This window comes from Dipodomys spectabilis, unplaced genomic scaffold, assembly GCF_019054845.1.
Source record: "Dipodomys spectabilis isolate Male_0828 unplaced genomic scaffold, ASM1905484v1 ptg000067l, whole genome shotgun sequence".
Lineage (NCBI taxonomy): Eukaryota > Metazoa > Chordata > Mammalia > Rodentia > Heteromyidae > Dipodomys > Dipodomys spectabilis.
The window spans coordinates 6,591,664-6,876,995 of NW_024870744.1; the positions used below are offsets into that span (position 1 = coordinate 6,591,664).

The 285,332-nt window shown below is 54.8% G+C and overlaps 2 protein-coding genes across 4 annotated transcripts; one reads left to right on the forward strand and one right to left on the reverse strand.

Moving 5' to 3' along the window:
- Window positions 1–50,857: 50,857 nt before the first annotated feature.
- LOC122109004 (ficolin-1-like) lies at window positions 50,858–59,116 on the forward strand. Of its 2 annotated transcripts, none has more exons than XM_042681138.1 (9): window positions 50,858–50,954; window positions 52,436–52,549; window positions 54,537–54,626; window positions 54,882–54,917; window positions 55,637–55,669; window positions 55,812–55,939; window positions 56,273–56,402; window positions 57,480–57,614; window positions 58,652–59,116. In XM_042681138.1, exons 1-9 carry the CDS (start codon window positions 50,873–50,875, stop codon window positions 58,897–58,899), a joined length of 996 nt encoding a protein of 331 aa, XP_042537072.1. In that variant the 5' UTR covers window positions 50,858–50,872; the 3' UTR covers window positions 58,900–59,116. The 2 variants fall into 2 exon arrangements, with proteins under 2 accessions (XP_042537072.1, XP_042537073.1); XM_042681139.1 differs by having other exon boundaries at window positions 54,885–54,917.
- Window positions 59,117–79,564: 20,448 nt separating this feature from the next.
- On the reverse strand, window positions 79,565–222,727 carry Col5a1 (collagen type V alpha 1 chain). 2 transcript variants are annotated; one of them, XM_042681059.1, is made up of 66 exons: window positions 222,491–222,727; window positions 191,394–191,561; window positions 187,148–187,361; window positions 184,649–184,811; window positions 170,344–170,475; window positions 169,086–169,226; window positions 168,296–168,535; window positions 167,248–167,427; window positions 166,771–166,827; window positions 161,701–161,742; window positions 161,454–161,516; window positions 155,434–155,508; window positions 154,768–154,860; window positions 153,474–153,530; window positions 152,707–152,760; window positions 152,332–152,385; window positions 149,812–149,865; window positions 149,155–149,208; window positions 147,987–148,040; window positions 146,265–146,309; window positions 144,776–144,829; window positions 143,765–143,809; window positions 143,144–143,197; window positions 142,888–142,932; window positions 142,249–142,302; window positions 137,796–137,840; window positions 136,963–137,016; window positions 133,090–133,134; window positions 131,222–131,275; window positions 129,773–129,880; window positions 129,001–129,054; window positions 126,472–126,525; window positions 123,514–123,558; window positions 123,341–123,394; window positions 122,340–122,384; window positions 121,867–121,920; window positions 120,989–121,042; window positions 118,839–118,892; window positions 118,021–118,128; window positions 116,663–116,752; window positions 116,495–116,548; window positions 114,927–115,034; window positions 111,824–111,931; window positions 110,770–110,823; window positions 109,537–109,590; window positions 109,345–109,452; window positions 108,239–108,292; window positions 108,031–108,138; window positions 106,689–106,742; window positions 105,420–105,527; window positions 104,792–104,845; window positions 104,495–104,548; window positions 102,850–102,903; window positions 102,379–102,432; window positions 101,754–101,861; window positions 101,620–101,673; window positions 101,070–101,123; window positions 99,820–99,927; window positions 98,646–98,699; window positions 97,778–97,813; window positions 96,106–96,159; window positions 94,663–94,918; window positions 93,790–93,902; window positions 90,676–90,744; window positions 85,982–86,215; window positions 79,565–81,916 (listed from the first exon to the last, which is right to left on the reverse strand). In XM_042681059.1, exons 1-66 carry the CDS (start codon window positions 222,600–222,602, stop codon window positions 81,770–81,772), a joined length of 5,535 nt encoding a protein of 1,844 aa, XP_042536993.1. In that variant the 5' UTR covers window positions 222,603–222,727; the 3' UTR covers window positions 79,565–81,769. The 2 variants fall into 2 exon arrangements, with proteins under 2 accessions (XP_042536993.1, XP_042536994.1); XM_042681060.1 differs by lacking the exon at window positions 90,676–90,744 and adding an exon at window positions 90,546–90,614 and having other exon boundaries at window positions 222,491–222,602.
- Between the last annotated feature and the right edge of the window lie 62,605 nt (window positions 222,728–285,332).

Sequence of the window (285,332 nt, forward strand, 5' to 3'; positions counted from 1 at the left end):
CCGCTGCCCGCTGTCATCCCCCTCCCCCTCCCCGCTGCCTGCTGTGGCCTCCATCCCCCCTCCCCGCTGCCTGCTGTGGCCTCCATCCCCCCTCCCCGCTGCCTGCTGTGGCCTCCATCCCCCTCCCCGCTGCCTGCTGTGGCCTCCATCCCCCTCCCCGCTGCCTGCTGTGGCCTCCATCCCCCTCCCCACTGCCTGCTGCCCCGTCCCTTCACTTGGCTGCTGTCTCCTTTTCCAGCACTGGCACAGAAGTCTGTCCAGTTCTGGAGAGCATCTCTGTCCACTCGGGCTAACCCCTCTCTGCCTTTGACCCGGATCCCCCAGACTCACCCAAATTCCGGCCTGCACGAGTCCTCTCTGGACGCTGCCCCACAGGGCAGCTGACAGCACTGTGGGCTCAGAATCCAGCAGCCTCTGGGAGGTCATGCGGCCTCGGGTCCCAAGCCTCTGCTGCTGGGTCCTCCCTGGGAAGGCAGAGGGACAAAATTTGTGTTCCACCCTGCTCCTGCTGGTGACAACCAAGGGCCCCTCTGGCTGCAGCCACGGTTGCCCTTCCTGGCTGTGTTAGGCCCGTTTCCGGGGCTACTGGCTTCTGTCTAGATGACTTGGCAGGGGCCACTGATTTGCACAAACCTTTAATGGCTGGTTTCCTGAGGTGGGTAAAATCAGCAAATAAACACCGGCGTGCCGGGCTCCGTGCTGTTTTCTTCGCAGCTAATTACTCTGTCCTGTCTGCAGAGCCAGGCCTGCAGGCCAGGAGCCTGGAATTGTCCTCAGAAGCCCCCAAGCTCCCTCCTCTGCCTGAGGAGGCCTGGGACCCACCAAGCGAGCTGGAGGTCTAGAGAGGCTGGGGAAGGAGCCTTGGAAAAGTGCTAGGCACAGGAAAACATGGCCCAGAGGCCCCAGGGGGCTCACACAAGGCCCAGGCCTAGCCCTGCTCCACTCCCTGCTTGCAAGCCCAATGCACAGACCCAGAGCTCTTCTGCCAGTGCGTTTGTAAACTGAGGCAGAGCCTCCCACTGTCTGTCTCAGGAGAGAATCTCTAGCCCTCCCTGTCCTGTCTGCCCCCCACCCCGCCCCATCATTTCTCTTCTCAGGGATGTTCCCAGATTCAGAAAATGAAGCCAGAGGACACTCGTTGAAATTTGAATTTCAGATAAATAAGAAATAACGGTTTTCTATAAGCATGTCTCATACATTATTTAAAGCCTACCTCTACCAACAATGAGTGTTATCTTTCTGAAATTAAAATTTCAGCAGGAGCTCTGCAATTTATCTGACAGTCTTCCTCTCAGGTGGCCTCAGGACACTACCTGAGAACAAACCACCGTCCCCCTAAGACCAGCCTTCTCAGGGAGGGCCAGCCCGGAGCACTCCCTGGCCTCCTGGCATGAGCAGCCACATGGTCATTCACAGGCAGACAAAACATAGTACGCAGGTCGCCTAACTCATCCATCCATCCATCCATCCATCCACCCATTCAGCTGTAATGTATCCACCTGTCCATCCAGCCACCAGTATATGCATCTATTGCCAGATATATGCATCTACTGATGTATCTAGCCATGCATATATACATGCATGCATGCCTCAATCCATGCATACATACACACATGTATTCACACATCCCGTCTCCAATCGTCCATATCTATCCATTCTTCTCTTCATCTCTTCATCTACCTCCCTATTCATTTACCTATGCACCACTATACCTACCCATCCATCCACCCACCCATCCATCCGTCCATCCATCTATCCACCCATCATCTATCTATCCGTCATCCATCATCCATCCTGTATCCCGTCTACATGCATTTTTCCTCCTTGTTTTCATCTGTCAGTCCACTCTCAGTCCATTCATCCACTCATGTATATGCCTTATATCCACGCTCTCTCCTACCCATCTTCCATCCATCCATCCAAAGAGCTAACACCCATACCAACTAGGCTTTGGGCCTTATACTATCCCAGGGAAAACAGAAGCAATCAATAGAGCGTCTCTATCTCTCATGAGTTTCATGAGCCCCAGAGAAGCAAACTCCAGCAGTCTAACCAGCCAGCATCCTGGGGTAAGTGTCAAAACTCCAGAGTTGTAGAACCCTGTATAGAGGGCTCAAGCTTGTAGGGAGGGGAAGTCCCTGAAGGGGATACTGAGTCTGTGTCCTAAAGAGACAAGGGCATGTGGTGAGGTGGATGGGAAGAGTGGAAGGTCTGCAGTCAGTGGGAGCCACAGGTGCACAGAGCTGTGGAAAATGATTGACGTGTTCCATCCTCAGACACATATGGTAGCTGCAGGAGCACCAGACATTGCACAGGGGTGTAAGTTCTCGCACGTCAGCACATTGACATCTTTGAGACAGATGATCATTTGTTCAGCAGCATCCTAGGACCTTGTTCATGTTGCCAAATGCAACCTCCTGGGCAGTTCTTCCCAGAAATTCAGTGATATTGGACTGTGTAGGGGATGTGACTGAATGAAAATCTGGTTGCTATATATATTCTCCTTGTTAATGGCTGTCAAATTTTCCTAACAAAGGTCCAGTACCATGATGGCATATAACTACTCCACAATGGGTCAACAATGAGAATCAGATTAATGCTCTTAAATACACACACACACACACACACACACACACATATATGCATGCATGTATGTGGGTATATCAATAATATATGTGTATATAAAGTCAATAACACATTGAATTTTTTCACACTGTTTATCTAGCATAATTTACAGTTGGCCTGTATTTGATTAAATACCATCATCTTCTATGTATGTGTCACCTAAGTAAATAGAAAAATCATTTACAGTCCAATGCCCTATGAAAAATTAATCTCTGGTCTGTCTGGTGCTGGGGACTTGTGGGTAATTGGATATGGGGAGCCAGCCAGGCGGGGCCTCGGAGGTGAGCCCGGAGCTCCATTTCTCTGTTTCCCTGAATGAGAAGTTCCAGATGTGCTCTACATGTGTGTGGAGTGAAAACCAGAGACAGTGGACCAACAGAATCTTCTATAAGTGTTCAAGTAACAAATGGTTCACTGCACTACAAGCCAGGACGTTTCCCACAGGAAATTACTTCCTTGATTGTAGTGATATTCCTGACACAGGACAGCAGGACCAATCTGGCCAGACACAACAGTGGTCCAGGGAAGAATTCCAGCCGGCCTCTTCTGAAGCCTCCAGAGAGCCAGGCCTGCCACAGCAGGCCACCACCGCAGGCTCTGGGGAAGGGACTGTTCCATCTCCCATCTCCACATGGGCAGAGTCCCGGCGCTGACATCTGACATCAGAGATTCCAGAAGCCCAGAGTCTGCGGCAAATGTGGGCTCCCCTGGGATTTCAGCCCCAGGCCCAGGGAGCCTGGGCTCGAGGATGCGTTAGTCCAGTTCTGCCTGTCTTCCCGTGGCCTCCGCTCTCCTCCTGTGTCTCTGTGGGTCTCTCCTAAGGACATCGGTTGGTGGATTTAGGGTCCATCAGCTCACCCAGAATGCTTCCGTTGGCTCCTTGGGAACTTTGCCTTCAGGGATTCCATCTTGCTGGACCCTGCTTCCTGAGCCGCTCCGCAGCCACGACAGCCTCTGCAGCCATTGGTTCTGTTTTGACTCAGGGAGCAGCTGCTGGCCCTTAGACCCCAGAGCTTCCCTTAATTCCCATCCGATCACAGCTCACTGTACCCAAACACTGGTGTCTCCAACCAAGAAGCTTCCGTGCCAACCTCCCAAGAGTGAGAAATAGGCAGGTGGCGTTGGAGGTGTCCTACATCATGACTTATAGTTCAGGACCCCACACCAGCATGCCAGCCCCGAGCTGCCGCTGCAAGGCCTCCAGCCTCCAAGCTGGGTGATGTGGGCTGGAGCTTCCTTTTCAATCACAAAGTTCCTCTGCTCTAGAAATCCAATAATAATGGAACATGATAACAAAGTAACATGAATACTATGGGAAGAAATACTGTAAAGGCTTTGTGAGAAGCAGAGGATAGGAAATGTCCTAACCCTGAGCTCCTACAAAAAAACCAGGTGTGTGGTCAGCCTGCGTTCATCTGTCTCTCTTCCAACCTCAGGCTGGGCCGCAGCAAAGCACCAGGCCCTGCTGGGGACACCTGCAGACTGCTCCAAGGCAGAGGTTGCTAGAGACCTCACTCCTGGCCCAGTCCAGCCCCTCAGCCTCCTCTTCCAGCGTAACTGCTTCCTGAGGGGCTTAGCGGGGGCTGGGGTGGGACTTGGCTCCCATGGTCGGGGCTGCCAGCACAAAGGCCTTCTCCCATGCCAGGAAACAGAATGTTCCTAAGCCAGCTGGGCCGCATGGTGAGCTATGCGCAGGTCCAGGGGGCGGCGGGAGTGGGGGACTTCCCCAGCAAGTAAACCCTTTGCGAGCATCGGATTCCAGTTTCCTGACACAGCTTTCTCACATTTATTGAGCACTTAGCAGGCTGGGTTCTGGGAAGACCACACCACCTGCAGTGTTTGATGGCACTGGGGGGGGAATTCTCATTCTGGTGGTTTTTTCAGGAAGGGCCTAGTGCTCAGAGAGGTTCACCCCCAGGGGACTCCAGTGCTCCGAGCACGCCACCCAGAGACGCAGAGGCCACCTCCATGAAATTTGTACAAAGGGGATTTATGGTTCTCACGGTAAATTAATTTTAGGACTTAATGCTTAATTAATAAACTTAGGAGGCCCTCGCAATGCACTCTTCTGCTCAGCTGGGATGCCAACTCTGAATGCCAGGTTCTGGAGAGGGCTATCCCTCCGGGCTCCCCTCATCGCCTGAAGCCTCCACCTGGCCCCAAGGTCTCCCTGCAGCTCCGCGGGTTCGAGTCCGGCCACCGCCCAAAGGAAAATGTCAAGTGGTATGAGCCCCGGTTGGGTGAGAATCTCTGGATTCACATTCTCTCCTCCAAGTCAACTTCCTCCTCCGAGGAAGTGAGGCCCTGGCCCCCTGCTGGTGGAGTAGAAAACAAATGTTCTTACAGTGGCAGCGGCAGCTGTAGCACACGTGGTCTGGAGAGGGGCGGTGGAGAGAGGCGGTGACTCTCCTCCTGCAGGTAGAGGCAGAGCGTGGTGAGGCAGGATCGGAGGGTCTCCTTCGCAGGCCCTGACCTGACCCCCTATCCACCCACAGCTGCCATCGCCCGCTGGGTTTGTGGGCTTGTCCTGGTGCGATCCATCCTGACAGCCGCCCCAACCCATTGGTCTGGTCATTAGCAGGGACAAGTACATCTGCAGCATCATGCGGGGTCTCCCGGGACTCCCCAAATCGCCTTTGTCCATTTGTAAGGTTATCTTTAAGGAGTTGTACCATGTGTGAGCTTATCAGTGCAGTGTAGATTGATCAACGTCACCCTTCGATCCTTCTCCAAAGCATCTCTTCACAGCCCTTCTGATGGTGTGGATGTAGGAGTATAACAAATTCCACACTGTTCCTTGAATTCAAGGCTCTAGAATGGTCTATAAGTTGTATATACAAGCCCATAATCCTAGCTACTCAGGACGCTGAGATCTGAGGATCACACTTCAAAGCCAGCCCCTGCAGAAAAGTCTGTGAGACTTATCTCCAATGAAAAAGCCAGAAGTGGTGCTGTGGCTCAAGTGGTAGAGCACCAGCCTTGAGCACAAAGGGGCTCTGAAGTAGTGCCCAGGCCCTGAGTTCAAGCCCCAGGACCAGCGGGGGAAAAAATGCACAGTTAGAATTTTAGAACTTTTTTTTGTCTTTTACAAAACAAGTCTAGTTGGAGAATAGTATTAAATCTAAGGCACCTGTTTTAGGACCGAATCTATTCACTTTGAAATTTATGTTGGGGTCACATCCTATCACAGAAAAAGATGAACTTCTGTACTTAATTCTTCTTCTTTTTTTTTTTTAAATCTCACTATAAACACACACACACAGTCTAAGGTCTTACTTAGTCTCATCTTGGGCCTGGAAAGCAAAGAAAGTGATAAGCATAGACCCTCTAATTTTCTGGGGGTCCCCCCGCTTTTACCCTGTGTCTGGAGAGCCCTGGCATCTGTGGCCCCACAAGGGGAACATCTCCTGGCTTTCAGATGTTACCCACGCTGGGTGGGAGCATGTGGGTGACATGGAGCACACCGGTTTTAGAAGATAAGGAGTCCCCACATCCACATCAACAAGGAGTCGGGGAGGCTAACCAACCATCCAGAGTCAGCCAGGACTCCTCCCTCCACCGCAGGTGGTCGAGGAGGGACCTGAGCCACCCGGGCAGGCCCACGCAGACGTAGCCAACTCTTACCCCTTCCAGGACAGATCTTCGCCACCTTCAGAGATGGCTATGGGGCTGTCACTGTGCTCCCTCTCATCTTCCATGATGTGCTGCTGCTGTTTTGTAGTATTTAGTGTGCAAGTATTAAACAGCTTTTGTCAGGTGATCTCAGAGTATTTTGTATACTTTATGCCTGTGTAGATTCTCATTTTCCATTCCCAATTTCAATTTCCAGTCGTTTTGGGCAATGTATGGAGATACCATTACTTTTGTCTTGTGTCCTGTCTCCCTGTTTAACCCGCCATCAGTTCTGGTCCTGTTGTTTGTGCGGAGAGCTCATGATGCGTTCTATGCTCACACTGTGTATTATGTTTCCTCTCCATACAATGTTCACATCTCCTTTACATTTGGGAATGTTTTTTTAAAAAAGAAGCTACCTTTAAGGAGTTGTAGGAAAGAGTTGCCAGTTAACAGAGGCGTATGGATACAATGTATCTTGATCAGTGTCACCCCTTTCCTCATTCTCACCCATCCCTCCTTCCACTACCCACTCCTTCTCTCACTCTTCTTCATTTTGTAGGATATGCATTGAATTCTTGACTGCATTCTGTTTCTTTCTCTTCACCCGATTTCGAAGGCCAGAACCGCTTGTGTAACACAGGAACCTCACACCCTTCCTTGTTTCTTACCTGAGTATGGGAAAGTACTTGGTTTGCCATAGAGTTTTCTGTAGACTCTCTGGGTCAGGCAAGCAAGTTCTCCAACCAGGAAAGCATGTTGGTTTCTGATGAATAGCTTCCTGCATCTATTCAGAGTGACTTATGGTCTTCAGTGTTAGTCTGGTTTGTAAATACAAGTGGCATTGACCTTTACAAACATTAGATCCATGTTTGATATTCGACCATCATAGTTTAGTGCAAAAAGTGGCTTGTTTTGTAATCCTGTGTATTTTGTGTTCAGAATTTTAAAATGTGTTCAGGAAAGGGCCTGCTATTTGTGATCAATACCAGCTGGCTGCAAGATATGGAGCCCTTATCAACACTTTTGGAGTTTATTTGCTAGAATTTTGTTAAGAATGCTTAATCTCTCCCCCTGATGAATACTAGTCTTGTGTTGTTTTCTTATAATATCTCTGTCTCTCTTTGGCTTCAGAGTGCTTGTGGCCTCATGGAAGTAATGCATCCTGTTGAGGATTTAGAAGAGATTAGGAAAAATGGATGCTTTTCTTTTGATGGAATTCCCTAAGGAGGACCGCCCAGGATTGTGAGAGAGCTTTAGCTACAAATACATTTATTAAAAGGATAGGGGATAATTTGTGATCTTTATTTATTCTTAAGTGAGCTTTGGTAGTTTGCATCTTTTAAACCATGTGTGTTCATTTCACTCGCGCCATCGAAGGTATTGGCCAAGGCTGTTTAAGAATGTCTCCACATTGCACTTCCTTTGCCTGGGAGATGGGGTTGTCGAGGACAGGGGAGGTAAACGAGGAGCTGAGTCTGGATCAGGTACATGGAGCCCATGCGTGGAAATGTCACCATGAGACTTCCCCACGTGTGATCAGCGTAAACGAATAAAGCGTCAGAGGAAAAACAAGAAGGAGGCCTTGTCTCATAGTCTGGAATACGGCTCCGTGTGAGCTTGGGAAGACCTGTGTTCTGTGGCTGGCTGGAGTGTTTGGTGATATGGCTCTGGCTGTTCCTGCTGTTCAGGTTCCCCCCACCCCCATCTCCTGATCTTTGTTCCATCAGCTCCTGGAGAGAGCATGGACATTTCAGACCACAGCTGTGGGGTTTTCTCTGTACTGTTCTGTAAATTCTTGCATTGTGTGTTTTTGAAGCATAACTCCTGAAGAGTTTTATGGCCTCTGAGGAATGGACAGGATCATCACTATGGAAGTACGCTGTCATGCTCGGCACTATCACTGCTCTGGAGACATCTCGGTCTTATAGTAATATACCCAGACTCTTTAAAAAATAGCTTCTTAAAATCTCCCCTTTGTTTGTTGTGCCAGTACTAGGGTTTGAACTCCTGGTCTTGTACTCTCACTCAGCTTTTTCACTCAAAGCTGGTGCATCACTACTTGAGCCATAACCCTAGTTCAGCATTTTGTTAGTTAATCAAAGATTATCAAGGATTTGTCTGCTTAGGCTGTCTCTGAATAAAGATTCTCAGATTGCAGTTTCCTCAGTAGCTAGGATTTTAAGCATAAGCCATGGGCCCTTGGCTAAAATCCATTTACCTTTAACCTATTCATATTTTACCTCTATTTTTATTTATTTTATTATTTTATTTTATATTTTTACATCTAAATTGAGGGCTGGGAAGGTGGCTCAGTGGTAGAGCGCTTGCCTTGCATGCTCGAGGCCCTGGGTTCGATTCCTCAGCACCACATAAGCAAAAAGAAAAAAGCCGGAAGTGGCGCTGTGGCTCAAGTGGTAGAGCACTAGCCTTGAGCTGAAGAGCTGAGGGACAGCGCCCAGGCCCAGAGTTCAGGCCCCACTACCGGACCCAAAAAAAAAAAAAAATTGAATGTCTTACAGCTGTTTGCTTGTTTACCTGATTTTTCAATCTCTGTTCTTTTAAATTGAGATATCTAGGCCATTTACATTTAATGCATTCTCTATCCTCTAATTTTCTGTTCATCCTATCTATTCTTCCTTCCCTTTGTTCTCCCTTTCAGCCTTAAAACAAATCTACCATGGTTTTTAAAGTCAGTTTAACACTTCATTAGCTAATTCATTGTAACTTTGTTTGGGGGAGGAGGGTCAGTCATGGGGCTTGAACACAGGGCCTGAGCATTATCCCTGCACTCTTTTGCTCAAGGCTAGTGCTTTACCACTTTGAGCCACAGGACTACTTCTACTTTTCTGGTGGTTAATTGGAGATAAGAGTCTCATGGACTCTCCTGCCCATGCTGGCTTTGAATTGCAATCTTCAGACCGAGGCCTCAGAAGTAGCTAGGATTACAGGTGTGAGCCACTGGTGTCCAGCGGTTGTAACTTCTTGTCAAGACATTTTAATGGTCACTTTCAGATTCATGATATGCGTCTCTAGCTTATCAAATCTCACTTCTAAGTGGTGCATCTTCTCCCTTCAGGGTAAGAACCTTGCAGTACTGAATTTTATCTCCCCTTTTCTGGCCACTTGATGGCAATTTCTGTCATGCATTTCCCCTCTCCTCATGTTATAAATCCCAGTACATCTTTTTCTTTCAACAAATTTCTTTTTTTTTTCTTCAACAAATTTCTATAACATTCTTCTACATAGAAGATTTCCTCCTTAGTGCTCAGGTCTGCTAGTGATGTCTTACTTCAAGTTTGGGATACTTGAAAAATTCTTCCTTTGATCTTCATTTTCTAAGGTTAAGTTTTCCTGGTGAAGAATTCTAGTTTGACAATTTTTCTTATCTTCCAGACTTAAAAAAAAATCTTGCCCACTCTCTCTTAGCTTTCTTTGTTTCAATGGGATATGGACTCCATCATTTCTTGTTCTGTATGGAAAGTGTCTTTTTTTATACTGGGTATTTTGAAGATTTTCTTTTTATCATGGATTCAAAACAATCTTATTATTTTGTGTCTGGGGCAGTTACTGTGCATTATTTTTGTGCCTGAGGTTTGTGGAGTTTATTTGGATCCGCAGATTTATAGCTTTAAAGTCCAATTTAGAAAATATTTGTATTTTATTTCTTCAAATATTTTTCTCACCCTGTCTCTTTCTCCCTCTCCTTCTGAGACACTAATGACACATGTATTTATGAGCTCTGAATTGTCTCATGAATCACTGTTGTCTTTATGTTTTTTCAAGTCTTTATAGTAAGAGTCTGTTGCTATTCTTAAATTTCATTAATCCTTCACTCTTTTTGTTTTTTGAGATAGCGTCTCATTATGTACCCACAGTTTTTTTAAATAAGTTTTTTATTGAGAAAATACTGTATAGAGGGGTACAATCACATGAGCAAGATAATGAGTACATTTCTTATCAAGCATTGTTGCCTCCTCCTTTGTTTTTCCCCTACCATCCCTTCCCTTCCATCTCCACAACTACATTCCCCCTTCCCCCCGCTAAATTGCAAAGTTTGTTTTTCGGCATAGTGTCTTGTACATCTCATTTTTGCAATGGGCCACCTGTATCCCTATTTAAACAATTTGTTTTTTTCCCTTCCACTTCCCAAATTATACCAACATCAAATACAGTGAAAACAAGGGTTATACAGTAGGGGAGGGACATACAAAGCAACAAAAAAAATCATCTTATAAATGTGTTAGAAACAATCGCTGAAAGAAAAAAACACTTGTGTCCTTATCTTGGGGTTCATTTCGCTTAACATCATCTTATCTGACCTTTTCTGCTTGTCCCAGACATATACTAGTTATTGCAAATAAGGGAAACCATGGGACCTATGCTTCTTTGCACCTGGCTTACTTCACTTAATATAATTTTTTCCAAGTCTTTCCATTTCCTAACAAATGGGGCAATGTCATTCTTTCTGATGGAGGCATAGAATTCCATTGTGTATATATACCACATTTTCTTGATCCATTCATCTACTGAAGGGCATCTGGGTTGGTTCCATATCTTAGCTATGGTAAATAATGCTGCTATAAACATAGTTGTGCTGGTAGCTTTAGTGTGGTCTTGTTTGTGATCATTTGGGTAAATTCCCAAAAGTGGGATTGCTGGGTCATAGGGGAGCTCTATGTGGAGTCTTTTAAGGAACCTCCATACTACTTTCCAAAGTGGTTGAACAAGTTTACACTCCCACCAAAAATGTAGTAGGGTTCCCTTCTGTCCACATCCCCTCCAGCATCTGTCCACAGTTTTTTTTATAACACACTATCCACCTGTCTCAGCCTCCTGAGTGTTAGGATTACAGGTATACACAACCATACCTAGCTCTAAATGTTGGATTCTTCAAAGTGAATTCTGTCACTAAATCCCATCCAGGGTGTATTAAAAACTGAAGTTTCCATGTCTAGAATTTTTATTTGGCTCTTTAAAGAAATCTCTTTCATGTTTCTACTTAATATATTCATTTAAGTTGTACTGGCTTTTTAATGTCCTGATCTATTAGTCCTATTTTCTTGTTTTCATTTTAGTCTATTTTCTGTCCTTAGTATAGACTGTTTTTTCTTGCTTTTGGGAGCTTTGCCTGGTAGGCTTTGATTAGACACTAAACCTCAGTGGAGGCTGGACGTATTCTTGCATTTATTCTGAAACTCAGCTTAGTTATTCAGGTACGCTTTTGTTTTTGTTTTTGTCGGTTGTGGGGCTTGAACTCTAGGCTTGGTGCTGTCCCTGAACTCTTCAGACGATGGCGAGTGCTCTACCGCTTGAGACATAGCGCCACTTCCTCAGGTACACTTTTAAAGCTTGAGTTTCTCTCTCTCTCCCTCTCCCTCTCTCCTGTCTCTGTGTCTGTGTCTCTCTCCCTCTCTCTGCCTCTCTGTCTCTCTCCCTCTCTCTGCCTCTCTCTGCCTCTCTCTGTGTCTCTCTCCGTCTCCCTCCCCCTCCTCTGTCTCTGTCTGTCTGTCTCTCTCTCCAGAAGAAACAGAGCAGTATTCAGCCTGGGGCCCATTCCTCACCCCAGCAGTCCCACTATGAGGACATTTGAAGTGAAATCCTGCAGCTTCTGGTCTCGCCCTCTGCCTCATGGGTTCAGGTACTCTTTTTCATCCCAAACCATCCTCAGATTCATTCCCTGTAGCCTTGATGAGCCTCTGCTGCTTCTGGAGCTTTCTGTGAAGCTTTTGGGGTTCTGTCTTGCCCTCCTGCTACCTTGTCATCCCCAAACTGTCCACTCAGTTCCCTCAACTTTGGGGGAATCTGTGTGGCTTCCCATGGCTGCACTATAACCCCCAAATGTTCTCTGGGCAGAGTTGCAACACTTGTAGGGCCTACATCCTTCAGGGTGCATGACTTTTGTTGGCTGATATCTGAGACGTGGCTAGATGTCATTTACATCTCCTCCTTTTTTCTATTTTAATTGTCTCACGATGGTGGGTACTCTGGTTCTTGCTACTTTATCTTGGCAGGAAGCTACATTAGTTTTTTTTTTTTTCTTCAACAACCAGGTTTTACTAGGCATATTTTCTCAACAAATATTTACTTGCTACGTGTCCAAAATGCACCTGGCATCAGACTGACCACGGGAGGTGGAGCTGTAAGGAAAGATAAACAGAGCCCCACACTCGGAGCAGAGGAAGACCTTTGGTGAACTGCGTCTCAAGGAACGGCTTCATTAACACGGTCATGGACGCCGATGGCAAGCCTCAGGAAGTCAGCATGGCCCTCTGGGAAAGGTCACTGGGGGGGACAGGCTGGGATGAGTTGTTTGAGAATGATTTTGCTGAATTACCCAGGTGGGGAGTGAGGAGGTACGTGCTGCAGTGGGGGGCTGAGAAAGCCCCCAATCCCGCGGGGAGACACCTCCCCTCCCCGCCCCTCCCACCGGGGACCAGCTCAACACATCAGTCACAGCAGCCTGGCAGAAGCCCGTGTGCTCCGTGTGCCCTCAGGGAAGCCCGCAGGGGAAGCCCGCTGGGCCCAGGAAACCCCTGGGATGGCTGGCCTCGGCCTCCACGTGCAGCTGACCTGGCCATTTATTCTTCCTCCCTGCCTGCGTGGCCCACACATCAGCAGCCGTGGAGGCCTGGTCTTCCCCGACTCCAGACCTTCAGGTAGGAAAAAGGAAGTTCAGAAATGGCATGTGTGGGGGTCTCTTTTTGGTGTACGTGTGTCGGCCAGTACTGGTGTTTGAACTCAGAGCCTGGCCACTGTCTCTGAGCTTAAGGCTAGCGCTCTACCATTTGAATCACAGCTCTGAGTGCAGCTTTGCGGTGGCTAATTAGAGATAAGAGTCTCATGGCCCTTCCTGCCCAGGCTGGCTTCGCATCTTGGTCCTTAGATCTCAGCTTTCTGTGGGGGGATAGCAGGCCCGCGCACCGCTGCCTGGCTGGGGCTACTTCTTCCGTGGTAGCTAGCTTCCCCGGCTTTTCTGATATTCTCATCCCAGGCTACTTTGCACTGCTAACATCCCAACACAGGGCCCTTGCATTTATTATTCATACCAAGGAGGGCTTAGGGGCAGCCGGCACACTGACTGGGAAGTACAATTATTGTTTCATTAAGGATTGATTACACACGTGGCTGGTCATTTAAATAATGGCTCTGCCGACACTGTTAATTGAATGATAAACGATTCCACCCTTGTTCCTCTGAGTCAACAGCAGAGCTATTCCGTGGAACAGCTCCCCCACCCCACAACCCCCACCCCTAGCTGGAGGTGAGGGGAGAGACCAAGGCAAAATAGGAAGTTCCGAGATGGCACATAGGTCAACTCTGAGGCCAAAGGTGACAGGTTGGGACACTGCCTAACTGCATGCAGATGGGCCCATGAGCAGCCGCTAAGAACTAAGCCAGCTTCAAATGTCTCTATGAGAACCTCAGTTTTAATTTAATAAGACAGATACTGTGTGTGGTTTAATACTACTTCATTATTAAAAGCAGATTGATGGTGGCTTAAGGCACTAGACATGCTGCCAGGAATTGTGGAACAGCTCAGACATTCTAGACTGGATGGCACCCCGGGCTGCTGGGGAGCAGAGGTGTCTGGAGTACCGGCACACATTCAATTCATTCATTCAAGGTCCAGATAACACAGCCTTGTGTTCCCTGACCTCTTGGTCAGGCTGGAAGGGAGTGTGGTCAGAGGTTGGGAGAGCTGGGCCAACTGGGAGGCACCTCCAGCGCTCAGCACTGGGAAGACACAGTCCTGCATTGGGAGCAATGGCAGGAAAACCCTCTACCTGTGGAGGGCAGTCACCTGGGTCCATTCCCGACAGAGTCTACTTGGCCCAGGCCTTTCCTCTCTAGAGGGCACGGCCCTACAGGTAGAGCTGCCAGCCCATGGCTGGTAGGAGAGCTGGCGTAGAGTCTGGGGATGGCACATGGCAGCTGTGGCTTGAGTCTGATGTCCAGCTGAGCGGCATGGCTGGCTGGCGGGGGAAAACAGATGCAAAGAATGGCCTCAGGTGCCCAGGGCTCGAATGCCAAGGCACGGAGAAGCAGAAGCCCCTAAGTGGGGCTGTGGGACCATGGATCTGTGGCATCTGGGACACCTGACAGAAGTGAGCCACTAACTTCTCTTTCTGGCTTCTGGGAGGTGGTGGCCAGGTTGTTCTGAGGCATGAGCACTGTCCAACCCCCCCCAACCTCAGCTCAGCTCCCCCAGGCTCCAACCACCCAACCCCCACCTCAGCTCCCCCAGGCTCTGACCATCCAACCCCCACCTCAGCTCCCCCAGGCTATGACCACCCAACCCCCACCTCAGCTCCCCCAGGCTCTGACCACACAACCCCCCCCACCTCAGCTCCCCCAGGCTCTGACCATCCAACCCCCCCCCACCTCAGCTCCCCCAGGCTCCAACCACCCAACCCCCCACCTCAGCTCCCCCAGGCTCCAACCACCCAACCCCCACCTCAGCTCCCCCAGGCTCTGACCATCCAACCCCCACCTCAGCTCCCCCAGGCTCTGACCACCCAACCCCCACCTCAGCTCCCCCAGGCTCCAACCACCCAACCCCCCCCACCTCAGCTCCCCCAGGCTCTGACCACCCAACCCCCCCCCACCTCAGCTCCCCCAGGCTCTGACCACCCAACCCCCACCTCAGCTCCCCCAGGCTCTGACCACCCAACCCCCCCCACCTCAGCTCCCCCAGGCTCCAACCACCCAACCCCCACCTCAGCTCCCCCAGGCTCTGACCACCCAACCCCCCCCCACCTCAGCTCCCCCAGGCTCTGACCACCCAACCCCCACCTCAGCTCCCCCAGGCTCTGACCACCCAACCCCCCCCCCACCTCAGCTCCCCCAGGCTCCAACCACCCAACCCCCACCTCAGCTCCCCCAGGCTCTGACCATCCAACCCCCACCTCAGCTCCCCCAGGCTCCAACCACCCAACCCCCCCCCACCTCAGCTCCCCCAGGCTCTGACCACCCAACCCCCACCTCAGCTCCCCCAGGCTCCTACCACCCAACCCCCCCACCTCAGCTCCCCCAGGCTCCAACCACCCAACCCCCACCTCAGCTCCCCCAGGCTATGACCACCCAACCCCCCCCACCTCAGCTCCCCCAGGCTCCAACCACCCAACCCCCCCCACCTCAGCTCCCCCAGGCTCTGACCACACAACCCCCCCCACCTCAGCTCCCCCAGGCTCCAACCACCCAACCCCCACCTCAGCTCCCCCAGGCTCTGACCACCCAACCCCCCCCACCTCAGCTCCCCCAGGCTCCAACCACCCAACCCCCACCTCAGCTCCCCCAGGCTCTGACCATCCAACCCCCCCCACCTCAGCTCCCCCAGGCTCCAACCACCCAACCCCCACCTCAGCTCCCCCAGGCTCCAACCACCCAACCCCCACCTCAGCTCCCCCAGGCTCTGACCACCCAACCCCCACCTCAGCTCCCCCAGGCTCTGACCACCCAACCCCCACCTCAGCTCCCCCAGGCTCTGACCACCCAACCCCCCCACCTCAGCTCCCCCAGGCTCTGACCACCCAACCCCCCCCACCTCAGCTCCCCCAGGCTCCAACCACCCAACCCCCACCTCAGCTCCCCCAGGCTCCAACCACCCAACCCCTCCCCACCTCAGCTCCCCCGGGCTCTGACCACCCAACCCCCACCTCAGCTCCCCCAGGCTCTGACCATCCAACCCCCACCTCAGCTCCCCCAGGCTCTGACCACCCAACCCCCACCTCAGCTCCCCCAGGCTCCAACCACCCAACCCCCCCCACCTCAGCTCCCCCAGGCTCTGACCACCCAACCCCCCCCACCTCAGCTCCCCCAGGCTCTGACCACCCAACCCCCACCTCAGCTCCCCCAGGCTCTGACCACCCAACCCCCCCACCTCAGCTCCCCCAGGCTCCAACCACCCAACCCCCACCTCAGCTCCCCCAGGCTCCAACCACCCAACCCCCACCTCAGCTCCCCCAGGCTCCAACCACCCAACCCCCCCCACCTCAGCTCCCCCAGGCTCTGACCACCCAACCCCCCCCACCTCAGCTCCCCCAGGCTCTGACCACCCAACCCCCACCTCAGCTCCCCCAGGCTCTGACCACCCAACCCCCCCACCTCAGCTCCCCCAGGCTCTGACCACCCAACCCCCACCTCAGCTCCCCCAGGCTCCAACCACCCAACCCCCACCTCAGCTCCCCCAGGCTCCAACCACCCAACCCCCCCCACCTCAGCTCCCCCAGGCTCTGACCACCCAACCCCCCCCACCTCAGCTCCCCCAGGCTCTGACCACCCAACCCCCACCTCAGCTCCCCCAGGCTCCAACCACCCAACCCCCACCTCAGCTCCCCCAGGCTCCAACCACCCAACCCCCACCTCAGCTCCCCCAGGCTCTGACCACCCAACCCCCACCTCAGCTCCCCCAGGCTCTGACCACCCAACCCCCACCTCAGCTCCCCCAGGCTCCAACCACCCAACCCCCCCCACCTCAGCTCCCCCAGGCTCTGACCACCCAACCCCCCCCACCTCAGCTCCCCCAGGCTCCAACCACCCAACCCCCACCTCAGCTCCCCCAGGCTCCAACCACCCAACCCCCACCTCAGCTCCCCCAGGCTCTGACCCATGGGAGCTCCCGGGGAGCTCTGTCTTGGCCAGATGGTGTTCCAGGTGCACCACCGGCCAGTCCCAAAGGTCTCCTCCAGCTGTGGGACGGAGGATGGGGCCCAAGGCCCCGCCTGGCCCTCTCGGCCTGTCCGGCCTCCACCAGCTCCTATGTTGATTCTACCAAGAATTTAGCGCAAGGCTGGCCCTGCGCCGCTGTCCTCGATTCACACCCCAGGTGTGCGGTGCTGCTGCTTTGCCCTGATTGGATAAGAGGATGTCCTGTTTGTTGGGTCTCAAGCCCTCTGCGGCCACGTTCCATCCAGGTGCCCCTCCCTTGGGGTCCTTCTGCAGCCGAGAAGCTCGCTCTGCCATCGAATGGCTCGGCCTGCAGAGACAAGGCCTTGGAGGTGAAGAGTCCTCCTTCTCTCCTGGGGTGCAGGCATGGCTTCCCTTGGCCGAGCCTTCCTGGGCTCCTTTGTCTGCCCCCCCCCAGCCTGCCTGGCACTGCTGCTCTGGTGCCCCTCAGGTATGGAAGGAGAGCTGGCATGGCCGGATCTGTAGGTGGGATGGGGTGGGCATTTCCTCTGCTGCCCACCTGGACGTACCACCTTCTTTCCACAGCTCACATTTCCCTGAGCCATGCCGGGAGATGGCAGAGAGGCCCGAGAGGTGATGATTGGAGGCTGGGTCTCGGGGATGCCATAGAGGGGATCTAGAATGTGCTTTCCTCCGGAGGTCCCAAGAGGGCTGGGTGACGGTGCCCCCGGTGTGGGGGGACAGAGCCCCTCCACATGTCCCGGGCAGCGTCTCTTTGGCAGCTCCTCCTGGACGCTGCTCCGTGCCCCCTGGGTTGGTGCGGTGAGCAGGCAGCGCTGTCCTGTAGCAGACACAGCACAGGGCACCAGGGACTCATGTGAGGAGTGCGGGGTGAGGCGGGGCCCAGGCTCTGCACTGGCAGGGCAGCTCCCTCCAAGGAGGATAAAAGGCCAGGCCTTGGGCCTCAGGCATCAGAGCAGGAGGCCCGGCGGCCAAAGACCAGCTGCTGAAACCCGACCTTGGTCTTTTTACTTATAATCATTCCAGCCGTGTCCCTTAAGTAGCACACATTGCTTTGTGGAATTTCACCGTAAGGTCCAATCAGAACGTATACAATAGAGAACTGTCCCCATGACATCAGCTTTCTTCAAGGCAAAGGAACCAGAACGAGCACTGCAGAAAATTCAATGACTGAGAAAGCAGCTAGAGAAAAAATAAGTTCACCTCCCCAGCAGCCCTCTCTCCCTCGATTAATCAAATGATGAACTAATCCAAGCGGCAGATTTTGCTGAGGCTGCAGTTTGGGGCTCCTGTGAGCCCCACCAGGATGTGAGCGATTCTGCAGGGCTTGGGTAACTCAGCTGCGTCCCCCAACCCCCCACATAACCCACATACACAGCTGCGTCCCCCACCCCCACCCCAGCCCACAGACACTTTCTGCAACTCTCCTCCTGGTGAAGAGCTCAAAGAGGAGCGATGGCAATACAGAGGTGCTGCACCAGGAAGCCCACCGTGATTTTTCCAACAGACCCGCTGGAGAACATGCCCAAGGTCACAGTCACATCTGTCAGGCCAGCAGGCAAACTGGGCTTCCCTGAGCAGCGCTCTGATTTTAATATTGAGAGTTGAGAGGAAAATGTAGATGGGGTGGCGAACCGGCCCCCACCCCGGCAAGCTGGGGGTGCTTTCTGTCACTGTCACACCACTGCATCCTCAAGATTGCACTAGCGATCCCACTGACCTTGTTCCTCATCCCTGGAGGAGGCTGGGCCTCTGCGCTGGCATGCAGCTGTGCCACTGGGCTTGTGTGGCTGTGGGAGCCCTGCCTGCCCGGTCCTGCGGGGTGTTTTCTGTCTGCACGTGAGGGGTGTCCACTCCAAGGCCAGTCCTGGACCAGAGCCCATCAGCATCTGTAGGGCTCATGGAGGGCACCCATGCCTCATGGCACAGAGGAGAAAACAGGCCCAGGCTGGCACTGGCTACCAGCTGACTGACCGTTCCGGGGCCGTGGCTGGCACCTGCAGAACGCTGTGCCGCTGGGTTCCCGTCCCCCCTCCCAATGCCCAGAGCAATGCGCAGACAGAGCTGGACAAACAGGGTCCACCTCGAGTTTGCTTAGTCTTGGAAGGAACTTGGGCAGTGGGGCGCCTGCTCGGCCATCCAGGGCTTAGTTCCCATGGGCGGGCTGGGGGCAGGAGCAGTTTGTGGGCAGCGGGGCGACCCCTTCAATTCCATTAACCCCGGGTTGACACTTCCCACTCCATGTGAACTAACTTCTTATCAGGATGCAGCCATCGGCAGCCTTGCGCCCTGCTCAGCTAAAATGAGACCCCTAGGGGACTCCCCCCACCCCAGGGAGGCTGGCATCCTTACAAATGGGGGGGGGGGGCGGGGGGAGGCAGTTCACACCCACAGATGGAGGGGGACATGGAGGAGATGGCTGGGGGCGTCCTCAGGAGAAGCCGGGCCCTGCTCACACCTGGATGCCCATCATCCAGACTCCAGAAGCGTGAGGACCCCAGGAGTCCCTGCGGGAGATTCAGCCCCCCACCCCCTACCCCACCGGGCCCCTCCCCACAAGGGCCGCCTCCCCCCTCCCACCCGCACGACCCTCCGCCACCCAGCCTCGCCTCCCTGCCCTCATTAGCCGCGCTGGATCCATTTTTAGCCGTTTTTGTCGCCTGCAGCGGAACCATCAGCACATTTCTTTTCACTGCAGGGCCAATTATCCCTGGTTTGGAGCGTGTCCTCTTCAGCAGCAAGTGCCGAGCGCGCCTGTTACTACAGGCCTGGGTTTATTTCAGGGAACTGGGGGGGGGGGGGGTGTCGTGCCTGGTGGAGAGGGACAAGGAAGACAGGTGCGCGTGTGCAGATGTGTGTGGCTCACGCGCGCTGACACAGAACAGCAGAGCTGCCGGGGACCAGGGCGTGGGGGGCAGGGGCACCTCACACCAGCCGAGCGGGGGGTCTCAGAGGCTGTGCTCTGGATCCAGTCCAGCCACTTCACAAATGTTCAGAGAAACTTGCTTAACCCATCTGGACCTCAGTCTCCCCATCCGAGCCCTTATGTAGAAAGTTTACAGGAAACAGTGAGCTGGTCCTGGCTGTTGTACCAAGGTCTCCCTCCCCTCTCCCCTCCCCTCTCTCCTCCCTCCCCTCCCCTCCCTCTCCTCCCCTCCCCTGTCCTCCCCTTCCCTGTCTTCTCCTTTCCTCTCCTCTTTTTCCTCTCCCTTCTTTCCCTTTCCTTCCTTTCTGTTCCATAACTTGACAGCTACAAAGAGGAAGCTGAGCTGGCTGTAAGCCTCAGAGGGCCTGACTGACACCATGGTTTACGGGGACCTGCTTGGGCACCCCAGAATCTGACAGGGTCCCCCTTCTCTCTCTCACTCTCTCTGTCCATCAGAGCTCAGCGGTCAGACAGGCAGCATCCCTGCCCTCGGTGGTGCTTTGAGCTGGCCTGGGTGGGGAGCAGGGGCTGGCAGACCTGGGTGGGCCGCGGTGAGCAGCCCCTGACCCTGTCTCTCACCCAAGCCTCATTCACAGAAATGCAGCTGCGGGCCAGCAGGCTGTGACACAGCCTCAGGGAGGACCGAGGCCTGGCCCCGGGGGCTGGTTAGCAGGGCTCTACAGAAGGGACCCGAGTTACCAGTCAGGATTCCAGCTTAGGGGTGTGTGGGGTTCAATTCCACAGCCGTGCTGGCCCCTAGAGAGCAGGGCTGGGGCTCGGCAGGCTGGCTTCACCACTGTGGCACCGTCACAGTCAGGTCATGGTCAGGTCCCGGTCCCAGCCCTGCCCTCTCACCGATTCCCAATTCCAGGCAGGAGAGGAGCTGCCCGCCGTCCCCCCTTCCCCCACTGGGGTGCAGGCAGAAATGGGGCTCATGGAGGACCGGGGCCTCTTCCCTCCACTGTGCCTGGACAGCCAGCTCTGACAATGCACAGACATGCCCCCTGTCCAAGGATCCAGCCCAGTCCTTCGCTCAGGTATCCCCGCCAGCGGCCCTGAGCGCCGTGCCTCAGATGCACGCCTGCCTTCCCGTCCTGCCAGCCCATGCCCTGGCCAGCGCTGGGGATGCGCGCCTCTGGTGACCGACACTGCAAGTTGTCATGGCTCTATGGTGAAGTGGAGACCCCACACACACACTCACAGCCCGGCTAGAAGCTCCAGGCACCGCCCTGGGCTCTGCCACCCCTCATGATGAGAAGCCCCAGGTCCAGGCCAAGCACAGAGCTTCCACCATCACCTCCGGTCCCAGCAGCTTCCTTTCCACCACGCGGGGCCGCTTGGCCAGGGTGGACCACCCAAGCCTGCCTCAGAGCACCTGACGCCAGGGGCCAGTGGACAGAGGACCAGTGGGGGTCCACCATCGCTGTGGAAGAGGGCACAGGCTGCGCTGGGGCTGGGGCTGGGCACAGTCCTTTGTTTAAAACCAAGGGAGCGGAGAGGGATCTCAGAAAATGTGACTCTGCATTCCAGATGCTGCGGATTGGGGACTCAGGGGCTGGGCCAGTGCCGTAGAGGACCCATGTTGTCTCTAGGTGTGGGCCTTCCCCACAGGGCCTCCCTGGCCAAGGCCCAGCACAGGGTCTTTCCAAAGCACGATGGTTGGGAAGGTGATGGCCACAGAAGCACACTCGGCCCATCGGGCAGGCTGAGCTGGCCTCCCCTGCACACTGGTGAGACTGAGCGGTAGCTCCTCCTGGGGGCAGACCCTGGGGACACCCCGCTGGGGAGCAGGAGGGGATCATTCTGCAGCGCCTGCCTATCAGTGGTAACTCCATGTGGACCACACACATCTCTGTGTCTGGAGTTGCATTCACTAGCAGTGAGCGTGTCTCCATTCTCAGTGCTGTGTGAAGCCCCATAATTAACAGGACCGAGGGAATCCAGGCCGAAAGACCAAGCTGACAGACCTTCATCTGACGTGGTCCCTCCCAGCTGATCCTGGCTGTACCACCTCTAGGCTCTGCCATGTCCTGGGTCTGGCTTGGAGATCCTGGTTCAGCCACAGACACAGGCCACAAAGAAGATAGAGAGGCCTGGAGCCAGCAGCTTAAGCCTGTAGTTCTAGCTACTCAGGAGGCTGAGATCTGAGGATGGTGGTTTGAGGTCATCCTGGGAAGAAAAGCCTATGAGACTCTTAACACCAATTAGCCAACAAAAAGCTGGAAGTGGAGCTGTGGCTCAAGTGGTAAAGTGCCAACCTTGAGTGAAAGAGCTAAGGGATGGCACCTGGGCTCTGAGTTCTAGCCCCAGTACTGACACAAAAATTAAAATGGAGAATAAATAACAAGGGAGTAGATCCTCCCTTCTTCCTTCTGCTAGATGCCTGTCCTCTATTACTTATTTTTGTTTTGGTACTGGTCCGGGAGCTTGAACTCTGAGCCTGGGCACTGTCCCTGATCTTCATTTGCTCAAGGATAGCACTCTACTACTTGATCCATAGCTCAACTTCTAGCTTTTTCTGGCAGTGAATTAGAGATCAGAGTCTCACAGACTTTCCTGCCTGGGCTGGCTTTGGACCTTGAACTCAGATCGCAGCCTCCAGAGTAGGTAGGGTTGCAGGGCAAACCACGGACGCTCGGCTCTGTCCTCTGATCTTCAGCACAGGTCCTGAGCTCACACCGCCGGCTTCCCCAAGCTGTGACACATGACAAGTCCTTTGCTGTCAATTCTCCGTCGGCTCCCACTCACACAGGTTGTGTGCTGACCCAGATGGCTAGCCAAGACCCAGGCCTGCCTCACACTCCGGCCCTGGTGGGCGTGAGTGCTCTGAGCCTCCTAGGCTTACATGCCCAGGGGTGAGGGGTGGCTCCTATTCTTCTCTTTGCTCTCCAGTTCCAGGTGCATAATTGAAACTCAATAAATATTCATCGACTAAATACACTTTGCTAAAATTTTCACAAGAACTCTGCGAGTGTCCGTGTTGCTCCAGGCTTCATTTTTCCCCATGACACTTGACGGTTGTTAAATCAGAAAGCGTTCTATCTTTATCCCACCACCCATCCGCCCAACAGCACACTCCTAAGAGATTTCTGACAGCTACAAGTCCAAAGGGAGCTGAAGGGGGAATGCATTTCCTGCCCTTTGCATATCATTCTGGAACAGCTTCGTCTCCCTGTGGACTGGCTTGGATCTTGGTCTGCTTTGGGAACTTAGGCACAAAGCACCCAGGTTTGGTCCTCCAGTTCTAACCTTAGCTGATGCATTGAGAATGGCAGAGGCAGCAACTGGTGGGGGGTATTCAGCATCCCGGAAGAGTAGGCGAAGGAAGTAAGGGAGTTGGAGAGTTCTGGATCACTCAGAGCTTTACAGGGACAGCAAAGAAAAGGTGTCTTGACATGACTGAAAAAGATAATCGCAGTGCTCACAGTAAACTCGGCAGTTCAGGCCTGAGTTCAAGCCCCAATCCTGGATCAAAAGCATCGTCTCTATGTAAAAATTAATTGAAAATTTATCACAAACTTCAATGTAAGAGCTAAACCTATAAAACTTTTAAGAAAAAAAATAGTCATAAGTCTCTGAGACCTTGGATTAGGCAATAGTTTCTTTGATGTGACATCAAAAGCACAAAGAACCAAAGAAGGAGAAAATGAAAGACAGAGAGAGAGCAAGATAAATTCGCTTGATTACAATTAAAAGCTTCGCTGCATAAGAAAACAAGAAGACAAGGGTCAGAAAAGACATCTGACTGGGATTTTCATCTGGAACCCACACAGAACTCTCTCTGCCCAGTAATTAATAATAGGCAGATTGCTTGGCAGATCAATGTAACCAGAACAACAACAACAGAAGACTTGAATAGTCGTTTCTCCAAAGAAGACACACAAATGACAGTAAACACAAAAAATGCTCAGGTGCACAACCATGAGGGAAATGCTAGCGGACCACAGTACAAAGCCACTTCTCCCTCACCACAGCGAGAAGCCACCAACACTGCTGGGGAGGAGGTGGAGAAAGTGGAGCCCGCACACCCCAGGGTCTGCGGTGCGTGGGAGAGTGGGAGCCCGTACACCCCAGGCTGGACGTGTGTGAAACAGCCTTGCAGATCATCGCGAAGGCAAATGCAGAGTCACCGTGTGAGCCAGCAATATCTATCGCCTCCAGTATAACAAACGAGGAAGTGTGCTTGCTCAGCAAGCATGAGGCCCTCAGTTCCAACTTCAGTACTGCCAAGAAGAAGCCCCGGATGTGAATGTCCATAGCACTTCTGCATAACAGCCACAAATCAGGGTCAGTCCCAGTGTCCGTCAACCGATGAGCAGATAGACGGCGATGGATGTGTGCAGTGGAATGTGGTTTGACAACCGAAAGGAATGAAACGGCGTGGCGGGCTGCCTGTGGTGTGGGCGAGCCTCCGTGGAGAGGCCAGTCCCGAAGGCCACACGTGTGAGTCCATGGTCAGGCCAGTCAGGGCAGGGCGGGGCCCGCAGAGAGGCCTCATACACATGTTTGGGGCACGTTGTTCTCAAATTACTGAGTGTTGGCGGCTGGCTACACAGCTCTGAGATTTTATAGCTCAATAAACCTATTTAGAAATCAGGCAAGATACCACCTAACCACAGCCCAAAGTCCCAAGGCCCAGCAAAAGGTTTGTAAGCCCGACTGTGGCAGTGAGAAGGGGTTCTACCTGTAAGAGAGGAGACAGACTAAAAGTGGACCCTGACCTGTCACCATGCACTATATCAATCAAAATGGATTAAAGACCTTAACATCAAACATGAAACTCTGAAACTAGTTACTGCAGGGCAGACTAGCAGAGATACTCGAACTTAAAGGCACAGGCAGGAACTTCCTGAACAGAGTTCCAGGGTCACAGCAAATGGGAGAGACTCGACAAATGGGACTACCCTAAAATAAAAAGTTTCTGCACAGCTAAAGACATAGAAACCAAGCTAGAAAGACAGCCAACTACCTGGGAAAAAATATTTACCAGCAATATATCAGACAAGGGGTTAATATCCAGTATATACAGGAAACTCAAGAAACCAATCCCTCCCAAACCCAACAAATCAGTTAGTAAATGGGCAAGGGAACTAAAGAGAGACTTCTCAGAAGAAGAGATAAAAATGGCAAAGAAGCCCATGAAATATTCACCATCCCTGGTTGTGAAGGAAATGCAAATAAAGACAACCCTGAGATACCACCTTACCCCAGTCAGAATGGCCCACATCCTAAAGTCAGCCAACGACAAATGCTGGAGGGGATGCAGAGAAAGAGGAGCCCTATTACACTGCTGGTGGGAATGTATACTTATACAAACACTTTGGAAAGCAGTCTGGAGGGTCCTCAGAAAGCTAACTATTGACCTCCCCTATGACCCAGCCATACCACTCCTAGGCATCTATCCTGAACAACAGGAACCAGGATACAAGGACACATGCACCTCCATGTTCACTGCAGCACTGTTCACAATGGCCAGGCTATGGAAACAACCCAGAGGCCCCACCACAGATGAATGGATCCAAAAACTGTGGTATCTATACACATTGGGATATTATGCAGCCATTAGAAAGGACAAAATAATGGCATTTGCAGGGAAATCATGTTGAGTGAGGTCAGCCAAGAGCAAAGAGACAAACGACACATGGTCTCCCTGATAGGTGGACGTTAAACTCAAAGTGCAAGGAGATATGACAAAGTAAACGGGACTCGAGAAACAAAGGACTGCTTCTTAATTTGTGGCATCATTTTTAGATGAGTCTGTGTTCTTGACCCCACATAGGGTATTTACATATGCACATCTGAGGGAAGCTAGGAGGAGGGCACAGAATCAGAGGGAAATGGATGAGGGGGAGCAGAGGGGCCCATCAGGGGCTCTGGACATTGATGAAAATGAACAGCCTACATAAGCAAAAGGAAAGAAATGTACATATCATCTGATTTGTGAAAGAATAGTTGGGTCAAAGTTTGTAGAGTTCATAAGCTTTATAGACCACAATAATGACAATGCACCTCGTGCAGGTTAAAATGTGTGTGTGCCTTTTGCTAAGTATCACTATCCCACAATACTGTGAAACTTATGAAATTTATGTGGTCACTTAATCTCAGTCAAGAAAAAAAGCGAATTTTAGAAGCTAAAAACTAAAATAGTTAAATTATATACAGTCTCCTCCAAAGAAACCTTAAACCAATAGTCAAGTAAGAAACAAATTACAAGAACATTATCAAATTGCATATTTAATGTTGGGAATAGTAAAATAATGGTCTCATTTTAAAAAACTCAACAATATATATGTGATTTATTATCAACCTTATTGTTAGGTCTGCCCGAGCCATGCAGGCCCTGTGTAGACACCTCCCTACCTCCTGGCTAAGTTTCTGCCTAGTACCTGTTACCTAGGTAACTGGCACACCTGGAAGCAGTCACCTACCCCTCATGCCAGGTCACATCCTAGGTGGCCCTGGTCACACCTCTTCCTGTCCCTGGCCTAGGTAAGTCCTGTCTGGGGATGGGTCACCATGCCTCCCCAGCTCGATGGGAGGGCAGCAGTTCGGTAAATAAACTTCTTTTCTGCCTGAATAACATATGGTGTTCTCTTCATCAGCTACCTAATGAAACCTACCTATTTAATGTAGTAAAAAATGAATGTTATAATTAAATTTGATTTTTAAATTATGAAAAAAGAGAGAGGAGACCAGAAAGGGACAGCCCAGGGTCAAGTGTATGTGCTTGCTCCTTTGCGTCCTTATTCAAGATGAGATTTTAGTAGACTGAGTTGTCAGATCTTGGTCAGACAACGTTGTTCAATCCTATAGTCCTAGCAACTGAAGGGAGACATCGGGAGAGAGGTTTGAGGCCAACCTAGGCAGCAAAGTCTGAGTGACTCCATCTCAAGCAATAGCTGGGTACAGCTGCTTGTGCTGTCATCCCAGTGACAACAAGAAAGAAGTACAAACAGGAGGACCACAGTCCAGGCCAGCCTGGGCAAAAAGTGAGACCTTTCCTTGAAAACAACATCAAAAGGGACTGGTGGAGTGGCTCACGTGTTAAAACGACTGCTTATCAAACACAGCACTGTCCCACGTCAGATTTTCACACACTCGGCCATTGTGGGCCACCACGTGACTTCCAGCCCCCAATTCGGGCACTTTCAGCCTTGGCCTGCTCTATAGGCAGCGCTCCCCAGCTGAGCGACCGCCCCTCATCGCTGGTGGCTCACACCGCCTGGGCCTGGTCTAGGAAATCGCAGGAGTGGAAGTAGAATCCTGTCTGGATCTTTTGTTTGGCCTGTTTCTGACGTTCACATTACTGCACAATGTTCTCTCTCTCTGTCTCTGTCTCTGTCTCTGTCTCTCTCTCTCTCTCGTTTTTTTTGGTCACTGCACAATGTTCTACGTTGTGACCATATCACAATTTGTTTCCTGGTGACAACAAGTTGCGTTTTTCCACTGTTTGGTGATTATGAACATGACTATTTCTGCATTTTTGAATGGATATTCCTGGCTTTTTGTGGATATACATAGTCCATCATTCCCTGTGGATAAATATACAGGCATCTGTGCATCTGTCCCAGTCGTGGGCATCAGTGGGTAGGGATGCTCTCAACATCTCTGCGTTTCCAGTACCTGCCCCACACCCAGAAAGGAGTGGGACTGCTTCATTCATTTGGCTATGAGTCCATCGGGACTGGGCTGTTTTCATGTTGTTGCTTGTTATATTGGGGTCCTTGATCAGAGGAACGAGACTGATACAAAGAGAATGTCAAGCAAAGCTTTATTTTGCCCCAAGCATTGAGAATCAAACCGACCGGTCAGGGCCGTCTCTATGGAGAGAGCAACCCTGCCTCATCTTACAGGCTAACTTTTATAGAGCACAACCACAAACCACAGGCTGACTGCAGACACGTAGCTGACACTAGCTAATCTTTATCTCTATTGGTCAGAAACAGAGAAGTTATATATGTGCTTTTTTACTTATTGGACGCCTCCACAGACTGACTAGTCCTTGTTTTCTGGACTTTGTTATCAGACATTAGCAGGCCATATTTTACTGGTTTCCTGGAATGGTTTTGTAAGTAAGTTTTAGTTTTTCTAAGGGCAAGGTCAGCTTGCACTCACTGCACAAACAACAAAATGGCAGCTTAGACAATATGGAGTCACTTAGGCTAAGCAGGTCTTAACAGTTATGTTTAAAAGCTTTATATCCTCTTGGCTCAATTTTGATAGGTTCAAGTTATCTAGGAATTCAGCTACTGCTAGATTTCCTGGTTTCTTAGAGTACGTTTGTGAAATATTCCCTCATAGTGTTTTGAGTTTCAAGTATTTATTTTTATTTTAACTTTTCTTTTTTTTTCTTTTTCTTTTTGCTAGTCTTGGTGCTTGAACTCAGGGCCTGAACACTGCCCCTGAGCTTCTTTTGCTCAAGGCTAGCACTCTACCACTTGAGCCACAGAGCCATTCCAGCCTTTTCTGATTATGTGGTACTGAGGAATCCAACCCAGGGCTTCATGCAAGCACTCTACCACTAAGCCACATTCCCAGCCCCTTGTATTTATTTTTTTCCCACTTTTTCATTCTTAATTTTGGTCAGATTGGCTAAAGGCTTATTTTATCTTTTTCAGAAAACAATTCTTTTTGGTTAATTTTTTTTTTGGGTCCCGTCGTGGGGCTTGAACTCTGGGCCTGGGCACTGCCCCTCAGCTCTTCAGCTCAAGACTACCACTCTACCACTTGAGTCACAGCACCAGTTATGGCTTTTTTTTTCTGCTTATGTGGTGCTGAGGAATCAAACCCAGGGCCTCATGCATGCAAGGCAAGCGCTCTACCACTGAGCTACCTTCCCAGACCATTTAAAAAAAATATATACAGTAGTTTTCTTGGTCTCTAATTCTTTGATTTCTTCTTTAGTCTTTATTATTTCTTCATTATTTCTTGGCTTGTTCTTGTTCTCCTAAGAGTGAGAGGCACATAATTAAGATATCAGTTAGAGGGCTGGGAAGGTGGCTCAGTGGTAGAGCACTTGCCTTGCATGCATGAGGCTCTGGGTTCATTTCCTCAGCACCACATAAGCAGAAAAAAAAAAGCCAGAAGTGGCGCTGTGGCTCAAGTGATAGAGTGATTACCTTGAGCTGAAGAACTGAGGGACAGCGCCCAGGCTCAGAGTTCAGGCCCCACAACCAACAACAACAACAACAAAAAGATATCAGTTTGAGGTCTTTGTTTTGTTGGTGTGGCTCTCACAGCTACAAACTCTTCTCAGAACTTCATTTACTATGTCCCAAAGGTTCTAGTTAGTTGTGTTTCCATTTCCATTAGTTTCTAGGCATTTGTTAATGGCCACTCTTATTTCTTCAAGACCTACTCAGCATTCAGCAATATGTTCTTCTGTCTCTATGAGTTTGAATATTCCTTGTGGTTTCTTCTAATTTTATTCCATTATAGTCTGACAGGATATGGAGGAGGGGTATTCTAATTTTCTTATATTTGCTGAGACCTGTTTTCTTACCTGGACTTTTGCCTATTTTGGAGAATGTTTTATAGGCTCCTGAGAAATATGTGTATTGTGTAGCTCTTGGGAGAAATATTCTAGAGATGAATGCTTGATACAACTGCTCTATAGTATCTTAAATCTGAGGTTTCATTGTACGGCTTTTGTCTAGAAGATATGTCAGCTGGTGACACAGGGTATTGGAGTCTCCAACTATCATAGTGTGTTGGAGTCTATCTGTGTGTTTGTGTCTAATGCTGTCTTAACAAAGCTGGGTGTTCAAGCATGTGGTATATAGATGTAAAGGATCATTATATCTCCCCTTTATTCATGTGAGGAGATCTTTTTATAACCCTTTTGACTAATTTTGATTTGAACTCTTTGTCAGGCAGGAGTACAACTACTCTCGTCTTCTTGAAGGGTGCATTTGCTCAGAAAGATTTTCCAACCTCTCACCCTAAGCCTGTGTTTGTTTTTTGTCACACAGATGTTATTTCCTGTACATAAAATGTGGCTAGGTCTTGCCTTGTGATCTGACCTGCCAGTCTCTGCCTCTGGGCTGAGAATTGAGCCTGTTGATATTATGTGTTAGTACTGAGCAGTAGGTAGTAGTGCCTGCCATTTCCTTCCCAAATTCTGGTTTTGTACCTCTTCCTGCTCCTTTCATATTTATCTACTCATCTGGAAGGATGCTTTCTCCATTTGTGTTCATGTTCATGACAATGTACTGGTGCAGGATATTTTTGAGTATCTTCTGTAGTGCTAGTTGAGTGGTGATAAATTAGTTTTCATTCATCATAGAATTCTTTATTTGTTCTTCACTGTGCAGTGGATTCTGGTTGGAAGTTGTTTACTTTCGGTGCTTGACATATATCAGTCTGAGTGCTCTCTCCTTGCGTTTATGATTTCTATTGAGAAATCTGTTATTCTGATAGGTCTTCCCGTGTTCAGTGCTCTCTCTTTTCTGTCTTACAATTGTTAGTATTTTCTTTAACATGTCATGGAGAAATTCTTTTCTCGTTTGGTCTGTTAAGTGTTCTAAAAGTCTCTTATACCTGGATTTGGGATTTGGGATTTTTTTTCTGCAATTTCTCTGTTGACTATATTTCCTGTGCATTTAGCTATCATCTCTTTTCCTTCATCAATGCCCATAAGATGTAAATTTGGTCTTTTAATTGAGTGTTGAATTTCTTTGAAAACTCATTTCATATTTCTTTGATCACTTTGTGTTATCCTCTGCATTGTCTACTATACCTATTCCATCTTGAAGCTTAGAAGCTCTGTTTTCCATACTCTGCTGGAGAGGCTTTCCACTTCACGTTTCATCTATCAGCCTTCAGATCTATTGTTTTTCAGAATTTCTGTCTCTTTGTTAAGATCCTGTTTCATGTCTTGCACTGACTTCATTAATTTGTGTATCTGTGTCCTCCTTGATCTCTGTTAGCTGTTTATCTATATTCTTTTTGAACTGATTTAGCTCTTTATTTGCATTCACTGGAAATTCATTAAGCTTTTAAATGTGTGTTCTCATTAAGTTCCTTTATTTCTTTGTTTGTATCCTGTTTGCTTTTATGTAGTTGTTTGTTGATGTCTTCTCTCATTTCATTGAGCTCAGCATTTGTGAATTTGTCTACTTCACTATCATTCTGATCCTTTGTTGTATAATTGTTTGTTTTACAAGTATTTTCTTTCTCATATTTCTTGTACTTTCCCTTATTTCTTCTACTTCTTTGTTGGGTTTTACTCATTTGAGCACCTTTGGCAGTTTGGGCTTTTATTGACCTGAAATATTTTAATAGTTATTGCCTGCATTTCTCACTGGACTGAGCGTTCAGTGGGTTGATGAGCTGTTTCACTCCACTGGGGTGGGAGTGTACCTCAGCTCTAATATCATCTCTAATTCAACATGCAGTAATATACTTGTGTACAGTAGGATACCACTGGCAGCTTTATCTACACATCTGGTCCTTCTGTGTGTACCAGGAGCTGGGTTTTATATAGTAAAGTAGGGGTTAGAACCAAGCTATCAGGAGTATGAAATGTGAGGGAAGAGACATGGAAAAAGGAAGCTAGTGAGACAGGGAATGGGACATGGTGGGTACCACTATCTGATGCGCTTGATGTCAGTATACAGTTCAGTGAGGAGGGCTGGTGATGTCAGGACATCTGAGTAGAAAGGATGAGCATTCTGGAGTGAAGGGAGGGTGAGGTGGGGTAGGTTACTAGTGAGAGCAGTGAGGGAAAAACAAAATCAAGCAATCAATCCAATCAACCAGCCAAACCAAACATAAACAACTCAAAACAAACTAAACTGAAACAACAGCAAAATAACAAGTCCCCAAACAATTATCCATCCTTGCTGAGGATAAAGAGTGTGCCTCTAAGGTCCCACTCCAGGAGCCCTGTGCCCTCCTTGAAAGCCCCTCATTTCCTTGCCTAAGTGGTGCTGTGTCTTAGAGCACCCCAGGGTAAGGTCAAGCATGGGAGGTCGTCAGTGCTCATCTTCTGGGAGATGAAGCCATCCCTGCTGTCTTGTTCCTATGCAGCCCCAGGCCAGGTGGGTCCCACTTGATTTCTGCCATCCTTTGGGGAGATGGGTGCGGTCCTCTTCCACCAGCTGGAGTTCCCTGCTGAAATCACCCACTTGAACCTGCTGGGCTGTGGGCATGCCCTGGGGTTGAGGCAGGTTGCCATGCCCATCAGTGATCGCCACTTGGACCCAGTGAGTCAAGGTAGACCAGCGCCCTGCCAGTGGAGAGTGTTCCAGGAATATTCTCAGCCCTTTTCTCTGCTCCCAGGGAGCTGGGGAGTGAGTCATTCGCCACTGTGGATCTGTGGGTGCTGGTGCCCACTTCTTCTCTGGTTTACTCTTGTGTAGCAGCCATCCTGCTGGCTGGAATGACACGGCTGCTCAGTTTTTGTGGGTTCTTGGAGTCCAGGGAAATGGCTGCCATGGAATGTGGTTCTAAGCCACTGGTTTGCTCTGGTTTTTCCCAAACCTGATTGTGTAGTTTTACTACCGTGTCAGGATGCATAAATGTCACCAGGAGATTAAAAAAAGGAGGAAAAAACCTCCACAAATACCCAGAGGATGGGGTCTTCTCTGCCATACCATAACTACAGTATTCTCAGGGATGGCTCTCACCACATTGCCTCTGCTGAAGGGTTTTATTTATTTGCTTAAGAGACAGAAATTTTCTTTCTTTTTACTTCCACTCAACTCTATCTGCTTATATTTTTCCTGGTATCCTTACCTAAGCTGCTTTTCCTGACTGCGCCCTGTGCCAACTGTTGATCAGTAGAGACATTGACCTTCATCTGTCCACAATCTACCATCTTCCTAGTCTCATACATTAACTTTAAAAAAATGACACTGGTAGCCAGATGCTGGTGGCTCACACCTGTCATCCTACCTACTCAGGAGGCTGAGATCTGAGTATCATGGTTCAAAGCCAGCCAGGGCAGAAAAGTCTCTGAGACTTTTAACTCCTCTCTTGGACTTCTGGGGTGTGGATGAGAGTGTGGAAGCTGCTGTCTGCCCAGTAAATGTGAGCAGCTACTGGTCACACAGTGAGCCACCCTGCTGGTCAGTCCCCAGTGTCCTCGCAGGGTGGCAGGTGATGAGCCAGTTAAACTAGGTCTTGGTAACTCCCTCAATCCCATGCTTCTTGAACCCCAGGACTTGTGGCTAGGGCTCCTTTGTCCCCCAAATCCTCCTATCCACAAAAGCATGGCTGGCGTTGGCTGAGTGCCAACACAAGTCAGAGGCAGAGGCTGTGAGGTGGATTTGGGAAGTCAGTAGGGGGGCTCTTGGAGGCCCTCACAGCCCCCTGAACTTCTCTGTCTAATCCTCTCAGCCAGCAGGAGGAGAAGCAGAAAAGTCAGGGTGCCAGGAGCATGCTAAGAGCCAGAGCAGGGTCTGCGGGCCTCGTTGTATAGAGCCCAGGTGAGAAGGCTGACGGCTTGAAGGCCACATGTCATTTTCACTGGACAGAGTCCAGCCCTGTCCCTGGCCCTGCCTGGGGCTGCTACACCAATGGCTTCTCCCATCTCATGTGGGCCTTGGGAACCAGGGCAACTTACCCAGCCCCACTCACCCTGCTTGGAAGGTTTGTCTGACGAGCCTGGCTAGGTCAGGACCACAACAGAGGCCTCGTTCCTCTGAACAGCTGGGGAGGAGACAGCCGGCAGGAGCTCACCCACCTGAGCCATGCCCAGCCAAGGGCAAAGGCCAGAGCCAGGACAGAACTGGGTAAGAAGCCAACAGCAGAACTTCCTGCTGTGAGGCTGTGCCAGCTGGTCGTTCCTGCCAGACACAGTGGTCTCGTGGCAGGGGAAGGCACCCGTGGGCTGGCATGATGGGAGCCCTCACCACTCCCACGTGCAGGCCTGGTCTTAGTGCCAGCACCCCAGGGGAGGAAGCTGTGTCCCCAGTCAGACCACAGCAGACAATGGTCACAGGGTGTGGGGAAGGGATGCATGTCTCTCTGCCTCAGTTTCCCCTGTGTGAAATGACAAGGTCAGATCTCCAAGGCTTAACTCTCCTTGTTGTTGGAAGATCATCAAAAATAAAAAATGTCAAAGGGACATTCTCCTTCAGAAAACAAGCCCTGTCCTCTCCCATGGCCCCATCCCCACCCTCCTCGCCCCCCCCAGGTTCTTCTTCTCCTGTGTCCCCCTCCCCCAGCGCCCACAGGTCACCTTTAAGCCTTGATGGCAGGGCACAGAGCAAGCACTCCCTTGTTGTACACCCGCTGTAGGGCAGAGAGCAAAATAAATGTTTAATTTATCACTGATTCTGAATACTGGAGGAAAAAAATAATAATTCTGTCTTGAGTACGGAGAACATATTATTTACAGCCTTGCACTCACACACCAATTTGAATGCGAAGCAGGATGTGCTGGATTTATAGAGGCACATCCCAATTGCAAAGGAAGGCGTCGGAGAACAAAACAGCGCTTTCCTTTAAACTGCTCACTGAGAAAATGGTGAGGCAGCCGGTGGGAGGCTGAGGGCGGTGGGCACGTGCACAAGGTTCCCAGGAAGACAGAACAAAGGCGGACGACAATGCAGCCTACGCCGGGCAGAGCTGGGTGGCTCTTTTATTTAAAATAACATTTTTATTGATTCCCAAGCCTGTGCCTGGGCAAGGCTGGGAGGCAGGCAGATGGCACAGGACAAGAAGCAGGGGGAGTCACATTGTGGGCCTTGGAGTCTGCCAATTGGGGCTGCGTCCATCCTGTGTCCAGGTGCCAGGGTGGGAGAGGGGTGGCTGACTCAGTTTCCCTGCTCTCAGGAGGAGGATCAGCCCTTCCCTCCCAGGGACCCAGATGATTAATGAGGAGCCGAGGAGAGCTTTGAAGATGAAAAATCTCCTCTCTGTCCCAGGGATTAATCATCATATAATTCTTGTTCCAAAACTGTGTGGTGACTTAATTACCTACAGTTGCTGGAATGATATTTCTCCCGTTCCTCCTAGGAGAACGGTCCCATTTTAGAGCCTGCAGCCCAGGCTCAGCAGCAACTCAAAGCTCGCTCTCTCTCTCTCTCTCTCTCTTCTTTTCTCCCTCCCTCTCTCCCTCTCTCTGTGTCTTCTCATCTGCACAAAGGCTGGAGGGTTTGCAGGGAATTCACAGGTTGAAAGAGAACAAAAGCAGCTTGAATGCAGATGGGCCTCTGCTGAGAGAGTACAGAGCAGGGTAAGACGGAATTGTCTCTTATTAAACAATTTAACACAAGGCTCGATCCCTTTTCCTCCAAAAGACTCCTGGGCACCTCAGGCAAGTGCCCCCAGGGCAGAGGGGCTAAGTGGGTCTCCAGTGGGTTGTCTGCTAGATCACGTCTTCCACCTGGTCTTTGAAAGTCTGATCCTAGTCACTGGTGCCCAGCCACTACCCAGTGACCTGCCTGGGCCGGCCAGTGCTGAGGGCTGGGTGCCATTCGTGCTTATTCAGGAGCTGGACTGCAGGACAAGCAAGTCCAAGTCCTTTACACTCTAGAGCATCCTGAACTGCACACGCTGGCTTCTCCGAGTTCTCTATGGATAGGAAGGATGGGGGAGGGTAGGTGTCCAAACTCAGCTTAGTGGGTGTCCTCTAACTCCAGTTACCCTGGAGACATGGGCCCACTGTGCCTCGGTCACCTCCTGTGTTTTGTTTTTTTTTTTTTTTTTTGGTCTGGTCGTGGGGCCTGAACTCTGGGCCTGGGCGCTGTCCCTCAGCTCTTCAGTTCAAGGCTAGCACTCTACCACTGAGCCACAGCACCACTTCCGGCTTTTTTTTTTCTTTTTGCTTATGTGGTGCTGAGGAATCGAACCCAGGGCCTCAGGCATGCAAGGCAAGCGCTCTACCACTGAGCCACCTTCCCAGCCCCGGTCACCTCCTGTGTAGCAAAAGGGACACTGGAAAAACTCTCAAAGATCAGACCAAGTTTGTTTGCTTTTATTCTTTTGTTCCTGGAGACTAAGGCAGTAAATTCCCCCTGCAGGATATTTGGAAACTATGTTATAAAGAACCTGGGAGAACCTACTCTTGAATTGACATCTTCAGGAGTTTTTTGTCTTTCTCTAGGTCATCTGGACACAGCCATCTGGCTGGACCTTTTCTTAGCACAGAGGCAGGAAGGGCTCTGGTAAAGGGAAGACAGGCTCAACTCCTGGTCATCTGCTCACACTCTCTGAACCTAGTTCTTTTTCAGATCTGAGCTGCAGCTGCTGCAGGAATAGTGGAGCCACAGGGATATATCCTTCAGGGCACTGCTCATCCACAAATTCACCCACCCAGCTATTCACCCACCCACCCATCCATCCACCCATCCACCACCCAACCATCCATCCATCCATCCACCCACCCATCCAACCATACATTCTCCCACCCATCCACCTGTCCATCCACCTATCCATCCATCCACCTATCCATCTACCCCTCCATCCATCTATCCACCTATCCATCCATATATCCATCCATTCTCCCACCCATCCAACCATCCACCTATCCACACACCCCTCCATCCATCTATCTACCCATCCATCCATCCACTATCCATCAACAGCTCATACATCCATCCTCCCTCAATCTTGCACCCACCTATCATCCTCTCATTCTTTCACTCATCTATCTATCCACCACCACTCCATCTATCCAGCCTTCCATCCATCCACCTATCCTCCCACCTGTATACCTAACCACCCATATACCCACTCACCCATCCAATCCATCCATTTACCCACCCATGGACCCATCTACCAAACTACCCATCCATTTGCCCATCTACTCATCTATCTATCTATCTATCTATCAATCTATCATCTATCTATACATCTATCTATCTATCTATCTGTCTATCTATCCATCTATCTACTCATCCATCCCAGACAATCTAAAATTCAGAGAATCCATTCTGATCAGGGCCAAGAATTGCTTTGTGGCCATAGAGCAGGGCAGCGGTGTGCCAAGCTGCCCTTGTCCTGGTAGGAGCCGTGGCCATTCCTTGTCCAGCTCCTCATCCATTGCTGTCAACTCCAAGGCAGATGCCTAGGACCACCTGGGCTCCTGGGAAGGGGTCTTGTCCTAAGACAGCCAAAGAGAGAATCACAGAGGGCTGTCAGGATGGCTGGCCCAACCCTAATCTCTCAAAAGCTCTTTGGATACCCTCAGCAGAAGGTGGACTCAAGCTCTGGTTTAGAGGCAAAATCGTCCTACATTGGAGAACGGAGCTTCACAGCCTTCCAGAATTCTAAGTGCATCCTGAAGACATTCTTTCCCACCGTTTGGGGTTATGAGAGAAGGCAAAGGGGAAGAGGGTGGGCTAGTCAGCCAGGGATGGGGAGAGTGAACGGGTCATCTCCCTGGCTTAATTAGCCAGTTGGTAGCTGATGTGTATTCAGAAGGAAGAAAAGGGCAACACAAGATCCTCTCTGAAAGTTTGAGCTGTGAAGCAGTGTGAAGTATTTTAATCAGGCAGTCTTTTGAATCCTCTTAGCTGAGCTAAGCCAGACGGATTTCACTGGAGGAAACAGGACTAATTTGCAAGATGAGCTTCACTCAAGGAGAATCCCACGAGGACACTGGTGGTGGTGACCTTGGCAACAGAAGCCATGTCCCAAGGGGAGCTTCTTCCTCCTTGCAACCTGCAGCTCCAGACAGAGAGACCAGCAGATTGCTTTCGCTGGGTGACCTCATCAAGAGGCCTCATCATCCTCCGACACAAACCAGAGTGAAGGAAGCCCCTCCCCCTGGTGGGAATAAAAGAAGGTGATTTGTTTTTAGCTCTTACTGAGCATTACCTGCTCTTTTTATGTCCTCTGAGAAGAGCTGTTGAAAGCTACAGTTGTACAGAGGATGGCCTGCATGGTATGTAAGCCACTCAGCCACAAGGCCCAGGTGACCTGGGGCCCCACTGTAGGCTCAGGGACCCAGAAAGACAGCCCCAGGACCATTTCTGCCCATCAGCCTCTTCAGGGGACCAGCATCCTTGTCAGCTGGCCCTCTGTGCAGGTCAGGTGACAATTCAGGGGCTGCCTGAGGGACAGGGATTGGAGCAATGGAGGATGGTCTCCAGCAGACATGGAGGCTGGGCCTCCTTCCTTCCTGGGGTTTCTCCTCGGATCTGAAGGCAAGAAGAGAGTGCAGTATTTGATCTCAGGGAGTGAGATGTCACCAGGAGCCCTGGTGTGTAATACTTAAAAAGGAGAGCCTGTCGCCTACGCAGGGCTGGGGCTCAGCAGGGGCTCCTCAAAGGAGGTCTTGTCTACACTGGAGATGAGTAGGGACTTGTGTTTTGCTGGGGGAAACCACAGGACACACCGTGACCTTGTGTCAGTTCTTATTTGCTGTCTCTTTTGAAATGTCGGTTGTTGGATTTTTTCTTTGTAGTGAAATCACAAAAAGAAATTGCTTGAGAAATAGGCCATAACCTGCTTACTCAACCCTCTAATCAGGTTTAGAAATTTCTGGAGGGATTCTTGAGCCTAGCGACTGGACATTCTGGTTTGTCCAGGACTGAAGGGGTGTCCAGGACACGGTCACTGTTAGTGACGCCCCAGTCAGAGACGTGCTAGATTAGCTGGTCAGTCCACTTGAGCCTGGCCTTTGCCTTGCACGACCACCGAGCTCCATCCCCACCTCCCTCGGACATGATGATTGGCTGATGAGCAACCAGTCAGAGCCTTCCCTGAGATTCTTCACTTGCAGAGCCTTTAGTTCACAGAATAGGGTGAAAATATAGCTGTGAATATGGTAATATCACCGATACCGAACACTTCTCTGAAGAGGCAATTTCTGTGTGTGTGTGTGTGTGTGTGTGTGTGTGTGTGTGTGTGTGTGTGTGTGTGTATGTATGTGCATGCTTGTACTTGTGCATATGTGAACCCACAAATCTAAGCTCCCCTCCATAGCTACCTTGTCACCAGAACACCCGAGGTCAGGGATACTAGAAGGGTGGGAGAATCTTAGCCAGTCCTAAGCTCTGAACAGTGTTCTACTCTACACAGCTGAGAACCTACAACGCAGAGCAACCGTGAAGGGAGGAGGGAGGCTGATGAGGAGGCATTCGTGTGCAATAAATGTTTCATTCCATCCAGGCTTCTGGAGCCGTGAGATTGGGATGAGTTTTATACATTCTGCCCACATCACAATGCCCTTCAGCAAGGTTAATCCGGTCCTAATGCAAGTTTAAAAAATTAAATCCACTTTGAGGAACAAATGTCCTGTGCAGCCTCATCTCATGCTTCTGTACGGAGTAAATATGTCTGCACGGTGGCTTCAGGAGCAGAGCTCCACAGCACACATTCCCGGGCTGCCGTCCCACATTCCCTATGCTCATTGTGGCTCATTTCATGCTTTATATATGACAGCCCCAACCCACTCTTGCTGCCGGGCAGGCGGGCGGTGGGCAGGCATTGGCGTGTCAGCGTGTTTAAATCAAGAGCAAAACAGAATACGCCCTGGTCCCTGGGAAACAAAAGGCCATGGAAGGATTGGGGATTTAAAGAATAACTCTCTTTACTTTGGCAGGAACACGCACCTGGATTTGTCTCATTTGTTCACAAGCTTTCAGAATATGCCCTACAAAGACCACAGAATATCAGGAAGACAGCCCAACAACCCTGCTTTGTTTTGTCTAAACTTCCAGAAAATGAAAACAGCCTTCATCCCACTCAGGGCTGGAAGACGACGCTGGAAGATGTTTTCCCCACCGTGTCCAGAGCTTGTGGACTCAATTAAGATAATAAAAATAGGACTTGGGCAGGCAGAGTTCCTGGTACCACACTGCTTCTGTGCCTACCGGTATCCCGGGGCCCAGTGCCCCCCCACCCATACACACACAGACCGCTCAGGAGGGGATCACCTGCCTCCCGAGATAGAGATTCCAATTTGCACCGACATAAATGATCACGCTGCATGCGAGCGCTGGTCATCTGTCTCCCGGTGGCTGACAGCTGCTCTGCACCCACCTTATTATCTTGGGAGAGGAGAAGGGCAGGCGGGTGAGGAAAGCTTCCTGCTAGAGGCCTAGATGTTTCTGTCCCGGGCCCCCCCGGAAACTTCTCTGGGACTGACATCTTTCCTCTCCACACCCCCCCACACCCCATGGGCTGCTCAGCACCTCAGAATATTGTGGCTCTGGAAGGGGGCTTCCCTAAGATGGGAGGGGGGCTGGCAAAGAGAAAGAAGGAAAGGGTGTGGGGAGAAGAAGGGAGGGAGAGAAAAGAGGAGATGAGAGGAAAAGGCTGTCCTAGAGATGTTCTTCCATCCCATAATATGGACAAGAGAAAACAAACCCTGCTTCAAAGTCTCCAGTGTCTAAGGAGCGCTGGGCCAGACCCTGGGTGTCAGGGGAGGCCCGCCCACCACCCCAGCGCTGTTTTTTAATTATCGAAACATAATGCACATGCCACAGAGTGGCTCTGGGTTTTGCTGTATTTGTACACGCGTGCCATCCTCAGCTCACTACTCTCAGGAAACGCAGCCCCGTCCCATACATTTAACCCATCGCCCTTGCCCGTCCTCCACCCAGGCCAGGCCAGCACAGATCCCTGCCCCTGTGAATTTGCCTTTTCTGGATATTTTACAGAAATGGAGTCCTGCGGGGTGAGATTGGCTTCTCTCATTTTGTGCGTTGTGTAGTTCAGTCACACAGAGCACAATCAGACCTTCCTTTTCCTGGAGAGTGTTCTGGTCTTTCTTGCACCTGATTCTGTTTATTCATGGACCAGGGATGGACACTTGAGCTGTCGGGGGCCGAGCTGGCCCAGGGTATCAGGAACAGAATGTGGGGATGTGTTTCTGTACTGTCAAGGGCCATGCCACCCAGGGCGTGAGGAATGGGGTGCATGGACTGGCTTCTGCACAGCTCTCTGGACTCCTCCACCAGCCAGGGCTAGTGTATCCACCATGGCTGCCAGGAAACGCCCATCTCTGGAGCATGTTTACCCTTCCACTTTGCCTCTGGAGACAAAGCGCATGAGACTGGGTGGACAGGCCGAGCCTCAAGGTAATGCAGCCCAGAGCTGGGTCCCAGGCTGACTGTAGCCAGCAGCATGGGGCCAGCTCCACAGTACAGGTGTACAATGAGAGCATAACACCCCACAATACACACATCTCCTGTATCTGACCTGATGCCCCCTTCCTGGGAGCTGGGGCAGCCGAGCTCTGAGCTTTCCCATGTTGCAACAGAATTGACTATAAATAAATTTACAATAAATAAATAAGCCACTGCATGTTATAGAGAGAGTTTCTGTCCTGCCAGCCGAGAGGGTGGATGTCTCTATGTGGGTACAGAGTCCAGACAGAAGGACGCCTCCCTCTGCTCAACAGCTTCCTGCTGACTGCCCCTCTCCTGGTCCTTGGAAGGCTCATTTTTGTATTCAGACCCAGCATATGGAGACAGTGAGCAAAGGCCAGTTGTCAAGCTTCTGGAAGTGAGGACCATACAAGGTGCCTGACGCTCTCAAACAGCCTCGGTTTCCTGGAAGGAGCTGACCTGGAGCTTGTAGCAAGAGGCAGTGAGGATGCCCATGGACCACTGTGTTCAAACTACCACAAGCGCTTACCACAGTGTGTGTAACAGAAAGTGTAGCTAGCACACAAGCTGACCACAGCTCCACCAGCCGTCCAGGACCCCCTTGCAAAGCAGAGGCTCCTGCTCTTCCAGGAGTCTTGCTTTCTTTCTCTGCAGCTCAACATTGGCTGTGCACCCTTCACACTGAGGCTCAGCCCTACCTGCTCAACTCAAACCCATGCAACAGAATGCAAAGCAGTCTTCAATGCTGGCTTCTTCTAGGCCATGTTCCTGTGCTTGTGAATTCCAACAGTACTTTTTCATAAAGCTGCCATCGTTTAGCCCATGTGTCTATTTTATCTCCAGCATGAATGCCCTGGGACAATAGGCTGTTCTACAGGGAGTGGACACTTGGGCTATTCCCAGTGTGGGCTGGATGCCATCGGCATCACACCTGGGCACCTTTTCCCTGAGCAAACTGAGTGGCTTGCACCTTGCTGCTTGCAGACATGTGTGAGGGTCTTGTGCATCCTCCTCCAAGCCTCCATACAGCTTGCTTGCTTGAAAAGCTTTAGCCCTTGAGTGAGTGGCTATGATTTTAATTACACTCCTTCAGTCACTAGCAAAATCATGGAGTGGTCCCATGCCTGTCAGCTCTTAAGTGTTTGCTTTGGCAAGTGTCTGTGGGCGTCACTCCCCACTTTTGGAGGCGGGTGATCTACAGGGGCTTTTTATTCCACACAAGCCCTCTGTCACCTGTGTGAGTTGACTTACAGCCATCTCTAGAATTTGTCTTTTCCCTCTCTTGGTATTCTGTGTTGAAGAACACCTGCTCTAATCTCCACGCCCATTTGTAATCTTTCCCTTTATGGTTAGTGATTTTCTGTCCTGCGTATAATACCTCTGAGGTTATTTGATATCTTAGAACATAATCTAAAGCTACAGGTATTACCTTTCATGTTGGGGTTTAAAATTCCCCTAGCATTGATTTTTATTTTTTGGCTTGATGAAAGTCAAGTTTCACTTCTTGTTTTACTATATAGGTACGGTAGTGTATGCTGTTATTTGAAAGTTCATTCTCCCCTCTCACAACCCCCACCCCCATTGCTCTGTTCAGACACTGCTGTTATAAATCAAAGACCAGAACATGTCTGCCTTGTTCCAATGGTTTATGATACAACCCCCACCTCCTCTGCCTCACTGATAAAGTCTGGTGTGGGTGGAGCGGTTAGTGTTCTTCAAGCCTGCTTAACAGTATCTTGGTTTTTGCACACCTTTTAAATTCTCCCTGTCAGGTGTCACAGAGTGGGGAGTGAATGGGAAATACTCTAAAGGCCTACATCCATCCGGAGAAGAACAACACCATCCCAAGAACACTGCCCTGAGCATAGACTTCCAAGATGTTGAAGAGCTAAAGTAACTCCATTTTGAGATTAACCCCACCATCTTGCCCTGGGCTGCCCTCAGAGTAACCCCAAGAGAGAGAAAAAAACAATTCTGGGAAAAACCACAGGTTGCTATCAACCCTACCCAGAACAATTGCCCAAGTGTTCCAGAAACAGAACATAATGGTTTTGCAACCATTGAACCATCAAACATGGACCAATAGTTCAGAAAAAGGGCAGTGCGGTTACGGTAGACTCAAACCTCAGTATATGGGCCAATAAAAAATGACTATGCAATCTTTATAAATGTTAACCAATCATGTAACTGCTTGTGTGGAAATCTCCTAAACTTGTTTGTTAAATGCTATAAAAGCTGTGCTGATTTTGTGCTAGGGGCCTCTTAGCATCACCAGTTACTGAGTGCATGGAGGACCAATCTCAAGCTTGCAAATAAACCACTTTTCGCTGTTTGCATTGGTCATGGTCTTTAGTGGTCTTTCAGGGGTCCCAAGTCTGTGTACAACATTTCTGGGGGCTCATCCGGGATCCCCCTCATAAGTCCCACCAGACGCCCCACCACAGAGTTGCAGAAATCCGCCGGTAAGTTAAGGCATTGTCACTTTGTATTTCATTTGTATTTTTGGTTGCCTGCAGGTTTTTATTCTGGCTGGTGAAGAGTCTTGGCGGACATGCTAAAAGTCTGCCAACAAGGTCTGTGGGAGACATCCCCAGACCCCATTTGGGTAAATTGCTGTTTAGTGCGGGCAATTTTGGGGGAAACTCTCCATTTGTAGTCTGTTCAATGCAGACATTTTGGCGGGGGGGAACTCTCCATCTGTAGTCTGGTACTTTGGGTTTGGCAATTTACAATGCTCAGCGTGTCTTTGTCTTAAGTCGTGTCTTTGTGTTGAGTGTTCTGTTTGTCATTTGGGGTTTATCTTAGCCTTAGGTCTTGGCAGGGGGAGGTCTGAGTATGGGGGAGAATCTGTCAGTCTGAGGGGAGGGCCACTAGGGACTTATTACCCTTGCCCCAAGATGACTGGGACTTCTCTTCTGCCTTGGAAGGCCCCTGGGTCAACATTTGCAGGAATCTAAAAGTAAAATCCTCTGGAGTAGAGGGTGTTGGTTGTAAATGTTGATGAGATGTCACCCCATTCACTGAGACCTGATTTTATCTTTGTGGCCACTTGTCTGTCTTGTTTACTTTGGTGTGTTCTCTGTTCTATGTTTTCTGAGGAAGGGAAGTTCTGGGTGAGAGTGGCAGGCTCACTCAGCAGACTCTGGATTTAGCTTGCTGAGTGAGAGCAACACAGAGTTCTGATAGGGATGAGCTTGGGGCCCATTAGTCCCCAACTCAGCCTTTGGTTGTTGTCTTGTCTAGTTCTGTTTTAGAATTGGTACCAGTTTTAAATGTGGATCCTTGGCTTTTCTGTTTATTTGTGTTTTTGTTATTTATTTGAACATCTCTAGAGGAATAAAAGTTCCAGCCTCCGGCTGGGCTCAGACACAGACCTGCTATGTCCCCCTCCCTGTGAGGCATGGAAGGTTGCTGGACTAGTTTGGTTCCCTTCAAGCTTCAGGCTGCATTTTCTCCTTGTGGAGGCTGCCAGAAGGGAGGGTGTAGAAGGCTGTGTGCGGTGTAGAAGGCTGTGTGCTTGGTTTTGATTTTTCAGCTAGTCCTGACAATGTAACAATTTGTAAAATGCTCTGTCTAAAATTGGATAAAAATCAAGCTAGGTTAGTTCCAGGTGACACCCCCCCCCCCCACCCCAGCCTTCTCCAACAGAAGAGATTCAAAAGACCAATTGGTGAAATGCCTTGCTAAACAAGCAAGCCCTGGGAAAATGAAGCTCAACGAAGGTACTTAGTTTAAAAGAAATCTTGTCTTAAATCTTTGTTTAAAAACTTTAGAAAAAGTACGTACAACTGATTCTCATTTTTGTGCACTTTAAGATCTGTGTGAATGTGTTTTGTATGTGTTTGTGAACATGTTCGAGATAGAAATTTTCAGCATGCTGTAACAATTGTGTAAGTTGAAGCTTAAAATTCAAAAGGTTATGAGGTTTGGACATTTTTAAAGAAATGCTTAAGGCTATTTATACGGTAATCAAGATATCTGGCTTAACAAAAAGGAGGAACTTAGAAGCCAACAGAAGACCAAACTTTAGGAGTGAGGGGTGAACAGGCAGAAGTGAAGTTCAGCTGGTTATGCATGCTGGAACAGGCTCTGGCAGGGAGTCCACAGATGGTGGGACAGGCCCTGGGAGGAGTCCACGCATGGTGAAAGAGGACAAGCTGTCACAAACGCAGTTCATCTAACCCTAAAGAGTCAGATTGGGTCCATGCTCATTCCACAGGAGGGGCCAAGTGGCCCATCTTTATTCTGTCCCTTTTCCCTGCAGATAGACACTGGAAACATGATGGTAAAAATGAGTGATGTGATGATCTGATAGCATTGCTAAAACTGCCCCTTGGGTGTGTTAAAATTAAAATTAAGAAGGCCTTAAAAAGAGGGTTAAAAAAGTTTATCTGTATAATGTGATTTGCTCTCAATGATATTCTGCAATTGGATATGTTTTTAAGGCATAAAGGTGTTAAGTCTAGTTTCTTGGTACAGTGATGGTGATTTCATTTTTTGCATTAAAGAAAAATTGTCACTTGAGTTTAAAAGTTTTAATGTGTATCTGTTTCAAAACAAGCAGCCAAAAGGAAATGAGTGACACCTAGACTCGAGAGTTCAAGGGATTTTTCAAAATGCAACTAAAAACTAAAGTATAGGATATTAAAACAGAGATTAATAAGAGGCTTAAAAATTAGGAATGGATTTCTGTATATAAAGTTTAAAAGTTAAATTTTTCTAAACATTTGCCTCAAAGTGCAAAAAGGAAAAATTAGGATTACCAAAATAATTGCTTAATTCCTATTTCAGTTTGCTCTTATAGGTTTTTTTTGTAACCATTCCCAGCAGGCCCACAAAAAGGAATGAAGATTCTTGTAAGTTTGTCAGATGTAACTTTGGCTATTAATAAGTTTCAGGTAAGAGCATGCTTAAAAGCTACTTCTATGTTGACCACCTTGTTGCTTTTCAGTGGAGTAAAGTGGCCTTTTATGAGACTCATTGATCTGCAAACCGGTTTGAAGCCAGCCCAGGCAGAAAAAGGTCCCTGTGAGACTGTCACCTCTATTCAGCCAGCAGAGTGCTAAAAGAGCAAACAGAGTTGCTTTAGGACTCAAAATGGCAGAGTGCTCGCCTTGAGCCATAGAGCTGAGGGACAGCACTCAGGCTCCGAGTTCAGGTCTAGCAAGCAACTAAGGGAAATGCCAATAAGGCATTTATCCCAGTGTGGAGAAGACACTCCTGGGACGAAAGCAAAGGAGGAGCATCCAGAGGCAATAAGCCACTGCTTGGATGGCAGAAATGTCAGATCCTAGAGTCATTTGTGCGTGGCCCTTCAAAAATTGGTCAGAGCCAGGAGGTTATTGGAAGATAGTTTGTAAGCATGCCTAATGTCCATGACTATCTACCTTGTAAGGGACAGGAACTTGCCATCCTTTGTGATAGTAGTAAAAAGCTAAAGTTATAAAATGTGGGGGATAGTTTAAATCCCAACCCCTGTTTGTGCCAAAAGCTCTAACTGAGCTGACACCAGCTACAAGAAATTTATCTACTCAGGAAAAAAGTTTGTAAACCTGAGAGTGTGTTTCTATTGATATTTGTCTGAAGTCCTGCACAGGTAACTTAGGTATTGTTAGGATCACTAGAGATCACATTCCTAAGCCATCCAGAAAGATGCTTTTGCAAACCAGAGTGCTAAACAAGCTACACTTCTGTAGCCAGAGAAAAGGTCTGTGCATTTGTCAAAAGTTAAAATATTGTTCTTAATGACATCTAACCCTGGTAACCTCTTTGTAAAATAGGCTAAGGTTATAGGTTCCTGGCTAGGTAGGATCAACACCCCTGAGTCAGTTTGAAGAAGTTACAGAAGATGAATCTTCACCCATCATCTCCTTTTTAAGATCAAGGGACCAGAGTCACTTTTGAAAAAATGTGGCAAAATAGACAGAAGGAAAAGGTATGGGAAATAGTAGTACAGGCCCGAGCCCTCTATATCTGCCAAGAAAATCCTAGCCTTATTAAAAGAACTATCTAGTTTAAAAAGTTATCATCTTCGTAAATTGTCCTGGGCTATTGTCTAAATGGTATTAAAAAACTAGTGGGGTCACAGCCTGCCAAGCCTATGCAATGTATCCTTAACCTGTGTAGGAATCTGCAGCCCAGCAAATTTGTGACAGTCTCTTGGAGCCACTGAGAGACGCTGCTGCTGCTGCTGCTGCACACCCTAATGGGTAAAGTTCAACGAAAGCCTGACAGTCACCTGGAGGAAATCTACATTGTCACCCAGACCACCTCCACCGTGGTAAAAGTAGACTGAACTCCTGCCTGATTCTATCACCTGTGAATGCTTCCCGGTTAAAACCTGCTAAAACTAAGATCTTGTGGGACATTCTTTTGATGATATCCAGTAACCCTCTCTACTCCCACAGTGGATATACAGGGCAAGGATATCACTGGCTGCCTTAGGCACTTTCTATAGTCACAACCTAGTTTGGCTCTGGTATGGTAATAACCTGCTTCCTCCCAGGTGCAGATAAAGGAGAGATTTTTTTTTTTATCAATGGAGGTAGGGAGAGAAATGAGACCCAGCCTTACTCTTAACCTTAAAATCTAGCAAACTTCTGCATCCCAGTGGTGCCTTGAGGCTGTACTGAGATAACTTGGTTCCACAAGCCAAAGGAAAAATGGGCAGTTTTAAACTCTAGCCACAAAGAAGCTCAAGGAGTTGTAAAGAAAGAGGGTAGTAAAGAAAGCCTTGGGAAATGAATTGGGGAAAAATTGGTATCCTCTGGGTAAGAAAGGATTTGAAAAGTAAGGATTGTCCTAAAATGTTTGTAAAGAAGACAAACCTCAGAAAGTTTAAGTATGTAGCAAATGGTATGAGTATGTCTTAAAATTGGAGCATATGAGTACAGCTGGTATAAAATTAAGTTAGCTGTGATATACAGAGTCAGGACTGGTGGAAGAAAATGTGAGGACCTTTGGTACTGTTAATTTTGTTACTCACAGTCAGACCTTGTGTATTCAACAGACTGGTGTCCTTTGTAAAAGAGAGGATCAGCACAGTCCAACTATTAGTGCTGAGATTCCAGTACCAAACGGTAAATATAGAAGACAGTGCCAACTAAGGGACCATGACTGGCCCCCAATTTTCTAGAAGAGGAGGAAATGAAGAGCTAAAACAACTCCATTTTGAGATTAACCCCACCATCTTGCCCTGGGCTACCCTCAGAGTAATCCCAAGAGAGAGAAAAAAAAAAAACAATTCTTGGAAAAACTGCAGGTTGCCATCAACCCTGCCCACCCTTAAGAAACAGGACAATTGCCCAAGTGTTCCAGGAACAGAACATAGCAGTTTTGCAACCATTGAACCGTCAAATGTGGACCAATAGTTCAGAAAAAAGGCAGTGAGGTTAGGATGGACCCAAACCTCGGTACATGGGCCAGTAAAAAATGACTATGCACTCTTTATAAGTGTTAACCAATCATGTAACTTGTTTGTTAAATGCTATAAAAGCTGTGCTGATTTTGTGCTCGAGGTCTCTTAGCATCACCGGTTACCGAGTGCGCGGAGGACCAGGAGCAAGCTTGCAAATAAATGACTCTTTTGCTGTTTGCATTGGTCGTAGTCTCTGGTAGTCTTTTGGGGGTCCCAAGTCTGTGTACAACATTTCCACTGCTCCACCCGCCATCTCTCCATCACACTTGGGAGACCAACCTGCATTTTGTTAAATTTGCTCACAGGGATTTGGTTTTGGCATAGCAGCTGAAGAAGTGTAACTTTTCATTCTTTTCTTCTCCATGGCTAAGTTAAAAAATATGTATTTACTGCCAGACACCAGTGGCTCATGTCTATTATCCTAGCTACTCAGAAGATCTGAGGATCACAGTTCAAAGCTAGCCCAGGCAAGAAAGTCCATGAGACTCTTATCTCCAATAAATCACTAGAAAACCGGAAGTGGTGCTGGGTCTCAAGCGGTAGAGCATTAGCCTTGAGTTGAAGAGCTGAGGGACAGCACCCAGGCCCAGAGTTCAAGCCCCACAACCAATATATATATACATGTATATATATATATATATGCATATATATATACATATTTATATGTGTGTGTATTTACTATTGTTAAGTAGTTGTACGAAGGAGCTTCAATTCCAGAAGTCAGGCCATGAGCACAATGCATCTTGGTCAATGTCACCCCTCCTGTCATTCTGCTCCATTCTCCCCCATCCCAGCCCCACCCTCAAGTTACGTGGTTCCCATTTTATATAATGTACACTGGATAGAGTGACTGCGTTTGGTTACCCTTCCTGCCTCCTTTCTTATGACTCCTCATCCCCTCCCCTTTCAGCTTCCTAGAATTTATTTTGTTAAGTGGTTTCTTAGTGGTCTGACAGAGTTACCCCACTGGACCCCTCTCCTAAGTACACCATCCCTTAGTCAATTCATTTGTGTACATACGCATGGAACCCTGTGTACGTCAGCGTGTATGATTGAATATTAGATCCAGCTTCCACATATGAGAGGAACGTGTAAACCTGTGTACATCGTCATGTATGATGGAATATTAAATCTAGCTTCCACATACGAGAGGACACGTGCACCGTGGTGAATTTTTTTGAAACACACTTGGTTTTTGCTGAACTTGCTCATCTCCACTCTATCTTTAGAAGTACTTGGATTTTTGACATATTTAATAATATCTCCTGAAAATAATGATAACTAAGTCTCTGCCTTTCCAATCTCCCACGTTCCTGTTGTGATTCCAACCCCCCTCCCCCCACTGGGCACATGCGTTATCAGGGTGGGAGTTACAAGCCTCCGGTTGATTCTCAGCCTCAGAGGCTGCTTTCTGGATTTCACCCTCAGTCAGGCCATAGCTTCAACGCTCCCAGCATTGGCCGACCTGCTGCGCACCCATCCTTCTATACGCTCTGTCTGGCTGTACTGCTGACCTTTCTCATGAACTGACTCAAGTGATCTTGGTGACAACGTGCAGACCAGGTCACACATTGCCCCAGGGAGTCTTCGTGGAATGCGGGGTTGAGGGACAGAGCTCTACCTGTCCAGACTAAGCCCCAGTGGGCATCGTTCCTGAGCCAGCCATAGCCAACACGGTGGTCACATGGCTGAGGGGTCTCACGCGGCTCAGCAGCGCGGGGAGGGACTGGAGGCACCGCCATCTGCCATCTGTTGGTGCTCTCTCCCCAGAGCCCGAAGCCAGGCACCCTGACCTGTGTGAGGCCCCGAGCCACCACACTGGTTGGACTCAGTCCTGCGCTCCCCCGCTGCCTCCTGTATCCATGGGGAGCCTTTCACCTGGCCATCCTGCTCCTCTCCTCCAGGGGCCGCTCTGCACACACTGGCTTAGAGGATCAGCCAAGCAGAGCCCAGCTGCTCCCTCGCCACTTCTCCTGCCATGCCAGGACTCCCAGGAGCTGTGTCTACAAATCCCAAGAACCCCGAGCCTGCTCAGGCACCGAGGGACACACAGCTCAAGATGTAGAATTCGGCCTCCCTCACCCCACAGGACTCCAGACAGACTGCGTACACAGTCCAGGTTTGGCTGGATGAGGGACTTTGATTCTCCACCTGTAAATTCCAGATACGTTTCTCCTCCTACTGGGCCATGGAGGGTTATAGCACTAAGTAGCACTCTGGACCAAGTAGGTCCTCAAAACCTATCCTCTCCTTCTACTACAAACGCCGGATTGTTTTACCCAGACTGGTCTGGGGATGAGACAAAGCTGGAAATTCTCTCGGCAAAGTTGTCCTCACCCCAGTCAAGGCTGTGTGAGGGGAGTGGGAGCGTGGGGGAGGGAGGGTAGCAGCAGAGGAGTTTGGGGAGCCATTTGGGCTGTGCCCAAGTTGCTCCTGCAGGAAGAAGGCCTCTCTGGGGGACGGAGGGATGTCCCCTGCAATGGCTCTGGTTACACTGTTGTGTAACCAGAAAGTAGGAAATGGGTGATCCCTTGGGATTGAGAAACTGCAGGTCAGGCCGGGGCCAGCTGCCCTTGATCTATAAGAGCTAAGCTCTACCAAGCCAGACAAGAGGCACAGCTGAGCAGAATCGCCATGGCTCCGACACTGCTTGTCCTGCTCTTTTGGGCCTTGTCCATCAAAGATCTGACTGTCCAGGCTAATGACACCTGCCCAGGTGAGACAGAGTCTCCTCCCCTCCCCCCAGAGGGGTAACCACCCGCTGAGTGACTGGTGAGCGCTCGGCTAATGCGGCTTCTAATGCACCCTGGAGCTGGGCTCCAGCCTCAGATGAGATGGAGGTGCGGGAGGCCCAGCGGCCCGCCCACTGTCAGGGGAAGCAAGCGGGGACTGGCCGGGGCTGCCTTTGTCATGGAACCTCACAAGCGGGTCCCCTCTCTGCCACTGAGAAGGAAGAAAGCACAGTGGATTTCTGTCTGTCTTCTTGTGGGGGAAAGCTCTAGGGATCTCAGGGGCTGTCGCCACTCTGCTGGGACTTTGGCAAGCGTATAGTTCTGTGGACACGAGTGGAGTCTCCCTCACCGGGCCTTGCGTCTGGGGCTCTGCCCACACCGAGACCCTAAGGACCAAGCAGACGCGCCAAGGGCAGCGTGTCAGCGGGAGGACGCAGCCCTCGGCCATGGCCTGCTCCAGGGCAGGAGCTGGAGGAACAAGAAGCCAGCGCACGGTCCAGGCTATGCCCGTCTCCGGAGCACAGGGTCCAGCGCTGTGCCTTCTGAGTGTCTGCCCAGAAGGGGATATGTTTTTCCTAATCACCAAAAATAATGGTACTTTTAAAAGAAACAACCAGCTCCATATGGCCCCGTGCAGGCAGTGGCTTGCCCTGTGTCTCGGCTCATACTTCCCACAGACACTCCCCAAGGTTTGTGGGGGAAAACGCTCCATTGATCCCATTCCCTCACTATTTTTTAAAGCAATATTGACTGTTATTACTACCTTTTTGGTGTCAGTCCTAGGGCTTGAACTTAAGGCCTAGACACTTCCCTGAGATTTTTCGCTCAAGGCTGGCAATCTACCACTTGAGCCCCAGCTCCACTTCTGCTTTTTTTTGCTGGTTAATTGAATAAAAGAGTTTCACAGACTTTCCTGTCGGGCCGACTTTGAACTGTGATCCTTAGATCTCAGCCATCTGAGTAGCTGGGATGACAGACATGAGCTACTGGGGTCTGGATGTTAGTTATTGAAACTGCCCTCTGTTTACAAAGCTCTTTCAAAGTGCTAAGAATTGTAGAGCAATGTCTATAACTTGCATTTTCTAATCCAATCCTTGCTTTGTCTCTATTATCCCCATTGGCAAAGGGGGAGACAGAATCAGAGGGCTCAGGCCATCTACCTGGGGACACACCGCACCCAGGGCTGTGGTTCTCTACTGAGCAAGGTTAACCTTGAAGGCAAAGGCTCTGCCCTGTATCATCGCCTTCCTGACCAGCTGTCCAGGGGCAAGGAAGGACAGTCCCCTGCATCTGGGCCAACTCCCAAGCAGGAACCACTACCCCTGGTGACCACCGTGTGCCCGAGTCTGATGGCATGGAGGTGGCAGTTGCTCTTGGTACCAGCAGCCTGCCTGGCTCTTCAGGGCCTTCAATGCTGTCCAAGGAGGGCAGCACTCACGAACTGGATACTTGTGCTTCCTTGCAGAGACGAAGGTGGTGGGTTTGGAGAGCTCCAACCAGCTCACCATTCTGAGAGGCTGTCCTGGGCTGCCGGGGCCCCCGGGACCCAAAGGAGAGGCGGGTGCCAGGGGAGAGAGAGGTGCGTGGGGGCAGGGCTGGGGAGTAAGCAAGGAGGATGGGGTTGCTGCTCTGGTCCTCGGGGTGGGGGAGGGGGGCTGGCTAGGCAATGCCTCCACCTTGCGTCTTAGGATGGTGGCCCTGGTCTGGCCCCTGCTAGGGGCAGCGAGGGAAGCTGACCCTGGAGACCCAGTGCCGTTCTGAAAGAAGGACGGGAGGGGCATCTCTCTGGACAGCTTCGTAGATGTGCCACCCGGCCCCGAGCCCACACCAGCCCTGCCCGGCTTCTGAGTTCGGTGTCTCTCCCTATTCTCACCAGAAAGTCATGGTGCCTCACTTCTTCTCCACCTATCTCAGGGGACAAAACAGAGGCTCGCGGGAGCCAGCACCACAGTGAGCTCACACCCAGCCAGCCCTGCCCCCCCCCCCCCCCCCCCCCCCGCCAGCCCTGCCCCCGCCAGCCCCGCCCCCCGCCAGCCCCGCCCCCCGCCAGCCCCGCCCCCGCCAGCCCTGCCCCCAGCCAGCCCTCCCCCAGCCAGCCCTGCCCCCAGCCAGCCCTGCCCCCAGCCAGCCCTCCCCCAGCCAGCCCCGCCCCCAGCCAGCCCTCCCCCCAGCCAGCCCTGCCCCCAGCCAGCCCCGCCCCCAGCCAGCCCTCCCCCAGCCAGCCCTGCCCCCAGCCAGCCCTCCCCCCAGCCAGCCCTGCCCCCAGCCAGCCCTGCCCCCAGCCAGCCCTCCCCCCAGCCAGCCCTGCCCCCAGCCAGCCCTGCCCCCAGCCAGCCCTCCCCCAGCCAGCCCTGCCCCCAGCCAGCCCTGCCCCCAGCCAGCCCTGCCCCCAGCCAGCCCTGCCCCCCAGCCAGCCCTGCCCCCAGCCAGCCCTCCCCCCAGCCACAGCACGATGGCCTCGCAGCTGTCAGACTCAGGGCACAGCCACCAAGGCCCGAGCCCTCGAGTGGCCTCGTGCTGCTCCCGCTTGCCCCATCCTTCGCTCCAAGATGGCAGTGATGGCGGTCCTGGCAGGCACGGGTGGCGGTGGTCTGGGTCCCCCGAGCCTGGGTGGGCAGATGTGCCTGCGCTTCCACAGCGAAGCTGCCCAGTGAGCCCCACACACTTGGAGGTGACCTAGTCCACCAGGTAGGGACAGGACAAAGCTGGGGTCCCCCGTGACTCACAGGTTCTAGGAGGCATGCAGCCTAGAGGCCCAAGCGGTGTCCGAGGTCTGTGGCACCTCCTCATCAGGACAGACCCCGTGGGGAGGGGTCAGGTTCTGTCCCCTGGGATGTGGTGCTGGTTCTCGGGTGTTCCCATCTTCCTACAGGTCTCACTCACCCCGAGCCAGGGTTCCTCGAGGCCGAGCTGCCTTGGAGCAGGAACCCGTGTCCCCCCGTGCTGCGTGGGGAGGGTCGGGAGGCAGCAAGGGTCCCTGCTAGCTTCCCGGAGGTGGTGGCTGCCTCCTCTGAGCTCAACTCTGTCTTCAGGGGAAGACAAAAGGCCCATGCTGGGAGGGACCCCAAAGCTGATGGTGTGGGGGTCCCTGCATTTGTGCTGGGGTCCCTGGTAGACACTGGGCTGGGAGTCTCCCAGCTTCTAGGGTGGCCTTCCACACAAAGGGCTATGTGGCCCCCTTCCTATTTCCTTCTGGGTCCAGGGCCTTGGGCATGGCACACGCCACTTCCTCCCGGCACAGGGACCCTGTCGTGAGATGAGATTCTCTCAGGACAGGGCCCGCTCTAACTGGACAGTCCAGCCCTAGGGAGACCAGTGTAGCCCCACCCTTGTGTTCATGAAGACTGGAATCTAAGCTGCACCCGAGAGCAAATGGGAGCCAGGCAGACGCCCTGCCTCTGCCCCAGGCTCCTGGCCGGTGACCGTGACGCTGTGCTGGGTCTGTCACTGCCATCCACGGTCCCCCTGAGCACAGCCCACAATCCTGGGGCTCTCTAGAGCTGGAATAGGAGGGCAGGAGTCTGCACCGGGTGTTGAGCACTGTGAGATATGTTTGAAATTCACAGGAGAACAAGGTCTCCCAGGACCACCTGGGAAGGAAGGACCACTTGGGAAGGAAGGACCACCTGGGAAGGAAGGACTACCAGGGCCTAAAGGTAAGGAAGGGTGTGATGGTGGGAAGAGGCTCCAAGCAGACATCCTGAGCTGCCTATAAAGACAAGGGGGTGAGAGAGAGAGATGGAGGGGGCCTGGTCTTACCCTGGACCCCAGGGGGTGGGAGAGCCCAATACTCCCCCCCACACACACACCCAGAGGCAATGCAGGCTCTTGAGAGCTGTGCCCAGGGGAGAGTGGCTCTCTGGGCCCACCAGAGGCTCGGAAATCAGCATCTTGTTCTCTGTTCTTTCCAGGAGACCCAGGAGAGAAGGGCCCTCGTGGAGAGAAAGGTGAGCCTCCCGGGCCCACCTGCAGCAGCATCCAGGGAGAGTTGGGGGCCTGGGCCACCCACCACCCTTCCCCGGGGGGCCCCAGGCATAATTCCTGTTGTTCAGCAGACAGACCTAGACACCCCAGTGCCTGAGATGAACCCCAGCACCTGCCCACTGTCCACTCGGATGACAGCCAGGATGACACTACCGTGTCAAGCTGGACACTTGGGTTATTTGAAATCTTGTCTAGATGAAGCTCATTTGTTGGTTTGGTGCTTTGTTTTTTTTTAATTGCAAAATTAGCCAAAGCAAAAGTTACAAAACTAAGATAGAGTCCATTGCCCTGTCTTCAAATAAAAACTGCAGGATCAGGGCACAGAGTCACCAGGCCACACAGACAGACAGACAGACAGACAGACACACACACACACACACACACACACACACAGAGCATCCTTGAGATGGACTATGCTGGGTTTGAGGACACAGTCTTGGCTTTGCCTGGCACACAGTTGGCCATGGGGTGACAATGCTCACCACCACCACTGGAGAGATCCAGGCGGCCGGGCCCCAGGCTCCCAGGAAAGGACAGTCCAGTGACCGGTGAGCTGGCCCTGGAATCTCCAAGTGGTTGTCGCATTTTCTCTTCTGTAAGAAGAGGCACTTGGGGCTGAAGCAGACCAGGGCAGTGATCTACCTCAAAGTGATGGCCCATGTCCTCTTTGTCCCCCACACAGGTGACCCCGAGTCATCTGAGACGTGTGCCACAGGTGAGCACAGCCCCTCCCCTCCCCCGCCCATACCCGTCGTCTCCGGAGCCCTCCTCTACACATGCAGATGGCCAGGTCCTGCCTCCCTTCCCAGATACTCCCCAAACGCCCCATCCCCCCTCACGCCCTGCTCCATCTGCAGGACCTCGGAACTGCAAGGAACTGCTCACACACAACGACCTCCTGACAGGCTGGCACACCATCTACCTGCCCGACTGCCGGCCGTTGTCTGTGCTCTGTGACATGGACACAGATGGTGGAGGCTGGACTGTGAGTGTCGGGCGGGGGGCCTGGGCAGAGGCAGGCTCCCGGCAGCTCCCTCCTTCCACCCCCACCCCCACCCCGTGCCTCTCCCAGACCTTCCTTCTCTGAGGACTGAAGAGTTAGAGGTGGATGAGCATCCAGGCCGTAGGGAGGCCTGGAGGAAATCCCGGCCTCCCAGGCCTCCTCAGTGGCTTTAGGTTTGTTGCCGACCTTCTCTGAGCCTACAGCACCCAGTCCTGGAGCTCCTGTGCTAGCCATTTCTGCTCCTGTATGGGGCTGGGTGCAGTGCTGTGGGCTCAGCCTGAGTCCTCCCCCTTTCCTCCCACCCTGCCCCTCCAGGTCTTCCAGCGCAGAGTGGATGGCTCTGTGGACTTCTATCGAGACTGGGCTGCGTACAAGCAGGGTTTCGGCAGTCAGCTGGGGGAGTTCTGGCTGGGAAATGACAACATCCAGGCTCTGACGTCCCAGGGTGAGCCGTGCCCAGGGCCCTGGCCATGACCCCTTTACACTAGGGCTGTTCGGCAAAGGAGTCCTGGGTGGTTAGAGTCTGAGTATCACTGAGCACAACCACTCCAGGACGTCAGGATCTGAGGACATGGGTGGCGGGGAGCATCTCAGAACCCACAATAAGAGGGACAGAGTCCAGCAGGGCTCAGGGACATGCCTCATGTCTTGAGCAGTGGTTGCTGGGATGCCCTTGGTCCTTCAGATGCCACTTAGTGTTCTCCAGCTCGGGAAGAGGCATGCACATAGGTGCATGCACACACCCGTGCACACACACACCCGTGCACACACACACCCATGCACACTCAAACACATTTGGTGTTCTCCAGCTTGGGAGGAGGGATGCACACATATACATGCACACTCACACGCACACACACGTGCACACTCAAACACATATAGGTATGTGTACACATATACATGCACACACAGGCATGTGTGCGTGCACATACACATGTACACATACACACGCGTGCTTGCTTGTACACATACAGATACAAGCACTCACATGCACACACACAGACACAAGCATACACACATATGTATGTACACACAGACACAGCACACACACATACAGACATGCCTGCATGCACATGAACACATACACATGCACACTATACACAGGCATGAGCACAGCACACACTTGTACACACAAGCACACTCACACACAGGCACAAGTACACACAGGCACAAGCACACATACAGGCATGTATTGCGCACATGCACACACACATGAGCACACACATGCACGCTCACACACATACAGGCACATGTGCACATGCATGCACTTGCACACACAGGCTCAAGCACACTCACATACACACACACTTCTCACTCCACTGCTGTGGTGCCACGCAGCCCTCGGCAGAACCCACATTTCCGAGGGCCTGCCAGGCTGGGTCGGGACCAGCCTGTAGCACAGCAGGGCAGCCCAGAAAACCCCACAGGGATTTTCAAGCATGCCCAGGTGACATCCGTACCCACAGCGCCCCCAACCCCACTTCTCAAGCCTCAGAGGTTGAGCCTTAAAACGTCCCTGCAGGAACCAGCGAGCTCCGCGTGGACCTTGTGGACTTTGAGGGCAAGAGAGTCTATGCCACCTACAGCTCCTTCCAGATGCTGGGGGAGGCGGACAAGTACAAGCTGGTCCTGGGGGACTTCAAGGGGGGCAGTGCCGGTGAGTGTGTGAGGACCCGGCAGGGCGGGGCTTCGGAGGCGCTGGGGGCGGGGGCTTCGGGTTGGGAGGGACGGGATGGGGGTGCTTGAGGCACCTCCTGCGGACAGGAAGCAGAGGGAAGCAGGCTTCCTCCAGCCAGGCCCCGCCTCCCGCAGTCCCGCCCTCTCCCAGTAGCTGATGTGCCTTGTGAAGCCACACGTGAATGGATGCCCCATGAGGTGACACTGTCCCCTCCCCACCTCTGAGCACTGTGGGGCTCTGCCTTCAGCCCCGGAGCCTCTGGAGGGACACCTTATATCCAATCACAGAGGCTCTCTTTCCCAGGACTCTGGAAGGACACCTTATATCCAATCACAGAGGCTCTCTTTCCCAGAAGGACTCTGGAGGGACACCTTATATCCAATCACAGAGGCTCTCTTTCCCAGAAGGACTCTGGAGGGACACCTTATATCCAATCACAGCGGGCAGCTCTCTTTCCCAGAAGGACTCTGGCCATGTGGTCTGGGAGAGGCCCTGCTGGAGGGCCTCCCAGCCACACCTGCTCACCAACGCCTCAGACAACAGCAGGGCCTGAGCCTAGTTATCCACACTGAACCCAAACCTGCTTCTTCAGGGTGTCTGCCCTGGAGCTTGTGTCCCCGTTGGGGGCTTTAGGGCAAAGTGTGCACCCCCAATCTGCAGGCAGGGCAGGCTGAGGCTTGGGCGGGGAGTGCTGCTTGTGTGCAGGAAATCCATCCCTGGCATACAGAAGACACAGGGAGGTACAGCAGTAGGAAGGAGATGGCAGGTCCCGAAGGTGCTAGGAGTTCTCAGGAAGCAGCAGATGCCTGGGGCAGGAGGCAATGGCTGCAGGATTCCTGGACCAGGACCTGGAGGCCCACCTGCTGGAGGCTTGGGCGGCTGGTTCATCTGCCCGGCCCTCTCAGCAGGAGGAGTTCTCAGAGCGAGGATGGGTCGGAGCAGAAGGCAGGGCCAGGTGGGGCCTGGGATGGCAGGCCGCCTCTGGCATGGACCACACCCACTTTTTCTCCTCACAGGTGATTCCTTGACGTCTCACAACAACCAGCCCTTCACCACCAAAGACCAGGACAACGACATGAGCACTTCTAACTGTGCGGTGGTGTACCAAGGGGCCTGGTGGTACGCTGGGTGCCACGTGTCAAACCTGAACGGCCTGTACCTCCAGGGTTCCCACTCCAGCTTTGCAAACGGCATCAACTGGAACTCAGGGAAAGGATACTATTACAGCTACAAGGTGTCAGAGATGAAGGTGCGGCTCACTTAGCTCTCCGCACCCAACGGGGACATCCACCAGAAATCCACTTCTGCATCCCAAGCCTTTGGTCTGTGTCTCTGGCTAAGAAAGGGACCTGGCTGCCTGCTGCCACTGCCCTTGGCCCCCACCCCCTCCACCCCCCTGCCTGGGCCCCATCCTCACCCGCTTCCCCGGGCTCCGCCATGCCTGCACTGCCTGGAGACCCATCCTGCCACCTGGTTCTGTTTCACACATGAATAAAAGCTTTTGGTGGACATTCGCCTTCTCTCTTCGGCCCCTTTGCCCGCCTCCTCCCGTTGACATCTACAACCCACACAAGAAATGTTACAACGACCTACTATCCAGTTCTGTGAAAAGTTCCCCGTTAATTGCTCGAAGGAGTTTCATGGCAACTCATACATGCATACACCATGTTTCAGTAGATTGATCACACATACGATTCATATACACATACATACACACACGGGAGAAAATGGACCCTCTGTCCTCCCAAGCCCGGCTCACTTCACCTACTATGGTGGTGGTTTCTAGGCCCATCCAGTTCCCTGCAAATGACTGCTTTCATTCCCCTTTACAGCTGAATAGTATTCCACTGTGTGATTTGAACAGATACCCACAATATATTTAGTTAAAGCTCCAATGTGTTTATACATACAATGTATTCCAATACACTTATCTTTTAATAGGGCGAGTATATCTATGAAAATTTTCTCTACCTGCTTACCTCTCAGACAAATGCAAATTACAACTCAAATGAGGTGCTGCTGCGTGCTCCCCAGAGCCCCGAGAAGAAGCAGCTGGTATCAGAGTAAAGGGTCAGCCACTGTTGGAAGCCACATGAATGGCCACAACCAATCAGTCCACAGTTGGACGTGCACAGATCAAGCCGATCTCCTACCCAGCCGTTGCCCTCCGTGGCAGGAAAGGGCTGCTGCGTGTCCAGCCCTGATCTTAGCCAAACACTGCCCTCGAACCGCAGCCAGGAGAGAGAACTGACAAAGGCACATGGAGACAATCTCTCCACTCCGGCTGTCACGGAGGCCGACGACGTTTCCTTTAACCCCTATGAGACTGCTCCGTGCGGTCCCCATTCACCTTCATCCCTGTTTTGAACCTTTATATGGCTCATTGTTCCTTCCTGCATTTTCCTCTTCCTGCATTTGGCTGTCTGCCAAACCTCTCTTTCATACATGCTGGCCTTTGGATGGTAAATTTTGCCTGCTTTTTATTATCTGAAAATGTCTATCTTGCCTAGTTTTTAATATGTTATAGAATTCTGCATATTTTCCTCTTAGACATTGCTCTTCATTTATTTTCTTATGTTCTCGGTGCCCAGTATCGGGCACGCTAGGCAAACGCTCTACTACCAAATTGTGCCTGGAGCCCTAGTGCCAATCCCGGTGTTTGCAGATTCACACTGGCTCCCACGTGCTGCTGCCCTGCTGAAGGATGCGTAGCTTCTTATTTTCTGCTGTGAGGAAGTTTTTATTCCTATGGAAATGCTCCATAGGCAGCTTATCTTTGTTTCTGCTTTCCACTTCAGAGGTCTTTGACGAGAATGTCCTATCCGCTGAGCGTTTGCCCTTACGGCTGGAAGGACAGCTGTAAGATCTACCTTGCCAGCCGGCCGTCATGGCTGCTCCTCGCCCTGGGTGGTGCTGGTGCCGGGGGTACTCATTCTCTTTCCCTTCAGGGTTGTGTGTGTTTTGATTCCATCTTTTGTATGCTCTGGGATCGTGTGCAGAGGATCTGAAGGTGATGCACTGCAAGGCCAGGTCCTTCTAGCCTCTTCAAGGAGAATGGAGACTTGGTTGTCTCTTCAGCAGGGAACTTGCCCAGCAGGGTCAGATCCCATTTCTGCTTTCTCAGTGTGGGTCGTGTCCCCAAATGCTGGCTCACCTCTCCTACACACCTGCTCCTACATACCGGCGGGTCGTCCGCCATCTCTGAACACCACGTCCACAGCCACTGCACACCAGAGTCCACGGCTTTGGCCCAAAATTTGTCGGTTGACCTCCTCAGCCTCCCAGCCTCTGCTCGCTCTCGGCGTGGGGGTCACTCTGGCCAGTCTTCGCAGTCTTGGTCATCCTTAATGCTTCAGAAGATTGGCTCTGAGACCCTTCACCCCTCTCCTGCTGGGGACTGTGGGGATCCGCGCCCTGCTTGCCACCTTGGGCAGATGGGTATTTCAGGCCGTCCCTGGCTCTGGTGGGTTTCTCTCTGGGACGGCAGCACATGGTGTGGTAGGCAGTGGGTGTCCAGCCGCCCACCAGCCTCCAGCGAGCTGCTCAGAGCGCCACCCCCACCCATATGCCTCAGGCTGACTAGTCACGGTGACAAAGACAACACGAGTATCTTCGTGTTGCTAAAGAACATGGTAGGCGGTAGATTGGCACAAAGCCTGCAGAGTTTTAGGCCCCAGAGGGAGAAAGGGAGGGAGGGAAAAAGGAAGGGAGCTCGATCTGGCCTCTCTTCCCTGCCCTGTGGACCATGCCAGGCCATTTTATAACAAAGGCCAGATACAACTCAAACCTGCTTGTGTCTAGTTCAGGGTGAGGACCGTAGACAGAACCCAGGCTCTGGGCTCCGGGCTCCGGGGAATGGGATTCCTCTCAGGCCCTGCGGCTCTTCCTGAGACATTGCCTGAGACATGGTCCTTCACTAACCCATGCCCCTGTGTCTGTGAGCTCACCCGCCTTTCTCAAGGTGTCTGGGCTCAGGCAGGAAGCACCTTTACTAGCAGCCTGAGTCACTCCGGTCACGCTGGTCTTTGTTGTTCACAGACTTTTACAAATCCCTATCTCTTACTGTTTGGGAATCTGAAAATGTTCTGACATTTTCCATCTCTGCAAGATCTCAAATTCCTGGAGTCTTCCACTCGTTTCATCCCTGCTTGCAAACTGCTAAGCTCCTCTTTTTCTCGAAACACATAGCCACGAGCCAAGAAAACTAAACAGGCACTATTAAGATGCCGTGTTCTGAGCTCTTTCCTGGGCCTGCAGCGGAGCTCCGTGGGGAGCTGGTGGCGACCGCACAGCCTTCGCCCTCCCATCGGCTCCCATGGAGCCTCCATCGGCTGTGCGGCCGGGCAGTGCGTGCGAGGCCACTGCACTCCTAGTACCCAGTTCTGCAAGCCGGTGTGAGAGCTGATGGCGGCCGTAGCGAGCAGACCGGGGCCCCAGTGTGACCGCCCCTGCTCGGGGTGCAGCTTGGCAGAGGGCCTTGGGGGTCTCCGTGGGGATGTGGCACTGGAGATGTAGGGCATCCGCCCTAGAAGGTGTTCTACAACCTCCGTGAGCATTCCGCTGGCCAAATCTCCATCGCAGGTACCACCTCCCAGAGTTAGAAACGTGACCTTCTCGTGTCCTTGGGAGGAGAGCCGGAGCTCAGAGTGAGCACTCAGCCTCATCTCTGTTGCCCTGACCTAACGAACGTCTTTCACTCAGTGGCAGCAGTGTCAGGAAGAAATCTCCCCCTCGGCACCGCCATTGTCAGCCTGGAATTCTAGTTACCTGCGAAATCAAGAGGATCACAGTTCAATGCCAGTCTGGGTAAAAAAGAAAAAAAGAAAATGAGCCAGACCTCACGTCAATAAGCCAGTCGATGAGGAGACATAGGCAGAAGGATCTGGGGGCAGAGCATGGACGCTCAGGAGAGCAGGAAGGAGGGAACGCCCCGGCAGTGGGCTTCCGGGCAGATGCAGCTCCCCGCTCATGGGGACCACAGTGGCCTGGAGGAGCCAGGGGGGAGCTCTGCTGCGGGGCCCTAGCTGCCCACCAGCGTGGCACAGGTCAGTCCGGCGGCGGCCCGACCCCTGGCACCTGAGAAGCTTTCCCACCATCATGCGTGACCTCCACAATACCAGGTGCCACCTTCACGCAAGAACGTGTCACACAGGGCGCAAATGCACTTGCTTAAGACAAATACACTCATCAACACTTATCAACACCCCCCCCACACACAGCATTTATACACGAATTACAGCACCGCTTACGTTGTATGTTTATAAAGATTATTTTCATTGCCCTTGCAGTTAAGCAAATTTCAAAAACAACACTTCAAAAAAAATTCTAGCTTGACAGACTGAAAACGTTTCTGTATTTAACTGCTTATTTTTGCCTTCCACCTCACTCACAACTCCGCGCTTGAGGAGTTAGCGGTTTTCTTAAGAGGCGTTTACACGATTTCTCTGCACAACATGAATTGTAACTTCAGAAGTCTAACTTTGTGGAGAGGGTGGTGGACGCAGAGTGGACGCCATGGGGTGAGATGCCCGGGGTGCTTTCTACCCCCCTTGCAGAGTGGAGAGAGAAATGGAATTATCCAGGCACCGTGGCTCAGGCCTCTAATCCTAGCTGCCTGGGAAGCAGAGGTGGGAGATAAGGGTTGAAGCCAGCCCAGAAGCAAAGTTCACAAGATTGCATCTCAACCCACAGACTGCTGGGTGCAGTGGAGCATGCCTTTCATCCCAGCGATGTGGAGAGGCATGAGGAAGAAGCCTGCAGCGCAGGCCCCGGGCCCAGAGCAAGATCCACTCCCCCAAATAACCAATCCACAAAGGCCTCGGGGAAGAGGTCATGTGGTAGAGAACCAGACAAGAGCAGAGCCCAAGCATGAGGCCCTTAATTCGAGCCCCAGGATCAACACAACACACACACACACACACACACACACACACACACACACACACACACGTGCACCACCTTTAATAAAACACCACAAAACCAAAGCAATAGAGTGACATGCCCCTTCACGTGGGTGGCCAAGGTGTTTCTGATGTGCTTCTACCACGTGGCGAGTGGTCAGAGGCCAGGAGTGGAGAGACGGAAGCCAGGCCCAAGGTCCGCAGCAAGGCTCTGGGAAGCTGCAGGGTGCCACGCTTGTGCGTGCTGCCCACCGAAGAGGAAACTGTGGCTCCAAAAGCTGTCTGCTACAAGCCCTTCACCAGCCACGAAAACAACAGCTTTCAGCAGATTCACGTGGCACGGTGAAGGCTCTCTAACCACGGTGCGGCTAATCAGAAATCAAATCAGATCTCTAGAGTCTGAGTTCTAAATAACGCCCTTCTAAGTAATAGTGCACAGGGCACCGAAGAAAGCACGAGGAAAACGAGAACAGATTTTAAATCAAGGAAAAAGGAAACACTTAGCAGAATTTGTAGGTGATTTTTGAAGCAGTAGCCGAGGGGGAGGCACAGGAATTTTACAATTAAGCACCGGTGAGTGAGGCAGGCAGGCTTCCCTTTCCCTCCCCTCTAGCTTCCACCTTAAGCAGCTAGAAAATGAGAGCAAATTCAATCCAAAGTGAAGAGAAAAGGAGAAGAATGAAAATAGAAAGACAGTGGAGAAAAATCAATGTAACCAGAGCTGATTCTTGGAGATGGTCCATAAAATGCACAAACTTCTAGCAAAACTGACAAGAATGAGAAGAGACAGACAGACTGCAGACAGAGAGACAGACACACAGAGAGAGGTAGAGAGAGACAGAGAACACAAAATATACTCCTAGGAATAGATAGATGATATTTCTACTTACTCTACAGATAGCTCTACAAGGAACACTCAGGGATGCTGTGAGCATTTTTGTGCCAGTAAATTCAACAACAATTTTCCTGAACTCCCCAAATCACTCAAGCAAACCATGGCTTGAACAATCCTGTCTATATAAAGGGAATGATGGCTAAGACTTTATTATCGAGACGCTTTACTAAGAGCATGTGGCACTATTGTAAAGGTAGACATGTGGATCAACAGAATGGAGTCCACCAAAGGAAGCCTCTGGCCCAGGTGGTCTCCAGGTGGAACTATACGAGACATTTAAGGAAGAAAGCATAGCAATTTCTTCCCATACTCTGAAAATCAGAAAAGTCACAACTAGTTCTCAGCTCATTCCCTAAGGCCAGCATTCCCCTGATAGCAAAAGGAAACAAAAATCTGTGCAAGGAAAAACTCTAACTGTACACCAATAGCCCTCATGAACACGATACAATTCTAAGCAAAATTTTAGCAAACCAAACACACTACGTAAAAAGAACAGATCTTGAGAAAGTGAGAAAGTGACACTTATCCTAGACCTGAAAGGCTTGTTTAGCATTTGAAAAAAAAACAATGCAATTCTTCATCTTACAGCACTAAAAAAGAGAAACCATGGAATTGTCTCTAAAGAAACAGGCAAGTATTTGCAATTATCATCCATTCCAGGTTCACAAAAGCAATGAGAACAGCATTAGTTTTCTATTGCCACATAACACATCAGCACATTTTGGCAGCTTAAAAGAACTCCCTTGCAAGCTGGGCATTGGTAGCTCATGCCTGGAATCCAAGGCTGAGATCTAAGGACTACAGTTTGAAGCCAGCCCAGGCAGAAAAGTCCCTGTGAGACTCTTATCTCCAATTAACCATTCAAAAACCAGAAGTGGAGCTGTGGCTCAAAGTGATAGAGCATTAGCCTTGAGCACAAGATGTCAGGGACAGTGCCCAGGCCCTGAGTTCAAGCCGCACAACTGACAAAAAAGAGAAAGACCTCACTGTCACTGCCTCATGGCTTGTGTGGTCAAAAGCCATGCAGAGTTGTGCTGCATCCTTGGCTGAGGGCCACCAAATGCAGCCATCCAGACAGCAGCCAGGGCCACTGTCCTCTCTGAGCTCAGCTGCCAAATGGTCAGGATTGAAGCTTGCTCCACCTCTCCCAGAGCCCAGTCCCTGTGGTGGTGGGGGTGAGGGACCCTGGGTCTTGCTGGATGGTGGCTGGAAGATACCTGTGGGTCCTGGCGGCCTCTGGCAGGGCCTGCTCCATGGCTCCCCTCACAAGGCTAAGCCCTGCCTCACATCCAAGAGGAAGGTGAAGGACACCAGCAAAACCCGCAAGGCAGGAGCTACCTGCTTATGTGACGTGGTCACATGCGCATGACACACACACACACACACACACCTGGCATCATCTGTCATCTACTGAGTAGAATCAAATTCTGAGTCCTGTTCACACCCGAGCACAGGAGTCTGACAAGATTGCAAACAGCAAGGCTGCAGGATGCTGGGGACACCCAGGCTCTGTCGCCACAGAAGGAGACGTGTTCAACAAGCAAGTCCCTAGCCCACATCCCCTTTGGTGTCATCGAGACCAACAGCAGTAAGACCCGTCCAGGGCAGGGCAGAGGTGTGCTGCCATTCCTCCAGCGTAAATGCCGGGAAAAGTCAGTCACACAGGGGAGGGAACAGCAAACTGAGTTCAAAAAGAAATACGTGTCATGATGACAGAAAACCTGACTGAATTTGTGCCAGTGACTAGAACTAAAAAGTGAATTTAGGGCTAGGAATGTGGCTCTGTGGGCAAATGATTGCCTAGCATGCACGAGGCCCTGGGTTCGAGTCCTTGGTACCACATAAACAACCAGTAAATTAATAGAAAGTAAATTTAGCTAGATGGCAGGATACAAGCTCAACACAGAAAATTCAATTGTTTTTCCAAATGCAGGCAATGAACGGCTTAAATGAACATAAAGCTACCACTTATAAGAGCATTAAAATATAAAATTTTCTGTGAATAAATCTACCTAATAATGTACAACACATATGTACAGCAAGTGACAAAATATTTTTGAGGGTAAAATTAAAGATGTGACTAAATAATGAGACATACCTAGTTTATGGCTCAGAAGATTCAATAGTATCAGAATGCCAACTCTCCCTCAAATAAATAGATCTACAGATACAGCACAGTCCAAATCAAAATCACAGCAGGTTTTGTTTTTTTTTTTAAGAAATTGTAGTTGATCATGGGAAATTCATACCTAAAAGCACAGAGTAGAATAGCCAGAATTAGAATAGCCAAAACCAAACCAAAGAATAAAGTTGGGAGATTAACACGTAACATTAATGCAATAACATGACACTGATCTTCTGAAAGCAGACAAATAGATCAGTTGAGATAAATCAGTCCATCTCAGTATTCTAAAGGAAACCCACACAGATAGATTGCTATTTGACAAAGGCTCAAAGGAAATTTAGAGAAGAATAAGTTTTCCAACAAGTGGTGTTGGAAACAGTTGGATGTGGAGTAAAAAAGTTTGTTCCTACCTCACATCAAGTATAGAAGTTACCTTGAAATGGGTCATGGAGCTAAATGTGATCATGTAGAAGACAATTCTAGAGGGCAACATGAGGCGAGCAAAGATTTCCAATTTCTAGAAGCAATATATTGATAAGTAGATTACATCACAACCAGAACCTTCTGCTCTTTAAAGGGCTCTCTAAAGGGAATAGGAAGAAAAACAAAGAGAGAAAAGCAGGTGGAGATCATATGTGGTAGCTAAATAATGGCCCCAGAACCTGGGAACCATATACGGCCAAATTCCAATGCATTAAGAATCTCAAGGTGGAGAGACAGTCCTGGTTTACCTAGGGCTTTATGACCCAGGCCCCTTGTAAAAGGAGGTGAGGGACGAAGAAGATATGCTCAGGCAGACCCGAGGCTGAGTGGAGCTCTCTGAAGGTGAAGGGAAGGGCAGGTATCTCTGGAAAAGCAAGAAAAAGGACTCTCCCCCTGGCCTCTGAAAGGAACGCTGCTCCACCAGCATCTTGATTTTGGACTTCCAGCTTCCAGAGCTACAAAGTAATAGATTTATATTGTATGCAGCCACCCCATTTAGTAACTTGTCATTGCAGCAGTAGTAGCAAACCCATGTGTCACATGTTTGATTAAAGCCTGGCATTTGACACATCAAGGAAGCCTAGAGCCTTAGTACAAAGAAAACAGGCCGTGCAATGGGAGAAACTGTCACACAAGCTAAAGAGATGCACCACCAGATAAGATGCACAGATTGCACGGGACAGGATGCTGGCATCAACCATCTCATGGAAAGCATGGACGATGGCAGAGGGAGATGCTGCCACACCGGGGGAAAGTGCCCAATGTGAGAGAAGGGGGAGGGAGCCCCGCTGTTGGGAATTCCATAACAAAGTCCAGCAGCACACATCTCCTGCCTCAGCTGGCCATTTCCCCGCTAGACAGCAACAAACACACACCTCTGCACAAATTGCAAAGCAGCACGGCCCGTAATGGCCCTGTGCTGGAAACAACCTCCCTGTCACCAACAGCTGAGTGGATAAAAACAGCATTCCAGGCCCGCGACAGAACGCAGTCCCCGCGGTTCCCACCAGCTTGCAGCTTGCAGGGTCTCCGAATGCTCAGTCCCAGGCGGAATACAACCTACCCTCTCCTGTGCTCTTACACCACCAAAAGACCACTCAAAGTCCTCACAAAAGCCACATGCTGTGTAGGAGCGCCTATGCCACAGGAAATTAAATAATGCCCGCACATGTGGGCTACTGTTCTCTTCAAGTTTCATTTGTTGTTGCTGTTGTTTAACCTGTGCTTGGCTGAATCCACAGACGTATAATCCCTCCTTCAACAGGATCACTAAGCAAAGTGGGCCAGTGAATTCTGGATCTAGAACACACAGGGAGCAGGCAGCGCATGAGTGCATCTGCAGAAAGCCTCAGAGAACGCAAGCTAAGGAAGAGAGAACACCAGAAGCTGTTTGTCAGGGAGGCAAGCGGGAGAGCTGGGAGGTGACAGACAGGAACGCTTGTTATCTAGACCAGGGTGATGGTTTCCCTATGTCTGTCTATATATATGTATATATATATATATATGTATATATATATATATATATACACACACACACACACACACTTGAGGTGTAATTTACCTAGGCCTTGTATCTCTCAATGGGGCCATAAACCTCAACTGTACATGTAAAAGCAGACAAATAGATTAGTTGAGATACATCATCGATCTCTGTAGAAAGCCAGGGCTGTCCACCAAACTCAGTCACCCACCGGTGAGCTCCTGAGCTCAGTTCGGGTAGAACCTGAGGGCGGGTAAGGGAGGCTCCTCCCGGTGGCAGCTCTGAGCTCCAAGTGCTCAGAGCTCAGCGGCTCCCTGGTCGCTCTCCCCAGCTGCCAGAGAAGCAGCTCCTAGACCTCCCGAGCCCCCCTCGCTGCTCCCCCTCTGGCTGCTGGCAGCACTCCGGCCCACATGCCTTAGTGCCATCAGCACGGGCTGCTCCATCAGAGGTTAACACCATGGGGAGAGGTGGTCTTAGAACTTCTGCTGCAGCCTGGGGCCCGGGCCTGCTGGATGGACACGATGACAGTGACAAAAACCCAGGCCACACTTGCAGCCTACTGCTTGGAGGTTTCCCTGTGGACTGGGCAGAACGTGTAGAGAGGCGCCTGAGCGCCCAGGTTGTCTGAAACTGTGGCGGAAGTGCCCCTCCCTTCCAGAGCAGCCATTGTGTGAGCAGCGAGCTCAAGAGCACTCGTGCCATTTCCAAGGCAGCTGCAGGAGTGGCCTGAGCGGGAGCCAAGTCTTCCAGAGTGGCCCACAGGACACCAGCTGTCAGGTGACAGCTGGGCTGGGAGGGAGCGCTGCAGACGCAGCCACTTGATTGACAGCTCCCTGGCCTGTCAGGAGGCCGCCACGACTCTCAGGGGCCTCCAGAGACAGAGGCAGAGGCTGTCACGGTCTGGCTGGACTTGGGCTGCCGGGACCCCAGAGGCCCTTGCCTGGGCCTTTCTCTACCCGGCCACAGTAAGCCATCTGCGCCCCTGAGGATCACAGACAGCGGCCAGCAGTGGACACAGAGGAGGGCGCGAGAGCTCTCAGTCAAGCAGCTAGCAGCTGGCTGTTGCTTCTGCCAACCCAACAGTCAGATGTTTAAAACAAAGAATTAAAGTTAATTAAAAACTTTGTTTTAAAAACTAGGCAGGTGCCGGTGGCTCACGACTGTCATCCTAGCTACTCAGGAAGCTGAGATCTGAGGATTGCGGTTCAAAGCCAGCCTGGGCAGGAAAGGCTGTGAGACTCTTATCTCCAATAAACCACTCAGTAAACCAGAGTCGAGTTGTGGTTCAAGTGGTAGAGTGCCAGCCTCGAGTGGGAAAAAAAAAAGCGCAGGGACAAATGCCCAGTCTCAGGGTTCAAGACTGGAACCAAAATTAATTGATTAACGAATTAATCGAGAGTGAGAAAAGGTTACATTTTTGGTTATGTAGGTTCAGAGGACCTCCCTCCCTGCACCACCACAGAGAATGAATAATCGTCCAGTGAATGTAGATCTCGCCAGGGAGCAAGCGCCTCCTCTACTCCACCAAACCCAGCACCAGCTCCTCCGCTGAGGGCTTTGCTAAGACAAAGAGGAAGCATCCGGGCGTATTCCCTGACCACACAGGGGGTCACCTCTCACCCTGTCACAGCTGTCCCTTCCCTACCCAAGCTCTTGTCAGCACGTGGTCTCGGAGGAGGGGCTAGCTGCAGCCCGGGCAGGGACCCTGAGGTGCTTCAGGTCTACAGCGGCTAGAAGTATCCACCGGGATGCTGTCTGGGATGTTTTCAGAAGATGTAGCAGAAAGCCGGCTCTGTGCAGGGTTTCCCTGGGCTGGAGTGCAGGGGCTCTCAGAACCAACCAGAGCAACCCAGAGTGGCTGAGAGAGACCCTAGGACCCAGATGTCAGCCATGCCACAGAAATGGGGACAGTGGCACGTGACGGGGGGGTCCCAGTGCATAACTTCTCCTGGGAGCCCCTGGACAGCTGGCTGGGGGAGAGAGAGCCAGGGGCATCCGTCTGGAGAAGAACCCAGACCTGAAGCAGATCTGTCATTGGCTGGGTCCCACTGAAAGAGAGACAGCCACATTCCCCGCCTCTAGCCACCATTCACCTCTGTGCCGGACTGGAACGGTGACCCCATGTCAGACAAACACATGCGGGGTTCGCGTGGGTCCCGTCACGGGAATGAGAGCATAAAACTGTGCCAAGACCATCATTTAAACATTCCCAGTGCCCACGAAAGGCCAGGCCTTTCGGGATGACTGAGCTGGGAGCAGCAGCGGACAGGGCCTGGGGTCTGGCCAGGGCCGGGGTGGGGAGGAGCTAACGTAGTTCCAGCCTCCTGCTTATCTGGTGCAGCAGTGAAAGCAGCCTCCTTGCTGGGCAGGTTTCTTTTGAGTCTAGACAGAATCTAGAGACTGGATTCACAGTGGGAACTTTTCAGCGTGCACACGTGCATGTGCACATGCGCGCGCACACACACACACACACACACACACACACACATCTCTGTCAACTTGTCATTTCGCATATTGGCAATGTTTAAGAGAATCCAGCCTATCAAAGCAACAAGTGGAAAATCCACTGGAACAGGTGAAACTGAGCCATGGGACACATGAGCGATTTTCACCTGGAAGTCTTGCTGCTTTTATTTGTGCATTGGGGACATTTAAGAGGCCCCCCCCACCCCCCGCTTGCTTAAACTCATTGTGTTCGCATGCTTACATTATTAGATTTCTGGAAAATAACTTATACTCCAGAGGTTTTGTTGAAGATAGACAACTGAAATACTAAAACACACAGTAAGTCAGTGAACAGAACACGAGTCACTCACAACTTTTCCTTAAAAGAAATGTGGATTATAAGCCCACATTTAAAGACTTAAGAAAGCATCCGAGTTTTGAAACCATCATCTTTTAAAGACACTGAACGCATCATCTTTGAACTGATCTTTTGGAAATGTAATAATGCGCCAAGTAAACTTCTCTGAGGGCTGAATCACCACGGGGGAGACCTATCTGAGAGCCTCTCCTGAGGCGAGAGGCAGCCTTGGCCCTGTGCAGCTCCACAGAGCTCAGGACAGCATGCAGACGCTCTGCCTCCTTCTCCACCTCGCTCCGTCCTGCCCGCCACACCTGCCCGCCACACCTGCCCTTCCACCTCCTGCACCACGTCCATTCCAACGGGACCCACTGGAAAGCCAGGGCCTGGCTCACTCCTCCCACTGCCTGACCCTCACCTGCACCTGCTCAAGGCGCGATCCAGACTCCTCCAGCTCCCCTTGGAGGGCTCCCAGCTGGAATGGGCACCATTGCAGAGTGAACAGAGGATGCTGCCGCTATCTTCCCTACCTATATCCAGGGCCCACCCCCTGCCCCGGGGCCTCCCAAGGCAGCTCCTATTGGGACTCTGCGGCTGCCCAAGGAAATATCCCAGGGGGCATGCTGCCTGCTGTGATTTGGCCTCCTGAGTAGGAGAGGAACCTGTGCTGAGGTTTCATAAGCACCTACTATGCGGCAGACAGTGTTCTCTGCCCTGCGGTACAGTGGGGAACAGGTGGGTGAGTCCCTGTGTTCTCAGAACTGGTCTATAGAGGGCAGAAAGTAGGCAAGGAGACACTGTGCACACGGTGCCCTGCCATGGCCTGCAACCTGGGACGGTGGTGCCCCAGCAAGCTGAGCACAGTGTGGCTCAGGAAAAGCCAGCCGAGGCGGGTGAAGCCTGAGGAACCTGGCTGCACATCACACGTGTGCACACGTGTGCACACGCATCTACCACTCATCTGCATGTACATGTGCACACATTCTCACTCAGAGAACTACATGTACACACAAGTATACACACGCATGTACACACATGCTTGTAACATAGCCACAGGTGCATACTTACATGCATACTCACACACGTGCACACACATGCACACTCATGCACGAAAGGGTACATGCATACATCACCACATGAACACACAGACAAATGTGCGTGTGTAGGCACCTATACAACTTGCACATGCATTTATGTGCACACGCCGTCAACTATGCAGGCTCATATGTTCAACCTCCCACACATGCATATCTACACATGTACATAGATACACATGCAATCACACATCCACATGTGCACACACATGTGTGTGAACACGGGTGTGAACAGTGTTTATTCCTTGCTCTCCATGGAGTTGCTCCTGCCAAGCAGCTCCTGCCTCAGCCTCCCAAGTGCTGGGATGATAGGCATGAGCCACTGCACTGGACTTAGCAGCATTTTAAAATATGAGCTTCACTGCAGAAATCTCACTTGCCCTGCCTTAGGCTTCTCTTCCTCAGAAGTATCTGCCCTTCCCTCTGTGCCCCTTCTGTCCCCTCCTCTCAGCTGAAGGACACCCTTGGCTTTGCTGGTGACATGTGTCTGCTCATTCTCTCTGCCCCTTAAATGAAGACCTTCCTTTTGTTTTCAATCTTGGATTACTGAGGTGCCAGACGTGCGCTACAAGGTCTTCTTTTCCGTAGTTGTGCACAGGGGTGGCAATTCACCATGCTGGCTTCTGAGTACAACCTGTCGTGCTCACGGCCCCCCGCAGCGCCACACTCCCTGCGTGGCATGGGCTGGAAGGAAGCGGGACCTGAGTGCCTCCTCCGCTTCTGCAGCTCACCCACATCAGAGTCCCTCTTGCAGCCACTGTCGCTGTGCCATGCTATTGCAGATTCCCTGGATTGTTTTAGTTGACAGGAAAGATAGATGGGAGCTATCTTCAAAGAAGATACTGAGGTCTTCCATCCCCCCATCTCGTCTCCTTTGACCTTCTCTCTGGCTGCATTTCAGGTCCATCTCCTCTGATCTCGACCAGACAGCCCACTGCAGCGTTCCTTGTGTTCAGAGGGCATGGTCTCCGCTGAGTTCTTGGACCTAGGGCTTCTTGACTGGATGTAGAAGTGTTTAGCAAGTACATCTTCAGGACCCCTTGTCTGGTGCCCCTTGGGCTACAGCTCCACCTGCTCTGTTTGCTTGATGGATGCTCACTGTTCTTGTTTTATAGACCGATTTTCCATACCTCACCTGGCATCGTAATCTAGCCATCCTTTCTACAATATTTTCTAATAACATATTTACGCAGTTTACTAACTACCTTCCCCTGAAAATTCTGACATCTGAGGCACCCCATTTTCTAGTGATTACAGTTCACACCTTCTTCTTGTGCATGTCTGATGAGGCTTGATTTTACGCATGGTACCATTTGCGCCTGGATTACGGGGTCTGGAGGAAGTACTCTTTCTCAGGAAAGACCTGCCTGGGCTCTGAGCTGTAGATGGATCCATTGCTGGCAGATCTCTCTGGACCCTGTGGGGAGCATTTCAGATGATGTCAGTGTAGCTCTATTTGATCCTTAATCCCACCGTATAACTTTAATCTGGTGAATGCAGTCCTTTTAGTGAAGGGCCAGGTCTCCTGGCTTTTCAGTGAGAAGTCTGGGGTGGTGGGACTTGAATTCAAGCCTTTTCCTTGCTCTGACAGCTGCTGAAATCTGCTCAGCTATGCCAGCTTCCCGGCTCTCCCTGTAGGATCACTGGGGTCTCACCGATGCAGACTGAAGGTCAGGAGACTGGAATGGGCAGAGAGGGCTTTGCAGGCAGAGGGTGGGACAACCCTATGTGGCTCTCATTCAGGATGTCCCGCCCCCACCTCCAGCCACCCCGGCGGCCCAGATCCCTGCCAACTAGCCCTCGGCCTGCTAACACAGTTGTCTTTAATTATATGCCTATTATGTTTCCGTAGTTGTGCACAGGGGTGGCAATTCACCATGCTGGCTTCTGAGTACAACCTGTCGTGCTCACGGCCCCCTGCAGCGCCACACTCCCTGCGTGGCATGGGCTGGAAGGAAGCGGGACCTGAGTGCCTCCTCCGCTTCTGCAGCTCACCCACATCAGAGTCCCTCTTGCAGCCACTGTCGCTGTGCCATGCTATTGCAGATTCCCTGGATTGTTTTAGTTGACAGGAAAGATAGATGGGAGCTATCTTCAAAGGTGCTGGGACTTGAGGGTGAGAATTTATCAGCTCAGCTCCCCAGAGCCTCTCTGAGCACACCACACTGGGCCAGAGCCGCCGCAGGACAAAGCCTCACCAGAGCCCAGAGGGGGCACAGAGGCAGAGGCAGAGAGCAGAGCAAAAGGGGTTGGCCCAGGTGGGAAAGGGCCACTCCCCATGGACGTCGCCCTGTCCACAAGGATGCCTCTTCTGACTCAGGGGCGGTGCTGAGGGTCTGCACCCAGAGCTGGGGGGCGGGAGACTCTGGGACCCTGGCGGGCTGAAGGGAAGGGAGCTTGTCCCTGGTAGGAGATCTGCCCCCTTCACCTCCCAGAGAAGCCAGGAGACGGTGCACGCACGCACGCACGCACGCACGCACGCGGAGGTGTCCCGGTCTGAAGTGCTGGCCTTGGTCGTTTGGGCTGTTGCTTTGGGCCTGTGGTGGCAAAGGCGTAGTGAAGGAGGCCTATCTAACTCCTGGCAGGGGCTGGGGTCCCACATCAACGACACCCCCCACCCCCACCCCGCGCCCGCATGCTCCATCTTCCAGTGGTGTCGCAGACTGGCGACCCAAACCTTCAACGTGTGGCCTTTAGGGAGGGACTATTCAAGATCCATCATAACATTCTGCCCTGCCCCCAAAGCTGATGTCCATCTCCCTGTGGGAAACCCATCCCGCCAGGAGCCCTGGAGTCTGGACTGTTCCGGCGACGTGGCTGGTGAGGCCACGCCCTTCATGTCTCCTTCTGGACCCAAGGCCAGCTCCGAGGTGAGACCCAGGAAAAAGAATAAAAGAGCAAGTGACCTAATTCCAAGACACGGGGTGCTGGGTAAACAGCCATCACACCCCTGTGTGTCGGGCCTCGCCGCTCCGGGCAGGAGAACGCTCTGTCTCACACTGCTGCCTTCATGGGGCCCCACACTTTCTGCCGAAGAGCGAAGGCTGCTGGCTGGCGCAGAGCTTCAGCCCCGGGGGGCCTGGAGCGAGGGGTGGCTCTGGGGCTTCCCAGAAGTGTGTTTAAGAGGTATCACCCTTGGGGTATGACCGGGCTGGGTTTAGGCCAAATGCCTGGAAATCTGTTGATCCAGTATTTTCCAACCAGCAGGAACCTTCCAGAAATGCAAAGTCTCAGGGCCCCTCCCCCGTCCTCCCCGCCCCGCCCCCTTCCAGTGGCCTCCCGTCTCCAGCACCTGAGCTGCAGTCAGCGCACGCAGCGCAGACATCCTGGATCCCATCGCCCCCTGAGGCTGTGAGCTACTGCAAGCTGTCTGGAGCCCCAGGAATTGGGAGATGTGTGACCCCACAAGGGGCTCTCCACCCCTGCATCTAGGTCTAAATGGATTTGGGGGGGCTCCAGAGAGCAGGGACATTCTTACACCGCAGAACATGGCAGCTCTCAACATATGTCTGGGGATTGGACTTCTCCCAGACGGGCTGATTTCCACTTGTCAGTCTGGAAGAGGACAAGCAGGAAGCTTGGTGCAGGACTGGCATGTGGCTTCCCCTAACACCTCACTCCTGGGACATGGCTGGGAAGGGGCACACGAAACAGACCTGGTGCCCAGAGAGGCGCTCTGCTCATCACTAGCCCACCAGAGAGGAGAGCAGGCAGCTGGCAGATGGTGCACCGCCTGCGCAGGGTGCCGGGAGCAGGGGGACCCAGGCCCGGTTCCCCGGCACCTGCCACTTCCTTAGACTGAGAAAGGGACAGGAAGGCCTTGCAGGCTGGGCTAGCATCCTATGTGTTCACAGTCTCATGGAGATGCAGCCACACTGGGGACACAGCCTGGCGCCCCAAAGGAGGACGCCATCCTGCTGGCAGAGCTGTATCCAGACACGTGCACCTGGGGAGGAGGGCAGCCCACCCACCTTCCTGCCTCGCTGGCTGTCTTCCTGAGAGAATCCAGATAAATGTCCACCGGGGCCAGATCTGAATGGCCTCGGTGGTCCCTTGGGTCTGCGTATGTGGTCCTGTCACCAGGTCTTCCCATGCCCCCTGGGTGTGTGGTATTGCAGTCAGACATCCATTGCTCCTGGAGGCCCCTTCTCACTCCTCCAAGGTCTTCTCTGTCACCTGTAGCACTTCTGCGTCAAATCTGCCCAGAGACTTGGGGCCAGAATGGATGACGGACTCATTCTGTGCTGGGGAGAGGTTTTGTGATGAGAAATATTTAAACCCCAGTCCAATGTTCACACAGATTAGGATGTTTCATTAGATCACCTGCATGCAAGACGTGCTTATAGTAGATGCCCATCCATAAAGTTTTATAGAAATACACACACAAAGTACTATCTTTATATGTGTGTACTTAATTGATGCGATTGTTGGATTTCTGCCGGTCAGACCTGAGCATGTGAATTCCCCACAGCTCCTGGATCAGCCCCCTTTGGGCTGGCAGGGCACCAAGGGCCTGGGGCAGCCCGGTGGGTGGAGATGGATGTGGTTCTGTCTCTGAAGTGACAGTTTCAAGATCACCCACAGGAGGATATGATGGGTCATTGGGTGGGCAGGTGTGGAAGCTGTATCCCACCCCCCAGGGTAGCCTGGCCTCAAGGCTGAGGCTGTGGGTGACTCCAGTGGCAGCTGAGTTAGGGGGACTCTGGGGAGCAGATCCAGCTGCAGGTCACCAGAATTCCACTCAGCATGAGGAACTCCTCTGTTAGCCTGCAGGGCAGGGCAGGGGCAGGGGCAGGGCAGGGGCAGGGGCCGGGCCTGGGCAGGGCAGGGTCGAGGGCAAGGCAGGCGCCTTATCAGGACGCTGGCTTACCTTGGGAAGATTTCAATGCCTTCCCCAGACACAAACCCCATACCACATGCCATACCGCACATACCACACAGCACACAGCTCATAGCACACATCACAGCACACATACCACATACCCCCTACCACACACCATACCGCACATACCACATACCACACACATTGATCAAGAGGCACTGCAGTCCCAGACAGGTTGAATTGAAACTCCTTTGTACAACTACTTGAAGATTTTTTTTACAAGTATATAAATAAATAAATAATGTGTTGACTCAATGGTTGGAAATTGTCCTGTCCGGCGCTAGGGCCAGGCATGGCGGGGAGACTCTGCCCCCCACCCCCGGCCTCCTGCTCTGTCAGGTCTTGGGGTCCACGGCCAAGCCAGCAGTTCAATCCTCCACTTCTAGGTGAGGCTCCTTCTAGCCCCGAGGGCCAGGCAGGCTTCCCACTGTCCAGGGCCTCCGGTAGGGGTTGAGGGACAGAGCAGGTGCCGGTCACCCATGGCCTCACCTAGCCAGGGCTCTTCCTGAAGGTCACACCGCTCAAAGGCCAGTCATGGGGGCTCGGCCACTCCCATGCCAGGCTCCCTGAACCCACGTTTCCTGCCCCATGGCCAACCTGTCCTGTCTCCCCTTCTTCGTTCTCCTGCAAGGCTTTGACCGGGTCACACTGTTCGCATCCCTTCCCCAAGCCATTCTCTCTGACTCACACGCATTTATCAGGTGCCACCTGAACCCATTTGGAGGTTTCCAGAACTAGATGTGCTGCTCAGATGGTGACGGCCAAGTTCTGATTGATGGGAGCAATTGATTTCTAAGTCCCAATATGATCTCTAAGCTGTTGCTGCCAAAGGAGAAACCGTCGCCTCTCCCGGATCCTCAAGTCTGTGGGCCGTTTTCTGTCTGCCCCAGCGGCTCCCTGAAGACCTCAGCCAGCCTCCAATCTCTTCTCTTGGGCCATCATGTCTGTGCCTCCTACCCATGAGCCCGGCGGCCCTGATGCTGTGTTTCCAGGCATGGCGGCTGAAAGCCAGCGTCCGCCCCGGCACAGCAGTGTGCTGTGAGGAGTTCCTCCCCGCAGTGGCTGTAAGAGGCCCTGTGCCTCCTCCTCCCCCTCCACCCAGCAAAGCCTTTCCCAATCGAAGCTGGCTGGGGTAGTGTTCCCAAGGCTGGCCCTGCCTGCTGGCCATGACCTCCCCTCATAGCACGTCCAGGTGGGCCCAGGAACTGGGACTTCTAGCTAGGTGTGGACCTGCTTCTGATCCATGGTTACATCTGTGTGTGTGTGTGTGTGTGTGTGTGTGTGTGTATGTGTGTGTGTGAGACTGAGATTTGAACTCAGAGCCCTATGCTTACTAGGCAGGTGCTCTACCATGTGAGTCATGCACCCTCCAGCACTCTTTCCCCTCAGCTGTTTTCCTGGTAGGGGTTTATGGTTTTGCCCATGCCAGCCTTAAACAGAGATCCTTCCACCTATGGCCTCCCGTACAGCTGGGCTCACAGGCCGTGTATGGCTCTACAGACAATACTGTGAGACCCACTGGCCTGGTTATCTGCAGTAACAAACAATCCCTACTGGCAGTGGCTTAAAACAAGAAAATGGGTTTCCTGAAAGCATGCTCCACGTTCACATTCACGTTCACGGCAGGCTGGCAGGGGCAGAGGGGGGCCTGGGGCGGGCCCTCATGGAACAAAGCTGGAGACCTGCCAGAGGAAGCCAGCCCTTGGGAGGAAGCCTGGTCACCCGTGCTCCAGGTCACCAGCTGAGCACAGCCCTCACCTCCACCCACAAGGGGCCAGGGAGCCCAATCGCGCCACAGGACGCCTTCAAGGGACCTGCTACCCAGGGTGAAGAGGGAGGACCACAAGCCCAAGGGCTGTCTGGTTCTGCACAGCAGGAGCTGCTGGAACTCACCCAGGAAGCTGTGCAGGCTGCACCAAAGCCGCCCCTGTCCAGGCCACCTGCCTGCCTCGGTGGCACCGCTGCTTAGCGTACAGTTCCTGCTTCCGAGGAGGGTCGGGCCACCTCAGGAGGGCGGCAGCCACATCTGCTCAAGTGGGAAGAGGTGGCTCACTGGGAAGCCTTTACAGGTCTTGATCACACAAGTTTAAAACAGTTTCCAACATCCTTTCCCAGAAGTCGCCTACAGCTCAGCATGGCCGTTGGACTTGCGGTGTATCCCAAAGTCTTCATCACGGGTCTGATACTTGGTAATTTTCCACCAACATTTGTTGCCCAATTGCATATGTGAGAAAAACAAATAAATTAAAATGACACCAGGAGAATAGCTGCAAATATAAGAAGTAATTTTATTGCAATATATTGTAGCTAAAGTGGTCTGAGGAGGACAGGACATATTTTGGACTTCCGTACAAATTACAACAACTTGGAGGGGACCAACAGAAAAAAAGTCAATGACGAGTGAGAGGACAAATTGCATGGGGTGAGAGGTTGAAACAGAATCACATGACCTAGACAGAGTCCACAGGCATCCCATGGCTACCTTCCAGAGTGGTCTTCTGTGCAGTGGCAAGCTCGGCGGTCCCGGACGTGTGTTGGCATCCTGGCCTAGGGACAATCTCCAAGCCAGACTTTTCTTTGGCAAGAATGGGGCTTGTTTGCCAGGGTCTTTGGGCACCGGCATTGGTGGCATTCTGCCACTCCCGGGTGCTGTGCTGACTTCCCGCAGAACAACCACAGCTGGGGTTGGGGGGAGCACCAGAGGGCCACGGCTCACTTCCAAGGCCTGAGCCTCCCCCACGGTGGAGACAGGGGGCACCGCAGAACAATGTTCACAGTAAAGGGCTGTCCTCCTTGCTGGCCAGGGGCGGCCTCCCCACAGAGAACGCAGCCCTCGCCCCCCTTGTCCAGAAGAGCGAGGGAAGGAATAACCCCCAGCGGGAACCGGGCCAGAGCCCCAGGAGCCCACGCCCAAGATACCTACATGTGAAACCCACACTGCTTCCAGGGACCCGAGGTGCTGTGCCAGCCCCGGAGACGCCAAGCTCATTGCACATTTTTCGTCTGCCCGGCCCCGTGCAAGGCAGCTTGGGTGGGAGGGCGCAGCGAGCTTTGATTCGGTCCTTGGAACAAACAGAAAACGTTAGCACCACAGCCATTCTGGCAACTGACACGACCCGCCGCCGTACACCGCGTCTGTCTGAGGAAGGAAGTCTTCGTGTTGCGTGTGTGTTTTCCAATCAAGTAGGCACAGCGTAGTGCTGGTGACAGGCCTCCGGAGGGACTCACCACCAGTGAGTGTGTGGGACAAGCCTCGGGGAAGAAGGTAGCAGGCACTAATTTTAAGGTCTTTGACAACAATGGGATTATGGACCAATGACCGGGATAATGGAAGAGGACGGGAGGAAGCGCGGTACCCCAGTGTTGCCTTCCAGGAGGCTGAAGAACACATAGCACCACAAGAGAAGAGGAGGGTAAAAAAACATCAGCACCAATGGTCATAATGATCACCCATGGAAGGTGGTTTCCCTGCCTGGCCACGCTCTATCAGGCTGAACAAGAAGCTCAAAAAGGAAGCAGTCAGCAGCTTTCAATTAAGCTGTGTTTTAATCTAAGTGCATGTAAGGCAAGCAGAGTACCAAATTCTTTTTCCTCCCCTAAAAAAAAAAAAGAGTATCCAAAGCTGATGAAAAAGAGAGACTGGGCAGAGGGGCCCTGGCACCTTTCAGAGGCAGCCTGGCACCTTTCAGAGGCAGCCTGGCTTCTTGCTGATCCAGGCAAATTTCCAATTTATTGCACGTTCCTGATGGGCCTCGTGGGGAGACGTTCAGACCCCGCCTCGTCCCCACCCGTCCATCCTCCCAGTGGGCCTGCAGCGGGGTTTCCACGCGGGATGATCGAAAGTCAGGCACACTTAACATTTATAACAATACAATACAAATATTTACTTAAAACTCACACGCACATACACACACACACACACAAAACATAAGCACCTTTAATCCATCGGAAAGGCACACGCAGAATGACATTTGGCCTCGAAATGGATTGTGTTGAGGGTTGTTAGATCAGAGGCTCGGGCGACCTTTACCAGCCTGCCTCGGAACATCTCTTGAAGGTCAGGGGAAATGCACATCTTCAAGTTGGATTTTTATAAAAGGGATATTCAAATACCGCAGCCCCACCCCTGCCCCCTGCAAAGGGTCCGTGCACACCGTCGGTCAGTGGTCAATGGTGCTGGCTGGGGGAGGCAGAGAGGGTGTGGGGCCCGCTCCCTTCCTGGTGGCATGGGGTGTAGACAGATTGATGGGTTGTGGGGCGTCACCAAGAGGCTGTGCTGTGGCTAGGTCATGTGATTCGGCTGGGGGGGACGCGGCTCTTCCCCTCTGCTCTCTGGGCGTGGGGTCCAGCGCTGCGCGGTGCCTCTGGGCGCAGGGTCAGGCTGTGGCTGCCTGGGATGGCCGTGCGCGGGACACTCATAAGCGGCGTGCTGAGGTCACAAGGTTGCTGGGGAGACCGGGGTGCGGCGGCTCCTAGCCCAGGAAGCAAGCCGGCCCCACTTCAAATCCAAATTTCTGAGACGCTTCACCAAAGTCGTTGAACATGATGTCCACGATGGGCACTTGCTCCACCTTGGGCGTGTCGATCTCCAGAACCGTCTTCTGATAGCCTTTCTTGGTCTGGAGAGGGGGAGCAGGCAGAGGAGGTGAGAGCTGGGGCAGGGCCTGGCAGGGCAAACCCACCACCTGCCGAGTCCTGCCCAGGCTGCCAGACCCGGCTACATGTCCCTCCATCCCAGGCTCCCGCTCACTCAGGAAGAGCACACAGGCAGCAGCTCTGGCCATGGTGCTCTGCAAGTGTTGGAGAGGGGCACTGGCTGAGCAGAGAGTGCTTACACCTCACCCGCATCCCACAAACCCCTTCCTATTCTGGGATGGTAGAGACTGGGCACCGGAGAGGCAAGAGAATTCTCCCAGGACTGCACGCTTGCAGGAGGCAGATGGCAGTTCTGTCGCTCCACCAAGACAGACCACAGAGCGTGCAGGGTCTGCACAGAATTAACACGAGGGCCCCCTGGCTCCCAAATGGAGAATTATAGTGTGCAATCAAGCAGAGTGTGGGAGCCTCCTAAGAGCACCGTCACAGTGAGTGCCTGGACCCCGTGCTGGTAAACCCAGCCCCGAGCTCTTCGTGCGGGGCTGGAGCTGGGGGCCCTGGAGCTGGGGGAGCCCTGGTGAAAGAAGGCACAGAGGAGCTACCACGGCGTGGTGACCGGGCCTGTCCATCCTGCGCTCACACCAGCACAGCCCAGGGGGTTGGAACAGGGGACGTTCTGAGGAAGAGCAAGGAGGACTTCCCAGAGAGGGGCCTGGCTCTCGTCTCCCACCACATCCCACAATGCAGGAAGGAAGGGACCAGATTGCTCTGGTTCCTGCAGACACCTAGTCAACTCTGAAGTGTGCCAGACTGACCCCGCCACGCTGGACACTTCCCCCTGGACAAGCGGTCCGGAAGCCTGCAGGACTCCCATGGTCCTCAGGGCACTTGGGAGCCACCTCTCCCGGATAGCGGCTGCAGCCTGGATCTGGTCAGCACCACACAGCAGGGGGACCCAGCAGGACCCTGAGGCCAGAGGTCCAACAGCAGACCCAGCTCTGCCCTCCTCCAGCACCTGGCTGCAAGCAGTGGCCCAGACCCGAGGGCCTTATCCCCTCTCCTTTGCGGTGGGTAATGTGTGCCCTAAATTCCTGTGCTTGAACCCCAACGCCTAAGGTGATATTATGGGTGAGAGTCCTCCCAGTGCCGGGACACAAGGACCCCAGGGCCACCCCTTGCCCTCTCCCTCCTCCATGCTGACATGACAATTAGTCTGTAACCCAAGGAAGGCCCTCCCCGGGCCCCCCACATCTGGCCCTGACCTTCAACCTCCAGCTGCAGAACTGAGAGCAGTCAATGCTGGTTTTGAAGAGCTGCTCAGATGACTGTGTGACCAGGTGCCGACAGAGGCGCACCTGCTCAGCTGGGCCACTCCTGGGTGTCTGACCACAAGGCCCAATGGCATGACAAATTCTTGTTCTGAGCTGCTAATCTGTTGCCAGTAATTACCGTTCCTGCTAATTAAGTCTCTAGAACGCTATCCTCAACCGGCAAATGGAAACGGTACTGACTTCATAGATGTGGAGTGTGGATGGGAAGCCCAAGCTTCGTTCCTCCTACCGCCTTGCCCTGGTAGGACCTCTGGCCTTTTTGAGGCTGGGGTGGTGGCTTTAAAGCCGGTTGCAGCTACAGGGGAGGTGGCACCGTCCAGGGGGACCCTTAGCACAGCACACCTTGTCCCACCTCTGACCTAGTTGCTTTAGGCAGGATTCAGAAGCTGCCTTGGTTAAATGGGCATCTCCGGCGATATTCTGCCTGTCCTTGGAGAAAGTAATCCTGTCCTGGGGAACTTGAGCAGCTGGGAAACCTATAGCGCAGTGGTGACCACAGCACTGACCACTGCTAAGTGTCCAAGGCCTGTGGCCAGCCTGGCCAGGCAGAACCTGAGCAGACCGCCTCAGCCCCTTGGCGCTGCCCAGAGAGATGGCCACAGCTCTCTACTTACAAGGAGAGGGACGTAGGGACCACAAGCCGCCCGGTGCCTGTTAGCAAGGGCTGGGCATGCATGCCCTTCCATTACCCTGGGAAGAAACAGCCTCTTGGTACTTCGGGTATAGCCAGCCCAAGGAAGAGGGGCTGAAGACCCCCTTGCCGTCTGGGCTCCTAGGCCTCAAGCTCACACCTCACCTGGCTGCACCCCAACAATCCAGCTGGCTGAGCGCTGAAAGGCTGTGCTGTGTGACCTCTGTGCCAGGCGCCCCCAGGGCAGTGCTAATCTTCCGTCGGGGGGAGGGGAGGCAGAGGAGAGGTGGGCCGACAGGGCCAAGCAGAGCCAGCATCCATCTTTCTCCCACCCAAGGGATGGCAGTGTATTGAGCTGTCAGACAATTTTGCCTGGATTTATGGGGCCCTTTGCTCCAATTACCAGAGTGCTTAGAGAGGGGTATATTTAAAGTAGGCCGCTGCTCTGTTACCCCGTTATTCAAGAGACATAAATAAGCATTACGGGTTAGCAATGGGCCCCCAGGGGCACACAAAACTGCACAAACAACGGGATTTATGCTGAGTGGCTCCTTGGCCCTCCTGCCCAGTGATCTGTGCCCTCCACAGGCCCGGCTGACCTGCAGGCTCCACCAGCTGGCCTATGCCCGGGCAGGTCCCATTGGGATTCTGATTTCAGAGGCTGTTAATTCCACAATGGACTAAGCAGGCCTCCCAGGACCAGACAGGCCTCTCTGCTGTGGGCCTCCCCCGGGGAGCTGTAAGCCTGAGGGCTGCGACATTCCGATGGCGGCTCAACTTCTCAGGAGTTGAGGACAGAGCCCTGGCTGGTCCGGGCCTGCATTGTGGAGGGCTGCTCCCCCAGGGCACCCCTGCACCCCACCTCTACAGCGCCTGCCTACCCCTCCCCTCCACCTCAATCACCTCAGCGGGCTGCCTGCAGAACCAATTTTTTCTGTCAGCAGGTGATTCTGTTTTGTGCCATCATCTACTTTTTCAAAGACAGGATCTTTCCAGAAGTGAAGAGGAGGGAGCTATATCTCCTTCCTCAGCCCTGCGTCCAGCCGGGAAGTCTCTCAAACCCACCTCAGATCTCTGAGCTCTAAGGCTAGTTCCGCCAGGACCAGACAGAGATGGGGATGGGGACAGGGACAGGGATGGCTCATGACACTCCTCCTGGGCTACCAGAGCTCAGGATGACCTCCTGGGCTAGGACATGCTGCCCCAGCACTTGACCATGTCCAGCTGCTAGGACAAGCAGTGGGGGCGTGGAGGTCAGGCAACAGCAAGAGCCATAATGCACCACAGATGGCTCACCTGACCCGGGAATCTACAGGACAGGCTCTGCACGATGCTGGGGGGCCAGGACATGCGGCCTGTCTGACCCAAGAGCTGCTCCGTGGACACTGGCTCCCAGGGAGCACTGCAGGACAGGCCCTGCATGCTGGGCACGGCGCAAAGGGTAGGTGGGGTACAGCTGACCTCAGCCTCAGCCATTATACGCTGGTGGGGTGGGAGGCTTTGGCAAGATTCTCCCAAGAACAAGTGATGCCAGGAAGTGACCAGAGGACAGGGCACTGGGCTCCTGGTGAGCCCCGCCCCCTCCAGCCTGAAGAAGGCCAGGCCAGGGACAAATCGGAATTTCCACAGGACTAGGCCCTGGAAACCACGTCTAAACACCTCTTGGGGCACCAGACCTCCATGGCCCCAGCGGCCCATTCTCAGCTGTAAAATCACAAACATGCCCACAGGAAGGTGTCAACCTGGGAACCCGGGGCCAGTCCCCGCCTGGCCGTGTGCCTGGGCACACCTCTCATGTTGGAATTTTGGAGATGAGCAGCACAGGCCTCGGCAGCCCAACAGCGGCCACGTTGGCTCCCAGGTGCTGCTGGGGTCTGCAGAGGGAGTCCCTGCACGGCCCTGTTCTCAACAGAAGCCCAGCCTGCTTCTGGGTGGACCTAGAGGTGCTGTCTAAAGACTGGGTCTTTGCATCCTAGTTGGGACTGCCTGGACTGGCTGCACTCCGACACCGGCAGGGGGCCTGCAGCTCAGGCCCAGCCCACAGGAGGTGCCCACAGGTCTGCGTGGCACCGAGTGGCCCGGGGAAGCGGGCGTGATGACGCCCGGTGAAGCGCATAGACACTCACGGAGCAGCCGTCCACCAGGGCACGGATGTAGGGGTTGTTGTCATAGGACATCTCCTCGTCGTTGGAGCCCAGGAAGCGGATGGCCTTGTCATAAGTGCCCGTGGCTGCGTCCTGCCAGGCCACCGACTGGTAGCAGTTGTAGGTGACATTCTGCTGGGCGGAGGCGCTCAGCAGCCGCAGGAATGTCATCTGCACCACGCCCACGGGGTTGCCCTCCGCATCCACGTAGGAAAGCTGGAGACGGAGGGGGGGCGGTCAGCAGGGAGGAACGCACAGCAGTAATGACAGAACCACCCACGACCTCTGTTTCCCCCCCAGGGAAATATCCAGACACATGTGCTTCTGCAGACCTGGAGGCCAGGGTATGGGCTCTTGGGGGGCGGGGGGAGGCGAGGAAGGGGGATTCTTGGGAGCAACCTGAACCATGCCCCGTTCTCTTTAGGCACTCAATCTGTCCATTGCCCCTTGCCTGGCTAGCCTGCTGCGCCAGGCTCAATGCTCTGAGCCGTTTCCTCCTTCTGCAGGAGGCTGAGGTGGGGTGGGGGTGTCAGGGGCAGCCTGTCCCCGGCCCTGTGCCCACACCCCCACTCTCTCTGCACTCTTCCCACCACATGGGGCCTGGCAGGCCGGCTTGCTCTCTCCTGTGTCCACTGCCCACAGCAGCACTGGTGAGCTCAATCAAGGCTTGCCGCACGGCTGGGCTGCAGCCTCTGGCTGCCGGCAGTACCATCAAGGCCCTCAGTCCTTTGCACAGCCCACCGGCCTCCTCCGGCCCCACCACCCAGCGTGCCATGCTGGCTTGAGAGTAATGCAGTCTGCAGAATCTGCCTGCATTGAATGTGTTCAAAGAACAGGGAACCATTCTTGCTCAGAAACGAGCATCACATTCAGATGGGCCTTCTCTAAAGACAGGGGGGAGGAGGAGGCTCCGAATCCCCATCATTGAATCAGGAGCAGGGCCACACAAGAGGATTCCCAGAGCCTGGATCCCCACAGTCTGGATGACTGCCACTGCTCTGCGCCCTGACAGTCCCGAGTACACCTCAGGCCCAGCCTCTGCTCTTCCCTCTTCCTCCCTCGGCCCAGAGTGCTGTTGGCTGGCAGGAGCTGCAGTGATCGGCATCTTTGGTCTCAGGCTGTTGGGGAAGACGCGCTGTTCCTGCCTCCAGCTCTACAGCAGCGTGCATGCCCACCATGCACAGACCTCACTTCCCTGGGTCCCATACAACTGGCTGACCCTGAGTCTTGGAGGCCTGGTGCCCATCTGCTTACTTGTTGGAGCTGAGGCCCTGTCACTGTGCCTGGCTGGCAAAGGAGGGTGCTCACAGGGTCACATGAATGGACGAGGTGCTAAGGACGTACCAGACCCTGGCCTGGGAGTTCGCAGGACCCCAGAGTTAGAGGGCACACAGGACATGGAGGTGAATGACTCGGGCCAGCTGAGAGAGGGTCATCACTGAGTTTGGTGGGGTAGCCCAGTGCCCCTTGGAGGCACAGGGCATCTGGGAATGGTACCTGGCGTGGCTCCCATTCCCTTTCCCAGGGACAGGCTCCAGAGGCAGAGCAGCGGTCCTGCGGCCACTGCCCATGCCCGAGGGCAGCCCGGGGACAGAGCCCCACTCCCGAGGGCAGCCCAAGACTCCAGTGACAGGGCACCCACTGCCAGGCTCCACTGTCCACAAACTCGGGGAAGGCCTTGTGCTACACCTCTTACATCCGAGGCTGGGCACCAGGTGCAGGGCGGGCACAGGGGCCTGAGAGACAGCCCTCAACCGGTGCATGTCTTTTGCACACTGAGGGCTCTCTGAAGAACTCCGTGTCGCCAGAGGCCTGAACAACCTTAGCCGGACAAAGCCTGGCTTCTCCCTGCTGGGGTGAGACTCCCCAGGCCTGACTCCACTGGGGAGAAGCAAAGCACCTGCCATGGGTGGTTGCAGCTCTGGCCAGGGGCCACACAGACACTGTAGGACATAGGAAGGAGAGCCTACCCTGCAAGGAGGGTCTGGCCTGAGGAGGAGCAGGGGGCCATGATGACTTCATAACCAGCCTTTGGTAAGTACTGGTAGAGCAGAAGGAGGGGAGGATCGGGACCCTCCCACCCCCTCCGGGGTAGGAGAACACCCAGGAACCTGACACACGCCAGGTTCTCAAGACCCAGCAGCAGCAAAGCCCATGGCCGGACCTGTGGAGGAAAGTAGTACCAACCAGAACGCAGACCACCGGGTGCTCCTGAGGAAACGTGACTGACTCGAGAAGGAATGTGTGCCAGGGCAGCAGCGGGCAGCGCTGGACACAGAAGGACCCAAGGCTCCAGCACCCTGAACTGGCTCCGGGGAAGCTCCAGCACCCTGAACTGGCTCCGGGGAAGCTCCAGCACCCTGAACTGGCTCCGGGAAGCTCCAGCACCCTGAACTGGCTCCGGGAAGCTCCAGCACCCTGAACTGGCTCCGGGAAGCTCCAGCACCCTGAACTGGCTCCGGGGAAGCTCCAGCACCCTGAACTGGCTCCGGGGAAGCTCCAGCACCCTGAACTGGCTCCGGGGAAGCTCCAGCACCCTGAACTGGCTCCGGGGAAGCTCCAGCACCCTGAACTGGCTCCGGGGAAGCTCCAGCACCCTGAACTGGCTCCGGGGAAGCTCCAGCACCCTGAACTGGCTCCGGGGAAGCTCCAGCACCCTGAACTGGCTCCGGGGAAGCTCCAGCACCCTGAACTGGCTCCGGGGAAGCTCCAGCACCCTGAACTGGCTCCGGGGAAGCTCCAGCACCCTGAACTGGCTCCGGGGAAGCTCCAGCACCCTGAACTGGCTCCGGGGAAGCTCCAGCACCCTGAACTGGCTCCGGGGAAGCTCCAGCACCCTGAACTGGCTCCGGGGAAGCTCCAGCACCCTGAACTGGCTCCGGGGAAGCTCCAGCACCCTGAACTGGCTCCGGGGAAGCTCCAGCACCCTGAACTGGCTCCGGGGAAGCTCCAGCACCCTGAACTGGCTCTGGGGAGCCCCTGTCCTGAGGGGGACCGGGACTGGAGCACAGCAGTGAGCCTGTGTCCCAGAAAGCCCAGACAGAAAAGACTTCCAGCCGCTGCTCATCCACCCCGAGCCCCAGAGAACTAGAAACACGGCAGTGGACGAGCTGAAGAAGACAGGCTGGGTGTTGGTTTTCGTCTTTCGTGGGTTTGGTGGGGCTTTTTTTGGTGTTGTACTGTCTCTGATCAACTCTGCACCTTCCATCCTGTGAACTGTCTAAGCAGACAGAGGGGCCCACTTTCCGTGAGACCCACATTCTCTGACCCTTTCCTCAGAGCGAGGCGGGTGGGATGGGGTGGGGGCCTCCTAGAAGACTGAAGCCACCACGGAGGGGGGAGGCGGGGCCAAGCCTGGGCGGTAACTATGGAGATGGCAGCCATAACTGGCGGCCTCCTACCTGGCGGTCGCTGTCCCCACCCCTGTCCATCCCACCCTGCCCAGTGGTTTTCCCTGCCCAAGAGCTGTTGCTCGGGTCCTTCTGTGTGCCGGCGGCTCTCCTCTGAAGAGAGCAGAATGAGGCAGAGGAGAGGCAAACAGTGAGGGAAGGGAGAAGGAGACAGAAGAGGGAGGCTGCAGAGCCGTGGGCACAGACAGCACAGGCCTGCAGCGTGGCTGGACAGGGCGGGAGGGTGCGAGACACTGACGAGGACTCCAGGTTAAGGGACGAGGCTCCCAGAGGCAGCCAAGGCTCCGATTCCGCAAGGGGGCGGGGAAAGTGTGGTCTCTGACCTACCCAGAGAGGCGGGGCTGGTGCTGGGCTGGGGGCCAAGGGCCAGGCTGATGTCATGGAAGCCACAGGCTGGCTTCTCAGTGGACACGGAACCCTTAGGGACAGGGCTGCCCACTAGATCTAAAGAGGTGATCGGGAGGAACGGAGAGCTCAGCCCTGGCGTGGAGACTCAGCCCTTCATCTTGACAGGAACATCCACGGCTGTGCAGTTTCTCCCAGAGAGGAGCCCAAAGGGGCGCCCCGTGGGGCCGAGGGGATCCTCCCCACATGGATGCCAGCCCCACCTCACACAGAGAGGACCAGACCCGCTCTGGGCACCTGCCCTGGCGGGAAGGGCATCTTCTGTGGGAGCTTCAGGGATGCCGCTGCTGTTTTCTGGAGTGGCTGTGGGGACACACTCCCCAGGAGCACCGGAAGAACCCCGTGGGTACAACTATGAGCTGTATGGCGGCTCCCGGGCTGCCCCAGGGAGCTTCCTCCCATTCAAGGGCTCTGGGATCTACCTTCAGCCCTGCACACTGGACCATCTGACCTCACAGCCTGGGCCCTGCCACCCTCACCAGTGCACTGGGGCCCTGAACATCCCAGACAGCCGTCCTGCCACTGCTGGCCTGGAAGGAACGCTGGCCAGGAGGGGGAGGGGGTGGGAAGGCCGGAGGCCATGCTGACCAGAGCCTTGCTGACACGAGACCCGGAGCGCCGTGGCAGAGGGGGCGGAAGAGCAGAAGTGGCCCTGGAGGGCGATTAGTCCCATGCAGAGCCAGCCGAGCACCAGGCCGAGCTGCGGGCAGGCCGCACGGGCAGCCACTTACCAGGGCCCCTCGTTTGTACTGACTGTACCAGGTGGAAGGCTGCTCTTTGGGCCAGCGGGCCATTTTACTCTGCAAGATAGGAGACGGCGGGATTGAAGTGACAGCCGCCAGGGCCCGGAGGCCACCTTACCAGTTTCCCGCGCTTGAATTCACTGAACCAGGAACCCGGGTTCTCTTTGGGCCAAGAAGTGATCCGGGCCTACACGTGGGGCCGGGGTGGGGAGGGAGAGAAACAGAACGAAGGCGGTTACTTCTGCCTCTGCAGGACCTGGAACTGTCCTTCCCCAGCGTCTCAGCCCTGCCCCACCCCCACCCCCACAAGAGCCTTCCCATGAGCTCAAGGCCTGCTGGGAACAAAGGGCCAGCCGGTCACAGGGGGTCAGGACGACTTCAGGCTGTCTAGGTATCAGGCAGGGGCCAACGTGGCCACAGGCAAGGCAGCAGATATGTGGGTACCAGGCCTGCAGTGCCCCCGGGTGCCAGAGACCAACAAGCAAAGTCCACCAGGAGGGGAGAGGGACTATAGTATCACTGCTGGATGAGGATGCACGGTGTGACCCCCCCCTCCACCCCGCCCCATCCTCACCCCTGTGGGCTCCAGCTCAGGCTCCACAGCCCTTGGCTAGCATGACATATTCAAAGGCCGTGTGTGTGTGTGTGTGTGTGTGTGTGTGTGTGTGTGTGCGTGCGTGCGTGCGTGCGTGTGTGTGTGCATGCACATGTGCACGTGGCCTCTGGGCTTGTATGGAGTGTGGTGTTTATATGGAGTGTGGTGTCAGTGTACAGTGGCAAGGGCACTGGGGCAGGCACCCAGGGCAAGCCAAGCTGTGGGGTCAGGGGGGCTGGGGAATGAAAGGGTGACTGAGCGCCCTTCTAGTATGCACGGTGCGGGGGCTTTTCCAGAAATGAACCACCGCAAGTATGGAAGGAGAGAGCCCCAGGGAAAGCCTGGCCCCAGCTTGGACTGACCAGGTTCCTGCAGACAGCTGCCTGCCACCCAGGAAAGGGGCTCCTGAATCCCTATCGACTGCTAGGCCCTTCTGTGACTCCCAGCTGGACTGGTGTCACGAGAGCCAGAAAAGGGGACCACGAAGGATGGGGTGCCTGGCTGGCCACCTATCCAGAGCCCTTCACTCCTCACTCTGTAGGAAGGCCAAGTCCAGCCCCACGGGGTGGATTCCTGGTGGGAGAGGCCTGGAGAGGGGCTGGCATGGGCTGTGCCCTGGGCTCCCGCCTCACACCTGCTCCTCCAGGTCCACGGAGGCCTGGGGTCTCAGGGAGGGTGTCTGCACACCAGGGAGCATGTGCCCCTGCCCCAGCCTGTGGAGGCCGAGAGCAAGGAGAGCTGCAGAGAGGATGGAGAGGGAGGCTGGAGCTGAAGGAAGATCGCTGACAACTGGGTTCCAATCTGGACCTCTGGCCAGAGGGAACTGAGCAGCACGGAACAGGTCCTGTGCTCCAGGTCTATCTCTCTGGCTCTCTCTGGCTGTCTCCTCCCCTCCCCCACCTCAGTGATACTGATTTTGAACCCAGGGCATGGTGCTTGCCAGGAAGGCACTCTACCACTCAAGCCACACCCACAATCCTTTTTGCTTTTAATTTTTCTAACAGGGGTTCTCATTGTTGCCCAGGCAAGTCTAGATCTCAGCCCTCCTTTTTATTTGTGTCTGTCTGTCCTGGGGCTTGAACTCTGGGCCTGGGCACTCTTCCTGACCCACTTTTGTTGTTGTTGTTTTGTTTTTATTTGCCAGTCCAGAGACTTGAACTCAGGGCCTGAGCACTGTCCCTGAGCTTCTTTTGCTCAAGACTAGCACCCTACCAATTGAACCACAGCGCCACTTCTGGTTTTTTCTGTGTACGTGGTACTGAGGAAATCGAACTCAGGGCTTCATGCGTGCTAGGCAAGCACTCTTCCCAGCCCGTGACTCTTGTTTTGCTCAAGGCTAGCACTCTTCCTCTGGAGCCACAGCGCCACTTGAGCTTTTTCTGAGTGGCTTATTGGAGATAAGAGTCTCACAGCCTTTTTTGCCAGGCTGGCTTGGAACTGCGATCCTCAGATCCCAGCCTCCTGAGTAGCTGGGATGACAGGCGCCCTGCCAGTTCTCCTTTTTACATTTCACACCAAGCTGAGTGGATGGGCATGTACCACCATACCCAGCTTTACTGCCTGAGATGGGAGGAGGTCTCACTAATGTTTTGCTCAGGTTGGCCTGGCCTTGAGCCGTGATCCTCCAGATCCCTGAGTACTGGAACTACGGAAATAAGCCGTTGTGCCCAGTCTCACAGCTGGGAACGCAGATGGCGGAACATGAAACGCCAGGTTGGGGTGGGAGGGGGCCAGACCTTGCGGAGAGCACACTGACCCCTCCTGCCGCCCCCTCAGGCCCCTGCTGCGGCGGGCGGGGCTGACCCACCGGGGTGCTGGTGCTTACAGCATTTACAGTGTGATTTAGGAAGGAAGGCACGGTGGCTCTGGGGAGATCTTAACGGCTCTCCCCGCAGCACAAACCTGTTTGTTCTCCACGCTGAGGCAACTGGGAAGCTGTGGTCTGGAGCACAGCTGTACCTGCTCTTGATCCTGAGGCACATCAGCCTCCAGAAAACAGTCGGTGACAGCCACGGGCCACCCAGGGGACTCGTGCCACCAGACTCAGATGTGCCCTGAGGGGTAGCTGTCAGCTTGGTGACAGGCAAAGTCTTGTTCTCTCTGCTTGTCCTCTAAGTGACCTCTGCCCTGACATCCACAGCCACTAGCCACGTCCCCCCTCCCCCCTGCCCCCCACCAGATCCTGACCACAGAGCCGGGGTCCTGACAGCCACAGTGGAGACTGCGTGAATCCAGTCCCAGCTCTCCATCCTCAACCTCTTCCCTTATCAGACTTTCAAACCATGTCTGACGCCCAGGAGGCCTGGGGTAAATCCCACAAAATAAGCTAGCTTCAGACAGCAGCTTCTAGAAGGCACCTCAGGTCCCCTGATCACAACTGCCCCACAGGCCTTCGGGACTTGGCTGATCTCCGTCAGGAGGTCCACCGAGGCCACAGTGCCCTGTCAGGCTGCAGGGGAAGCACTGGGGGCCGCCACCCTTCACCTGCCCTGGCCAGGCCCTGAAAGAGCTCTTCTCACCATGAAAAGGCTACTGTGGAAGGAATGTTCCATTCTGAGGCAGATCAGCCTCAGCTTTTCAGCTTTCAATCCGTCCGCATGCAAAGCACCCTGGCTCCATGGTGAGACAGGTACTCACCCCCTCCGACTTCTTGTCAGGGAAGACACACGTGGCCCCTCCGGCGGTGAAGTTGCAGTAGACTTTGAAGGAGTCCCTGGAGCACCCTTGGTTGGGATCGACCCAGTATTCACCTGGATTTCAGAGACAGCGAGGCCAACACATGAGCCCGGCTCCCCAGATGGCTGCGGGAGCCACCACGGCATTGCAGGCTGGCAGTTAAATGCACCAGCAGGGCCATAAAAGCCCCACATGGCTCTCCTGCAGTCTTTCTGGCTACATTTTGCTTTTCCCACCGAGCCCATAAGAGATACAGCCGGACTCATCCACATCAGCGTGGAGGCAGCGTCTGATGACCAGGGGGAAGTGTTCCTGGCCAACAAGATGGGTGAAGAGACCCCCATGGGGCCAGAGCCTGCTGGACCCACTGCCGTCTCTCAGTGCTGCAGGAGGAATGCACACACTGCCCTAGGTGGACAGGCTAACAGCATCTTATTGCTGACCTGTGCTTGATGTGGCCACAACGTGTGTCTTGATGTTATTTCAGACACCTAGCCCTCATTTCATGGCCTGGTGCGTGCTGGGCAAAGGCATTTTCTGCACTGATGATTTGCTTGTCCTCCTGGGTAGGAGGGGGTGGTGGGCCGTTCCCAGTTTTCAGGTCAGAAACAACAAGGTTCAGAGTAAGCCAGGTACCCACCAGAAAATCTCTAAGACAAGATGGAGTCCAGGACTGCCCAGCCTCTAGGTCCTGGCCTCTCTGCCCAGCCTCCCTGGCACATCACCTTCCTCCAGTTAACAAGGGAACCGCCCCTTCTTCCTCCCAGACAGGAAGCCCATGTCCTGGTGCATGGCGGGCGGCCCCACCCCCCCCACCCCAGCCCCATCCCTCACCGTCCGGGAAGTCGGGGTGGCAGAGCTGCAGGTCTTTGCAGGTGCGGGCGGGGTTCTGCTGGGTGCCCAGCGGCCGCTTCATCTGCTCAATCTCCAGCTTCAGAGAGTTGAGCGAGCCGAAGATCTCCTCCATGCCGTCCGCGTAGTCCATGTAATTCTCCCCAGCCCCATCATCCAGCAGCTGGCTGGCGTCGATGTTCCGCCGAGTCCTGGAGGCCTGCATGGGCAGCGGCTGGATGACTTCGCCCGGTGGGCCCTGGGGGTGGGAGAGGGCAGAAGTGGGCAGGAGAAGATGGGGCAGGGCTCCCTCAGGCCCGAGGGGCCAGCTGGAAGGACACGGGTCCCTCTCGGCCCTTTTTGTCTTCCCTCTTCTCTGTCTCTGGGGCATTCTGGACCCATCCAGTCTGCCAGGTCCTTGCCCGCCTCCCTCCTGAGCGCCTCCCTCCTCTGAGCTGCAGGCCCGGCCCCTCCAGCCTCTTCTCCTCAGCCAACTGCAGCAGCTTCAGGGCTTATGCTGGGCCCCTGGCTCTCTGCTGAGATGGGCTGAAGGCGAAGCCTCGAGGAGAGTGCTCAGGGCTCCCCTCGTGGCTCTGCAGTCCGCAGAGCTGCCTAAGCACCATCCATGCAGAGACCCATTCACTTCCGGGGACTCCACCAGGGCAGGTGCAGTCAGAGCCCAGAGCCCAGAGGCCACAGGCTGGCCTCACTACGTGTGTCAGGGCCTGTCTGGTGTCCCCTGAACCCAGGTACATGTGCACACACATGCATTTGCACACCTGCACACAAACACAAATGCACACTTACACACACAGGCAATCACCATGGGTACACACCCCGTACATACACAAGCACAACCTATGTGCATATATACATACATGCACATGTCACCCCTGCCATACAATGCATGGGTGCACAACCCATACAAGTAAGCAAACACACAACTCAACACACATGTACGCATCCCATGCATGCATGCATGCATGCACCAATGCACATGTGCTCATATGCACATACCCGAGCACATGCACACCTAATATGAACACGCCTACAATGCATGCTCACACACATATACAAAGCACACATAAACCAGCACATGTGCTCACGTACAAATGCATACTTTCACAAACATACCCAGGCACACATATAACTGAGCACACGTATGCACATGTACTGATCTGCGCATATATCCACACACCCACACATCTATACACCACACATGTGCACATAGACAGAAGTGCATGCTCTCCCTCTCTTCTGGTCAATGAGGCTTCCCAGGAGTGAGCCAGGGAGGCTGCTGTGGATGGGGCTGTGTGACCCATTTCCCCTCTGTGTCCAGAGACAAGGCCCTGGGCACGTCTCCTGGGTGCCATGATGACTCAGAAAGTGAGCCCCACGGACATTCCCTCCATTCCCATCCCACCCTCGGCTCCCCAGGCTACTCACGGGAGGACCAGGGAGCCCGGGGTGGCCTGTCTCTCCCTTCGGGCCGGTCGGACCCTGGGGAGAGAGAAGAAAACCAGAGTGTGGTCATGGAGACATTTATAATGCAAGATCCAGAGTGGTCTGGGCAAGGCTAGCGTTGCCTCAACTGTTCAGAGGCCCAGAAGCAGGACCAGGGGTGGGGACAGCACCCTCCAAGGCAGGGAGTGAGGCTTGGACATGCGAGGCCAGCTCGGAGAGACCCATTTCACATAAGACATTGATGAAAAGACATTTATGGGGAAAAAAACAACCATCAACTGCAACCCCTGGTTATCCGGGAAGTGCAAGTCAAAGCCACCATGAGATTCTATCTCACCCATTGGAATGGCTGTCATCCAAAACATGGTCACAGCTATAATCCCAGCCACTCAGGAGGCTGAGACCTGAGGATCGAGGTATAAACGAGCTGGGCAAGAAAGCCTGGGTGACTTTTATCTCCAATGAACCACCTAAAAGCCAGGAATGGAGGTATGGCTCAAGTGGTGGAGCACCAGCCTTGAAAGAAAAGGCTAAGGGACAGTGCCCAGGTTCTGTGTTCAAGAGAAAAAAAGATTAAAAAAAAAAAGAATGCTGGGAAAGGAACTACTCAAACTTGGTTGGAAGGAATGTAAATCTGCCCAGCCTAGCCTATAATGAAATCGGTATGGAGGTTTTTCAAAACATAGAACCAGTACCACCATCTCTGATTGTCAGGGGACGAAGTCAATGTGCCAGAGCAACACATGCTGGCCCTGCCCTCATGCCGGTTCACCACAGTGGGACACAGAACCAAGGAGGGTCCACAGCTGGAGGAGGGAGAATACCGTTTATCCACACAAGGGTGCGTGTGCACATAGGGGAGTATTACTCAGCCATGAAAAGGAATGAAAGTCTGTAGTTTGCAAGGGGAGTTAGGTGGGACTGGAGGACACGAGGAAACCCAAGGAGGAGGATCTCAGCCCAGGACAGCCCAGGCACAATGTGAGACCCTAACTCAAAAGTAATCATGGCACAAAGGGACTGGAGGCATGGCTCAAGAGGTACAGCACCTGCCTAGCAAGCACAAGGCCCTGAGCTCAAGCCCCACTGCCTCAAAACACTTGTCTTAAATGTTTAGAAAAATGGCAATGCTAACTGCCCTGGCTTGATTATTACACATGTTGTAGACAGGGATCCATTTATTTCTGTGTACCCCATAAAGAGGTGCAATCAAAAACTAATCAAAAACAAACAGCCCTGGTAAGTAGGGCTGGGAAGGTGGCTCAGTGGTAGAGCGCTTGCCTTGCATGCATGGAGCCCTGGGTTCAATTCCTCAGCCCCACATAAGCAGAAAAAGTTGGAAATGATGCTGTGGCTCAAGTGGTAGAGCGCTAGCCTTGAACTGAAGAGCTGAGGGACAGCGCCCAGGCCCAGAGTTCAGCCCCCATGACCAACAAAGTAAGTGGAGTAATATACTGTTTTTTAAACCTAAAGATGACACTAAAGAACACCAGTAACACACAGCATAATGTAACACAAGGAAAAAAAGGAAGGAGAAAGACAGGAGGAGTATGGGTGGCAGGGTGGGGGGTGTTCCGAGGTAGTCCTCACTTCGCCCTGTCCACCTCCCCAGGAGCCCCTAGGCAACATGGGCCCATCGAGGCTGGTCACTTACCGAAGAGCCTTTAGCACCTTTTGGACCTGGTGGGCCCTGTAGAAACCAAAGGCCAGAACGTCAGTGGGCAGAGTGACCATCAGGCCCCATCCTGCCCAGCCCCCACTGCCCTCCGCATGCCCCGCCTCTCCCTCTGTGCCCATTGCTAACCCAACAGGAGACAGAGGGCAGCCCCCGGTAGGTCAGCCTGCCACCCTCCCCAGTTGGGAAACAACTGGGCAGGCACTAAGCAGAGCAAGTGTATACTGGACTTCCTGATACACACACCCTCCCCCCAAGCCCTGGACGACAGTGCCCAGAAGGGGCCAGGGGAAAGGCCATCTTGGCCACTTGAGGCCCAGCCTACATAGATCTAGTGGTTGGGGACGGCAGAGATGCAAGGCTGTGGGGGTGTCTCGGGTGCCAGCTTTCCTGGGAACAGGAGGGTGGCTGGGAGGACAGTTCCCCGGCTTGCTGGGAAGACCGTCCCTGGGCTGGGTGCTGGGTGGACAGTCCCCGGGCTGGGTGCTGGGTGGACAGTCCCCAACTCTATGCCAGGGCCGGCTGGCCCTCTGCACTGATTGGCAGTGCTGCAGAGCCAGCCATGACTTGCCTCGCTCTCCCCAAAGCTACAGATGAGCCTCCACTCCCAGGCAGGGCTCAGAGACAGAGGCTTTCTTCTTCCTGCTTCCCCAACTGAAACCAGGGCCCAGGGCCCCCACTTCGTGCTCCTCCCCCTTAGAACCCCAACATGGGGTATACGGACCAATCTACCCCAGGATCCCATTCCAGCCATCTCTATCACTCCCTATAAATCTCAGCCCACATCACCCCCTCCTTCCACCCTCCCCAGAGCCCCCCAGGGGAGCCCTCCCTCCCAGATACCCACCGGCAAACCAGGGGGCCCTGGGGGGCCAAGTGGGCCAGAAGGACCAGTGATACCCTGGAAAAGAGAAGGTTCTATGTCAGCCTTCAGACAAGGAGGCCCAGAGCAGGTGACTCCACCCCCTGGCCACACCGCCCAGTCCCCTCATCCTGTCCTGGACTCCCTGGAGCTCATCCCCAGCTCGTGGCCAGCCACTGACTCTACTAGGCAAAGCACACGTGGCAGGGAGCGCCTTCCTTTGCTGTGCCAGGCTGGCCTGAACACTGGCACCGAACACTGAACACTGACGCCCCACCTCACTGCCCTGTCCACACTGCAAGGAGCCACGTGCTTCTAGAACACAGAGATGGTCTCCAGTCCCTGGGTACCCTCATAGTTGGTCTTTCTTCTACAGTGACCCGGGGCAGGACCCGGGGAGAGTAGGGAGTGCTGTTTCCTCCAGCCTCCGAAGGTGCTTGGCACATGGTCAGAGCTGGAGACTTCCGGCCAGCTCCACCTTATAGGCCTTTCCCGCAAACCTGAAGCCCAGCTTGGACTTTGCCATGTTGGCCACAAGGTGCCAAAACTTCCCACTGAGATTGGAGCTGCATGCAGTCCAACAGCTGGGCGTGGCCCTGTCAAATGGTGCTTGGGAAGTGGACAGTCCCGCTAGAATGAAGACCCGGGTCCTTCCGCAGGGGAGGGCCCAACCTTGAGCAACACCTCCCTCCCTCTCCACATGCTCGTCCTTCTCAGGCCTTGGACCCTTCCTCACCCTGCTTTCCTGCAAACACCTCAGTGGTGGCAGCTGCCGGCGGGGGCTAGGGTTTGCTTCCCCGTGGCTCCTGAGGTTGCATGCTAACTAGCTGCAGTGGCTGCCAGGACGTTGGGGGTCAGATGTTCACACCTGAGGCAAGGTGGGGGCAGAGGCCAGATAGCACTCTGCTCTTTATGCCACACAGTCTCCAGTGAGCTTCTGGATGGTACAACTAAATCAAGGTGGACAGGCAGGAAGGGCTGATTCCCGAGTCCCTCTAGCTCCAAGGGCCACCACGGCTACCTGCTGGGTACAGTTCTGCCAGCTAGCCAGACAACCAGGTGGGGGCCCAAGCCTCCAGCTTTCCCATCGACAAAGCAGGGGCCTAGCTCCCTGCAGAGAACATCTCCTGGGCTCAGCCATGAGCGCCTCTACACTCACCTGCTCTCCCTTGGGCCCAGATGAACCTTGGGGGCCGGGGAGACCGCGGTCGCCCTTTTCACCCTGCTCGCCTGGAGGTCCGATGAGTCCAATCAAGCCTGGATGACCCTGTGGGAAGGAAGGCGTGGGGGGCGCTGTACCCGCAATGACAAGTCAAGGCCATCGCCACAGGTCGGGTGACCCCGGCGCACAGCTAGGCTCTGGAGCCCAGCAGTGGTCTGTGTGTGTGTGTGTGTGTGTGTGTGTGTGTGTGTGTGTGTGTGTGTGTGTGTGTGTGTGTGTGTGTGTGTGTGTCTGTGTCTGTGTCTTTCTACTTGATACACCCGCCAATGTTTAGGAAGGAAGGTGCAGAGTGCTAAAGACATTCATTTGTATGTCTTCTGAAAGAAAAATCCTGCCTGCTTCCGTAACCCCAGCTGTGTGGGAAGTGGAGACAGTTTGAGGCTGGCTCAAGCAAGAATGTTCGTGAGATCCCAGCTCAACAAACAAGCCGGGGAGTGACGGCTTGTATACATCGCCGGCAATCCCAGCCATGTGGGAGGGATAGGTGAGAGGATCTTGTGTGGTCAGAGGCCAGACTAGGCAAAATCACAAGGCCCTATCTGAAAAACAAACTAAAGCCAAAAGGGTGAGAGGTGTGGTTTAGGTAGAAGAGCACCTGCCCGGCAGGTGCGAAGCTCTGAGTTCAAACTCCAGCACTGCCTGCTCACCCAAAATTAAAAGAATAAAAGAAACACGAATGCCATCTATTTTGTCTGTTTTGTATGAGCCCATAGAAAGTCTGGAAGGATTCCTTCAGCTTCTATTCCATTGGAGCTTGGGAGCCTGCTGGCGAGAGCTATCAGAAGGGTAAAGAGATGGTCCTCTTTGCCTTCTCTAGGCTTGTGGCTATGTTTTATAGTTGTGAATAAATCAATGCAGGTAAAATGAAGTCACCACCAATTAGTGAAAACTGCCTGGCCATAGTGCTGCCCCAAACCCTAGGACAGACGAGGCGCCCACTCCCAGATGCCAGGCTGGCCTTGGCCACGAACTGTGCCGGGCTGGAAGGTTATCTGTTCCGTGGGGGCCCCGTGGGCCCCAAAGCAAGGCCACAGCCCAGCTTCACAGCAGTATTTTCCCTTTATCTTCCACCTCCCGGGTCCTGTCACAGCCCGGGGCACACTCTGGTGGCTTGTCCCTCCCAATTCACTGTGTTAGATCAGCTCTACCACAAGATCCCCTACAATCCCCACAAAGTTCCTGCTTACCTTTTCACCTTTGGGACCAGAATCTCCTTTGAGGCCAGGGAGTCCTGGGGGACCCTGTGCAGGAGGCAGAGGGGTCAGAATCCTTGTCTTGGGGTCTCTGGGACAGCACCCCTCACCCTTGGTGCTCCCTTGTCTCGGGACACTACCTCTCACCCTTGGTGCTGCCTTGTCTTGGGACAGCACCCCTCACCCTTGGTGCTCCCTTGTCTCGGGACAGCACCCCTCACCCTTGGTGCTCCCTTGTCTCGGGACAGTACCCCTCACCCTTGGTGCTCCCTTGTCTCGGGACAGCACCCCTCACCCTTGGTGCTCCCTTGTCTCGGGACAGTACCTCTCACCCTTAGTGCTCCCTTGTCTTGAGACAGCACCCCTCACCCTTGGTGCTCCCTCATCTCGGGACAGCACCCCTCACCCTTGGTGCTGCCTTGTCTCGGGACAGTACCTCTCACCCTTAGTGCTCCCTTGTCTCGGGACAGTACCCCTCACCCTTGGTGCTGCCTTGTCTCGGGACAGCACCCCTCATCTTTGGTACTGAGGGGACATTACTCACCATGGGGCCAGGCGGACCATCTGGGCCTGGGGATCCTGGGAGACCTTGTTCACCCTGAAACACAGAGACCCCAGGTATGAACGTGCCTCACGCCAGCAGCCCCCTGCCCCTCCCAGTGTGCCCAGCACACTTACCACAGGGCCAGGGATCCCTCGCAGGCCGTCAGGCCCGGGCTTCCCAGGAGCCCCCTGGGGGCCGATGGGACCTGTCTTCCCAGGAGGGCCTTCCAAGCCCGCTTCTCCCTGCGGAGAGGGGGTGGGTCAGGATGCTCGCAGGCCCTGGGGAGCTCGCCCAGGCTCCTGCTCAGAACACTGGATGCCGCCCAGACACCTCACATCCCCAGCTTCCTCCAGAGCTTCCCTGGGCACCGCCCATCCGCCTAACTGTGCAGCCCTCTGGCTCCTGGCCCTGCCCACCAGGCCAACCCATCCAGCAGGCCTGAGCTGCACAGCGCCCGCCGCTCGCTCATACCCTAACAAGGAGTCTCCAGACAGAGGCAAACGGTGCCACCCAGGCCACCTCAGAATGGCCCTGGGTCTCCGCCAGTCTCACAGGGCAGGCGATGGCCGCCACCCACAGCCCCAGCGCCCAGCACAGTTCTACCTTCCTCCACCAGAAGCCCAAGGCCGTGCAGGCTTCACACTGCCTTCTCGGCTTCCTTCGGCTACCACAGCTCCCGTCCTCAGGAATCTCCACCTCCCCCAGCCCTTGCCCTCCAGAGGCTCCAGTGTGGACCCAGCCAGCCAAGCAACAACTTACCTTGGCCCCTTTCTCTCCCTGTCTGCCTTCAGGGCCTGCGGGGCCTGGGGGACCCTAGAACAAGCCAAACAAGACAGGCAATGAGCTGACCTGAGCATGCACGGGCCTCAGAGCCGGGGTTGAGGGGCAGAGCTCCTCTAGGTCACCACAGGACTTGTCAGGCAGATCTGGGAGGCGCCCTGGCCACCCTGAGTTTCTGAGGCTCTCTCCTGGTTGAACATTAGCCCTAGGAAGTGACCAGGGGACACAACAATGCCTGGCCCTCCTCTAGCAGCCCAGAGAGGATGGTTCCCAGCCAGGCAGGTGGGAGTTGCAGGCTGTCAACCCAGCCCAGGCCTGAGATCTGAGGACAGTTGGAAGCTGGGTGGGGCTCACACTTGGCACACCGTGTCCGCTCCTTAGTGCTATGCTGGGTACCAGGGGATTCTGGCAGTGAAGCTGCATTGGGGATGAGCTTCAGGAAGGACTCACCCGCTTTCCTGGAGGCCCTGAGGGACCAGGCTCGCCAGTCGGGCCCGGAGATCCCTGGTGTGGAGAAAGAACAGGGAAGTTAGGGATTGGGGAAAGTTAGGGATTGGTGGTCTATTGGGTGGGGCACCAAGGACATTCACTCACCCCAGGACAGCCCAGTGTTCAGTGAGCCCGGCAAGTCCCGGGCAAGGCTGGGCTCTAGCTATGACTCGGGAGCCCTTCCACCAGCATGCAGGGTCGCTGCACTGTGTGGGCATTCAGAGTGGACACACAGAGGTTGGCCCTGGCCCCGCCAGGACTCTGGGAGAAAGCCATCTTGTCATGGCAGGAGGAGAGGAGCACTAAGCCAGGGGCCCGGGCAACCATGGGGGGTGGGGAGCCAGAGATGTCTGCCAGGGCCTGTGAACCTCCGCAAGACCTTCTTTCCTTTGCTATTCATGTCAAGTTAGTGACACGTGTCTTCTGCTATTGAGGAAATGTATAGTTTGAAGGCTCTTTCAAACACTCAGCTGAGATTTAGCTGCCACTGCGGGGAAGGGGTGTGATGGCTGATGAGGGGTGAGGGCGGAACCAAACTGAGGCCATCACTGTACAACACCCTCGGTTACAAAGGGGGATGGCTGTCTACTTGCGACCCACTCTCTCTCCCTCTTTCCCTTTCTCTCTCCCCTTCCTTGTGTGCTCTCTTGTCACGTGATGCCTTGTATCACATTACAACAAAGGCAAGGTCCCTCCATCTTCAACTTCCCCGACTCCAGCATCTGAGCCCAATAAACTTGGGCTGGGGCACTTCATCACAGACCCAGACATCTGTCACTTCCTAGGAGTCACACCACAGGAGGTGTGGGCCGGGACATGGAAGTCCCAGGGGTGAGGGATGGGGAGCATCGGGTCCTTCCTAAGCAGTGTCCTGCCTAGAGGCGAGTGGGGTTAGTCCCATCCCAGAGAGACTGGCTTGCAGGCTGGAAGCAGATAACTGCTCACGGTCAAGGGCTGTGCCGACCATGTGAGAAATGCCCAGAGACTCAGCCCTCTCCTTGGCCTGCCTGGTGCTCACTTTGTCAGGTGGCCATGGTGAAGCCTGGTATTCACAGGGAGTTGGGGAAGGGGAAGGGAGAGGAACCCTGGCCCCGGTTCAGAATCCCTGGTGGGTGTAATTCCTTTTGGAAAAAGGCTTGGGGCAGGGGACATTTTTCTACCCAGAAATGATAGCATCATTCAAAGGCCACATGAAATGATCAATATAGGCAGTCGGCAATGGCAGCCAATGGAAGCATACAAGAAGCCAACATGGCTGGGAAGGTGGCTCAGTGGTAGAGTGCTTGCCTCGAATGTATGAGGCCCTAGGTTCAATTCCTCAGCACCACATAAACAGAAGAAGCCGGAAGTGGCACTGTGGTTCAAGTGGTAGAGTGCTAGTCTTGAGCTGAAGAGCTGAGGGGCAGCACCCAGGCCCAGAGTTCAAGCCCCACAACTGACAAAAAGAAGAAGCAATCAGTCTGTCCTGGCATCGTGTAGGCTTTATACGGACCACAGGGGTTCCTGGGCCTGCCACGGGGAACTGGCGCTAGGTTTCTCAGAAAAGAACGGATTGAGTTACAAAGTCCCCGGAACCCAGGAACACCCTGTGCGATGGTGGACTCACCGTCTGTCCGGGCTCACCATCGTCTCCTTTGTCACCAGGGGGACCATCCTGACCCTGTGGGAACAGAGGAAGGTCCTGCTTCTGCCTTGATGGCACCCGAACACCCCCCAGCCCCAGGCCAGGCCGTGCTCAGTCCCTTCCCAGAGCATCCGGGGACTGGCTCAGGGTGTGGTCCTTCTCTTGAAGTGGAGAAAGCTGGGTCCCCAGTTGAACTCCCCAGAAAGAGATCAGCAGGGAGAAAGGAGACGGGGGGGGGGGGGTGTCTCACAGAGTGATGCAGGGCCCGCCTGTACTTACCGCAGGGCCAGGCTCCCCAGGGGGGCCAGGGTCTCCAGGAAAACCCACCGGGCCCTGAAAAGGAGAGGGGGAGGGGCGGGGCAGTCAGCAGCTTGACCACACCCTGCCCACCACGCCCCTGCCCAGGTCCAAGGATGCAGGGCAGTGTCAATGCCTTGGACGCTTGCAGCCAGCTGATCCTATGGTGCACGTCCATGGGTAGAACCCTCCCAGAGGGCAAGCAGTGGCCAGCAGCCTCCTGCTCACCGGACGGGCGAGGGCAGGTATCTGGCCCACAAGCCACCCTGCAGACCTGAGCTAAGGCCAGAGCCTGGACCTTCAGGAGTCTGGATCAGGCCTCCTTGAAATTGTCCTGTTACAAAACCAGGGCAGACAGAGGAAGGGGCCGCTGCCCATGGGTCATGGCTGGCTGTGTCCACAAGGTCGACCCTCCACAGGGTTCCACTGCCATAGCTCTCCTTGTCCATCTCTACTAGTTCAGCCCAGAAGCAGGTATGGAAACATCTAGATAAAACTTCCCAGGATGTACAGCTGTCATGCATGTCTTTTCTGAGTAAGAGCGGACTGAGAGCATGGTGCCCCCACACCCCCAAACCACGGGGCACCCACAGCACCGCAGACTACTCACAGGGCTGCCTTTGGGGCCGTCGTCTCCGGGGGGCCCTTTGGGCCCAGGGGGTCCAGCAGCACCAGAGGGGCCGGCCTCGCCCTTCTCCCCCCTTTCTCCTTTGGGTCCCTGGAAGGGAAGAGAGGTCCGGGTCCAGTGCTCAGAGCTGACCCATGTACCTGCAGGTGCTGGCCAGGGCGGCACCCGGTGCTCGCTGAGCTGGGATCCCTTCCCCAGCACTTGTCAGGCCTCAAGGGGAGCTGGAGCCACGCTGCCGCTCTCATCCCAGCCCTAGCTGCTCCCTGAGCCCGGGCCCTGCGCGCCCCGCCAGGTGGTAGAGGAGCCCCAGGCCTTTCTGGGCCCAGCTGTAGTTGGAGGCTGGGCCGGGGATCGGGGGTAGATGGGGCAGCCACCAATTCCATAGCTCCTAGACCAGGGGTGCAGCAAGGAGCCGGAGAATTCGGTCCTCCCCCAGACCTCAGGACGGCCGCCTGGCAACTGCACCTGATCTCCAACCCCAAGCTCACCGCCAGTCTGAGGTGGTGGGTCAATCCCAGGCCCACACCAGCCAGCACAAGGGCCCAGTGCTGCACAGGGTGGAGTTACCGCAGCCATGGGCCCCATGGGTCACGGCTGGGGACTGTGCAGAACAGACGCACAAGCACTACCCTCCCTGCATTCTCTTGTTCATTATTTTTTCCAGTCGTGGGGCTTGAACTCTGGGCCTGGGCGCTGTCCCTCAGCTCTTCAGCTCAAGGCTAGCGCTGTATCACTTGAGCCACAGCACCATTTCTGGTTTTCTGGTGGTTCATTGGAGATAAGAGTCTCCGGACTTTCCTGCCCAGGCTGTCTTGGAACCGAGATCCTCAGATCTCAGCCTCCTGAGTAGCTAGAATTACAGGTGTGAGCCACCAGTGCCTGGCACCCTTGTACATTTTTACTGTAATTCTCTGGCACTGGAGGGCACAGCAGGGTGATGATTCTTTGGTTGTTACTTCATTGTTAGGGCTTGAACTCCAAGCCTGGGTGCTGTCCTTAAGTTTATGTGCTCAAAGTTAGTGATCTACCACTCAGACCATAGCTCTATTTCCTGGTACAAAAGAGTCTCATGGACTTTCTTGTCTGGGCTAGCTTCAACTGCAATCCTCAAATCTCAGCCTCCTGAGTAGCTAGGATTTATAGGCATGAGCCACTGACACCCAGCTTTGATTCCCATTACGTGAAAGGTTAAATGGAGCAAACTGGGGCTTTCCATCCTGGCCGTGCCCACACAGCGCCAGGTACACTCACCGGGGGGCCTCCTTCCCCTGGAAGACCAGGCTCTCCACCTTCACCGGGCTCCCCCTATGGAGACAAGGAGCACATGACGAGGCCTGGCCAGGACAGCTGTGGGTCCAGCGGCCTGCACATGCCAATTTTGACTGTGTGCCATCCGGCACTGGAGACTCAAAGGTGGTGGCGCTCAGGACTGTGGGGAGGCCTGTGAGGAGCGTGGCCTGGTGAGGGCTCACAGCACAGGACAGAGGAGCGTGGCAGATGGAGGTGGGGGCCGGGGAGGGGGGGAAGGGGGAGACTCACAAGGGGGCCACACCAGTGAAGGCAAACAGGTGCCCGAGGCCCTGGAGAACTAGGTGACACTGTGAAGGCGTGGGCAGCAGGACAAAGGCAAGGGCAAGCCCTCGGGTGGGCAGGAAGGGTCTGCGGGCCTGTGAGGGGCAACTGAGAGCAGGGACATGCACGGGGCAGGGCACGGAGGGAAGGCGCTGCCCCTGGGGGCAGAAGCTGGGCCTCTACCCTGCGGTGTGCTTCTCTCCATCACTCCTATCACAACAATTGAGCCAACCGAGTGACCTGCTGCATCAGAAAGAAAGTTCTGGAAACAGTGGCCAGGGGACACGAACACATGTTGTGACTCCCTAAAGTCTGACTTCTTGAACTCATGAGCAACGTGCAGCATTGGATCACACAGGCCACACCTGCACACATGTGCGTAAACACAGGTACTCACACACATAGGTGCACACGCACTCAGGCATAAACGCACATGTTCACCCACTTGTGCACACACATGTGTACACACATGTACACATGTATGACTGCCAATGTGCACACATGCATTCACGTGCACGCACACCTAGATGTATATATATCCACACACATGCGTTCACACATCCACAAGAGCACACACGTGGGCTCATCGTGTTCACTCACTGCCCTGAGGGCCCTAAAGTCAATTAGAAGCAATGATGAGGCCTGGGCCCTGGGGAAGGAAAGGACCAGGCTCAGGGGGAGATGTGAGCTCAGCAGCCTCGCAGTTTAGGGGTGGGAGGGACAGTCCCTTCTGCCAGGGCTAAGTCTTGGGGAGATACTGAGGATACTAGTGAAGGCTGGCAAGGGGGCATCATTCAGAACTTCTGCAAAAGGCTGTCACAAATAAATGCGTCAGAATTCCCAATTCCAGCTCATCAATCTTAAGTTTCTAAATACATTTACAGGAATAACCCAGCTGCATCTCCTTGGATGTCTCTGCAGGTATGAGCAGATATATGCAAATGTGCACATGTGCATGCACACACACACTCAATTCTCACACTGCCCCCAAGCTGCCTCTGTAACAAGTAATAGACATCACCTTTTCTCCCACTGCTCCAGGATTTCCCACGCCGCCAGGAGGACCCTGAGGCCCATCAGCACCTGGGGCTCCGGACGGTCCTCGGGGGCCAGGGGGACCAGGAGGGCCCTGGGAAAGGAAAGGGCGTTGAGTCCAGACAAAATACAAACAACCCCCAACACGAAAACCAGGCACCTCAACAAGGTCTCGGTGGCCTGGCCACACTTACCATCTGGCCCACGTCTCCTGTCTCACCCTTTTCTCCTGGAGGCCCGGGCAAGCCCTGAGGACAGGAAACGTGGAGGTTAGATGATGAGCTATGCTGCACACCCACTGTCCTCACTCGGCACCAACACACTGCCACAGACCTCCGGAGCCCCGCAGGGTAATAGACTGCCACCAGTCTATTACCACGTGAGGCCACACCATGGTACAAGGGCGCCAAGCTTGTTGAGGAAAGAATCGGAGGAGGATGCAAAGATTTATGGACACAGGCACTTATGGCAGCATCTCATAAAACAATAAACTTAATGAGCCGGCAGCAGGGGCCGTCTGGATAAGTTATGTCCCCAGCACATGCTGAAATACTACACAGTAACTAAAAACCGTGTTTTCCTAAATAAAAGCGGAATATTTAATGACATTCAGCACCCATAATAGGAAACAAAAGCTGGGTACAAACTCACTCTCTAGAGCATATGACAGCCCTGATTTGCATTTTGCAAATGCCAAACAACCTATGCACCTGGGTGGCTATGAACACACCCGCCTTGGAAACGCACCAGATGCTGTCATTTGTAGGACATGTGCTTAGAAATGGACTTGTGTAAGCCAAGCATCTGTGGCTCATGCCTGTAATTCCAACTACTTGGGAGGCTGAGAATGGGAGGAGTAAGGTTCAAGGCCAGCCCAGGAAGAAAAGCCTGGGAGACTCCCTCTCAACAGAGGGGAGCTGGGTACAATGGTGCTTGCCTGTCAGCTTAGAGGGAGCTGGATACAATGGTGCGTGCCTGTCAGCCCAGCAACTACAGGAAGCCTAAGGTGATCACAGCTCAGGAGTACACCAAGGAGCAGGAGGAGGAGGAAGAGGAGGAGGCAGAGGAGTAGAGGAAGAGGCAAAGGAGAGGGAGGAGGACGACTCGTGTTTCCTCTTCTGACAATTGACCAGTGCTTCTCAGGTTTCTATGGGGATGTGCAGTGTATCTGGCGTCCTGGGCACTGGGATTACTTCCAATCCCTGCCACTGAGCCTCAGTTTCCCCATTCTTATAAAGACAGGAGAGGTGGGCCCCGTGAACCCTAGGAGCCACTGTCACAGTCCGGGCAATGCAGTTACCTGTAGCCCCACCGGTCCTGGTGGCCCGGGGAAGCCTCTGGAACCTTCATCTCCCTTCTGCCCAAAGAGGCCTTGCTGGCCTCGCGGGCCGGGCTCGCCGTCGGCTCCCTAGGGGAACATAAGTGAGGTGAGGTGAGGCCACGCAGCAGCAGGGCAGGGTCTCACCCAGGGGGTCTAGTCACAGGTACTCACCGAGGGGCCTGGCTGTCCAATGGGGCCTTGAGGACCTGTAGGCCCGGGGGGACCCTGTGGGGAGCAAACAGAGGCAAACAGGTTGCTTCCTAATCCCAGACAGGACCGAGGGAGGGCTGAGTCCTGTCCCACGTGGGGGCCGGTCAACATCAGCTCCCACACGTGGCGTCCAGCCTGGGGAACGTGAGCCAGGCTGAGTGGCTCCCCATTCAGCCTCAGCAGGCAGGCATGCGAGGCCCGATGGACAGTGGGGATCAAGAACCACCCAGCTCGTCCCCGTGGGCTGGGACGGGATGCCACTGCACCCCTGCTCCCGTGCTGTCCTTCAGGGTCCTCCAATGGGACCAGGGGACAGGAGAGCAAGTAGGGAACTAGGCCCCAGCCTCAGAGAGCCTCAGGCCCACACAGGAGCTGATGACGTCCATCCTGGCCATACAAACGGAAAGGAGGCCTAGTAGCCTCGAGAAGAGGCTTATGGCCAGGGCTACAGAGCTTTGGTAAGAACACACTAGTAATTCTGGATAGGAAAACAAAAAGAGAGTGGCGGGGACAAAAAAACTGAGCCAGGTCCTGCCCTGCTCAGCGCTAGAGGGCCAAGTGGCCTGGAGCAGAGGAGGGCCCAGCCACAAGACCTGTGCACATGGCGGCCCCCTTTTTACCCTTTACAACTTTTTTTCAGCACGTATTAGTGGTACACAAGGCAGGGGGTTCACTGTGACACTTCCTTACATACAATGTACCTCAATCAGACTCACCCTGCCATCTCTCTCCTTTACTCCCTCTTCTCCTTCCCCCCTCCCCCTCCTTAAGACAATTTCGAGGTTTAATTGTTCTAGGCTCCTATGAACATAGAAAGAACTCGCCCACCTTCACCCTCTCCATTCATCTCCCTATCCCCACCATCTGCTCTACTTCCTTGGGATTCACTTTTATGATCATATAGTACCTATACAAAGAGATTAAACTGAGATATTTCCATACCTGCATGTAATGCACTTGGACCACGTTCACCCTTCTATTACTTTCTCCTCTCTCCTCCCCCTCTTTTAAAAGTATTTTAACATTGGAACATTCTGTATGCTCACAAAGTACATCCCATCCACGGCCAGGGTCATACCCCCACACACACAGTCAGTGTGTCCCTACGGACTGCACACCAGTGAGCATGCACATGGCTCCCCGCACTTGTGGGGACTGTCCACACCCACCGCACGGCCACCGCACGGCTCTTACCTGCTCACCCTTGTCCCCTTTGCTTCCTTTCTGCCCCGGCTCCCCGATCTCTCCCTAGGGCGCAGACAAGTCACAATTAGAAAGCCCACGACCTCAGGCACCTTCCTCCTTGCCCACCATTCATTGCTCCTGGAGACTAACTGGAGTCCTCCCTGTGGTGACTACGTGACTTCCGGGAGGGACACACGTGCACTCTCAGTGGGGTCTCCCTTCTAACCAAGGGCTGGGGGATGGCCCCCAGAGCTGAAGCTGTGCAGAGCAGCTGCGGAGGTGGCGATGTGGGGAGTCTCTGGAGATCTGCTTCCCTTTCAAACTGGACCATGAACAGAACACAGCGAGAGGTGACTCCATTCCGGAGTTCTCAAGAAGGCCTGGAACTCTTCTCCAGGTTTCTGTCCAGGCCCCACTGCCTCCCCCCCAGATGGAGGTGTCCTCTAGGCAGACGTGACGGAGTCAGGAATGTCACCAGAGAGCTGTCATACACGGAAAGTTGGGCCGGAGAGCTAAGTCTCAATGTCGTCACTAAATGAAGTCTAAACTATGAGAGCCTTGGTAATAGCATCAGATTAGGAAGCGCATGTTTAATGAAACGGAGCCTTGATAATTCAGGGGAAGATGTTTAAAAATAGATATTGAGTAAAACCCTGTTAAATCCAGACTCCAGATTTGTAGTGATTCAGAGGAGAGCAAGGAGCTTTCTCCTCTGCTCTGGCCAGTGATGACACAAGTCCTGGGCACCAACAAACCCTGGCAAGCAGAGAGCGGGGGCCCACGCCCCGGCACACACCTGCCCGTGGGGACCGCTGCCAGCAGGCCACTGCGCAGCACCTGCTAACTGCAGAACTGAGCTGGCCAGGGTTGTCAGCACCTGCTAACTCCAGAACTAAGCTGGCCAGGGTTGTCAGCACCTGCTAACTCCAGAACTGAGCCGCCCAGAGCTGTTAGCACTTGCTAACTCCAGAACTGAGCTGGCCAGGGCTGTCAGCCCGGCCCGGTCCGTGGGCTGAGTCCCATGCCCTCGCACTCACCTGCCATCGCTCCCCACACTCCTTACCTTGTCCCCGTCCTCTCCAGGGGGACCCACAGGGCCAGCCGGACCAGGAAGCCCCACGGGACCCTGGAGGCCATCGCGACCAGCCGGGCCTTGTGGGCCTTTCTCGCCCTAGAGAGGACAGAAGATCCCAGGTGAAGCGTAGGATCACACCACCACCCACTCAGTGCCCCACAGAGGGGCAGGGAGGGAGCTGGGCACCACCACAGCCAAAGGGCCCTCAGCAGGATGCACTATGGGTCAACTCAGCCCAGCCTGGACCCTGAGTGTCCAGCGGGTCACTACACCTCGCCCATCCTCATCCCAGGAAGAGTTGTTCTTTATAGAGAGGGAACCTGAGGCACAGTTAGTATGACGACCTCAATAGAAAGGGTCCCCAGCTGGTGAGGCTATTTGGGGAGATGGTAGAATTGTAGGAGGCAAAGATTGGCTGGAGAAGTGGGCTAAGGAGGCATGTCTGGATAGATACCAGAACCCTGGGGCTTTTCACCTCTCTGCTCCCTGGCTGCCAGGGGAAGGTAGCTCTGCCCGACCCAACTCTCTGCTATGATGCCTGGCCCCACCACAGACCAGAAACTGTGGACCCAGCTGAGCACGGACTGAAACCCCTATAACTCAATCTTTCCCCCTTATGTGGCTTCTCTAAAGTATTTGTCACCGTGGTGTAAGACAGTAACAACGTGAATCCCTGTACAGCGGGGATTCAGATCTAGTCACTAAAGTCCTGAGTCTGAGGGTGCAGGGCCCAGCTGTGTCCAGGACATCCCCAGCTCCAGCCTCCACCCACCATGTTATCTTTGTGAATCTGTGGTCAGCCTGACTGTGCAAACCCATACCGGCACATATTCATGTGCATAAAAGATATAATTAAGTGCACATATTGCACAAACGCATGTGCATACAGCCATGCCTGCACACACAGGCACATGGGACTTGTGTTGTATGTGTGCACATAAGCACAAACAAGAACATGTAGAAATGCATTGCACATACCTGCACACACAGAGAAGCATACATGCACATGCATCCAGACATATATACTCAGATATGCAGGTGTACATACTTACATATACACAAACACAGAAATGCCCAGACATGGGTGTGTGTGCTTGGGGAGATAGATGTGGACACACACACACAGGCACACAGGCACATGCATGGGCACGCACACACACACACACACACACACACACACACACACACACACACACTTCCTAGCCTCATCACTGACTCACTTTCCTCCTGCTCCACCTCTTGGTAACCTCCGAAGCTTCTCGCTAAGTTCTTGCTAGGCTCAGTTTTGCCTGCCATCCCATCACTCTGTGAGAGATGTAAATTTTCTCACCCCAGCCAAGAACCTTCTCTTCCAAGGGTACAAGAAAATAGGCGTAGTACAAGGGGGAGAAAAGGGCACAAATGAGAACAGGCACAATCAACGCTGGGCTCCAAACACAGCCAGGGATGGCCAGGCTTCCCCACCCACCCCAGCCTTCCTGACCCACCCGTCACACGCTACTCCTCACATCTGGTTCCTGTTGGTACCAAAATCTGCTTCACCTAAGCCAGAAAATGTCTCGGCTGTGCGTGGGGCTTTAGGGCAGCCTTCTGACCCACATGTCCAGCCAGAGTGGGGGACCTTTGGGCTGTTCTGACCTTTTCCTGACCATCCCTTTGCTCCAGAGCTTCAGGAAGACCTCGAACTTGCTGCCGGACAGGGCAGCTCTCGCAAACCACCGGCTTACACATTTACTCTCTGGAAACAGTGAGTCAAACCTTCGCAGCCAAACGTGTGAGCTTGGTGTATGTATGTGTACTAGGTGCTCAGAAGGATTGTGTTTTCTGGTGCAGAGCACAGCTGGACCCACATCCTGAGCCTCTCTGGAGACGGTACACATGTCAGACTTTGGAAAACGTGTTGCTGGACCCTTAATGGCAGAGACGGTCCAGGGCGGTTTAAGTGGGAACGAGCCAATCTGTTCTTTCTACTTGGGGCCCCCAGGAGTAGAAGACACAGGAAATCATACCTCGCTAAAGACAACTCAGTGGGTACAGAAGCCCAGCCCCGAGCTGGCTGGGTTGCTCTCCTGTCAGGTCCCTTCCGAGCCTGAGCCACTATAAGACATTGCAACTAGAATCTGTCTACAGGGCTGACTAAAAGCAGGGCAGGCGGGAGAGGCCAAAAGTATGTTGCAGACTCTGATTCACAGAGGAGCAGACCTTGATTCTCTGACCCAGCTCCTAGCCCTTCTTGGCTAGAGTGCTTCTCTCCGTATCTGCTCTGTTCTCAGATTGGCAAAGGCACCATATGCCCCATCTTGTGGGCTTAGGGGCATGGCCAAGAGGTAGAGAACTTGCCAACCGCTATGTCCAAGACCCTAGAGTCCAGCCCCAGTATTACAATAAAGACACAAACAATAACCAAACAAACAAATGTAAGCTGAGCATAGTGTTGCATGCCTACAATCCTAGCTACTTAGAAAGCAGAAGCGAGAGGATCTCCAGTTTGAGACCAGCCTGGGCAAAGTTAGCTAGATCCTATTCCAAAACCAAAAATACAGGGCCAGCGGTGGTGGCTTATGCCTGTAAGCCCAGCTACTTGTGGAGTCAGTGGCAAGAGAACTAAGATCCAAGGTCAGCCCAGGAAAAAGTGCGAGGCCTTGTCTGAAAAGCAAACCAAAGCAACAGGGGATTGGGAGTGTCGCTCAAGAGGAAGAGCTCTGGCCAGGCAAGCATGAAGCCTTAAGTTCAAAATCCAAACAAAAGGGAGGGGACATAGGTTCAATCCCCTGTACAAGAAACAAGCAAACCCAAACTCCACTCTTCTAAGACGAGCTGTGGGTGGGGCCAGCAGCGGGGCCATCCACACAGGTGACAGGCCGAGAGTGGGGCAGGGCGGAGACCCGCCACACGGTGTGCAGGGGAGCTGAGAGCCCAGGGCCTCGGCCACGGCTCCTCAGAGTACCACACTCCCTAAGGGTGACCTCACTTTACCAGCTCTTCCCACGTCCGTGGGGGGGCACCCTGGGGGAGAGCCAATGCCAGCTATGGGGGGGGGGGGGTCCCTGGTACTCCGGAGAGGACTCTTCAAGTCAAAAGCAGTACTTACAGGAGCTCCTTTCTCTCCAGCAGGCCCTGGTGGTCCCTGGGGTCCGGGTCTTCCTGGAATTCCGATGGGGCCAGCCGCACCGGCCGGACCCCTCTCCCCGGGAGATCCCTGGATATGGCAAGAAAAGAGTTTGCTTCAAAGGCTTGTGGAGAAGATTTGCTGGAGCAACACTCGATTATGTCCCTTACGCCACAGCCCTCAGTGGCTCCCTAAGACTCTCAGCAAACACCCACTATTTACTCTAGGATTGGAGGCTCCATGTCATCTGGCTTCTCCTCACCTCTTCCCACAATTCTGCCTCCTCGGCCCTTTTCCCATCATCCTGCTTCCTCGACCCTCCTCCCACAATTCCACCTCCTCACCTCCCCTCCCACAATTCCACCTCCTCCCCTCCCCTCCCACGATCCAGCCTCCTCGGCCCTCCTCCCACAATTCTACCTCCTCCCCTCCCCTCCTACGATCCGGCCTCCTCGACCCTCCTCCCACAATTCCACCTTCTTACCTCCCCTCCTACAATCCCGCCTCCTCGGCCCTCCTCCCACAATTCCACCTCCTCCCCTCCCCTCCCACGATCCCGCCTCCTCGGCCCTCCTCCCATCATCCTGCTTCCTCGGCCCTCCTCCCACAACTCCACCTCCTCGACCCTCCTCCCACAATTCCACCTCCTCGACCCTCCTCCCACAATTCCACCTCCTCGACCCTCCTCCCACGATCCCGCCTCCTCGGCCCTCCTCCTACAATTCCACCTCCTCGACCCTCCTCCTACAATTCCACCTCCTCGACCCTCCTCCCACAATTCCACCTCCTCGACCCTCCTCCCACGATCCTGCCTCCTCAGCTCTTCTCCCACCATCCCTCCTCTTCACCTCCTCCCCATGATCCCACCTCCTCCCCTCCCCTCCCATGATCCCACCTCCTCCCCTCCCCTCCCATGATCCCACCTCCTCCCCTCCCCTCCCATGATCCCACCTCCTCCCCTCCCCTCTCATGATCCCACCTCCTCAGCTCTCCTCCCACAGAGCCACCAAGCCCTTCTGGATGGCAGAGATTTGTTTGTAAGGCAAATGCTCTATTTCAAGCAACATCAGAGGGGAGAGGGGAGCCTACAGTCCTGCTGGGGAGTGTGGGGGGAGCACCCCAGACCCCTATTCAGCTTGACCACAGCTGTGAGTCTGGGGAAGCAAAGACTTTACTCCTCTCACCACTGGGGTCTTGAGGGTGGAAGGGTCAATGAGTTCAAGCGACAGCAGAGGAGAGCCGCTGCACTGACAGGTTGAGGCTCCACCCCCGGCCTGCGTGGGGCAGCTCGCCCAGCCCTACAGCACATCCTTGGAACTCGTGAGTCCTGCATCCCCCCTTCCATCCACTTACACCCTACTCCATTCACACACCGTGCCCCCAGGCCACAAGCTCCAGTACACAGTCCACATCCACCACCAAGGCCCTGAGCTCCCCCGTCCTCCCAGGACACACGGGGTGGTGCATCATGCCTGCCCGGCCTTGGGAACCATCTGTCTTGCCTGTGGAGTTGGTCTGAAGGAGAGGACAGGATGAAAGCTTTGACTCACCGCAGGGCCTGGGGGTCCCGGGGGGCCTTCGCTGCCTTTCAGTCCCAGAGCTCCCTGCAAAGCGGTGAGATGTGGCTCAGGTGAGAAGCCCCCAGGACCACACCCTACCCCACCCCACCCTCCATGTCCCTCCCATGGCCCCACCCAACCACTAGGCCCCTCACTCACCACAGGACCAGGGAGCCCTCGGTCCCCAGGGAAGCCACGCAATCCTGGAGGGCCATCTTTCCCGGGGAGGCCGGCGGGGCCTGGGTCACCCTGAGAACAGAGGCAGAGCAGAGGTGAGCGTGTTCAGGAATGACTGACTCCCAACCTTGACCTGCCTTGGGGGGTTGCAGGGTCAGTGCCAGTTCAGATTCCCCAGCCCTCTACATCCAGGGATCCGGTTGCTCTGGGGCCTCTCTGGACCTCTTGACCTTCAAAGGAATCATTGGGTTTTGTCTGTTGGGGGGTTAGGGGTTTAGTGCTGGGGAACAGACCTAGGGCCTGGTGTATGCCTGTGCATGGCCCAGGTGCACACCCGTGAGCCTCTCCCCCAGCCTGGTGCCGTGTGGATCTGGGGGAAGGACCTGTAACTTTCTCCTTGCCCTTCATGGAGGTCTAGCCCCTGAAGTCCATTGAGGGCCTGAGCAGGGGTTGGGGTGACTTGGGGTGATTTCTACCTGCATTATGAATTTAGGGTTCATCTCTAGATGAAGGAATCAGGGCTGAAATCACCCTACAAGGACTCACTGCTCAAGGGACTTGCTGAAAAGAAGCACCATCTGGGCCTGTACCCTCCCCTCTCCAAGGGCTGTAAAAAGCTATGGTGTCTTCCAGAATTCCCCAGGCTCAGACCAAAAGATCAACTATCCTTCCAACTAAGCAAGCTCTATGAACCTGGGTGGACAGATTTATGCACATATGTGCATGTGTGGTGTGTATGCCCAAGTACATACGTATTTACTTAGTACGTGCACACAGAGACGTGTGCTTCTTCTCAGTGCTTTGCCACGAATGCAGTCATAGGAAAGCTTGTATCCTGAGCCCTTACTAAAAGGCGGAGTGAGGAGCTATTTTTATGTTAGGGCCTCCTAACCTGGCTAGCTAGGAAGGTGGGAGGGGGGGGGAAGGGCAGCTGGAGGATCATAGTGAGAATAGAAACACTTTCAGAATTTATTTTCAGCCTTCTGAGGTGAGAGACTTTCAAAGAGTCACTTTCGACTAAATCTGTACTGGACGTGGAGGTGCAGGGGCTTTTGTCCAATGATTCTGGGGGCCGGGCAGCAAGAGAAGGAGCCCTCAGCGAGCAGGCGCCTGGGATGGTTTTGATCCCCGAGTTTTGTTCTCTTTGGGCTCCATCCCCGCAGCAGGTCAGCCCAAAGCACAGCTCGAATCAAGGAAGAGTGCAGCTAAATTTGTGGGTTTGGCAAGCGAACAAGTATGAGAAGCATTTACTTGAGAAATTACACACTCAAGACAAAATACAGCATCCTCAAGGATCCCCAGGGAAAGGTCAGCTGAGACCAGCACTCCTAGAGACTCACCTTTGTCCCTTCTTTCCCAGCAACGCCAGGGAGACCCTGTTCACCAGGGGGACCTGGAGGTCCCGGATGGCCACGCTCGCCCATCGGACCTGTTTCTCCCGTGGGACCCTAGAGGGGAAAACGAGCATGGTTACGGTCAGTTTCAACTGGCTTTCTGGGCAAGCTGGGAGGACACTGCTGGTCCCCGTGCTGTGGCTGGCGCCCCACCCCCAAAGGCTACCACCTCTCTGGGACAGAATGAGAACCATTCTTTTGCAGGGCAGGGCAGGGTGGGGTGGGTGCAGAAAGTCAGCCATTGAGGATGGAAGGACAAAAGCCCATGTGTCCCTCAGTTCAGTTCTGTGATGAGAGAGGGTCACTATCTTATTGCCTGCTACATGAGGTGTGTGGTTTCTGAGAAGCTAAGAGGCAAGGTGGCCACTGCCCCGTGTGCTGCTATAAAAGGCGTCAGTGCTCTTGTTGATCTACCATGGCTGGGGCTGGAGCTCTGGGGCGCCGGCAGGAAGCCAGTGTGGGAGAACGTGGTGCCTTGGCTGCTCACAGCAAGGACAAGTGGACACAGCCGGGCCCTGTCCTCCAGAAGCCGGAGCCAGTGCCCAGGCCCATCGGACCCAGGCTCAGGCCACCCTCAATCCAGTGGCTGGGCCTAAGCCGAATGCTCAGTCAGCCCCTGGCCCTTTCTTTCCTGTGGGGTCTCCTGCATGGGACCTGTCTCCTACAGTTGGTTGGCATTGTTGGATTTGCAGCTGTTCGTGTATACATCTTCAGAACCCAAAACCCAACACTGACCATCTCCCCTGTGAGGTTGGAGGTCTCACCTGAGGGCCAACCACGCCTGGAGGACCCGGTGGGCCCGTCTTGCCTTGGAAACCCTGTGGAGAGAGTGCGATGCGCGCTGTTGCTTTGGTGGCCGCCCCCGCCCTGCCGCAGCCTCATCAGAGCCCCACATAGCCCAAAAGCCAGATTTCATTTTCAAGCCATTTCGCTGGCTCTGTTGCCATATTAATCTCATGAAGGTAATGGAGCCAGAGGAGTTGGCATCCTGGCGTCGTTTTGTGCTGAGAAGGGGATTTTTAAACCTGGGAGTGTCTCTCATATCTCTGGGTCATTGAGTAGACTTTGTAGCCTTTGTCCTCTGTGCCTCTTGATGTTCGGTGGGTGATCTGCCCGGATGCTCCCATCCATGTATTTAGCACGGGAAACAGCCAGGCCTGGCTTCTCTTAACCTGCACTTCAGATCTCCTCTCCGCTCCATTAGCTCATGTGGAGGTCAGACGTGACCAGGCCAGGGCTGGCTCTGCTTCCTAAATGGTCCTGTTGTGGGGAGAGCTCTCCTAGGGCCCTGTGAGTGTGACTTCTGGTCATGACAGCAGCCCAGGGCAGGTGGAACAAGGAGCCACCCACAGGGACATGGGATGACCCACCAGAGGCCTTAGAGGAAACTCCAGCTCGGAGAGGGCAGGGGTAGTCTCAGGGCCACAGTTAGGACTATAGGGTGGGCCTTACGCCAGCGTCTGGGATCTCATGCAGAGCCACTGGGCCATGTGAACCACGTCTGAGCACTTGTGCTTCATTAAAAACAGAAAGAACTTCCAGGCCCCAGGAAAACTGTCCTCCAGGGGGTTCTGGACTGGATAACCAAGGGGACTGTGCACCCCACGTGGGCCTCAGAGATGGCCCACCAGTGCCATCAAAACTGAGGAGGGAGGTGAGTAGCTGAATGAGCTTTACCACCATCTTTCTAGAATAAGACCAAAGAAGAACACACAATGTGCAAACACTCTGTCATGTCTCCTTGGAAAGGCATTAGAGAAAAATGTGCAAAGATCGGAAGAAAGGTTTTAATTTTTCTCTATAAACGAAAGAGCAAAGCAATCTCCATTTATCAGCCAGCATGTTGCCTAGAACACCGGCAGAGGTGTAATTAAAAGAGGTCTCAGCACCATCACCAAAAAAAAAAAAAAAGCAAAAGGACTCTTCAAAAAGCAAGAGGCAGAATGTTATCAGATGAGGCCTTCAAAGACCCATTCCAGGGGATGCTGGGGCTAACAGAAACCTTTTGAGACCAAGTGCAAAGAACCAGGCTGCAGAGACAAAGGGGTCTGCCGGTCCCTGAGTGGCCCCCACTGGGGGAAAAGCGTCCATCTGTGCAAACTGTCCTTCAATCTGGACTGAGAGTACACAGAGCAAAAACACAGCACATCTATGGGGAGGCTACTTGGCACTGCTCCACGCCAGGCCCCCAGAAGCGACCACGATCACTGTCCCTAATGGCAGAAGAAGGGTCCAGGAAATGATCAGACTTCTGACAAATGCATCCTCTCTCAGTGGGAAGCAGTGGGCTCCATTACAAGGTCAAGTTCAAAAGCAGTCCTCATCTGAGCATAGCTCAGGAGCAGGATAAAGGCACCTTCCTCACCCTCCACCATCAGCCCCCAGGCTGGAATCTCCTGGACTGGCCCCAGACCTATGGCCCTTTTCTTGAAGTTTTGCTGGCACCAATCATTGCACAGCACACTGCAAATGTAGACTTGTCCATGTGCGTTCCAGTTAAGGTTCCACAGAGATCACGCTAGGATGCACTCCCAATTCTTCAGCGTGGGAGGGGGAAACAAAGAATACAGGCACAAGGTTTCAGTGTGCCAGTGACACTCCGTGTCCTGGTGGTTTAAAACGTGGCCTCTGGGCAAGGCTGATAAAATCAGCAAGAAGCTAGTAGCTACTTTCTCCCCACAGATGCCCGTGCAGCTGCTGGCTTACAAGAGTGGCCTGCCCTCAAGTCAACCACAGATGGTCCAGCCTGGGGAGGTGGACCCCAGGGAAGTGACCCCCCCTGCAGAAGCCTTCCCAGGCTGGCTGGTCTCTCCCAAGCCAGACACTGCACCTCACAGTGACTGCGTGCCTGGCCAGGAGAACCAGCCAGGGAGGGGCCGAGCCAACCACATCTCCCAGCACCCACAGCACTCACCGTCTCGCCTCTCTGTCCAGGGTGTCCGGGGAGCCCATCCTTGCCGGGAGGGCCCTGAAGAAACAGCCAAAGGAAAGAAGTGAAGCTGAGCTCAGAGCAGCGCCACAGTTAGGGGGACCCAGGGCCACATCAGGCAAGAGACATCACCATTTTGTTGCAGTAACCCTGATCCTCGATGCTCTTTGAGAAAGGTGGTCACCAACAGTGACCACACAACTGGGTGCCCTGGAGGAGCCCCTGCCAGATGCGATGGGGCTGAATCCTCAGACCCATCTCAAAGGGTGCACCGTGAGCGTGCTTTTCTCTCAGGGGAAACGGAGGCTGGGATCCCAGCGCTGGCTGACACACTGGGACTCCTATCCATGTAGCGGGCAGCCAAACTCCCAACTTCTGCCCCTGCCCCCCACTGTTGGGCAGGAAAGTTTTTCACTTTAGAGGGGGTGAGGAGAAACATGTTGGAAGATGATGTCCGTAAGACGAACTGTGTCCCCCCAAAGATCTATCAAAGTCCTGACCCTGGGCCCGTGAGCGAGGCCCTCATCTGAATCACAGGCTTTGCCAGGTCAATGCATGTACATGGGGGTCATGCTAGCATGGGGGTGATCCGTGACCCATGTCTGCAAAACAGGGACTTGAAGACACAGAGAGGAGGTAGCAAGTGACGATGGAGGCAGAGCTCAGGGTGCTACAGCCACAGCCAAGCAACACCAAGGACAGGCAGCTACGCCAGACCCAGAGCAAAGTCTCTAATCCCCTGGCCTGGGTCTCCCACCGCAGTGTGAGTCATCCCATCCTTGCGCTGGGTGCTCTTAGGGGGACAAAGGTGACCACACCAGGGAACCTGACCAGCCACCCCTGCAGGAGGACGCACTGCTCACCGGGGGGCCTTTAGGGCCAGGGAAACCTGTGGGGCCTTGGGGTCCGCTGGGTCCCTGGGGAGAGAGCAGTCGGTTAGAGGGCAGAAGTCCTGTCCCCAGCGCCCCCCACCGCTGTCCCATCCCGAGCAGGCGCTGGGCGCAGGCCACTTCTCACTCACTGCTCCCCACCACCTTCCCCCATTTTCTCTGGCCCGGGCTTCACCCTGCCAGGGTGCTAACAGGACTAGCCACAGGGCCACACCCAGCCCCTCAGGGCTAAGTGGCCAGTTTCTTATCATCTCAGACCCACAAAATGAGGCCCAGTGGGTGGTTGACATAACCCAAATAAGCCACTCCAGGGTCCCAGGGAACCACACTCCTACAGAGGCCAGGTGTGCCTCCCCTCCCCAGTCCCCTCCACTGTGTAGATAAGGGTCTTTGGAGCCAGCTGCCCCGTGGAGACATTCCCGCCGTCTAGAGCAGTAGTGGCTCACCCGCTCCCCGGGAGGTCCGGCCGGGCCATCGCCTCCAGAGTTGCCCTGGGAGGAAGGGAAGGAAGGAGAGGAAAACACACTGTGAGTACAGTCCAAGGGCTCTGGCCATGACTCATCCAAGCAAACCAGCAAGATACTGCCTTTGAGCTCTTCTCAAGGTCATTCTGACCTTGTGCAGGGAATATAGCCTGTCAGCACTGAGCTGCAGCCCCTAGAGCTCACCTGTCCCCTCCTCTGTGTGGAGCTGACACTTATCTGACATCTGCAGGGCGGTGACATTTCCACAGCGAACCCCTGCAGCCTGACAAAGGCTGGGCCCAGGCAAGAAATACCACCAAAAAGCCACTAAAAGCCACACGTGGGGATCTTGCTACCGCCCCCCTCCCCCCACCTGATGGCAGGGACTCTAACACACTACAAACTTTTGCCCAAAGCCTGCTTCTGGGAACACAAGATACCCACTGAGCTCCACATGGGAGCATGCTTGGTGTCCTTGTCAGCCAAGGGATGGGCTAGCTCTGCCCTCAGCCAATGGGAGGCAAGCCAACGGGAGGCCAGCCCACTGTCCTGGAAACAAGCTCAGCATCACCGTCCAATGGGCTGCCTTCACATCTCTCTCTGGGGAGCTTCCAAACAGGGGGAGGCTGGGCTGGGGTGAGGGGGGGTGGTCCTTGGCTCCCACCATGCCAGAAAGAAAGAACTTTCTAGTAAAGATCTCTCTGTAGGTCCTGGATAGATTTCCAGAAAAGAAATTCTGCCAGCCAGAACTTGGTGGTGTCAGGGCTGGCTGCCTGGGGTCTCTGAGACCCGGCAGGTCCTGCTTCTCTTGGCCTCAGCCACCTCCGGCACCTGGCCTAGCTCCACGCGGCTTCCCAGAGGCAGCCGAGGAAGGGCCCCTCCTAACGTATCTCCATGGAAACTGCCCGCTTTGGTGCGGTAGGGAAGCCCCTCACACGCCACATGCCCCGAAAACCATGCTGCAGAGGGACCCGGAACATTACCTTGGGGCCAGGCTTCCCTGTAATGCCTCGTGGGCCTCTTTCACCCCTTGGACCCTGGACAGACAGAGAAAAGGCCAGTCAGCACAGACACCCAGAATCATGGCGTCCCGCTGCGCACCCCTGCGTGCTCTCCTGTTTCTCCAGGGCAGCCCTCAGGCCACAAGGTGGGTTACCGTCGGGCCTCGCTGTCCCCGTGGTCCAGGCTTTCCCGGTGTCCCCTACAATCAGAGAAAAGGGATTGTCAGTCACACTCATCAGGCCTGGCGCTGCCCAGGCAGATTAAGCACAGATTAAACCCAGTTCACTGGGTTCTTTTTCTCTCCTCCTCCTCCCCCGCCTCCCTTCCCAGGAGGAAAAACATTATTACAAGAAAGGAGAAGAAAGTCAACTTCTTTCATACATAATTTACTTCTGCTACTGTTAAGAATATTAGCCATTAAATTTTCAACAGGCTGTGCAGAAGAGTGGACCTGCAATTTAACATAGAGCCCACCGATCCGGGAGGCGCTGGCTCCACTCACAGAATTCAGACTCCCTTTGCCATTGTTATTCTGCAATTTCCAACCCACATTTGGAAATGTGAACGTAGCACATTTGTTTTGGCCACAGCAGAAAGAATGGCTGGCAAAGTGCATTTTACCTACGGTGCCCAGAAGCAACGGAGGGGATGTGGCGTCTTCCCCTGCTCGCCAACAACTTCCTGGCTTTTGGTCTGGTCTCTCATATAGAGCCAGCCCAGGACCAATCTGAATGCCAAGTCTGCCATTTGAGTGCCCTCTCTCCATCATTCACTCTGTGTGGCCAGGGCGGAGAATGCTTTCTATCCACACACACCCCCTTGCTATTTTTTTTTTTTTTTTGTGCTGGTCATAGGGCTTCAACTCAGGGCCTTGGCATTGTCCCTGAGCTTTGGGGCTCGAGGTTAGTGCTCTACCACTTGAGCCACAGCACTACTTGTGACTTTCCTCAGTCTGGCTTCAAACCACAGTCCTCAGCCTCCTGTAGGATTGCAGGTGTGAGGGCCCAGTGCCCGGCCTTCCAACCCCCACCCTGCCCCCTTTTGACACACCATTTAGAGTCATCATTAGTGGTGTTGCTTTTTAACAATGCACCCTGCTTTCCAGTGTGTTAACTCTGCAGCAAGATCTTCTGACTTCAAATCAATATTTGCATGTGAAGATTACCAACATATCCGTGATCTCTACACGATTAATGCCATTCCAAGGTAGATACGTGGTCAGTCCTGATTCCAGCTAGCTATATGAGATGGGCCTCGGCCGCCAGCTTCTCTTCCTCCCACCCTCCGTAACTAGCACTGCCCGGCTCTGGATTTCACTCTGCAGAGCAAATGGATCTGGGAGACAAGCTGATCTCATTGTGCCCACCATCCAGGCCCACTGGCCCTGGCAAGGAGCAAAGCAGTTTCCATCTCCGTTCTCCATCTCCGTTCTATCTGTTTGTGGTAAGACACCCGTGTCAAGTTTGGGGTCCCCGTGACTGAAGCTGTGGAGCAGAGCACAGAGCACACCCCCTAGGTCTCCATCACAAACTGCTTGGGCATCTGTGCTCTTGTCCCTGCTGGGGAGGAGTGGGTCATCCCAGAATTGCCCCGCAAGTGTTCTCTTGCAGAGCGGAGACAGCCAGGCCCATAGAGGAGGAGCCTTGCATGGCCCAGTGGATTCCAGTCTCTCTGCTGGGAGACCAAGGAAGCACAGGGCGCATGACCCTTGCTGGGTCTATCACCTTTCTGTGCTGCTCCTTCTCATACAGAAGCTGGCTGGAGGGCACAGCACTGTCTAACACTCTGCCAGCCATCCCAGAAGCAAGACACTGGCTTCGCAGAAGCCAGCAGGTGGAGGATAGAGGTTCCTGAGCACCGGTCAGGCGATGCAGGCACACACATGGCCATCGGTCTGCTGGGCAGTCCCGCAGTCCAGGCAGCTGTTGGACCAGAGCATCAGCAAGGCCCAGAATCACAGCCCTTTTTTTCTCTTGTGCCACATCCCTGCCTCACTGTGGGACCCGGTCACCCCCTCACTCCACTCCTTAGTGGGTGACCCATGGCTGCCTTGGTGGGAAGAGCCACCCTGAACTATGGCAGATCGAAGGACCTCCCCAGCCTCCTGGAAGACCTCCCAGGTCTCCCAAGGTAGACAGACACAACAGCCCCTGGTTCACTCTGCTGGGAGCTCCTCATCTGGTTCCAGTAATGGGCAAAGCTCTCTTGCTTAGCAAGGACTCGAGAAATGTGTGCTGCTAAGGTAAATGGCCTGCCTCCACATAGGACTGCATGTGGCCATGAGGTCTAAAACCCAAGGGCAAATCAAGGTCAATCACAATCAAGACACTCAGAAAACAGCATCAGTCACCAAGGCTTAGAAGACAAACCAGCCCAGAGACTCCTGGAGCTTCAGTTGAGAACAAGACGAAGCCATTTACAACAACAGCCCAGCCTCTGGCTTCTTGCAGACATCTGGGAAGGGCAGCCCACTGGTAGGCCAGAGGACCACATTCTCTGCTCCCCAAATGACTCAATGTTTCAGACATTCTTCTGCACTGACAACTCTGCTTCCCTAACTAAGCTGACACTGAGGGAGCCCCTGCTGCCTGCAGGAAAGGCCAGCTCGGAGTCCAAGGCCGAAGATGGCCATCTCTGTCTTCTGACAGAAGTGTCCAGGCTCAAGGAGGCTCCTGCCAGGAAGGCCTGGACCAGCAGTGTCACCACAGAGGATGGGGGTGCACAGCTCCCCCAGCTCAACTCCCAGGAGGCCTTTGTACAGGTGACAACAAAAGATGTGATCCATCATGGCTGGGGATTGTGACCCTGAGGGAAGAAGGCTGGAAACTCTTACTGCACTAGGTCCTAAAGGGACCTGGGCCTCGCCTGGAGGAGGCAGTGGTATCTTAGCGGAAAGCCCGGGGGAGAGGGGTGCAGAGAAGAGCCTGGTTTCAATTATGGTCTGTGCAGCTCATCAGGAGAGTCCAGGTCCCAGCATGCTCTTATCTTTCACCTGCTAGGTCCTCCCTCCACAGTGCTACAGGCCCAGGCCTGAGGAAACCACAGCACTCAGAGGCAGGCTGCCATCACGGCCGCTCAGTTGCCGCCTAACCGAAGACTGGTCTGTCCTTACCCGGCCGCCCTTCTCTCCGTTGGCACCAGGAAATCCAGGGAATCCAATAGAGCCCTGAAAGAGTTAAGGGGGAGAAAGCATCATTGTCAGGACAGAAGCTTGGGTTACACTGTGTGTGCTGTGTGGGAGAAGGGCCTGGTGATACCCACAAGTGCACCCACCTATACAGTGCCCACTGACCTGTCTATACAGCAATGCCCATCCTCCTATACAGTGCCCACTGACCTGTCTATACAGCAATGCCCATCCTCCTATACAGTGCCCACTGACCTGTCTATACAGCAATACCCATCCTCCTATACAGTGCCCACTGACCTGTCTATACAGCAATGCCCATCTACCTATACAGTGCCCACTGACCTGTCTATACAGCAATGCCCATCCTCCTATACAGTGCCCACTGACCTGTCTATACAGCAATGCCCATCTACCTATACAGTGCCCACTGACCTGTCTATACAGCAATGCCCATCCTCCTATACAGTGCCCACTGACCTGTCTATACAGCAATGCCCATCTACCTATACAGTGCCCACTGACCCATCTCTACAGCAATACCTATCCACCTACACAGTATCCACTGACCCACATGTACAGTACCCACTGACCCATCTATACAGTACCTATGCACCTATACAAAACCCACTGACCATCTATACAGCTGTACCCTTCCACCTACACAATACCCAACTCTCACCTAAACAATACCCACCCACCTACACAATACCTACCCATCTATACAATACCCACCCACCTACCTATACAATGCCCAACTCTCCATCTGCCCATCTATCCATCTTATCTGCCTATCTACCCACTCACCAATCCATACAGCCTACCATTCTCCAAGCCACGCACTTAGCTAACACCTAACCATCCTAGCACCCACACATCCATCCACTCGCCTATCCACACCCACGCCCCAGTCTATCCTCCCTACCATCTGCCCATGTATCTGCCCACCACCCACTTCTGCAATCTCCCATCAACTTAGCACCCACCCACCCATCCAACCTACTGTTCTCCCAACCACCCATCTTCACTACTCAACTTCACTAGCCATCTTCACCTACTCAACACGCACCCACTCAGCGATGCAAGAAATATTTCCTGAGCACTTCCAAGGCTCCAAATCTAAGACTGAAACTGCATCTTCACATGCTCTGCTTTGTCCCCGCCTGCGGGCACGCCTGCAGCTCTGGACTGCTGGCTGATGTTGGGAAGACAGGGAACTGCTAAGACCCTCTGGAGGTAAGGCATACCCCCACATCCCTGACATTTCATTCCTGGGTCTGTGAACTCTCTGATCGTCCCACAGTGGCCCCAGCTGAAGTGTGGGAGCTTGCAAAGTCAGAAATGAATGCTAATTTATGCATGGACTGTGGCATCTGACAGCTATTAGACACATGTCAGCAGAAGGACTTACAGGCTCTCATCTGGCAAAAGTCCAGTCACCCACTATGTGTGGGAAGGAAGGCCACAGCGGACACCTGGAGAAGTGGCCGCCTACCCCGGGGCCGGTGCTGGCTGTGGCCGTTGGCAGTCTCACCTCTCTGGTGGTGTGGCACCCTGATCTAGGCACTTGGGCATTTGTTCTAAAAAGAGTTTGCACATTTCCAGACCTTGCGTTTCCCCCACAGGAGCCAAGCTCCACCAACCTTCTCCTACGCCCACCTGCACGTCCAAGCAGGAGTCAGGACTGGAAGATCTGGAGCGTGTGGGTGACAGCCCAGTGAAGGATCTGGGTCGTGGTGGTGACAGCCGCCCAGAGGGGGCCCCTCACATAGTTTCAGTGACATACAGGGATACACAGAAACCTGCCTTCCCCTTCCCCAAAATGCTGCCTGCCCGTGAATCACACGCCAGGGATCTTCTTTCCCAGCAGATAAGCATTTAAAAAAAAAATAAACATGCCCATTGGCCCCTTTCCCCAGCACTGGGTGGACAGGAAGCACTGTGGCGGACAGCTCAGCACACACAGCTTTGTGGCCAGCTGCCTCTCCGGCAGGCTGGGGTGTGTAACAGGGGGTGGGCTCTAGTGACAGGGGCTTTCCCCACCCAGCCCCCACTCTGGTATCACCAGGCCCAGGCTCCAGAGCCCCCCAAAGGCACTGAAGCTAGCAGGCAGGCCATGGATATGGGCAGGGATACAGAGCCAAGGACAGCAGGACACTCTGAGACTGACACCCGGTGTCCAATGAGACGAGGGGAGTCAGGTAAGGAAGAGCTGTGAAGATGGAAAGGTGACAGTGACAGAATGAGATGCTCTCTGTGACCCATGCCACCCATCAGGCCCCCAGGCACCAGTGCTGCCCACTGGGCAGGCTCCAGCCCCATCGCTAAAAGGCTCATCTCTGTCCAACTTGAAGTGGGTGAAGGTAACACAAGTGTTTACAAATACAGAGCGTGAAGCCACAGTAAGGGGTCACTCGCTGAAGCCCCCCAAGGCTGGAGCTCGGATGAGGCGGCGTGGGTGTGGAGGGCATCGTGGGGTGTCTGTGTATCTAGTGTCAGCTGGGTTTGAATTACCTTTGGCCCCTGTCTTCCTGGGTATCCGGGTAATCCTGGGACTCCAAGCTTGCCCTAGGACAAGAATCACGTGATTGTAAACACAGTGTTATGCTACCAGAGACTCTGAGCAGACCAAGCCAGCATGTTCTGGGAGGTTTGGAGGGAGCAGGAGGTAGGGTCCAAATATGAAGGAGACTGTCCACCCAGGCAGGGGTCCCAGCCCGTCCTCTGGAATGGACTCTAAACACTCACAAGATAGGATGTGTCCAACAGACCTCCACAGGAAGAAATTCTGCTCTGTGATTTCTCTTATAGCCCATAGCTCTAGCCACAGGGAGAGACGGGACAGGAAGTGTAAACACTCCATGGTGCCCCTTCCTGCCAGGCTAGTGGGGACAAGACGGGGCGGGCATTCTCCGCTGGCACAGAGCCTACAGAAGCTGGCAGGTGCAAGTGAGGTACAGCTGCCTACCAAGAGCCCTCCAGATGAGCTGAGCCTCCAGGGAGAGGAGGGGACACTGCTGTGACCATAGGGAGGAGACAGGGCTTGACAAAGATGGGGTCCTCCTGTGCCGGAGGGGCTCAGATCCCTGAGCTTTGCAACACTTGGAGGAAGATGCTCCTCCAAGAAGCTGCAGGGAGCTCAGAAGGAAGAGGACCTGCTCGGGTACCCATGCCTGTGGCAGCCTCGGCCAAGGCCGCGGAGCCCCAGTCCCGGCAAGGCTCCTATCTGGAGCCTGCAGAGCTCAGGTTCCCTGTGGAGCGTGGCTTGCTGTCCTGCACCACAAACCTTTTCCCCGGTGGGCCCCAAGGGACCAGGATCACCATTGGGACCTCCACGGCCCTTGGGGCCTTCAGGGCCATCTTCTCCCCTGGGACCAGGTGGGCCGATCTCGCCCTGCAATCACAAGAGAGGAAGTGAGAGGGACCCCCACAACTGCACCCCTGACTGACCTTACTGCAGGGCCAGAGCTGCTCCTGGGGACTCCACTGAAAGGAATCTGTCAGGGCAGGCCCTGGGCCCCCCTGCTGGATGGCCACAGCGCCCCCCACATGCACCATGTCCGCAGGCTGCCAGCCCGGCTTCCTAGCCCCCTGTCTCTTGGCTAAAATGATGGGTGAACAGCCAGGGAGTAAATCACTGCTTCTCAGAGCGGGGGGGCCTCCTCCTGAAACTCAAGGTGGCATCAAAATCGACCACAGCCCTGGCTAGGCACAGCTAGGAGGCTCCAGAACATACACCAGAGACAGGCAGGCTTAAGACTGGCCTATCAGCACCCTCAGCTCAGGGGAGCTGCTGAGCTCGGTCAAGCAGCTTCCAGGAACTCGCACAGGTCATTACAGTAACGTGACCACCATCCTCACGCCTTTTTTCCTATAGCTTTCTCTCTCAAGGCTGGTGCTGTAGCACTTGAGCTTCTAGCTTTTGCTGGCCCATTGGAGAGGAGAGTCTCATGGACTTACACCCTGAGGCTGGCCTCAAACTGTGATCCTCAGATTTTAGTCTCCTGAACAGACAGGATCACATGCCTGGCTCATTCCCAAACTCGACCAGCCTCTAGACTGATCTCTGATATCTGCCTCCTAAGAAGCTGCAGATGCCTGAACAACCCCATGTCAGAAAACGAACACACACGCGTGTGTGTGCACGCACACACACACACACACACACACACACACACACACACACAAGTACAGTACACCCTGCTTCACACTGGAACTCTAATGTGTCTGTGAACCGCTCAGGCAGTCACGCAGTACCCGAGTGGGGTCCATGAGCAACACCAGAGCTCTTTGGGGGCCAGGCTGGTCGAGGAGCGCAGCAGAGGATGGGCTAGCCAGCGACCGGCTGTGACCTGAGCAGGCATTCTGCTTCCGGTCAGCGTGGACCGTTTTCCTCACCCCCCCTTTTCAGGCCCCTCCCCGCATCTACCCTGCCATCTACACTACCAGCTATAAAAACAAGTTCCCACTCCCCACTGATACAGGACCCAGGGCAGAGGGGCAGGTGAGACCCGTGCTCCTCCCAGCCCCACGGTCACCAGGTGAGACCTAACCGCTCCTGTGAGCAAGAAGTCCAAGAGGGGGTGGCAGGGGGGCCAGAGAGAGCCAGGCTCCAAGGCCCCAGACAGCCCTGCTCTCCAACCAGTTGTCCCTGCATCCTGAGAAGCTGCTCCGTGGCCACAGACACCCCGAACGCTTTGCAGGGCCCCAAGCCCACCATGTCCCCAATACTCACTCGGTCACCCTTGATGCCCATGTCGCCTTTGAACCCAGGGAAGCCATCTTCACCCTGAATGTGGATGAGAGAACACCTCAGTCCAGAAAAGAGAACTCGCTCCCCCCACCCCTGTGGACCCGCCCAGAGGCCCCATCCCCAGGCTGCAGCAGGAGCCAGGGACAGATGGTCTCGAGTGCCCGCCATTGTGAGGCCTAGTCTCCCATTCACCCAGGCTCAGCGGGTCCCACGCCCCGCAGCCAGAATCTGTGTGCCTCCCCAGACATCAGCCAGGCCTAGCTTGAATGTGAACAGATACACAGCTGGGCAGGAGTGACCATGCCCCTGGGCACAGTGTGGCTGGCTCAGCACTGCAGTCTGAGACTCAGTCTGGGGGGGGGGGGAGCACGTGAGATATCCCCCCAAAGAAATGGAGCTATCCCTCTGGCACTGGACACGTGAGAAATGCCAGCTTGTGGGCACAGTGTGCTATCTGGGAGCCATTTGTGAGAATGTTAAATGCCAGTGGTGTGATGTCCCCTTCACACTCTTGGTCTGGATTCCCTCCACCTGGGGAAACATGGAGAGGCCCCTGGAATACTGGTGTGTGGTGTCTGGCATCGGGGAGACGGGTCTAGACCAGGCCTCCCTCACACCATTCAACAGCCGCACCGAGGCTTGGTCCTAGCCACTGGCAGCCCCTACTCAAGCAACAATGACCAGCCCCAAGGCCCCTGTCCAGTGTCCAGGAAGTGTGGTCACTTATCAGCTGTGGCTACAAATCTAAACCCAGAGCCATGCGTCCCCAGCACTGCCCTGAAATGTCCCCAGGACCAGCTCAAGCTCCTGCTGTGGCCCCGTGGGACTGCCTGGTTAACTGTCCTGGTGAGACAGGCCCCAAGTGCAACCCAGTAAGCCATACGGGTGGGGTGGGGTGGGGGCACAGCCCGGAGAGGGTAAGGGTGGTGGAGCTGGGACTCTGGGGCTCCACCTTCCACCGGTGCCCGGTGAGGAGAAGGGGTTCACTCTCCCTAGGCTCCACCCGCCCCTGCTTGGCAGGCTCTTCACTCTCAGGCCTTGGGTCCCAGCGCCCCTGGACACCTCAGTCTGCCGCAGAGGGATGGGGGTGCCCTGCTGAGAGCGTGTCCTCCCTAGGAAGGGCAAGGGAGGTGCTCAAAAGGACCCGAAGGAGAGCAGGCGGCGGGGCAGCGGGGCCCCCCTCTGAAGCGGTGCCAGCTCTGACCTATAAGCCTCCTTCCACCCAACGCGAGGGACAAGAGCGGAGGCCACGCAGCCCTGCCAGGCTGGGGACGGCAGGGCAGCGGGGTCCCTGAGCGCCCGGGCTGGCAGCCCATTCGGCGCCTACCTTAGCTTCGTGTTACCCAGAGGAGTCCATCTGGGCTCTGATTTGTGCCTGGCTTGTCTTGGCAGCATGTGCCGAGCTATGGCCACTTGTTAATTAACATGGGCAGTCACAGAGCTAGCCTGGCCTACATGGGGCAGCCAGGTCCTGACAGTGCCCTGCAATCGTGCACCCCAAGTCAGCCCAACCTTGTACAGGAGTGTGTGACTGCTAACAAGCAATGAGCACTGGCTGATGCCTGCCAGGAGAGCCTGCCAGGAGGGGCGGGGGCAGTGTGCACCTGCCGGGTTTCTAGGCCAGGGCCCTCGTGGGCAGGTGCACTGGGCCTGACCGATGACACCCCGTGGTTCCCAGGTACCCAGGGGCTGGCTCTCTTCAATGTGAGCTTCTTCCTTTTGCAAACAAACACATTTTCCCACCCAGGAGCAGCCATTCCTCTCGGTGATCAGAGCCGGCCCCTCCTCTGTTCTGTGTGACGCTGGGCGCTGCTGCTGGCAGGGCCAGTCCGCCCTGGGGGGACACTCACCTTCTCGCCCTTGGTGCCCTTCAGACCTCGGATGCCATCTGCTCCCTGTGTGGACAGGAAGGAGAGAAGAATGGTCAGAAATGCTTGGACAATATAATACTCGGAGGGCCCAGAAGGGCGGGGCCCTGGCAGGTCCTCGCCGGCCGTCTCCCTGAGCAGGCCTCCCACGTCTCCGCCTTGGGAGAACCTTCTATAGCCCCTCCCGTCCTCATACCAACTGCTGGGCCCACGTGAGGCCCAGCGTCCTGATTTCCATGGCCGTGACTCCTAACCATACAATAGATGACCCTTCGTGCTGAGCTCTGGGTCTACCTGGGTCCAAGCCCCCAGCTAACCCCTCCCATGCTCACATCCACCTGTTTGGGAAACTCCTATCTCTCCATCCTCAATAGAGGATGCCAGGGGAGGAGCCAGGACAGACAGGTTCCGGTTATGGTTCTGCTCTGTGGCCCCTGACAACATCTTGGAGTGTTGCATGTGTCCGCCTCCTTATCAGGTAGTGTAGTGAGGTCATGAGGACCCTGACCTCACTGTGCTCAGGGAGAGGAGCGCCCGGGACAGAGCCAGCACACCCCAGGTACCAGGAGAGGCAGGTGCGTGCCACCCGGTGGTGTTAATTCTGTATCATCCTGGGCATGACACCTTACAGCATCCACTGATGGCTAACAGTGGCCGTGGCCATCTTCTCTCCTGCCAAACACCCTGGGAATTGGCTGGCCCGGCACCACAGAGCCACACCCTTCTCTGGCAAGGCCAGTGGGCCTCAGGACTCTGAGCCAGGTGACTTTTACCTACTCTACTTTTACCGACTCTGGAGGCTACCTCAGGCTGTCTGCCTGGAGAGGCCAGGCTTCCCTAGGCCTTCAGGCTGAGCCAGGCCCAGGGAGAAGGCAGGGGCTGCCAGCTGCCCCCTGGTGGCCAGCACTCTCTCCGGCGGGCTCTGTGGTTTGGAGTCCCACTGGGTACCGCACCCTGCGGGCATCTCCACAGAAGCTGCCAAGCCCCACAAAGGTGACTCTCAGGAAGTGGATGCTTCTTTTTGAGGGAAACTTGAGTTCCTGGGACTTGTATAAGAGAAGACCACCTCAAGCACCCACGAGACTCGTGCATACAGCAGGTGTGATCTCGGATATGAAGGGGACTTGAGCATCATGGCATCCAGGTCTACCCTATTCAACAATTCAGTCTGAGACGGAAGCCAGCTCCTGGCTCCAGCTTTCCTCTCCCTGGCATGAGTCCGGGACACATGGGTGTGAGGGTTGGCCTCCTTCTGGTAGCTCTCAACTTCCTGACACAACTGTCATCCCTCTCTCATGCCTTACTAAAAACAAGAAAGCTAGTCGGGCACCGGTGGCTCATGCCTATAATCTTAGCTACTCAGGAGGCTGAGATCTGAGGATCACGGTTTGAAGCCGGCCTGAGCAGTAAAATCTGTGAGGCTCTTATCTCCAATGAACCACCAAAAATCCAGAAATAGAGCTGTGGCTCAAGTGGTAGAGTGCCAGTCTGGAGTGAAATAATCTCAGAGATAGAGCCTAGGCCCCAAGTTCAAGGCTCAGAACTGGCACAAAACAAGAAACAAAAAGCAAAGTGAGCCCAGGTTCCTCCAGACACACACAGACTGATGTCTACCATTCTATAGCCGTGGTTCTTAGGGTGGCGCCCCGGAAGTTGGCATGGGGTTATTTTCTGTCATGGGCCACCTAGCCATGCCGGGGTGCTTGGCAGCTTCCCTGGCCTGTGTACTGGATAGAAATAGATCCCTCCCCCTGATTTCTGTGAGATTTCCTGTAGACTGAGAATGGCTGGCCCAGAGCATCTGACACACCCTGTGTGGGCCAGCACTTGGGGCGAGGAGCAGAAGAGACAGAACAGTGGTCAGAAAGGAACCGCTGGCCTGCAGGAGCGAGCCCAGAGGGGCTCCTGCCCAAGGCCGCCCTGGGGGTTCTCACCTGGACTCTCCTGGGAACCCACCCATGGCCTCGGGAGTTAAACCCAGAAGGACACCTTCAGAAGGCGAGGCGGAGAAACCCAGAGGGAGGAGGAGGGCCCGTGAAAAGAAAGGGACACAGGGAGACCTGCTGTGGCCAACTTGGTGTGTGTCCCCAGAACTCAGGACGTTAACCAGATAACCACAGCATCACAAGAGGGGCTCAGCACACAGCACACCGCACACACCAGGATTCAGGCCTAGCACGAGAAAGGAGGAAGCAGGAGGTGGGGCCACTGCGAGGACGTCAGGTGTCCCTGTAAAATGGCCTCCCGCCCTCCACCATGGAGGACACAGCAAGGAGGCACAAGCACAGGGCAGCCTTCCGCAGACACCGAACCCACCAGCACCTTGACCTTGAACTCCCCTCCGCTAAGGGGGAAATGCACTTCTGGCAACTATGGCATCTCTGCACAGCGCCCAATGCACTGAGGAAGAAGATGGAACTCTGGTGGAGAAATCTAGAACTTCTAACCAATGCCGGACCCCAGCTCCGGCCTGTGTGGCCCCCACGTCCACTCTGCCCATGGTCGCCTACCTACTCGCAAACAGGAGGCGGAGCCTCTGCTTCCCCAAGGGAAACTGATCTCAACCTTGGTTTTCTGAGTCTTAACTGGATTGCTTAGGTCACCAATGAATTTTAATCAGACAGAGAAGAGCATTCTCCACAAACATTTTAAAGCAAACACCTTTTAGCGTGCAGAAGCAGCTTTATGCAATTAGCCATGGAGAAGAGCTGCCAAAGGCAGCCACTATGCAACAGGAATTTGTAAGACAAACATGCACGGAGCTCACACAATCCTCATTGCTGCTAATTATCACCCCTGGAAAACCGAGGAGGCGTTTGGCTGGGAAGAGCATACTTCAAGGAGAAACCTGACTGCTGGAAGCTCCCAATCCCTGGGGGTAGAGCTCTTGTCCACGGCTCTTGAACTTGGGAAGTCCTGCCTCCTGGGTCAGGAAAGTTGGGGCCACTCAGAAACAAGGAGGGGATCAGGCCCTGGATCTGCAGGGGGAACATCAAGACTGGGTGTGTCCTGATGGGGTGCTGCGCTTAGTATAATAGGGAGCAAGTCACAAGGCCACACTTGTATGTGCGATCATAGTGGGCATGGATAAAGCTCCACAGGCCACAGGGACAAATAAGGGGTGTGAGTAGGTGTGTACCAAGTTAAAATCATTTTGACAGGAAGATGGGCTTTAACGTGCAGCGGCCTGTCTGTCCTTAGAGAAGGAAGAGAGACCTGGTCCGCACACCTCTTCTCCATGCACATCCTGTACTTATGCATGGACTGCTGCCCAGGGAGCTGAGAGGCAGAGATTAAATCCTGTGGTGCGCAGCAAACCCAGTTAGTGGGACGGTGGGGACGGTGCGTGGATATTGCTCTGGAGCTCTGGGCCCTGCTTAACAAGGTTGTGGGCCTTCTCACCGGCGGAAACACGACTGCGAACAACTCGACATCTCCCTTGGACTCCGTCTGGCAAGCTCTGCTCTGCCCGTGCTGGTGACGGGGCCTCGCTCTCGCTCACACTCCTCCCAAGTGTAAGCGGCTTGCAGGACCCCTGGGAAGAGGCCAGGCCCTCCCCTCCCTAGGACCCGCTGCTGCCAGGGGCTGAAGGGAGTCCTCCTGTCCTCACAGGTGGCCAGTGCTGGGCACCTGCCTCGTCACAGGCAGACAAGGGGGGACCCCGGCTGTGAATCACTCTCACCGGCTCGGCCACACCGTCCAGGGCCCTAGTGTCCACATGCCCGACTAGAAGGGCCAGGCCACGCCAGGGTGACAGGTTGAGCCTCCAAAGAACTCACTAGAAAGGGCCAAGCCGCCTTCTCCAACCCACTCAAGACACCCCAGAAGATCCCAGGCCATGTAAATTCCTCTCACCTTGACTCCACGAGGGCCTGGATAGCCTATGGGGCCCTGAGGGCCAGGAGGACCCTAGAAGCAGAGAAAAAGACCATTAGCCTGGGCAGCCCATCAGCCCCCACCAAGAGCCCCTGGATGACTCCCCCACACAGCTGCCAAAGGAAGGGGGGCAGCAGGCGGAGCTCTGCAGGATAAGGGGCCTAGAGGGCCAGAGCTGCCATTAGAGAGATGCATCCCAGCCCCGCCGGTGGCTCAGGCCCATATCCTAGCTAGGCAGAGGCTGAGAACCGAGGATAGAAGCTTGAAGTCGGTGAGCCTCTTATCCCCAATAACCCCCCCAAAAGCTGGAAGTGGAGCTGTGGCTTAAGAAGCAGAGCACTAGCCTTGAGCAAAAAAGCTCAGGGAAGGAAGGAAGGAAGGAAGGAAGGAAGGAAGGAAGGAAGGAAGGAAGGAAGGAAGGAAGGAAGGAAGGAAGGAAGGAAGGAAGGAAGGAAGGAAGGGAGGGAGGGAGGGAGGGAGGAAAGGAGGGAGGGAGGAGGAAGGAAAAGAGGAAGGAAGGAAGGAGGGAAGGAAGGAAGGAAAGAAGGAAGGAAGGAGGGAGGGAGGGAGGGAGGGAGGGAGAGAGGGAGAGGGAGAGGGAGAGAGAGAGAGATGCATCCCAGCCTAGGGGCCTTGGGATGAAGACAGCATCCAGCTGGGAGGAGACAAGGACCCCTTGTCCAGGGAACTGGACAGTCCAAAGGCCAGGCCAAGAAGGGGTGAGAGCTCACCGGACAGGGTGTCTACCCCCACCCCGCCCAGGGAGTCGTGCAGCAGCTGGCTGCTGGGGACAGGGGACAGGGAGTCCCCACCTGTCCTCCTTTCTCTCCTGGAGGGCCTTCTTTGCCAGGGTGCCCCTGTCACAAAAGAAAGGACATTTGTTAGCCAGAAAGCAGCTCTGAAGATCCCCTCCACCACAGCATTTGTAAAAGGTGACAGTAATAGCCAACCTACCCCCAGATTCCCCCTCCCAGGAGAACAGGAGAGCCAGTAGGCCACCCAGCACACTGGGGCTCTCTCGCAGCTCGAGACCTTGGCGGCTTCCTCTACAAACTGGGAGCACGAAGCAAGGCCTGGCCCTGGTCAGGTGACAGTGCCATCCGAGCAGATGCTGGGGCATGCGTGCTGCCACATCAGAGCCCATCCGCCCTCCAGGGCTGAGTCCACAGACCACAGACATGGGACAAGGATGACAAGGGCACTGCTCAAGGTCTTCTAGCCAAATGGACCCTCTGAACCATTGCCTGGGACAGACGGCAAGCAACAGCCCCCAGGACGCACAAGCAAGCAAGCACCTCACCATCTGCCAAACACAGCGCCTGACTGCTGGGGAAACAGCACAGGCAGAGAGGGTCTCCCGTCACCTGACGGAGGAACCTAGTACCCCAGTCTTCATTCAAGAACCTCAGCTACACCCAGAGGCTCCCAGAGGCATGTAGGCTGAGCAAAGGGGAGAGCCGGCCTGCGTCTCCATTCCCACCTGCCCAGCTGGGTCTGGACCCACTGCATTTGCAGGAACACAACACTCTCTGCTTTCTCTCAGGCCCAGGTTGGTCTTCAGGCTTAATGCCCAGGATTCATAACCCAAATGTAGATGTTAAGAGCAGCAAGACCCACAAGAGGCCGTAGTGAGGTGAGGAGGTTGGCACTGTGTCTGGATTTTATTTCTCTGCAGCCTTGGACAAGTCACTCTTCCTCTCCGGGCCTACCCTTCCTCCAGTGTGACTATGACGCACGTGCAATCTGGGGATCTGGAGCTCTCCGCCTCTAGACCCTGCAGTGCCTTCCAGAAACCATGTGTGCTCACAGACCCAGAGGCTCTCAGGGCCGAGCTGCACCCAGACAGCGTCTGGGGAGGACATTTTGCTCAGCTGGCTGGGAGGGTTCTCTGTAGGCCTTTAGCACAGCTCCTGATTATGAAGGAACTGGCGTGGGTGGGCATCTGAGGGGGGTCCGGCCAGGCTCTGAGCAAGGGGCAGTGCCACCCAGATGCAGGGACACCAGGGGGACTGGTGGCTTTCCCAGCCGTGTATCAGGATCAGCAACCCCCACAGCGAGCCCAGACACACGCCACACCTGTGGTTATCAGTTACTCCCTCAGATGCGTCTTCACTTGACTGGGTTTTCAGGACCAGAGTCGGAACTCACATTTGCTCAGCTTGCTTGCTCAGCTGGTCTTCCACCACTTGAGCTTTGTCTCCAGCCCTGCATTTTGATGGTCATTTTGGAGATGGGAGTCTTATGGGCTTTTCTTCCCAGGCTGCTTTTGAACTATGATCCTCTAGATCTCAGCCCCCTGCGTAGCTAGGATGGCAGGCGTGAGCCACCAACGCCCAGCAGATGGGTTTCAAATTCTATTGATTGGGGAGTGTCTACGTGGAGCAGGAGACCCCAAACTCATTTGCTAGCCACACACTCACAGAGCGTGGCTGAGAGGAAGCAGACGATGGAAGACTTTTCTGTGGGAAAGGCTAGCCTGTGCTCCTCTTCCTGCTCATTTGCATTTTTTAATATTCTATAATAAGCATTCCTTCCATAATGGTAAGATAACAAAGCTTAAATTACTTGTATTTGATATTTTTCTGATTAAAAAAGTGAACTATGTTCATTGTAGACAATTAGGCCAGGGGAAGAGGAAATTAAACTTCTTCGGGACCTCACCCCTCGGAACGGCGGCAGGGCTAATTGTGTGACAAGCGCTTCCGATCCATTTTCCATGCTCACATGCAGGCCCAGCAAGCAGGGCGTAATATGTTTTAAATTTAATATTAAGACACGAGCATTTTCTCATATCGCAGAATACTCACTGAAATTCTGTTTTTACTGACTCCATAATATTCCATCAACCTGTAATTCATTTACCTAACACGTCCCTGTTTGAATACTGCTGGCTACTTCACCGTGTATTTCAGGGCTTGGCATCTGCTCGGAATTCCCTCCCACTCCCCTCTCTTCCCCCAGCTCTGACTTAAAAGTTTAGCTGCAAGGCGCCATCTTGGGTGAAGATGGTTTAAAATCAGTTCCCTCTCTGAGGGCAGAGGCAGCTCTTTATTTTCTGGGTCCCATGCTTTGCCTTGCCCTTCTTTTCTTTGCCCTGCCTTCCCTTCCCTTCTGCTTTCAGTCCCTTCAGATAGACCCGCACAGCTATGGCCACCTTCACGTACATTTTAAAGCTTCATGGTTGGCTATTTAAAGACACAGTCTACAGCGGCTGTTGGCACCACCAGCCCCACTCCACCACAGGATGTGTGAAAGGCACCCACCCCTCTCCAGGGACCTGACTCTGTAGAGGTTTCTGTGTGAGGAGGGGGATCCTGGGGCAGATCAAGCCAGGTGTGCCAAGCCCAGAGTGAGATGTTGGTGGGGAAGAAGAGGCCTCCTCCCTGCAGGGCTGTCAGCCTGGCACACAGTCATGGGTGCTCCGGGCACTTTGTCTACTCCAAGTGAGAGAGGCAATGCCCAGGCTGGGCCCGTACGACACTGTGGAGACAACGCAGAGGCTCACTGATCTCCCTGGTTATTTAAAATAAAAATAAGGCAGAGGGGTGGGAGCTGAGCACTGGCTCACGCCTGTAATCCTAACCACTCCTGAGGCTGAGATCTGAGGATCTCAGTCCAAAGCCAGCCTAGGCAACAAAGCTCAAAGACTCTTATCTGCAGTTAACCAGCAAAAAGTCAGAAGTGGGGATATGGGTCAAATAGTAGAGCATTAGTCTTGAGCAAAAAAAGCTAAGGGATAGTGTCCAGGCCCTGAGTTCAAGCCCCAGGACTGACAAACATACATACGCACAAAGTGTTACATGATGAAAGTCAATAAATATGTCAGTTAAGCCTGGTTCTGGTGGCTCATGCCCGTAATCCTAGCTACTCAGAAGGCTGAGATCAGAGGATCACCGTTCAAAGCCAGCCTGGGCAGAAAAGTCCGTGAGACTCATCTCCAATTAACCACCGGAAAATCAAAGTGGCGCTGTGGCTCAAAGTGAGCTAAAATTGAGCAAAAGAACTCAGGGACACGGGGCTGGGAAGGTAGCTCAGTGGTAGAGTGCTTGCCTTGCATGCATGAGGCCTTGGGTTCGATTCCTCAGCACCACATAAGCAAAAAGAAAAAAGCCGGAAGTAGAGCTGTGGCTCATGTGGTAGAGTGCTAGCCTTGAGCTGAAGAGCTGAGAGACAATGCCCAGGCCCTGAGTTCAGGCCCCATGCCCTGACCCCCCCCAAAAAAAACTCAGGGACAGTGCCCAGGCCCTGACTTCAAGCCCCACAAACAGAGGAGTGGGGGGACGGGGAGAATGTAAATTAAGGGCAGAAACGGTGCCTTGGAAAAGATGAATCATTTAGTTTCCAAACTCATCCAAGGCCAGGCCCATGCATCCTCCCTCCAGCGCCTGCACAGGGGAGGCGCGGCCCTCACGTCCTTCCTCTAGTACCTGTGCAGGTGAGGTACAGGGATTTGTCTGCTCAGAGCAAGGGAGGGAAACGTGGGGCTTGGAGCTAGACCAATGGCTCTCAGCCACAGAATGAGAGTTGACAGCTGTGTGGTAAAGAGTCACCAGCTAACCGCCAACACATTTAACTTCTTGTTTAGTTTTTAACGGTGTTATTAAAACAATAAAACACACTCACTGTCTTAAATAATTAATTCAGCTCATCTTGTTTTCTGAAATAGCCTCTTTCAGCAGCAAGTAAACACTCCCGCGAAATCCCAAACCAGCATCGCCATACAGCTGGAGGGTAGGTGTGCATATATCCACCGCACACACCTGAGCTTACACACATGCAGACCCGAGAACACACGCATGCACACACTTGAGCAGCTCCTTCCCGCATACCCCTCCCTCTACTTGCAGCTTGGCCACAGACTGGTGTCACTATTTCCAGCCAGTCTCTGATCTGGCCCCACAGCTGTGTGCCCACGCGACCCATGCACACCTGTTTCACGCCCTCCCCAGTTAGCACGTGAACACTAAAAATACACTTCCTCTGCCAGGGAGGCGCACGAAGGCTGGGAGAAAGCCCAGCCCAGGCGGCAAGTCAACATATTCCAGCAAGGAATCAACTCACTGGGTTACGGTGAGGATTTGAGCACATCCACTCCCAGGACAGACAAAGCCCCAGGGATGGCCAAGCCACTCCCCAGACTCCATGGTCTCCATCACCAAAGGAAGCGGAGTCAATGACCTCCACCCGTCTAGGACCAGGGGCCCAGCACTCTTGCCTGGATGGGGACGGTGGTCTGGGAGAGCTGGAGAGGGCAGGGCTACTCACCGGAGGTCCGTCGGCACCGGGCATGCCTGGGAGGCCTGGTTTGCCCAAAGGACCCTAGTGCAAACAGAGTCAAGAGGGAATGATGGTCTCTCCTCTCCCTGCACTGCGCTCCCCACAATTGTCATGGACTCCAGGCCCAGCCCCGCCCCGGAACAGCCAGGCAGACTCCAATGTCCTCAGAGCCCCCAGTACTGCTGCTGGTCCTGGCAGGTGCCTGGTGACACCGGCACACCCAGAACAAAAGAAAATCAGGAGCTGTGGGAGGCAAATGCTCCCTCCATGCTCCCCCTCACCCCTTCCCCAGGACATGGGGCTTCTGGAGGTGAACCTAGGGTGGCTGAGTTTAACAAAACTAAACCACGACCACAAAACCAGATGCCTAGTTCAATGTTAACTTCAGATAAAGAACACACATTAGAGTCTGCCTTCTAAGCACCCCCCATATACCTAAGCATGAATGAATGATGACGTGACTGGCTGAATGAGTGAGTGAATGAATGAATGAGCTCTCCCTCACGGCCAGCGGACCAAGTTCGGAGTGAACTGGGCTTACGCTACGTGCGCCAGGCCGGCAGCAGCCAGTGCACCTCCCCAGCCTGGGCAGTAAGTGCAGCTTACACACAGCTCGTGCCCACCTACCTTTTCTCCTGGAGGACCGATGGCACCCTGGGGCCCTGGCAAACCCTGGGGAAAGAAGGGCAGAGGAGGTGAGAATGACCCGGAACCTCTCCCCACCCCCTACCACCTTCCTGATGACGGGCTGCCTCATTACACACCGCTCTGGGTTCTGTTCCCTCAGGGCAGCGACTTTGAGGGTGCAGAGCTCAGAGCCCTGGATGAGACACCCTGCTTCCCAGGCCTACTGCCCCTGGGCAGCCTTGCTCAGGTCACTTACCTGGGCACCAGGATTACCCTGCTGTCCTGGGGGGCCGGGCTCACCCTGGGGACCCTACAGGAAACAAAGCAAAGGCCCTGAAAGGGGTTCTGAGCGTGGGGTCCCCTGCTCTGGGGACCTCGTCCCCTGATCCCAGCTGCCCACTCCCTCCATCTGCGCTTCATTGCCAGATCTGGTGCTGATGGCTGCACCAGGGGCCAGTGTGTGCTGACCACCCAGAGGGCAGCAGAGACGGCAGAGGCAGCACCAGTCCCAGGCCCGTGGGGCTCCCAACACTGATGCTCACAGCTACATCCATCATCCACCCAGACAGGCATGCACACAAAGCAGCTGGAGATGTTTCACACAGTGGAAAATTCCAGATTTCTCGTAATCTCCCAGAGCCGTGGAAACAGACGTATCTCCTAGTGGACATTTATGGCCAGCTCCTGGGCACAGGAAGCGAGCCGCCCCCCGACTGACCAGTTTGGAGCCTCAAGCACAGTGCTATGGCAGAGGGCTGCGGGCCAGCCTCGTGCCCCATCCCCAGCTGACACGAAGCAGGGATGGGCTTCCCCAGTCTGTAGAGGTGTGTGCATGGGCTGTCCCCATGCAGCTAGGATTTGGGACCCCTGGACTCACCACGTTTCCTTTGGGACCTGGTTGGCCATCCATTCCCGTCACTCCCTGCAGGAGATTTTGAAAATGAAAGTCAGACGCTGAATGCAGAGGACTGAGAAAGCTCAGAAGGAAAATCCTGCTCAACACAAAGCTGAGGCACATTGCAGTAATTCTCTGGGGCAAAAGGAAGGAGGTGATTTTTGATCCCTTCTCTGGGGTCCACTGATCAGACTCCAGAATCCCTCAGCTAGGGCAGGCTGAGCGGCCATGCCCAAAGCCCCGTAGGAAGGCTCTGACTCTTACAAAGGTAGGCAGAAGGGTGGAGGAGTGTGGCCGTAGTCAGGCCCACTAGGACAAAACCTTACGTAACCCAAGGGGCTCTGCTTCCTTCTAGAACCTTCACAGAAGTTTCTGGAGGCTCTGTCAAGCACAATGGAGACATAGCATTCTGGGACCATAGTATAACAGGAACAGCCAGAAAAAGAGGCAGAAACACAGGAGGAAGAGCCACTGGACCAGACCTCCTCCACCCCTCCAACCCCACTTGAAATCCCACATCTGCCCTCCTGGATCGTGTGTGTGTGTGTGTGTGTGTGTGTGTGTGTGTGTATGTGTGTGTGTGTGTGTGTGTGTGCGTGCACAACAGTCCTGTGGTTTAAACTCAGGGCCTTGGCACTATCCCTGAACTTTTTTGCTCAAGGCTGGTACTCTACCACTTGAGTCACAGCTCTACTTCCAGCTTTTTGGTGGTTAATTGGACTTAAGTCTCACAGATTTTTCTGCCTGGGTTGGCTTCAAACCTTGATCCTCAGCTCTCAGCCGCCTGAATAGTTAGGAGTACAGGCGTGAGACACAGCACTCCTCCACACTGGCTTTTCTGTACATGAGGATTAAGAACCCACAGCCCTACCCGCCCATAACAGGCTGGTGCATGCAGTGCTAGGTGTGGACACACTGTCTCCTGCCTGAGCCAGCAGAGGGTCTCAGGGGCTGTATGGGGACACACACATGCCAGCGGGTGACAATACTTACTGGAGGTCCAGGTGGCCCCGGGGGCCCCTTTGGCCCAAGCAGACCTCGTGGCCCCTACAAAAGCCAAGAACAAGAAAGGGTCAGACTCCACGCATGCCAGTGCTGCCTGTGCCCTGACCCCAGCACACACTGAGCCAGGTGACCTAGGCTCCCCAGGGAGCCTGAACTAAATGCCCTCCCAGGAGTTCTTCCACCCACCCCTCCGCTCCACACTGGCACTGAGAATCACAGTCAGGGGTGACTGGAAATGATTGGGACACACACAGGACACCCAGGGCACCTCCAAGAAAGGGGGAGCTTTCTCGTGTGTCACCTGCTCAGGACAGATGGGCACAAGGGCTCCCCTGCGGGAAAGCTGAAGCAGGGTCTCCAACAAGAACCCCAGGGCCTGGTGAGAATCGGCCACAAGTACCACAGAAAGGGCACAGAAGTGGGGCACCCCTGCCGTCTGGGGCTCTGTGCCAGGCTTCAAGGGGGGGTGTGTATGCACTGCCCTGCAGGATGGCTCCACCCCACCCAACCTGCCCTGAGGAAATCCAGCAGCCTGTCCCCGGGACTCACGGACCCAGAGGGCCTTGCATGTTAGCAGAACCTTTGCATATCCAGCCGGAGAAAAACCCTTTCTATGTGCACTGCTCCTTCAGCGCTTCCTTCGTTACTTTAATACCCAGTCCTATAAATGGTTTTTCAGAGCTAATAACCCAGAAGGCACTGCTTAGAGGAGTGTTAAGGAAAGTGGTGTGGGTAGCTCTTCCTGAGTGGCCCAATCAGATATGGAGGGTATAATTCAGCCCCAAATGAATCGCACGCGCACCGACCCCACACAGGCCTCTGGGCAGCAGCGTTTGCCTCTCTCTCATCCATTAACATTGCCAGATGCACACAGAACAGCTGCCCGACTTGGGTGAGGAGGAAAGAAGCCTTGGAGCAACCGTAGGTGGAGAGTAATTAATGTCCTTTTTTTTTCTTTCAGGAAAGTTATTGTGGACCTAAATATAAGCCCGAGCCCAGGGCACGGAGCCAGAGGGGTCTGCTTTGGGAAAGTGCAGTTGTCAGAACCTGGGGCAAACTCAGACTGATCTGGGCCTGCAACTACCCCCCAGTGCCTGCCACAGCTGGTGTTTTCCCCCAGATGCTTGCATGCTGCACATGGCTGCCCGGTGTGATCCCCTGAATGCCCACAGAGCTGTCCCCTGGGTGTTCACTACAAGGTCCCCTGGAAGTTTCCATGCTGCCCCTGGGACTCACCACCCAACCTCCAGAGACCCATTTCCTCCCACAAGGAAGGCTGGTTTGCACTCCCCGGAGTCACTGGCCCCCACTTTTCTTTCCTGGGGAAGCACTAGGGTTTGTCTGCTCTTGGGGACAAGTCACTTGTAATCTAAGCTGGGTGTCAATGCCAGTGCTGCTCCGGAAGCAGCCTCCCTGTGGAGCCCTCCCACACTGGTGAGGACCAGAATCCTGCCCGCCTGCCCGCGCGGGGACTTACCGGCTCCCCAGGCAGGCCCCTGGGCCCGACTTCTCCATCATCACCCTGTGCAGGAAAAAAAGACACAGGATTTTAGGGACAGGCTGTGAGATCTGGACGCCCAGAGACTATGTCCATCAGCCACACAGCAGGATTCTTTGGCTGGCCCACAGCAGATGCAGATTTTCTCGGCCTGTGCCAGGAGGAGGGGCTGCTGGGTGGCCCGGGAAGCTGCAGGCTTACAGATATCTCAGCTCCCCCGCCACGGCTGCAGTAAGGGGCAGGCAGGCAGGAAACCCACTCAATTCCAAGCCTTGCTTGGTCACCCTCAGGAGTGATAGAAACTGGGAAGGGAGGGCACAAGGAAGAAGCATGTGAGCCTCCGGGGAGCACCCTGAGAGCCCAGTGTCCGCCAGGGTTCCAAATAACCCATTACAGAGACAGGAGAGCTTCGTCCTCCTATTCCACCCAGGAATGCTTCCTGCTTACAGGATGTTGCAGCTGTGGCTGCTGGCCAGCACCTGCTCTTCACCTCAAGCATGTGTGCGCACACAGCCTGCCACATGCATGCTCATACCCTGCATGTATACACCACCCACAACTGCACGGCCATATACATACATGTGTGTGCATACATATTACAGAGTGTACACCGTATGCGTGTGTGCACATAACCTGTGAACATACTCCTTTACACAAAGGGCAAATCTACATACACAAACAGCCATGCACACAAGTATACGCATGTGCACCAGCACACACGTATTTCCTGAGAATCAAACATGGGAATCTGTCGAGGATCCATCTCTCCTTCCTGATCTCACAGCAGACTGGGCTGGGGCCTGCATAGAGGCTCCCTCAAAAGGTCGATGTGGAAGCTGGTGAGAAGAGAAAGGCCACTGGAGCCTGCTCCTTGGTTCCCTAAAACATCCCCAGTACCTAAAGAAAGTGACGGACACTGGTGACTCGCCTGTAACCGTGGCTGACACTCAGGAGGCTGAGATCTGAGAAGCTCAGTTTGAAGCCAGTCTGGGTAGAAAAGTCCATGAGACTCTTATCTCCAATGAGCCAACAAAAGGCTGAAGTGTAACTGTGGCTCAAGTGGTAAAACACCAGCCTTTAGTGAAAAAGTTAGGGCTAGTGTCCTGGCCGGGAGGTCAAGCCACAAAATCAGCATGAAGCTCAAAAGGAAAGTGATGGATGAACAGCGAAAGGGGTGCAGAGATCCAGTGACCCCCATCTTATCCACAGCACCGCCGTGCTGTGCCCGGAGGTGACCCTTGGCCTCCAGACCCCACAGAGATGTGTGGCGGTCACTGAGACTCTGGCTAAGCACCTCTCTCAGCCCTTACCCCAAGCTTGAGTATCGCTCAGCTCCCACGCTCTCGTCATGTGCTGAGTTGCTTTGTCCTCCGGCTCCCAAGGTGGAAGAAAATCACTTCCTATGTGCCTCCACCTCTCCACACTTCCCAGTATCCTCCCATGATGCATCCCTCACCGGTCTCCCCATGGGATGCCAGGGCCTCTGTGAGGCCTCCTGTGCCCGTCAGAGAAGCCCCTTCACAGACCTGGCATCCTGAAAAACATTCCCGGCGGTCCTCTCCTCTCGGCAGGAGAGATGAAACGAGCAGTAAATGCTTTTATCTCCAAGCCCGTGCTGCCTCCCAGAGTGAGGCCCTGACTCAGTCCTCCTCCCTCCCCACCAACCCCACTACAGCCTATAGAGGTCCCTGGGATACATACCCTTTCTCCATCATCTCCCGGAGGTCCTGGAGGACCGGAGGGGCCAGGGTCACCCTAGGAAGTCAATCAAGGTCAATGTTAGCCATTCCTGAGCAGGCCAAACACAAACTGTCCAAGCCCCCACCTCCCATTCTCTGACCTTGACCTTCTCAATATGGAGCTGGGGTGAGGGAAGGGCTAGTGGCTGGCCACAAACCAATCTGAATGGCCTAGGAGGAGTAGGGTCACCTGACTAGGCCAGACTAGGTCTCACACATTCACACTCTCACACACACACACACAGAAGTCTGGCCACTCTGTATGAGACAGGGCATCCTCAATCCCCACCACTCCCCTGGGCTAAAAGCCCATTGGAGGGGGGCTGGTCCCCCTTGTGCAGGCCTGCAGCTTCAGGCCTAGCACACAGATGGTGTTCAACATGTGCACATCGGTGAAAATGACAGGCGTTCACCAGGGACTGCTGGCAGCTGTGCGTTCCAGCTCTCTATTGATTATCAGAAACGATCAACACAACAGCTTTTCATAAACCCCGGCGTCCCCGCCCTAAGGCACACAGAGCAGTAGTACTGCTCACTAGCAGGTATGTGTGCTCTGTGTGCATGCCCCCGTGCGTGTGTCTGCGAAAGGGTGAGTACACACACGTGTGCCAGTGTGACCCAAATGTGCCAAAGTCTAAAAAAGGCACCAAAAAGTCTGCTTAGGAGGAAACCGGCCGGGAGAAAACATCTGATGAGCTGTGAGGACCCATCGTATCTGGCGCACCCCAAAACAGGGGAGAGGAGCCCCCCTGCAGCAGGCAGGCGGGCAGCACTGAGCACTGAGCCCCCGGCCTCCTTAACCGGAGCAGCCTCAAGATTGTCTCATCACCCCCAACTGCTGCTTTGACGTGCCCTGTGTCCTGGTTCGGACGCTTCTTGGATTTCTCAAGAATATGACTGGCTCCCTTGGCCAGAAACTGGGTTACAGGAGGAGGGCACAGCACCCACCTTGGCCAATTCAACAGCCTCAAGGGACAGCTCACCAGGCTCACTCCTGAGCAGGGGGTCAGAACTGGACTCTCCCTCAACACAAACCATCCCCGGGTTCCTTTCTCTAACCCATAAGGAACCCAAGGCCAGAGGGGGCCTCCAGGGACAAGACCCTCCTGACCTTCCACGGAAATACTCACCCTGTGGCCCTTTTCTCCTGGCAACCCCGCCAGGCCGTCAAAGCCACGGTCACCCTGTAAGAACAGCAGAGGGCTCTGTCAGACAACACGCACGGTGCCATCCTTGTGCCTAGACCCTGAGACAGACTCATGAGACACCCTTCTGTCACCCTGTCCACCAAAGGTCTCAGGATCATCAGCTCAGGGCTGAGGGAAGGGCCGTTCACAGTCCATGCAGGTTCTAGGGGACTCCACACTGGAGAAAGCTGGTGTTACCCCAGGGTCCTCTCCTAGGCCTGGGACCAGCCGCCCTGGGAGGTGGGAAGGAGGGCAGAGCAGCAGGGGGAGCTGGTGCGGACCAGGTCAAGGGGCAGGGGTATGAGCACGGAGCCATGGCACAGGGGAGGCACCAACAGGGGCAGGCCTTGCTCCGTCACAGCACATGCCTGTCCCTAGATGACACCTACCGGACCCACAGTGCCCGGAGCCCTGACACCCCTGGACTGGGCAGGCAGACACCCACCGGGGGCCTCGAGGTCTCCGGGCTCCCGCGTACGTCTCCTGGCTCCGTGCACACCGCCAGGCAGCTCTCATGTTGGGACGTCCCCCCTCCCCGCCCTCCCGTCACACAGCCCACTCGCAGGATGCACCGGCATCAGGAGGGGCGGGAGCAGCTACCTTGGGACCCGTCTGTCCAGGCATGCCTCTGGCTCCGTCACTCCCAGCACGACCCTGGAAGAGAGGAGACAAACTGTCGATAGGAAAGGACAGGTGGCTGCCCAGGACCTCCAAAAGTAGTGTCTACCAAACCAATTGGGACTTCCACCGCAGCGAGGCCTGCCACGGGCCACGTCCCCATGGGCCAAGCCCCCACCGGGCCACGCTCCCACTGGGCCAGGCTGTGCAGGAGACTCTGACCCACAGGCCTGGGGTGGGCCACACAGCCACTCAACTGAAAACGCGTGGTGGGTGTTGCCTCTGCCATCTGGGGAGGGTGACACGCTGTGCCAGACCCGCCCAGGCGCCCAGCCAGTTCATGACTCAGGTGGCACACGGCTGACATTCCAACATGGCACTGCTCCCATGCCACCACACAGAAAGGAAACCACAGAGCGTGGAGGGAAGAGGAAGGGACGCCTGCTCAGTCCATCCGACTGTGGAAGACAGGTCCTATTCAGACCACCCCACCAGCCACTCCACAGCCACAGATGCAGCCACGGACGAGCCCAGGATACCCACCCACCAGGCACGGACAGAGGACAGCATGGAGAACTCCAGACCCTGGAGCGGCCAGGGAGAACCCACCAGGACCCGGCCAAACCTCCGCTCCTTCACAAGGCTCAATGGCCGGCTCTTTCCTCTTCCTGTGGGCCCTTATCAAATGGGTCCATTGTCTGAGGACTCATGGCCAGGCAGAGAAAACATCTGGACAGTGGCAGCTTTGAATATCCACACGCAACAGGCAGTGGAGGCAGAGCCAGAGATGAGAGACGAGAAAGAAGAGAGGGACCCAAAAGGGCCACAAGGAGCTGGGCTACACACACACACACACACACACACACACACACACACACACGTGTACACATGCATACATGCACACACATGCATATGCACACATGCACATTCACATACACGTACACACATACACAAGCACATGCACACTCATATACACAATACATACACACATACACATGTACATGCACACTCATATACACACACGTGTACACATGCATACATGCACACACATGCATGTGCATGCACATTCACATACACATACACACATACACAAGCACATGCACACTCATATACACAATACATACACATGTACATGCACACTCATATACACACACATACACATGCACACCCACAGAGTTCTAGGGAAGGACAACAGGAAAGAGAGCCACAAACCAGGGACAAAAACTTCTCAGGAGAGCACAGGGCAGGATGCCAGTACTGAGGCCAGCAGGTGCATGGCCAACCAGGAGCTTCCCCTAAAATACCCAGGGGAAGCTCATCAGAAAAGTTCTTGGATTTTGCAGCATGATATCGCTTAAAGCTAGATGTCTGTGAGGGTCATGCCCCTCACAGGCTGAGCTAGCTCATATCTCCAGAGGTCGCTGGAGCCACTCAGCAGTGGCCACCAGCACAGAGCCCCTGTCCCGCCCCTCTCCCGCCACCCCGGCAGGGCCATCTCTTTGGGAGCACGCCGACTTCCTCCAAAGGAGGTATGTGGGTTCCCAGGCCGTTTCACTGTGACCTGGTCCCCTGCCTCCCCTCCTCAGTTTCTGCACAGCCCTGTCTGGGAACCCTCCAGGAATATCTGACAGCAGGCATCTGCACAGACACAAGAAGATCTCACAAGATAAAGTGATCTCCAGTAGGATCTAAGGTAACTTCCCAGTTGTCTACTGAGCACCACAGACGTGGAGTTAGTGACCCCGGGCATCGCGCCCAGCCCTCTCCTCGTGCCTGTGCAGATCTTCACACTTGCTCCTGGACGGGCCGTAAGAGGAAGTGTGGCCTTGCTGGTCCTTTTCACTTCCTACCCACAGTTCCCTTCCTGGTCAGGCCTGTGATTACCAGGGATCTCCCGTCTGCCCCAAAGGCTCAGAAATCGGGGCAGCCTGACACAGCAGAGCTCCACGCACTGCCCAATTCCCTGTGGCAGGAAAGCTGGGTGATGGGCAGGACGGGGTTCAGCAGGACCCCGGCTCCCCTGGAGGACACTGTGCTGTGGGGACACCCCACGGCTGTGGCCCTGAGGAAGCAAGCTTGCTCTGTCCAGGAACAAAACCCCAGGAGATAAGAAGAATGGTATATGGTGGGAAGGTATGAGCAGGTGCCTAGATAATTCTCCCAAACTGGGGACATTGCTGGGGCCACGAGGCACCCCAAAGACACCAGGCCGCCAACCCTGTTGTCTGCACAGCTCCTATCGCCTGGAAAATGACTCTCATTTGGTGTGGATCGATGACTGTGTTCAGTGCTGAGGCTCTCTGTCCTGGGACACTGCACATCCATCCTGAGAAGCAGCTCAGACACAGCCTTGGAGGCTGGGTGCCCTTCAGACAGAGGGACATGACCTCACTTCCACCGAGGTGGTACCGGGAGTCACCGAGCGGGGCAAGCCCATCCCAGGGCTCCACCAGAGACCATGCTCCTGTCCTCGCTCACGAGCACCGAGACCCGAACACTCACCCGTCTTCCGGGCTTCCCTGTTGGGCCAGGCGGACCTTGCACACCTCGGGGACCCTGTTGCGAATTCAGAGGACAAAGCATCAGTGGCATGTCCAACTAGGAGCAGAGCTTGGTTCCTGTGCTGGTTGGCACAGTCCTGGCTGCCAGACGCCTGCCCTGTGTGAGGGTGGGACTGCCCCCCCCTCCATGTCCACCCTGTCCGGTGAGAGGGCCAGGCCCCACCATGGCCACAGCAGTCAGTTATTTCTGATCCTGTTGCACCAAGCGGCAATCCCCACTGGTTTCCTTGAAGACACGTGGAATTTGAGCCCCCGCCACCCCAGCCTTCCTCACCACCAGTAACCTCCCCAGAGCAAAGACGAGGCCCCCACCTACCTGAGGCCCCATGTCTCCGGGCTCGCCCTTCAAACCTCCACTCCCAGGAGGACCCTAGGGAGACAGCTTTGGATTAGTGAGCGCTCAGAGAAGGACAGTGGGCAGGTGACCGTGGAAGGGGCTGGTGGAGCAGGCCGGGCCTGGCCACAGACTGGCTCATGGCTTCCAAGTGACCAGAGGGGAGAACGGTAATACCCAAGAGGCAGAGACCAGACCTCAGATCTCCTCCTGGGGTTGAATAAGTCCCAAGGGGTGGGGCTGGTCCTCGAGAGCCGTGAAGGCACAGAGAGGCTTCGCTCTGTGGGAAGAGCCTGACTGCGGGAGGCCAGCCCATGAGGGGACTGAGTCCAGAGACAGGGCTGCTCCGAAGAGGGAGACCCCACTTGGGACCCCATTCACGAGGCACAGCTGGTGCCGGTGCTGGTGCAGGCGCAGGTGTGGCAGGGCACCCCGCAGGCCCCATCCCTCCAGTGAGCCACCTTCACCCACGTGCCAAGAGTCCTGGGATGCAGAGGTGAGGGGGAGCTACAGAGTATAGATGCCAGCAGAGAACGTGGGAGGGGCCTCCCCGCCCTCCAGGACCCTCCCACTCATGACAGGGCCGGGGGCTGCTTCCCAGGAGCCTCCAGACGCCCCCGCAGCCTTGAGCCACAATCCCCCCCCCCCCCCATCCCTGCATAAAAGGCTGGAACAGCACCAAGAGACCACGGTCCCAGCTGGCTGGCTGGGAACAGAGACAACGGACAGCAAACATGCCAACCACTCACCATGGGGCCGGGTCTCCCTGTGAGCCCCATCGGGCCGGCTGGTCCTCTCAGCGCCAACTGCAAGGGAAGGGGAAACACACTAAGACAAGGCCAAGGGCAGCGCATCCCGGCTTGCTCCAGAGGTCTGACTCGACCTGCAGGGCACACTGGCTCCCCCACAGGAAGCAGGGGAGGGGAAGAGGGAGCAGAGGTACCCACTTTCTCCAGTGAACAGAGACCTTCCCTCCCCCTCCCTCTTCTATCCCCTCTTCTTCCCCATCCTTTTCTACATCATCCTCCCTGTCCTCCTCCCCGGTCCTGTGCCCAGCCCCTTTTCCCTTGGACTAATGAGAAACGCAGCATCCCCCACCGGCTGGGGCCGGGAGACTACGATTCCACACTGACTGTGGCTGAGTCACAAAACAGATATTTCCCACGGAAGGCCCGTCAAGCGCAGAGGCCTTTGGTGAGCAGGGAACCCACGCTGCCCGGAGCAATCCATCCTGCACTGTGGCGTCAACATCACCCTCCCCAAGAATGGCTCAGTGGCACAACTGTGAGCACGCTGCAATCAACTGTGCGCACACACACACACACACACACCAGCCAGCACACTCTTGGAAGATTCTTTCACATTACAAAATCATCTTCTAAGCCCATCATCCGCTCCGCTTCCATTAGAATACAGGTGGATTAACAGGCCAGGCAGGAGCAAGTCAATCAGGGAGAGGGCTTGTCAGGCACTGTACCCCATCATTTGAGCAATTTGTTCCACAGCAACTACTCAATACTTAAACCGGGCTGTAATTATCTGTGCGCTTGCTGGCTATTAATATCAGGGCTGCACTACAGCCGCATAAATACATCGCAAACGAGGGGCTATCGAGATGTCTCCTTGCACGGTCCAGTGTGGGGCTCCCCAGGCCACCCACCCTGCAGGAGGGGCAGCGTCATCCTTACCCCAGGGCCTTTGAAAGACACAGGTCACTAAGGAGCTTACTCCCCGCAGAGGCAAACCCACCTCTATGGCCCACTTCCCAGGACCCGGGCCAAGGGCTCCCTCTGAGAGCCACCGCCTCACACCCCAGTGGCCCCTTCTCCATCCCTGGATCCCCACGGGGTGGGCATTTGCCCATCCAGTGGGTGAGACAGTCTGGCGGGGCCTAGAGGCCTCTCGATGCTCAGTGTGCATGTGGAACCTCTGAGGAATCATCCCCGAAATGGCCCGACTCCCCTCGTGGACGCTGAGCCCCTGACAGGCAGGCACGGGGGGTCGGAGCACCCGGCCCTTCCCCACAGGGACCGGCACACTTACCCTGGCCTGCTGGAGGATGGCCTGGGCCTGTGACTCCTGAGCAGAAACCATGGGGCCCTTGGAGCCCGCATCGCCACCTCCTCCAAACCGGAACTGCGGGAACAAGAAGAGCGGTCACCCGGGGCCTCAGGTCAGCCACAGCGGCAGACCCCCCAACACACGGCTCTGCTCCCCAGTGGAAGCTGCCCTGTAAATGCCACCTGTGGGGACACCCTGGAGCCTTCAGGTCCACAATGCCCTGCAGGCCTCTGTACTTGTCTCCCCGAAAGCACACAGCCCCCGGATACTACACAGAACAGCAAGGCACACACATGGCTGTGTCCAGCAGTCTGGGAAGGGTACCCTGACCCCTCCCTGGGCCACGGCATGAATGACAGGTGTCCTGGGACTTCAGTGAGGACGAGGTCCTGCTATGTGGCTTCTGAAGCAGCCCTGCCCACAAGTGCCTCTGATTTCCCGGGATCCAGGGCCCCCACGCAGCAGCCCCTGCCCCAGGGGTGACCCACCCCAGGGAAGGGGTCCTGAGTTTTCCCATGAGGCTGAACTCGAGCGGGCCCTGCCTCCCAGGCTGAGGAATATTCCAGAACACCTGCCCCTCCCAAGACCCAGCGTCCACCCTACCCTCCCAGGGCCCAGCCCTCCATGTCCCTTTGGTGGGACCCTCACCGGCAGCATGAGCATGGTCCCAGGAGGGCCAGGCAGGCCGTCAGCCCCGGGAAGACCCGGACGTCCTGGGGGACCCTGCAGGCGAGGAGAGAACACAGCTCAGCGTGGAGCTAGGCCTCATGACAGCAACACCACCCACCCAGGAAATAGGCCGAGAAGCACAGAGAAAAGCAGGATCTCCTGGCAAGGAATGTGCCAGAAAGCCCAGAGAAAGGAGAGGCGGGAAAGTGAACTGAGGATCAGGAAGGGCTGAAGGGGATGGCGGAGGGTCTGAGTGGATTCCCAAGGCACGTGGAGAGGAAAGGGGAGATCAGAGAGGGGAGATTGTGTCCAGCTGGGGCTGGGGGCCGCGAGGGGCCAGAGGCCCCACGGGGCTCCCATGCTTGCACCCCTTTGGACTTCAGACGAAACAGGGCCTGAGACCCCCCAGGCTCCCAGGCCCAATTCTGAGGGAGGCCATCAGCGAGGTCCCATCCTCCACCCCACCAGCCCCGCGTGGGGTTCAGGGCTGCGAGAGGGCAGGCAGGGCACACACTCCCCTGCAGAGGCAGAGCAGGGGTGGCCAGGAGGGCGGGGCACAGCAACTGCAAACCAATTTGGTCAGGGGCCCGGGGCTGGCCAGATACCCTCAGCCACCGCCCTCTCTGGTGATCCTGGCCAGACTGGGCATCACAGGAGAGCAGAACCACTAGGGGACTTTATCTCCCCTGCCAATCTTGCCCATCACTCGGCTTTCTGGCCAGCACAAGCCGGCTCCTGTGGGCTGAGGCAGGAGGTTTGTTTGGCCCGGAAACGGTCTGACTCCCTGTGAGAATATCCCCGTCCACCTCAGTCTGGCCTCATGGTGGACACAGCCACATCTGCCAGCCACAGCTCCTTGGGGCGGCGATCCCTCAGCTCAACCAGAGGCTCCAAGCGGGAAACAGGAGGTGGGCTCCTGAATGGCAGCCCGGAGCTCTGCGTCCCCAGGGGCCCTGCAGAGCTATGAGAAGGGAGTGGAACAGCCTGAAAGTGAAGCGTGGCTGCCTTGCTGTGCAGCTACCGTTTGTGACACACACCCACTCGGTACTATACAGGAAGTAGCCACGGAGAGGCCTTCCCCCCGAGGAAGTGACCAGGGCCGAAGTCCCATAGGTACCCAGAGAAAGGGCTGAAAACACGCATGCACATGTACACACATATGCACATATGCACATACGTATGCACACACACACGTACTACCAGCACACCTGCGGCTCCACGGTGTGGCTTGTTAAGCTGTCTAACGGGATTGTCCTCAGAGAGCGTTGTGCCACTGGCTCTTGGTTGGCACCCTGGAGTGCAGCCTGTGCGGGGGGGGGGGGGGGGGGGCCTCCTCCGCCCCCATTCTCGTCATTGCCTATGTGAGTTTAACTCATCCTGAGCAGACACATATGGACATGGACACATGGTGCAGTCTGCTGAGGCCCAGACTCAGAGGAGGGGTGTCAGGGTGAGCGCCCAGCTTCCCAGTGCGCCGCATGAGGCCTTCCTGTAAGGCCCCGCTGCACGTCCCCAGGGACAGCAATGCTCTTCGATGTCCCCTGCAGCTCCGTGTTGCCGGCTGTGCAGAACGAGGCCTCTAGAAAAAGTGCACATTCCCAGCTGGGCACCAGTGGCTCACGCCTGTCATCCCAGCTAATCGGAAGGCTGAGATCTGAGGCCTGCAGTTCAAAGCCAGACCAGGCAGCAAAGTCCATGAGACTCTTGCCTCTAATAAAATCCAAAAGCGGAGCTGTGGCTCAGTGGTAGAGCAAAAAGAAGCTCAAGGGCCGCACGAAGGCCTTGAGTTCAAGCCCCACAACCAGCATTAAAAAAAAAAAAACAACACAAAAAACAAATCCCCAAGTTCCCTTTCTCAGAACTTGGGATTGTGACCTTACTGGATTGAAGTGGACAATGTGTCTTTTTAGATATAATTTAAGTAGCTTGAAGGGAGCTCATCCTGGGTTAAGATAAACCCCCAGTCTAGAGACAAGAATGCAGAAGAGAGGAGACAGGAAGACGAACACAGAGTCACAGAGGAGAGAGGCAGAGACAGAGCCACACAGTCACCTCCACGGAAGCCCAGGGCATTGGCACCCCGTAGAAGCTGGGGCCACATGGGAAGCGACCTGGACATCACAGGTCCAGCCCTGGCCTCTAGAACTCAGAGAGAATGAACTTCTATATTTTAAGCACCAAGGTAGTAGTGATTTGAGCAGAGGTCCCGAAAAATGGGTCCCGCCTTGGTTCCCTCAGTGAGCATTTCCTGAGCCCCTTCCGAGCCCTAGACCCTCCCTCCCACCCCCAGCTCCTTCCCAAAGGCCCATGGTGTGAAGTTGGGCCACCACAGGAGGCTTTCGGCCACACCGCCAGCCAGGACCAGCAGCCAGGAGGTCCACAGGCAGGTCTCCACCTGCAGACAGCCAAGGACAAAACCCTCTGAAGCCCCTGCAGACCTGGGCATGTGAGGATGACATAGGAGGTGCTCGGCCATTTCCATCTGCTAACGTGCAGAACATGCCACAGGCCACACAACCGACTGGCAGTGCCCGTGGCCCTGGCCCTGACCTGGAAGGTTCACTGTTTCTCTGCTCTAGATACAGTAGGAGTTCTCTCTCTTCCATCTCTCACCACAGATCGTTGAGTTTCCTCCCTTCCTCCTTCCTTTTCTTTTTCTCGTGGTACTGGGGTTTAAGCTCCAGCACCTGCACTTGCTAGAAAGGGGTTTCAACACTTGAACCAGGTCTCCAACCCCCTTTTGCTTTTAGTTAGTTATCAGGTAGAGTCTTCAGGTTGGGCCCAAGGTCAGTTTTTACATCCCATTTAATGGCCTTCTGCTTATCTGTAATTATAAGCATGAAATGTGGCCTCGTTTTTGTTTTTGTTTTCTTGTTTTGCCTGGTCTGGTCATAAACCATAACTCTTCAGATATTCACCTCCTGAGTAGCTGGGATTACAGGTGTAAGCTACCACACTCTGTGGGGTTTCTTTATATACCAAATTTGCACATTCAAATGGACTCTGATGTACACACAGGGGAAGTTTACCTGTTCTGAAAGAGCACCCAAAGCCAGACATGTCCCCCAGTGACCTCGAGGGACAGTTCTGATGATGAACGTGATGGAGACTAGCCCGCTGGGAAAGGTGACAGAGAAACCCAGTCTCTCTGCAGGTTCTACATGCTGGGACGAACCAAGATCATGTGCACGTGTGTGCGTGTATTATGTGTGTGCACGTGTGTGCGTGTGGTGTGTCTTTATACGCATGTGTGAGTTCACGTGAGGGTATGTCACCCTGGGGGCATGGCCCACACATCACAGGAGGCTGGGAGATGAACCCACATGCCCCCGTTCACTAACCCTACAGTGCTGGGCATCATCCCCACTCACAGACTTGTCTTCCATCAGGGGACAGCAATCTGGCCTGTGTCTGCACCCCTGCTAGACACAAGCCAGCAGACCAGGGACTGTGATGGCACCCAGCCTGCTGCCCTAGCTGGCACCCACAAGGCACCTGCTAATCACACATTCTAACTGCTCCTGCTTAGGGTGTGGCTTACCCAGTTTTGAGGGTACCAGGGTTTGAACTCAGGGCCTTGCATTTGTTAGGCGAGCATTTGAGCCAACCTTTTCAGCGTTGGCTATTTGGAGATAGGGCCTTGCTGTTGAGGCCAACCTGCCCATGATCGTCCCGTTTGCCTTCCCTAAACAGGTGCCCTAAACAGGTGCCCAGCCACTAAACAGGACAGGGTCTTGGGAATTTCTATTGCCCTGGCTGGCCTCAAACTGCAATCCCTTGATCTCTATCTCCCAAGTAACCAGGATTATACCCAAAGCCTGGCACCCAGCCACCTACAAGTATTTTTAATGCAAAAAAAAAGAATGTGCTCAAACCAAATCAAATAGGAAATCCTAGTCCTAGAAACAAATGAGAGGGACTAAGCCCTTGTTAATGTGCTCTCGCCCAGGTTAGACACCTGCTGGGCAGGGCAGGGCAGGACAGCCAGGCCCCTTCTGCCCTGGAGGGGTCCTGGGCAGGTGCAGACTTGGTCTGAGGGCACTCAGTGCAACCCAGTACTCAGAAAGAGAGGTGGCTGGTGCCCAGTGTGAAGAGACTGGGACATAAGCCTTCCTTCTGCTGTGGCCTGGCAGGATGAAAACCGCCATTTTAAACCCAGAGCTTTCCAGCGGCGAATCCAGACTCCGCAGAGGCTGCATTCCCACCTGCTCCCAGACCCATGAAAACAGATCAGCTTTAACCAAAACAAACAAATATGCTGCAAATGGAAAATCAGTGCAAAGAGTCCCTGGGGAGCCTGGGCAGCAGAGCCAGCCGGTGCCGGAGCAAGCTCTAGGAGTCAATTAAGTGGGAAGTAAGAGTGTGGAGTTCCGAGGGAAGGCTTCAACTCTCCAGCACGCTGAGCTGTGGGCGGATCTTGGCATCATATCCAGGGAAGTGCAATCCAATCTACACAGTAGCAGACTCATCCCTGGGGCTGCCTCAAAACATGAGAGCACAGAATCCAGATGCCCACAGGCCCAGAGACTCCAAAAGCCCAACGGCCTTGCCTCCTGTGCGTCCTTCCACAGAGCAAGCCCCAGCCACGAGGACCAACGCAAGGGAGACTCTGCCTGCCCGGCCCTGTCTTCCTCACTGCTCTCAGAAGGCACCCAGCCACAGAGAGCAGAGCCCCCAGTGCCAAGCTAGGGTCCACCCCAGCACTCCCTGCCCTGCCCAGCAGATTATCAGCCCACAGTGTGCCACAAAGACTGGTGCTGAGCCAGGTTCTGTGGTTCCTGTAATACCAGCCACTTTGGATGCAGAGATCGGGGGATTACAATTGGAGGTTGGCAATAGCGCACGTGCGCGCGCGCGTGTCACACACACACACACACACACACACACACACACACACACACACACACGGCAAAGCTCCATCTCAACCGATGGCAGTTGTATGCACCTGTTGTCCCAGCCATGGGGATGCGCAGATAGGAGGCTCATGGCTCACACTGTGCTAGACAAGTTGAGAGTCTATCTTGAAAATAAGCAATATAAGAGTGTCTGAAGGTATGCTTCAAATGGCACAGCGCTGACCTAGCAAGCACAAGGCCCTGAGTTCAATTTCAAAAACAAAAACAAAAAAACAAAAACCACCCACCTTGTTCCTTCCCTCCTTCTTATGCGGTCCATCCACAGGCACCACTGACTCCCTGGAACCCACCCCCGCCTCACCAAACACTACTCCAAACCACCATGACACCCCCAAAGACTCCCCCCAGAGCTGCCTCTGAAGACAGCCTCGCCACGGGCACTCTGACATTACAAGTCACTCTTCCACATGGCCAGACTGAGACAGACATACTCACTGTCTGGCTCTGGGAATAAACACTTGCCAGGCCCTTTGTTTCCCTCATCTGCAACTCAGCCAGAGACTTACTAGCTCCTAATCCAATTGCTTGCATAAGGATAGCCATTAGACCAGAGGAAAAGCAAAACAAAACCAAAAAAAAGACAAGGAAAACAGATCCAAATCTCCACAAGGCTGCAGTACTCCAAATCACCACCAGGTGTCAGAAGGAGCTAGCAGACACCGGCCTGTGACACACCCAGGACCAGCCTCTCCATCCTGGGGCTGGATTTCCAACAGGAGGGGCTGGAGGGGAGAAGGCAGGTCTCACATGGCTACACCCAGAGGTCTTATGTACCACCAACACAGCCATGGCTGACAGCAGCCATGGCTACTCTGGGCTCAGACCGGGCTTCACTGCCTGATCCTGCCAGAGCCCCCAGAACAAGGCTGAGCAAGAGTCAAGATGTGAAGGGGACAGTGGGGGGGAGGGGGAGGTCAGAGGAACCTGGGGACAGGGACAGAGGAATCGTGTCCCTGCTGACATCTCCACTTTGAAGAAAGCAGGAGCCAGAGCAGGAAGGATACACAGACAAGCTCAGCACGGAGCATGCACACACAGCCCCAGCGGAGCAGGTGCTCTCAGGAAACGGAGTCCACCTCTTACCCTTTCTCCTGGGTCACCCACTTGGCCAGTGGGACCTGTGGTTCCTGGAGGTCCCGGAAGGCCCTAGAATTTAAAACCAATAGAGAGTTAAGGACATGGCCACAAGTGGAGGGCTTTTTCCCCTACCCCTCAGCAAGGACTGACTGGCCCCAGGGGTCTGTAGAGGGGTCTTCTCCTCCCAGGGGACATGAAGGGAGTCATCCGAACACCACCACCCCGTCGTGGCAAAATAAAACCTGACACTCACAGCAGGGCCTTCCGGGCCGGGGGGCCCCTCGATGAGCATGCCCTGTAGGAAGAGAGAGTCAGCTGAGATCACAAGAACCAATGCCCAGACCCCTCGGGCCCCGCCCAGGCCCTGTAGGGAAGGGACAGTGACCGTCCTCCTCCAATTCCAAGGCACAAGACAGGCTTGGCCAGTGGTAAGGGACAAGCAGAGCTTCAAGAGAAGCCCCCCCAGAAGCCAGCACTAGAGGAAGATGACACCACCGCCCCCTCCCACCCTGCACACCACAGGTACCTCAAAGGGTAAGCGGACCCAGGCCCAGGGACCCAGGTTACTCCAGGGAGGACAAGGGGAAGGAGGTACCTGGACTGAGGTCCCCCAGGGCTTCTGCCCGCAGAGAACACTCAGGACTGGCACTGCCATCAGGGCCCATCCTCTGCAGATGGACAGTGTGCCTCTCCCAGCAGCTGCCCGGAGCAACGGGAAGTGTACCAAAGCTACCCGCTCCACAGCTGCCTTCCTCCCCCTTCCTCCCATGCCCCTCACCTCTCTGGGCCCAGGCCTGACCTGCTTCTAGCCCTTTAGGCCTTCTGCTCCTCTGGGATTGCCTGCGGGGGTGAGGGGGGAGCTTCCTGCTTGGGGATCCTCAATCTCCAGCATCCCCTTGCTATACTTCACCTCTGACCCAGAAACAGTACCTCAGCCCCTACACACCGCCCTGAATGTCCCTCCTCCCATGCCTGGTCCAGGGAATCGGGGACCAAGCCCCCCCACCATGAATAAGGGCTCTGCAGGTGTGGGCAGGGGTGCCCACAGCAAGTGCATGGTGGGGGCTTGTGCCAGAGAGCAGCAGGCAGACTTGTCACACCCGCCAGCCCCTCCCCAGGCAGCGAGCAGACATGATCTTCTTGCCGTCCATTTCTGAGGCCACAGAAACAGGGTTGAGAGGGCTGGAGGCCTTGGAGCTGGGGCAGATCCTCCACACTAAAGGAGGCCAGGAAAGAGGGTCCCCGCAAGGACAACCTCGGCCCCTGGGCCCTGGGCACGGCTTTGTCTTGGAAGGCGCATGCTCCTGGCAAGTGACAAGACCAGCCGGCCAGAGGTGTGGACAGAAGACAGACACACAGACAGGAGACTGCAGAGAGCCCTAAGCGCCCCCACCCCCATCCCACCCCCAGCTCCTCCGGCCCTCCCAGCGACCGGGAAGATGCACACTATGTTTATACAGATGTGTGCTTGGAGAACTATCTGTGTATGCAATGGACACAGAACTCATCCAAACAGCCTCAGCATCCGGCTTCCTCCTGCTTCCTCTCTGACAGGCAGCTGAGAGGGCTCAGCGACCGATCGGGGGGGGGTGAATGGAGGCTGGGGGGCGGGAGGGGGGGCAGCTGTCTTCCCAGACACACACACTGTTGTTCTAGGGAGCTGGGGCTGTGTGGGAGGCCGACCCCAGAGCATTCTGGGTCGGCAGGGAAAGGAAGCTAGGGTGGCAGCGAAGGAGACCATCACGGGAAGGCTCCAGTTTTCCCAGGCCCTGAGCGACGGCCCTCTTGAGACCTGCGGGCCCTGTCTACACCCCCTCCACCACCACCACCCGCAGATGGGGGTCAGGAAACTACAGGAGTCTCACTATTGCTAGTAACTAAGACTGTACTACCAATTTTCTATAGCTGATTTTAGGTAAATTTACTATACACAGAAGGAAGGGGGGGAGACGGAAGAAGGAAAAACAGAAAGAAGGGAGGGGGAGTGAGGGGAAAGCTGAGAAGGCAAAGGGGAAGAAAAAAAAAGAAAGGAAGGAAAGAGGCACAGGAGAGGAGGGAGGGGAGGGAAGAGGAGGAGAGTGTAATTAATTAACTTGACTGTAATAACTTCACTGTGTTTATATAGATCAAGATAAGCACATCAGAGCAACAGGATGGTGTGTCACTTTCAATATGTACTATTGAGCCAGGTGCCAGCAGCTCACACCTGTAGTCCCAGTGACTCAAGAGGCTGAGATGGAAGGATCACCATTTGAAGCCAGCAGGAGCAGTCAAATCTGAAAGACTCTTATCTCCAATTACCCAGGAAGAGGCTGGAAGTGGAGGTGTGGCTCAAGTAGCAGAGCAGCAGCCATGAGGGTTAAAAGTCAAGCAAAAGCTCAAAGCTCTGAGTTCAAACCTCAGTGTGGGTACAAAAAAAGAGAGAGAGAACAATTTAATAAAATGTGATAAAAGATGCTAGACCGCTGAACTTTGTTTCTCTTTTGAGATTCGGTCTTCCTATGTAGCTTAGGCTGGCTTCGAACTCCTGAATCTCCTGCCTCATCTGCCCACCTTCTCATCGTGGTAATGCAGCCTGCACCACCCACACCCGGCTGCGGAACAGCTTTTCATGGAGGCCCATCCCTCTGCTAACCAGCACATGAAACACTGTGATGGGCAGGAAGGGAGAGCCCGTGGTGTGGCGGTTCCGATGGAGGCCCACAACACTCAGTGGACATCAAGCCAGGACTCCCTGGGCCACAGGCCCAGAAGGGCTCAGAGCACCGGGACACTGGTGTGTCAGCGCCACAGCTAGCAGGATTCTCTCCTTTCAAGGAGCCCGTGGCTGCTGACAGATTTGGGGAGCTGGGACTGAGGGGGTGACAGCCACATTCCTTTCCTGGCTCTGATTTGATTTGCAGTGAACTCCCTAACCACGGTGATCATGCGGGGTGGGCATGCGAGGAGAGGGGACCTCAGCACCCCCTCTTCCCCTCCCCCTTTCCTCAGGATGCCCCGAGCAGCCTCCCTGGACCCAGCCATCAGCTCATGTGAGGCCAAGATTCTGAGGACATCTGGCGAGGCTCTGGCTGACAGCTCTGGCTGTTTACATGGTCTCTCCGGGGGAGCTGGCCGAAGGCCCCCGTGGACGCGCTGAAGGGGCTGGGAAGAAGCGAGCACCAGGCCAGGGGCGGGGCTTCCTTCCTTAACTGTCTCCAGATGGCTTGAAGAGGGGCTGGGTGTCTAGAGATGTGATGTTTGGGTTGGGTGGCAGCCCCCTCTCAGCCCACCTTCTGGCCCACCCTGTCCACCTTCTGCTTCTCTGGGGCCCTGCAGCACGGTCCTCACCCCGGCCTTCTCACTGCCCAGTCGGGGTACCAGCGGCCAGCCCACGTGTCAGCCCAGGCTAGCCCAGGGGACAAACCATAGAGTCCCCTGAGCCTGGGGTCCAAGTTCCTTCCCAGGCAAGACGTCCTTTTATATCAGTGTGAGGAAATTCCAAAGGAGCCCAAAGCCACCCTTGAGTCTGCTTGTGGCTGTTTCCATCTGGGAGCTGCTGTGGAAGGTCCCCCCCAGAAGAAGCCCACCAGCTTTGTGATCATCTCCACGCGCCCCAAGCAAACAATGTCCTAAGTGAAGGCTCAGGACAACCCATCCCACACACCCTGTGGCACCCACCCAAGGCCTCCTTCCACCACCCTGCAGCTGCAGGTTGAGAGTTCTTGTGGGGCCAAGCAAGGGACTTGTAGAGTTGGCACCCCCTCACACCTTCCTCCTTCCCCTGGCGTGACCTGACCTTTGAGCCTGATGAGCCGTCTGCCCCCGACATGCGGAGAGCTCTGGCGGGGAGGAAGTAGGTACCCAACATGCCCAGCCAGTAAGAACTGACAGGTCCCAGCCCACCGAGGCCTCGAGGGAAGGCAGAATCCCACAGAGCCATCCAGAGGCTCCCAGAGGCTGGCAGAGGGGCCAGAAAGCCTGAGAGCCCTGGGAGTCCCAACCTGCTCCCGGCCTTGGCTCTGCAGGGATTGGGGGAGGTAAGGGCCTACCAGGCACCACCGCCAGGGCTGCTCGGCCCTCCGACCCTGCAGAGGGTAGAGGGCCACAGACATGAGTTCTCCATCCCAGGGAGCCAGGGGGCAGTGTTCTGAGTTCAGCCCTCACGAGCTGGGTTTCAGCGGCAGAACTGACGGTCTGGCCCAGCCTCGTGACTGGCCATAGCACAAGACATGCGCCTCCTCCCTGGCTGCTCCCTGGCATGTGGTGACATAGCAGGGCTGGCCTTGGGGGCAGAGCTACTTCAGAGCCCACACTGCCCTCTTCCCCAAGTGAGGCTGCACAAATCCACCCAGCTCGACCAATCACACAGCTCCACCAATCACACAGCTCTACCAATCACATAGCTCTGCCCTCCTCAGCACAGCTGCAGGGTGCCAGCCAGCTCCACCAATAACATAGCTCTACCAGTCACACAGCTCCACCAATCACATAGCTCTGCCCTCCTCAGCACAGCTGCAGGGTGCCAGCCAGCTCCACCAATCACATAGCTCTACCAATCACACAGCTCCACCAATCACACAGCTCCACCAATCACACAGCTCCACCAATCACATAGCTCCACCAATCACACAGCTCCACCAATCACACAGCTCTGCCCTCCTGAGCACGGCTGCAGGGTGCCAGCTCTACCAGTCACACAGCTCCACCAATCGCACAGCTCTGCCCTCCAGGGTCAAGGCCATGACTTTGGCATATCTGAGGCCCCAGGAAGGGCCCTGGAGCTCCCAAACAGGCCCCATCCCCCCGAGGTGAGGTGCTCCCAGACTGGGGCACCCTCCAAGCCTAGCATCCCAGGAGAGGTATGGAGATGAGCCTCCTCTCCACACTCTAGGACATTCTCAACACACTAACCCAGGAACCCACCGCTCAGCCTACATTTCTGCAGAGCTCGTTTGCTCAATTTCACATAAACGCCTGGCCATGCCCACCAGATGCTGACCACAAGGTCCGCTGTGCCTGAGCATCCCCCAAAACACCGTTATCTTCCTCAAGGTGGGAGTCCTTTTGTCTCCAGGGATACAGAGAGATACACAAAGGGCTCAGATCTTCCACGGCCTTTCTAAGGGTCTTGATCCAGCACTTCCCAGGCCCTCGAGGAAGTTCTGGAATGTTCCCCCACGTCCCTGTGACACTGTGGTTGGTGACACTGTGGCCACAGTGGCTCTCCAGGCAGCCTGGTGCAGAAGTGCATGGAGCTGGGACTGGGCCACGCCCCATGGAATCTGCGTGTGCCAGAGCCGCAGACCCCCTGGTTACAGAGAAACAAGAAAAATGTCCTTACTGGCTCGATGATTGCCGGTTCTCCCTTTTGGCCTTTCTCACCTCGTGGTCCTCCAATCTAGGGGTTGTAGAAGGATGAGGGAGAGGACAGGGGAGAGAGAAAAGAGGACAGGAAGTTCCAGTTATACAAAGCCCACATGAACACGCAAAACAAGGGTGCTTCCGGCATCCGGGCATCTCCCCCAGATCCAGAAGGGAATGACCAGTCGGAGAGGAGGGGCGCCCCCAGGGCCCATCAGGTTCCGATGGAGGCACGGCTGGACTGACCGGAGGGGGTGCCCGTACCCAGGACAGGCATGCCACTGGGCACAATTGACCACAACCACCCGAGCACCTTTTCAAAAGTAAAGTTTTAGAGGTGGCTGCATCTCCTACCCTCTGCAGTGCTCTAGGAGAGTGGATCTGCTCTGATGCCACCTCCTCCCCCCCAACCCCTGCCAGGTTACCATGGCAGAACCAGCCCCAGCCTGGACCTCACCCCTTCGAAGATGGTGTCCTGGTTCGCTGGCATGCCCGGCCCGATCTCTGATGGGTTGGTGCTGGAGTCATGGTCAGGGTCATAGTAAGGGTCGTAGTAGTTCTCATCTAGATTCTTGATGGTTTCCTCGGTAAATTCGCCCTCCTGATCATCCTTCCCTTCCCCAGGAGGTGGGGCTGGCTGTGGAAGGAGGGGCAGAGGCAGCGTGGTCAGCCGAGGAGGGCAGCTTTGTGGACGCACCAGCTCTGTCCCACAGGCACGTGCCTGGCACTTCCAGGACTTTGCAGCCCAGAGCCCCTTGGATCTTCCCACCTTGTTCCCAATCCCCACGGAGAGCTGTGCCCTAAGCTGGCCGAGGAACTATAACAAACTAGGGCAGACCTAGAACACCAGCTGTGACGGCCTCCTGGGGGGTTCCGGGCTCAGCTGGGGGACACAGGCGTCTGGCCCCACTGGAACCTCACCCACAGTCATGAGTTCTGCACCACAGGGCTATTTTGAACACCTATTCTGGGCCATGTGCTGGATGGAAGTCTTTCCTAAGCTAAAATCCACAGCAAGCCCAAGAGGCTGCACTGCTAGTGCGGTACTGCAAAGGACAGCTGAGCTCGTGGGAAGGCAGGGCAGTTCTGAGACCGCAGGGAGAGATTTCAAGCCAGTCAGCTCTGCTGTATTAAATCAGTGCTGCCCAGTGCTGGGCTGATCTGTCCTCGTCTGGATCCCATTCCTTGCCCACAGAGAGGACTCTATCAACAGGGACCTCTTTATCCACCTGAACCCCAGCAGCCCTGAAGGGCTGGAGGCCATTCTACCCTTTTCACAGGTTTAGAAGTGACCACACAGGGACAGCTCAGTGAGTCGGAGACCGTAAGTCACACTAAGCAAAGGGGGACACAGCCCTGCAGAGCATGGGAGCTACCCAAGGCATCCAGAAGCAGAGAAAGAAGGGGGCCCAGGGGTCCTCAAACCTGGCCGTGGCCCTGATCCCATGACTGAACTGAGCCGTGAGGCCCTCAACCCCTCAGAGCCCTGGACAGAAGGACATTACGTTGGAGCCATTGGAGGCGACGGTGGTGCTGGTGGGGACCTCGGGCCCTGCGTCAGGGTCGAGGGGCCCCTCAGGGTTCTCCATGCCCTCGCCGTAGTTGAGGTCCTCATATGGGGAAGGGGTGTAGTAGTCGTCGATGGGCACGTAGTCATAATCCCCGATGCCGGGGTCTTCTTCCTTCCCAGCCCTGTTGCTCATCTCGGGCACAGTCGGGGCTTCCGTGGGGGGCTGGGTCAGCTCCTGGGGCCGTGGACAGAGGAAGGCAAGTCAGGGCCAGGGCTGGGAGTTCCAGCAGCTCTATGACACAGTCTGTGAGACAAGTCTGGGACACAGGGTTCCCCCGAGGACAGTGGCCTCGGGGTCCGGAGCCTTGGTCAATGGGAGGAAGGTAGAACAACGGGAGGAGAAAGGCAGTCCCTCCACCAAGGGCACTGTGCGCACGGAGGAGCCCCGGGGACACACTGGGCACTGGAGCTGGATGACACACGCCCGCCCATGAGTGCTGGCATAGAGCCCACCCTGTCTACTACTGGGAGGCTGCTTCTGAGGGTGCAGGGACCAGAAGCCAGTGCTAGGTTCCGTGGCACGCCCATCTCCAGGCCTCGCTCCTCGTGGTGGACAACCTTCACCCAGTACTCCAGCGAGCACACAGCACAGCCGGTGGTGGTCAAGGTCACAGTCAAGGTTACAGTCAGGGCTAGCCCCTCCCTGCCCAGGTGCCACCCCCGGCTTCACACCGGCCCTGGCTGCACCGTGGCCTTGAGGCACCAGGAGCCAGCCCAGCCCAGACCTCGGGAATCTCCGTAGTCTCCCTCGCGGCTTCCACTGGCTTCTTGGTGGGCGTGAGCTCCTTCCCCGGGTCTTCAGGGTCTTCATAGTAGGGGTATTCGTAGTAGTACGCCTCGCCGCCTTCACCCTCTCCTTCTGGGTACTGAAAGTCGACGGGAGGTACATGAGGACAGGGTACCATGCCCCACCCTCATCTGGCGGGGCAAGTGGACACATACCTTCCCAATGGCCCCAGACGGAGGGATTGGGGGACAGGTCCCCTTGAACAAGCCAGAGAAATCCAAACCTTAGCAAGTTAGTGACATCTGAGGTATAAGGCCAGTGCCAGGACCACCGGCCGTGGCTCAGGCATTAGTCACTGGCCAGCAAGCTCCCTGACTTTAGTCCCACCCCCCACCGAGCCCCAGAGACCCAACAGGAGTGACAGGAACAATTCTGTCCAGAGACACATCAGCACCGGGAGTCAGGAAGGGCCGGGCCCGGCCTCAGGAGCTCGGCTGGGAGCTCCGTCCAGCCCCACTCTCGGGAGTTGTGTGGCGTGGTCTTGGCCAGAGGACATTACAACTTCATAAAGCCTGCCTTCCCTCTCTGGCTGGTAGTAGAAGAAGGGAGGTCTGGGAAGAAATTCAAAGCAGGACGCAGCAGGACTTGAAAAAAGAAGTCAAGTTTGACCAGAGCTTGAAAGAGGATGGTGACAAAAGAATTACAGATAAAATACCCAAAGCACTGCTGGCACATGGAGGCGGGTCTGGGAGGCAGGCCGGCCCTGGACCAGAGTGCACCACGGTAAGAGGGAGGAAGGCCCGGGCACAACCCGGCACACGCTCTGAGTCGCTGACTCTCTAGGAATCATGGCCATTCTGCTCAGCACACACAGTCCTAAGCATGCCAGGCCCAGCGAGCTCCCGATGGCCCTGGCAAGCTCCCGATGGCCCCACCCATGGGCAGGGCCCAAAGTGCACCTGCACCCTCTACTCATAAAGCTCCTGGCCTGGGAAGGCTCCTGACCCTGGGAAGGTGCACCCGGCTCCATGCATCCAGGGTCGTGGTGAGAGGGGGGAGGGGGACAGTGCAGATGCCGCCCCCGCCGAGGCCCGTCGTCCTGGGAAGCACTGCTGGGTAAAGCCAGTCAGGCATCCCACAGCTCATCTCCTCACCCCACGGGTTCATTTAGTCCAGGGCTCCTGCCTCCCTCCACAGATGGAGGGTCTGCCCGTGCCCCTCACCCCCTGCCATGAGTCCCACCAGAGCCCACTCACGTAGTCATCTGGGTTGGGGTCCTGAGACTGAGGGGTGTCGGGGACAGCAGTGTCGCAGTCAGGGCTGTAGTGCTCGCAGTAGTCGTAAGCAGCCCGGTGGTCGGAGACGAACAGCAGCTGCTGGATGTCACCCTAGAAAAGGACAGAGGCTCGTGAAGAGCAGTGTGGACACTCACAGGCAGGCCCAGGAGACCTGAGAGACACAGACGGGAGCCTTGGCGCAGAGGACAGCCAGAGGAGCTGCTACCTCCCAGGATGCTGCTGTTCCTGAAAGCCACTCAGGCTGAGCTGCACATGTAGTCATCCGTCATCCATCTGTCCATCCATTCATCATGGTCACCCATCCACCCACCCATGTCTCCATCCATCCATCATCCATCCACTCATCTACCATCCAGCCAACCATCCGCCCATCCTCCATCCTCCCATTCACCCATCCACCATCTATCTATCCATCTACCACCCACCACCCATCCACCCACATATCTAGCCATCTCTACCAATCTAGCCATTTCTCCACCCATCCATCTATACTGCCTATCCACCTACTAGCTCTCCATCCACCCATCGCTCCACCAACCCATCCATCCATCCAACACCTACTGAGCATCTACCAGCTGCCAGCCCAATGCTCACAGCTATTGTGATTAAGAAGCTGTAACAGTCTTACAGACTTACATTTTGAAACATAGGTCCCCAGCTGGCAGCACTATTTGGGGAGGTTTTGGAAACTTTAGGAAGTGGGAGCTAGCTGGAAGAAGCAGGTTACCAGGGATGGGTCCTTGGGGATATCATGTTTCCAGCCCCTTCCTGTCGTACTCTGTGCTTCCTATCTGTCAAGAAGCGGAGGACAGGCTCTGCCAGAACCCCCACTACCATCATGTTCTGCCCAAGGGCACGGGGCCAAGCAGCCAGGGGCTGAACTCTCCAAAGGCGTGAGCAAAATAAGGCCTTCCTCCAGTAAGTTGTTCTGTCAGATTCTTGGTCACGATCATGGAAAAGTGACTAACACAAAACCAGTCAGAGAACACATCCACCCTAGCCTGAGGGCCGGGACACACTCCGCCTCCTTCCCCAGCACCCCAACCACAGGGCAATGCGCAGTCTTTCAACAAACCAAACACAGAATTACTATATGCCCTGACCATTCCAATGCTAGGAATTGAAAGAGAACACAAACCATTCGTGCACATCAGTTCACAGTACACACACACACACACCCACACACACACACACACACACACACACACACACACACACACACGAGTGAAAATAAGGACTCAGGTAAGGTACAAATGCCTTTGTAGCAAGATTCTGTGCGCCAATTGCCATGTGGAAGCAACCCAACATCCAGCCCCAGATGAATGTATTGGCAGGATGGGTGGGTATACCCACACAATGACAGGGCACACACACATACCCAATGAGGTGCCATTCAGCCAGACAAGGGAACAATGACTGATCCACATGGACGAACGCACGCTGCTTACCACGCTGCTCACCACAGGACTCCCTGGCTCACTGAGGCATACCTACTACCAGAGCCATGAGATCTAGCAGTTAAGGGTACGCACCCACCAGCTGCTGTAATCCTGGTTACTCAGGAGGCTGAGAACTGAAGATCAAGATTCAAAGACAGACCAGACAGGTAAATCCATGAGACGCTTATCTCCAAAAAAACTTCAAAAGGCCTGAAGTGGAGGTGTGGTTCCACTGGCATAGCACAGCCATGAGTGAAAAAGCCAAGTGAGAGTGTGAGGAGTTGAGCTCAAGCCCCAGTACTGGTGCGCGCGCGCTCTCTCCCTCTCTCTGTCTCTGTCTCTGTCTCTGTCTCTCTCTCTCTCTCTCTCTCTCTCTCTCACACACACCCCTGCATGCATGCATGCACGCAGAGTACCCAACCATACCTCATTTTCCTCTCACCCAGACACAGAGACAATTTATTAGGAATAGGAAGTGGGACAGATGAACTTATCTGCAGATACGCCGAGGTGCCAGACGCCATCCTAGTGACACGGAGTGAACAATCAGCCAGACACACGCTGACTCATCTAGCCAGGGCCTTGCTGGTGGCACTGACTGGGATTTGGAGAGGGTTTTCCACGGATTAGGCACACAGCAAAGAACCTGCACACAACTGCATGCGTGCCCTTCACAGACAAATCCTGTTTTATTAATCTCCGTTCCACGGAGAAGGAAGCAGAGGCTCTGCCGGTCGCCTGACCAGAGCCACACAGCAGGAAGCACGGGGACAGTGCAAGGTTCCCGCACCTCTCGGGCCTGGTAGGCTCAGGGGACGATAAAGAACATGACAGGTGAGACCAGCAGGTTGAGTGCAATCTGAAAGCACGTGGCAGGCAAGGGTGACCAGTTCTCTGGGCGGGGAGGTCAGCCTGCCATACCGCATTCCCACGGTGCACTGTTGGGAATACACCAGCGTGACAGTTACAGACAGGCCCTAAGTCTGCTGTGAAGCCTTTGCCTTGTGTGCTGCACAGCCAGGGACCAGGCCCCTCTGGTGAGCAGCACGCTAGCTGCTGTTTATTCTGAACAAGCTGTCACTCTACCCAGGCAGAGGCGCCCCTGTCCCAGCTACCAAAGCTCCTGTAGACCAGGACACCAGTAGTTCCAAAGTGTCCCTGTGCTGTGTACCTGTGACCCTGGCAAGTCACCCAGGGTGAGCACCCCAAGCCCCAGGTGGGAGTTTCCTTTCAAAGATCAGAGTAGAATGGGGCACACTGCCCAGACTCTGCTGCCATCTTAGAGCTGGAGCAGAGTGGGTAACTCAGCTCTGCCACTTCCAGGCTATCTGACCTGGGATAGGTGTGTTCACCTCTCTGAGTCCTGCTTCCCCTGGGTGAAAAATGGGCATAAAATAAGTAATAGCCATCTCAAGGGGTTGTGGAAGTTACAAGTCCTCCAGGTCAACTCTGCCTTCTGAGATCAATGAGAGAATGCGCTCCAGAATATTCCTGGAGGGGCGGTTGGGCATGGAGTTGCTGGGAGGCGGTGGAGGACCCAGGCAGGATGAGGAGCAGAAACTCGAGAGCAGGTAAATGAGTAGCGGGGAGGACCGCAGCAACCAGGACATTTCTGGAAGATGGGCAGAGAGCAGGCACACTTGCCACAGCCAGCAGAAAGCCTGGGACAGGGGCCCAGAGGAGACTCAACAGGAAATGGCTTAGTATCCGTGAAGGGGAGAAATGGGTGGACACGGTTCTGTGATTACTACGGGTGAAGCACTCAGCTCTTTCTCATCCATCTCCTCATCCATCCATCCATCCCTCCATTCACCCATCCATTCATCCATTCAACCATCCATCCATACATGCCATCCATCTGTCCATCTGCCATCCATCCATGCCTTCCACCTGTCTCTCCATCCATCCATGCATCCATCCATTCCTGCCACTCATACATACATACATACATGCCATCCATCTGTCCATCCATCTATCCATCCATCCATGCTGTCCATCTGTCTCATCGTCCATCCATGCATCCACCCACACTGTCCATCTACCTATTCAATCTTCCATCCATTTACATATGCCAACCATCTTCCCTCCTTCCAACCACCCACAGAAGCCAACCACTCATTTTTCTATTATCCACCCATGCCATCCACTCATCCATTCAACCATGCATGAACCCCCCCATCTGAGTAACCAGGATTACAGCATCTGGTGGGTGCGTACCCTTAACTGATAGATCTATGTACCCATTCCTCAAGCTCTGGAATACCTGGATTCTGGCTACCAAACCACACACCGGGTATTTGGCTAAGACTGAGAAGCATTGCTTTCCATGGCTCTTTTTCTCCCAGCACCATATACTTGCCTCGTGTGCACCCAATAGGAGCACACCCTCCCCAGACAACATATTCACAGCACTTCCACTGTGGCACTAGGATCCCGTTTCCCATGGCCCCAAGGACCAGGAACAAGCAGGGTCCTGAGGCTGCACATGGCCTAAAATTCCAGCTGTGTTCCAGCAAAAAGCATGGTGACCCCTTCCTGAAGAAGAGCAGGGCCATCAGTGGAGCCAAGGAACATGGCCTGCAAACTTGACCCAAGGAATACCACCTGCAAACTTGACCCAAGGAACATGGCCTATCAACTTGACCCAAGGAAAACCGCCTGTGAACTTGACCCAAGGAACATGGCCTATGAACTTGACCCAAGGAATGCTGCCTATAACTTGCGCAAGAAATGGCATGAGACAGGAGGTAGCGTTGCCCTGCCTTCCATCTCCTGAAATGAGAGCCTTCTCTACAGGACCCTGGGATAAGCCTGGAGGGCGGAGGGGCAGGAAGAGGCCAGATGTGGCCACTCGTCCGATGGGCCCCGCCAGGGCTGGAGGAATGTGCCACCCAAAGTCACTAAGTGGGATGGGTCCAAGGACTGACCCCCAGGGTCTGTAAAGCAGAGGCTTGGGCTGTGCCACTTTGGGGATAGGATCCTTCACCTCCTCAGCTTCCCAAGAGACTTTGTGGGAAGACTGGCCCAGAGCTGGGCTGAAGCGGAGGTAACACATGGACAGAAGCGGGGACGTTCTCAGAGTGCAGAAAAGGTAGCCCTTCCTCAGTCCCAAAGCTGGGTTCCACATACCTGGCCCCTAATTTGGATTTGAAAACCCCCAATGATGATCAAGAAGCTCAGAACACCCTCACACCCAAGCAATTCCAATTCTGTCTGAGCAGCTGTGTGGAGTCCTTGCTTAGTTTAACTTCAGTCCCAGGGCCAGGGTGCTCTGCCTCCAGTGGGAGGTGATGGGGGGCAGAGGGACCCCATCTCAATAGTACCACCGCACAGCACAGCTGCAGCCCCTCCGCTCCCAGCTGGGCCTTATGGAAATGGAGGGAGGGGGACACGACTTGCCAAGGTCGGCCTGGCGTCCAGGGCACACAAACCATGCTCCTGTGACTTTGTTGCCCGTCCCCCTCCACTTAGCAGATGAAATGTGCCACTGGTCGCAATCAATCGTGAGAACGCAGAGGGGACAGCCAGCAACTGCAGCCCATGAGCCAAGTGCCCGACAGACAGCTAACCCGTTTCCCCCAGAAGCACTGCCCTGAGGCACAAGGGGATAGATCAGCCCTGCCACCTCCCAGGGAGGAGGGGCTCAGGCTCTGGGCCTCACCTGCCACCCCTTGAGCCACACCTCCAGCCCTACTCTTTGCTAGTTATCCAGGAGATGGCGTCTCACTCTTCTGCCTGGGCTGGTTTCAGACTTCGATTCTCTCCATATCTCAGCCATGCAAATAGCTAGGACTACAGGAAGGAGCCACCAGCACGCAGCATCAGAGGCTCTTCTCACAGTGCTCCTACAGGGCTACAGGTCCCTCAAACTCTCAGGCCCACAGTCCAAGGCAAGACAAGCAAGAGCTGAGGCTGTGTGTGTTGATCTGTGATTTGTGTGTGTGCTGCATGTACACACATGTGTCTGGCATGGTGTGTGCATCTGGGTGCCAACCCCAGAGGACAGGCAAGCAGCAGGCGACAGGCACAGAATCCACTGCCACTCGTCCGCGTGGAGCGTGGTGTCCTTGGCTCTCGGAGCCGGAGCATTTTGCTGAGCCAGTCAGTTCCACCTCTGCCGATAATGAGATTTTATCCCAGCTGCATTTCTGTTACGGGCTGAGGAAATTGCAAAGTTTTCGTTGGAGAGTCTGCAGCCCCAAGGGCCGTGCCGACGGAACACCGTGCTCGCCCACGTTCTGCAGGGGTCTCGTGGCCCGTGCGTCCTGCTCCTCACCACTCAGCCCCAGCCCTGGGGGACGCAGCCCAAACCCCGTCCTTCTCCTCGCCAGCCCGGACAGGCTCTGCGGGGACCCGGGCTGAGCACCTTGCTTGTCTTGCGGATTTTGTCATCTAATTTTAGCCAGAACTCTCCCCGCTTATAAACGGAGAGGCACAACTAAGTTGAGAAGACAAACCCTTCTTGTTTGAGGCTGCGGGAGAAGTGGTCCGCAAACGTGCTACCCGTGAAATAAAACCAACAGCACGTCTCGTGTCCCTGATGCCAGCAGACCCTGACCCCAAGTCACCCCTGCTGCACCCCCAGGCATGTCCTGGGGTTCAGCTTTCCACACCCGTGCGAGATGCAGCCAGCCCTAGTCATCGTGGGCACTGGAGTCTGGATTCTGGGCCCTGAGGTCCCAGCGCTCCTCAGCTTGCCACAGGAAGTGAAGCAGGGTGGGGACCATGTGGGCTCTCCGGGGTTCACACCCAGGCTCTGCGCCTCGGGCTACCGATCTTAGGTACAAACCACATCTGAGCAGCTCCCCTGACTCAGTGACCAGAGGACTCAGGACACGAGCAGGGACACTGGTACCAACATCCCAGCCACAGCAAAGGGACGAGGGACCTGCGGGAGGCCAGGGCTCAGGACGCAATCCCCGGACAGGAACCTGCTCCCCGCATTCCTCAGAGGCCACCTGATCCCCCTGTTAAAGCCCTCACAGCCCGGACAAGTCACATTTATAATCTTGCCTTGGTATTTTCACTCATGAGGCATACAAAGTGGAAAAACAAAGTGTCCAAGCCAGAGGAGTTCTAAATTTGGGTGTGGGGGTTGAACTCAGGGCCTTGCTACAGGAGGTAGGTGCTCTACCACTTGAGCATGCCACCAGTTCTTTTTGCTGTAGTATTTTTTAATAGGTCTTGCATCTAGGCTTGACTAGACCCTGATCCTCTTTATGACTCCTGCCTAGCTAGGCTGAGCAGGTGTACACCGCCAAGCCCACTTACTGACAGACACGGGGTCTCACAAGCTTTTTGCTGGAGTGGGTGGTGAACCCTGATCTCCTGATCTCTGTCTCCCACACAGCTGGGATTACACACATGAGCCACAACACCCGGCCTGCACATGTTGTTCTGCAGTTTTTCATGCAACTGTGGAGACAGGAGGAGTGGAACAGGGTAGATGAGGGTTTCAGAAACAAATGTGTGTGGTCAAGAGTGTCCTGCTGTCTGTCCTTTCCTCCCCTGGAGGACACACAGGGAGGACAGTCAGGAAAAAAGCCAGAAGTGGAGCTATAGCTCAAGTGGTAGAGTGCCAGCCTTGAAGCAATAAAGCTAAGAGACAGTGCCCAGGCCCTGAGTTCAAGGTCCAGTACAACACACATGCGCACGCGCACACACACACACACACACACACTCTGTGCATTTGGCTCCTAGCCAGAGCTCGCTGGGGGGTCTTAGCTTCCTGGGGGGCCCTCCTTCATGGCACACCCCTGGGGGACTGGCTTTCCATCCTAGGTGCCTAGAGCTGAGGATACCCAGCCCTGCTTTGCCGATTCCTCCATCCTCACTCCTTTCCTGGAACACCAGCTGGCCCCAGACCCAAGGACAGCCACAGCTGGAGAGGGGTACACAGCCCGGGGCCAGCAGCCCAACACCCCCACATTCCAGCCAGAGCCACGGCTGCTGGACAGGTAGAACAAGCGCTGCCAGTGACTGCCCGCACGGCAGTGCCCAGCTCTGGGAGCCCTTGCCCGCAGACAGCTGCCCTGGCTCTTTTGAGGAGGTTCTGAGCTTCTCAGATTCCACAGACCTCCCTATGTCCTCAGACCTACTCAGGGCCACAGGACCCCAGCGCCAGAGGCCCAGAGAAAGGCCAGGCACCGACGTGATTGGGACAGCGGGGGTCCACCCCCCATCTCTGGCCCCAGGATTGCACTGAGGCTGAGGCGGCTCTGGGGTCATTGTTCCCGATCTGCCGCACCCGTGGAACTCGACCTCCGCTCAGAGAAGAAACCCGCTGCTGGTGCTGGCTTCCCAAGGTGCCAGAGGGCAGCGGGACCCCTCACCCAGGACGCAGAGGGCCTGGGGAGGCCCCAGCGGAGGGGCTGCTCTCAGCCCAGTCTGCAAGCCCAGCCAGCCGCCCCCACAGCTGTCCCGACCCTCCATGCCGGCCCCAGGCACCCGCCCGTCCTGGCTGCAGCCCACATTGCCACAAATGCGAAGCTTGCACTGACTAGGCTCTGGAGGGAGGATGCACACAGAACCCCTCCCCTCTCACCTGGGGGTCCTCATACCGGCCAGCCCTCCCTGCCCCATGGGGGGACAAGGTCCTGGTCCCCCAAAGGTACAACTCAGAAAAGGCCAAATCCCAGGTGTGCAGCTCCCCAGGCCAACACCCCAGCCACCCAGAACATCTCCCGGGAGTATGCTGGTGGGGCAGGACAAGCCAGGCCCCGCTGAGCCCCACACCCAGCCCAATGTGGGACCAGGAAAGCCGCCCACCAGCCATATCTCACTCTGCAGTGGCTGATGAGGGCATGGTCGAGGGTGTCCTGGGGCACCAGCCCTGGGCCAGGTTGGCATACCTTCAGCCAGGCCTTGCCCTGCGGTCATTTGGCTAAGAGGCCAGCTCCGCCACAGGGCTCAGCCCTGCCCCTTCCCCCAGGACTCAGCCAGGTCCTCCCCAGATCTCAGCTCCGTCCTCCCCAGACCTCAGCTCCGTCCTCCCCAGACCTCAGCTCCATCCTCCCCAGATCTCAGCCCCATCCTCCCCAGATCTCAGCTCCGTCCTCCCCAGATCTCAGCTCCATCCTCCCCAGACCTCAGCTCCATCCTCCCCAGATCTCAGCCTCATCCTTCCCAGATCTCAGCTCCATCCTCCCCAGATCTCAGCTCCGTCCTCCCCAGATCTCAGCCCCATCCTCCCCAGATCTCAGCTCTGTCCTCCCCAGATCTCAGCTCCATCCTCCCCAGATCTCAGCTCAGTCCTCCCCAGATCTCAGCTCCATCCTCCCCAGATCTCAGCCCCAACCTCCCCAGATCTCAGCTCCATCCTCCCCAGATCTCAGCCCCATCCTCCCCAGATCTCAGCCCCGTCCTCCCCAGATCTCAGCCCCGTCCTCCCCAGATCTCAGCCCCAACCTCCCCAGATCTCAGCTCCATCCTCCCCAGATCTCAGCTCCATCCTCCCTAGATCTCAGCTCCGTCCTCCCCAGATCTCAGCCCCATCCTCCCCAGATCTCAGCCCCATCCTCCCCAGATCTCAGCCCCATCCTCCCTAGATCTCAGCCCCGTCCTCCCCAGATCTCAGCCCCGTCCTCCCCAGATCTCAGCCCCATCCTCCCCAGATCTCAGCTCCATCCTCCCCAGATCTCAGCTCCGTCCTCCCCAGATCTCAGCCCCAACCTCCCCAGATCTCAGCTCCATCCTCCCCAGATCTCAGCTCCATCCTCCCCAGATCTCAGCTCCATCCTCCCCAGATCTCAGCCCCGTCATCCCCAGATCTCAGCTCCGTCATCCCCAGATCTCAGCTCCGTCCTCCCCAGATCTCAGCTCCGTCCTCCCCAGATCTCAGCTCTGTCCTCCCCAGATCTCAGCTCCATCCTCCCTCCATCCTCCCCAGATCTCAGCCCCGTCCTCCCCAGATCTCAGCCACGTCCTCCCCAGATCTCAGCTCTGTCCTCCCCAGATCTCAGCTCCGTCCTCCCTCCATCCTCCCCAGATCTCAGCCCCGTCCTCCCCAGATCTCAGCCACGTCCTCCCCAGATCTCAGCCCCATTCTCCCCAGATCTCAGCTCCATCCTCCCCAGATCTCAGCCCCATCCTCCCCAGATCTCAGCCCCATCCTCCCTAGATCTCAGCTCCGTCCTCCCCAGATCTCAGCCCCATCCTCCCCAAATCTCAGCTCCGTCCTCCCCAGATCTCAGCCCCATCCTCCCCAGATCTCAGCTCCGTCCTCCCCAGATCTCAGCCCCATCCTCCCCAGATCTCAGCTCCGTCCTCCCCAGATCTCAGCTCCGTCCTCCCCAGACCTCAGCTCCATCCTCCCCAGATCTCAGCTCCATCCTCCCCAGATCTCAGCTCCATCCTCCCCAGATCTCAGCTCCATCCTCCCCAGACCTCAGCTCCATCCTCCCCAGACCTCAGCTCCATCCTTCCCAGATCTCAGCTCCATCCTCCCCAGATCTCAGCTCCATCCTCCCCAGGACACAGCCATGTCCTCCCACCAGGGCTCAGCTCCATCCTCCCCAGATCTCAGGCCAGTCCTCCTCAGGGCTCAGGGTCCTACCTCTAAGGTAAAGGCATTGCACCCCATTCACAAGGTGACCCCAGAAGAGCCAAGATAAGGGAGAGTTTGTGACTCTGTCTCCGTGGAGTCTTAGCCACAAAGGCAGCTCCTGATTGGCTGTCCCTGCCAGGTACACACTGGCCATGGCCCCAGGACAGCTTCCAGCAATGACCACCCAGGGTCAGTGTGTTTCTCTCAGCGCCAGGAGGGGCTGGCCTCATGCACCCGCTCCACAGCCCACAGCGCTGGCTCTGTCACACCCCTTAACTCTTCCACAGACCCAGGCCCTTCGATGCACATGAAGGTCAAGGCCGGGGACCTGAGAATCTGCTCTGTCTATGGCTGGCAAAGGACTGGGACCTCCAGCCTCCCCTGGGCAGCAAGGTGGACCCAGGCTGGCGGGGCCAATCCCAAGGTGGTGAGAGCTGCTGACCACTGCTGTGGCCACATCACCAGGCCTGGTGTTTGCCTACAGCAGTCCTGGGCACCGTGCCATGAGCCAAAACGGCTCTGCACTGCATGCAAATTACTCTCACTGGTCTGTTCTCTGTCCCCACTGGTTTTTCTCCAGGACAAAGGGACCTCTGAGAGGGCACAGGCACCCTGGGGGAAACCTGCAGCCCCTAACAAGCTCTTTGGGGTCTGACAGGTCTGGTCAGGTGACCAGAAAGTCACCCGAGCAGGGAGCCCAGAAAGCCCGTGCCACCAGCGACCTGGCCCTCTGTAAAGGCCAGGACCCGCCCACTTGCCCAGCGCTCTGGGACAAACTGGATTTTAATACTCGGAAGTCATCTTCCAGGGAAGATGGCTACCGGAGAAAGTTCCCAACAGCCCCTCCTCCAGATGAACCTGCCACCCAAGCCAAGCAGTTACAATCGGAAAGGGGGAAGTATCCCTCTTTAGAACCTTCTGAAAGCTAAGCTAAGCTATTTCTGAAGAAATAACAACCAGGTTGTACTGGCAAGGAAACAAAGGGAAGCCGCTGTGAAATCACCTCCCACACCTTTCTGATTACATTGTTAAGGAAGCGAGGAGAGAAAAAAGCCCCATGAGCGCTCCCTCAGAGCAGGCCGCCCTCCCTGGCCAGGCTGCCCTCCACGGGCTTCATTAAGGAAGACAGGCCCAATTTCCCACCGTGAGCACAGCTAACAGCCTGGAGACCCTGCAGGGGGAACACTGCCTTCAGACCATTCAGACCTGCGGTCAGCAAAACTCCTCCTTTCCTGCAGCCCCAACTGGGAAGAATAGCTTGCCAGTGAAGGTGAGCTCTGAACACACTGCCACCTGCTGCTCTTTCAACCAAGCTTTGTCCAATGGTCAGCTGCTGTGTGGGACCACCGCAGTGCAGGGCAAGACCAAGCCAGGGAAGCGGAGCTGGACTCTGTTCTTCGAGATGCACTGATTCTTGAAAACTACGAGCTGCTCTCATTCCCCCCATCACCCAGGGGTGACGGTGCTGGCATGCTTATGTGAGCCATCCACGCCCCTACTATCCACAGATTAAGTCCTGCACGTGCCTAGACCCACACGACAACAGGGGGGAAACTCCAACTTTTATCCTCATCTTGCAACTGGGGAAACTGAGTCTGGGATGGGCAAGAGATCTCTCTAAGATCTCACAGCTAAGAAACTGTGGGCGGGGATTCAAAGCCAGCTCTGGCCTCTGAGTGTCTTCGGTAAGAAAACAGCTTTTCTGGTAGGCTACAGCATTTGTTTTAGGGTCCCACTTTTAAAGATAAGAGAACGCTTTTGCCTCCATCTCCATGAAAAAAAAGACATTAGGAGCACTCAAAGACTCCAGAAAGACCGACAGTCTGACACAGCACAGCAAACCCACCGTGTTCAGCGTTCAGCCCTCCCTTCCCTCCACCGTCCCAGGACACCCGCAGGCTCCGGGAGTCAGGACCTGGAGCAAGGGAAAGTTGAAGAGCCGCAGCTCAGCTCCATAGCTAAACCCAGCCCGGCTCTCTGAATGCCACCCTGAACCCTCACCCCGCAGGACACCCCAAAGCACAACGGCATCTGCTTTACCTATACCTTCCCAGGCAAGAGGTCAAATCCGCACTCCATGCGGGCTGTGCCGGCCCCAGGCCAGTTCTTAGCACCAGTTCCTGAGAATCAACCACAAGCCGACCCCTCCTGGCTGTGGAACTCTACAGGCAAATGCAATCAGAGCCTACCTTGAAGAAGCCCCAATCACACGCAGTTTGGTACTACCAACGGGACCCAAGTGCCCACCTGACCTTGTGGGTCCTTCAGGCTGCAGGTGCCACCCATCCCAGCTCCCACTTGTGCTGGTCAGCCCACTGCCAGGATGAAACCACTCACATTATCTGGCTAAGGAAGGAAGTTTACCTTGGCTCTTGGGTTTCAGAGACCTCCATCCATACCCCACCAGCTCCATTGCTGTGGCCCTGGGCCAAGGCAAAACAGTGATGGCAGGAAAACGTAGCCACCGAGGCCGCGTGCCCCATGGTATCCGGAGAGAAAAGCAGGAAGGGCCCAAGGAGAAGATGCATCGTCAAGAGACACATCCCCGGGACCTGCTGCCTCCAGTGGGCCCACTCCCTAGCAGTGGCAAATGCATCAATGAATTCATGCATGCGTGAGGTCAGCATCCTCGGGACCCAATCATCCCAACAGCACCATTCACTGGGTCCTGGCCAATGCCTGAGCCTCTGGAGCCATGTCCAACCCCAACACTACCTGTCTCCTAACAGGCCGGCCATCTATCTCTCCATGGGGTAACAGCCTCGGCCTCTCCAAGACTGTTCACACTCACCAGCAGGCTCTGTCCTCTCCTCCCTCCCCTCCCCTGCCCCGTCTGAACACTGGTGAACATCAGAGTGAGCATGGGTGGCATTTACTAAGCAATTCCTTTGGAGACTGTGTGCCGTATTCACTGTGTGCATCCTTGCAGAGCGCTAGGGAGTGGCTATACTTATGACCCCGTGCTGCAGATGGAGAAACTGAGGTTGAGAACTAGCAGAGCAATTCTCCCAAGGCCTAAATCCAACACCCAATAGGGGTGAGCACCTGGCCAAGGCACCAAGGCCAGGCACCTGCACCGAGGCCAGCATTGTGGGGACTTGAACCCACGGTGACACTACGTGTCCCATGAGGACAAGCATTTCATCCTCATGTGTTCCACCGAAGCTGTAGGCCCCGCCCTTGGCACACAGACAAGGAGCACACACACATCACGTCTGTTTCCCGCTTCTCACGGAGCGCCAGGGTTGAGTCAGCAGTGCACCCGGCGTGGTGGGCTGCGCATCACTGCAAAAACACCACCCCAGGGAGCCCACCCCAGCACCAGAGATGCGAGACACAGCTCGGCACACACAGGCCGGGAAGCCAAACGTGGCCACATATCTAGAGGACCTAAGGGGTCTGGGTGGCTCCTGAGAACTGGGGGGAGGGACATCACCCATCTCATCTCACCCCAGGGGGAGGAGATCTAAGAGCCGGGATGGTCCCTGGAGACAATTTTCCAAACACTTGCAACCTCGGAGCCCTGGGCGGGGACGTTAATGCCAGTCACGGGGCCCTGGCTGGCACAAGATCCAGGCAGAGAGGGTATCAATCCCCAGAGTGCTGACAGAAAGTAGACTCAACCCTGGATGCGGGGACTCAGCAGGCAGGGCCCTACAAGCCCATCCTGTGGATGCTTTGGCTGATTATGTGGCCCGCCTGGACCTGCAGGGCCGCCAACCACCTCGTGGCAGCTAGAACACCACTTGTGCCAAGCCTCAACCAAGAAGGACTCCTCGGGCAGAAGTGGGGCTTCAGAGCCTCCTCTGCCTCCTACCACCCACCTCTGGGCATTTCCAGGAAAGTAGGCTCATCTGGCCTGGCTGAGTTTGAACGATGCCCTACCTATGCTCCAGGCGGCACACCCCGGCTGATTACGTCCACCCAGAGGACACTGCGCACTCCCCAGCATGGCCCTCGGTCACCACAAGACCCCAGTGTGTGCAGGCTGTAAGTTTCCAAAGTCTCAGATGCAGCCTGCCACGCCCTTGTCATGCCCAACTGGCACTGGGTCCTGACACCTTAGGTGCCACCGCCATTCCCATGTGGCCTGGTCCCTCCATCCCGTGGGACATAAGCACCTTGGGGCAGTCCCAGAGGCTTCAGGCCAGCCGGAACCATGCCCAGGCCAAAGGCCAGCCATCCCCCACCAAGGGGCAGGCCTCCACGGTTACCACAGTGGCTCCAGAGAGGAGCCTGGGGGGGGGGGGGGGCACGTGGCCACCCACCCTCCGCTCACCTCAAACACCTCCTCATCCAGGATGCGGGTGCCGAACACAATGATTCCGTTGACATCGACCATGGGGTGGTCGCTGCGGTCCAGGAACTTGGTGATCTTCTTCTTACAGTCAAGGATCAAGGTGACGTTCTTCTTGTGAACGCTGAGAGCAATTCTGTGCCACCTGTAGAGAAGCAGATGGCCCGCAGGGACGGGACTCAGAGCACAGATCGCCAACCCCAATGTCGGGGAAGACGCGCGTTTCCCCCTGTCACAGAGGGAATGCCCGGTGTGACCCCCAGAGTCACACTGGGCACACAGCCTTCCCAGTGCCGTGTGCCACCGTAAGGGGGACTCAGCTGTTGGAACCTCAGAAACTGCATCTCCCAGGCACAGGGAGACTTGCAAACCCCGCGGCCTCCTTGGAACAGCCAAGGGCACATAGGAAGCTCGGCGCAGGCTCAGGGATGGCCCACCGCCTCCGTCACAGCCACCAGATAAATGGGAGAAAGGCTGAGGTTCCGGTGTCTTTAGCAAGAGGGCCTGTCTCCAGTGGGGCATCCGAACACTAATGACAAATGCAGGGATTGGTTTTTGATGGGAAGTGGGGGGTCTCAATGGCTCGTCCAACAGTCCTATGAAGGAAGATGGGATCCACAGCCCAACACAGTGGCCAAGGCCACCACAAGGCCTGAGACACGCTGCCACGGAGATACCACAGAGACACGCTACCACAGAGACACGCTACCACAGAGACGCCACAGAGACACGCTGCCACAGAGACACGCTACCACAGAGATACCACAGAGACACACTGCCACAGAGACACACTACCACAGAGACACACTGCCACAGAGACGCCAGAGACACGCTACCACAGAGATACCAGAGACACCACAGAGACACGCTACCACAGAGACACGCTACCACAGAGATACCAGAGACACCACAGAGACACGCTACCACAGAGACACGCTACCAGAGATACCACAGAGACACACTGCCACAGAGATACCAGAGACATGCTGCCAGAGATACCACAGAGACACACTGCCACAGAGATACCAGAGACATGCTGCCACAGAGATACGACAGAGATACACTGCCACAGAGATACCACAGAGATACCACAGAGACACACTGCCACAGAGATACCACAGAGACACACTGCCACAGAGATACCACAGAGACACACTGCCACAGAGATACCAGAGACATGCTGCCACAGAGATATGACAGAGACACACTGCCACAGAGATACCACAGAGACACGTTACCACAGAGATACCACAGAGATACACTGCCACAGAGACAGACTGCCACAGAGATACCACAGAGACACCACAGAGACACGCTACCACAGAGATACCAGAGACACACTACCACAGAGACACACTGCCACAGAGATACCACAGAGATACACTGCCACAGAGATACCAGAGACACACTGCCACAGAGATACCACAGAGACACGTTACCACAGAGATACCACGGAGACACACTGCCACAGAGATACCCGAGACATGCTACCACAGACACATGCTGCCACAGAGACATTCTACCACAGAGACACCACAGAGACACGCTGCCACAGAGAAACACTGCCACAGAGACACAGTGCCAGAAACATGCTACCACAGAGACACGCTACCACAGATACCACAGACACACGCTGCCACAGAGACACGCTGCCACAGAGACACCACAGAGACATGCTGCTAAAGACACGCTACCACAGACACACGCTACCACAGATACCACAGACACACGCTGCCACAGAGACACCACAGAGACATGCTGCTAGAGACACGCTACCACAGACACATGCTACCACAGAAACATGCTACCACAGACATACCACAGAGACACACTAGCCACAGAGGTGCCTTGCCTCCAATAGAGAATACTAACAAGACCCCCCCTCTTTGTTTTATATCTTCTCTGTGCAGTGTGTCACTGGTTCACACCTGTAATCCTAGCTACTCAAGAGGAGAGAATCTCAGGGCCAAGGTTAGAAGCCTGGGCTGGAAAGTCTAAGAGACTCTTACCTGTAATTAACCATCAAAAGCTGAAAACGGAACTAGGGCTCAAGTAATAGAGCACCAGCCTTAAGCAAAAAAGCTAGGGGACAGTGCCCAGAACCTGAGATCAAGTCCTAGTTAGCAGCACACACACACACACACACATACACCATCATCACCTTGCACGTGTCCATGTCCAGAAGGGATTCTGCAAGGCCCTCTAGAACAAGCAATGTATGTCCTCTGTCCCTCCTGACAAGGCTGACATGAAATGCATTGAATGCATTTTACAAGGAGAAATGGGGGTGCAGGGAGGAGCAAGGACTCACCCAAGGAGTGAGAAACCAACATGGAACCGGAGGACCCCAGCCCAGTGCTCTGTCTGCCTGTGCCCCCGCGTGCTGTCCCTGTGACCCCCACTGGACATCCTGCCACGCTGCCCCCACCAGCCTGTGCCCTCCCCATGGAAAGAGGCCTGGGCTGCCCCCGGACCACTTACTTGCCATCTGACAGGTTGATACCCCGGAAGAGGGGGTAATCTTCAGGTCCAGGCTTTCCCATGTGGTCCTCATAGAGGAAGACTGGGGAACGGCCCATCTCCAGGCCAACCTGCTGGATACCCTGCTCATTGTAGATGGAGACCAGGAAGGCCTGGCTGCCTTTCTTGGCTTTCACAGTGGTCAGGATAGAGAAGTCCTCAGGAAATGCAGATGCTGGAACAGAAGGCAGAGATGAGAAGCGCTGCCCAGAGACAGCCACATGCATCTAAACCAACTCCGAGACCAGCATGTGGCCATCTGTGGCACACCGTCACATGATCAAACCATTCCTGGAGTCCTTCTCCATCTCAACATGGCTGAGCTGCCCTGTCGAGGTTGGGTCCTAATGCCAGCTCCCCCACTAGACCAGAGAGGTCCTCCCTGGGAGGCCCTCATGCCCAGGACCTGGCGGGGCTGTTGCTGACATGGCTCTGTGTTCTCTGTAGTGTGTCTGTGGCTCTCGCCACCGGGGGAGAGGGGACACAGGGAGGGGACACAGACCCGGAGCCAGGACTAGAATGTCACTTTTAGAGATTTCCCGGTCAATAAGAAAACCACATAAAATTGAAGACTTGTCATTTTGAATTTTAACAAAAATAAACCCCTAACATTTGACAGGAGGAGCTATCTACAGCCAGACCTAGGCTGAGCCTATCCATGCTGGCTTCAGCCTCCTCCTCCTCCCCCACCTTCCCCTTCCTCCCCCTCCCCCCCCCTCTTCCTCACTCTCCTCCCCCTCCTCTTCCTCCTCCTCTCGGTGGGTCTCACTGAAGTCAGTGGTTCTGCCAACACATGTGGTCTGCAACCCTGCCAGGAGCCTGGGGCTGAAGGGGAGCACACAGCCGGTCAATGTCTCATGCTTCTAGCAATGGCATTTGGTGAGGAGAGGCTGGCTGAAGGAGAGGGCCGGGGCCTCTGCAGAGCCACCAGCCTCGGTGAAACTTTCAAATGCTGGGGGATGGGCTGGCTTCTGGGCTGGGACCAGGCAAGACTCTATTAGCTGCCCCTCTCCTGGAGAGCCAAACAAGGTCAACCAGATGGCCCAGAAGGCTTCTGGCTGTTGCCAGGCAAAGCTGTCTGTGAGTGCCCTCTACTGACACAATCCAGAACTGCAAGGCAGTCCTGGAGAAGCCAGATGGCAAAAGCAACCACGCCCAAGACTCATGAAGCTGTCTTCCTCAGAGCCCAGAGGAAACACGGCTGCTGCCACCTGCACCTCTGCCGTGGGACAGGGCAGAGAGCTCAGTGAAACCAACTGGACCCTCAAGGCTGGCACAGGGCATGGTGTGGAGAGAGGCAGAGGGAAGAACTCCCCAGTGTGGGGCCTGATCCTTGCTAAGGGTCCCAAAGGGTTCCCGGAGGAAAGTCCAGACTTCCCAGCCCAGGGTCAGGTGCACGTGGGGCGTTGTCTGTGCTCGAGGCACCATGACCAGCACCCCCACAGGCAGGGCCACTTGTCAGGGACAGCTCTAGGAGCGGGTGACAGGGGTCCATGAGGGAGCTGAGAGAGAGGTATCACCGCAGAGCTCGGGGACTGCCTTCCGCTCCATGACACCAAAGAAGAGGTCTGCCACTCAACCCGGGGCATCACGCTGTCCTGGGCAGTGGGGGTGTGGGAGGGGCACCACAGCTTCAGCTGGTACCAGGCAGACAGTGAGTCCTGCTGTACACCTAGGGTCGGGCCAGCCGCAGAGACGGCAGGGTCTCACCCCCAAAGGGCCCCGGGGGGCGCTGGGCCTGCAGCAGCTCCGTGGTTCCCCCTCCAGGGTAGATGGCACAACTCCCATCTCAGCCAGCACCGCTTGCTCTCGCTGGGAAGGGTCCCCTGCCTCTCTCCCCCACCCCACCCCAATCACGACCCTCTCTGAAATAACCACGGAAGGTGAGAGAGTTCACGTTCTCCAGTAGGAGGCGCAGCTGAGGCCCACAGACCTGCGTCTTTCCCATTAAAACGCTGTTTCACAAATTTTAAACTCTCTATGGCAACAAATTTTCTCAGTTCAGATAAAACCTGAAGAGGTAAATTATGTTTCACATTCATCTCCCTCCTGGCAAAATAACAATGGATTTATTGTCACTGTAAGACGGCCCCATCTCATCATGAGCCGGGCCACTGACACACGCTACCGTCGACTGTCGGCAGTCCTGGGAGAAGTGGGTCTGCTGTCCAACGCTTCATATTTCATCTCTCCCCGAAGTCCCACCGGGAGGGGCGGGCTTGGCACGGGCCCGAATCCCTTCCTCCACACATTCGTCTTGTCTTTGCGGAATGCCCTGAGGCATGCGAGCATTTTAGGAATACAGCAGGAGGCAAATAGATGTGTGTTGGCCACAGAACGGAGTCGTTTCTATGACAAGTTATCAGAGGCATTGACAAACCCCTTGATTTGCTCAGGTGATCAACGGCTGTGACTGGTCCCCTATGAGGTACCAGGCAAGAGACAGAGGAGGTCTCTGCACCCAGGACGTCACTCCTCTGACCCCAAGGACAGAAGCTGTACTAAGGAAGGGTACTGGCAAAGGGAGGGGCAAAGACTTGCCGGTTAACGGCGTCCAATCAACTGCCTCCACTGGCCAACGGATGGGCATCCCAGAGGCCTCAGAGCAGGGACGTGAGGAGGGATGGGAAGAGGGAGAGGGGAGCCAGAACACAGCACAGGCACAGAACCAGGAAGGCGTGGCCTCTATTCCCAAGATGAGACTGGGGGAGCCTTGACCTGCCTCAGCGGGGACTCAGGACAGCCTCATCACCGAGGGGACACTCAGAGGGGGACGTGACAGCGGGGGGCACTGGCTGGGGGGGGGGGGGCGGGAGGAGCCGTGACGGGAGGACCCGTGGATGCATGCAGGGAGCTGCCCGGCGCTTCTTACAGGTCTCAGCCAGGGCCACCTCCATGCGACACCACCACAGCTGGCAGAGAATGGCAGGGCCACACGTCCCGGGCAGGCAGCCCTTTCAGGACCCAGGTCCAGGTGACTTGTTAGGGGTGAAAAGTAGGACAGTCCACCAGGAGGACTCGGGGGACGGTCCACCAGGAGGATCGGGGAACAGCACACTGGGAAGACTCGGGGGACGGCCCACTGGGAGGACTCGGGGGACGGCCCACCAGGGGGACTCGGGGGACGGTCCACTGGGAGGACTCGGGGGACAGCCCACTGGGAGGACTCGGGGGATGGCCCACTGGGAGGCCTCGGGGGACGGTCCACCAGGAGGATCGGGGAACAGCACACCGGGAGGATTCAGGGAACAGCACACCGGGAGGACTCGAGGAACAGCACACCAGGAGGGCTCGGGGGACGGCCCACCAGGGGGACTCAGGAGGTTCCCTGTCACAGAAACCTGGGCTTTGCCGCACATTGACCCGTCACAGAAACGGGCTTCACTTGGCACTGAGACACAGCTGCCATCATGGCTTCTTGGCCCAAAGGGCCCATTCCTACTTCAGACACAAACTTTTAAAGTCCTGATAGATTTGAGGGGACTCTAGAAAGCGATGGGGAAATTGTACAGAGAAGAAAAGCCCCAAGTTGTCCAGAAACCACAGCCGGCAGGAACATCCTCCGGGGACGCAGCAGGGACAGAGACAGCGCTGTTTGTTAAAACTGTCCCAAACCTGGCTCAGTGCTAAGGTCACTTCCAGGCCACCAGAAAGATGGAGCACGGACTTCTGATCATTGGGAACACCTCTCACAAGGTGACCCTGCCTGCCCGAGACCCTACGTCTTCTCTCACGTAAGTCAGCTGGCGTCCGACTGATTTCAGACCGTCCGGGGCAGCACCTCCAAGGCAGGGGCAGAAGGGGTCGATCGCCCGCCGGATTCCACATGGCCAGAGAAGCCCAGAGGGTTCATGGACTCCAGTGGGCAGGGAGGAGGGGACCTGCCCCTGGGTGGTGAGAGGGACAACTGGGTGCCACAGTGTATGAGATTAAAAGGAGAAGTCTGGCTTGGCGATCTGTTCTCATTAGAGCCTCTGCAAGCTAGCTTCGAGTCACCATGCTTGATGCACGTTCCCGTCACTCACTGTCCCCAAGTTCAGCTTCCAGCCTCCCCAGCGGCCCTGCGCCCGCCCTCCCTCACCTCCCGGGGAGCCAACCCTCTCCCCTTCCTGTGTTTGTGACCCCACGGGCTTCCCGGCTGCTGCCGGCCTGGGGACGGAGGGGCTGCAGGAGCCCTCCCTCCACAGCCACCAGGCGCGCCTCTTACCCGGGTACAGCTGCTTGGTGGGCGCGCTGAGCTGGGCCTCCTTGGTCACTCGGTAGGCGACGTCCGGGCCTTTGGCAGAGCGTCGTGAGGCGCAGAAGCCTGTGGTCTTCGTGATGCCATCGGGCAAGTTGTGAAAATCTAGAACCTTCAGGAGATCTGCTGGCTGAGCTGAAATGACAGAGGAGCTGGAATCAGCCACGGAGAGGGGAGGAGCACGGGGAGCACGGGAAAGGGGAGGACTTCGGAGGCTGCCGCAGCCCTCACCACACCCAGCACAACCACATATGTCTCCAAAGAAGCTGGGGACCAAGCAGCTGCCTTATCCCAACACGCGCAAGCAGTCCCACACCAGGAGCAAACCTCCCCTCCAGCCTCTGGGGGTGCCTGGGGAAGAGCAGGGGTGTCTCAGGCCTTAAGAAGCTGACCCTCCCACCACCGGTGCAGTGGTACTTGCTAAAGAGCTCAGCAGTCACCCCCAAAACACGGCAGCCCCTCAGCCAGCACCTCCTCCCCCGTGTCACGAGAGCGTGGGGCTGTGTGCCTGCCTGGTGCCCGCAAGGGATCACGCGGTTCCTACCCGGTTCAGCTCCCACTCATGAGGCGCGGGGGAGCCGGGAGAAAATCAAATCCAAGTCGGTGCCACAGTGCAGAACAAGGTGTAGCCCCTGGTGTCTCAGCACCCACAGCCGTGTCCCTCCGCCCACTGGGGCCTGCCTGGGGCTGGCCATGCCCTCCACTCGGGTGAAGAAACACCGACACCGACACCCATCCCAGATGACCAGGCTAGGCTAGAGACGCCCATCCGGGGGCTTTTCCTTCCGGTGGGAGTGACCCACTACTCCGCTGACGCCACACATAGAACATGGCCTGGGTGGAACAGGCTGCTGTCTTCCAGCCGCAGCGAGTGCCCCTCTGAAAGTGAGGGCAGACCCCTGCCACGCTGCGTGAGCACCTGGATCAAGCTAGGCCTGAAAGTGGGTGTGTGCACACACCAATACGTTCACCCTTACAGGTGGCCTTAACAGGAGAGCCACCTGGCAGGAGGCCCTGTGTTCCAGGAGGGCAGGCCTGGACGGGTGCGGGAGTCATGCAGGCCCAGGGTGTGGTGTGACTAGCTGGGAGAGAGGGAGACTAGCCTGGGCCAGGCTCCGGTGGGGACTGGAGAGGGCAGCGTGGCTACAGGAGGCTGCACAAGGCAGAGACCAGGATGGCCTCAGCTCATCTCAATCGCCGGCTCTTGTGGCCTCCTGTTTTCCTGATTAGGCCCTGGCCCTTCCCCAGCACCCAGACCCCCGCAGTGTGTCAGTCCTTCACCTAATCTATGCTGTGCCCCGTATCTGAGGCCCCTCTGGGCCGCTCAGAACTAGCGGCAAAGCTCTCACTGGGGCTTGTCCGCCAGACACCTGAGTCCATGCGGAGTGCCAGCACTGGCAAGGCCAGGTGGCACTACCCCAGGCCTGGCCCCAGCCGTGGGAAGAGACGCGCGTGCCAGCTGCTGGCACACCTGTCCCAAATGACACAGCACTGGGCCCCGGTCATCCCAGGCTTGGCTCCAGGCTGGCGGCGTCTGGGGAAGGTATCAGGGATCTCGGCCAGGAGGCCTGGACACACCGCGGCCAGCGAGGATGCTCTTCCCAGACAACAGGCTGGACACCTGTTTTCTCCATCCGAAGGGATGGCAGCTCCTCTCCACAGCCTGCCTGGGCACCGCTGCAGACCAACGTCACCGCTTAAGAAGGTCACCAGCCTCCCTCTCCCCCCCAGGCCCCGCACCATCCTTCACCCTGGCCAGAGCACAAGAAAGTTTAGTTCTGACACTGGGGCTTGAACTCAGAGCCTGGGTGCTGCCCCTCGGCTTTTTCACTCAAGGCTGGTGCTCTACCACTTGAGCCAGGGCAGTACCACTTCTGGCTCATTGGTGGTAAATTGGAGATAAGGGTCTCAGAGACTTTCCTGCCCTGGCTGGCTTCCAATCATGACTGAGGAGCACACTGTAAGCCTCCACGGAGGTGTCTGTGGGTCCCCACACCTACCCTCTGGGGCCAAGCACCCATGCTGAGGGCCGACGGCTCCATGCTCTGCTCACGGGCTGGCCCATCCATAGGACAGCTGGTTCATTCCAGCTCAGCCCAGCCTCCTCCCAGCCCTCCCTGCCACAGCCTGGGGACAAACTACATCTCCCAGATGCCTTTGGGGCAGCTCAGGATGAAAACTAGTCATCACAGCATCCTGTCCCGGGTGCAGATGTGAAGGATTAAGGGATGCCCTATTGGCTTGGCTCCAGGGGTCAAGGCAATTGAGGTGTCAAGACCCACATGCCAGCAAGTGTAGCAGCAGCTTCCTGCTGCCTGGGCCGCAGCCTCCCTGCGGTGTGTGACCGAGAAGGTCGCCGAAGCAGCACTGCTCGGTGACTGCCCTCCAGTGACTGAGCGACCATCACCAGAGTCACCAAGTTTTCTTCCTCCTGATGGCCTGCTTCCTACCTACAGCATGCTCTGTTCTGCCTGTGACACATGGCCACCCTTGGGTCGCCCAGGAGGGGCAGGGCCAGCACAAGGCCACTGAGCTCAGAGTCCAGACCACAGGAGCCCTGCCCCTAGGAGTCAGGAATCTTGCTGCTGCTTCTGTATGGGCTCTCCAAGGGCCCACATCCTTGGACCATTCTAATGAGAAAACCAGGTGTGGCACCTCCAGATAAGACACAGGTGAAACTGAATTCTGGGTGCCAAGCACCATAAGAAGTAGCATGAAATCTCTGGAAAGAAAGGTAGGCCTCTGATAGCAGTGCTTCCCAAAGGTGCTTGGACAGAAGGGTCCAGGACAGATGATGGGTGGGTGGGTCAGTAGATAGATGGATGGACACATGGGTGCATGGATGGATGGATGGATGGATGGGTAGATGGATGGGTGGATAGATGGATGGACACATGGATGGATGGATGGATGGATGGATGGATGGATGGATGGATGGATGGATGGATACATGGGTGTATGGATGGATGGATGGATGGATGGATGGATGAATGAATGGATGGATGGACACATGGGTGGATGGATGGATGGATGGACACATGGATGGATGGTTAGATGGGTAGATGGATGGATGGGTGGGTGGATGAGTAGATGGGTGGATGGATGGATAGATGGATGGATGGATGGATGGATGGATGGGTAGATAGATGGATGGATAGATGAGTAGATGGGTTGATGGATGGATTAGTGGATGCATGAGTAGATGGGTGGATGGCTAGATGATGGATGGATGGATGAGTAGATGGGAGATGGATGGATAGATGGATGACAAATGGATGGACACATGGATGGATAAGTGGATGGATGAATAGATAGGTTGATGGGTAGATGGATGGATAGATGGAGGGATGGATGGATGAGTGGATGGATGGGTGGATGGATAGATGGAGAGATGGGATGGATGGGTGGATGGATGAGTATATGGGTGGATAGGTGGGTGGGTGGGTGGATGGATGGATGGATGGATGGATGGATGGGAAAATAGATGGATGGACAAATGGATCATGGAAGCACAGAAAGGGAACCCTCACCATGAAAACACATAAGGGGTACCTTCACCAACTGCAGCACCAGCATCTCATCTGTCCAGCAGAACAAAGGTCACCCACAGCTAGAAGGACCACTATAGCACAGAGGCCCTGCAAGGATGGGGACAGGAAGCTGTCCCCAGGGTTTATTCACCCCTGCCCTGTCCAGCAGGGGCTGGACACTCAAAGTGCCTGTCCCCACCTGACTTATGCTTGACCATTGTTTACTGGTCCAGAAGGTTCCATGAGGGATCTGTGATCTGTCAAATGCTAGCTCATCTTAGCACAGAGTCCCTGCCATGACCTGATCACTCATGAGCCTCCGCTCCACAGGAAGTGGCCTCTCCTCAGCCAGCCCTGTCACCTGAGCTATGCGGCACCTCCACCTCACAGCACTGCCGTAATGCTGCCTCTTCCATCTGCTGGGTGCCACGCCCACTTCCTCGTCGACTTGTCCCCCATGAAGTTGCCCCTTGGGAGAGACATTAATGTCACTTCTATCTCGTTAGAAGGTTAATGCCAGGGCCTGGCTCCTGGGTCCCAGGGATCAGGATCAACAGGAAATACACTCACCACTCCGGGCCTGTCTCTGACCCTAGGGACTGCACAGCCCGGGCCACACTGCCACCTACCACTGCTGCTGAATGTAGCTGTGGTCCCCAGGCCAGGAATATCCAGGAATCCTGAAGGCTCAGGATCCGGGGCGCCCAGCAGCACCACTGGACCACACACCCGGGCCCCAGCGGCTGGGGGAGGGATACTGTCCACACATGCTTCCAGGCCTCCCTGCATCCCTGCTTTTCTGTGGACCCCCATGTCACCTCCCCAGGAGGGACACATTGCAAGAAGGGCGTCACCAGGGGCAGGGGCAACAGGAGGCTGGGGTCCAGCCTGGAGTATACGGGCAACCGAGGTCTGAGCACCAGGCAGAGTAGGAGCCTCACTGGTTCCTTCCTCCCAGCCATACAGGTCAGGGGGCAGGGAGGGACTGTGGGGTGCAGTTTAAGGTCACAGGAACAAACAGACCAACAAGGGAGAAGGGAAAAGGCCCCAATCAAACTCCTAGCTATGATGTCTTAGTATCTGTTTAAGGGTAACCCACACATACAAGGGAGACTCAAAATTCACGAACACTTCATTAAAGCTGGGTGCCAGTGCTCACACTTACAATCCAAGCTAATCAGGAAGCTGCGACCTGGAGGATCCCAGCTCAAAGTTAGCCCTGGCAAACAAGTCCACAAGACTGTATCTCCAATCAACCCATGAAAACAAAGCAAAATAGAACAAAAAAGCCATGCACCAGTGGCTCATGCCTTTAATCCTAGCTACTCCGGAGGCTGAGATCTGAGGATCTCCATTGAAAGTCAGCCCAGGTAGGAAAGTCTATGTGACACTTATCATCTCCAATTAAACACCAAAAAAAAAAAATTCTAAGTAGAGCTGTGTGGCTCAGATGGCAGAGCACAAAAGCTCAGGGACAGTGCCCAGGCACTAAGTTAAAGCCCCAGGACCAGCACATGTGCGTGCACACACACGCGCGCACGCACACACACACACACACACACACACACACACACACACACACACACACACAGAAGCAGCAGCAGCATGGGAAGTAACCCTGGGTACTAGTACTCCCAAGTGCCGGGCAATGACAGGGTAGGGCAAGGGTCTGGGAAGAAGAGGACTCGTTCCTCACGAGGTGTTCGGGGCTTTTGCAAGGTGTTCGGGGCTTTTGCGAGGCCTTGTTCTAGGCAAAAACACTGCCCTCATCTTACTTTCTACAGCACCAAAGATTGCACCTGACCAACTGAGAAAGCATCCTAGAAACATGGCCCCCTGGTATACTGGTGTTTCAGCCAAGTACCACAAACACAGGCTCCGTAAACCCTCAGGAGGGGCACACTGGAGAAGATAAATGAAAAGAGAGAGTATAGATTAAATGATAGAAGGGTAAAAAGGAAGGTGAAAAACCCATGAATGGATGGATGAATATGGATGGATGGATGATCAATAGTTGAATGGATGAGAAATGGACAGATGATCTGGATGAATGATGGATGAATGGTTGGATGGACTGATGAATCCATAGGTAGATGGACAGATGGATGATGGATGGTTGAATGGATAATAAACAGATGACTGGATGGATGAATAATAATTGGATGGATACATAAGTGGAAGATGATTGGATAGGGTGGTCGGATGGATATTAGATGGAAGGAATGGATGTGGGAGGATCTATGATTCACTGAACAATTCTAACAAAGATTGGTTTAAGAATGACTCACAGAATGATTACAAGTGGCTCACACCTGCAATTCTAGCTACTCAGGAGGCTAAGATCTGAGGATCACAGTTTGAAGCCAGCCCAGGCAGAAAAGCCCATATGAGACTCTTATCTCCAATAAACTACTCAGAAAAAGCCAGAAGTGGCACTGTAGCTCAAGTAATAAAGCGCTAGCCTTGAGCACAAAGAGGCTCAGGAACAGTGCCCAGGCCCTGAGTTCAAGCCCCAGGACCAGCAAAAAGAAATAAAAGAATGACTTTTATGAGTGGGTAGATGGCAGGGTAGATGGATGAATAAATAAAGGAGTGAATGAAAGAAAGGAACAGCATCATCTTAAAGGTTCACCTGACAAGCTTCAGCTTCTCAAAGGTTTCAGTACCCCCATTTACCTGTCCATCCCCCTTTCCTTTCAGACAAGAGGGTGACGTTCAGGGAGGTGTGTTCCTGGGCCTTGTGTCCCCATGGCCCAGAGCAAAGCAGACGGAACTCAGGCTCAGCACCTCTGCCTGCAGATATCTGGTGTGTGGGGCGGAGGGGGGGAGGGTGTACAATATGCACCCAGCAGTATTGTAGATGATACTGGCATCCCATGTCCCCAGGGAGTGAGGGCACTGGGGAGAGACCACCTAGGTAACCACCCAGCCCTCGCCACCAGCAAAACCTCAGAGAGCATGCCACAACACCCTGCTTGGCGACCAGGTTTGGAGCTGAGAAAGCATCTCCAATCACTGGCCCTTCCCAATGGCACTCCTTTCCTGTCCAGAAAGCCAAGGGCTCTACCACACTCTTGATCAGTTTCCCAGGTGAGCAATTTCACTGGAAACCCTGGCAGAGGTCGGGGTCGGAGGCGGAGCTTTACCTGGGAACACACCAGTGTGGGGAGGGGTAGATCTCAACCTGCAGGTGCAGAGGTGGGGCCATCCCAAAGCTGCTTCCTCAGGCTGGGACTATCTATCCCCCACCGCTCACCGAGGCTGGCCTGAGGGCAGAACGCCTGGCCCTTCAACACCACCCCACAGGGGGAGGCCAGCCGCTGGGCAAGGCGCACAGCCCCCTGCAGTAATGGCCTGGCTCTGGTGGAGACACCCCCCCCCAGATGATCACGTGGCCCACAGCACACACACCTGCTATTGAAAATAAGCCATGCCAACACTGAAGACTCCATGGAGGGTCAGTGATGTGGGCAGGGCACAAAGGACTCCCAGAGCAAGGGGCCTGGGCCAAGCCAAGGGAAGAAGACACAATGTCAGAAGAGCTCTGACAGAAGCCTAGGCCGTATCGTAACATTCCAGCCCAGGTAACCCATTCCACAGGGCAGCACCTAATGGCAAAGCACCCAGATAAAGTAGGGCTCCCATTGAGGGTCGTGGTGGCGGTGAGTACAGGCCTCTACCTTGAGATCTAGGGGAAGGGTCACCGCGGGGACAAGCGGCCCTGCATCTTCCCCTCCCTTCTGCGGGTCGTTGCTGCTTTCCACCTGTGCTTATTAATAGATGTGTTTTCCTTACCCTGTCACTCCTCAGAGAATAATGAGCAGTGCAGAGCAAGGCCAGGCACGCTGTGCCCATGGCCAGCTGCCAAAGCTGGAGCCCGGGAGGGGCGGGAGGGCCTGTGCACGGGAGCATGCAGCGGGGCGGGGGAGGAGCTGCACTCAGGCTGGCCAGAGGCTCTGCTGGTCCAGGCGGGGACCTGCACTTGTGAAGCCCAGTGGGGGGGGGGGGGGGGGGGGGAGCTGCACTCAAGCTGGCCAGAGGCTCTGCTGGTCCAGGCGGGGACCTGCACTTGTGAAGCCCAGTGGGGACAAGACAGTTGACCTTGTTCATCTTCTCGTTCAGGAGGAAGACGGGAAAGGTGACAAACTCCACCCTACGGGGCCAGTTGTTTTGGCTAGCGCATGCTCCACAGGGTTCACTGGCTTCCAGAAGCATCCAGAGAATGGTGATGTTGGGGCAGCTGGAATCACTGTAACAGCATACACCAACTTTAATGTCTCCATAAGGGCCTGGCCCGGGGAGCCATGCTGGTGGGGGGAGCTGGGGGGGGGGGGGTTGGGAGCCATGCTGGTGGGGGGAGCTGGGGGGGGTCGGGAGACCATGACAGAATGGCACCAGCCTCTGACAGAACTGCTGCAGACCTGCTGCCATTAAATGGCCTTTTTGAAAGGTACCATGTCACTAGGCCCTGGGCAGGGTGGGGGGTTGCCTTCTCTCAACAGAGACACAGGAGGAAGAGGAGGAGGAGGAGGAGGAGGAGGAAAAAAGGAACAGAGGATGCAATAATCAGCACTAATATGGTTGGCCTCAGAGGTTCCTTCACCCCTTCATGAGCTGAGGAGAGTGAGTGTGCCCACCAGGGATGGTGACTGCCCTCTGGGCCCGGTGTCCCTGCTGCTTCAGTGTCCCTGCTGCCTCAGTGTCCCCTGCCCCCTTCCAGTTACTCACATCATGCCCCACCCCCACCCCCGAGTAGGCCAGAGGTATTCCCAAGGACCTGAGACCCTTCAGTCCCCGGAAAGGACACGCCTTGTCCTTCACCAGAATAGGCAGGAGTGTGGCACAGCGCTCGCAAAGGAGAAAGAAATGAGCAAGGTATCTAGAGAGAAACGGAGGAGCCACTGAATTCCTTCCAACCATCCAATCAACAGATGGCCACACTGACTGCAGAACACATGAACCAACTGATGAACAAACCAACCAACCAATGAGAAGACGAAGAGTGAGCAAAGCACAGCAACGAGCAAGCACCCACACACCTCCGCCGAGGAAGGAGGGAGGAACCAACCAACAGCAACTAACACAGCTGAACCAGCCCATGAACAACTGGACACCCCGACAAATACAAGCACTCGGTAGGACGGCTGGGGGCAAGGCTGTGTGGGCAGCGTGGGGGTACCCACGTGCCGACCTGGCATTCCCCTGTGGGGCCAAGCCTACGGGCAGGGCAACCAGGCTCACTTGTGAAGCAGGTCCACGCCCGTCAGCCAGGAGCTGGTCAAGTCCACAGCACTGTCACCAACCACTGCCCTGCAGAAGCTGGGCACAAGGGGCCCGCCACAGGGCACAGCGCTGGAGACACTGCTAGAACACTGCTAGAGCCAAATAACAGACATGGGTACAATCTGCAGACACACACACGCACACACGCACGCACGCACGCACGCACGCACGCACGCACGCACGCACGCACACACGAGCCATGGCATCAGCAACCAAGACAATTCTGGGTTAGCTTACTAGACTGGGAAAAGGGAGGAGTGTGTGACCACTCACTGCACATCTACTTCCAAAAACCTCTCCACATCCACATCAAACTCACACATTAATAAAAGTAAAAAGCAGTAACTCTTCCTCATGAGAGCTCATCCCAAGTCGGTGTCCACGTGCCTTCCTCTTTTTTTTTTTTTTTTTTGGTCGGTCATGGGGCTTGAACTCTGGGCCTGGGCACTGTCCCTAAGCTCTTCAGCTCAAGGCGAGCGCTCTACCACTTGAGCTACAGCACCACTTCCGGTTTTTTGGTGGTTTATTGGAGATAGGAGTCTCACAGTCTTTCCTGCGCAGGCTGGCTTTGAACCGCGATCCTCAGATCTCAGCCTCCTGAGTAGCTAGGATTATAGGCGTGAGCCACCAGCGCCCGGCCACGTGCCTTCCTCTTTAACCGAGGTGGGCCTGGGACCCTGTGAGCATCACTAAGTGATACCACACCACCGTGGGGGCCCAAGCCGTTCCTTGGGGAGACAGTGGGGGAATGGGATGAGAAACCCAGCTCCCCAGACACTGGCCAGGACCAGAGGTTACTGAGTGCAGGGAGAAACCTGAAGCTGGAAGGGCCTAGGATGAGGCTGCTTTTTCACTCAGGGCTGGTGCTTTACCACTTGAGCCAGGCCTCCACTTCTGGCTTTTGAGTGATTAACTGGAGCTAAGAGTCTCAAGGACTTTTCTGCCCAGCCATGGTGCTCAGATCTCAGCCTCCTGAGTAGCGAGGATTACAGGTGTGAGCAACAGATACCCAGCAACGTGAGATTTTTAACAAAGCATGATCTATCAGCTCTTCGGTCGTGACCCATTGTTTCTGTGGCCCAGCTAAGAAATCTTCACCTAACTCAAGGTCAAAAGAGATTTTTTTTTAATGCTTTCTGGCTTTTTACATCTTACATTCAGATCTCATGTCCATTCTAATTTGTTTTTCGTTGTTTCGGGTAAGTTTATTTATTTGCAGGTGATTAAGGGTTCCAGAACCTGCTGTTGATTAAAACCATCTTTCCACCACTAACGTATTTCATTCTCTTGATCAAAATTCAAAGGCGTGTCTCCTTATGGATGATTTATGACCTCTGTCCAATGCATTGATACCTATGGTTCCAGAAGCAAGGTGCTGCCCTGGCTACGGTAGATTTACGGCAAGATAAAATCAAATAGCAGGATTCCACCAATGATCTGCTCTGAAACTGTCTGACTACATCAGGGTCCTTTGCATCACCGAGGGCATCTCACAATGATCCTGTCCTCTCTAGTAACAAACCCTGCTGAGGTGCCACACAGCCTTGCCTTGACTTTGTACATCAGCTCAGGGGAGGAAGTAACGATATAACAACATTGAATCTTCCGGTCCATGAACATGGTATACCCCTGCAGTCCTCAGATCCTCTTTGGTTTGACAAAGCAACATTCAGTGGGTTTTAGTGGTCAGATCTTATGCATTTTTTGAGAAATGTTTCTCTTGAGTATTGTATATTTTATGCTTTTGTTTTCTTCATTATAATTTTTTGTAGCTTTTAACATTTCTATGTGCTCTTGTAGCAAATGTTTTAGTAGCAAATTAATGAGAGCAAATGACAGTTGATGTCCAACAAGAAACAGCATTACATCCCAAATATTCCATCTGCTCTCCATGTTGACCTGAGTCTGTAGGACAAAAACAGTTCCCATGGTAACGGGCACTTTCTATCCGGCCTTTCTAAAACAGAACCACAATTTTCTTCTTGGGATTTTCTGTGTGTTTCCCAGAGGTGTGACATTTGAGCGAGCCGGCCCTCTCCACTCGCCTGCCAGGCCAAGGCCCAGGTCCAGCCCAGCCTTGCCCTTTAAGATCGAAATGTGGACAAAAGACAAATGCGTCCATTGGCCATGTGCCCCTCCCCCAGCACTGGCGGTGACTGGAATTTGACTTTTAAGTTCTTGTTACAAGCGGCAGCTTGAGACACAGAAGGAAGCTGGCTCCTGGAGATGGTTCACACCTAGCAAATGCTACAAAGCCAAGTGTCATGAATGAAGTTTACTGGGGTGCATTTCGGGTCACAAATGACAGCCACTATTGACGCACTGGACCCCCCCCCCCCCGGCACTGCCCAGACACACAGTTCCCAGAAGGTCCTGGAGCAGAGCACTGCCTATGGAGCTGGGCTGTGAGGGACCCCAAGTCCCACTGGTCCTATGGATAGGACTGAGAGGCTTCTAAACGTTTACTGTTATAAATACAACGTGGATGAACGTCTTCCCGCTCCATGCCGTGGCCTCTGGTCACTTGGTGATTATCTGCGTGTCTCCAGGACTACTGCATTCGATCGTACTGTTGGCTCTGACCAGTGGGGGGACTCCTTAACAACTCCCAGCACCAGGAGCCATTTTTTCCACTCCTCAAGCTGTGCACACATTCAAAACACTAAACCAGGGCTCAACCTGCTGTGCAGATGTTACGCGAAACCGAAACACCCCCAAAGGATACCCGCAAGCCAGCAGCAGGACTCAGCGCCCGCACCAGCAGCCCCGCCGACGCTCTGCCGGCCTCTAATAGGATAACGAGGCTGAGTTCAAGGCCCCCCCTCGGCACAGACAGCATGCGTGCTCTGGGCATCACCGCCAGGCTCGGGGCCCTCCGTCCACCTCCCCCAGCAGGGGCGAATATGGCCTGCAGAGCTGCACTCCGAAGAGCAGGTCCCCGGGCTGCCTGCTCTCCCTCCCCCAGGCTGGCCTGCCCACCTTGCTCTGGTCACCCCACTCCTCACGGGCACTCCAAGGTACTATGAGGCCTCAAGAACATTCCTGAGGGGGAGGGGCTACCTGGCAGTAGGGCACCCCAGCACCAACAGAATCTGGGCATCACTGGCCACAGTGGGGACCCCACAATGCAGGTGGCCAGAAAGGGAAGGGAAGGTAGACTGGAATTAGGGTCTGCTCTAGAAGGTTCTGCTGTATCTTCTGGCTAAAGGGACAGGCACTATTCCGGTTCATGGTGACAGCTCCTCCCGTGGCCCTGTGGCACAGAAGGTTCTGCTCCATGCACCAGATTCAGAAATGGGAGCTCACCTGCAGGCCCAAGGGGCCTGGCTTTGTCACAGGACACAGCCCGCCCAGGTCCCAAGAATGGCCCAGCAGTCCCTCTCCAGGAGCAGAAGGGCCAGTGCCCTTGCCAACGGGTGGGCAGCCCAGGTCTGTGGTGGTCACCGGGGATGACCCAGCAATGCGGTGACTGCCCACCATCGACGGGAAGGAGATCCTGCGAGCAAAGCCCTCAAAGGTCCCTGCATCTGGCCACAGTGAGTCAACGTCCCGGAATTCACCCCACGGAAATCATCCGAGAGCCACAAAAGACCTACCAGCATGACATCCACACAGGCGCTCCTTACAAAGCAAGCAGATGGAAACCACCCTGCCCACCCCCAGAGGGACAGATGGATGGACGGGTGGACGGGAGGACAGACGGACCAATGGAGTGAGCAAGTCAATGGGATGGAGAGCCGGCAGAGATAAGGGCACAGCGGCCCCTACCTACCCACTCTCCTTCCAGAGTTCTGGTTACCTGAGGTCTAATACAGTTCAAACATGTTCAATGGAAAAATCCCGGAAAAAAAAATAATAAATCTCAGCAGCTTTAAATACAGTGCACTGTTACAACCATTCTCCTATCAGTAGTCCTTGATCATCGCTGTCCGCATAATTTATAAACAGAATCTTTGTGTTTTTATCTGTGTGTCATGTGTCATCTGTCTGTGTCTGTGTGTACATGTGCACGCATGTGCTGGTACATGTGCACGCATGTGCTGGTACATGTGGACGTGTGTGCTGGTACTGGAACTTGGACTCATGGTCTGGAGCTTTTGTGTTCCCTACTTGAGTCACAGCTCCACTTCTGGCTTTGGAGTGGTGAATTGGAAAGAGGAGTATCACGGACTTTTCTGAATCAGCTTTGAACCATGATCCTCAGATATCTCAGCCTCCGGAGCAGCTAGGATGACAGGCCTGAGCCACCAGTGCCTGGCTCTTTCCCACGGTTTGTTTTTTAAGACCAAAAAGGCTTTCCCTCACTCACTTCAGACAGAAGTTAGCTGCCAGGAGCAGGAAAGGCAAAGGGCTCCCACAGTGGCAGCCCACACCTCCCGGTCCCGACTGGCCATCTGCACACCTGCCCGCTACTGGCCAGAGCAATACCTTCATCTCCCCAAAGACTCCAATGAGGATCTCACCCCACACACCACTGCCCAGTCTAGAAGCAACTGCTGAGTCCCAGCTTTCCAGCATCCTTCCCCATACTGATGTGTAGTCAAACCTGGCTCGGTGAAGAGGGGAAGGAAGGGGAGTAGAGAAAGGAGTAGAGAAGGGGGGAGGCTTTGGTGGAGGAGGATGGTTGGGGGGATGGACTTCCCTTCTACTAGTGATGGACTGACAGTATGGCATGTTCGCCTCCTCTTGCTTTGCTTTATGTCCTGTGTCTTGAGTCTGGCCATCTCAGTACATCTCAAACCGTCTAATGCCACGGTGCACTACTGAGCAGATGTACAACTTACCTAACTCTCCAGCAGCATCTGACAGTATTACATGGCAGGCTTATACATGCATGTGCATGAGTATGTCCATGAGAAACATCTCCAAGAGGCGGAGCTGCTGTGTCAAACAGTGCGTGCACTCTCCTGAACTAGAATTAATAGTGCACCTGCCCACTGTGTGCACTCTGACCAGCCAGCCAGACAGGGCCAGAGCCATGTATCTCTGTCTCTCTCTTCACCCACCCCTGAAGTTCCTGTCCTTGTAAAATGAGACATTCTTCCACATGTTTAAAGGTTCCTTCTATTTTCTTTCCCAAGAACTAGTGTCTTTGGGGGCATTTTTGTGTTTGGTTGCTGGTCGTTTCTTATTGATTTGTAGAAACTCTTTGCATAGGATGGCCTATCAATCTCCTTTCTGCTATATACATTCATGAGTGAGATCTTTTTTATTATTATTACTATTTTCTTCTAGCCAGGCAGAAAATCTTGACTTTGGTAGAATCAGTTTTTTTTCTCCTTTATAACTTCTGTGGTTTATGTCATACTTCAAACAGCCTTCCCATCTCAAAGTTATAAAACACTCTCCCATGCTTTCTTCTAGTAGTTCTGTGGTTTGTGTTCACCCCCACCCCCAAGTTCACATCTTTGATCCATCTGGAATGCATTTGCTACAAGAATAAGGCAAGATCCAGCTCCTTTGTCCCAAATGGCTTCTTGGTTGTCCCAGCCCAGTGACTAAGCCTTTCCTTCACAGCCCATGTGAAACTGTCACAGATTCCTGCCAGGGTCCTAGCACCTCCCGCCCACAGCTGACGGACTCGCGGAGTGAGGGGTCTGCTCCTCACCAGCCCCCAGAACCATCTGCTCATACGTGCGGCCCAAGAAAGAAGTCAGCGCCCCCTGCTGGGGGAAGCAGCTGAGGCCAGACCCCCCCCCCCCATAACACGCTGTCTTGATGCCCGGGGGGTTAGAATAACCAGGCCCGGCAATGGCACGAGGTCCCACCCAGAGAATGGTGGCTGAGTTCCATTTAGAAGTGGCAGCTTGAACAAATCAAGTCTCCAACCCTGGAGGCTCTCAAGCCAGGAGGGTCCAACCCCCTGTGCCAGGCTGGCATAACCGTCCATGTTGAGAATCACAACAGAGACTGGTGCAGAATTCGTGGCTCAACAAACACATGATTAACAACAAACAGATTCAAGCACTTTCTTCCAAGCCCGGCTCATCTCAGGCGCATCGGCTGGGTCCCAGCCCGGCTGGCAGCGGCCCACACCCACCTCATCTCAGAGCTGCGAGCGCTCCGAGGTCAGGAGCGCAATCAGAGGTGAGGCGAGGCCAGGAGCTGCAGGGCCAGGAGGCGGAGTTCTAGCAAGAACTCATGATGAACCGTCTCCACTCCCACTGTCCACACCCCCAAAGGCCATGGGGGGCCCCCTGGGGAGAGGTTGGAAAGCTCCTGACTGGAGAGCATCGTGAGTCTGCTAGATGTGAGGAAAGCTGCTTGAGAAACAGGGTCAATCCTGCTGGCACCTGCCAGGCCCAGGCCATCGGGACAGGGAGGCTGAAAGGAAGGCGACCACAGGACTCTGTGCGCAACTGTTAGCGGGGCAGCTAACTAACAGGCAGCAGCCCGGAGCCAGCGGGAAGCCAGGCCGGCGCCCTGGCTGCCACAACAGAAATCAAGCCTGGAAACCACTTCACAGTGACAGAAAGAAAGGACCCAGTCCACCTCTCTGCAGAGGAACTGATGGCAACCAAGGCTTCAACCTTCATGGTTGTGCTTTGACAAAGGACATGTTAGGGGCCCCATGTCTTTGATTGGGCTTAGTTTCAGCTCAGGGTGGGAGGCTGCCTGCACAAGTCCAGGTCCGGGGTGCCAGCAACTGTGAGGGGTCCTGAGCAAACCTGGCCCCCCACCAGGAAGTCCTGCGGGACAGCAGCTGTGCCAGGGACGGGCCCAAAAGAGAAGAAGGGGTCTGTGGAGGGTGGGCAGGAGCTGAGAGCGCCTAACACATTCCAAGACACGGCTGGGAGTTTCACGGGGTGAGGAGGTAGGTGGATCCTGGAATTCAGGAGCTGGAGCTGGAAAAGCCTGGAAAGATTGCTCTGTCAGGGCTGCAGACAGCGGGGAGGTGGCCACTAGGGGGAGCTCGGGAAGATGGTAGGCTGGCTGCTGGTGGGGCGTGGAGGGGGTCGCCACAGAGGGGACCTGGAGCCACCTGGGGAGGGTCATAACCCAAGACGAAACCTGTTCCTGTCGGCCCAGTCACCGGGGAACCCTCCCAGGGACTGCTGTGGGGTGCAAACCACAGCTAGAAAGCACCCAACCGGAGGAGGGCATGAGACTCGTCAGCTGCATGCCTGTGAGGCTAGTCAGAGATGCCAGACGGACGGCACTGGATCTCACACACACACACACACACACACACAGCCACAAATTAGCCCTTTGCTTGGGAGCCTGAGGTAGCTCCAACTGCTTAGATGATGCAAGTCACCCGTCCCTGCGTGCAGCCGTGTCCCCTGGGGACAACCCAGTGGGCCCTGAACCCACAGACCCTGATCCACTCACACCAATGAGAAGACTCCTGGGCTGAGCCTCGGGAGGGCGGTTCCCCCTCCCCTGGGTCAGGCTGGGCATCTTCTCTGCAGCATCTGGAGGATAGCCACAGTGAATTCTGGCCACCAAGGTGACACACAACCTCAGGGCCACGTGTGCAAGGTGATCCTGAATCCATGGCTCTCAACTACACTAGAATTCCCTCACCACCACCACCCCCCCAGCAGTCAGCCTGGGACATGCATGCCGGCGGGGACAGATGGGGACAGGTGGGGACGCGTGGGGACAGGTGGACCGCCCAGGGAGCACAGTCAAAAGGACTCGAGGTCAAGTGAAGGTTCCTGGGGGCCTGTCCTTGGCATGCCCTGGGCCTCCTGGGTGCTCAGAAGATAAAGGGAGCTGAGGCCCAGCCTGGCACTAAGCTCAGCGTTTGTATTGTCCTTTTCTAAAATGCCAAGGGTTTTAAGACACGGAGCACACCCTAGTTCAGCCTCCTTGACCCCACTGAGGTTACAGCTCAGCCATACTCAATTCTTGGGAGCGCAGATGGACTGCTCACGCCAGCCTGCCGGTGAGGGGAGGTCACAGTGCCCCACCCCACGCACATACACACGCCCCACAGCACTAGCAGTGCTGGCCTGCCCGGACAGCCCCAGGCCCCTTCAACCAGGGGTCGACTGAGGTACGGCAGGCTGCTCCTACCTGGCCACGAGCCTCCCCCGATCAGGCGATGGGACACTTGGCGTCAGCCCCTCAGCACACCGCCCACCTGCAGCTGGAGGCAGGGCTCAAGAGCAAGTCCCACAGAGCTCAGCCACAATGGCGGGGGGGAGAGGGGAGGGCCTGGGGTTTGGGGAGGGGGGTTTTGGAACACGGTGCTAAATGATGAGGCCTTGAAAGCTCTGTTCCCTCCTGGATCCCAAGCCGCCCGGTGCCCTCACCACCACGGCCAGAGGCTCAGAGGGAGGGCAGGGAGGGAGGACGCAGGGCCTTGGGGCTGTTCCCCCTCCTCACTGCCACTCCCTATCAGCTCCCTACTGAGGAATGAAGACCCCCCCCCAAAGAAAAAGAACACAGTCATGGATGGTAGGGGCAGAGCCCTGGTTTCTGAGCACTCCGCCAGGCTATACAGAACCACATCCCAGGCCCGGGGGCTACTTTTGAGCATCTGGGCTGCTCACTGGCTGCGGGGACAGCTTAGAAAAATGTCATGAGGATAAGACAAGAGGAAAGCAGGGGCCGGGGCGGGGGCAGTACACCTTCAAGAAAAAGACTTAGGCCAACTTGCCTCTTCCAACACCCCACACTTCCTCCCAGACTGAGGAGAGGCTCTGAGGGGCCCAGGGCCTGCCTGGAGACCACCTGCCCTCGCCCATCCGGACTGGCCTCGGCTGTCCACAGGCTACTCACAGGACAGGACAAGCAGCTGCCTGGCTCTGCCTGTCCGATCTCCAGGGTATAGATCTCCAGGGCCCGGGGGGGGGGGTCCCTGGCTTCCTCGTAAGTCACCCCCATCTGCCTGTGGCCCACACGTGGACAGCGGCTCCTCCCCGCAGCCTAAAAGCCCACGCAGGCCAGGCAGCTGTTTACAATCGGCCAGGCCCTGGCCTCAAGGAAGGGAGCAGGAACGTGTCCACACTGAGGGCCCAGAGCGCTGCAGGGCGTGTGAGGACAGGCTGATCCCCGCCTGGGGGAACCCAGGGCCTGGCCGAGTCCGTGGACAGCCCTAGCAGCGCTGAGCAAAGGGGCGGCCGCAGGGATGGGTGTGGACTCAGCTGCTTTCACTTACTCCAGGGAAGATAAGGGCTTCGGATGCCCTCCCGCCCGTGTTTGGTGAGGTAATGAGTGAAACACTGGGCTGTGAGGCCACAGACCAGCCCCTTCCACCGGGGGAAGCCCCTACCTGCCCGCCCAGGGATGAGCCGGCCCCGCCCAGGGAGAGGTACTCGGTAAACAAGGGTGATCAGAGCCAGCCTGTCAGGAAGGCTGGGGTCTCTCCTAGCCTTCACCATGACACCTACAGAACACCACTGCCTCTGGTCCTCATGCTGACTCCCCCGCTCAGTGCCTCTGATGCTCAGATAAACCCACTCAGATCAGAGGGCGAGTGACATGTTCATGGTCCCCAGCCAGGTTTCTTTGCCCAGTGATGGGACCGGCACAGCCCAGCACCACAGCACACAGCCTCTCGGTACGTGGACATCACTAGGTAGGATAAAAAGCACACCCACCCCAGGGCCAGGATACCGCGTCCCATCCCCCTAATCACCAAGTTGAGGGACTACAAGAACCCCCAACGGCTCTGACATTGCATTGACTCATTTGCAAAGTGGCCTGCGGGCTGGAGGCCACACCCACAACTCTGGATTCTCCCATTCGGCCTCTGATTCCTTCTGGGGTCAGGGCCTGTCCACAGGTGGACCCCAGTGCTCCAGGGCACAGAGCTGACTCTTAGTTATCTCCAGGGCATTAAGTACAGGTTAAGGTTCACATGCGCCCTGGCCCTGCTGGCCCTGTCCTGGTCACCAGTGCACCCCATTGTAACGGTGGGGTGGCGACGGCTGAGGTCGGCGTGACCCAGCATCTGCAGGCGGCTGCTTCCTCCTTCCAGGCTTTTCAGAGCCTACAGTGATGCCCCTCAATCCCCACCAGCACCAACCAGGAGCTAAGATGACCCTGCTACAGAAAAATGGTAACTATGGCATGGGGCCGCCATCTCATTGGCCCCCGCTCCCACAGGGACCCCGCCCCTACCCCAGTGCTGACAGCGTGACATCTATGGGAACCCCACTGCCTCTGGGCCTCTCAGCTGGCCGCCCTACCAGGCGGGTGATGTCTCTGAACTCAGATAAACTGGCTCAGATCAGAGAGGTCAAGTGATGTGTTCAAGGGTCCACAGCCTTCCCCCAACCAGACAGCTCTCCTGGCCTCCAAGGTATCCCAGAGCCCCTTCTGGCACCCTCCCACAACCCTGGAACTTTCTTTTCAAAAGCCAACCATAACTGAGTGGGCCATGGAGCACAGACAGAAAAGACCCCAAAGGAGGGACGTACACCCTATCTGGTGTCTCCACTGTTTCCCCAGCTCATCACCAATACCTCACTTTGGACTGTCCTGGCAGGTCCAGGCTGCTCTCTAGGTCCTGGGGATCTAAGTATACAAGGTGAGGTCCCTGGGGACCCCCAAGACTGGCTGCCGTGTGGGGTGCCAGGCTCCCTCCGCAGTCACTAGCCCTGGGTCGACCGCTGAGCACCTCAAAGCCCACCTCCATGCAGTCTGGATCTGCCCACCCTCTTGCTGTGCTCCCTTTAAATCCAGGCCCCCAGGTGTGGTCGTATGCCCTCTGCAGAGTGCCAGGGTGCCTCGGCTCCCCGGGGAAACGGCCCCCGTGCCAGGCATTCCTGGAGGCCCGTGGGGAGGGCAGTGGGGGAGAGGCAGCCGCAGCTGCAGGACTATGTGAGGACAGGCTGGGCGGGGCCGTCTCGCTTGGCAGCCCCGCGGTCCCCGGTGCCCCTCGAGTCCCAGACACCGGGGGAGCCCTGCAGATCCTCCCGTGTTCCATGCCACCACTCAGCCCTGGCACTGGCTCCCGCGCCTGCCCCTCAGGGAGCTCACCAAGGGCAGAGCAGGCCCCTTGATTTGGCAAACCCTGTGCTCAGGGATGGGGGGGGGGGCATGCTGAGTTCCACCCACCCACCTTGCCCTGCTGGGACTTAGGAAATGCAAAGAAGGATGGACCACGGGTCTCTGCCCCGCAAGCGGCTCAGTGAGCGTCAGGCTCCGCACTGCAGATTCAGGACTCCCATGGGTGGCCTCTGGGGGTGAGGGTACAGACCGGCTGAGTCACGGGGCAGTGACAGGCCCCCAGCCAGGGCTGTGCGGCTCCTGCACAACCAAGGTGCCCGCGTCCCTTCAATGCACCTGGGACAAGTAGAATCATATGCCACTTTGCAAAGGGGGGAAACTGAGGCACCGACAGCTGCTGAGGGCAGCCTCTTAGCCCAGACACACAGGGAGGGAGGTATGGCCTCTCTCTCCGCTCCCCCCAACCCGAGAAACTGGCTGTGTCAGAGGCTGTGAGAATCAGCTGCACACACACACACACACACACACACACACACACACACACACACACACACACACACACACACACACACACACACACACACACACACACACACACACACACACACCCTGGGTTGGGGCATCCGGGTCACCGACCTCTCCGTAAGCTCCACGGAGTCCCTGGGGAAATACTCTCATCCTATGCTGTGTCACAGAGATGACAGTGCAGTCTCCACATGGGGAATCTGTGGTCACAGCTCTCCTGGGGGACCCCAGGGGGGCCCCCAGAGGATGCAGGCATCCCGCGGGGATCCCCCCTTGCAGGTCACTTGTGCGAATGGACGCCAATGAACATGAACCAGTGACTGGCTTCAAAGCCAGCTGTGAGCAGAGGGAAGATCCTTGAGTTCTGTGGGACACGGGGACTCTCACCACCACACCGCAGGACCCCTTTTCTAAAGGCTCACCACCCCTCCTTCAGTCCCTACTCCCTAAGACCTGTGGGGTTTTCCTTTTGGAGCCGTGCAGGGAGGGGCAGACCACCACCATAAATAAGAGGAACAAGCAGTCATCCTGGGTCTCCCCTCCCCCCCACCCTCCTTCCCCAGTCCTCTGGGGCAAAGTGGGGACTCACATGGGTGTGAGTCAGGAAATCTGCTAGGAACACAGCTTCCTGGGACTGACCCAGGCCGGGCTCTGTGAGCCCCTCACCCCCCAACCCCACTCCCCGCCTGCAATTCTGATTCATGGCCATGGTCTACACTCCAAAGGGAAACCCAGAACCCACACACACAAGACCCCTCTCCTGCCAAACAGACTGACTCTCCCTGAGTACCCCGGGAACAGGGACCCACAACCATCTCTGCTGTCTCCACTCCACATTTCTCAGTGTTGGAACGTGACATCTGGGGCTAGGAAATTCTTTAAGGTGAGGGTAGGGGCGTCCCATGACCAGATCCCCTGTCCATCAGACATCCGTCCATCCCCAAGCCATCAGACACCCATCACACCGCCCCCACCCCAGGTGCACGATCAAGAAACATTTCCAGACATCGCCACACATTCCCCAAGATGGGGAAGGAATCCATGCAGCCCTCCTGCCTCAGGCTTCCCTGAGGGGCAGCAGCTCTGCACACCCCCACCAACACCTCTTTGCTCCAGGCATCCTTGCCTCTCAGCACGGTCCCTGCCAGTCCTGTGCACCCTGGGGCCCTGCACCCTAGCCTGCTGTCACCACCCGAACATCATCAGTAACACACAGGCCCAAAAGGGCTTCACGGAGATGTTTCCACTGCCCAAGCAGCACTTTCTGAGCTACTTGACCATTACTGAAACCATGAACCAAACAGCCCAAAAGGTAATTGCTCGCAACACAAGTGCATGCGAAACCCTGCTCCCTCCCTTCCACCTGTGGCTTTGTGTCATCTGGAAGGACGAGGGAGGCAGCACCTCCCCCTCCACAGGAACAACAACACCACTCTCTCTAGGGAGGAGTGTCAGAACCTCCCACAGACCTTGGTGTGGACCTTCCCTTTTCCTCTCCTTTCCAGGGAGAGAAGCAGAGTAATAGAAGGTGCAGGTACCCAGGATTCCAGATCATTCCAAGGAGAAAGAGAACAGCAGAGGCAGAAAAGTGGCTCCCAGCACCTCCTTGACAAGCAAGCACCTCAGTGACATCTCCTCACCTCAGTGACATATCCTCATCTCAGTGACACCATCACCTCAGTGACAGCATCACCTCACTGACATCATCACCTCGGTGACACCTCCTCATCTCAGTGACATCATCACCTCAGTGACATCTCCTCACCTCAGTGACATCATCACCTCAGTGACACCTCCTCACCTCAGTGACATCATCACCTCAGTGACATCATCACCTCAGTGACACCTCCTCACCTCAGTGACATCATCACCTCAGTGACATCATCGCCTCAGTGACATCATCGCCTCAGTGACACCTCCTCACCTTAGTGACACCTCCTCATCTCAGTGACATCATCACCTCAGTGACATCATCACCTCAGTGACACCTCCTCACCTCAGTGACATCATCACCTCAGTGACATCATCACCTCAGTGACATCACCTCAGTGACATCATCACCTCAGTGACATCATCACCTCAGTGACATCATCGCCTCAGTGACACCTCCTCACCTCAGTGACACCTCCTCACCTCAGTGACATCATCACCTCAGTGACATCATCACCTCAGTGACATCACCTCACCTCAGTGACACCATCACCTCAGTGACATCATCACCTCAGTGACATCATCACCTCAGTGACATCACCTCACCTCAGTGACACCATCACCTCAGTGACATCATCACCTCAATGACATCATCACCTCAGTGACATCTCACCTCAGTGACATCATCACCTCAGTGACATCATCACCTCAGTGACACCTCCTCACCTCAGTGACATCATCACCTCAGTGACATCATCACCTCAGTGACACCTCCTCACCTCAGTGACACCTCCTCATCTCAGTGACATCATCACCTCAGTGACATCATCACCTCAGTGACATCATCACCTCAGTGACATCTCCTCACCTCAGTGACATCATCACCTCAGTGACATCATCACCTCAGTGACATCTCACCTCAGTGACATCATCACCTCAGTGACATCATCACCTCAGTGACACCTACTCACCTCAGTGACATCATCACCTCAGTGACATCATCACCTCAGTGACATCATCACCTCAGTGACATATCCTCACCTCAGTGACATCATCACCTCAGTGACATCTCATCTCAGTGACATCATCACCTCAGTGACATGATCACCTCAGTGACACCATCACGTCAGTGACATCATCACCTCAGTGACATATCCTCACCTCAGTGACATCATCACCTCAGTGACATCATCACCTCAGTGACATCACCTCAGTGACATCATCACCTCAGTGACATCATCACCTCAGTGACACCTCCTCACCTCAGTGACATCTCACCTCAGTGACATCATCACCTCAGTGACATCATCACCTCAGTGACATCTCACCTCAGTGACATCATCACCTCAGTGACATCATCACCTCAGTGACATCATCACCTCAGTGACACCTCCTCACCTCAGTGACATCTCACCTCAGTGACATCATCACCTCAGTGACATCATCACCTCAGTGACATCATCACCTCAGTGACACCTCCTCACCTCAGTGACATCATCACCTCAGTGACATCATCACCTCAGTGACATCATCACCTCAGTGACATCTCACCTCAGTGACATCTCCTCACCTCAGTGACATCATCACCTCAGTGACATCTCCTCACCTCAGTGACATCATCACCTCAGTGACATCATCACCTCAGTGACATCTCACCTCAGTGACATCATCACCTCAGTGACATCATCACCTCAGTGACATCTACTCACCTCAGTGACATCATCACCTCAGTGACATCATCACCTCAGTGACATCTCCTCACCTCAGTGACATCTCACCTCAGTGATATCATCACCTCAGTGACATCATCACCTCAGTGACATCTCAACTCAGTGACATCTCCTCACCTCAGTGACATCATCACCTCAGTGACATCATCACCTCAGTGACATCTCCTCACCTCAGTGACATCATCACCTCAGTGACATCATCACCTCAGTGACATATCCTTACCTCAGTGACATCATCACCTCAGTGACATCATCACCTCAGTGACATCTCACCTCAGTGACATCATCACCTCAGTGACATCATCACCTCAGTGACATCTCCTCACCTCAGTGACATCATCACCTCAGTGACATCTCCTCACCTCAGTGACATCATCACCTCAGTGACATCTCCTCACCTCAGTGACATCATCACCTCAGTGACATCTCCTCACCTCAGTGACATCATCACCTCAGTGACATCTCCTCACCTCAGTGACATCATCACCTCAGTGACATCATCACCTCAGTGACATCTCACCTCAGTGACATCATCACCTCAGTGACATCATCACCTCAGTGACATCTACTCACCTCAGTGACATCATCACCTCAGTGACATCATCACCTCAGTGACATCTCCTCACCTCAGTGACATCTCACCTCAGTGATATCATCACCTCAGTGACATCATCACCTCAGTGACATCTCAACTCAGTGACATCTCCTCACCTCAGTGACATCATCACCTCAGTGACATCATCACCTCAGTGACATCTCCTCACCTCAGTGACATCATCACCTCAGTGACATCATCACCTCAGTGACATATCCTTACCTCAGTGACATCATCACCTCAGTGACATCATCACCTCAGTGACATCTCACCTCAGTGACATCATCACCTCAGTGACATCATCACCTCAGTGACATCTACTCACCTCAGTGACATCATCACCTCAGTGACATCATCACCTCAGTGACATCATCACCTCAGTGACATCTCCTCACCTCAGTGACATCTCACCTCAGTGATATCATCACCTCAGTGACATCATCACCTCAGTGACATCTCAACTCAGTGACATCTCCTCACCTCAGTGACATCATCACCTCAGTGACATCATCACCTCAGTGACATCATCACCTCAGTGACATCTCCTCACCTCAGTGACATCACCTCAGTGACATCATCACCTCAGTGACATCATCACCTCAGTGACATCATCACCTCAGTGACATCATCACCTCAGTGACATCTCACCTCAGTGACATCATCACCTCAGTGACATCATCACCTCAGTGACATCTCCTCACCTCAGTGACATCATCACCTCAGTGACATCTCCTCACCTCAGTGACATCCCAGCTATCCGTTACATCCTGGAACCAGGAACAGTCACAGGACTGTTCCCACACACACAGGCTCTCCCTCCCTCTCTCTTCTTCTTTCTCTCTCTCCTCCCTCTCCCCCTGCCTCTCTGTCTCCCTCTCTTTCTCTCTTTTCTCTCTCTCTCTCCTCTCTCTCTTTCTCTGTCTCTCTGTGTCACACACACACACACACACACACACACAACCAATACAGCTAAGCCAGACAAGGTAGCTCATACTTGTAATCCCAGCTTCTCTAGAGGCTGAGATCAGAAGCAAGCCTATGTAGTTTATGAGATCCTTCTCCATCAATAGCTAGGCATGGTGCTGTGCACCTGTCATTCCAGCTATGGTGGGAACAGTATCCACAAGATAGAGAGGGAGTAAGGGGATGGGGAAGACCTTATCTCAAAATAACTGGTGCAAAATAAAATGGGGTCATGGCTGAGCAGTAGAGCAAACATGAGGTTCGGGTTTAAACCCCAGCACCACCAAAAACCAAACAGGGTGACATTGCAGTTGGTGTGGTGGAGCCTTCAGAGGGTTTTCCTGAAGCCCCGGAGCCTGGCCACGCCCACTTCACCAGCCATGTCCACCTCTCGTGGCTTTGTGCAGGGCCTGGATGGACATGAAAATTCGAGTGTCAGTTATCCCAGGAGGCAGAGGGCAATGTTCATGGCTTTGTGCCAACGGGACTGGCTGGGCCTCTGCATGCCCATGTGAGGGAGGAGACGCACAGGCCCTGCCCCGGCCATGCTCGGAGGGCTGGGTCAGGTGTGGACATGCACCAGAGCTGGAGAAGTCACAGCAGGCCACGGCCTCAGAGTGCACGCTGTGGGAGCAGGCCTGGGCTCCTGCAGGCTGGCCCGTGGTGCCCTTTATCATGAGATAAAACCACCTGTCCATGCCTACCACCACTGCAACATAAGCTTCTGTGGGCCAGAAACTGCCCACCCAGCAATGACCTGTGCCCCACGTTACAAGCCCACAAATGCTGGCAAGCGTAAGTGCGCGACTCCCCATTTCTTGTCAGGTGAACCCCACCTGACCCCCCTGCTCCCCAGAGGAAGGAATCCCATCTGGGTGGCACAGGGGCCTCCCTGGCTTCTCAGTGGTCAGATTGAGTGATACCCACACTCTACTGTCCACACACGCTGACATGGGAGAGCACCATTTATTCCAAGGCCAGGGTCACCTGCACCCATCTTGATATTTTGTGGAATTTATTAAAGACACTTAAAGAGGTTGCCAGAATCCCTAAATGCCAAGGCACTGACAGAAAAGGAAAGAATGAACACTAAATTTTCCATGGAGACCCAGGAACCAGAAAATAAAGGAGCCCCAGGCCATGGGCACACACGTCTCTGTGCAAGCCCGGAGCTCTGAGCAACTACTTTTTAGAAAAGTGGGTCAGATTGTGGTTTCATTTCTTAGATCTGAGTCACCAAACAATGGTGGCATTTGCCACTAATGTGGGTTTTTTTACTAAGGCTGGGAATCTTCCAGAAAAATGACTGCTGTACTGACAGGAAGTTGGGGAGTTGACGGCTGAGACTATTTGGCACGATGACACAAAGTGACCCCATTGCTTACACTGTGCATCTGAGCGTGCACCCCATCCCATAGGTTGTTCATTCCATCCACTAACTCCTCCCCAGGGCTGGGCAGGATGCACGGGAACAGTAGGCCCCCACGGGCAAGGGCCCAGCCCCCTCCCACAGGGGCCCCCTTCTACGACACCAGCCACATCCCACAGTCAGCCACAGGTGGACCTGGGCCCTCTAGGGAGACATGCTACGAACCTCAGTCCCTCCTTGAAGGGCATCTATATGTGGAGTTAGGGCCTGGTACTTGGTCTGGTCCAGGTTGCACAAAGACAAACCTCAGGACCTTGAGCTGGCACTGAGTGGGGATGCCGTAGGCTTGCCGGTCCTGCTCTGTGACCCCTTTCACGGGATAGAGAGGGGCTGCATCATACCCAGAGCAGAGGCAACAGCCCCTCAGCCCAGCCTCTGGCTGCCTCAGAGACCTGAGCAAGGGTCAGCGAGGCACTGAGCCCTCCCAAACATCACATTTGCTTTCTAGGTGGGAAAACTGAGTCACGGGCCACTGTATGCACCATTGGTAGGAGTTGGAGCCAGGATGGGAATCTAGGTCACCTGCCCTTCCCATTCCTCCCCTCCTCGCCTGCAGGCCAGCCACGGCCACAGTGCTGCCCATGAGAGGGGCCCCCAGGCAGACCCCACTGACAGGAACTTGGGACATCTGTGAACCAGGCCAGAAAACCAACACGGCGAGTGCTGACTCCAGATGTGCAGATCCCACAGGAGAACAGAGCAGAGCACCACCCACTTGAGAGCAAAACAAACCCCCTGACAGGGAGAGGAGGCCCTCTGGGCTCAGGCAGAGCAGAAGCACCTGGGAACAAATGGGTAAACACCTGCATGCATGCTTCTACATGCACGAGCACACGTGTGTACACTCATGTCACATGCAGACATTCGCAATGCAGGCATATACAAGGAGGCCTCCCTTTCCCATGTGTCGGGTACTGGGCACCCAGAATCCCTCACAGGTTCTATTTCTGTCAGTCTCCCAGTCATCCTTAAAGCAAAAGATGTAGGGGGGAATCCACATTTTAGGATGGGGAAACTGAGGCAGAGACTCAGTCCAGCCCAGTCAATCTGAGAGCCTTGGAGGCAAAGACACTCAGCCTATGGACCAAAGCCAGGCTCATGCTTCTCTGCAAAGCTATGCAGATGCTTCCATTATGCCAGCCCTGGAGGACAGAACGGGAAGGGTTGTCAGAGAGAGGATTTAGGGAGCTCCTGGGACCCTTACTCTCACTCCTGCCCTCTCCCCAGGCAGGCAGGGGCCAGGGGCTTTCCAGACACGGGAAGCAGTAATCAACCCCTCCTGCTCAGGGACAGAGTATGGAGTGTCCTGCCAGGAAGGAGGGGCAGGGCAAGATTAAAACCAGAGGTGGACACCATCCCCCAAGAGGAGAGGGGGGACAGGGAGAGCAGTGCCACACCACCTCCTCCAGGCAGCCCCGGGCACCCCAGGAAGTTAGCCCCACCCAGGGGACTCAGCATGACCCAGGTTGGCCTTGTTGTAAAAGGAAAGGGCTCTGGGGCTGGAGGGAAGGGGGGACCCCTTCACCTCCACGCCCCCCACCATGCCCCACTGCCTCCCAGGCTCTGTGGCTAGAGGGGACTCAGGGCTCCTTCACCTCCTCTGGGCCTCAGTAGAGACCGGGAGCAGGCAAAGAGCACCTTCCAGGGCAGGAGGCAGTCCTGGTGGGGGTCAGAGGCCGGGGGCCCTGCCCCCCAGTGCCTGAGCCCTGGCCCCTCTGGAGCCCTGTGAGGACCCAGCGGGGCGACGCAGCCTGTGTCACCATGGGCCAGACCCACACAGCAAACCCATCGCCAGAGTTAACTGTCTCCAGGGCTATTCCCAGGGCCCATGTGGCGGGAAAGGACAACCGGGCCCCAGTCCACCGTGCCAAAACTCGGGCACCAAAACTCGGGCTCCACTCTGCATGTGGCACACTGTGCACCAGAGTGTGCATGACAGGCCCCAGCCCTAACGCTCATCGGGGTTCACTACCACTGCTCTGGCAGGTCAGGTCCTCCCAACCCACCAGCTCTACTAGACAAAGCCCGGAACCCAGGAAGGAGATCAGGGGGGTACCGGGAAGAGGCAAGGATGGGGAGAGGCCAGCAGCCAGAAGGCACGGACCGCCAGCAGGCATCAGCTGTGCTTGGCTAAGGGTGTGGCTGTGGGGAGCACCCAGAAATAATCAGCAGGGTGGAGTGGAAGGGACAGGCCCGGGTGTCATCATTAGAGAAGGGGCTGTGCATGCCACACTGGGAGGGCACCCTGCCCTGGCGGCCACAGCTGAGTGGCCGCAGGTCCGGCAGAGACCGTGGGACCAGCCTCCAGCCACGGGAAAGTAGCTGTGTGAGCAACAGGGTTTCTTCAGGGAACTTGCTGGCCGCTGGCTGGACTCCTCCAACAACTTGTCTTTCTGGGAGGGTGTGGGGCGGACAAGGACTCCACGCTGCCAGTTTATTGAGTCAGAGGAAATTTAACCATTCCATATCTGTCAGAACACACGGAACTTGGCCAGCTCTCCTAGCGAATTATGGCAAAAAGCAGTCACGTGAACGGAGCCCACCAATAGTGCACTGAGGAGATGACCTCAATTTCCAAATATTGGGGTCACGTTTCATTTCCCATCCTCTCCTTCCCCGCTAGGACATTAAGCAGCCCCGAATGCAATCTGACTTTTCACTCCCTCACACACTTGGCCAAGAAGGAGGCAGAGAGCGAGCTGTGTTCACAGAAAACCCAGAGAACATCTGGCAAGTTCCAAGAAAAGAGAAGCCAGGGGCCTGCAGGGCGCTTTTCCTGCCTCCCCTGTGTCTCAAGCACACAGCCAGTCCCTCTGCTCCAGCCACGCGTGGACAATGACTTCAAACTAGGACCCACCCTGGGAGGGGAAGAGAGGTTTATGACACCCATCCACAAAACCAGCTTCTTGCACGCTTCCAAAGTCTGTTTTAACCGAAGAAAAATGTCCAATGCCACAGCTTCGACCCAGGCTGCCACCGTGGGCCAGTTCCCAGTCAGGAAGGGAAATCTGAGAGGGAGGAGGATGAGGACAGAGCAAGGCAGACAGATGGGCAGCAGGGACGAAATGTAACACACACACACACACACACACACACACACATACACACACTCCAAACTAAAAACACATTGTTGCACATCAGCACCAGGCCTGGCCTCAGAGGGCTGGGAAACAGTGGGGGCCCTGGACCACATCCTCCTACTCTGCTTCACACCCATTTCTGGGGCCTCTTCTCTCCTCCCTCCTTCAGCTGACCCCTGGAAAAAACTTAGTCCCAACTCTTGGGGTAGAGCAACCACCCAGCAGTAAGATCCCAGACGCTGGACCCTAGGCCAGACTTCCCCCTCCTGCCCCAGAGCCTCTGCCCCACTCCTGAACGTCCACCAGAGCCCATGGAGCACCCACCCTGGTCAGGGAAAAGGAAAGGGGTTTTAATCAGCAGTGGAAAGTGATTCTTCAGATGTGTCTCCAAATCACAAATGAAGGGGCAGAGGCTGGCAGGGGCAGCTGAGCCTCCTAACTGCAACAGCCACCTGCGGCCTTCACCTCCACCTGTCGGTGAGAGCCGGGGCACTTTCCTGTGCCTGGGGCTAACCTCCTGTGCGGGGAGGCCGGTCCTCAGAGTGCTGGAACTACGGGCGTCTAGGCAGGGACAGTCAGTGAGTTCGCAGAGCCCTGCCGGAAGCAGGGTCCTTCTAAAGGCCCACCCTGGCGGGGGAAGCACACATCTGCACATCGTCTGAGTCACTCTCCGCCTGCTCCAAGGCCCTCTCCTGGCTTTGTTCCATGCATCCCAACTTTGGGCAGCAAATCGCCCACTACCCCCGGGGGAGGGGGGAAGAGAGGGGACGGCCTTCTAGGGGCAAGGAGACTTGGGGTCCCACCAATCCCTAGGGCTCCCAGTGCCCTGCACACGCAAGGAAGCAGACTGTCCCCAAGAAAGGCAAGAGCCGCAGCCTGTCCCCTAGGAAACAGAGAGCCAGCCCAGCCGAGAGGGAGAGGGTTCCTGGAGGGTGCTCCAGGCTAGGGGCTCAAACTTGTGGGATTCCCCCACCCCACCCCGGAGTCCCGCCGGAACGGACGGGCTGGACTCTAGGGGGCGACCCTGCCCGGATTTCACCAGAGGACGTCCTGCTGAAGGGCTGTGTGGCGCGAGGGGCACGGGACGCAGAGTGCGAGCTTCCGAACAAAAGTTTGCCCACTTCGGGCGGAACCGACGCGCGGGCCTTCCCTCTGCTGGGGAGGGGGGCCTGCCGCCGGCGGGGCTTTGTGCGGGCGCGTGCCCCTCTCCCGGGCCCCCCACCACGAGCGGCCGTGGGCTCGGCCCGAGCTTTCCACAGGCCGGCGGCGGAGGCGCGCGGGATGACAGCGGCGCCCGGGTCCCCGCGCGCGCCCCGGCCCCCCGCGCCCCGGCCCCCGCACCCCCGGCCCCCCGCGCCCCCGCGGCGCCCTTACCTGCGCGGCTCGGAGGCGGCGCCCACAGCAGCAGCAGGAGCAGCAGCAGCGGCGGCGGGGGCAGCGGCGGGGCGCCGGGGCTGCGCGCTTTCCAGCGGGTGTGGACGTCCATGCTGGCGGCGGGGCGCGGGCTGGGGGCGCGCGGGACGCACGGGGGGCGCGGGGCACGGCCGGGCGGCGGACGCAGCGAGGACCGCACAACTTTACGAACTCATAGAGAGCTCGGCGGCCCGCCCGGGGCCTCCGCGGCGGCGGCGGCTGGCGAGGGGCGGGCGGGCGCGGGCGGGGGTCGCCTTGGGCCCTCGGGACGGCCGGGACCCAGCTCGCTCCCTCGCTCTCTCGCTCCCTCGCTCCCTCTCGCTCTCTCGCGCCTGGCCTTCTCCTCCGCCCCCTCCAGTCCTCCTCGCCTCCCCTGGCCGCCGCCGCCCCGCCACCCGCTCCCCGTGGGCGCTCCCGCCGGAGTGAGCTCGTGCGCCCGCCGCGGGAACGTGGACTGCGGACCTCGCCCCGGGCGCCCCGCACTTTTCCCCTCCCCCGTCTCCCCTCCCTCCTCCAGGCCGACCCCCGTGGAAGCTGTCGATCCCCGACGCGCGCAGCAAATCAGAGCCGGGCGCCGGGCTCGGCGAGGCCGGCCCCCGCCTCCCACTGGGCGCATCGGGCGAGGGGGTGGAGACCGCGGCGGGCCGGGGCGGGGCCGGGCGGGCGCGGGGCGGGGCGCGGGGCGGGGCCCCGGCTCCCCCTCCCCGCGCCCGGCGGGACGGCGGCACGGCGGGTCCGGGGGCGGCCCGCGCGGGTCCCCCACCCTCCCCGCCCCAGGCGCCCGCACCTGGCCGGGCCCCGAGAACCAGTGCGGAGGGAGCCCCGAGGTTTAAACCCCTTGGGTCAGGCGTCCTGGCCTCACTTTGTCTTGCGGGGCAGCAGCCGGAGCTCCATCCACTTCTGGGTGGAGACTCAAGTTCCCATCCAGCCTCGCGGGGCGCCCAGCACTGCCCCCCCCCCACGGTTACAGATGACCTTGACTCCCCACGTGGGCGACGGGGGTGGGGGAGGAAGGGGTCCCACATTCCAAATGAGTCCTCAGATGGAACATCTGGGTTACTAAGGGGAAGTGCGGCGCCAAACTCCACCCTCACCCACCCTCACCGCACCCTGGCCCTCCGGCCCGAGGCCCAGTGGCCCATCTCTGCCCTCCTTCCGCAGCAGTCCACAGCTCAGAAACGGCTGGGGGCTTCCCCTTCACCTCCCGAGGCCCTGTCTGGGGTCCACCCCTTCCAGCAGCTCCCGCAGGGGTGGAGTCTCCCCCAGACTTCTCCCAGCCCAGGAATCCCAGCTGAAGCCTGACTCACCCTCTTTGAAGGGCTGCAAGGGTTTGTGTTTAGAAAGGAGGAATCAAAGTGAATTAAAGAGACTTTCAAACAGAGCCATCCGAGCTGCCTTTGAACAAATCCTTCAGCCAGCGATGGTGCAATAGTGCAAGACAGGGCTCCCCTACCCCCTCCAGTTAGGGTGTCCAGACCTGGTGTGAAATTCCCCAGATGCTCCCTTAATTCTCATCATCCTGGGAATCAGAGTAGGGAAGGTGGACAGAGAGTGCTTTGCTGACATGGCCTAGCCAGGTCTTCACTTGGAAGCTGCTGATGCTGACCTGAGAATGGCTAAGCTTCTGGGCTGCGTGGGTGAGCTGCATACCAGCACAGAGGTCCCACGGAGGGGGCAGGAGAGAGTGTGAGAGTCTATCTGCACACAGGCAGCCCCGCCCCCCCAACCCCATATATTCAGTATATCCAGTAAGAAAAGCAAGCTTTCCGTGCTGGGTTTTCTATCTCTTTGTTATTTGATTGCCTTTTTTTTTTTTTACAATGTATATAGATCAGGGGAAAATGTGTGAGTGAGTTGTGTGTGCATGTATGTACATGTGTGTGCATTGTGTGAGAAGTGTGTGCAAGCATGTGCCTTGGTTAATCTGTTCCCTTCTTTCCCATCATGACAGTGACTGAGCCCCTGACCAGCCCACTTGACCCTCCAGTGGCCCTGCCCCACAGGAAGGCTGGCATAGGTCAGTCACCTGTCTGTGCACAGGGAGAGCACACTTTCCTGTCCAGCTTTGAAAACACTGGCCTTTTCCCTGCCACATTTAGAGTTCTCATCTGACAATCACACGTGTTCATTCTCCCTCTCAGGCAGGCCAGTGGACACTTGTCACTCAGAACTGGCATCTGGCCTTGGCTGGGGTCAACAAAACTGATACAAGGCTGGGTGCCGGTGGCTCACACCTGTCACCCTAGCTACTCAGGAGGCTGAGATCTGAGGATCGCGGATCAAAGCCAGCTTGGCAGGAAAGTCCCCAGTAAACTCGTATCTCCAATTAACTACTCAAAAAAAAAACAAACAAACAAACAGATGAGGCGCTGTGGTAGAGCACTAGCCTGGAGCAAAAGAGCTCAGAAACATCACCCAGGTCCAGAGTTCAAGCCCCACAACAAACAAAAGTAAAAATGGAAAGACACCTGATACAACAGCCAGGTAGCAGAAGTCCTCCTGCCCCCTCCCTTCTTGGTTTCACCCTTCCTCCGGGGATCTGTGGCCCTTCGGATGAGGAGGCAGTGGGGCTTGAGGTCAAGGAGCCTGGTGGGAGCTGAGCCCAGCCTCAAACCCAGACCTTCCTCATTTAGCCCTCACCCAGCCTGCAACCTCGCACTCTGGAAGCTGAGATGAGTGGGGTCCATCCATGGCTGGCAGTCCGCTAGCTCCGTAGCTCCCATTTCAGTCCCTGCTGCCCATGGCCAACACAACCTGCCCTCCACAGTGGGCAGGGGCAGGGGTGGGACAGCTGCTCACCCGTGCTCCCTACACAATTACTTGGGAAGACCTTGCACTCTAAAGGCCTCCGGCAACACGTGCCTTTATCACCTTGGTTCTGAAGCACTGCCAGCCAATGCCAAGTGGAGGACTATGTGTGTGTGTGAGGGCTGGGTGGGCTGCCAGCATGCCACATGCAGCCCCCAGGACCATCAAGCTCCCCAGACACACGGGTCTGCCTGGGTGGCCATACAGAGCACCTAGACTGGTGACTGAAACCATTGGGATTGTAGATACTATTTACTCCCTGTATCCTCAACTGGCCATCACTCTCTACGCACCTGCCTCATGACCTCTTATTGGATAGAGACACGCCGCATGAGACCCCATGATGGCAATCTCCTCCCTGACTTCCCACCCAAGAGTCCATGGCGCCAGGACAAAAGCATGTCCGCAGCAGTCCACAGGTAGTCATGGCCATTGACTGAGAATTCTTCCCATCATGGCTCCAGAGCGTTCAAGAGAAGGCCAGGCAGCAGGGCCCTGGCCACTGAGGAATAGGCACCAGGAACACAGGAACAACGCAGCATCTGTGAGGACAGGGTGGCCTCTGTCACCTCCTCCCTGCACCTGCTGACTGCCCCGCGCACCAGCTCACTGGACCTGGACTGGATACCCCCTCCCAGCAGGTGCCAAGAAAAGCCTGTGAAATAATGGGATTTCCAGGCCAAGCAACCCAGGAGACACCAGACGGACTGTAGGCATCGAGAGCAGGCCTGCAGTCCGTTCAGACGACATATTTTCCAGATGGCGACTAGCTTGGTTCATCCACTTCCAGGAGAATGTTTTATAGATAAAAGCTGAGTCAGTAGCCCAAGAACAAGGTCCACGGGAAAGATTCCCCACTGTCGACTATTTCAGATCCATCTGCTTAGCGAGGGTCTGTTCTCATCAACCCAAACGCAATGGGCTATTCCCAGGATGAACGAAATCATCAGTCAGACAGGCATCTGTGAGGACACCTATTCAGGGCCTCACTGGGCATCCCCCACCCCAACCAGGCCACAGCCTGCCGCAAACCCAGCCTCCTCAAGAGCACCACCTGCCTCTACCAGGGCTCCATGGCTGCATCCCACAGACAGCAGGGCAGATGTGCCCTGTGCTGGGAAGGGCTCTATCTGCTTGTGAGAGGTGAGAGTTCCCATCTGACAAGGGACCACACGGACCCCACCTTGGGGCCTAGACCCTGCTGTTCTGCTCTGGGAATGTTCCCCTTCAAGACCTTCCCCACCACAGGTGGGACTCCCCCAGCCTAGGGAGCTCACAGCCAGTGCCGCTTGGGACTGTCTGAGGTCCTGCCCCCTGGTCCTCACTCTGAGGATCCTTTCAGGGTCTCCTGCCCCAGGGCCTGGCCAGGTCTCAGTAAGGCCTTTGCCACAACTGCAAGAACCTTGGCCTTCCTGTCCTGTAGCTCTGCTCCCCCAGCCCTCCCCAGGAATCCCCTACAGCCAACCAGCAGCCCAGAACCTGCAGACTGTGTCTTCCAGGGTGCTTCTACCCTAAGAATAAACAGGGCTCTGGGCCTAAGGTAGGCAGGGTTGTGGCGGTCTGTCCATGAGCACTAACCCCAGGGGAGGACACAGAGGCCCAGAAGGGGGTGTTGAAGCTCAGGTCAAAGGACACAGGGGAAGCACTAGCTTAGGGGCCCAGCACAGGCTCTCAGGGTTCAGATCTCCACACTTCCCAATCCACAGGAACAACATGGGAGCCTCCCAGGCTCCCAGAGAAAGCCATCTGAGGATATGAGGGGCCAGTCTAGGGACAACCATATAAAAGGGGGCAGCCTGTGCAGAGAATGGAGGAGAGGGTATAAGTTTGTCAGATCTACCTCCTAGAAAGATCTCTGACCTCAGTGTGAAGAGTTGCTCAGAACAGCAAGAACAGCCAGGAGCAACTACTGTTCCAGGAGAGAGAGAGGAGAAAGCCTCATGGGGGAGGAGGGAAAGCTCCAGAGGGGAGCCAGCACCCTGGACCCAGCTAGCCATCAGCACCCTGGACCTTTTCCCAGAACAGCCCTACCAGGCAGTGTGCAGACCCCAGCTCCCATTCTCATCCTGCACCAAACACAGATGTGGGACCAGGACTGAGGTGTCCAACTCCCACTGGGGCCTCACTGCCAGAGAGCAGGACACGCAAACACTCCATCCTCCACACAGCACCTTCACCCATCTCCTGCACAGCCACCGCTTCCTTCCTGTTGGATGGGCCCTGTCCTCGGGGAGAGTCAGATGCCACTGTGCCCACTTCACAGGGGACAACAGTGGACATTGAGCAGCCTGCCAGCCTCGGGCAGCAGATCCTTTGTCTGACCAGGTCCAGGGCATCACCTATCACCTCCAATGGGCCAGGTCCTCTGTCCTTTCCTCCTGGGAGCAGGCTGCCTGCTGTGCCAGTGCACCCAAAGATACCACCAAACTATCTCTAAAACACACCCCTCACGTTCCAGGGATCCCCTTCCGGGGTACAATGAGGTGCCACAGATTTCTGGTCTCCTACCAGCCCAGGGACATTCGATGGCTTGCTGATATCACCCTATGCAGACCTGGTACTGCTAAGATTTGAACCTAGGTCCCTTGACCTTGAGCTCTCCCAGGCCTCAGGGCCGCTCACGGGAGGTGATTTTATCCACAGCTGATATTTGTTTACTGCAGAAGCCAGCAGAAGTTTCCCTTCCCTCCTGCGCATTCTGCACCTCTCAGAGCAGCCGCAAGGTGGGCACGATTGCACCAAAGCCAGGCAAAAGCCCTTCAGGGCAGCACTGGCCAACACAGCCTGCTTCGTGGTTACAAGTTCTGGCCAGATGACCACAGGGTCTTCACCTTGGGCCAGGCATCGGTGTCCTAGATAGACTCAGGACAAAGCACCACAAACTGGGCATCTGCAAACAACGAAGTGTATTTTGCCCAGCTCTGCAGGCCCAAAGCCCAACAGTGGGGTGTCCCTGGGTCTCACCCCCTCCGGAGGCTCCAGGAGGACCCTTCCTTCCTGCCTCCTCAGCTCCAGAGGGGCAGGCAGCTGGCACCTTCCTGTGTCCTCTGTGTGTGCACTAGCATCCCCCAAGGACACTGCAAGCCCTCTGGGACCCCCTCTTCCCCCCCCGGCACCTCAGGCCTCCACAACCATGCTCAAGTTACATTACGTACTCAGGGAAGGGGCTTCGGGTGCAGACATCTGCTCAAGGCCACCAGTGAAGCCGCCACAGTCTCCAGTGCTCCTCCTTCCCTGGGACTGGGAAGGAGGACAAAGCCCGGGACTCGGGGCAAGGGGTCAAGGCGGCCATGCTGTGCAGCCCAGTGCAGGGGTGGGGCCTGCTGCACTTCCTGAGGGCCTGCCCCCAGCAGGAGGGCTCAGGCTGGCCAGGGGACAGGCAAACACGGGGTGGCACGGGCCTGCCAAGCACCATCTGGACTGTTGGTTTTTCCAGTAGGCTCAAGCTTTATTTGTTTTCATTTTCAGTATTAAACCAATGTTTTTCATGGAACTATCTCACACATTCAATTTTCTTCCATAAGAGGAAGTCACAGGAATATAGAATGTTAAAACAGACTCCCAAACTGAGGTTTCTGCCAGGAGTCACATTCATTAGTTCCTCAAAGTCTTTGGGCTTGGCCCCCCGGGTGAGTCTCGGGGAGGGTGCCCAGGGTCGGGGGAGAGGGCAGGAAGAAGAAGAGGGTAGCAGTGCTAGTGAGAACCCAGCCCAGACCACCTCACTGGAGCCTTGGCCTCCCAGAGCATCCCGGATTTGTGAGCAAGTACTGAACAGAATCTGGGAATGATCCCAAGGCCACCGAGCTCCCGGGCAGAGGGGCAGGGCCCCCTGGATGCATGCTGCTTCCGTCCACCTTCCTACCCAAACAGTGCCAATCAGGCGGCCAGTGTCACTCGAGGGACAGGCATAGGGAATGGGAAATACAGGTCAGGAGGACCTGGGTGAGACTAGCTTGATTGTGGTTCCCAGAGAGGCCCCAGCTCTTCCAAAGCCTGTGAAGGTGGTCTTGCTGAGGGTCTGGAAGGTACAATCAGAGGTGTGGGCATGAGTGAGATGAGTCTGTCCATCCAGGAGCAAGAGGCTGTGGCAGGGCAGGTGCTGTGAGTGCCAGGGCTATGGTGTGTTACTGCTGAAAGCTTTCCCCAAGAAAACCATTGGCCCCGTGTCTGGAGAGACTCCTCAAGCAACTCTGCCCTCCGCATGTATGACGGGGTCCTAGGAACACAGATTGAATGGTGGCTCCTTGTCTGACTGGAAGCTGGGAAAGGGGGGGAGGGTCTTTACAGAGATGATTAAGGGAAGGGTCTCAGGATAAGATCTAACAGTACTCGGATGAGCCCTAATCCAATCACATCGTGCAGAGATGGGAGAGGGGAAGGGAGGAGGAGGGAGAGAAGGGAGGAGAGGAGGGGAGGAAGGGAGCAGATAGGGGAGGGGAGGAGGGAGAGGGGGAGGGAGGAGAAGGAAAAGAAGGAGAGGAGAAAGAAAAGAGAAAGGGGAGATAAGGGGATGGCAAGGAGGAGGGGTGAGGAGGGAACTGAAAAGCAGGGAGGGGGAGAAGAGAGGATAGTCAAAAAGGAGAGCAAGGAGAGGGGAGGGGAAAGGAGAGACCCCGAGAAGAGAGCCTCAGGAGCACTTGGGCCACCAGGAGCTGGAGGGGACGAAGGAGCCAGCCCCACCTCTGGAGCCTCACGGGGAGCCAGCCCAGCCCAGCCTCCAGTTCTGACCTTAGGCCTCCAGGACCGCAGGAGAATAGCTGTGGTGTTTTGTGCCTGCAGGTGCAGGACACTGGGGTCCCATGTGGAGAGTCTCTCATGGCTCCATTTTGGGTCTAAAGCCCCAGGCTGAGACCAGCAGCATTCCCAGTCCAGGTGGTGACCACTGACCACATCACCTGCCGGGCAGCACTTGCTCTGGGCACAGCCCGCTCAGGTACCTGTCTCTGTGAGCTGCCCCCCCAGCAATGGCCTCTTGGGCTCAGACACCCAGGCTCAATAGCCCAGCTCACCATGACATCCATTCTGCATCCACGGCTCACCTCTGGGTTAGGAAAATCCAAGCCACGGGCCAAGGAAAACGGAACAGAACGTTGGGCTGTGCGCGCTAATGAGCCCCTGGGCTTGGGTATCTTGGGGCCGCTGGCCCTGGGAAGTTCTTCCACTTACCAGGGCACTTGGCTGAAGTCCCTACCTGATTAGGAGTACCCCACCCTTTTCAAGCACGTGCCAGTTTGAAACCCAGGGTTCCAACTCCTTGTGAGAGAATAAAAGCAACTCACAGACAGACCCCACAGGCAACCATTTGGTTCTCTTGCTTTTTGTCGGCTTGTTTTTCATGAGAACCAGAAGAGCCAGGCTGCAGATTATCCACCCCTGCAGGTCTCCACAGAGGCAGCCTGGCAATCCACCAAGGTGGGCAGCTGCGTGATCCATGGACTAAAGTAACAGTGGAGGGAAGGAGCCGGAGGAGAGGGGCCATCCCAGAAAGGTGTCTCTACCTTCTGGCCTCCAGTCCTTCCTGAGTCCCACCCCTCAGTGGGGAGCATACCCTACCCACAGAGCCCTCTCCTTGCAGGCCTGAGGCCAAATACCACCTCCTCCCCCTGCCTCAGAACAGGGAGGTACAAGGAACAGAGTCCTTGCAAGTCCTTCCAACTTCTTGGGCAAGAGACTTGGCCTCACTCTGCCTCGGTTTCCTTGCTGAAACATAGGGGACTGGTAGAGTTGTCAGGAGGACTCAATGAGGTAACAGGTGCGGGCACACAGAAAGGACTTGGTTCTCATTTGCCAGTGGGATGGCCACCAGCAGGGAGAATCCTGTGGGTCTGCTTTCCCACTGGCCGGGGTATAAACTGCGGCCACTCTGGGACCTCAGTGCTGGTAACAATCCCAGCTGGAGGGTGTCTGCTCCACTGTCATGGAGACCATGCCTCCTAGGCTGGCTCTCTCCTATGTCCGATAGACCCTAGCAACACTAATTGGACCTCCACTGTTGCACACAGGCTCTGAGAAGGGCCTGCAGGCAGGCTGCTAGTACTAGGCACCAATGGCTGGCAGTCACATCTCTTCCCAATATTATACAATAGCTAAAGTCAACCACAGCAGTATTCACACCATAGCAATCCACAGGGTGCTCACACCACAGCAATCCATGAGAATATTCACACCACTGCAACCCCCAGGATGTTCACACCACTGCAACCCATGGGAGTGTTCACACCAGAGCAAATGCAGTGAACACAATCACCATCAGCCATGAATGCGTCCCCAGCACAGCCCTGGTTGCTGATCTGGGTCCATCTTTCTAACACCCTGGCAGCCGTGGCCCAGCCCTGAGGGAAGGAGGAGAGCAGGGTCTCCCTGCCGCCCCGCCCTGAGCGGCAGCCTGGATTTCCCAAGGAGCAGCCATCTGCTCTCAGCAGAAGCTGTCCTTCCTACGCAGCTGCCACCAGGTATTTGACAGGCTGTCACACAGGAAAGGAATTACTGCATGGGCGCAGAGAGGGGAAGAGACCCCACAGAGACTCCACAGGTGGCTGGTGGGAAACAGAACCCCACAGCCTTCCCATGCCTGGGTTTCTCACCTAAGGGCCCCTCCAAACCCCAAACCCTGCTCACCTTTGGAGCGAGGGACGGTCACTGGAATTGAAGACGCTCCTTGGTCGGCTGCTGGCCGTGTCTCGTCCCCCTGTCCACCGGATGCCCTCACCCTCCTGGGAAACAGAAGCCAGGCAGCCTGGACGGGCCACATCCGCAGCAGTGCAGGAGCTGCTCCGAGGTGAGCTGCTAACTGCCAACCCTCTCTACTACCTCAGAAACGCCTAAGAGGCAGTCATATGCCCCACCACCATAACGAAGATTTGCTGCCCCTGCCCTCGGTGGGGAGGAAGCTGAATTCACAAAGGGTCAAACTGCTGGCTATCCTTCGGGCCAGCAACTCCACTTCCTCGATGCAAAAGATGCTGCTTGGTTGTGTTTGCCTTTTGAACAAATCCAAACAAATAATGCTGCTTACATTTAAAGCTGGGTTGACCCGCAATATTTTGAGCAAACCATGCTCCTATTTGCCTGAAATAATGATGAAGTTGATGTCATACGAAGATGCTGGGTGCTGTGCACTTAGTTTAGATGGTGTTTCATCCGCGTTGTGTCTTCTGCACTTCGCAAGGAACTCGTGAGAATAGAAAGGCGTGTGGATGCCAGGAGCGGCCCCGAATCAGCTCTGCTGGGTGTCACAATGCTGAGACAAGCGCTCTAGGCTCCTGCCACTGCCAGCATTTCTTTTCCCGTATGGAACAAAACTCATAGCATGGGACCAACGGTAGATTCTGAAACACAAGCGTCTCTTCTGTGCCAGGCCCTGTGCAGGTCCTTGAGACGCAAAGCCACATTGCGACAACCCTGAGACACAGAGGCAGATACGCCCGCACCGGCCACGCATGGATCCAGAAGACCGGAAAGAAGGAGCAACCACTGGGGTGGACCTGAATCTCTCCAGCCCCATGGCTGTGCTCCAGTTCCAGACTCTAGCTCCTATCGCAGGTGACTAGCCAGGCTGGATCTGGGGTCAGAGGCCCCCCATTCCTTGTTAAGAAGGAAAGCACAAGCCAGGCACTGGTGGCTCAGGCCTGTAATCCTAGCTACTCAGGAGGCTGAGACCTGAGGATCGCGGTTCAAAGCCAGCCCGGGCAGGAAAGTCTGTGAGACCACAGAAAACCAAAAGTGGTGCTGTGGCTCAAGTGGTAGAACGTTCACCCTGAGCTGAAGAGCTTGGGGACAGTGCCCAGGCCCAGAGTTCAAGCCCTATGACTGACAAAAAGAAGGAGGAGGAGGAGGAGGAAGAGGAGGAGGAGGAGCAGGAGGAGGAGGGAAGCACAGGCCATGTTCAGATAACTAGCTAGTGTGATTTGGGGAGAAAGGTTTGCCTAGTCCTGAAAGGTGGCTTCCTTTCCCTCTTCTTCCTCAGAATGAGTTTGCTGTTCCACAAAGACGTTGCCACCTCACTGGCTGGGTCAAGGGAGGTCCTCACAGGAAGGGCTGTGTGCAGTCATGCTGGGCAGCAGGCAGCTAGAGGAGTGGGCACAGCACTCCTTCCTGGGCAAGAGAGGGCAAGTCCGCAAACAGGGCCAGCAGTGACGGAGGAGCAAGAGTCATGCAGAGGCCAGGGCCGGTAGATGCTGAGTGGGACAGGGTTCTGGCCAGGGCGGGTTTCGGGCATGTGGGGTCAGGGGGCGCGGCTTTGGAGCAGGACGCCAAGACAAGCCTGGGTGCGCCATCTTTCCGAGACAGCCCAGTAGCTGCTGTCGGGTTTCTGGGTGTGGGTGGCTTCCGCACAGTCCGCAGCCCTTCTGTCATAATGAGACACAAAGACAGACCAGGCCGCCGTGCCGCTGGCTTCCTTCTGTCCTTCCTGTAGAGTTTGCAGAGAGAATTTGAGGGTCCAAAGGGCAACACCTTCTCCATACTGCGGCAACCTCTGAGCAGTCTGGGACACCGTTGAACCAGCTCCTCCGGGGCGATCCTGGCTTATTGTGTGACCCTGAACAACCTACTTGTCCCCTCTGACCTTTAGCTTCTACCCACTGGGTTTGGTGAGACAGTTCCTTCCCACCCTGAAAGCCTCCCATGCCCAGCACAGAGACCTTCTCTGCTCGCTGGGGGTGTGGACCTGCCCAGAGATGGGGCCCAACCAGCTCGGTGATTCCTTAACATGCTGGGCAATGGTTGGAAAAATATCCTCCACCTCCAGACAGCATCAGTCTGGGTAATTTCCCAACAGAAAGACAGCTCACAGGACAGCCAAGAGCCGGGTTCTTGAAAATGAATCAGGCGGGGTTGGCTGGAGTCGGGACCTCGGTTTCTACACAACCGATGCTTTCTGTCCATTCAGAACTTGCAAATCTGCTCTGTTCTCTTGAGTTCTGGAAAATTCATCAGTGTGACCCAGAGGAGGGCTCTGTAGTTTGACAGCACAGCCCCACCCCGCCCCGCCTCTTCATCTGGCCATCACCACCAAGGGCCTTCCAGAAGGACGCAGGGTCACCGCTGGCCTCCAGTCCAGGGCCAGCCACTGCCACATGACCACATGTAATTGGCAGATGATGACAAATTGCTTGGGGTCCCCATTCAGACTCCAGATCTCTAAGGAGTATCAGCAATGGAGCAGCTCCAGTACCAGGTATTAGAGCCACAATGTGGACAAGGCACAGCCCCTCGTGTGGTTGGAGTTCAACTTGGGGGACAACCACCAGTTTATCAGCAGTGCAAAGGGGGACAGATGTGCCCCCGGAGAGGCTGAGTGTGTCCCTGGGCAGAGAAAGGCAGGGGGAGAGCGTGGTGAAGAGGAGGAGGGGGAGAAAGAGGAAAGAAATGAGAGAAGGGGAGGAGAGAAAGGGGAGGGAGAAAGGCAGGGGAGGAATGAGAGGGAGGCAGGGAGGCAGGGGAGGGAGACAGAGAGCCAGGGAGGGGAAGATGGAGGGAGAGAAGAGGAGAAACACCTGTGTTTCAAGGTATAAAAGCTGAATAGAAGTTCACATTGTGGACCGCATGTAAAAAAGAGCCTCTGGGTCTGCACCCAGACCATCCAGAGGCCGGAGCAGCTGCTGTCAATGAGAGAGGGATTGCCGGCCATCAGCCATGTGAGCCTTGTCTCCCAGCCCTCATTAAGATGAATGAGTCGGGTTCCTGGTGTGCCTCGGCTCCTCAGGACCCAAGGCCTGGCACAGGGCATCCTGAGAGGGTACCCTGAGATGGACCAGTGCAGAGCCTCCTCAGTGCCAAGCTAGCACGTTCCAGCGGATGCTTTGAGCCCACCACCTGCCTGACTGGCTCCAGGGCACACCTCCGGCGTCTGCTCAGGATATGGCCCGGCCTCGATGACTCACTGACTCAATGACCCGCGTTACTTCACGTGAGGACCTGTGTGGCCTTTGCGTGGCGCTCCCCCACCTGACACTGTTGGCCTGGGGGCCTCCTGGTCCTTGGGACGGGCAGCAGCTCCCGGCCTCTGCCCGCTGTGCGGCCCCCTGCCTCCCGTCAGGAGTGTCTTCCCACAAGGCCATGCTTTGCCCTCATACCTCAGATGGTGTACCTCAATACTAGGGTCAGCCCCGGCAGTTTTTATTCCAGGGTACAGGAAGCCCAGCCCTCTCTCAGGCCCAGGAAGAATATCTAAGAAGAGGGAGGGGCCAGCCACACAGGAAACAGCTGGGTTAATTAGCGCCCGTGCAGGAAAAGCCATCCGTGTGTGGCAGAGGGCAGGAGAGCATGGCTTCTCAGAACCCACCCATTCCATCAGTCTGGTGACACCAAAGAGATCTCCCTCCAGGAAGCCAAGGGCTCTCCAAGCTGGATCCACAATTCTGCTATTCTTTGCAAGTGCATGAAACCACCTAAGACACCTTGCCCAGAGGAGCCTGCCTGCTGGGGACCGGGCACCCTATTTATAGTGCCACCTTGGGCTTCTTAAGATGGCAATTTCATGCCAATCCATAGGCCTCTCTTTCCAAACTGGTACTTGCAGTCGGGGGCAAAGGAGAGCCAGGAACCAAAATTGCCGGACTCCATCTGGGGGTGCTGAAGTTGAGATGCAATTAGGGTCCCAGTGGGTAACAGCCTGGCTCAGCTGTGGGCACGGGGACAGACCCCAGGCGGCACGGGTGAGCAGCCTCTGAAAGGGCATGACAGGGCCTTGGCAAGCACGGCCAGTCCCAAGCCAGGCTAGTGGCAAGGACTCAAGCAGAGGCCCAAGGCCCTGACGGAGACCCGCATGCGTCTCACGGGGCGAAGCTCAGGCTCTGCCTCAACACTCTGCAGGCTTGTTTTTGTTTTGCTTTGGGAAGGGGTGCGGGGTGGACACCATTCCCACCTGGAAATGTCCCAGGAGCCTGCTCTCGATCCTTCACAGCCTTTGTTAGACACAGACTTCCTGCCAAGGACCCTTTGTACATCTGAAAAGCTAAGTCTTCCCTGCTAGCCCCACAGCAAGCACACTATACAGAAATACATGAGGTTGGGGGGACAGCAGAAGGGCCACAGACCCAGGCCAGGGGCCGGATCTCCACACAGTAGACCTCCCGGCCAGCAGCCAGCTGAGGGACTTGGAGATGTCCACCAGTACTCTGGGTCCACTTCCCTCTGCCACAAAGTGGAGATTGGATTGGAAGGTTCTAGTTTCGAATACGCTGTCTCCAGCCAGAGAGCTCTGCCCAGACCTCATCTCTTCCCAGTCCACCTCTCAGAATTCTCCCATCCCACAGAGCGAGTGGAAGGGACTTGGGCTGAAACACTCCTACCTCCCGACCTGGTTCTGAGGGCAGCCCACACCCCAGATGGGCCTACCTGGAGTGAAGCCAGGGGCACCTCGTGCCTGTCGGTTGGAGTGGCCCATTCGGCCCATTCGCCACCAGCTGAGCCACCTTTCGGGCCTCTGTCCTCTCCCGGAAGATTAGACCCAGTGTTTTCTCATTCTGCCCAGCTCAGGGCAGAACGCCCGATGTGGCCGTCCATCTTCCCTGAGGGCCCCTTCCCTTCACCTCCCCCACACCCCAGAGATCTGTGGAAAGCCCCCACCACATCGAGTCTGCCGCCTCATCCGGGCGATAGCGAGGAACATTTAAAACGTTGCCTGGATCCAAGTAGATTGTTTCTCCTACTGAAAGAAGCATCTCCACACACCAGCGTGGGCCACAGAGTGCACTACCTCCACCACACCCTCCCACACCTCCCCTCCACGCCCCTCGGGCTTTCCTCTCCAACCCTAACCCAGCCTGTCTTAGGCCCCTGAGGGTCTGGGTGGCACTGACAGATCCTGCAGCTGACCAGCTGCCCTCCTCACACACCTGGGATTCCAGCCTGACTCTGTGCAGCCCTCTGTCTGGGCGAAGGGACAGAGCCATGGGGACAGGGGTTGTGAGCACAGGCAGACTGGGCTTGAACCCCACTAACTAGTGCAGCCCCAATGCATGTAGGATGCAGAGCAAGGACCATCTACTACATGGGGCAGAGACCAAACCAGCCGGAGAGACACCGCAGTGGGTGAACACGGGCATACGGTGGGCGTCCACAGCTGGAAGCCCCAGCACTGTAAACATGCAGACTTCGCTGACCAGTGCCTCAGACTCCTGTGAAGCACGGCCTCTGCACCTGTGCCCTCCATCTGGGACCCAGGACCAATACCCAAGCCCCATCAGACCCCTCGAAGAAACCAGCCCACCCCCTACAAGATCACCCTGGGTTCCCCTAGCCAGGTAGGTCAGGGCTGGTCCCTTGCGCCCACCCTCATCACTGTGGAGGGAGCCAGCAGGCAGGCGTGTCTGCAGGGCCCCAGGAAGGGAAGTGAATGAGCTTTCAGACAAATACATGCCAATGAGTTTTAGGAAATGGAAAACATCAAATCCTCTCTCTGGCAAGAGAACCAAGAGAGGAGCTGAAGGACGCCAAGGAGCGTTCCGGCACTGGCCGCGGGCTCGGGAGCAGATGGCGGCGGCGGCAGCGGGGCAGCCAGCGCCTGGCGCTCCCTCCCCCTAACGCCACATGTGCAGGCCTGCAGGAAGCTCATAAAGGCGACCTGGACACAAGTGGGAAAGTGGAGCAGGAAATGGCCTGAGCGGTAGGAGAGAGGACTCCACACGCAGCCTACATCTGGGCCGGCGGGCTCCGGGAGCCAAGCACCAGGGTGGGGGGGGGGGCACCTGAGCTGTACCGGGGATGGAGGGGGAGACTGGACTAGCAGGCCACACACAGCAGAATAAGCTAACGCAGGGAGGGGGTGGGGGGGTTCAGATGGGAGCCTATCAAGGGGTGCGTGAGAAGGAGCCCCAGATGGAGAAGCAAAACTACAGCAGCAGAGGCTGACTGAGAAGCCCAGACAGGACAGCTGGGTCTCAGCAAGGTAGCTGCAGAGCTGGTCCAACACACAGTGGCACCTGAGCCCCCAAGTGAGTGGGGCTTGGACCAACAGGACCAAGTGCTGGTGGACAGACCTCTCTCTCTCCTTCTCTCTCTCTCTCTCTACACACACACACACACACACACACACACACACACACACACACACACACACACACACACACACACATAGCAGCTTTACCAAGGTCAAGAGCAGACCCTCACTCCTGTCTCATGAGACAACCCCAAATCTCCTCCCTCGGGCCTGCTGCACAGGCTGCACCCAATCTTAGAGGTGGGGCACACAGGCCTTTGCCTCAAGCCGAGACACAGAGGGAACTCCAGGCCAACCAGCCACTGTGAAAGAAGTTTGGGAAGCAATTAACATGTTTTTAAATGGTAGCTTTCAATACACTAGAAATCCAAGAGGTGAAAAGAAAGACAGGAAAATGCTGGTCTAAGTAATACCTTCAGAAAAACAAAAGGCTCTGGGTCCAGAGGGTATGCCTATGCTTGGATTTGAACTCAGTGCCTCATACTTGGCAGGCAGGAGCTCTTCTACTTATGTCACATCTCCAGCCCTTTTCATGTTGTTTACTTGGCTTTTTATTTTTTGTGCTGATTCTGGGGCTTGAACTTAACGTTTGGGCCTGAGTTTTTTTTTTTGTGCACAAGGCTAGCATTCTACCACTTGAGCCACAGCTCCATTTCTGGCTTTTATTTTTTTTTTGGTAGTTAATTGGCAATAAGAGTCTCACAGGCTCTCCCTCCAGGGTTGCCTTCAAACTATGATGCTCAGATCTCAACCCCTTGAGTAGCCAGGATTAGGATTATAGGCGTGAGCCAATGGAGCAGAGCTTTTCGTTGCTCGTTTGTAAGATGCAGTCTCATTTTATGCCTGGACCCTCATGCACTACAATCCATCTACTTGTGCCTCCCTTCTTCCACTGAGATGACAAGAAAGTAACACCACACTCAGCCACTGGTCCAGGGGCAGCCTTGTAAACTTTTCTGCCTGGGCTGACCTTGAGCCACGGTCCTGACATCTCTGCCTCACAAGTAGCTAAGATTACAGGCTTGACCTACCACACTTGTAGAGGCCAAAACAGTTTTATAAGTGAATTTTTTCAGACATTCTAGTCATTGTTTGAATTCTGCCATGCTACAAATATTTATTTCCAGGCACGGAAATGGCTACAAAAGGTGATAATTTTATAATTCAATTTATGGAGCTGTCCAATCTGACATGAAATCAGAAGTAAGAGCTAACATATTTATGAGCACAAACAGTTTGAAGCATTTATTCGTTGGCTAATATGAGTCTCATTTTTTTTGAGTCTCATTATTATCTCATCTCTTGAGAAGCAGCACAGAATGGGTAAATCACATCCCTAAGTCTGCACAGCTATAAGATAGCAGGAGCTGTGTACAGATCTGGAGGACAGATTGGCTCCTAAGTTCAGACAGAAAAGGCCCCCAAGAGATGGGAAATTTTTATATCCTGCTCTCAACAGTTAATACACAAGACCCAAGCAAGATTTGTTCCAGGTGTTTGTGGTAGGTATTTTGTTTTATTGTGTTATTCTGTGCCTGTACTGAGGCTTGAACTCAGGGCCTAGACACTTCTCCCTTATCTATTTTGCTCAAAGCTAGCGCTCTATAACTTCAGCCACACCTCCACTTGCAGGGTGGGTTGTTGTGTTTGTTGGTTGGTGGTGGTTAACTGGAGAGTAGAGTTTCCTAGACTTTCCTGCCTGGGCTGGCTCTTAACTGTGATCCTCAGAACTCAGTCTCCTGAGGAGCTGTGGTTATAGATATGAGCCACCAGCGCCCAATTTCCACCGTCTTTTGGCTCCCACTGTGGCTGTTGAGAAGTTAGGAGTCAACCCCACCGGCATTCCTTTGTGGGAAATGTGTCTTTGTTCTTTTTCTTATTCTTTTGAGTTCTTTACTTCCAATCATGTCTCTAGGTACCATATGGGGTTTTCTTTTACTTTGTGGTTTTTTGTTTGCTCATCTTGCTTTGAATTCCATGTATTTGATGACTATGAAGATCAGGGTCTTGTGTTAGTTCTTAGAAATTCTTGGCTGTTGCAATCCCACTTTTGGGCATTTACCCAAATGTTTACAAACAAGACCACACTAAAGCTACCAGCACAACTATGTTTATTGCAGCATTATTTACCATAGCTAAGATATGGAACCAACCCAGATGCCCCTCAGTAGATGAATGGATCAAGAAAATGTGGTATATATACACAATGGAATTCTATGCCTCCATCAGAAAGAATGACATTGCCCCATTTGTTAGGAAATGGAAAGACTTGGAAAAAATTATATTAAGTGAAATAAGCCAGGCCCAAAGAAACATAGGTCCCATGGTTTCCCTTATTTGCAATATCTAGTATATGTATGAGTCAAGTGGAAAAGGTCAGATAATATGATGTCAGGAAAATGAACCCTTAGATATGTATTTTAATGTTTTTTTCTTTCATGCATGTGTTTCTAACGCATTTATAAGATTATTTCTTTGTTGCTTTGTATGTCCCTCCCCCACAGTATAACCCCTGCTTTCACTATATTTGATGTCAGTATAACTTGTGGAGGAGATGGGGAAAAACCAGTTGTTTAAGGATACAGGTGGACCTGTTGCAACAATGAGAAGTACAAGTTGTCATGTCCAAAACGAGCTTTACAACGTCGGGGGGGGGGGGGGTAGGGGAAGGGGAGGGAAGGAGAAGGATTGGGATGGGGGGGAGGGGGGAGGCTGGGAAGGGATGTGAAGGGTAAACAAAGGAGGAGGCCGCAATGCTTGGTAAGAAATGTACGCATTATCCTGCCCATGTAATTGTAACTCCTCTGTACAGTATGTTCACAAATAAAATTAAATTAAATTAAATTAAAAAAAAAGAAATTCTTGGCTGTTGTTCTAGTACACATTGGTTCTTCCTCCCCTGGCTTGGAGTAAGGTGCACTTCCTCGCTCTGTTGAAGTCTCTTTATCTCTTTTGTATCTCTCCTTACATCTCTGTGCTGCATTCAGGATAACTTCTATACGTTCTACCTGCTGGTTCATCGATCCTCTCTTTGGCTGTGTCTGATGTGTGGTTAAACCACTAAGTTTCTAAGTTCAGTTGAAATTTTTCTTAATTCATTTCAGTGATTACGTCGGCGCTTTCCAGTCTTCTGCTGGCTCCTCACTCATCACTTCAGTCTCCCCTTCATTGCTTTTGCCAATTAGGCATCCTGCCATTCTCCTTCTCTTTGAATTGAAGGTCTCCCTAGATAGCCCAAGCTGTCCTTGGACTCGAGATCCTCCTGCCTCAGCATCCTGATGATCTGGGGTTACAGGCGTGGACCACCACGCCCGGCTCACATTTCCATTCTTCTTGGATACTTGCAATGTGTGAAGTCTTGTGGTTCTAATTCTTCCTGTTATTTCATCTTGGTTTTTAGTTTTCTATTTGGATCTTCTTCATGGAACTCTGTTCCCTGTGTGTGGTGTGATTTTGCCTGTGAACTAAAACACCTTGAAAGCAGATTTTGGGAGACATTCCTTGAGGCCTGATTAGCAGTCGTGTTTCTCAAGAAAGAGTTTGTACTAACTTCTTCAAAGTGTCCCAAATTGCAGTCAATCCATGACCATTCTCACCTAAGTTCCCAGGTAAGGCTCTTTGGGACACCTATGTAGGTGAACTTGGCCTGAATACCATATGATAGCTGGCTGTGGTTACAAATCCCAGGGAATATTTTTTTTTTGTCTCCACTCAGTGCCAACTTCACAGATGGTTTTCCTACTGCCCCAGGGCATGTGGGAGACACAGCTGACTCTCTGCCCACTGAAACCTTGGGTGCTGTCACTGGCTCTTGACAGAAGCTCCTTCCTAGGCAGGTCCTGGCCTCTTGTCCCTCCCAGGCCCAGGTCCAAGGTCTTCCAGGATCATCCCGGATCATGGAAAAGACCTGCGCTGGCATGGGGGTGACTTTGCTTCAGAGAGAACTTCCTCTCTTACTGGGAGAGCTCTCTGGCAAAGCAACGGCACAATTAATCTCAAAGAATAAACAGGTAAGAATTGTAGCCATGGCAATTGGGGGAAGAGAAACCATGAGCCAGGACATGGCTGTCACATGGGCTTGGCCCCAACTTGTCCCATGGCAGGGATGGTGAAAGTAAACATGAGGCTCAGGAACAGAGCCTGCTACAAGGAGCATTTTAAGGCAATAGAAGGAAGCATTCAGCAAATAGCCCATGGTTGGACCATTTGTCGTTCTTCACTTAGGAAAGGGTTCTGTTAGGATCACATCATGTACCAGAACAGAGTGTGGGAGAAATGTAGAAAAGGGAAATGGAAACGGACATTCAAAGTGGAGGCTGAGATCTGACGATCACAGTTTGAAGCCAGCCTGGGTAGAAAAGTTCATGAGACTCTTGTCTCCAATTAAATGGCAAAAACTAAAAGTAGAGCTACGGCTCAATGACAGAGCACTAGCCTTGAGAAGAAAACCAAGCAAGAGCATGAGGCCCTGAGTTTGAGCCCCAGTACCTGCACACAAATATCAAAGTGAGTAAATAAACTAGGTAGAGCTACTCAGGAGGCTGAGATCTGAGGGTCATGTTTCAAAGCCAATCCTGGCAAGGAAAGTCTGTGAGACTCTTATCTCCAATAAACCACTCAGAAAACCTGAAGTGGTGCTGTGGCTCAAGTGGTAGAGTGCTAGCCTTGAGCTGGAGAGTGGAGGGACAGTGCCTAGGCCCAGAGTTCAAGACCCACAACCAACAATAAATAAATAAATTAATTAATTAAGAGAAAAGTGGAGCCGGGCGCTGGTGGCTCACGCCTGTAATTCTAGCTACTCAGGAGGCTGAGATCTGAGGATCGCGGTTCAAAGCCAGCCCGGGCAGGAGAGACCGTGAGACTCCTATCTCCAATAAACCACCAGAAAACCAGAAGTGGTGCTGTAGCTCAAGTGGTAGAGCGCTCGCCTTGAGCTGAAGAGCTGAGGGACAGCGCCCAGGCCCAGAGTTCAAGCCCCACGACCGACCAAAAAAAAAAAAAAGAGAAAAGTGGAGGCCAATATTTATACAATCTCCAAATGGGATAGATAGTTGTAAGAAACCAGAGCAAAGAACTTAAATAAGAACATCTAAATTCCTATTAGTCAAAAAACAAGGTGAATCAAATTATAGTCTCTAGTGAATTGGAAGAAATAATTGGAAAATAACATGTAAGACAAAGATTATATTCCTTGGCTTTGAAAAATCATTAGAAATCAATAAAGGAAAGGTTAAAAATGGCAAAACCAAACCTGACACCAGTAGTTCACCCCTGGAATCCTAGCTTCTCAGGAGACTGAGATGTGTGGATTGTGGTTCAAATCCTGCTCAGGCAGGAAAGTCTATGACTTTTCTATTAACCACCAAAAGCTGTAAATGAAGGTGTGGCTCAAGTGGTAGAGCAACCAGCCATGAGCAAAAGCTGCTCAGGAACAACACCCAGTCCCTGAGTTCAAGCCCTAGAATGGGCACCAAAAAATAACTAATTAATTAATTAAAAAACAAGAAATCTTATACCACAAATGCTCAGTCCAATTTTATCATAAAAGTTCAAGTTCATGAATAATCATAGGAGTATACACTGGCAGGGGTCCATCTCGCAAGCTCACCAAGATTTTATAAAATGGTAGCCTGTCTGGAACGGGTTAGAGAATGTACCTTTCTTCTCCTCATGACAACTGAAGGTGTGTTTCTAGGACAATTCGTCCTTCTGTCTCAACAGCTCTGAAAGGTGTCCCAAAGCCTTCACCAGAGCAATTCCCCTTTGTAAATCTGTCTCAAAGATAAAGCTTGTTGCTAGCAAAACAGCAACAGTTATAAAAACAACTGCCAGGAATAGAACCTGACTAAATAGTTTATGACATATCCGAACAACAGAATATATTGAGATAAATATTAAATATCAGGCAATGCAATGCAGCAAAGATAACCTCTTTGACAAATGGTGCTGGGAAAAATAGATGTCCACCAAATTTTAAAAAGTTAACCTACCTCTGTACATCACCTTTATGTTAACAATTAAAAAATTAATCTAGCCAGAAGTGGATGACTTCTGCCGATAATCTTAGCTACTCAGGAGGCTGAGATCTGAGGATCGTGGTTCAAAGCCAGCCCAAGTAGAAAAATCGGTGAGACTCTATAACCACTAAAAGCCAGAGTGGAGGTATGGCTCAAGTGGTAGAGTGCCATTCTGATGCAAAAAAAGGTAAGCAAGAACATAAGGTCCTGAGTTCGAGCCCCAGTACTGGCCCACACACACACACAAAGAAATGAATCTAGATAGAGCCTTTGCACATCCACTAAAGAGCTTAAAGTAGATCAGAGGCCTAAATGTAAAAGGTGAAATGATAAAATACCTAGAAGACCGCAGAGGAGGCAATCCAGAGGATCGTGAGTGAGACAGCCTTTTTAGATGCAACACCCAAGGGAGATACACAAGGAAGCAATTGGTGCACCAAGCTCATTCAAATTTAACAGGAGAACAACATTTGCTCTGCAAAGACAAGTCCAACAGAGTGCAAAGATAAACCTCAGACTTTGAGAAAACATTTGCACAAAAACCATCCAATAAAAGACTGCTTTCCAAAATATACAAAGAACTCTTAAAAGTTAACAGTAAGAAAGCAACAGCTCAATTTAAAAATAGGCAAAAGACCTAGACATATACCTCATCAAAGAAGATATTCAGATGTTCATTTTTTGGGGGGGGGGGGTCCGGTCGTGGGGCCTGAACTCTGGGCCTGGGCGCTGTCCCTCAGCTCTTCAGCTCAAGGCTAGTGCTCTACCACTTGAGCTACAGCGCCACTTCCGGCTTTTTTCTTTTTGCTTATGTGGTGCTGAGGAATCGAACCCAGGGCCTCATGCATGCAAGGCAAGCACTCTACCACTGAGCCACCTTCCCAGCCCCGATATTCAGATGTTCAACATCAGATGTCACCAGGGAAATGTAAAGCACACTGCAAGACACCACTGCATGCTGATTACAATTGCCACAATTCAAAACACGGACAGCACCAATTGCTGAAAAGGGGGAGGGAGCAACCCAGATGCTCCCCACTACTGTGCGCTAGCTTCTTACAAAACTAAACACACCCGTAGCTGGACAACAGTGGCTCACACCTGTAATCCTAGCTACTCAGGAGGCTGAGATGTGAGGATCCGAGTTCAAAGCCAGTGTGAACACAAAAGTCCATGAGACTCTTATCTCCAATTAAACACCAAAAAGCCAGAAGTAGAGCTATGGCTCAAGTGGTAGAGTGCCAACTTTGAACACAAAAGCTCAGAGACAGCAGCAACTACCCCACCCGATCCCCACTCTGAGTTCAAGCCTCATGACTGGCACAAAAAAAAATGCTAAACACATATGGCATGGTGACCATACTCTTTGGCATTTAGTCAAAGGAATCCAAAACACATCCACGCAAAAGTTTGCACAGGTAACAGTTTCTCACAACTTCTTGACAAAAATGTAGCTGCAACCAAGATGCCTTTTTTGTTACTGGTGTGTTGTGGGGTTTGAACTCAGGGCTTGCCACTTGCCAGGCAAGTACTTTACCACTTGAGCCAGGCCTCTGGCCCCTAAGATGCCTTTCAGGAGGTAAACAAATACATAAACTAGAATACTTTTCTTTTTTTTTTAATTTAATTTAATTTTTTTTGTGAACATACTGTACAGAGGGGTTACAATTACATGGGCAGGATAATGCGTACATTTCTTATCAAGCATTGCAGCCTCCTCCTTTGTTTACCCTTCACATCCCTTCCCTACCTCCCCCCACCCCCCCCACCCCCCCCACCCCCCTACTCCTCCACCCCCCACCCCCCCACCCCCCCCCCCCCGCACCAACGTTGTAAAGCTTGTTTTGGACATGACAACTTGTACTTCTCATTGTTGCAACAGGTCCACCTGTATCCTTAAACGACTTGTTTTTCCCCATCTCCTCCACAAGTTATACTGACATCAAATATAGTGAAAGCTGGGGTTATACTGTGGGGGAGGGACATACAAAGCAACAAAGAGATAATCTTATAAATGTGTTAGAAACAAATGCATGAAATAAAAAAGCATTAAAATACATATCTAAGGGTTCATTTTCCTAACATCACATTATCTGACTTTTTGCGCTTGACTCATACATATACTAGATGTTGCAAATAAGGGAAACCATGGGACCTATGTTTCTTTGGGCTTGGCTTACTTCACTTAATATAATTTTTTCCAAGTTTTTCCATTTCCTAACAAATGGGGCAGTGTCATTCTTTCTGATGGAGGCATAGAATTCCATTGTGTATATATACCACATTTTCTTGATCCATTCATCTACTGAGGGGCATCTGGGTTGGTTCCATATCTTAGCTATGGTAAATAATGCTGCAATAAACATAGTTGTGCTGGTAGCTTTAGTGTGGTCTTGTTTGTAAACATTTGGGTAAATGCCCAAAAGTGGGATTGCTGGGTCATAGGGGAGCTCTATGTGAAGTCTTTTCAGAAACCTCCATACTGCTTTCCAAAGTGGTTGAACAAGTTTACACTCCCACCAACAATGAAGTAAGGTTCCCTTCTGTCCACATCCCCTCCAGCATCTGTTGTTGTTAGAGTTCTTGATTACTAGAATACTTTTCATAGCTTTAAAAGACACTTCCAATCAAGCCATGAAAAGACACAGAAGAAACTTAAATGCATGCTAAGTGAGAGACATTGGACTCTGCACAGCATGAGTCCACCCTGCGGTGTTCTGGACAGAGAAGGAAAATGGCCAGAGGTGGTCAGGACTGGGAGGGAGGAAGAGGTAGAGTGCAGTGAGTGGGACTGTTGGGGTGATACCTTTGTACATGGCTCAAACCCATAGAACATAAACAACCGAGCAAGGCTGCTGGTGTGAGCTGCACACTTGGAGCCAGGATGTTGTGTGAACAGTTTTAGCATCTCTAACCAACATACCACTCTCATTGGTCTGTGCCAATAGGGTCTCGTTGGTCTCTGCCAATGGGAATGGAGGGATTAGAGGGGAGTGGTGCACTTTGCTGCTCAATTAGAAAATAAAGCTTGCCAACTGAAACCAAACAGATGCTGTGTCTCGTGGAAGCTCTTTATTGAAGCCAGTGTGATGGGGCAGCCTGACGGCTCTGTGGGAGGAGACCAGGCCTCCACGCGGCATCCTGCGGGAGGAATCAGTATAGAGCCCTGCTGGTGTCATAACTCTATGACCATTGGCTGCCCAGCCCCCAGACTGTGAGAAAGAACTTTCTGTTGTTAACAAGCTACCCAGTTTCTGGCGTTGTGCTACAGCAGCCTGAATACATTAAGACACAAAGTCTGAGCTACAAAGAGTTTGACAGTGAGTAGTGCCGGGGTTTCGGGGAGTCTCCTGGGGAAGCCCTGCATTGCGGAGGGCAGCATGGGGACTCAGCTGAGGGACACGGGAGAGGCCAGCTGCAGGGAAAGCCCCGCTCCCCGAGGATCACCCAAGGTGCCGAGAACAGATTGTTGGTAGAATTATAGGCTGAGGCCTAAGGTGGAAACGAGAATCTTGTTACTAGAAACTGAGGGAGAGGCTGTCCTTGTGGCCGAGAGCATCGGTCCTGGAGATTCTGTGAAGAGAAGAAGTGGCAAGTGCTTTTTAAAAAAAAAAAGTGAGAAAATTAAATTATTTAAATGTGTGATTTGATGTGTCATCAAATGGGAAAGAAAAACCTTTAAAATGTGGGAGATGAGGCCAGGCATGATGACACAGACCTTTAATCCCGGCACTCAGGAGAGGGAGGAAAAGGGAAAATTGGAAGCCCCCATGAACTACGTAATGAGATCCATCCTTGGGATAGGCACATATGGGAATTCTCGGCCAGTCCTAATTGCAAGGCGTGACAGAGTGTGTTCCAGTGAGAAACCTGAGCGGTCATCTGCGAAGGGGATTATCCAGCCACTCCATTAAAGCCAGGGGCTCTCGAACAAGATAATAAAGAATGAGCCCTAACGCATTTCAGAGCTGCTCGGCAGATCCGCCACAGTCCCGGCGTGCCAGGGCGTGGAGGAAGGGGCAGCACAACCTAAAGGCGGGCGGCCCCGGGCTCCCCACTTCTCTCGGGGATCCCAGATTAGGACCCAGTGAGCCCCAGGGTGGCACAGACCACGTTGGCCACCCGTGCCAGGCCATCCCCACAGCTGGAGTTCAAGGAGGAGCCACCTGGAGCCACAGGGCTGAGGACCGAGCCTCGTGGGCTTCTCTCCACCGAGAGGCCCCGGGGCGAGGCCTGGGATCGGGACCACCACCGCCGGGGCCTAGCGGCAGAGCCAGCGGCTGGGCTTGCTGCCCAGAACTGCCACAGCGGTGAGGGCTACATCGTGGGCCCTGGGAACGCCTGGGGCCTCCGGGGTGTGTGTGGCAGGCCGGACCAGGGCTCAGGAAGGTTTGTCCGAAGCCTTCGGATTTAAACATCGCTCTCCCAGTTGTGCTCCAGGCTTTCTTAGGATCTGCGGGCCCTCCCGCCCTTCCCATGTGTCTACTCCACGCCTGTCCAACCCTTGTATTTTGGAAGCACATAACGTGTTTGATTTCATAGGCTCCCAGCTGGAGGGAAAGTTGCCTCTGGATGAATCATGCCTGGACTCTCACCCATATCTGATTTAATAAAGCGAAGGGAAAAATAAAACAGGCTTGGAGAATTATTCAGCTGAAGGAAAAATGCCCAAGATGTGATGTGAAGTGACAGGGCAGGGCATAGCTCACACGGGCGGGTGAGGGGCCTGCTCTTCGCCGCGTTCACTCCACAACAGACCGTGCTCGGGCCAGGGACAGACAGTCGTGTGTGTGTGTGTGTGTGTGTGTGTGTGTGTGTGTGTGTGTGTGTGTGTGTGTGTGTGTGTGAAAGAGAGAAGGAAGAGGAGGAGGAGGATTGGGTTTGAGAAGGAAATTGGCATTGAGTGTGTATGAATGGAATTTTAATTCCACTAGGAGCTCACTCCAAATTCCAGCTCCTGAAACAGCCTGGCTGGCTAGCTCCCTGCAACACAGAGGGACATGAAAACACCTGGCATCTGGAAAGCTTGGCAAGCTGTGAGCACCAAGTCATCACGCCTCCTAATGCCCACTGATTCAGGGTGTATTCAGAACTGGGGTTGACTCCCTCACCCATTGTCCAAGGGCTGGGATTCTGACTGGGAGCTGGCAGAGAAATAGAGTCAGGGAGGAGGGGAGAACTACCTTCCACAGAAAATACTCTCTCTCTTCCCTGTCTCTCTCTTCTCCCTCTTCTTGTCTTTTCTTTTGTACCTTCTTCCTTCCTCCTCCTACTTTCCTCCCTTTCTTCTGCTTTCCTCTCAGACATCTCCAGTGTCTCCTGAGTCCCAGGCCTATGTGAGATGTAGAAAACTGAATGTAGAATTCAGGTGCTGTGGCTCATGCCTGTAATCCTATTTAGGAGGCTGAGATCTGAGGATCACAGTGAGAGCCAGCCTGGGCAGACAAAACTGTGAGACTCCTAACTCCAATTAACCAACAAAAACTGAAATGGAAGGTATGGCTCAAATGGTAGAGTGCCATCCTTGAGCAATAAAACCAAAGCAAGAATGCAAGGCCTTGAGTTCAAGCCCCAATACAAGTGTTCACGTGGCCACACACACACACACACACACACACACACACACACACACAGAGGCTCAGAATCTAACCTCAAGGAGGCCCCATGGGGTCACAGCCACCTTAACCAGTGCCCCAGGGACACTCACTCACAGTAGACCCTGCTTACATTCTCTTGGTGACCTTCCTCCCTCCCAAACACATCCCTTTTGGTGACAATGGCCCTTGATCCCTCTCTGTGTTTGGAAACAGAAAGCTGGGCCCATTGTGGCCTTCACAATGGCTGCCTTGTTGCCGTCTGGTCATTCAGAGGCCAAGGAGGCCATTGCTTCTCTCTGGCTCCCTTGGGCCAGGCCAGGCCAGGCCAGGCCCGCCCGCACGGGACCCCGTCATCCCGCACACCAAGGAGGAGGCCCAGTGTTGTCACTGGCATAAAGAACTCAAACAGCAATTAACCAGACAAGAGTTATGAACCTCTCTACCGGTTCAGAGTGCCTCACAAGGGGCCGCCTTGTTCAGGAAGCTTGGCAGGGTGCGTGCAGGGCAGGGCGGGGTGGACCGTCCATCCCTGCTCTGGGGACAACAGGAGGAGAAGGGAGCCTGGTGATGTTTGTCAGCCAATGGCAACGTTACCGGCTGTGCGCTGTCCCGCAGGCCCAGATGATGCTGGGCTGAACGAATCCGAGCAGATTTAACAAGAGCCGGCTGAGCCTTTTCGTTTTATGGGACTACTGGTCCCGCTTCCTCCCGATAGGGACAGGACTTCATGTGGGAAGAATGCGTGTGCCGCCCCCTCCCCGGGCTGCCCCGAAGGTCGGGAGCCCTGCGCGCACGCAGCCCGAGCCGCCGCCGGCCGTGCAGACCATACCTCAGTGCTCGGGTTTCAGAAATTCCACTAGCCGGTCTGGGACGTGAATCATGCTTGGGGTTTGGAAAAAATTGCAGAATCAAAGCCGACAAGAGGCTTGGGGCCCACCCAGCCGGGGCGTGCTGGGGGCGGGGAGACCATTCCAGAAGCTGCTGCTTCTCTGTGTGTGCTTGGGGAGGGGGCGGCAGGGTTCGAGCTGAAGACCGGGCTGAGTCACAGGGCCACCCTCCCCACTCAACCCGGCGGCTGGACCCCGGTTCCACAGTCCCCAAACCGGGAGCCTCGACTTCCCAGATCAAAGCTGTCCTGGCACAAGCTCTCCAGGGAGAGCTGAATGCCAGGAGAGCACAGAAGCATGGCGTGTTAGAGTCTCGGTGCTGTGGCCTAGCCCGCACAGGAGCAGGGAGACTCTCCTTTCCTAAACAGGGAAACTGAGGCCCACGCGGAGAAACAAGCCCCACTCCACAGATCCAAGTTTAAACCGTGTAAAACACATACCCTGTGTCTACCCTAGAAACTTCCATCACAGTCAGCCATGCATGACCTTTGAACAAGTCCACCCTGCTCTGTTCTATAACCTAACTGCAAGAACTCACCCGGAACACATCCACAGCTGTCCCCTCTCGACCCGTGACCTGGCCCCCTGGCCTCACGTCTGGTTCTTTCGTACAGCCTTTAAGGAATGGGTTTCCAGAGAGCTGCTGGACAGGCCGGGGCCTCCTGTCCACCACTGGGCATGAAATGGAGGGTCCTCACCCAGGTCCTCCAGAGTGGTAGGTGGGGGTGTGGCTCTGTGGGTGTTTAGTGCTACAGAAAGATCCTGATGTGGCACCAGTGCCAAAGCAGGGGCATCAGGGATGGACTTCAGTGTTTCCCTGCGGGAGTGGATGCCCCGTCTAACAGGGGTCCCTCTAAGCAACCTAGGCCCTGGGCTGGGAAACATGGATTCTCTCTTGGCCCTGTCTTCCTTCCAAGCAGGGCTGGGCTCATTTCCACGAGGAGATGTGTGTGTGAGCACATTAGGTCATCCTGGGAAACAAAGACCCCCACCACCTCAGCCCACCATGCCGAGGGAGGGGAGCGGGCCCTGGGGCGTGGCTGTCGCTGTGGTCAGAAGGTGGCTCTGTCCGGAAATGACACGGACTAGCGAGTCCCATCGCCAAGATGACGTCGGGGCAGGAAGAGCTGTGGCCTAGCCTGGCTGTGAGGGTGGGCATGACGGCCCCCCCCAACACAGCGCGTGCAGAGAGGGGCAGGCGCCAGACGCACCCACCGTGACAGCGCGGAAGGCCAGGCACAGCTGCCCAGGGGACCTGGCCGTCCCAGGTGGTGAGCGGGACTTCCGGGAGACCAGACAAGGATTAGTTCTCTTTCCAGGCTCCCCAAGTAGGCCGTGGTGTGAGGTCCCTGTGAGGAGCCTTGGGGACAGGACAGCTGGGGTCACACCCTGCCTGGCCCCAAGGATCAGGACCCCCTTCCTGCTCACGCTTGCAGAGGCCCTGTGGGCTTTCTCTTCCCGCCTCTCACTCGTGGTCAGCCACCTTGGTGGGGACCCTGACAGACATGGCTTCGTGAAGAAAGAAGGCGACGTCACAGGGTGTCTTGATTTTCAAAACTCCCAGTTCAGACTCATCTTTAAGAGGTCAAATTGAGCTGAGTTTCAGTGGCTCACCCCTATACTCCTACCTTCTCAGGAGGCTGAGATCTGAGGATCTCAGATAGGAAAGCCTGTGAGACTCTTCAACTAGTCACCAACAAACTGGAAGTGGGGATGTAGAGTGCTAGCCTTGAGGAAGGAAGGAAGGAAGGAAGGAAGGAAGGAAGGAAGGAAGGAAGGAAGGAAGGAAGGAAGGAAGGAAGGAAGGAAGGAAGGAAGGAGGGAAGGAAGGAAGGAAGGAGGGAAGGAAGGAAGGAAGGACGGAAGGAAGGAAGGAAGGAAGGACGGAAGGAAGGAGGGAAGGAAGGAAGGAAGGAAGGAAGGAAGGAAGGAAGGAAGGAAGGAAGGACGGAAGGGAAGAGGGAGGGAGGGAGGGAAGGAAAGAAAGGGAAAGTAGAGCTCAAGGACAGCACCTAGGCCCCTGAGTTTAAGCCCCAGGAATGGTATGGGGGGGGGGAGGCAAATTGTTGGGTTGTTTTTGTTGTTGTTTTGGGTTTTTTTGTCAGTCATGGGGCTTGAACTCTGGTCTGGGCGCTGTCCCTGAGCTCTTCAGATCAAGGTGAGGCTCTACCACTTGAGCCACAGCACCACTTGCGGTTTTCTGGTGGTTTATTGGAGGTAAGAGTCTCACGGACTTTCCTGCCTGGGCTGGCTTTGAACGGAGATCCTCAGATCTCAGCCTCCTGAGTAGCTAGGATTACAGGCGTGAGCCACCGGCACCCGGCTGCCAGATTGTTTTATCTGACTCTCAGGAGTGACAGAACTTGGCCAGCAGAGTTAGGTTTCCAGCCCTGAGTCCCTGGGATGAACAGACAAGATGGACATGGTGGTCCCAGTCAGCTTATGAGCCCCCATGAGTATGTTTGTTATACATTCCCTCCTCTCCTCTCCTCCCCTCCCTCCTCTCCTCCTCTTCCCTCCTTCCTTTCTCTCTTCCTCTCTCTCTATTCTCTTTATCTCTGTCTCTCTCCATCCTTCCTTCTCTGCCATTCTGTTCCTGCCTCCCTCCCTCTCCCTTCCTCTTTGTCTCTCTCTTCTTCCTTCTTTGTTTCTTCTCTCCCTACCTCCCTCTCTCTCACTCTGTCTCTAGCCCTCTCTCGTTCCCTCCTCTCTTCTTCTGTCTCCCTCCATCCCTCCTTCCCTCCCTCTCTCTCTGTCTCCCTCCTTCTCTCCCTAACTTGCTGACCAGACACCACACAGCGACACTGTGACCTGCAGCCCCTACAGCTGTTTGTGGGTGCCTGGAGAGACGGCAGGTTTCCCATGCTCCAGGGACAAGCCGGGGCGGCAGCACCGGGGAGTCACACGGGCTGGAGAGGGTCAGGCAGACCCTTGGCGTGTGGAGCCCCTTGGAGCCCTGAGCACACCCGGCTCATGGAAAACAGGCCTCACGGACGCCAGGAGCTGGGAAACAAGCTGGCGGACTTTGTTGGTCTGAGACCAACAGGCTAATGACCATTGCAGACTCTCTGGATTCGCCGGGCTGGGCGCACAGACCGGCAAGCTCACCTCTTCCAGGGCTTCATGTTCTCGCACTTTCCCCTGAGCCTGCCCAGTGGGGAGCCGGGGGGAGGGTGGCCAGAGAGAGCACACAGAGTTGGGGGCTGTATGCCAGTCCACAGTGCCAGCAGGCCGGCCCTTCCGCTCTGCTCCGGAGGAACACCAAGCATGTGTCCTTGATAACCGTCACCATCGTCAGCCGTTTGTGGGAGCCCCCAAGCCCCAGCTCCCCTCGGGTCGGGGGCCCTGGGACAGGGGCTGTGCTGCCCTGCACACACCCTCCCCACCCCAGGCCAGGAAGGATGAAAGACTAAGGCAACGTTCGTTGTGATCTTCTGTTTCAGTTGGCTTTCAAAGCAGAAGAGGTGAAGCTGGGAGACGATGGTGGACCAAGCCTTCCCTTGAATGAGACGGGTCAGAACGGAAGGAAGGGAGAGCTCTTCTCTCCAGAGACAGGCGAAGGGCACATGCTGGGGTCCACCCCAGAATAGAAGCCACCCAGCAGGGGCTGGGGAGGGGTGGTGGCCTCCTCCTCTGAGGCAGCTCCAGGACCGGCCTCGCGCTCAGCTCCCCTGACCTGCCTGCTCTGCGGAACCCCAGTCCAGGGCAGTGCCCTGACCTCAGGAAATGGTCCCAAGCTAACACTGAGCCCCTATGTGACTTGAAGACAGATATCCAGAGCAACTCCTCCCATCCAAGGAGCCCTGGGGGTGGGGGGGAGGGCTGGGGCCCACAGGAGATACTGCCTGAACATCCACGGGTTACAAGACCCAGCCTCAAAGGGCCCCATTGGAAATTTTACTGTTTCTGTCATAGGACAAACCACGAGCACATCCTATAACAAACTTGCTTAGGTGCTGACAAAATGGGGGGGGGGGGGGCCGCGGGGTTGACAGAGAAAGGGCTAGAGGAAGAAAGAGCCCAGCTACAGGGCATTCTCAAGAGGGAGAAAATGAGGAGGCAGGGGACAGGCAGGGGCCAGGAGGGGGACAGGCGGGGGACCGGGGGGGACAGGCAGGCTAGCAGCAGCAGTGTCAACAGGGTCCCACAGCCCAGCACACTGGATGCAGGACAGCGGGGAGCAGATAGCATGGTCCCCAGATGGCAGGGCATGACATAAAGGGGCAGGCCAGGTCAAGCAGGGAGGGGTGGGGGCTGAGCCAGAGCAAGCCCCACCTTCCTGGGAGGGGCCAGTGAGGCCTAGGGGGCTGAGTCAGGAGAGACTGCAGGAGGGGCACAGAGGCTTCTGGTTGGGGGCGGTGCACCCCAGCTGTGGGCGTAAGTTGGTCAGAATATGGGGCAGGGGCAGCAGGACTCAGGGTTGCCCAAGGGCTTGGACCAGAGGCTGGCAGGGAAGACAAAAGGATCTGACCTTCCTGGACCAGGAGGGCCAGCCCTCAAAGCCATTCTTGGCAAACAGCAGATGTAAAGTGACCAGGAGCCCTGGGCTTCAGGAGGCTCCAGGGTGACCCCACGTGGACTTGGAGAGGACGTTCGTAGCCCCCCAGGCTCTCTGGGCCTATGTGGGTCCACACATCTGCTCCGTGTGTGTGTGTGTGTGTGTGTGTGTGTGTGTGTGTGGTGTGTGTGTGAGTCCAGGGTCTGGTATTGCACAAGCATGGTCAGAGCTTGGGAAGCCGGGGGCCTGGCCAGGAGGGGCAGCGAGGCGGCCGTGGAAGATGCCTGCTCAGTGAGTCAGAGGTGGAAGGCTGCGGTTGCACACAGCCCGCCGGCATCAGGAGAGGAGGCTCTGCTCCCTCCCCGCCAGAGGGGAGGAGGCCCCGGGAGGAATGGGCAGGGCGGCCACTGACAAAGGCACAGGCCAGCTTGACTTAGTGAGCATCTAAACTGAAGAAAGTTCTGTTGTGTTCTAAGAACCCATCTCGATTCGCACAGCAGATCACAGAGGAGAGGGGCTGGGGCTCTCGGCCAGCCTGGCGTCTTGTTGGGCCTGCCCCGAGGAGCTGATAAAAATAGCCATGTTCAGAGCAGGGACTGTTCAGCAAGAGAAAGACACGATTAAAGGGATCTGAGAGACATGGCACCCGCTTGCGGCTCACTACAAGCTCCCGGCTCGCTAAGCCAGCAGACACCCGGGTCTGTGGTGAAATGGGGACACTGGGGCAGCTCTGCTGGGGCGGGGAGGGGCCATAATGGAGGGCCCAAGGCCTTGGGGGCCTCCCGAGTGCCCCCCACAGCTTGCCCTCTCCATGGCAGCTCTGATTGCCAAACAGAAATTGCTCAGTCCTTCTCTGTGGCTGACTCATCCCAGAAGGCCCCAGCTCTGATTTCGCTACTGTCAGTCCATTTCCTCATTATCAGGGGCATCCTCTTGGCCAAAAGAAAAAGCTGGAAAAGAGCCTGTCAGTGTCTGGGTTCCCCGTAGGTCCCCAGCAGGGAGAGGGAGGCCAGGCCTCGGGAGGCTCTGGGAAGGGGCGGGGGTGGGGGGGGTGGGGGGGGGAGGGGGACGTGTGGCCTACTGAAATGCCCACTCGGCTGGCTGTGAGTGGAGTGAGCAAGAGGCAAGCACCCAAGAGGAGGATGGGCTGAGCAGCATCTCACGACAGGATTTGATTTGTGGAGGATGCTGAGTGGCAGCACAGAAAGGCCAATGGTGTTGAAGAAGAGTTTGTGATTCATAGTTCCCCGAGGAGGAGCTGCACCACGCTGGGCCGCGCCAGAAGTATGGGGACAGTCCAACAGCTGACCCAGGCGGGCAGAGCTTCAGTTATGTCTTCTGCAGGGAGGAAGGCAGAGGCAGGGAGGGCAAGCTTGCCCAGGCTTGGGGCTGGCTTATACATCTAGCAGATGGTGGGCTATAGGAGTGGTCTCCAGAGGCCCAGGCCTTGGCCCTAGTGTGTGGCCGAGATTCAGAGTTGGATGATGGAGGCGGGTGGCTGTGGGTGTCTGTGAGCCCTGGTCAGGTCAGAGAGGATCTGCAAGGCGTGTTCCCGGGCCAGCTGTCTGCAACCTCGAGGAGCTAGCCTGGGAAGGGCGGTCTGTCTGGGATCGGCATGGCCCTCACACATCACAGCCTTATAAAACAGAAGCAAAGTGCCTGTCTGGCAAGCTTAAAGCTCTGAGTTCATATCCCAGTACTACCGCTAAACACACACACACACACACACGCACGCACGCACGCGCACACACACACATACCCTGCTCTTCCTACTCCTGTCCCTTGGGTCCTTCCCCGGGCTCCAAGCCCTCCCTCTGTCTGCACCCTCAGCCCCCCAGGGCTGTAGTCCTCTGCTCGTGGCTCAAGCTGTCTCTCCTCAGGGATGGTCTCTGCTAGTCTCCTGCTGGGTGACCTCCGGGTGACATGGCTCTTAGAATAGCGCCCTTTCCTAAAGATGCACCTGTGAATCTGGCTGCCATACCGCTCGCAGAGCACCTCTCCCATGACCAGAAATGCTGTGGACCTGGCGAGGCCCGGCATCCACGTCTGCTCCTGCTTTGGGATCTGAGCTTGGGTGGTGGGCTGGGCTGGTGGGGGGAGTGGGATGGGGGAGGGAGGGAAGGAGGGACATCCACTAAGGATGTCACTGTCCCAGCTTTTAACGCCCTAGGTTAGAAGTGTCCGCGTCTGAAGCACAAACAGGAGCCCCAAGGTATGCCTCTGCCTGTTCGGTTCCCTCGCTTGCTTGCTTTTCCCTTCACATTCTATTTGTGAATTTTGGCCACATGGGGCCTGGAGCCCGGTTTTGTGAATTCATTCTTACTGTGGCATAGATTTTTCCTGTGGAAAGCACTGATTTATTGACTCACACTACTGCTGATGGACAGATGAGTTTTTCTTTTTGGTGCTGTTATAGAGAAAGCCATGGGGGAACATTCTTGCACACACAATCTATGAAACCACACACACACGCACACACACACACACACACACACACACATTTCTACTGGTCACATATCAGGGTGTGAAGATCCTAGGTCTTGGGGCTTGCCTCATCCTGGCTTTAGCTGGTACAGTTAAAATGCTTGCCCTCCACAGCCAGTGTGCAAGAAATCCAAGGGTTCCACCTTCACAGCAGCCTGCAGTTTGTCAGTCATATTTAATTGGAGCCATTTTAGCTCAGTGTGTCATTGTGGCTTGTCTTGTGTTCTTAAACATGTCCACCGAGGTGAAATTTGCATAGCATAAAATGATCGTTTCCAGTAAACACATCCACAGCATTGAGTCCACACAACATTTGTACCACCTTCGTCTACCTCCCATCAGAGTTAAACGCCACCCAACATCCCAACCCCAGGATCCCACACGGCATGATCCCGCATCACGTTCTCTTCCCTGGTCCACTCATCTGTTCTGAGGAAACAGCACACTGCCCTGGCCCAGGTCTGCAGTAACGTTCACTAGACAAGACAGTCACTCTTAGCACTGTGCTGCTTCTTCTATAAGATCATCTAAGCTGTTCTTGGCACTTTGCACTTCCATGTAAGTTTGCAATCAACTTACAAATTCTGCCAAAGTTCTGGTTGCAATTCCTCTGAAAGAACATAAGTTTGGCAGTGAAAGAACATCTTTTTATAACTGAGTGCTCCGTACACGAACATGCTATATTGACCCATCTTTCCATTTTTCAGTTTTCTTTACCTTGAGGTTTTATGGTTTGCTATGAAGCTATCTTGTATGCCGTGTATGTGGCATGTGTGTACATGTATGTGTGGCATGCATGTGTGTGCACATGTATGTGTTTGTGCACGTATGCACACCAATACTAGGGCTTCAACTCAAGTCCTGGCCTTTACCCCTTAGCTTTCACTCAAAGCTGAAACCACCCCCATAGGCACAGCTCCACTTCTGTCATTTTGCTGGTTAATTAGAGAGATAAAAGTCTCTCCAACTTTTTTCCTAGGCTGGCTTTGAATTTTAATCCTCAGATCTCAGCCTCCTGAGTAGCTAGAGTTCCAGGCGTGAGCTACCAGGGCCCAGCCTTGTCTGTCTTTTGAACAGCTTGAAGAGCTTAGAAAATTTGATGTAGCCAGGCGCTGGTGGCTCATGCCTATAATCCTAGCTACTCAGAAGGCTGAGATATGAGTTGCAAAGCCAGCCGGGTTCAAAGGCAGTCTGGGCAGGAAAGTCCGTGAGACTCTTATCTCCAATTAATCACCAGAAAACCGGAAGTGGCGCTGTGGCGCAAGTGAGTAGAATGCCCGTCTTGAGCTGAAGAGCTCAGGGTCCAGGCCAAGAGTTTAAGCCCTACAACTGACCAGAAAGAAGGAAAACAGAAAACTTGATGTATTTTGACCCTATTATAGTATTTTCAAAACCTTTTAAACGTTAATTAAATATATAGAGGACTCCAAATGACACGTCTATCTTGACATATTTAGTGACATTGATGGATTCGTTATTAATGCCAGTTATCTAGTTGTATATCCTATGCATGCAACAACCTATGAATCATGAAAGCCTTATTCCTCCCTATAGCACTCTAATGTTTGTTTGTTTTTTCCCTAGGACCTGCAGGACACTGTGCACTTCACCACTGAGTTCGACATTTGCCACCAGAGGCATTTTGTTGTGGTGGTTTGGTTTGCAAATTCTTTTTCCCAGATTAAAGAAATGCCCTTCTCTTTCTGGAGTACCCGGTCCTAACCACTTGCTCTGTCTCCTTCATGTGTGAAGACAGTGGATTCCCCCGAGGACAAAACTCCAGGGTGCAGCAGCCAGCACCCTATTCCTCCAGACTAACTTGGTCAGTTTTGGTTAGAATGTTAAATCCTCGCCTTAGACCCTTCCTTTCATGTAACAGTCTTGACAGTTTTTGTATCCGGCTATGTTGGCCTCCTCAGTAGAGTGAAGAGCACTCGCTTTTTCTGTTTTAGAAGAATTTGAGGCCCGCTCAAATACTTGCCATGATTGCCCTGTCACGTTGTCAGGCCTGAAACCTTTCCATGGGAATATTTAAAGTGAGGAATTCCACTTCTTCACAATAGATTAATTTCTGTCTTTCCTGTGTCTCTTTTGATGTGTTGTATTGTTAGTAAAAATGCATCCCTTTCATTTGACTTTTCAAATGTATCCACATAATGTTGTCCCATAGCATTTCCTTATTATCCTTACCTTTACTTTCTATAGGATCTGTAATGATGACTTGTCTTCTCTCTCTCTCTTTTTCTCTCTCTCTTTCTCACCAGAGGTTCATCAGTTTTAATAGTCTTTTCAAGTAATCAATATTTAACTTGGCTGATCCAGGACACATTCATTTTGTACCTCATTCATTTCTTACATTTTTATTATTCAGTAGTTGTACAAAGGAGTTTCAACTTGTTAGGTCAGGGTACCAGTATGATGCTTCTTGGCAGTCACCCCTTCCATCATTCTCTCCTATTTCTTCCCTCCCATCCCTATCCTCAAATTATGTAGTTCACATTTTACATAAGGTACATTGGCTGTAATGACTGCATCTGCTCAAGAATTCCAATGCTTGATAAGAAATATGCTCATTATCTCATCCATGTAATTGTAACCCCTCTGTACAGTATTTTCACAATAAAAATTAAAATTAAAAAAAGAATTTCTGCCCGTGTCTTTTTTCCTTCTTTCTTGACATTTAATTGATGATGTATTTTTAGCTTCTTGAGATAGACACTTAAACTGTTGACTTTACATTTTTTTCTTCCCTTCTAAAATGTGCATCTCGGGGCTGGGAAGGTGGCTCAGTGGTAGAGCGCTTGCCTTGCATGCATGAGGCCCTGGGTTCGATACCTCAGCAACACATAAGCAAAAAGAAAAAAGCCGGAAGTGGTGCTGTGGCTCAAGTGGTAGAGTGCTAGTCTTGAGCTGAAGAGCTGAGGGACAGCACCCAGGCCCAGGGTTCAGGCCCCATGACCAAACCAAAAAAAATAAAATAACATAAAATGTGTATCTGATAACTATAAATTTTCCTCTAGATGCATCTTTGCCTGCATCTAGAATTTATTAAATCATATGATCATTCATTTCCCAATTCAAAATATTTTTAATTTCCATTATTAATTTCTTATTTTTTCTCTAAGCTTGCTGGAAGTACACTGGCTAATTTCTAAATAGAGATTTTCTAGTGGCCTTTTTATTCTTGATTCCTAGATTAATTTCTTTGTAGACAGGCTATATAAATTAAATGCTCATTGTATTCGTCCAAATCTCAGAAATTTGTTGACATCTCACTTACAACTCAGCTTATTATTATTATCCAAGCACACCTGACAAAGAGATGTCCATTATGTAGCTGAAAGAAGGACTACATGTATCCACAACTGTATTATGCAATGTTCTTCCTTGCCCATATTCTGCCTACTTGCTTTATGGGTTATGGGGAAGTTACCACAAGAGAAAAAAATATCGAAAGATCAAATATTTGGATATCACAAAAAAGCATTTTGCCGTGTGGTGTGTGTGATGCTTGGATTTGTGTCAGGACCCGCTGGGGAGCCCATGGGGCCAGGGGCTCTGAGAACCTATCGGTGATACAGGACGTAGGAACATGTCTCATCATGGAAACCCACCGTCCAGGGTCACTGAGCCTGGTGTGGACCCCTCACTGCCTTCTGGCAGGAAGTGGGACAGGGCTGGTGCTCAGCCACATGCTGCAAAAGCAAGCCTTCTGCCGCCCGCCCCAGGCCCAGTGTGGGGGTGGCGGGAGCGTAAGGATATCCGGAGTGCCAGAGAAGACAGCGGCCCCTCAGCGGCCCCTATGGCTGTAGCCATGGCCTCCAGATAGGCGAAGGGCTGGCCCTGCCTCCTCACACAGAGCTAGGCTGGTCCAAAGCATTTACTCTGTGTCATAAGGCATTTGGCGCAGGATGGGCCATGGGCCGGGGTGTGCAGAACACAGCGCACACGGGGCTGGGCCTGTCCTGAAGGACAGGTTGAAGATGGTTCCTGAAGTACAGTGTGAGTGATAAGACTTCCACAGAGCCCTGCTGGGGAGCAGGGAGGGGCGGGCGGGCAGCACAGAAGTTGGAGACGGAGCGGGGCAGGTGTGAGGGGCCAACCCCCAGCTTACCTTCCCCCCAGCTCACATCTCCACTATTATCAGCAGCCTCACACATGTGGAAACTGTCACCAAAAAAATCCTTGATATAAGTCATCCTTGTATAGCCTTGGAAAGATTTTAGTAGAATCTAACAGTAGATTCACAAAACGATTCCTTTAAAGGTGTTGGTAGAGGAAGTGAGGGTAGGAAATATAAAATGGCACACAAAAATAGAACTAGAAGATAGATAGATAGATAGATAGATAGATAGATAGATAGATAGATAGATAGATAGATAGATAGATAGATAGACAGACTATAAATAGGGTATACAATCAATAAATCTCTCTCACTAGCCAATAAGTAAGAGGATAGGAGATCACGATGTGACAGTGGTTTCTGAAACAGATACAACATCCTTTTCCCTCCACATGGCCTCTACAATGTGACCTTACACCCCTCCATGAAGAGGCAGGTTCCACCCTGGGTCTGGTGGCTTTGTGACTGTTTTGTTGACTCCGATAAGGTACAGATAGCTCATTGTGTGAGACACCCAAGGCTGGGTCTCAAGGACCACATGAATTTGCTTTGTTCTCTCACTTGAGGAACCTGGAGACACCAGGTATGAAAAGTGACTCCTCTAGGCAGCCATCTTGTGAGGAAGCCTACACCATACAGGGAGGCCTGGCGGGGGGTGGGGGGAGAAGGGGAAGGCTGGGGCAGGGAGAGGTGCTCTGGTTAGCAGCCCTGGCTGAGGCTCCTGGCCTGTGAGTGATTCTATTCCCCCACAGTCAAATCTTCTCAGATATAAGTGAGCCTACCAGTGTGAAGGGGAAGAAACAAGCCCTGCCCAGGACCCTGCATGGCTTCCCAGCTCCCAGGAACCAGCGCAACAACAGGATCAATTCACATACCAGGTGTCAGCTGCTGGGCTTCTCCCTTCTAACCACTGGACCATGTAGGACTTAGGCCTTTCTCTTACTTTCTCTTTAAGAATCTGAAAAGCATCTGATTTACTTTTCAGAGAACTACCATCACCCAAAGCAACTACATTTGTTGCTGTTCTTGGAGCTGGCAGGCAGCCCTCAGTCAGGCGGCGCTGGCTCTGCTCAGACACTGCCTAATTCCCTACAGCTTTCAAAGTGACTGTCACCAGCGTCACCCTCCCTGTCTGGGCAAGCCAGATGCTGAGGGAGCTGTGAAGAAGCTGCCTGTGGCCACCTGGAACCCAAGGCCATGGGTAGAGGTGAGAAGGGCTCTCTGGATGGGGTGGGGGCCGCAAACCTGGACTCCCCAGCACCTGTCCCTGCCTGCCGCATGCCTGTGGACTTGGCTCCGGACTCAGTTGCTCCCGGTGTGGAAGGTACAGCTTGCTCTCACACAGTCTCAACACCTCACCGTGTTTTCACCCATTTTGTGGCTATGATGAGGTCACTGTAAAAGTCAACTTAGAGGAGGAAAGATTTGTCTTGGTTCATGGTTTAGGTGCATGGGTGTCACAGCATTGTTCTAGGTCAGCTTGTATCACAGGGGTCAGAAGGTCTCTTCTTCATTCCACCAGGCCCCAAGCCTATGGGATGTGACATCCACCCTGAAGGCTGGTCTTCTTCCCTAGTTAATCCCCACTGGGAACACCCCTCCCCGCCAGACACACTCAGAGGTGCGCTTGGCAAATCTCCTCAGTGTGTCTTAACCCAGTTGACCATTGAGATGAACCATCAGCATCCCAGAGCCCGGTCGGTGGGTTCCACCTACATGTGTGTACTTACCCACCTGTAAGAGGACCATCAAAGTTTCTGGATTTTTATGACTAGAACTTATGGCCTTCTAAGGCATTTTCTGCATGCACTGGGGAATTTTCTCCACATATAGGGGTAGAAAGTAGAAAGGCGGCAGGGCGGGGGGGTCTTTTGTCCAAGTTCAGTTGGTTTTTTCATAGTGTTACTGAGATGCAGTTTACCTACCATACAAGTCACATAAGTAAGTGTGGTTCAGTGCTTGACAGAGTGCTCACAGACAGACACAACCATCACCACAAGCAGTTGGTGACATTTCTCTGAGTATCTATATGCAGAGAGAGGGATTATGAGGAGCTGACAGACCACTATGGAGGCCAGGCGTACCCACCAGCTACCAGCGGAGGCCCAGAAAAGATGGTGGTGCATTTTTAGTAGGAGTAAGTTCCAGCCCTGGAGCAGAGACCAGTGTCCTTGCCAAACAGAGAGAGCCATTCCTCCCTCTTCCACTCTTTGTTCTATTTGGACCTTGGGTGGACTTGAGTGAGAGGAGGGCATTGCCATATGTATTAATAATTTGCTTTGCAGTCTGGAGGGTCCTTAGAAAGCTAAAGATTGACCTCCCTTACGACCCAGTCATACCACTTCTAGGCATCTACCCTGAACAACAGGAACCAATATACAAGGACATGTGCACCTCCATGTTTATTGCAGCACTGTTCACAATAGCTAGGATATGGAAACAACCCAGATGCCCCACCACAGATGAATGGATCCAAAAATTGTGGTATCTATACACAATGGAATATTATGCAGCCATTAGAAATGACAAAATAATGGCATTTGCAGGGAAATGGATGGAGCTAGAAGGAATCATGTTGAGCGAGGTAAGCCAAGAGCAAAGAGACAAACAGTACATGGTCTCCCTGAGAAGTGGATGCTAAATCCAAAATGTTAGGTGATACGACAAAACTAACAGGACTTAATAAACAAAGAACTCCCACTCATCTGGTCGAACCACTACTAAATATCCCCATGCTGCTGATCACAAGTATGGTGTATATGTGTACACCGTTATATGTTATAGACTGTGATAGACAATTCGCTCCAGGAAAGTTAGAATGAACTTGTGACTTTAAATGAGCATCATTATTCCACAATACTGTGAAATTCAGGAAATTATGTAATCACTTAATCACAATTAAAAAAAAAAAAGAACCTCGGGGAAGGGAGGGAGGGAAGGGATGGTAGGGGGAAAACAATGGAGAGGGTAACAATGCTCAATAGGAAGTGTATTCATTACCTTGCTCATGTAACTGTAACCCTCTGTATAGTATCTTTACAATAAAAAAATTAAAAAATATTAAAATAAAAAAAATAATTTGCTTTGATAAGTTGAACTGCTAATGGCCCAGAAACACCATCACAGACACTCAGGCTAATGTTTAGGCAAATATCTGGGCAGTAAGTAGCCTGGCAAGCAGACACATACCTTCCTTCACTTCTCAGAGCTAGGCCCTCACTTCACCCAGAACATGTCTTTTTTGAGTTATGTGCAGAGGCCCAGTTTCACTCCTTTTCTCTACTGGTGACAAGTCATCGCAATCTCTTCTGAGTCTGTGCTTTCCGGCAGATCATTGTACTCTCTGCCACCTGCTGACCTCTCCGCGGGGATAGGTCTGCTTTGCACCTCCTCCCCGGATCCATCTATCTCCAGCTCTTTCCCTAACTCTGCCCACCAGTCTTCTTGTTAAAACTCTCTAAGACTCAATCATTGGAGTAGACGCACCTTGCTCTTCAAAAGTGCTTTGGTTATATTTGGGTGCCCATCCCAGCTCAACCACACACCGTGGAGAATCAGCTTGTCAAGTGTCGTTGAAAAACCTCACCAACCTGGTTGAAATTTCGTTGGAATTCCCTGGAAGGACTTGGTCAAGGGAGGCCAGAACAGTGTAGGATACTGAGAACTCCTGCCATAGGCTCAAGAGCTTAATTATTCCATTTTTCCAGCTGCACGGTATTTCACTCTAGGAGATGGACAGCATAAGCTGCTCTGATGAGAATCCAGACAGAGCTCAGGTATGTCTGTCATAAACAGTGAGCCTGGCTTGCCTGGATCTTGGAATACTGATGGCAGGACCTCAGCCATGGGAGTTCCTACAAGTGCACACTGTGCTCACATACTCTAGGTTTGGGATGTGCACCAAGTTCCTGCTGTAACCCTGTTTTCAGTGTAGAGGACGGCCCGTGTTCATGTAGGAAAGGAAACTTGAAGCTAGTGGGGTCCAGCTCATCCTGATACCACTCACAGGCTGGAACCTAGGGAGGCAACCTGCTGTGACTTCACACAGACCGCCTGGACCCCTGTGTCATCAGAGACGGGCACCAAGGGCAGTGCTGGCAGCTACATGGCCCAGTCCTATTTCTGCATAGCCCCAGAGTAAGTTCTGGCTTCCACCCATGCATGACTCCAAATATACCTGAGCTCTTCCACAAGGTGACAGTTTTGCAAAGGACAGACCAGAGCTGACCCTTTACCCTGGGCTGACCCTTCACCCTGGGCTAACCCTTCTCCCTGGGCTGACCCTTCATGCTGCCCAGGGGATACTTGTTAAGCTATAGCTGGCATCTCTGGGCCTTGCACGTGGTAGAAACTTTCAAACTCCAATGAGCAAGACAGGTGCAGTGCATCCCCAGTGTACCTCCTGGAGCCTCCCAGGGGCCCCTGCTACAGCCACCAGCACCCAGTGACCTGGGAAGTCATGTGACCTGGGAAGTCACATGACCCCAGGAAGCTGCTTTCCCTCTGAGACGCTTTGGAGCTGCAGGCTTCCGGACCAGGAGCGACATCCATTCCAGGAGCCCCTCCAGGGCGGCGATCAGAAGAAGCCAAGGACCCTGCACACAACTTCTCTAGTTCTCTCCTCAAGGAGCCTGGATTCAAAAGGAAAAGGAGGTGCTGCCTCTCCTAGAGTTGGGGTGGCATAGGTACAGCAGAAGAAGGAAGCCGTGGTGGCCATCTTTGGGTCTGGCTACCTAGAACCAACACTAATGATTCCAGGTCCCTCTGAGAAGGCGCAACCATGCCAGGCACTGGGCATGGCACCCTCCTGCCAGCCCACCTTCCTGGTATCCATCCTTGCTGCTGGGGTATGGATTGGCCAATTGAAATCTCAAGCAGCCTTGCAGCAAAGAGCAGCAGCACAGGTTCAAAGCCACATCTATCCTCTTCCAAAGACCTTGTTCCCTCTTCTGGTATTTTCCCAAGGGCCTTAAACTGCCTCGTGTCTCTGATATGTCTTCATTTGACTTTCATTGTGAATTATAGCATGCAGAAGGTCACGTAATCATTACAAAGCAAGCACTCATGGGCCTTGGGTCAAGAAACCACCATCCCTGCCCCCTCGCTTCCTTGTCCACCGCTCAGCCTCCCTGCCCTCCTGGAGAGGCTAAACACCCGCCTGGCTGCCACAGTAATTGCCTCCTTCTTTGTCATTCAAGTTGTACTGTCTAATTATGCAGGCCTAACCCCGGAGTTTAGATTTGTCTGTGTTTGAGTGTTACATAAAGGGCGTCTTGCAGTCAGTTTTCTTTGATGTCGGCTCTCTGGCCCTCAGAATCCCGTTTTCAGGTTTCGGCGTGTTGTCTCCGGGAATCAGTTTATTCCTGTGTGGATGTGTGTGGCTTCGTGGGTTTTGTCTTCCTGTAGCTGTTCTGTTTCACAGCTGGTATCTCACTGCGTGAACACACACCCTGGCAGGAGCACCCGGTGTTGGCAAAGCCGCTTGGAGCCCCAGGCTCCCCTCCCGGTGCCCTCATGCACGAGCTCCCCAGGCGCCCCTGGCTCTGGGAAGGCTCTGGAACCTTGTCCGTCCAGGCTGGCGCACACACCTTTCCCCGGCCATTCCTCCCACCGAGGGCTGGAAGCCTGCGCTTGGCCTTGGTGCCGACACCTGATGTGGACAGATGTTTTCATGCCCATCCACTGCCACGGCGCTGCCTCAGTGTGAGTTTCCTTTCTTCCCACTTCCCAGGGCACAATCAGTGAGGGAAACATCCCAAAGCGTATCCGAGTCCCCGGCTTCCTCCTCCACCCTGCTCCGTCCAGCTTCTGTGACTGCCACTGACCAGGGATGTGGCTGATAACAAGGCCCCCTTCATTACGATGAGGCTGCAGACCGGCGGGGCAGCTTCGAGCCCAGCCCCAGAGGCACCTGACTGACCCCTGCCTGAGACGCCCCCTCTGTGGTGGTTTAGGTCCGACAGGTCCCCTGAGCTCCTCGAGACCATGGGCCCCAATGCAACAAGATTCACCTCTCGGGAAGTGATGGCCTGGTAAGGGCTCGGACCTCCTCAACGCTCTCATCCAGCATCAAGAGCGCGATCTGAGGGGCTATCGGGAAACGGCAACAAGGGTAGGGGGTAGGAGCTCAGGGAGGGCGGCGGGTCCCTGGGATCCTGACTCGGGGACTACAGCTCATGCTGCTTCTCTCCCCTTCTGTCTCCTCCTCTGCTCACGGCCACCGCCAGCCCATAGCCTCCCCGCAGGCAGAGGACCCGTCGGCCTCTGGAGCCAGGGAAGAAGCGAGCCTGCCACACCTCAAAGCTGATTTTCTCTGGAGTTTTGTCACAGTGACCGGACACTGACACACCCTCGGCCTTCTGGGTAGAACAGTCACAGGAGCCAGCTACTGGTGAGGGTGGGGATAAGCAGCCCCCGCGACTCCCGCCTACAGGCACCGGTGGATGGCCGCACAATGGCAGGTTCTTAGACCAGCGTTCTGCAAAGCCAGAACCACACACACTGCTCATTCATGTATTCCTCGTTCATTCCACATAGTTTCGTCAAGTGCCAACTGGAAGACAAGAGCCATTGTTGTTTCTGGGCATGCCTGGTGCTCTCCGCGGAGCTACCAGCAGTGCTGCAAGTATTTCCTCAATTAACTAGCACACTGAGAGGAATGAGTTTCCTATCTGACGGGCAAAAACACCACGGCCCAGAGAAGCTAAGCCCGTGTCGGCTCACAGAGCTCCGGAGCCAGGTCTTTGCTGGGGTGCCTGCAAACCCCACGTTCTCGGGGACACAATCCCGGAAACAACTCTATCCCCCGCTCAAGAAGAACCCGGGCTACTCAATTCCAAGTCGCACTATGAAGTCGCACGCCATGTGACAACAGAAGGGCACGCACGGATGGTTGGAATGGGATAGAAAGCTCTGACACACACACACACACACACACACACACACACACACACACACACACGCAGCCAACTACTCTATTTCACAATTCATGTTTAATTCTAAAAGCATTTCCAATTTTCAGGAAAACTACAAAGATGATATGGAGAGTTTCTGTAGGCTGTGTGCAGCTCCTCCATTGCTAAGCTCTTCATTTACCATGGGGTGTCTATCCACGATGAAAAACAACACCTCACTAATGACACAGGCGCTGGCCCCAGCCACTGGACACCATGCGCAAGTCACGGGCTTCCCTGGCTTCTGCACTTGTCAGACTTCCTGACAAGTTGGCAGGTTCAAGGAGCTCTGGCCAAGGACTGGGTAGAAGGTCTCTCTGGAAGTATCTGATGTCTCATGATTAAACTGGGTGCTGGGTTGAAGAGATGGACCCCGAAAGGAGGAACGTGACCTCACCACACCCCGGGGGCGCCTACCTCCGCCCCACAGCTCTATGGCCGCCAGCCCTGGCTGCTTGGCCCAGGTTATCTACAGGCCTTCCTGCCCGGTCTGGCTTTGAAGCTCAGATCTCAGCTTCCTGAGTAGCTATGATTACAGGCGTGAGCTACTGGTGTGCGGCTGCTTTCTTACTGTGAAGTTCATCTCTTAACCAATGCTGGACACACACTAGTCCTTTATTGAACAGAAGATTTGCAAACATTCTCCCCAGTCTACCGCTTTCTCTTCCGTCTGCATATTCACATCTCCCTTGATCCATTCCATCAATACTTTGAAGTTACATATCGTGTTAGAATATGCAATGTGTGGGGCTGGGAAGGTGTCTCAGTGGTAGAGCGCTTGCCTTGCATGCCTGAGGCCCTGGGATCGATTCCCCAGCACCACATAAGCAAAAAGAAAAAAGCCGGAAGTGGCACTGTGGCTCAAGTGGTAGACCGCTAGCCTTGAGCTGAAGAGCTGAGGGACAGCGCCCAGGCCCAGAGTTCAAGCCCACGACTGGACCCTCCCCCCAAAAAAAAGAAAGAAAGAAAGAAAGAAAGAAAGAAAGAAAGAAAGAAAGAAAGAAAGAAAGAAAGAAAGAAAGAAAGAAAGAAAGAAAGAAAGAAAGAAAGAAAGAAAGAAAGAGAAGTAATGCATGCATCTTACCAAACAAATATGAGGCACTCCCCGCAAGCCGACCCCAGTCAGGGACGAGCAGGCAGAGGCACTGGTGCCCCGTGTTTAGATCCTGGCTTGGACATTCACCAGATACAAAAATAGAGGCAGAGCCAAGTAGCCTGCGGTCCTCCTGGTGCTGCCGGCCTCGGTGTGCTCAGATGCCAGCTCAAGACAGCAGCAGAGCCACCCAGCAGGCAGACATGAGGATCACTCCAGGCACGCAGAGTGTGCCCAGCCAGCGAGTGCCCAGCCAGCAAGAGTGCCCAGCCAGCAAGAGTGCCCAGCCAGCGTGTGCCCACCCAGCAAGAGTGCCCAGCCAGCGTGTGCCCAGCCAGTGTGTGCCCAGCCAGCGTGTGTCCACCCAGCGTGTGCCCAGCCAGCGTGTGTCCACCCAGTGTGTGTCCAGCCAGCGTGTGTGCCCACCCAGCGTGTGCCCACCCAGCGTGTGCCCAGCCAGCGTGTGCCCAGCCAGCATGTGCCCACCCAGCGTGTGCCCAGCCAGCGTGTGCCCAGCCAGCATGTGCCCACCCAGCGTGTGCCCAGCCAGCGTGTGCCCAGCCAGCATGTGCCCACCCAGCGTGTGCCCACCCAGCGTGTGCCCAGCCAGCGTGTGCCCAGCCAGCATGTGCCCACCCAGCGTGTGCCCAGCCAGCGTGTGCCCACCCAGCGTGTGCCCACCCAGCATGTGTCCAGCCAGCGTGCGCCCAGCCAGCGTGTGTCCAGCCAGCGTGTGTCCAGCCAGCGTGCGCCCAGCCAGCGTGCGCCCAGCCAGTGTGGAGGCCGTCTCACAGTTAGTGCTGAATGATCTCTGCAGTGGTGAAAGAGACCATAGCAAGCATGTGTACCCTCTTCCTGGCTCTGGCACCCTGGCCTTCCACGAGGACTCTTCAGGATCCTGGGAGTGTGACCTCCAAGGGTGAGCCCTGCCCTGGATCACAGTCATGTCACCACCAGGTCACGCCCAGAGCCGCAGCCCTGATTCCTGGCACTGACTGAGGCCTTGTGGAGTTAAGGGCAGAGGCCAGGCCTGCCTGTGAGCCTGGGCTCCGGCCAGCAAGCACCTCCCATTGGTGGGCAGCGTGGGCTCCGGCCAGCAGGCACCTCCCATTGGTGGGCAGCGTGGGCTCCGGCCAGCAAGCACCTCCCATTGGTGGGCAGCGTGGGCTCCGGCCAGCAAGCACCTCCCATTGGTGGGCAGCGTGGGCTCCGGCCAGCAGGCACCTCCCATTGGTGGGCAGCATGGGCTCCGGCCAGCAGGCACCTCCCATTGGTGGGCAGCGTGGGCTCCGGCCAGCAGGCACCTCCCATTGGTGGGCAGCGTGGGCTCCGGCCAGCAGGCACCTCCCATTGGTGGGCAGCAGGGGCTTGGGTTCTGCAGAGCCACTGACACAGCTTGGAGCTGGGGAACCCAGGTGACACCCAGGTTGTTGGATGCATCACCTGGGTCCTCCCCAACTTCACCACACTGACTCCCTCAGGCTTCTTGGCTCCCCAGTGCCCAGGGCTTCTGGAGAGACCCAGCCAGGAGGCCAGAATGACTGGGCAGAGGAGCCAAGTCATGGGGGTGAGTACAGCTCAGATCTTTACTAACATGTTCTCCATTCCCAGTGAGGCTTTGGTCCATGGTCCATGGTCTCATAGAAGTACCAAGTAGGAGAGTGGCTTCCAGAGGCTGGGGAGGGAGAAGAGGAAGGAGGAGGAGGTTATGAGTACAGGGCTGCAGCTGGTAAGAGGAATCGCTAAGGCTCTACAGCACCGGTCTGCTGACATCAACAACTGCATAGATCACCTCTCTGGAAGTGTGTTCTGAGCCACTGATCAGTGTCAGAGTGACAGATAAGCAAATCACCTCTGCCTGCTCATTACACATTGTCACACATGCATTAAAAAAGTCACACCATACCCCACAAACGTGTGATTCCTGTGACAGTGAGAAATGCTTCTCACGATTCAATCTTTAAATGAGTAAATCAATAAAAATAAAGCCCCCAGAATAAAAAAAAAAAAAAAAAAAACAATCATTTTCGCCAGGCAAATCTTGTTTATAGGAACAAAACAAACTCCAGGAAAGACTCAAATGCATATGGCGGCCAAATACTTGCTGTGTGAATACTGAACGGTTGGACTTTGGGGACTAGAAAGGCAAGACGTGCCTCCCCCTCCCCGACATACTCATTGCTCCCACATGCAGGCCCCTCTGTCCTCAGCACACACATCTGCAGGCCAAGTGGCTCTTCACTGGGGCTGATCGGCTGGGTGGAGACCTCCTAATCTCAGTGCGTGAGGAACACAGCCCAGCCCCCGCTCACTTCCTGCCCTGCTAGAACATTCTCTCCTACCACCCCCTTCCCAGGGGGGATTTCAGAGCCCAGAGTTCGTGTGTAGATCTATTTCCTTACAGGCCACATACCTCAGCAGATGGATAACGTATAGAGACAGCCAGACCATCCGAGCCAAGGCTGCAGGCTGCGGCTGACGTGGTTCAAGCACTGGACACGCTGTTGGCTCGACACCCAGCTTTGCTTGGCAGGCTTCGCTGAGCATGTCACTGTCCAGTATCAGCCGTGAGAGGCTACTCCCCAGAACCGGCCTGGGGCCCTCTGATGTCAGCCTGCTCTGAGGGGCACTTAGCCCAGGGATGCAGAGTTGGACTTTGGCCAAGAGGAGATTGATCGATGCTTCCAGTAAGGCCTGAGAGAAGGCTGCTGGCGTATGATGGCACCACGAGGCCAGGCTCCTGAGCTGTCTGCTTGTCCCTGTCAGGCCGGGGCCTCTGCCCCGGTGTGGACTGGGCTGTCGGCTGCCCTACGGGGCACAGGCTCAGCCACACTTGCTCCTGAAGTGGCTGGGCAAGCAGGAGGTGCCGTAGAAAGGATTCAACTTGACCCCAATTCTGTTCCTGCTGCTTCAGATTTGGCCTTGAGAGATTGGCAGCCCCGTGGGGAAGGAGCTGTCCAGGGAGCACGTGTCAGGACCAATCCGTGAGAACTCCTAGGTGACAGAGCCACCGGCATGGAGCCAGTCTCCAGGCCTACGGGGGAGCAGGCTCTTCTCCAGGCCTACGGGGGAGCAGGCTCTTCTCAAGGGCTCACTGTCCAGACCCCGGGGCCTTCGTCTGCAATCCCAGCGGACCCCCGTAACTCTTGTCCAGAACATGACAATTTCTCGAGGTTCGAGATGTCCTGCCCGCCTGCAACAGTGCTAGGTCAGGCAGACAGTTCACAGGATCCTTCAAGCGTTGCACATGGCAGTGTCATACCGCCCGGCCCTCCCTTTCTCTGTGCCATTTAAACAGCAGCTGGCCTAGAGGGCAGAATCCGGGACTGATAAGGAAGGACACTACAGCCCAGAGAAGGCAAGTAGAAGGCCCCTGGTCACACAGCGTGGTGGTGGTAAGCCACTGTGCTGCCCCGAGGTCCTCTCTTCTTGTGCTCAGAGTGTGTGAATGCTCAGGACCAGGTGCAGCCCACACAGCGGGACACTGCACAATGGGCTATGCCATGTGTGGACCACTGGCCCTGTTCAGACCCCACCCTGTGTCCAGCCAGGAATTGGCCCGGGCCTAGGAATGAGCTCAACCTCCTGCGTCTGGACACCAGACGCCCCATCCGGACCTCGGCTCCTTCTCAGGCGATCTTCTGGCCCCAGCTCAGAGTGCATTCCACAACTTATCCTCAGCAGACATAGATTGGCCTGGGCTCCTACATCATCTGCTCAGCTCAGCCTCCAGTGTCCAGGAATGCGGTGGGCACCTGGCCACCCTGGAAGCACCTGGGACCCTACCATGGCTGTCCGCAGAAGGTGAGGGCACAAGGTCAGGAACTCGGCCATCAATTGCTGATGTCTGTCATCACTCAGCGGACCATGCTGGAGGGGGTGTCCACAGGGATGCTGCTCGGTTCGGGGCTCTATTTGCTGGTCTGGATGGTGCTGAGTAATCAGCAGTATTCTGCCCATGTGGCTAGCCCAGGACTCCAGCCCACAGACGGGCAAGAACAGCCTGCGGTTTGAAAGTCCCTCTAAAGCCCAGGAAAGATGTAATTGCCACGGGAGCAGCATTAAGAGCCGGGGCTGGCAGAGATGGTTGGAGATGAGGGCAGAGTCCGTCTCTGTGGACTGGGTTTGTGACACGGGCCGGTCCACTGCTGGCTTTCCTCGCTCTGTCTCACCGCACTCCCCTCTGCCACCCCCCGGGCTGCATAAGGGCCCTGGCCCATGGCAGCGCCCTGTTCTAGAACTTCCCAGGCTCCTGGACGGCAGGCTAGTTTCTTATCAATGAGCCAGCAGCCTGTGGTGTTGGTTCTGCCGTCACTATGGGAATGGAGCTGAGCGGGCAGAGTCCCCTCAACGGGACTGTGGTGACCCAAACTGTCACGACTGTTCCCCCAGCAGATGGGCGAGGCCAGAGCAGGGGAGGGGAGCCCACCACCCAGGAGCGGAGCAGAGCCCTGGGTGAGGAAGCAACACAGCCACGCCAAAGCCACACCTCTGCCAAGTCCAAGCAAGTAGGGACCCCGCGGAGCCCCTGCCTCTCAGGGGCCGTCCTGCGTCTGCCTCAGCGCTCACACCTCGCCGGCTTTACCCATTACATTACACTTCCCTTCCCCGCTCCCCACAGCGCAGCTACCACCCACGTCTTTACACCCAGCTCTCTGAAAGGCCCACAGGACATGGCCGGCTCTGGGCCACCACTGCCCACTCCTCCCTGAGCTGGAACAGATGAAGCCCCTCCTTGTGCCAGAGTCCTCTGAAACTCTCATCACCAGCTCCCTCCCCCGTGAGCCATCTTCACGTGTGCAGACCAAGGAGGCTGGAACCTTGAGGTCCGGTGCTGCACCAGGCCAAGGTGGGTGTCTCCAAATAGAAGCCGGAGCTCAAGGGAAACAGGTATCCTACAGACATGGCCTCTGTGGGACTTCCATGTCCTGGTGTCCTACAGACGTGGCCTCTGTGGATCTGCCACATCGTGGTGTGGTGCAGATGTGGCCTCTGTGGGCTCCCGAGTCCCACCAGCTGGGAGCGGTGTCTTTGTTGTCCGGACACTAAAGCGCTCACTGAGCACCAGGGCAGGCAGGACTGGGCTTCGGGCAGCTGGTCTCTAGGAAAGCAATGGCAGACACAGGGGCACCATAGGCCCTGGTTCTTCTGACTCAGCAAGGCGCCCTCGTCCATGCTTGCTGTCCTGGCTGCCTGGTACCAGGCCCACTGCACAGTAGGTCCTCAGTAAGTGCCGGCTACTGGCCAGTCTGGGGACAAGTATGCTCGCTGAGCCACAGCCGCTCGGGTAGTTTGGGGAGCCCATCCCACAGCTACTTCTACCCCCAAGTCAAGCCACCGGTGCCCGAGCTGCAGAAAGCCAGGTGGGAAAGTGGAAGAGGGGCCTTGGGTTCGCTGAGCAGCGTGGCTGTCCAGGTTGACAATAAGGCTGGGTGACATGTCATCGGCCACTCAGCTGCTCCCTCCACTGCCCTGACCAGCCTTGACCAGTCCCTTTGGGACCACCTCCTTCGGCAGGTGGAGCTTCAGCAACACCTAACCCACTGAGCTCCAGGCCTCCAGATGTTTAACTTGGCCCTCGGGTGTGGCCCCTAGCTCAACGTCAGCTGCAAGACCCAAGAACAAAGGCCCAGCCCTGCCCCCTGCCCCAGGAGCTGCAGCCAGGGTAGGCGGCCCCAGGTCACCGGCACAGGCGGAATCTGGTCCTTGCTTTAAGCAAATGCAAGAGGGGCCGATGGCACCAGGGATCCAAGGACACCAGGAGACAACAGTCTAAAGTCCTCTCACCAGGACAAGCTGGGGTCCGATCCAGTTAGCCACCCACGCGGGGTTACATGGAAGCCTCTTCTCAACACCCTCCATTCTGCTACTGGGGACCCCACACAGCCCTGGGGTGCTGTCCAGGCCTGCCCAGCTTGGATGAAGCCCAAGGAGACTGAAGGGGAGCTGTGCTTTCTCTCTGATCCTTAGCCGGGGCAAGACCCAGCATCATGTGGACGTGGCTGGCACAGGGACCAGGGGCCTTGCTGGGCTGTGGCCCCTGGCCGGCCCCGCCCCCATCATCTTTAGTTGAACTTGGCCTTCCACGTTTCCCTCCCCCTGGCAATCTCATTCATCTCAGGCAATTTCCTTTCTCGTCTGAACATCAGTTCTTCCCCAGATGGCCTTCTCCCACTGCCCTCCGCAACCCAGGTCTCGAGCCAGACCCTGTGGCCAAAAGCTAAGCAGAAACAAACATGAGTCCACTAAGAGGAGCGCCCCGCAGCTGGCAGGAAGGTGCTGGTGATGGCGTCCACGTGGGAGGGGCGTTCTACTGTGGAAAAGACCGGGCCACCACGTAGGCCTGGCCTACCAAGCCAGGCCCACTGGCCACAACTGGGCCATGAACACATTTGCAGACTGTGAGTCAACGTTAATGGAGTGATTTTAATCACCCCCAAGAAGGCTGACTGATGTCCCTCTCTGGGGAGTGCAGGGGGAGGGGGTCAAGGGAGGGGGCGGATTCCCCAGGCAGAGGTGAGTCTGGTCAGACTCAGGCCAGGGCAGGCCTCTGGTCCGTTTTTCACCAGGCGCTGGGCTCCTAGAGGCAAAGGGCAGATGGGACATTGTCTCCTATTAACTGAGACACCATGAACATGTGTTCTCGATCGGCTCTAACGTCACAAGCAAACAGCACTGTCGCCTCTCTGTGACAAGACAGAGACTTCTGTGCTGAGCCTCACCGGCAACAGAGATGAACGAGAAGAGGGCAGCACATCTGGTCTGGGCCCACACAGCAGCTCACTGAGTGGACAGTGTCCCATCTGAGGGCACTGTGTGTGCGTTTGGACTGCAGGGACACACACTGCTCGTCACCCCTGGACCGGGGACAAGCATGGTGCCCCTCCACCTCTGGGGCCAGATGGGTGACCACAGAGCTGGGCTCGTCTCCAAGCCGGGAGGGAGCTTGGCAGCCCTCACCCTCTGCCCTCCTCCATTCTAGGAGGAGGCACAAGCCCCACTGGGGAGGACGTGGGCCCTCGCAGGGGGTGATTTCTGCAGAGAGGCGCCAAGCACCGTCGGGGTCTCCCCAGAAAGGTGCCTGGGCTCCAAGACTCAAAAACGAGGTCAGACAGCCTTCCAGTCCTCCAAGATGAGAGCCCACCCCCACCCCAGAACCTGCACAGTCCCACCACGCCAGTCTGAGCGCTCCCCTGGCCCCAGCACGCCGTGCACGCCGGGAAGTGTCACTCTCCTCCATGCGAGGACGGTCACCGTGTGTCTTTCTCGTGGAGGAGGTGGAATGGGGCAGGCGCTGATGACGCTGACCTTGAAGCTAACGGGAAGCCACTCCTGTCGCCACACTTCTTGTTCCATGACTGTTGTGGGTTCGTTGTGTGTTGGCTTTCCGTGCTGATACTGGGACTTGCCAGCCTCACAATCTCACTCTCAGTTGGACTTTTTACGCTTGCCTAGTGCTCTACTACTTGACCTGCACCTCCACTTCCAGCCTTTTGGTGGTTAATTGGAGATATGAGTCTCACAGACTTTCCTGCCCAGGCTGGGTTCAAACCATCATCCTAAGAGCCCAGCCTCGGATTACTGAAGCGACTGGCCCTGGCAGACATTGTTAATCAATCCCAGCTCTCACTCCCATGGGCTCAGGCTGTGGTTTAGAATCCTCCACACAGCACTTGGATGGTCAGCAAAACAAATTCCCTCTTCAATCTCTCTGCAGCTCAGAGAAGAGTGGGTGCTGTCTGGGGTCACTTGGAATTGCCAGCAAACAGACACAAACCCACTGAGGTGCCAGACACTGTGGACCAAGGGGTGGAAGGCAGTCTCAGGAGGCCGAAGCAGAAGCAGAAGGATTGTAGGCACCAGGCGGGGCAGAGGTGGCCAGAACTGGGCACGGATGATGACACCAGGGCTGGCCACGGGCACACACGGTTAGCCACGCGCAGCGGGAGGCAGGGCTGGGGAGGGAAGCTGAGAAGGAAACGTGCAGGCCAACAGCCCGTGAGGAAAGCTACTGCCATTAGAAAGAAAATCTCTTGTAAGGGTGAGAAAAAAAAAATACACACTTGGCTGGGGCACTTTAAAGGAATACTGCAAACATCTGATACGCAGTGAAGAAGATCGCTCAGCCAGAATCCACAGGAACATTCCTGGGAAGATTAGCTCAGGGAATTCTCCTCCATGAAGCCCTGGGTGAGCCCAGTCTGCCCCAGCTGCTGGCCGGGAAGACCTCCAGAGGCCCAAACTCAGAGGGAGGGCCACCCTGCCACCAGCGTGCTGCTTAAAACAGACCATCCGGGCTGGGAAGGTGGCTCAGTGGTAGAGCGCTTGCCTCACATGCATGAGGCCCTGGGTTCCATTCCTCAGCATCACATGAACAGAAAAAGCCAGAAGGGCGCTGTGGCTCAAGTGGTAGAGCACCCACCTTGAGTTGAAGAGCTGAGGGACAGCGCCCAGGCCCAGAGTTCAGGCCCCATGGCTGACGAAAATAAAAAAACAGACCATCCATCTGCCAAAACAGGCCCACAGGAGTTTTACCTTCTCTGGGACTGAGGATAGAGTTCAGGGGCGGCTCGTGAGCCTGGCAGGGGCAGGGCTGACCCCCACACAGGTGTGAACTGTCTCCAGCATGAGGAGTGCGCTGGCCTGGGACCTCACCATGGATGGGCAAGTGGTTTGAGAAGAATAAGGCCACTCTGCGGGTGCTACTGTCCCCCTCACCTCCCCGTGTCCCCCTCCAGCTCTCGCTCCACGAATACCGGGCCAGTGACAGCTGAGGCCCCAGGCCACTTCTCTGGACCAAGGGAAACAACACCCACTGTGACTGTGACTAGGACCTGATCCAACTCAACCCCTCATGCGCCCAGCACAACTCCAGAGAGGCCTCTCCCCTCCAGCGCTGCCTGGGAACGGAGCAGGCCCCAGCAGGCTGCACCCCAGGCCCAGGTCCCCCACTCCCTCACAGGTAATCGCCCTACACGCACACCCCAGGCCTGTTGGCATCAGGTCTTCACCCCAAGGCTCCCAGAAAGTCTGTCTGCACACACATCAGTAGCAGCACCCAAAACCAGAAGTGAACCCAACCAGAAGGAAGAGAAAACAAGGCATAGCAGGCCCTGCGCGGCCTGTGCCCACAGCTGGGAGGAGGCCGCGGCAGTGGGGGGGCCTGACAGGCTCTGTCACACGTCACCTGAAGCACCAGATGCACCCTCTGCGACTCTCAAAGGTCCTGGGGCCATCATCTAGCAGAGAGGGTCAGGGGACACCGGGAGCTTTGTCCCTCAGACAGGACAGCTGTCTAATTCCTCACCCAGAGAATACTGCTCAGGTCTGGATGACTTGATGTGGCCCATCTTGGTGTGGTTTTGTTGTTGTTGTTGGTGGTGGTGGTGGTGGTGGTGGTGGTGGTAGTTTGTTTGTTTTGCCAGTCCTGGGGCTTGAACTCAGGGCCTGGGCACTGTCCCTGAACTTCTTTTGCTCAAGACTAGCACTCTACCACTTGAGCCACAGCACCCCTTCCGGCTTTTTCTGTGTATGTGGTACTGAGGAATCGAACCCAGGGCTTCATGCATGCTAGGCGAGCACTCTACCACTGAGCCACCTTTCCGGCCTTTGTCTTGGTGTTTTTAATTACTTGTACAAACATTGCAAGGTTGACTGTCCCTGTCCGTGAAGGGTGGTTAGAGGAATTAACTGCACACCAGCCAGCAATGGAAAAAGGCAAAACTGCTTCTCGGTGTGCATGTGGGATTCTTGCCTGGGATTTTCAGGATGGTTCTCCTCTAGGAGAACATCTGAGATCCTTCTGAACGCCAGAGGAAGTCATTCCGTGTGTACTCAGTCTGGACAAGCCCTGAGCTGGGATAAATCTCCTGCGGGAAGCCAGGCCTGCCTGGATTTAGACAGCTGGAGATGAGCTCTCTCTTAGTGGGATGCAAAGCCAACCCTCGGTGTGAAGAGAAGGGCTTGGTGGTTGTCCCACCGCTAGCAGAAGCCACGTGGGGTTCACTGAGGAGCCCCGGGGAAGCGCCGGATGGAAGGGAGGCATGCCAGCCTGAGAGGTACGGCTCCCTGGACAAAGCCCTGGGCAGTCCCCCTCTGGCTGTCTTCCCGCCCTGACCCAGTTTTCTATGGCCACAGGGCCTTGGTGCTCAGGGAGTGTCGGGCACACTGACACACCCTGGAAGCCGTGTCTTACAGGGGTGCAGCGCTGCGGAGAAGCCAGACGGCACCTCGGAAGCCACGTGTCAGCTCAGCTCCGCACGCTTAGCTGCATGCCGGGACCACATGGTGGGGGAGGGAGCCGTGGCAACCCTCCAGTCCTCGCGAAGTAATGCTTTCACAACGTACAATCGCTCTGTTTATAGGAAGAATGCTGACCGTATATTCTGGTTTTCCAGGCACAATACTTCACTAGGAAAGAATGCGGAGCCCACCAGAAGGAGCGCACACTGCAGTTTTCACCCTGTGCCGGAGCTCTTCCTGGTGAGGGAGATGACTGGGCCTTCCTGTCCTCCTCCCTGCCGCTGCAGGAGGGGCCAAGGGCCACCCCGGGGGTGGCACACTGCGCAGCCAAGGGCCCCAGGGTGCCACCACGGGGTCCTCCTCCCTGAGACACACAGGGCGCTCGGCTCCGACACTCCCAGGCCTGGCATCTGTCTTGGGGCCAAACCACCATAGCACTCATTTGTCGGAGTGAAATTTCAGGCCAGACTGGATGGTGGAGGGCCCCTGCTTCTCACGGGGCAGGGCGGGGAGGGGGGGGGAAACGCACATGAAGTTCAAATTTAGGAGAGGAAAGATGAATTTCAGATGCTAAAAATAATCTTCGAGGACTTCTGAAAGAAAAAGAAAAAAAAAAAAAAGGTCCTTCTGCTGGGCAGACTCCGCAGCCGTGTTTCCCGTCTCCGTCCCCCCCACCTCTGCGTCCCCCCCCTCCCGCGAGGGATGTGGCGGCGGCAAGCTGTGGTTGATCTTCCAAACGCAGCCTGTAATTTCCTGAGACCTGGAAATCCAGATGTTTCCCCACTGGATGCTACAACTCAGAAGGATGCAGTTCAGTAAAATGCACACTGAAGCACTTAGGGAATCTTTACTGAGATGTGAAACCAAGCAATCCAACCAAACACCAAGTGAAGACTCTCGGCCAAATGCAGACAACGACAACCCAGTCCACAACTGGACAATGGCCATTCCACTCATGTCCCCTCTGTCCCCTTCTGCCAGGGTCCCTTTGCTCATCTCCAGTGAGGCCAGGGCATCTGTTGGGAGGGAAAGCTGAGGACTGAGCTAGACCAGAGGTAGCTCCAGACACCGGGCTCTGCTGACCAGACCCCTCAGGGAGCCAGCCCCCCAGAGCAGCGCCCCGGAGCTGAGACCGTGGGCCAGAGCACCCAGCCACTAGGGGACGGACGGGACAAAGGCCCGCTTTTGCTGTCCCCTCGAGATGAATGGCCCCCGCGTGCAATTCACTGCACTGATATTTTTAGGCTGACTGCAACGAGCCGTGGAGGAATCCTCGTTATTACAGGCCATGCTAATTACAAGCCGCCGCCTTCTTCCAGCTGGTGGAGGCAGGAACGAGAGGGCAGAGCATCCTGCCCTCCGCCTCACCCGCATCCAGAGACAACAGCTGGTGCAAAGCGCAGAGCAGCCCCGCCCCACTTCACGCTCCATCGGGACAGCCAGGCGCCCCACCCACGTCCACATCACCGGGCAGAACCGTGCGGGGTCGCCTGCCCACCCCAGGGTCCTGCCTCAGATTCAATATACAGTAGGTATCTGCGCCGCAGAGGAGCAAAAGCCAATGAGAACACGGGGTAGGAGACTAGAACCCATTGGTAAGACAGTAAAAATACCAAATAACAAACAGGAAATGTACATGATCTATAGGAAGCAAATGTTAAAACTACTTGATGAAACCCAAAGCCAATAAAGGAAATTCTTCAGGGGCAGAAGGAATTGTAAGGGTAAAACTCATTTCCTCTTCAGAGTATCTACTGAACTCAACTTCGTCCTACTCATTAAAATTCCAGTCATGTTCTCTGTGGTGGTGGATGGGCTTGGAAAAGATGTCAGTGATCTATTTTTTTCCTTTCTTTTATTTTTTTAGTTCCTATCAAAATGATCAGACAGGCACTGGTGGCTCATTCCTAGCTATTCAGGGAGATCTGAATCTCAAAGTTTGAAGCCAGATGGTACACACAAATCCTCAAGACATTTTAATCTTCAATTAACCAGCCAAAAGCCAAAAGGGGAGGCAGACCTCAAGCAGTCAAGTGCCAGCCTTAACTGAAAAAGCCAAGTGAAAGCCCTGGGCCCTGAGTTCAAACCTCAGTAACCACACGCACGCACACACACACACACACACACACACACACACACACACACACACACACACACATTATTTCTTGAGAATAAACCAGAAAGCTCTGCCCAGAATCTCAGCTACTGAAACCCATCCACACAGGACACCCAGCCACCCAGCAAGCGGTGCCTTCCCCCAAGCATGTGGAAGCTTTGGTTTCAAGGGTGGGCAGAGAGAAGATGCATGAGCAATAAGTCATGGCAAAGGAGCTAGGCATTTGGAGAGACAAGGCTGAAGGAAGAATTGAATTCCTTCCTCCTTCCTCACCCCCAAACAAATTCCAGGAGGCAAGAGTTTTAAACATGAGAACAAAAACCATAAAAAGTAGGAAGCACACATGCGCACGCGGATGTGCATTTTTAATTCAGCCTCAGAGTAAGAAAAAACATTCTCAGAAAGCTAGATCAAACTGTGTTCATTGATTTGAACACATGTGAAGGCTCTGCCCAGCTGGCCGTCACACACATGTATGCACATGTGCATGGGTGTGCATTAACATGCACACTATGTGTGCACAGGGACCCTCATTGCCGTGCATCTGGTCATGTGATACACTCAGCCCAGCTCTGCAGTGGTGGCCCACACCTCTAATCCTAGCTATTCAGGAGGCCGAGATCTGAAGATTGTGGTTCAAAGCCAGCCTGGGCAGATATATCCATGAGATTCTTATCTCCAACTAAGCAGCAAAAGTCTAGAAGTGGAGCTGTGGGTCAAGTGGTAGACGAGCAAAAAGTTACCTGAGTTCAAGCCCAAGTACCAACATTGATATACCTCTCTCTGTATGTCTCTGTCTCTCTGTGTGTCTCTCTGTCTCTGTCTCTCTGTGTCTCTCTCTGTGTCTCTCTGTCTCTTTCTGTTTCTCTTTTGCCCTGAATTTACCTGTTTCCCTGGAAGGCCCACTATACCAGAGATGTTTGGGCACTGTGACTATGGGAGGAAATGTATGAAACCCAGGGCTGCTCTTCAGGGCCTTGGAGCACTGACAACAAACCCGCTCCTGCAAGTCTCAGGACACCAGTGAGACAGAGCCCACAAAGGCTGGGGATCTGCCCCATGTCACACAGCAGGAAGTAGCCAAGCTCTGTCTCCAGTGTGGGGGTGGGAGATTGCGCCTGGCCCAGAACCCAGTGTGGGACGGAGAGCGCCGGTCCCTGCAACTGCCACTGGTATTCTCATGGTAGGCCCGAGGTGCTCGGGTTCTCAGTGGACTTCTTAAAGTGCCTTATGCCATCCTCCTCCGCCATCTGAGGTTGGTTCTGCCTCCCGAAGCTCTCTGACTAAAAGCTACTTTCAGAGTGGACCTGAGGGGCATGTTGCAGGGCGCGGTGGCGTGGATGGTCCCTGAGCATGCCTCTGCTGACCTGGAGGCCGCCCTGGGGCCAGGGCCTTTCCCTCCCCTTCCACAGCCTCCTGTCCAGTCTTCCCAGGGGACCTGGCCAGGAGGGCCCCCACCCTTCCCCTGACACACACACCTGCACGGGACGTGTCCTTCCTGTGAGGCCACGCACAGCCACTTCCTGGTGGAGGCTGGAAGCCGGTCATGAGGCCCTGGCCCCTCCTCTGGTTCCACCTGGAGTCCTTCTGCGAGCCGCCACTGCTGGGCAGGGCCCCGGGGCCCTGCCCACTCTCCCCGGACCAGAGCTGCTACAGGGTCTGTCCCACAGATGAAGTACCCAGACCCTGGTCCCTGAGGGTGGCCAGGGGGTCACTCTGAGGGTCAGAACCCAGAGGTCATTGACTCTGACACCAGCTACGAATCAGGCACTGACAGCACTCACACGGGAAGGGTCCAGGTTCCACAGGACCCTGGACATCCCAGGATCCTCAAGGGGAGGGCGCCAGGCCCAGGCAGGGCCCTGGCTTCACACTCAAGGCACCAGGGACCCTCCCTCCAGGAGATGAGAGCACTGTATCCCTGTCGGGGCCATTCCAGGAGAGACCCGCTTTAGTGGGCTCTCCCGTGCATGCACACATGCCTGGTACACCGCGTGTGCATGCCCGTGTGTGTCTCTGAGTTGGCCTGCCTTTCCCAGCATCGACAGGACGCTCTGATGTCCCTTTGCAGGACGGGGCAGGGTAGGGTAGACACCTGTCCCACCCCACAAGTCACCTCGGAAAGCTTCTCTCCCACTCAGTCCTCAGTTTCCCTTCTGAATGCTCACCAGGGGAAAGGCAGGGAGGAGGCAGGGTCAGGAAGCCAGTGGGTTGGGCCAGGAGACTGTCCACCAAGGGCTGGGAGGTATCTGAGGATGGGCCTCCAGCGGGCCTCACGCACGGGCACAAGGCACTGCCATGCATATGGCAGGGACACACACGGGCATCACACGGGCACTGCCACCCATGTGGCATGGGCAACACAGGCATCACATGGGCACTGCCACCCATGTGGCATGGGCAACACGGGCATTACACGGGCACTGCCACCCACGTGACATGGGCACTGCCACCCACGTGACATTGGCACACACGGGCATCACACGGGCACTGCCACCCACATGGCATGGGCAACATGGGCATTACACGGGCACTGCCACCCACGTGGCATGGGCACATGGGCATTACATGGGTACCAGCACCCACATGGCATGGGCACACACGTGGGCATGCACACGGGTACTGCCACCCACATGGCATGGAGATGCACAGGCATGCACACACAAAGAGTGAAGGTTAGGGAGGGGCCAGGAGCTGCCTGGAAGCAGAAGAAAGCCAGCCCAGCTCAGGCAGCCCTGGCTGCACTCCGGGACAGCCAGGCCCAGCACCAGTCCCCAGTCCTCCCCTGCGTCCTCCTGCCACGGCCACCGCTGGGGAGCAGCTGGGGAGGCCTCGCACTCCCTCTCCCGGAGAACGGCTCCTTGCTCCCATCACGTGGGCCCAGGTGGCAAGTCCAGTGTCCCATGCATGGCTCCCATGCAGACATGACCCAGAAAGCACCTTGGACTCCTCTTCTCTGCCCAGAAGTCCTCAGGGGGAGCTTGGAGGGAGCGTGTACCCCATTTCTTGTGCCACAGGCCCTGGGGCAGAGGCAGCCTTCCA

What these genes read in the sequence shown, in the direction of transcription:
- LOC122109004 (XM_042681138.1), top strand. Translation starts at nt 50,873, where the DNA reads ATGGCTCCGACACTGCTTGTCCTGCTCTTTTGGGCCTTGTCCATCAAA. An exon ending in AGGACTACCAGGGCCTAAAG is followed by an intron (nt 54,627 to 54,881) that starts GTAAGGAAGGGT and finishes TGTTCTTTCCAG; the next exon opens with GAGACCCAGGAGAGAAGGGC. An exon ending in GGGCCCTCGTGGAGAGAAAG is followed by an intron (nt 54,918 to 55,636) that starts GTGAGCCTCCCG and finishes TCCCCCACACAG; the next exon opens with GTGACCCCGAGTCATCTGAG.
- Col5a1 (XM_042681059.1), bottom strand. Translation starts at nt 222,602, where the DNA reads ATGGACGTCCACACCCGCTGGAAAGCGCGCAGCCCCGGCGCCCCGCCG. An exon ending in TGGGGCCCACCGGGGAAAAG is followed by an intron (nt 129,055 to 129,772) that starts GTTTGTGGTGCA and finishes TTCTTGTCCTAG; the next exon opens with GGCAAGCTTGGAGTCCCAGG. An exon ending in CTGGAGAGGACGGGGACAAG is followed by an intron (nt 110,824 to 111,823) that starts GTAAGGAGTGTG and finishes TCTGCGCCCTAG; the next exon opens with GGAGAGATCGGGGAGCCGGG.